Here is a 206,251-nt window from a genome sequence, read left to right on the forward strand (position 1 = left end):
CTAGTTTGTCCCGAACTGTAACCAGGGGGGTCACGGTTAGACCACCTCTGCAAATCTCTAATAGCCACCTCTTGTGACCACCTTCCTTGCTCTCCAAGCCCAGACTTTCTGTGAATAAGGCATGGAAAGAGCGCCACCTCTGTGTGAAGTGTGGTTCCTCTCCACTTCCTAGCCCCCAAATCACTAGGAGGAAATGCCCTCATTTAGGGGTGGATGGATCAAATCAAGACTGGAACTCCCTTGGAGGATGAACAGAACTGTGCACAGGGCCTCCTGGGAGCATTATCAGAGCCAAGGGCGTGAAACCAGAAAGGAAACTAGTGAATGTGTGTGTGTGTTGGGGGGGGCTGTCTTATCTTAAAACGGGGAGAATTTGAGATGAGTAAAGATATGGACCAAATGCCAGGGGACAATTCCTCCTGCTGGGAATAGCCCCGGGGTTCCTTGCTTCTTGATGCCCGTTGGGAAAGCACACACAGGGGTCCCCTGGCCGATAAAATGACCTCAGGGGCAATGGGAGGTCAGCACTACTCCCTCGGCTCCAGACCAACAAAGCTGGACAGTGAGAATCACGCTGCTCTTTGCACAACTTGCCCACCCGAGAAAAACAGGACATGATTATCAGGGAGGCGGGTGATCCAGCTGCGCTCAGCACTCCGAGGGGCTCAGTAAACACCTCAGTGAATCAGCGAACAAAGCTGCTGGGAGAAAGCTGTGCGCGGGGCAGCCTGGGGCAGCCAGCGCCGTAGCTCTAAGCAACTTTCAGCCACTCTACAGACTGGCCCCAGAGCATTCACTGCCCCTCCTGCACCTCCGAATGTCGCCTTCTGACTGGGGCTGTCACGTGAAGCCAGGGAAACCTCCTGACACAGGCGGGTGTCCCTGGGCAAGTTCTAAGGCCCGACGCAGGGCTGCCTGCAGTGCCTTGGACCGGATGCCGGGACTGGCCAAGAAGCGGTCAAGCTACCATTGCCAATAGCTGGACACGGTTCTTGGCCCTGGAGGGGCAGGTGATAAAACACAGTGTTTCTAGGGATAGTGCATGGTGTGCATGTTTATTCTACATCTGGTCACAGCAAATCTTACACGCCCAGATCACAGCCAGGCTAAGGGTCACATAGCTACAGGCGGCTGGAAGAAATGGAAACTGCTCTGGTGCACATGGCCATCTGGGCAGAAAGCGCAGCAGCCTCACTGGCCTGCCTGGAGGCAGCGAGGCCACATTCCCATCTCTAGGCCCTAGGGACATCTCTGAAGGGTGATTCCAGTTTGGAGCTTCCAAAATCCTGGGTGCCTCTCTGGAAGCCAAGCCCTGTCCAACAAGTCATTCTGAGTCCACACTGTGCCAGAACCTCAAGCATCTGCAACTGATGTCAAAGCAGCTTGGGAGCTGCAGAGAGACCTTAGGCTGGATCACAGAGCAGCTCTGGGGGCCCTGGGGCTTCAGGGCCGACGATCCTTTCTGCGGAGTTTGTGTCCCACCTGGGATCCCCGCTGGGCAGCTCTCACCAGGCCTTTGAACTGTCCCTGCAGCTTCACCTTCTTCCTGCAGGGAAAGGAACAGAAAGGTCACGTCTCCCTGAAGACAAGCAGTCCCCCTCGCCATAATGTTGAAAGATGGCTCCCCCAGCATTAGGAGGAATGGGGGGGAAAGGGTGCTGCCTGGCAGTGGGGAGCACGTGATCTGGGTAGACCAGGCGCTCCCCTGCTTGAAAGAGCAGTTCAAGTCAACAACACTTGTGTGTACCAAGGACGTGAAGGTGCATGTTAAAAAGTAAAAATTAAAAAACCGGGAAACACTTGAGCCATTAAGTTGAGGCCCTCCCCTCTTTGGAGCACGGAGCTCCCCGGCCCCGCGCGCACCATCCCAGCCCAAGCCTGCGCGACCCAGCACGTACCTGCGGTTGAGCTTGGTTCTGTTGAGGGGGATGTAGGCATAGGGGTCGAGCCGACCTTTCTTCTTCACGTCACCCTTTGCTTTCTGCTCCGCCAAAGACACAGAATCAGCCAGAAGTGCAGGGTTGCCCCTCCTCCCTGCTCTTGACTTAACAGGACCCATGTCCTCCCCTTCACTCTGTGCCTTGGTGGCACCAATGGGCTCCTGCAGCCCTGCAATGCCACCCAACAAGGGCATAGATGCCAGATGCTCACAAGTCCTCAGTGCGCCCCTCGCTGTGGCCTGAGTCTGGCCCACAAGTATGCCTCTCCAGAAGGGGGATGGGCACAGCTGCCCTCGTCCTTTCCCAGAGGTTCTGTCTCTACTCACAGCTCTTACCTTGGCCTTGTATTCAGCCCCAGGCGTAGCCTTCTTGGCCACAGGGCGGTGGATGCCAGAGCCTCCGGCTAGAAGGGGAACACAGAGGCCATGAATCAGGCAAAGCCAGGGCAGCTTCCTCCCAGGAGAAGGCAATGGGTACCTTCTCTCTGCAGAGCTGCCGGGGAGCAGACAAATCAAGGCTAGCAAACAGCTCTGTCCCCTACCAAGCAAGGACAAAGACCTTCCTCGAGAAGGGACTGTCCGGTGGCTTGATGGTTTAGACCAGTGGGCTCCTCAGGCTGACCTGAAGCTGCAGAGACCTACAAGTGACCTCTGAGAACATACACCTTCTCCACTAACATAAGCCACCCCCCAGTCTCCAAAGCTAAATCTGCTCTGTTTGTTCTAGGAGAAAGAACACAGGCTTTGAAGTCAGACAGACCCAGATTCAACTCCCTGTTGAACCACAACTGGCTGTAACCTCAGCAAGTCTCTGAATTTCTGGAGCTTTTAACCGCATCTGTAAAATGAGGTACTTTAGGCTTCAGCTCATTCGAGCTTCACACCAACACTGAGAGAGAAAGGCAGCTCTTGTCCCATTGTACAGACTTGAGAACTGTGGGTACAGAATCCCCGGTGCCTTCCAAGTCACTTGTCATTTCCAGTCTGGATTTTAACACACTCATGGGTGGAATTCTACAACGATGACTCAGGAGGACTCTCTAAGATGATCTGGATGAACCCCACTTTTTCTTTCACAGGTGAGAAGCTAGAAGCTCAGAGAGGCAGCAGGACTGGGCCAAGTCAGCCTCACAGCTGAGAGCAAGCAGTCCTGACCCTCCTCCACAGTCTGGTTCTGCACCACATCCCCTCAGAGCAGAGGTGAACTGGGTAGTGAGGCCACAGAGGGAGAAGCCATGAGGCTCTCTAGCTGGATTAGGATGCTGTAAGGCTCTGAGGACACACCTGCTCCTGGGGTTGGGGACTTTCTACAGAAGCCCCTGTCCCTCCAGATGCACAGCAGGGGCTCTGCTCTGGGGACTCGAGGCCAGGGGCTGCCCTCAGGGGAAGGAGGCAGAAGTGAGTAAGAGACCTCCCCTGGCCCTGGGCAGCCACGTTGGTATCTCTAGCAGCTGCTCTGGGGAAAGGAACAGCTTAGGGGACCAGAGACAAATGTGTAGGGGAACCCCCTGGGCAGGCCCAATATTGACCCTCCCAGCTGCCACCTTCCATACAGGCTAAGGTGGTCTCCCCAAACCCAGCCTGACTCAGGGCTGGACAAGAGAGGCAGACACCTCCCAGGAAAAGGGTTGCGCCACAAGCCTCATGGGAGGCCTAGGTGGGTGGGATAGAGATGGGGCTCAGGGGCTCCCCAGAAGGGCTGGGGGCTCCATGCATAGGTCTCCTGACCCTCAGGCCCCGACACTCTCAGCCCCTAGCTCAGTCTTGGGTGACATATCGGCCAATCTTTGTCGGTGCTGACTGACTGCAGTGGGGCCATGCAAACTCCCCTGTCCAATGCAGGGGATAGGGAACACAGTGTCCCAAGAGAGAAGAGTGGAGGCCTCACCTTGGTACCGAGGGGGCATCTCCAGCTCCTCGTCATCAGCCTCCTTCTGATGCTTGAGCTTCTGGTGTTTCTTCTATAAAGTGGTGAGCAAAGTTCATTAACAAGGGAATATGATCATCCTCATTAATGTTCACAGTAAAAGCAAGCAACCTGTGTTAGCAGAAAAGGTTCTTTGCCAAGCACTCCACCCTCCACTTACAGATGAGAACACCAAGGCTCAGAGAGGGTAAGAACTGTCTAAGATCACACAGCTAGACAGCACAGAAGCAAGGTTCCAGCCCGGGCCCTGACTGCAATCTCATCTGGCTGCTTCACACAGAACTCCTGTCCCAGGGCTCCAAGTGCCTGTCTGGGCATCTTGACCTAAGCTCACGCTCCTATTCAGAGGGGGCCTCCTGCATCAGGGGTCTCTCAGACCCTCAGCTACCCTCGGACCCTGTAATTCTCTGGTCTTTTATGTCTGGTTTTCACCCAGGTCTCCAAATGGAATTCTGCATGAGTGCAATGCTCCGATAACAAGGTAGCGCCTTGGGCCCTGGTGGGAAGATGAACATTTGGCTAAGGACAGGGCATCTGTGAATATGATATTAACGAAAGCAGTAATCTGAGGAAAAGACCACCAGATACTATACTCGTGCGCTTGACATGTACAATCTCCTCAAGCCAGCACAATAATTCTACAAGATTTACAGGTGAGGAACTGAGTTTGGAAGGTCAGGCTGAAGCCAGAATGGGACCCCAGGACTGCATCTTCACTACTAATACTGTATCCCCTGCCTATCCCCCTGTCCCAAGGGGGACACCCAGGAAGGCTGGACGGACCGGCCACAGTCTGAGAGGACAGAGAGGGAAGACATTGCTCCAAAATGCCCCCAGAAGTGCTGTTTGCTGGGCTTGGGAAGGACAGTGAGGGGTTGGGCCCACATCACCCTCGCTGGTTCAGGTGGGGTAGGTGAGAGGCTGCACTCCATCCTGGGAGGTACCAAGGGGGTTAAATTCTTGGGCTCAGGAGGCTGGAAGGCCAGGGTTCAAATCCCTGCTCTGCATCTAACAACGCTTGCGACCTTGGGCAGGCTATTTACTTTCTGTAAGCCGCCTCTGGAAATGGGGATAAGAGTCTCCGTCACCTCTGAGGATTAGGTGAGGTGACGTGTGGGGCCCTTTGCACTTCTCAGTGGTGGCTGCCTCTGCCCGTGCAGGAACCTGCCCCTTGGAACACACTGGCTAGCTGCTGACTTTGCAGTTCACACAGCCTGTGTCGTCGGTGGAGAGATAAAGGGCTTTGCCTTTCTTCCTTCAGCTGGACAGCTCAGCCCACACGGAAGCATCGGGTGCATCAGAGCCCCCCCCACGCCCCACAGAGCAGTCACCCATTACACTGTGTCCTGTAACGCACACCACACCCTCTGGACTGCCCCCCTCCACACCACTGCAAGGCTCTCCTGTGCACTCGGGAAGCAGGGCAGGTGGGTATGTGCGTGGCGGCGGGGAGGGGAGAGTTACGGAAAGATGGCCGAGAAGCTGTCAGCCCAAGGCTTTGCCCTGAAGGCTCAGCCCCCCATCAAAGGAAGTACTCACACTCCTGACACCCATGTCTTCCATCAGGTCAGCCATCTCTTCATCCTCCCCTGGAACCAAAAGGAAGAAAGGCCTGTGAGCAGGCAGGGAGCACCTCTGTTTGCCCAAAGCCCACACACATTTCACCCTTCCTCCTCCTGGTTCTTCAGGCTGACAGAGCCGGCAACTCCAGCCCCAGAAAACCCGTGTCCTTCTGGGGGAGACAAGACCCCTGAACACCGACCGCCCCTTTATCTTTCCCATCCTAGGCCCCAGGGATGACGGCCCCTTAAGGAAGTGGTGAGCCCACTTCCGAGATAAACACAGCTTGTTTTGAGACCCTAAGAAAGCCCTGGGTTTCCTGGGGAGTCAGGCACGTCCCAGCCCCACAGATGTTTTCTGCTTTACCAGGAGGACAGCTTCATTCTCCTACTTGAGAATCCCTTTTTTTTTTTTTTGCCCTCTATGTGCTGAGCGCTGTGAGGGAATGAGCGAAAGAAGTCTGAACCAAGGAAATACACAGACAACCCAAGTAAAAATAGATAAAATGGACTATCGCAAAACTTTAGAACTTCCGTGTGTCAGGGGACACAACAAACTGAAAAAGCATTCTACAGAATGAAGGAAAGAACGTGTTTTCAAATCATACAGGTGATATAGGGTTAACATGCAGACTATGTGAAGGCCTCCCACAACTCAACAACACAAAACAAACATCTCAGTTAAAACGAGCCGAGGGTTTGCGTAGACAAAGGGAACTCTGCCACACACTCAGCACGGATGAACCCTGCACACACCACGCTGACAGAAATACGCTGGCACACACAGAAAGACAGTGCCTCATTCCACTTACATTAGGCACCTAGATTCGGACTCAAATTCAAATGATTAGAGAGAGATACTGGAATGGTGACTGTCAGGAGTTGGGGTGGGGGCCAGGAGGAGTTGTTTAACGGGCAGAGAGTGTCAGTTTTGTAGCTGAAAAGGGTTGTGGAGATTGGTTGTAAGACAACGTGAACGTACTGAGCACCAGTCCACCGCATGCTTAAAAACGGTTTCACGTGGTAAGTTTTATATTACGTGTACTTTCCCACAATTTTCTAAAAAAGTTATCAGTTTAAAAGTATGAAATTGATGGGCTGGCGGGGGGAGACACACTCAAGCGAAATCAATCAACAAGCAAATAATGTCACAAGACAACCTGGGACGACATGCCCCCTGCTGGGCGGTACCCAGGCTTTCCAGAAGCATGGGGGGATGAGGCCAGAAGGTTGGGGCCACAGACAGGCCACATAAAAGCACTCAGGCTGGATCTTAAAGAGCGGGGAGGCAGAAGGAGAAGCGAGGGGTGTTCTCAGCACCAAGGATGTCTGGGAAAGAAGGGAGCAAGGAGACTGGACCGTAGAGAGCAGTGAGAGGGGACAGCTGTGGGACCGAATCTGGAACCAGTGTGGTCACCCTTCCACCAAACACAGACACGGCTGTTCTGGCTAACCACTTCATCTACAAACATCTGAAGTAGGTATTGGCATGAGATCCATTTTGGAGTGAGGAAATTAAGGCACAGAGAGGTTAGTGATTGTCCCTGGTCATATAGGAGGTAAGCCGGGTGTAGGGGGCGCCATGAGAACGCTGGTTAGGAGTCTGCAGTGAGTCAAGGGCTCAGGGATCATGGCAGTGGGAACAAAAAAAAAAGGCAGGCAGATAAATGTTAGAAGACAGGCTTTCTGATCCAATGGATGACACAGGGGAGGTGGGGCAGGAAAAGACTCCACAGGACTGACTTCCCACCAGGGTGGCTCCTGAACAACAGGGGACCATGCAGTCAGGAAAGGGACAGGCTCCAAGCCTGGGTCTTCCGACCTCTAAATGAGCTTCCAGGCCTCAGCCAAGTTTACATTAACAAAAAACAACAACAAAAACAACAAAAAACCCAAAAACAAAACAAAACAAGAAACAAAAAAAAAAAGGAAGAGAAAAGAAAAAAATGGGAGAAGGAAAGCAGAACAGAACAGAGGCTGACAAAGTGCGTCACGCATGCTTAAGAGGAAGTCGGGCATTTTGAAAGTTTTGTTTGAATTATATGTGTACTGTATAAATGGCTAGTTTGCAATAGAAAGATTTCTTAATGTGGTCAAAAAAGTTTGAGTCGGGGCACCTGGGTGGCTCAGTCGGTTAAGCGACTGCCTTCGGCTCAGGTCATGATCCTGGAGTCCCTGGATCGAGTCCCGCATCGGGCTCCCTGCTCAGCAGGGAGCCTGCTTCTGCCTCTGACCCTCCCCCCTCTCATGTGCTCTCTCTCTCTCATTCTCTCTGTCTCAAATAAATAAATAAAATCTTTAAAAAAAAAAAAAAAAAAGTTTGAGTCGCCTTAGCTCCAAGCTCCTTGTCTCTGCTGTTACCTATGCTTCCCCAGCAAGTGGGCACTGAATGAACGAGGGAATCAACAAGGAGGGAATGAATGAACAAGCGAGTGCAACCCTGCCCAGGTCAGACTTGTGTCCCTAGAATGGGCAATGGCCCCACCTTTCGTGCCTTCCTCTTCCTCCGTCTTGGCCGTGGCAGCATCGTCCTCCTCCTCCTCCCGGATGATGAGGCGGCCATCGGCGCTCACCTTGAAGCCCTGGTCCTTCTTCTTGCCCCGGCTGGGCCCAGGCTGTGTGGCTGGCGTGGCAGAGTCGGGCAGTGAGGTGGTTGCCGGTCAGTCCTAACCCATCCACAGCCTCACCCTGACCAACAAGACGGGTGCCTGCTGCACAATGATGTGGGTGTGTGGTGGCGAGGGGTGCCCGCTGGCCTCCGTGGAATTCACCCCTAACCCCTGAGCTCGGCACCAAGGCAAGCCTGTTTTCTGGACTCACGTGCCAGCCGCTTCTTGCTTACCTAGGACTCGCTGGGCCACCTTAGGGTCCAGGAAGTTGAGGGGCTCATCCCCGCCACCCTCCTTCAGCCATGCCTGGCTCCTCTGTCGGGCCAGCCTCCGACGCTCCTTGGCCTGGCTCCTTTCCTCCTCCTCCTCCTCCTCCTCCTCCTCCTCCTCCGAGTCAGCCAAGAGCTCCTCAATGCTAAGGACAGAGAAGTGGCACATCCCAGTGTTCCCAGGAAAGGCAGGGGCAGCTGAGCATGACCTGGGCAGGCTGCAGGCTGAGGGAGACCAGGTCCCCAGGACCCCACTATGGGTCTTACCTGTCGCCTTTGCCCTGGGCAGGCTCCTCTCCCTCCTCCTGCTGATCCTCTCCCATGGCAGCCTGGTTCAGAGCACGGTGCCGCTTGGCGCGGGCCTCGGCTTTCCGAATGTTTACCAGGACTTTGTGGTACCCCTCAGGCAGCAGCCCCTTCACCAGCTCAAACCTGCGGGGCAACGAGGGGCTCCTGAGGCGCGCTGGCCACAGAGTGCTCTCCGGAAGTAGGAGCGTTCAGCCACAGGGGAGGGACTCGGACCGCCCCCAACTCCTTCCTGGCCCTCCCCCCTCGGGCAGGCGCACAGACCCGAACTTGCGGATGAACTTGGTGAACAGGTTCCGAAGCTTCATGCGGAAGTGCCGCCGCATGTCGTCTGAAAGCTTCCCGATGGCCTCCATCTGCCGGGCAGAGCAGCGAGGAGTCAGGGGCGCCCTCCGCCCTGCCTGCCCTCCCACCGCGCTGCAGACCAGGCACACGGCGAAGGGGCGAGGGCCACAGCAACCCTGCTCCTTGCCCACCCCTTGGTCCGACTGTGTTTCCACAACCTGGGCGGCCCTCCGCCTTCCCCCTAAGCCTTCTCTGTGACAATCCACGACTACCCTTCCGAGATTGCAGCTTCAGAGTCTTCTGAACAGTGTCTGGCATCTCACCTGCGTTACCTCACTGAATCCTTACAACAACCCCATGAGGCAGATCTATCATGACCCCCAGTTTACAGACGAGGAAACTGAGGCACAGAGAGTTAAGTGGCTGCTCCATGACCAGGGGCAGCAGTCAGCCCAGGTCTCTCTGATGCCATGGCCCACGCTATGCCCCAACACCACCAGGCTTCTCTGGGTTCCACACATCCCTCCTACCACCCTGCATTCATCTCGGGCTGGACTATTCTCACACCTTCGTCGGGCTGGGCTGGGACCCATGAATGGGTGGCAGATCTCACTCTCTGCAGTGTCTCCAGACAGGGCTGGGGGCACAGGGCCCCAACGATCCTTTGAAAGGCTTTTATAAATTCTCAGCACCCATGACAGACCACTGCTTTAGCCCTTCTCATCCCTGGTCCCCAGTGAGGTGGCTTGGGAGGGTAGGGGCAGGCTACCTTGACCCCCACCTGCCCTTTCTTGCCTTGACCCAAGGCCCGATATGAAGACAAGAGGCAAGAGGGACCTGGAGGTCTGATGCGACCTTGCCCAGCTGGAAGGGAAACACTGAGGCAGTGGAGGCAGGGGCGGGACAGACCCAGCTGAGGGGCTGGGACCCAACCCCAGGGGGCTCTGTGGGCCCTTCTGCAGCCAGCAGGGCTGTCCAGAGGAGCTTCCTTGAACCCAGAAGGTCAACATGCAAGTGAGGAAAAGGAAAGCAAGATGAGGGGCCCCGCTGGGGGAGAGTCCTGGGGGTCAGTTCTGAGCTTTGCGTTCTGGTCCCAGGGCCCCTCTCACTAGCACTGTGACCTGGGGAAATCTCTGGCCTCAGTTTCTCCATCTGTAAAACAAAGGTGGCCCTGCCTACTGGCCTTTGGCCTGCAGAGCGCTTGCTTCTATGGAGGGAGAGGGGGCGGGTCACAAGAGGTGACCTGGCACCACGCACCCTCCTCACTCCCACCGGGTACATGTTACCCTACTGGTCCTTTCCAGGGCTCCTGCATGACCTGTTCCATGAGATAGTGCACAGCTAAACACATGTTTGGGACTTGCTGGCCTCGCACTCACTGGGTCCATGCCAGCAGGCCAGAGGCCAGGCTGCCGCCCACTGAGGGGAAAGGGGGCACTTACCACCAGTGGCACGTGCTTGGCCAGGTGCGCCACGTCCATGACAACTCCCACCACCTTGATGAAGCCCAGGGCCGACTTGACCACGTCACGGGTGCGGGAAGCCAAGAGCAAGCACACATTCTCCAGCAGCTGCTCTATCGTGCTGGTCCCCATGAGACCTGTGGGGGACCAGAGGGCCACTGTCAGAGATGCCCAGGACCCCATCCAGACCCAAGATCCCTGTCAGGTCACATGAGGTGGAACTAACATTTGGGGGACTTTTGCGTGCCCAGCACGGTCCTAGTCACTCCCCATAGAGTATAGCCAACCTGTTAGCAAGTCCTGTTTTTCTCCCCCATATTAGGGGTAAGAAATTGAAGTTCTAAGAGGTCCATAAACTTGCTCAAGGTGTCCCATGGTTGGTAAGAGGCAGAACCAGGACTAACATCTGGGTACGGCACCTGACCTCTGATCCACTCTGACAGTGGGCCACGAGGCAGCTGCAGGTGGGCAGGAAAGATGACATGGGCAGCAGAGGGGACAACAGGCAGCCAGGCTTGGTTCTGGCTCTTTCTCCTCCCTCGAGGAAGGAAGGTGGTAGCTACCCTATTCTGGTAATGACCTTATCCTGACCTTCTGGGCATTTTCCTACCCTGAGGGCTCCCCAGGCTTTCAAGGATGCAACATTCACCTTTAAACTCAAACAGGAGGTGGGTCAGGGCCAGGATGCTGCAGCTGACCATGGTCACGGCTCCCACGAGGCCAGGGTAGATCAGGACAAGGTAGCGCTGCAGGGCCTCTGGGAGGGTAAGACGAGGATAGTCACCCGAGGCCAGAGCCCCTCTGCCCTTGCGCCCTGGGCTCCCCAGGGAGGGGGACTCCCAGTCAGAGAGGAGCAGCCTGCCCAGCTCCAGAGCCAGGAAGCTCTCCCCACCTCTTCTCTTTGGCCAGTGGTTTGGAGGGGTGCCTCCCCAAGGCCTGTGAGCAGACCATCTACCCCAGCCCCGTGTCACCCACACCTCACCTTCCTGGTTTGGGCCAAACCGAAGGAAAGCATGGCCCATCTCCACCAGCAGGGCAAAAGCATTCTTCCGAGCACCCACCGACACCTCCTTGGTACACAGGATCACCTGCCCGGACAACCCCTTGAACACGTGCTCCGGAGCTGGCCACCATGGGATTGGTTGGTGGCCTGAGGCAGAAGGGGGCAGGAGGGGCACCCACGCTCCCAGGCAGAGAACTGAGTCACCCCTAACCCCCATACTGCTCTCTCCTGATCCTGACAGGTCCTCAGAAGCCACACTCCAAGGAACCCCTCAAAACACACATACACCCCCCTCCTGCACCCCTCACCTCTGGGACGAGGGCAGTGATGAACTCCTCATGCTCAGCTGACAGCTTCTTCACGATATGTATGAGGCACTTCAAACGGGGCTGCAGGGCAGGGGGGAATGACAGTTAGGACCCCTCAATGCCACCTGTGCCCCTCGAGTCCCCGGTCTCCAGGGTGGTCCTCCCCTGGTGTTGCCCATCCTCCTGCAGGCAGAGCGTGGCTGCTTTGGAGGCCTCACCCTCTTGGCAGGGGAGGAAGTGCTCCGCAACGAGTCCAGCAGGGTCATCTTCAGGTCATCCAGGTGGCTCTGCACAAAGCGGGCCCCGGGGCCCTGAGGGCTGGCACACACCTCCTCCAGCACCCGATAGGCCTTCTTCTGTACTCCGTGGGCCTTGCTCTGGGAGGGGGCATATGATCAGGGTTAGGTGAGGAAGGGGACTCCGGGGCCCCCCATCCATCCATCCACCCATCCCCCACCACTGTCCAATAAGAGTCAGAGAACAGCCACCATTAACTGTGACCAGCACTGGGGGCGGGGGGGGGAATTCGGGACCAGGACCTGCCTCTGGAGCTCAAGAGGTCTGAGAGGGCCGGCGGAGCATGGACGGGGGTGGGGTGGGGGTCGGGGTGTTAACTCTGTGCCGGGCAGGGGATGCTGCAGGGAGAGAGGCCACCCCAGCCTCCACTCCACTCCACTCACCGGCTTCAGGTGACGTTCATCCAGCAGCATGAACGTGCAGTGCCTGGCACACACCAAGGCCTGTGTGCCCGCGCACCTTTCTGGCTGGAGCACTGACCTCTCCCCTTCTTTGCCTAACTCCTTGCCATCGCAAAGGAGCTCTGTTACTCCCCCTAGAGCAACTCTCCTGAGGTTAGCTGGCCCCGCCCTGGACTTTCATGTCCGCCCGAATGGTCCAGACAAGAAGCCTTTCCAAGGAGTCCCCTTTTCCCCCAGATGTGGTCACGTGGGACTCCAGCCTACACGGCTCACCTCGAGGTAGGGCCGGATGGTGGAGTACAGCTTGCTGATGGCAGCTTCATCTGCGTGAGGAGCCAAGGCAACAACCAGGTCCAACACAGACAATCTGCTCAGGGCAAGAGACCAAGGATGGGCTTAGGGGGGCTGGAGAAGGGCACAGATTATCAGTGCCTTTCTATCTACTGGGTACAGAGGTGGGAGAAGTCGGGGTGAGGAGGACCAGGGGCCCTGAAGGAGCCTGTGAACAACAATCACAGCTTGTACCCAATTTCGCCATAAGGAAGCAGGTGTGGTTCCAGGGGCTTTATGTGCATTCAAGCCTTCGGTCCTCACAATAGCTCTGTTGCAAGTCTATTATCGTGCAGAATTTCACAGATGAGGACACAGAGCGCATGGAGCAGGTAAGTAACTTGTCCAAGGTCACACAGCTCGTAACTAGTGGAGCTGGGATTTGAGCCTGGGCGGTGTATCGCCAGGGTCCACGTCCTTCCTAGCAGGCGCTAATGCCTCTCCAGAAAGGAGCCCATCAGGCTTCACTGTAGAGCTGGGACATTCACTATCTCAAGACTTTCCTAAATAATTCCAGAGAGAAGCCACAGGGCTTCTGTTCGGCATACCCTCTGGTTCCCTGGGCTGCCCCAGCTCGAGCAGGGCATTTTACCTGGTGAAGTCAGAGCTAGCAGAGTCCAGCACCTTCTCACTGGCTTTTTCCAGGAAGCTGTTCACCAACTGGCATCCCCAAGGGGATGAAAAGGAGGGAGTTGGTGAAGAGAGAAACACAGAGCAGGAGCAGGTCACAGAACTGCACCCCCCCCCCCAAACCTCCTTTTAGAAGCCTCGACCCAGCTGCTGCTGGTATCTGGTGCCCTGTCCCCGGGGTGGCAGAGCCCAGGTGAGCCCGGGCAGGTGGGGACCTTGCCGACACACACAACCCAACAGTCACTCACCTGACAGTGCTCTCCCTCCCCCCACCAGCTCACCTGAGGCTCTGTAATGGTCAGGTAGGTTTTGACAGTTTCCAGCACAGCCCGGCGAGGGGCTGGGGTGTCTCCAGCTCCAATAGGCTGCCCATATAGGTTGAAGAGGATTGGCAGAAAGTTCTTGGCAAAACGGCTCACCTCCACACGGTCAGCCTCTGGCAGGAGGACCAAAGTTTGCATAAGAGGGCAGGAATCAACCCCACCTCAAAGGCTGTTAGGGCTGCAGCCCAGAGGCATCCTTTTGGAGGACAGGACCTGGAGCCCATGGATTTGGGGCTTCTTTGGGACAAGAGGTGTCCCCATGCTCTATGCTCCTCCACAGCTCTGTCCTGTGGGTCAGCCGAGAGCCACACACACGATGAAGCCCTTAACACTGACTGGACAACACCCAGCAGCTGTCAGCACAGTGGGGGTAAAGAGAGAAAAGGGGCAGCTTACTGTCCTTACTAACTCCTTGGGTCCCCAGCAGAAGCCCCAGGTCCTTGCAAAGCGTTAGCTACGGCTCAGGCAGTGAGGCACAGCAGGCCAGGAGACCTGGGCCATCACAACCATCCCCCTCCTCACCCCCGGCCCCAGAGCCCACACATACCTGCCTCGCAGCCCTTGGTAATGAGGGTTCGCAGGGCTTGGCACACAGTGACCCTCAGGTCTGCACGCTCACTGATGGCCGTGCCCAGCGTCCGCGCCAGCCCTTTGAAGGAGGCGGCCACGTCTGTGGGCCTCGTGCAGAACCCAGGCAGGAGGGTCCAGATCTGCAGAGGGGTGATGGTCAAGGAGAGTGATGCCCAGCAACTCAGGCCCCTGCGCCATCCAACCCACGTCGCCCTCAGCTGAACCCCTACCTGCCACTGGAGCGTATCGTAGATCTTGGACTCCACTGTCCTGCCCGCCTGTGCCAGATCCATTGCTGTGTGTGACACAAGGACATGGTGGGACCCCGGGTACCCTTCAGGCCAGCAGGCCTCATTTTTACCAAAACCAAAAGCCCAATTATGAGGACAGGAATGTGAGTGATTCCTCCCTCCCCACAAATTGAAACATAATACTTGTTCACTCTAAAAAAATTTAAAAGATCTACATAGAATGGGCAGTGGATATCCCCTCATAATCTTACTCCCCCAGGGATAGCCACGACCTCCTCTGACTCCTTTACGTTTCTTTAAACACACACACACACTTTTAAAAATAGAAACAGGACCGTACTATACAAACATTGTTCCGGAACCTGGTTTTACTTGACAGTAAGGTTTCTAAGTGGTAGGCTGTGTGCTGTGCACGTATGTGACCTACTGCATTTACTGCTCACACAGCAATTATCGCTGAGTCCACTGATGAGGAGCAGACCCAGAGGAGTTGAATCAACGTGCTCAGTCACCCACCTGTGGTGTGGCTCAGCTGAGATCGGAATCTAATTCATTCAACTTGCCATCTCCTAAACATGCCCATTCCCGCGTAAGGTTTCCCTCTCTTCACAAAGACCACACTGTGGCCCACAATGGGGCTTCATCATTAACTAAGTTCACCAGAACCCTATTGAGGAACACGTGGGTTGGGTCAGATTTTTTACTAGGAACAGCTCTGCATATATATAAATTGTTGTGTACTTGTCTAATTATCTCCTTAGCAGGAGAGGAGGCCACTGTTGACCTGCCACAGGGCAGGGTTCTGTGAAGGGGAGATGCCTGGCCGCGCCTCTAAGCAAAGGGAGGGACAGCCCCCCTGAGGAAGGCCTTCAAGCACTGGCTGGCCACCTGCCTGGCAGAGGGACAGGGCCCAATGTCCTAGGAGCCCTTCCTGACCCCTTCCAGCCAAGGCTTTAGGATTAAGGCGGGGCCCATACCTTTGCTCTTCAGGGTGGTAGCCAGGGGTAAGAAATAGGTGGTGAAGAAACCAAGTCGCGCTTCCTGGACGTGGTCCCGGATGACAGGCAGCAGCCAGCTCCGCGGGAAATCCAGATTCTCCCTGGGAGAGGCAGGCGAGGCCCGGTGAGCAGGCAGCATACCCAGCACCACACGGCCTGCTGCTCAAGCCCTGCTGGGGCCTTTCCCGCTGACCTCCATGCGACACACACAGACTGCACCCCAAAGAGTGAACGGCCTGCTGCAGGAGAACAAGCTGGCTGACTGCCCCGGGGCTCGTAAGGAAGCCAGCCAGAATCTCACTTACTCAGAGCCATCAATTTCCAAAGGCACAGCCTCTAAAACCACCTCGGGTCCCATGCTGGCCACCGCAGCCCCCACAGCCTGATCCAGAGCTGCCGTGTGAGGGAAATGGGGGGAGAGGCGCAGGTCACACAGGGACTGGAGGCACTGGAGCAAAAAGACAGGAGATGATACATCAAGGCATGCTCACAGAGCAGGCACCCAGAGCTGAATCTGGGCCAAATTCTCGAAGAAGATGAGGTTAAGCTCTAGGTCAGAGATCACAAACCAGTAACCAAATTTTTAAAAAAATATTTTATTTATTTATTTGACAGAGAGAGACACAGCGAGAGAGGGAACACAAGCAGGGAGAGTGGGAGAGGGAGAAGCAGGCTCCCCACTGAGCAGGGAGCCCGATGAGGGGCCCGATCCCAGGACCCTGGGACCACGACCCAGGCAGACGCCTAACGACTGAGCCATCCAGGCACCCCCCAATAACCAAATCTAACCTACTGAGAAGTCTCACCTGTCTCCAATGCCCCCAAGAATTTAAAAAATTCTGTATTTATTAGTAACATGTAAAAATCACATTTCACATACAAACATAGATTTCCAGTTTGTCTTGAAAAATGGGACTCTGGCAAAGGGAAAAGACACAGCCACGTGTGACAATTAGCAAATTAGCAGATGCTGAGGAGTGGATGCCCCTCAAGACAGAGCTGTGCCCTCTGGCCCACTACAGCCCCCCAGCCCCCCAGGGCCTCACTTGTAGGAAGCCAAGTTCATCAATCTAACCTACTAGGGGCCAGGTTTCTTGAGGAAGCCCTTGCCATCCCAGGGTGGCTCCTTTCTTCCAACCAGCAATGGTGGAAGTCAGCGAAGGTCCCATGAGCCTGGGAGCTGCTGATGAGGGGTCTGGGCCCTGCCTCACTAGCTGGGGAGGATCCCAAGGGGATCCCTGATCCTTAAATGGTTTACTCTGGGCTATAGTAATCTCTCTGGGACCTAAGGCTGCTTAAAACACCATAATCCCTTGTTATAGGAAATTCAGAGAATTAAAAACAAAAGATAGGGGGTAGGGGTAAGGGAGAGTCACACTGGTTCCCTATTCAAAGCCATCCACTCCAGCCAGGACTAGTGAGCAGTTACTGGCCGAGGGGCCAGGGGAGGTCCCACCCCTTTCTGTTTCTCCCATGTCAGCTCAGACACCTTCCTGGAGACACAGTGCTGGGCACCTGCTGTGGGAGCCATTGGGGGTATAACGTGGGGTAAAGTGCAGAAGTAACAGACAGGTGACCACTCTGGGAGCCCACAGTCCAGCAGCCTAATCACCACCTCCTGCCTTGGCCCCAGCAGCTCCCCAGCTCACCTTCTTCATCACAGGATGGGCCTGCCTCCCACAGACCTGGAAGAAGACACACAGCAGCTGCAACACGGAGCTCCATGCTGCGTGGAATTTGTACGTCAGGCCTTCCTCCACTGCCCTGCCATGGGAACAGACAGTCAGGGCCAAGTTCACGCTCACCTGGGCCCCCATCAGGAAGTCAGCGGCTGGCACCATGAGCTACAGACCACCAGCTGGCCAGTATGTGTGGAGCCCCAGGAAAGGCCAAGGGGGAGAACTAGGATTTATGATGTAACCCCTGTGCTGAGTTTCACTGATGTAATCCTACTGCTTAAGGAGAACTCTGTGAGGTACGTTGTTTCCTCCATCTTAACTGAGGCTCAGGGAGATGAAATAACCTGCCAGGGTCACTCTGCTAGTGGCCATACTGGGCCCCCAAAGCCCATGCTCAGTCACTGTCTCGTGCTTTCCCAGTCCGACCCAGGATGGGATGCCCAGGTAGAGCAGGTGGTCTGGGCCGAGTGGGGAGAGTGGCACCAGGCTGGCTCTATCTCCCAGCCTCCTGGAAATGTGAGGCAAGAATGGCCGATAGAGGTCAATGTGGGGAAATGCGTGAGCTAGAGGTGGCTCTATTTCTGAGTTTTCCTGAAACTTCACCACAGATGTATCCACAGGCAACAGGTCCATTTCCTCACAAGGAGCAGTACCCAAAGCACCACACTTTGGAGCTGAGCACACATGCCCAGAGGAGACACCAAGCATGCTAGCTCCTTTCCCGGGACCACTGCAGTGTCTGTGGTGCTCTGAGCTCCTCACTGGCTGCAGGGAGAGCGAGGACGGGTCAGTGGCCATGTCTGTGGACGGCTCCTCTTGCAGGTGTGGAGAGCAGCATAGCACGTGAGCAAGAGCGGGCTCTGCTGTCAGGCTGCCACTTCCTAGTGGGGTGACCTCAGCCTGCCCATCTGCAAAGTGGGGGTCAGTACATATCTCCTAGAACCACAAAGACTACTAGCGGTTTTTATTCACTGAGTGCTTAACTCCGTGCCAGATACAGTTCTGAGAACTTTATACACGCTCCCTCATTCAATCCTCACGTCCATCAGTAACCTTCGACTGATGAGGACCCCGCAGTATTTGACATGGAAGACACGGGGGAACCTGCCCCCGATGACCGGTTCGGAATCCATACTCATGAGCACCACTCGAATGCACCTGGAATGTGGCCAGTGCTCGAATCAACAGCAGCTGCTCTGGCACTGTGCACATGCCCACAGTAAGTGACAAGTGGAACACCTGTCATTACAAAGAACTTCCTAGAAGGTACACCTTATTCCCTCCTAAGGCAGATGCTCTGTTCTCACCTGAAAATCTTGGAGATATACTGGGCAGGGCCGGAGGCTGAAGAGGTCACGGAGCCAATGCTGGCCATGTGGGGAGCGACACATTCCTTCAGGAGCTCCTACAAAAAAGAGGCCACAGCTGTCTGGGCCTAAAGCAGCCTCCCAACACCACTCAGCCCTTCTAGCAAAAGTGACTGCTTTTGGACACTTCTAGGAAGCCTAGCCTCATCCCAAGGACCTCCTCCCCAGGATGCAGCTGGAGGTCTGGGGTGAGATCCAGGAGAGACAGGGCAGCCAGGAGAACCCTCTGCACTCTCTGCTTCCCCCCTAAAGCTGGGGCTGGGGCTGGGGTACCTGAAGGCTCTGAGTGGCAGCTGTTACCACCTGCGAGTGAGAGGAGAGGAGGCAGGTGGTCGCGACTCCAAAAAATCGAGGGAGGTGACCCAGCCCCAGGTCCCGCTGCAGTCTGTGAAGACAAAAGGCTTCTGTGGGGCCTGGTCCTGGGCCTCAGGGACCCACGTGGTCCAGGTCCAGTGACAATCACTGATCTGCAGGGTTCTACAGGGCCCTTCTAATGGGCAATTTTTAAAAGTGCTGTCATTCAAGTTAATAGCCACACGTGGTAAAAAATTCAAGTAGGTCTTCAGAATATAAAATAAAGAGTATGCTTTCTTTATCACACCTTTCTCCCAGACTGACCTTCAGATGCACTTTCCGGAGGAAAATCAAGGCTAAGTTTTTCAAATACTCTTCCAGAAGATGTTACACATGTATAAACGTAGAAAGTAACGTATGCTAACGTCTATGTAACACTTTTCATATGCCAAGCACTGATCTGATATACATTCGTTCACTTAAACCTTGTGACAACCAAGATTAAGTCCCATGACCATTCCCATTTATTATAAGTGAGGAACCTGAGGCACAGAAAAGTCAAGTAACTTGCCCAAGGCCATGTCGCAAATGGGAGGGAGGAGTCAGGATTCACACTGGTAGTCTCACTCCAGAGTACACAGAGTCACACCATCCATGCCGTTCTCAATACGTTTTGGGGGTCTTTCTGTGTCAGCATATACCTCTCTACTTCTGTAACTTCTAAATGGCTGCATAACATCTCACTGTATATTGACCAGTCCTCTCCTCGGACACATTTAGGTTGTGTTTGGTTTCTAGGTTTTTTTGCTGTTACCTATAGCATTACAACAAACAGCCTGGGACATATATCATGGCACAATTGTGGGAGGCTTGTTGGTAGGATTAATCCTGAGATGTGGAGGGGGCGCCTGGGTGGCTCAGTCAATTGAGTGTCTGACCTTGGCTCAGGTCATGATCCCAGGGTTCTGGGATCGAACCCCTGCTCAGTGGAGAGTCTGCTTCTCTCCCTCCCCCATGCGCGCTCTCTCTCTCAAATAAATAAAATCTTAAAAAAAAAAAAAAGAATCCTGAGAAGTAGAATAAGGCTATTTTGCCATTTTCTGGCACCTCCAGGTAAAAGATGGATAGTGCAGATAAAGGATGTGGGCCCAGGGGCGCCTGGGTGGCTCAGTCATTAGGCGTCTGCCTTCGGCTCACGTCATGATCCCAGGGTCCTGGGATCGAGCCCCACGTCGGGCTCCCTGCTTGGCGGGAAGCCTGCTTCTCCCTCTCCCACTCCCCCTGCTTCTGTTCCCTCTCTCACTGTGTCGCTCTCTGTCAAATAAATAAATAAAATCTTTAAAGAAAAAAAAAAAAAAAGGATGTGGGCCCGGCAGACGTGGGCTGGAGACCTGCTTTGCTCCTTAGCAGTGGCAAGACTAGCTACCGCACGGTACTTCCGTTTCTGGCTCACGAAAAAGGCTAGAACCTTCCTCCCGGGGTGGCTATGATGAATGACATGAACAATGATGGAAAGCACTCGGCACGAGGCCTGAACGAGCAGGCCGAAGGAGCCCTTCAGCAGAGGGGAGGGCTGACACAGTGTGGTGGGGCCCCAGGGCCTTAGAGACCCTTAGAGACCCTCACTCCAGGCAAAACGCAAGTCACCAACTGATACACTTATTTTCTTTTCAGCCTTATTCTGGAAAAGCGGAATCATCAAGTGGCTACTATGAAGTGGCCAAGCTCACATGTGAGTGTTCTGACAGACACAGAGCAGACACTGGGCTTGCAGGACTGTGAACCCCAGAGGAGGGGACTGTTAACCCAGGTGGGGAGAGGGGTGAAGCCACAGAAAGTGCATGAGATTGTCTGAGAAGGAAACCAACCGCACAGGAATCAGTCAGGGGGTGACAAGACTCAGGAGAGAACCCAGACCCCACCCCCAGGGCCCCAGCGTGGTGCGCTTAGCCCACCTGCTCTCCTTAGAGCTCGCTGGTTAACTGCTCTGACGGGAAAGCACCAGCCGTGGCTGACACAGGCCACACTATCCTGCCCTGTGCCTCGGAACCAGAGCTGGTCTACAGCACACTTGATAAGGAGACACTGCCATCCATCTCCAGCTTTCGGCTCGCGTCCCTCCCACCTGCACCGCAGAGCAGGTGGCCTGCTGGAGGCCCTAGGACACCTCTCCACCACACCTACCGGACCAGGTTGATGTGGGCTTTCTCCATGACCTTAAGCCAGGCCAGCAGGGGTTGTAAGTCATTCTCGCTGGGAACATAGTCATATAAGGCCTAGAGGTGGGACAGGGAATAAGCAGGGGACTGAGTGAGTGCATCTGCTGTGGCCTAATGACAATGACCCCTTCCCCTCCCCGAACACCAGCATGTCCCAGTGACAGACCTGCACACGTGGCCCTGGAACTCCCAGGCCCCTTGCTCTTCCCAGGTCCTATCTTTCCCTGTTCCATGAAACTCTCCCGATTCTGCTCCTATGGGGTCAGAGTCTCTAGAAGCAGTTGAGTAAAACTTGGGTCACACAACCCTTTGGATCTCACAAAAGCCACAGAGCCTTTCTTGGGAAAAATGTACATGGGCACACATACGCACGTTCTGCAAACGATTTGGGGGATGTTTATGCCCCCTTCCCCAAATCCATCCAGGGATTCCCTAAATTTGAGAGCCTCTGCTCAAGGTATAGGTTAGAGCATGAGACCATGCTGAAATAGTGTATTAAGTTAACTAAGTGAAGAGTTGGAGGCCCCATCTCCTGTGGACACTGATGTGGTTTTGGTGGCCAGTCTCCTAGCTGCCTGCTTCCTGTCTGCTTGACTACTAGCCTCCTCCACTGGGCCAGTCCAGTAAGCCCACTGAAGCTCACTCTGTAGACAAGTAACAGGCCCCCTGCACCCTAGCACCCCCATACCTCTCCACCACCATACCCTTCCACCTTCAGGCCTCACCGTGATGATCTGGGCATTGAGCTCCGCTGACAGGGTACCCAGGCTGGGCTTGGCATGGAAGAGGCTGTGGAAGGCCTGCATGGCACAGGCTGTCACCAACTGGAGAGGACATGTAGGCTCAGTGGGGGACCACAAAGCCCATGGCTGCCCCGGGCTCCTCAACCTCTGACTCCAGCCAGTGGGCTGGGGAGAGACCCAGGCCCCTGACCTCAAGCATGCCCCCCACACCCGGACACTCAGAGGACTGTCACTTTATGAAGGCTTAGCAGCTACTGAAAAATTTTTAAATGATTTAAACAAAGATAACAGAGGAACATGAACAAAACATTTTTAACGGAATGGGCTATAAAAGCAGGCTATAAGTGGTGGGCAGGCTATAATTATGGCTGTATTTTCAAAGGTTTTTATCTATGTTTATCTAAAAAAATGTCTGAAAGGATACACAGCAAATTATTCTGAATGGGCTTTTCCTCCTAAACGATGATCATGTTACTCACATAATAGACACTTTAAAATACACACGTACACAAACACTACAAGAGGATATACAAAGATTAACAGAATTATGCTAGCATGACAGAAATGCAGGGAGGATCGTTTTAGGTATTAAAGCCGCTGTACCAATTTGTTAGTAAATAAGCGAAAGAAGGAAAGAAAAGCAAGCAAGCAAGAAAGAAAACAGACCCATGCCTGCAGCTGAAACATAGCTCAAGCAGGGAGAGGGCTGGTGCCTCGACCTGATCCCCGAGGCCAGCTCCCAAAAGGACCGGGACCCTGAAGACAGCCTGGTCTATCCGACACCAAGAATGGCTGGCGTCCTTGGTTGTAGGCAAGAGCAGGGTTGGGATGGGGAGACCCCAGGCCCTGCTTCTGGCCTGACCAGCAAGTTCCCAAGCATCAGCACCGTGGGCATCAGCACCATCTGAAGTTCAGCCCCCGACCCCGGCACGCTCCTCTGGCTCCCAGGCTGAGCTCACCACGTGGCTCAAGGTCATGACCCTGAGGAGAGTCTCACTACAGCTCTTCACCAGGCCTTCCGGGAAGCAGGGCAGCAGGTCCTTCAGCAGAGTCAGCATGTGCAGCGTGGTGGTGGCCTCCTTGGAGCCTGGCAGACACGACATAGCTGAGCCTCCAGCCCACCCTCTGCAGTGAGCCCCATCCCAGGCTGGCCTCGGCCCCCACCCACCCTGCCGACGACCTGGTTCCCCACCTCCAGACTTCTCAATCTCCTGGATGCAGAACTTGGCAGTGGAAATGGCAGCAGGATGATGGGCAGGGGCTTTTTCACCAAACATGAACTCACTGCCCTTGAGGACCGAGCATACTCCATGCTGGGCAGCCTTCCGGATCTGAGGGGCAAGGAGAGGGGGGCCGGGCCCGGGTCAGCATACGCCCAGCCGCACCAATGGCATGCCTCCTCCACGGCCGAAGCTGGACCCAGGCCTGCCCGTGTGCAGACTCCTGAGCTGCGCAGTAAGACAAAGCTCAGCTCCGACCCCTGCTCTCCCGCTAACTCCCCAAATGGCCTCGAGCAAGCCAACCACTTCATCTCTGAGCTGCAGTATCCTCCTCTTTACTCCAGGGGTAAAGATATCAAGTGTGACCAAGCCAGGCACTGTCCTTGGGGCTGGCAGTCTGGCAGCGACCAGAGCAAACAACTCACACTCTTCTTGGCAGGCAGAAAACAAACACACGTACACTGGAAGGTAAAAGTACTTTGCAGACAAGACGGCAAGGGTTGTTACTTTTTACACATTGGTCAGGCAAGTGTCACTCCAGTGAAGTGACATTGCAGCAGAGACCTGAGGAAAGTGCGGGACAGGCCTCGTGAATACACAGGGAGGGAGGCATGACCCTACCTGGGGAAGTGCGCTGAGCACCCTGAATGACCGTGGACTGTTGCTACTGCGGGCTATTACGCGCTCTCTGCCCTACATTCTAGGAGGAAATGGGGTGGCTGGCCACCATTCGCTGCACGCCTGCTCTCAGCCAGGAACAGCACCAGCCTGTGAGGGACGCTGGAGTCACCCCACACCCTTGCAGCGAGGTTGGTATTACCAGCCCTACTCTGCCGCTAGGAAATCGAGGCCTGGAGAGCTTAAGTAACCTGCGCAAGGTCACAGCACGAGCGGTGAATGCAGTATCCAACTGAGGTCCATGAGACTCCAAAGCCCCACTCTGCCCCTTCCTGCCACTGTAGCTAAACTTGTCACTGACCAATGAGGCAGCAGGGACTCAGGAGGGCCTGACAGTGAACACCCCTTTTGTAGGATGAGGAGCTGCCTCTCACCTTCTAGGACTAAGCAAAGAAGGTGTCAGAGGCAAAAAGTAAACCTCGGGGCAAGAGCCCAGGCCTCAGGGCAACCTCTCCTACTCCCCCTACTCAGACAGACCAGCCCTAGCCCACTTACTAGAACGGCTGCCCCCCCCATATTCTGGGGGCCCAGCAGCCTCACCTTGGGCTTCGGGTGCACCGTGAAGCTCAGCAGCCCATGGTACACCTGTAGGGTCACGGGGTAGCTCCAGGCCTCCAGGTCCTGCTTCCGCAGAAGGGTGGCCAGGCAGGAAAGGACCTTGAAGACAAAGTCAGAGTCTCTCAGCTTCACCTGCTTCAGCCAGCTGGGAAAAGAGCCCAGGTTCTCACCAATTCCAGAAAATCGCACGGGGATCCATCTGAGGTCCACATAGTGCCTATACCCCTCCCAGGGAGTATCCAAGCTCCAGCCAAATCTGCGGGGCTCTGGAAGACGGCGGAGGGGAAACAGACTGAGACACTAACCCATCGGAGGGCAGAGGTGGAGCCACTGTTGGTCTGGGCTGACATGATGTCCATGAAGGCTTTGGAGGTATCAGAAAACTTCTTAATGAGCACAGGGCTGGGCACGCTGTGCAGGGAGAAGAGACACGGTCAAGACCCCAGGGGGCCTCCTAGCGCAGTTGGAGCAGGCCCAGCCCCGGTCTGAAGGCAGAGGCTAGACAGAGGGAGGCAGTGCTGGCCCAGTCCCTCAGCAAGCGAGCAGGAGTCAGGACAGGAGCCCACCCTTCTGGACACCACTCCAGCGCGCTCTCCGTGGCACCTGAGCTCCGCGCCTCCTCCCTTCCCCACTACCCATTCCCTACTACCCATGAGATGGGCCCTCACCAGCTCACCTCAGTCCTCTCCCTACCTCCCCGCACTGGCAGGCCTCCAGGGGTCCTCTGCCATTGCCTCACGGGAGCAGGGCCGCTCCCTTCCCAGGCGCCGGCGCTCACACTCGGTACAACATCCCAAGCCACCCCAGGAGCCTCATGTTGAAGAACGCCAGCTGGTACTTAATGGGTCCCTTCTCCCCAAGAGACTCCGGGTTCAGACCAGGGGCAGGACTCACCGCTTCAGGACAAGGTTCAGCAGGTAAGCGACAGCAGCCAGAGACTCGGGAGACTCCACTGCCTCTACCGTTGTCATCTGAGGGCCAGACCACAGGGGGTGAGTGGGAAGTGTGTAAGCTGGGCAGATGAGGCGCTGGCGCCACCCTGTGCCCAGCAGGATGGTGATGACCAAGAACACTGGTGTCAGAGGTTCAAATCCTAGCTCTGCCACTGTGTGACTTTGGGCTAGCAACTCAAACTTTCTGTGATTCAGTTCCCTCCTTATAAAACAGAGATAGTAAGTTGTTGCAAGGTTGCACCGAATTCATATGTGTTGATCACAACATCGCCTGGCACATAATAGACCATATGTTACTGTCTAACCTACTTCATTATTCTACAGCAGGGGTTGGAAGGCTTTTTCTGTAAAGGGCCAGATAATAAGTATTTTAGGTTTTGCAGGCCATATATGGTCTCGGTTGCATATTCTTTTATGTGTGTTTGAACAATCCTTTAAAAATGTAAAAACCAGGGACACCTGGGTGGCTCAGTCAGTTAAGTGTCTGCCTTTGGCTCATGTCATGATCCCGGGGTCCTGGGATGGAGCCCCACACCACGCTCCTTGCTCAGCAGGAAGCCTGCTTCTCCCTCTGCCTGCCGCTCCCCCTGTTAGTGTGCTCGCACGTGCTCACACTCTCTCTGACAAATAAATAAATAAATACAATCTTTAAAAAAAAGAAAAAAGTAAAAACCACTCTTAGCTCTCAGGCTGTACAAAAACAGGCCACGGATCAGATTATTCCCATGGGCCATAGTCTGCCAACCCGTTCCAGAGTAGTGGTTCTCAAACTTTTACACCCTTAGAGTTTTTTGAAGATACCCCAAAGAGGTTTTGTTTACATAGGTGATATCTACTGATACTTAACACGTTAAAAATTAAAACGGATAAATTTTTAAAATAGAAGCATACAAAAGCACAATTAGCTGTTGAAATAATATCATCAGACATGAGATAACTTCTGGAAAACTCCACAGTATACTCATGAGAGAATGAGAGTGAAAAGCCAAATGATGTTCTAGTATTATTATGAAAATAATTTTGATAGCCCACAAACCCCAGAAAAGGGTCTCAGGACCACCCCACCCATCACTCCGCCCCCGCCACACTTTGCCAACCATTTTTCTAGAGGATCCCCTGGGCCTAACTCAGCTCCATGGATCAGGGAAGAAAAAACAACAGCAACAACCAGAGTAGTGGATTTTTGTTCTGTAAGGATAGTGTAGCAAATACCCCCAGCCTTACCAAGCCACCACCTGAGAATGAATGAAGCACTCTGGGTTGTTTTTTTTTTTTTTAAGTAATCTCTATGTCCATCATGGGGTTTGAACTCACAGGCCTAAGATATCAAGAGTCGTATGCTCTTCCGACTGAGCCAGCCAGGTGCCCCTGAAGCACTTTCGCCTATCCAAGGATGTCCTGCTCTATCTCCTCATGCCAGGGCACCCGTCTTCTCTCTGCAGCTGGAATAACCTGCTGTTCTGGACACCCACTCCCAAGTCACACCTACTCACCAGTGCAGCGAAGTACTCAGTCTCTGTCTCCTTCCCTCCCTGGGAGCGAATCACCTCAGTGACGGCAGCCAGAACAGCACAGATCTGCACGTAAGGGAGAAGGCACCTGTGACATCTATTTTAGGTCCAATCCTGTCCCCGGGCTAGCGTCTTTTCCTTACTCCTTCACAAATTATTCTCCTGACACAGCCTAGAGATAGATAAGATGAACTGCATTCAAAGCCAGGTGTACACACCATAAGGCCTAGCAAACAGGCAGACATGTCTGCCAAAATTCCACCTCTAAGACTCTGTCTCTTATAGGAATACCTGCACAAAATTGCTAACATTTAGGTACAAGTGTACTCACTGCAGCAACAAACTGGAACAACACAGTAGCCATCAGCAGAGGATTAATAAAGTACTATTGCTACATAATAAGTAATGATTGATTCAAATACTACAGGACTATTGAAAAAAATGAGGAACAATGCTATATTAATTCAGTCAAAATATATTAATATAAATATATTAATATATTTCTTCAGTGGGGCAAAAACTGCAGAACACTGCATATAAAATATAATCTGTAAACCTAAATAAAAAAATATACAAAAAAGTCTAGAACACAAGAGGCTACTGAGCACTTGGAACATGGCTAGTGTGATGAAGAACTGAATCTTTACTTTGTAAATTTTAAGTTTAAAAATGAATACTTGAGGGGCGCCTGGGTGGCTCAGTCGGTTAAGTGGTTAAGTGTCTGCCTTCTGCTCAGGTCATGATCCCGGGATCCTGGGATTAAGCCCTGTGTGGGGAGCCTGCTTGTCCCTCTCCTTCTGCCCCTCCCCCCTCCTTCTTGTGCACAAGCACGCACGCTCTCACTCTCGCTCTCTAATAAATAAAATCTTTTTTAAAAAATGAATACTTGATCTAGTTATTGGAAAACACTTTTTTTTTTTTTTAAGATTTTATTTATTTGAGAGAGAGAGTGCTTGCATGCATGCAAGTGGTGGGGAGGGGCAGAGGAAGAGAGGGAATCCCAAGCAGACTCCCCGCCGAAAACAGAGCCCAACTCAGGGCTCGATCCCACTACCCTGAGATCATGACCTGAGCCGAAATCAAGAGCTGGATGCTAAAAAAAAAAAAAAAAAAAAAGAGCTGGATGCTTAACTGACTGAGCCACCCGGGTACCCTTAAAACACAGATTTAAAACAACTTAGATATATGAATCTACTTTTCGACTATAAGTTTTATGAAAACACAGATTTAGAACAACTTGGAAATACGAATCTACTTCTGAAATTATAAATTTCATGACCAAATCAAGTACTTTCAAAGAAGAGTTACCATCCAAATAGAGATGTAAATCATCTCACTTTATATTGATTATAGGTTGAAATGACAATACTTAAATACAATAAGTTTATTAATATTAATTTCATTTGCTTTTTACTTTTTTTTTTAAAGATTTTATTTATTTATTTGACAGAGACAGAGACAGCGAGAGCAGGGACACAAGCAGGGGGAGTGGGAGAGGGAGAAGCAGGCTTCCCGCTGAGCAGGGAGCCTGATGTGGGACTCGATCCCGGGACTCTGGGATCATGACCTGAGCCGAAGGCAGCCGCTTAACGACTGAGCCACCCAGGCGCCCGCTTTTTACTTTTTTTAAACGTGGCTACTAAAACTTTACAATTACTTATGTGGCTTGTACCATGTGTTGGACAGTGCTGGGCTAGGTAGACACATGATGAGCCATCAACACTAACTGCCACGAAGGAGTTAAGTTGGGAGAACAACTTTCACGTTTTATTGTACTCCCGTCACTTTGGTACCATTTATAATTTCGACGTTTTTCATTTAAAAAATGAATATAAATATGGATAATTTAAAAGCATTACCTAAAAATTACATATAAAATCTGGTTCTTGTTAGATAAGACATTTTCTATCCATTGTTACTCAGCACTAATTTACTCAACAAATGTGTCTTGAAAATATTCTATGTAAAAAGTCCTGCATTAGGTACAGTGGATAAAATAAGTATTTGGAAAATATTTCTAACCCGAAGGACTCTACACTTGAGTAGGGGAGATGTTGTTAGAAAAAAGCAGAAAGTGGACCCGCCCTAGGAGGGCTAGTGAGTAGGGAACACAAAGGGTGGGAGAGATGACACGCCATCCAAAAATACCAGCTGTCAAGGGCAGCAGTGAGCCAGCACTGGGAGAAAATAAAAACTAAAAAGCCTGAGTCTGGCTCCTCCTCACCATCCCAAGTCCTCTTGACCCTCCCCCCTACCTCCTTGTGAGCAGCCGAGTTGGACTCCCAGAAGCGCTGCACTTTGCTGAAGGTGACATTTGTGCAGTCCGAGAGGCCGCTCAGGAAGGTGCCCGAGGACTTCTCCGTGAGAGCGGGGGCCACCTCCTCTTCCATGGCCGTCTCAGGGGCTTCGCTTTTGCCCAGACGCAGGCACCCGGACTGCAGCTCATTATGCAACTTCACCGCATCAACTGTCAGGTCACTTTTTCCTGAAAACCCGGAGGCACAGGTGAGACCCTCACTTCCACCCGAACCTCCTTTTGGCCGGGATCCACCCACACGCCAAAAACTAGCAGAGTCCAGGCCCCTCGCTCGAGAGGCTGAATTCTGAACATGGCCTGCCTCACCGGCCCACTATATGCCCAGAACTTAGGAAACCCAGGGAGGGAACCCGCCAGGTAAAAGTTTCTGCTCCCGTGTCCCGACGGATTAAGTGCGGGCGGGAGCCGGCGCGGGGAAATAAACGCAGGTGGAAACACTTTGTAAAGACTCCCCCAAAGTTAATTATGGCCAAGTCCCAACTCTGACACCCGTGGTACCCAGGGCGTCATTTCCCTACTGTCGACTCAATTTCCCCATCTGTCAAACGGGGAGGGTGGGTCTTTACAGCAGGCTCCACATGCGACGTTCTACGAGAAGAAACGTCCAGCGCCTGGGCCCCGGAGCCTCCAGAGAAGCGCAGACCATCAGACCCAGGCCCGCCACAAGCCCGCCGTCCGCTCGTCGGGAGTCTCAACCCCGCTACCTGAGGGCCGGCTGAAGAAGCGGCTGCGGGCGGCCTGGCGGTGGCGGCAGATGGCAGGGTTGCTGTCGCTACTATGGCCTTTCTTCCAGCGTTTCAACTTGGCCGAGACACCGGAGGGCAACTTCCCCGAGCGACCCATGTCGACTACGCCGGGACAGAGCTTAAAGCACCGGCTACCAGACACCGGGAAACACGCGCAGAACCCACGTGGATAAGTAGACTACTTCACTTCCTCTTTCTCTGACGTAACTTCCGGGTTCGCGTCTGTTTCTATGGCGAAATAGTCAACATCCGGTTTTACATTTCCTCCAGGCTCCCGGATCCCTGAGACGCTCAGAGATGGGGTGCTAGGGATTCCCTAGGGCTTATCTTCCAGGGCATCGGTTCTTGGCCACAAGAGTGAGCCTTGTAAAACTAGAATTACTTTGCAGGTTAAAAAACAATCAAACGTCTGTTTGTATTATTTTTAAAGATCTAATTTCGAAAGTAAAGCTTGAAAACAAATTTATCTGAAAGAGTCAAAACCTGGCCAGACCTGAAAGAGTAGAAAATCAGTTTGTCCCGAAGAAAAAAGCAGCCAGTGATGCTCTAAACCCGCTTAGTTATTTTCATTTAGTACTGGGGATACCCAGTTGCTAAAACCCCCTGCCTCATGGCAGCACTCAGACCCTCTCACTAATCTCTTATAATCCCACATCAGAACCAGCAACCAATCCTGAATTGATTTTCACTTCGACCCTCCCCAAAATCATTTAGCTGGAACCCAAACCTTAAAAAGATACTTTCCTCCCCTGTCTTGGGGTGCAGCATTCCAAGATTCCTCTGGAATTCCCTCCCCCACTTCAAATCAACAAACCTGATTTTGTCAAACTATGGCTGGATCCTGGTGAGTTGTTTTGTTTTGTTTTTAAGTAGGCTTGGGCCTTGAACTCACAACCCTTAGATTAAGAGTCACATGTCTCAGTCACAGCATATATAAAGAAATCCTACAGGGTCGCCTGGGTGGGTTAAGCATCTGCCTTCGGCTCAGGTCATGATATGAGAGTCCTGGGATCGATCCCCATGTGGGGCTCGCTGCTCAGTGGGGAGCCTCCTTCCCCCTCCCTCTGCCTGCCACTCCCCCGGCTTGTGCGCAGTCTCTCTCTCTGTCAGATAAATAAATAAATAAATAAGACCTTAAAAAAAAAAAGAAAAGAAATCCTACAAATCAGTAAGAACTAGGGAGACAATCCACTAAGAATGGGCAAGAGACATAAACAGGCACTTCACAAAACTGGATATCCAAATGGCCAATTAACAAATGGAAAAATGCTCAATCTCGTTAATCAACAGAGAAATGCAAATTAAAACCACAATGAAATGCTACTACAAACCCACCAGAATGGCTAAAATTAGCAAGACTAACAATAGTAAGTGTTGGTGAGGGTGTGGAGCCACCGGCCAAATATGCGACTGGAGGGAGTATCAACTGATACACCCACTTTTGTGTGGTAGTATCTGGTAAAACTTAATGTATACCTTCTCTATAACCCAGCAATTCACTTCTGAGTATATACTTAACAGAGATCTATACTTATATGCATAAAAGACATATATGATCATGTTCATAATAGCCAAGTACTGGAAATGACCCAAATGTCCATCAACAGCAGAATGGATAAATAAATTGTAGACTATTGACATAATGAAATAACATAGTATTTAACTGTATACAGTAATGAGAACAAACAAACTACTGCTACATGCAACAACATGTATGATCTAAGTTGAGTGAAAGACTGCAGACACACAAAAAAAGAACATCCCACTTAGAAATTCAAAACCAGGCTTTGTTATTCTACAGTATTAGAAGTCGTCAGGATAGCAGTGACTATGCTGGTAGTAACTGAGAGTGGACACAAGGCTTGTGGTAATATTCTAATTTTTTATTAGAAGGGAGTTTACATGGATGTCTACGCTGTGTGATAATTCATTAGCTGTGCACTTATAATCTGTGCACTCTTCTGTATATATGTTACTCTTCATTGATTTAATAAAAATAGAAAGTGCTCCTGGCATCCAGAGCAAAGAGAGCACGAAGACTGTTAGTGCGAGAAGGTGTCACTGCAGAGAAGATAACTCAGTGCTGACTCTGGGCCCTGTACCTCCAGCCGTGAGAGTCAATACACCACCTGCCGGCAGAGCCCACTCCTGGGACACAGGCTGAGATCTGGGTGGTAAGGCTGAGAAAAGGGAACTGGTGGCCTGAGGAGGAAGAGGAAGCCACGTTTGGAAACTTGTAAGCAACCTGGTGCTCAGAGGTCTAGATGTGGGAACAGTCACTGAGAGAAGACCTAGAAAGTGTTGGTTAGAGTCTGGACTTACTTTTTTTAAAAAAAAAAAAAGGTTTTATTTATTTATTTGACAGAGAGATAGAGAGAGAGAACAAGTACGCAGAGAGGCAGGCAGAGGGAGAGGGAGAAGCAGGCTCCCCGCTGAGCAGGGAGCCTGATGCGGGGCTCAATCCCAGGACCCTGGGATCACGACCTGAGCCGAAGGCAGACGCCTAACCGACTGAGCCACCCAGGTGCCCCGAGTCTGGACTTACTTTACTGCACGACACTGGGCAGGGATTTAACCTCTCTGAGTGTCCGTTTCATATCCTGTAAAGTGGTGATAATAATACTGAACTCATTGGGCTACCCTGAGGATTCAATATGAAATTGTGTGTGTATGTCAAAATACAACTCCAAAAATGTTAGTGGTACCTTGTGAAGGGTGTGGTGGTGTACCTTTGCCACCAGAGGGAGCTCTGCTAACAGCCAGTTAAAGCTGAAACCCCAGAGAGGCAGCAATATCGGCTGAGCAGGCTGGAATTTTGCAAATCAGATGGGGAGAATGAAGAGGCCCCGGCTAGTGGCAGCCTTCCCAACCTTTTCCTGGTCAGCAGATACCTGCTGGCCTCCAAACTGAGTCTGCTAAATCACAACTGGGTACAGCCTCTGAATGAACCACCTCTCTGGGAGTGGGCTGGCCCCCCATCTGGAAGCGTCAGCTCAGAGCCTCCTCCAGAAGATGGTGTCAGGAGAAGGGACACAAGGCATCCACATGGCTTGAGCATACTTTCTCCCACTTTGCACAACTAGGGTTCACCTTTCTGGTGAAGGACTGACTTTGCTGTCCCTGAATTCCAGCATCGTCTTCCACCCAGAGGAATTAGCCTTCTCTATGATAATCCATACAATTTATGGCTAATAAGGACCACTCACATTTGAAGGATGGGTCCTGTAGTTAGACCCTCTGGGTTAGAATCCGAGTACTACCACTTGCTGTCTGACCTTCAGCAAGTCACTTTACTTTCTAGGCTGTAAAATGAGGATAAGACTGCCTACCCATAGGGTTTATGAGAACTAAGTAAGATAATACCTATAAAGCGCTTAGCACACTGCCTGGCACTTAGTGAGAAGGCAATAAATGTGACCTAATTATTATTATTCAAAATGCTCTTCTTGAGTTCCAAAACACCTTCTAACCTATTCTCTAACTGAGGAGGACGGAGCAGTGTCCTCATTTCACAGTTGGGGAACTGTGATTCCAAGGGCTTCAGTGACACCCCAAAGTCACACAGTTGGTCAATGGGCAAAAGCCAAGAGAGCCAGCCTTTACCAGAGGAGCTCCCTCTGCAACCGTTACTCTCAGAATTGTCTGTGAAGCTCACATGGCGGGAATGGGGCTGTTGCATCCAAAGCCCTGAGCCCAAGGCCAACAGGAAGGCCATTTTTACACCAGTGGGGCTGTTATCTGTTATGACACTGGGCAGGAGGAAAGGGAAGTTGAGGCTTAGGCTCTTGCCCCACACCAAGAGGAAGCAGACGGTTTGGGTGCTTAACTTAGGGCTCGAGTTCTGGGAGAGGGAGACGGGCTTTGTCACCCTGGGCAGCCCATCACGCCCCAGGTGGTGGAGTGACAGCTGCTCGGATGGCTTCCCTCGCTGCTGGAGCTGTGCCAAAGCCCAGGCTACTGACTCAGGCAAGCCTGTGTTTGGAGCCCTATCCCAGGGGTGACTGGGGGCAGGAGGCTGAACTGCGTGAGCCAGTTTCCTCCCCTGAAAATGGGGCTGCCATTCTGAGGCTAAGATGAGATCCTGCACGCAGAACGTTTAGCCACGTGCCTGGGACATCACTGTCACAGAAGGCTGCGTGTCCCTCAGCTCCTGGGGCATTAACATCCATTTGGCTGAAGAAGAGCTTTTAAAAAGAAGGGTTTGGGCGCCTGGGTGGCTCAGTTGGTTAAGGGACTGCCTTCGGCTCAGGTCATGATCCTGGAGTCCCAGGATCGAGTCCCGCATCGGGCTCCCTGCTCGGCAGGGGGTCTGCTTCTCCCTCTGCCCTCTTCCTTCTAGTGCTCTCTGTCTCTCATTCTCTCTCTCTCAAATAAATAAATAAAATCTTTTAAAAAAATAAAATAAAATAAAATAAAATAAAAAGAAGGGCTTGCTTCCTAGACTAAGTCTCGGGGGACGAGCAGATGGCCTGCTGTACTAAAGAGGACCCCAAACTGTGAAGAGGATTGAAATCTGGGCATGGCAGATGTGCTCTTACTCAAAGAGGGACTGCCCCCAAAGCTGAGTTCACCCTTGTCTGTCACCTGACAGCAGGTGTCCCTGACACGCAGAGGGAGTGTGGGTGAGCAGGGACCATGTGATCGCCGCTCTACCCTGGGGCATCCTGATGCCCCCAAATTCATTCTTACGGCAAAATTAGGCATTTCCCCACCTACTACTTCCAACCCCCCGTTCTTGTCAGGGCCTCTGTAGCAGGAATGAATTGTGTACAGCTGCTATAACGGAGACCTCAAGATAGTGGCTTAAACACACAGCATTAATTCTTCACATTCAGCAAGTCAGGAGGTAGGCGGGCAAATCCAGGCTAATATGGTGGCTCCATAGAGTCCTCAGGGTCCTAGGCTTTCTCTCTTTTTTCTGCTCCACCCTCCATGGTGTGTGCCTTCCATCCTTGGTGTCACCTCATGCTCCAAAGATGGGCTGCAGAAGCTCCAACCATCATATTCACAGTCCAGGCCAAGGCCCAGACTCAGTAAGATAGAAGCAAGGAAGATCCAAGAGGGACACTCCCAGCCAAGTCAGCTCCCTTTAAGCCAGTTCTGCTCACATCTGATTGGCTAGAATTTAGTAATTTGGCCAAACTTAAGTGCAGAGGGGCTGAGAACTATAGCCTTTTAGTCAGGAACATTACAGGGGCGCCTGGGTGGCTCAGTCGGTTAAGCGTCTGCCTTCGGCTCAGGTCATGATCCCAGGGTCCTGGGATCGAGCCCCACATTGGGCTCCCTGCTCGGCGGGAAGCCTGCTTCTCGCTCTCCCACTCCCCCTGCTTGTGTTCCCTCTCTCGCTGTGTCTCTCTCTGTCAAATAAATAAATAAAATCTTAAAAAAATAATAAAAATAAAAATTAGTCAGGAACATTACAGTCCACCCCCTCCCTCCCAGTGGGAGTTTTATTGCTAAGGTAGAAGGGAGGAACTGATACGGGGTAGGCAATGAGCAGCCTCTGAATCTCAGGTGTTGAGAGGACTGGTTCTGATCAACTTAACTCAGTTACATACCCAAAAGTTATCTCTTGAGCACTAATTATTGCAAGACACTGTGTTAAGTAAGCACATGGAAGTACATCAAGATGCTTGAAGGCTCTCATTCTGCTCTTAAGAGACCTACAGGTTAGGGACACATGGGTGGCTCAGTTGGTTGAGTGTCCAACTCTTAGTTTCCACTCGGGTCATGGTCTCAGGGTCGTGGAATGGCTGTCAGGCTCCGTGCTCTGTCCTCTGTGGAGAGTGCTTGGGATTCTTTCCCTCTCCCTCTGCCCCTTCTCCACCACTGCCGCCTCCCCCCTCCCCCCGCTTGCGTGTGTGCGCGTGAGTGCATGTGTGTGTGCATGCTCTCTCATTCTGGGCTTGGTGGATATAGCCCCAGTCTTCTCCCTCTACCTCAGCTGAGAACTCAGACCCACGAGGCCTCCATCCCTGCCCTCCTGTTCCTGGAAGGTGCCAAGTAGGTACCATTGTTATCCACGCTTCAAAGACCAGGAAGCCAAAGCTGGGAAAAGTCAAGTAACTTGCTTAAATTCTCAAAAGCATTAAGTGGTGGAGTTGGAAATTGTAACTTACTTTGTCCCAGGTCCCATCCTTCACGATGACAGGTTTCAAAGAGATGAAAGTAGCCTCACTCTCCCGTGCAAGGCTCCCAGGCTGGTTGGAGACTCAGCAAAGGCAGCTGGGGGGTGATGAGCAGTGCAATCATCCAGCTATGCCCGGGGGCCTGGCAGGGAGTGGTCAGCCCTAGGAGGAGAGTCAGGGACAACTTTGGGGTAAGGGGACTGTCTTGGTCTGTTTGGGCTGTTTATAAACAACAGAAATTGTTCTTCACAGTTCTGGAGGCTGGGGTGCCCAAGATTAAGGTGCAGATTCAGTGTCTGGTGAGGGTCACTTCCTGATTCCAAGACTGGAGTCATGGATGCTAGTTAGAGACTACCGCACCAGTTCAGACCAGAAACGATGCAGCCTGACGCTAAGGCTATGGCAGTGGGGTAGAGAGGAGGCGACAGATTGGAAACTGTATTTAGGAGGTAGAATGAGCGGCACTCACTGGCTGCCCAGGTATGAGGGATGAGCAGGGTTGCTGTATACAGATATGCAAACTGTAGACGGCTTCATTTCCCAGCTGAAGGGTTTGAAATCCAGTCTTCATTGGGCCTTGTCTAGAGGAGTTGGCCTTTTTCTTTTTTTTTTTTTTTTAAGATTTTATTTATTTATTTGAGAGAGAGAGCACATGAGAGGGGGGAGGGTCAGAGGGAGAAGCAGACTCCCCGCTGAGCAGGGAGCCCGATGCGGGACTCGATCCCGGGACTCCAGGATCATGACCTGAGCCGAAGGCAGTCGCTTAACCAACTGAGCCACCCAGGCGCCCGTGTTGGCCTTTTTCTAATTCACCAACAACACTGGAGCAATGGTCTTGGAAGTGAGGATAAATTATTCCCAGGAAGGGGATATTCCAGAACATGAGCATGTCTATGGAAGAGACCCCCCCTCAATATCTGAAACAAAGAGCTGGATCTATTACTTCCGGAGAGCAGAGCGATGCCTATAGGTTGCGATCTCTTTGAGGGGAGCAAGGGTCTTCTCTAAGGTGCTGGGAGGTGTGAAGGTCAGTGATGGACACACTCAGACGAGGCAGAGTTTAGGGATGGGCTGGTGACGCAGAGTGTGGCTGTTGCTGATTGGCTGGCTTACAGAAGTCTGGTCACTGAGGCAAACTGTCATTGTTCAGTAAAAGAGAGATGAACTGTCATTGATTAAATGGTTTAAAACCCTTTGTGGTGGTTCCTCGTTGCCATGGCAACAGGACAATCTTTAGAAAATGAGAACATCTTTTTTTCCCCTCAAGTGACGTCTAACTCAGACCATTCACCCTCCCAAGGGCATTTCACTTTACCAGTGACCATGTTTGCTCAAGGGGATAGATCTCCAGAGGATTTAGAGGCTGTCTGGGGTTAGGCCACTGCCTGGTGCAGGCTGTGGCCGGAAGGTCTGGTGTCTGTCACCTCCCTCCAAAGTCTTGGGCTGGATGTTCTGAGAAAAACTAGTTGCACAGCCAGGAAGGCCCTGGCCTGGGGTGGCATAGGAAGTCAGAAATGGGACCTATGCACCTGACTTCCAGTCACCTGTCAGGAAGGAGATGTGAGGTACCTGGAGGCAGAGTTTGGGGTGTGAGGCTAGACCTCCAAGTTTTTGTCCCTGTTGCCACCAAGACCTCGCCTTTGTCCCTCCTTCACGTCCGTCTCTCGGTTGGTTCAGCAAGAACCACTTGCGCCGGCCCAACCACACCCTGAGGAGCACGCCCGAGCTGCCTGAGGAGATGGGGAACTGCGTGAAGACTGGCGGGGGAAAAGAAGACGGCTGCTTCCTGCTGCTCAGCAGCCTCGTCAGTGTCCCCAAGCTCTCCCCCCATACCCCCTCCCTGCCCTCGGGCCATGGCTCTTGGTGGCTAGGCTCTCACAGATTTTTTAAAGCAGCTTTATTGAGCTATAATTCACATACCATCTACACCCATTTAAATTGCACAATTTAATGTTTTTAGTTCACTTCACGGTTATGTGTAACCATCACCACAGCCAATTTTAGAACATTTCATCACCTCACAGAGAACCTCCATGTCCCTTATTTAGCAGCCCTCAACCTTCCAGCACTAAGCAAGCATGAAATCTACTTTCAGTCTCTATAGGTTTACCTGTTCTGGACATTTCATAGAAATGGAATCATATATTATGTCACCTTTTGACTTCTTTACTTAGCGTACGATTTTCAAGGTACATCCAGGCAGCACGTATCAGGGTTTCATTCCTTTTTATGGTTGAATATTCCACAGTATGGATATACTGCATATTGTTTATCCATTCATCAGCTGATGGACACTCGGGTTGTTTCCACATTTTGGCTTTTGTGAATAATGCTCTTATAAACATTTGTGTATGAGTTTTTGTGTGGATATTTGCTTTTATTGCTCTTGAGTATACACCTAGGAATGAAATTGCTGCATCATAGGGGAACTCCATGTTTAACCATTTGAGAAACTCATGTGGGTTTCTGATTGTTGTTCTTTTTTGTCCACATTTCTTAGGCTGGACAACCCTGAATTGGCTCATTTTGTCACCTCCAGGAGACAGGCATTTCCTCCACTGCACTCAGATATATGACAGCCACCAGCTCCCCTGCTCTACCCCCAGCAAAATCCTTAGCAGGCATATTGGAAACCTGGCCGATCACTTGCCATTGGCTGACTGCCACATTTGCCCCCTGCAGGGCAAAAAAGCGAGGGCAGTGACCTGGTTAGGAGCTGTGAAGTAGGCCCCTTTGATAACTTTCCTCACTCAATCAGTAAGTAGTCACTAAGTGCAGACATAAAAATATTTCTGACTTGGGGCGCCTGGGTGGCTCAGTCGTTGGGCATCTGCCTTCAGCTCGGGTCATGATCCCAGGGTCCTGGGATCGAGCCCCGCATCGGGCTCCCTGCTCCGCGGGAAGCCTGCTTCTCCCTCTCCCACTCCCCCTGCTTGTGTTCCCTCTCTTGCTGTCTCTCTCTGTCAAATAAATAAGTAAAATCTTAAAAAAAAATTTTTTTTCTGACAAATTTATTGAATGTACGTGCATGACCATGAGAATATATCCCCCAGATCTCATAGAGCTGGTTGACCCAGGGCCCCAGCCGTGTCACTCTGAAACCCCTCATAGCATTCAGACAGAGGCCACGCTGCCCACGGGCTGTCCAGCCCTAACTTAGTATCCCTGTGTCAAGATGCAAAGGCAAGGCCTGCTCTGAAGAGTGATCTTGGCTCCAGGATTCCTCAACCGCCTTCCTGAATTTCCTCAGAAACATACCACAGTCCAGATGCTTCCACCTACCCAATCTTCTTTTCCTTCTTCCTTTATGTGGGTCACACCTACTCTGTCACCTCCCCATTTCCTGTCTCAGGCATTTCCCCTAATACATTTTATGCAAATCCTGTCTGGGCAACTGCTTCTCAGAGATCCTGTACTAACTCATACCACTCATCTCTCAGTCCTTCACTAAACTTAATGTGAACTATTCCCAAATAACAAAGTGTCTGCCTGTTTTGTACTTAGAATTTCATCCAAAGAAATAGAGTAGGAAAACAGTTCTACGTGAAGGAAAGTAGAGGGGTCAAAAAGGTTTGCTTATTGCCCCGCTTTGAGCAGTTTAATCATCGTAGTTATGACACGCAGGGCCTAGAGGCAGAGGGCACCCCCCCAGTGGTTGGTGGTTTCTTTTTAGAGACCAGAAGAGTTCCAGAATCCAGAAGGAAGGGCTTGTACTGTCGCTGGGCCAGACACTCAAGTCGGAGGCTGGGTTTTGAGGACCGAAGGAAGGGTGTCGTCACGGGAGTTGTAGGAAGCCGCAAGTCCACAGTAGCGCCGGCCTCTCTCTTTTCCAGCCACACTCCTTCCTGCTGTTTATCCTCAGATGGCGACTGCGGAGGGCTGGAGCAGGACTTTCAGGCCTCCTTGAAGCATTCTTCCTTTCTTCCAAGCCCAGAGTCCTGAGGCATGAGCTACGATCCCCTGGGCTCACTGTCCGAGACAGAAATCCTGTCTTCCTCAGACAGCAGCTGAGCTGACACATCCGAACAGCAGGCCATGAAGTCACAAGATGTTCCACAATAAGGACCTGGGGTGTCCTGCCGGGGATTCCTGTGGGCCAAATGGCAACTGCCCTTGTGGAGAACTTGGTTTGCCTCACTTCGATTCTAAATCGGGTCCTTCGCTGAATGTTCGGTGCTTGATAACAGAGTGATGCTTCTGTGGACAAAATAAGTGGGGAGGGAAAGCTGAGAGAGGCCTTTATTGTTTTAATGAACAGTGGAGGGTAATAGGACTGTGCCTACTGATGATCCTTATCTGAGTTTTTGTAACAGCTTAATCAATAAGCTGGTTGGTTGAAAGCTGTTCCTGAGATTTTCCCTAGGCCTGGGGAATTAAAGCACTGGGCTGGAAGAGAAGCTCTCTGCCCTAAGAGTTTGGGGTTTTGAGACTGGCTGGCGGCCTCAGGTGAAGGTGAGGGTTTGTTATTAATGACTGCCCCTGGCCCAGGAGATGACATCTGAGAAGAGTCTGGAGCACAGATCCCCACCCCCACACTCCAGGCCAGAACAGGGTCTTAATTGGCCACATTTGCCCCCTGCAGGGCAAAAAAGCGAGGGCAGTGACCTGGTTAGGAGCTGTGAAGTAGGTCCCTCAGGTTGCTCCTAGAGCTGGACCCCAGCTGCAATCAGCCCCTCACTCCTACTTTGTTCTCGGGATGTATGAATTCTCTCCTGTATCCACACAGTTCTTCAGAAGGGCCCAGGAATCAACCCTGACAAATGTCTCTGTGTTGTCTGTTCAGTAGAGATAACAATTAAGGTTAAAAAAAAAAAAGTAGTTGAGGACAAACCCTACTGATTTATCCTTACCTTTGACTGACATTTGGGAAATCTCTGTGGTTTGATAGGCTCTAAGCTTCTTCCCAGATTTGTGATTAAAGCTGAGTGAATCCCCATCTCTGCCCAGGAATTCTGGCTTCCAGCTGCAAAGCAAGCCTTCAAGGTCTTCCCACAGTGCTTCCCATCCCCCTCACTCTCCCACTCTCTGGATCTCTCCAGGCTCCTACCTCGCTTCCTGACACAGCAAGCCCCAACTTAGGGCCCTTCCCCGGGGATCACCTCTGATTTCTCACTGATAAACCTGCTCCCCTGCTCATCTCCTGCTCTTTTTGAATGGTTCACTTCACTTTCCTCTTCTGTTACATGTGAACTGGGGGTAGCAGGAGGTAGCGGGTTGCAGTGGAGGATTTTCAAGGTCTCTCCCAGCCCTGACACTCAGGGACACTCAGAGAGTCTACCAAGGGCAAAGGCATCACGCTAAGTGCATGTGTGTGTGTGTGTGGGGGGGTGTATAAAATAGTTAAGGTTGGTGCCCGTCCTCAAGGAGTTTCTAGTTGAGTTGATCTGATGCCTACCTAAAAAACTTCTGATGAGTTAAGGAAGATATCCTGTAAATGAGGTGCATAAAGTTATTAGAGTTCCCCAGAATTCCAAAGAAATGAGAGATGTCTTCTGGAGGCAGAGGGGGTCAGTAAAGGAATAAAACAGGATTCCCAGGCTCTTTCCCAAGGCTGGTGGTACAGATGCCTTTGGCCTCCTTCCCCAAAGTATCCTAGTTATCTGCCAGTCCCAATCCCAGTGGGTAAACCATCTCCTACCAGGCATCCTGCTAGAAGGGAAATCTGTCCATGGACCCCCAGGCTCATACCCTTTGAATTGGTGCACTTCATTGAATCTTTTTGCCTTCTTGATCACACTGCTAATAACATTTATTATTAATGTTAGTAATGTAGTTATTGTTATTATTATGACTATTTGCTAGGCACAGTGCTAAGCGCTTCCCATGCATCATCTCACTTATTCCTCACAACAGCATTTTAGGTAACTATGAATATGATTTTTTTTTAAAGATTTTATTTATTTGACAGAGAGAGACACAGTGAGAGAGGGAACACAAGCAGGGGGAGTGGGAGAGGGAGAAACAGGCTTCCCGCTGAGCAGGGAGCCCGATGCAGGGCTCGATCCCAGCACCCTGGGATCATGACCTGAGCCGAAGGCAGACGCTTAACGACTGAGCCACCCAGGCGCCCCTATGAATATGATTATTAACCCAGTTTATAGATGGGGAAAATGAGGATGTGAAGTTGAGTGACCCATCTTGGGTCCCATGGGTAATCAGAAACAGAGACATATTTGAACTCAGTTTTCTTCCTATTTATACTTCCTACTTATTGCATAAATGGGAGACCTCATCTAGACTAGAGCACAGAAATCTTGAAGCAGAGAGCAGGGGGAGGAGAAAGGGACATGGCAGGAGCCATGACTGGGAGTATGGATTAGGGCCAAGGCAGGGGGACAAAAAGTCCAGTCTGAGAAGCCAAGGTTAAGGCTGGAAAAGCTCTCCCTGAGAGGGCCTGGGTATCAGGGTTGGGATGACCAAGCACTGGGAGCAAGCAGGAGAACCTGCAAAGACGGATTCTTTCCAGGATCCCCACATGGGCCATGCTGGGAGCTTGAACAGAAGGCCTTCCAAGGGAGTTCTCGCTTTGTAGCTCTGGGATTCTGTGAGCACCGGGTGTAGTTTTAGTGCTGGACCTCACTCTGGTCATCTCTCTCTGGTCACTGAATTCCATCTTCTCCCAGGTGCATTGTGGTTAGAGGGCACCCTAGGCCCTGGGACTGCCTGGGTTTGAGTCTTGGTTTCTCCTCCAGTTCCGAGCTGTGAATCTGGACAGGGATTTGGAAGTCAGCCTCAGCTTGAATCCTGAGTCCTGTAACCTTAGGCAGTTTACTTCATCCCTCATTTTCCTCATCAGTAAATAAGGAAATATAATACCCGTCTCATAGGATCATTATGAGGATATATGAGGATTAAGTGAGTTAATGTTTGTAAAGCACTTATAACACTGTCTGGTACATAGTGTTTTTTTTTTTTGAGAACATCTTAAAAACTTTTCTAGAATCTGTAAATACAGCACACAGCACAATTTCATTGTTAGCTGTTTACACGTGGGTCTTATTTGCACTCCACTTGCTGTGAAGGGCAGAAAATACATTCAGCCCATCTTTGGCCCTAGCCCACTGACTCCCGGTTTGGTACTCAATAAAGTGGCTGGTTTGAAATAAACCGGGAGTCAGTGGCAAGGGCGGCAGAGAGCTGTCCAGATAAGCAGATATTAAACTGCTGATTGGGAGTAGGGGAGGAACAGGCAGTGACTCTCCTCTTTCTGGAATGTTTGAAGGGGTCCAGAGTCTGCGTCACTGTTGGAGGACCAGGAGGCACCGACTAGAGGCTGAGAGACACCCGAAGAGGTGGGATAAACAGCCCCGTGTTTCTGTAAAGAGCAGGATTTTGGAGCCCGCAGTCAGAGCCAGCTCTCTTACGTGTAAAATAGGAAATGAGTATCCACTAAAAAGAGAGAGCACTGGTAATGGCTATTGACTGAGCACCTTCCAGGTAGATAGGCACCAGCTAAGCATTTATTATGACCATTCACAAATGAGGCTGGGCGAGGTTAAGCGACCTGCCCAAAGTTACAAAGCAATAAAATGGAAGGGTGACGATTCGAGCACAGGTGTGTGAATCAAACTCTGCGTACGAATGGAAAAGTGACCTGGAGCAGCTAAGGGCGGTTCAAATGATAACGGTCACTTTATTAGGACAAATGGCTTAGGAATAACAGCAACACTAGGAGAGCGGGGCGACTCTCGAACGCCACGGCGGGCACGCCTGCCCCGGCGAGACCCGAAAGTCCCGCCGCCTTTCGGCGCTTACGTGCGCTCCGTGACCGCCGCGGCAGACGAGAGGCCGGCGGCCGAGACCGCATGCGCTCTGGCGCCCTCGCGCGCGCCCCTCCCCCCCGGCGGCCGCAGCGCTGGCACGGGGCGCATGCGCGCGCCCGCCGGGAGGAGGGCGGACTCGAGCGAGTGGAAAGATTTGGGCGACCAAGTGCGCGGGAGCCCGGCGGCAGGGTGCGAGCGCGCAGGCGCGGCTGGGGCCAGGCAGCGACTCCGGAATCTCGGCTAGTCTCAGTCTGTGTCGCACCCGGAGCCGCCGCCATGGCTGCATACAAGCTGGTTCTGATCCGGCACGGCGAGAGCACTTGGAACCTGGAGAACCGCTTCAGCGGCTGGTACGACGCCGACCTGAGCCCGGCCGGGCACGAGGAGGCGAAGCGCGGCGGGCAGGCGCTGAGAGGTGCGGAGCGGGCCGGGCCGGGCTGCGGGTGGGGGTTGCGGAGGCCCGGGCGGGCGCCGCTCGGTGAGGGCCATCTGGCTCGCCCCCTTGCCCTCCCAGAGAGGGCTGACTTTGGCTTCAGCTCTCCAGCAATTTATTTTGCAAATGACAAAATGGGCCCAGATTGGGGGGGAGGTCGCCTTGCTCAAGGTCATCCAATGGAGTGAGGGGCCGCCCCAGGAAGAGGACCGGGGGCGGTCGTCCCGTAACCCACTGCGTTCTCCACGGCATCACCTTGCGAAATTCTCCCATTTTCTAGTCTGAGCATTTAGTAACTCGGGGACGGGTTATTACATTGGATGCCCGGTGTCTTCCAGCAGCCGTAACCAAGCCTTTTCAAGAGGTCGCTGCGGATCCTAGTGAAGCGTCAGGCCACACGCTTGTCGCTGGTTGTGGGGGAGTATCGCGGCGCTGGGGGGGGCCCAACGGGCGTCAGAAACCCACGTGCTTATGTAGGCCTTTGCCGTTAAGCAGCATCCCACAAATCCTGTGTCCAAAACGCATCTTCAAATGTAATTGAATGAATGAATGAATGGATTTTAATTGATCCTGTGCACGATTCCATAGACAGATTTTTTTTTAAATATTTTATTTATTTATTTGACAGAGACAGACACAGCGAGAGAGGGAACACAAGCAGGGGGAGTGGGAGAGAGAGAAGCAGGCTTCCCGCGGAGCAGGGAGCCTGATGTGGGGCTCGATGCCAGGACCCTGGGATCATGACCTGAGCGAAGGCAGACGCTTAACGACTGAGCCACCCAGGCGCCCCAAGTAGACAGATTTTTATTCCCCTCTTTTCTATCCCTCCCTGGCCCTCTCTTATAGTTGGGAAAAGTGAGGATTGCATAGATGACTTGTTCAGGTCGTATCTTTTTATTCCTAGTCCATCTCGCTTGTTCCAGTTCTGGGTTGAGTAACAGACGCTGGGCAAAGGTGGAAGTGGCAGTGAGATAAACTCGCCTACCCAGGCTTGCCCCGCCGGGGGGGGTGGGGGGTAGCTTTCTGTGGTTTTGGAATGCTTTTTATGAGGAGGCATTCTCAGCTGTCAGCAACTCCGAGAATCTGGTCTGAGAAGGTGAATGCGCCCATCTCGACTGATCTCGGAAGCTAAGCAGGGTCGGGCCTGGTTAGTACTTGGATGGGAGAAGGTGCTTCCATTGATGATTAGGGCAGATCCTGCCCTGCTCCCTTCTAACCTCTGGACCTAGAAGCAACCCTTTAAAAGGGTCATTGATGCCTGATGTGGAAGAGGTATTTGGCCTCAGGTTACTCTAGCTTCTTGCCTTCACTCTAGATCCTTTGAAATGAAGCAAAGGTTTGGAAAGTGTGGGAAATGTAATCCTGCTGGCTGTGTGTGTGAATGCTGGTGTGACGTTAGGAGAGGCTGGGAAAGGGAAAGTGCTGGTAAAGGAGGCCATTTTCTCTCCTGTCTGGCAGGAAGAACTGTATGGGTCTGTGGTGGTTTGCTGAGGACTAGCCCAGGACAAAGATAATTGCAGCTGTATTCTAAAGACTGATCAAATGGTCAAACTTGTAATTTCTCTTTAACAGACCCTACTTCAGTTTTTTTTAAGTTTATTTTTAGTAATCTCTACACCAATGTGGGGCTCAAACTCATGACCCCGGGATTAAGAGTCACATGCTCTTGTGACTAAGCCAACCAGGCACCCCCCATTTCAGTTTTTAAGTAAATGTTGGTAGCATTAGTTAGAAAAATCTCATTTAAAATCTTAATATCTGTTATGGGCATCACAAATGATTATATTAAAAAAGACTAAAAGCAGAAATCTGAATGGTGAAGACCATCATGAGTAGTGTAAGAAACCTAAAATAAATATATTAAATTCTCCAGAGCTTTATTTTTTTATTTTATTTATTTTTTTTTTTTAAGATTTTATTTATTTATTCATGAGAGACAGAGAGAGAGAGAGGCAGAGGGAGAAGCAGGCTCCCAAGGAGCAGGGAGCCCAATGCGGGACTCGATCCCAGGACCCTGGGATCATGACCTGAGCCGAAGGCAGACGCTCAACCATCTGAGCCACCCAGGCGCCCTTCTCCAGAGCTTTAAATCATAGTAGGGTTTTTAAACTCTTGAAACGTTTCAGGAGGAAGCTAGTGAGAACTCAGTTTCCCCATGCAGTCTTACCTCGGGGCATGGGGAAATGAGGTCCGCACCACACCATTTACTCCACCTGTGGGAGTGTCCTAGGCTATGCTTTTATTTAATGGGCAAGTTAAAGAAAGAGGCCTTAGAGTTCTGTTAAGTGCCCTGAGGCGAACTGCTTTTCTCCTTAGGGACTTACTTGAATATCCAATGGGATTGCGGGTGGAAAGATTTGGAGTGAAACAGCGGGTAGCTGTGCAGCATGGGAGATGAGGCTTGCACTATGGATGGTTGCTTCCCCGTGACTCAGCCTTTTACTGGGGAGCCATTCTTCCCTAGAGTTAGGGAGGAGATGGTAATGGAGTCTACTAGGACTTGTCCTGAGGCTCAGTGATGAGATTTGTCATCTTTCCCTTGTGGGTAGTGTAGTGATGGGTTTCCTGGTGATTAATACTCCCTTTCCCCATCAGCATAGTTCTTACTGGCCTCATTCTCAGTCGAATGACTGGCAGAAGAATTCACTTCACATTGCATTAATTACTGTTGGCAACTTCCATATGAGGCAATACCCAGGAAAGTTTGTGCTGAATTTCAAAGAGGGCCTTGTAGCCTCATTGAGGAAAATACTACATAAAGAAAGGGCTCTCTCCTTATTAAATCGGGAGAGGGGATAATCTTTCATGAAATACGAATTGTAACCTGTTGGTTGGGGCAATATAACTCTTGATTACCACCCCTTAATAACTACCGTGTATGTGTATGGAGGAGAGGTTCATTTATAAATGAATCCATGCACAGCACTTGCTTTTTTTGCTCTTTCTCCAGGGAGTGGCTTCTCCTAAACTTGGTCTAGCTGTCCACCTAAGTAGGTACAGGCTGGCACTTGACTAGAGCAGAAACTGTGGATTAAGAGATTGTGATGTGATTTCCACTCCATAGTGAAAATATAATTTCGGGCAACAAACTGAAGTTTTAATCAGCATCCTCTAAGAGCTCTTGCTGTGTCCTGATTGTTGGGGTTTGGTTTGTTTGTTTATTTTAAAAAGGTTTTATTCATTCACTTGACAGAGAGAGACACAGCGAGAGAGGGAACACAAGCAGGGGGAGTGGGAGAGGGAGAAGCAGGCTTCCCGCCGAGCAGGGAGCCCAACGTGGGGCTCAATCCCAGGACCCTGGGATCACGACCCGAGCCGAAGGCAGCCGCTTAATGACTGAGCCACCCAGGTGCCCCTGATTGTTGGGGGTTTAAAATCCACTTCCCCTAGACAAGCAGTTAGGACTGAAATATATTAGTAATTATTGGTCAGAAGTGACTATTTTAACTAAAATACAAACATCCAGATCCTTAGGGGTTAGGAAAATACGGCAGGAGCTAGAGATGGTGGTTATGAGTTTGATTTTGGAGTCACACAGCCTGGGTTGTTGTTTTTTTTTTTTTAAGATTTTATTTATTTGAGAGAGAGAATGAGAGGGAGAGCACATGAGGGGGGGACGGTCAGAGGGAGAAGCAGACCCCCTGCTGAGCAGGGAGCCCCATGTGGGACTCCAGGATCATGACCTGAGCCGAAGGCAGTCGCTCAGCCAACTGAGCCACCCAGGTGCCCACACAACCTGGATTTTAATCTCTCACGTATAAGGTTCGACCTTGAATGATTTGCTTAACTCCCCTAGCATGGGTTGTAAGGATTGTTATGAAGACGAAACACGTACAAAATAGTCCAGTGCTTGACAGATGGTAAGCCCTCTATAAATATTGGTTATTCTTATTTATTAAGAGATAACAAAATTTTAAGCATCCTTTTCTTGAAAGAATTGAAGCAGAAATAAGTTCTTAAAATGGGCTTAAGCACAGCACTCTGGGGTTTAGGATAAGCCACACAGATGGCATGGATTAGCTACTTGACAATATGTTTAGGTCTTGGGTTAGATGAATTATTGGGGAACCACCGGGAGGTATGTTGTCAGCTATAACAGGAATCAACAAATTTTATCTTCCGTGAAGGCACAATATTGTCTTTCCTGCTAGAGTATACAAACTAGTTAAATTTCTATGTGAGAAAATTCTGGTTCCAGAGTGGACCTGATTAGCTTATCACTTTGAACTTGTGATTCCCAGATGCTGGCTATGAGTTTGACATCTGCTTCACCTCGGTGCAGAAGAGAGCAATTCGGACTCTCTGGACAGTGCTGGATGCCATTGACCAAATGTGGCTGCCAGTAGTGAGGACTTGGCGCCTCAATGAGCGGCACTATGGGGGTCTGACTGGCCTGAATAAAGCAGAAACTGCTGCCAAGCATGGCGAGGCCCAGGTGAAGATCTGGAGGCGTTCCTATGATGTCCCACCACCTCCCATGGAACCCGACCATCCCTTCTACAGCAAGATCAGTAAGGTATGGACTAATGCGGGTTTGGCTCACTCCACCTAGGACCGCGGGTTAGGGTCCTGGGCCTCACTCTTTCTTAGCTTTTTATTAGTGTCTGCCTAGTCCCATTGAGTTTATAATTTATGACAAATTGTTAATTGTTTTAATTCCCCTTCTCCAAGGAATGACCTTCACTTGTTAAAAGAGTTGATAGTTAATTTTTTTTTTTAGATTTTATTTATTTGAGAGAGAGCACAAGTGGGGAGGAGAGGGAGAAGCAGGCTCCCCACAGAGCAGAGAGCCCGATGCGGGACTCGATCCCAGGACCCGGGGATCATGACCTGAGCTGAAAGCAGATGCTTAACTGACTGAACCACCCAGGCGCCCTAGAGTTGATAGTTATTTGAGAATATATCCTTTTTTCTGTCTTCGCTGACATACTTTATAAAACCCATCCATAGTTGTAGGGCCTTCCTAAGCCAAGTGCAAGATTAAGTGAATTGGGAAGAGCTTTGTGCCTACCTTTTTTTTCCCCTTTTCTAAGTTTCTTTTGAATAGTTAATCTTCCCAATTAGTGGGTAATGGTGGTAGGAAGAGCAGCAAGATAATAATTACCCCCTTTGCCAAGCTCTCCGCTCCATTCTGTGCCCGGGTGAGAGACTTTCATCCATCACTTTGACTTAGGGGATGAGGAGTGGGCAGAACAGATGCAACTACTACTAATTGGTGAGTTTGGGTTTTTTTTGTTGTTTAGGATCGAAGGTATGCAGATCTCACTGAAGATCAGCTACCCTCCTGTGAAAGTCTGAAGGACACAATTGCCAGAGCTCTGCCCTTTTGGAATGAAGAAATAGTTCCCCAGATCAAGGAGGGGAAACGAGTACTGATTGCAGCCCATGGCAACAGCCTTCGGGGCATTGTCAAGCATCTGGAGAGTATGTATATTTTTCAGGGGAACCCTCAAGGAGGGATACAGCAAAATTGCCACTAATCAGGGACTTATTTCATGCAGAGAGGACCTTCAGGAAAAGGCCAGACATATGGAGCGCCTTGGAGATAATCTAGATTGACTCCTAGTCACCCTCTACCCTTGTTGCCTCCAAGCATCGTAGATAGACTCGTTGGGTGCTTATTATATATGCAGAGCTTCCGGTCCCCCTTCAGGCCTGATGCAGAAGCTGCATCTGTTACCCACGTGATTCACATACACATTATAGTTTGAGATGCTCACCTTTAGGCTAGGACTGCCACTTGAAACTACTGATAAAATCCTCCTTAATCACAACCTGGTACAACTTCACACGTGAACCTCAATTTGCATCCTAAATTGTTTCACCTGAAGGCCTTGAGGCACAGATGTGCTGATTTTTGGCAGGCTGGATGGACTACATAGGACATTTGAGATGTGTATGGTCCTGCTTTGCTGTGGGTTTCCAAACCCTACTTTGGGAGAGATATCTGTGGTACACACCTTTTCATACTTTTTTCTTGCTTTTCAGTGGCTGAGAAGTATTGGGGGCATTCTTTGGGTGACTGATCTGTAATATAGATCATTACTGTTATTACAAATATCGGAAAGGGTGTCTTGTTTTAATTCCTACTGAAGTCCTTTGTCACCTGCAGGGGTAATGTGGATTTGTGTCTTGGTTGGCTAATCATGGTGTGTATTTTCAGGTCTTTCCGAAGAGGCTATCATGGAGCTGAACCTGCCAACAGGTATTCCCATGGTCTATGAATTGGACAAGAACTTGAAGCCCATCAAGCCCATGCAGTTCCTGGGGGATGAAGAGACCGTGCGTAAAGCCATGGAAGCTGTGGCTGCCCAGGGCAAGGCCAAAAAGTGAAGGCAAGCAGGCAGACTACTTTCCCAAGGATCCCTCCCTGCCCATCCCACTCCTCTGCACTTCTTCCCTGCACATGTCACACTGACCACATCTGTAGGCATCTTAAGTTTTAGCTGCAGATGGGGACCAGTGGCTCCTAATTTCATTTAGCCATTTTGTTTCTTGCACCCATTCCCTTCATATATTCTAGTCAGAATGGCACTTCTGGGGCATGGGTTCTCAGTCTAAGCTGAGAGAAGACTCTTACCCAAGAGTAGGGAATTAGTAACACTGGGGTTTTTGCTACTGCTTTATTACTAAGGACCTGCTTGATTTGGGGATAGGGAGGAACCATGCTGGGTGTGACCAATGAGAAGCAAGAGAGCCTATGTGTGTTCCCAGGAGCAAGTCCTTTACTATTCTGTAGTCAGGTGGGGGGCGGGGGGGCTCTAGTCATTCCAGTGGAAGATGAATGTAACCTGCATGGTGATTAAAAATAATCATTTCCCCTCTGACCCCAGAAGAGCTGGCTCCAGAAGATTGGGATCACTCTGAATGCTTTACATGTTACATTTACTTTCTCAAAGAAAAAAAAAAAGTATATATATATATGTGTGTATATATATATATATAAAATACAAAACAAAAAAACCCTTCTGGGGTTTCTAGTGGCGGTTGAAATATTCCCACATGTGATCATCCAAAAATAAGCCATTCCTCACACCAATGTGGGATAAATTCCTTGACTTCTGAGGCCTAGGATTTTATCCTGCTGTGTGTTTTAGAACCCCTCCCCTGCCTTAATATTTTATGGCAGTGAGATGCCTCTCAATCATGTCCAAGTGTGTCTTTCACTGTATCTGTTTCTGATCATGTTCCAGTTGCTTGGCCCTGCCACGGGCCCGGTACTCATTTTGAGCGTAAATCTCTGTACTAAATCTTTTTTCCAGATCAGTATAATAAAGGAGTGATGTGCAATATCTCTGTGTGATGTAGTGATACCTCTTATGTGAGGTCAGCTTGAACATTTAACTTGAAATGTCCCTCATTACCCAAGTCCTTGTATGACAAAGTAAGAGCTTTAGGACAGCCAGTCACTTTACACAGCCTGGTCCAAATATGGTGTATCTTACTAGGTTTTCCATCTTAGGTTGGGGAGCTGATGTGTGGGGTGGGTGGGCAGGTCGTCTTGGCTGAGCTCTCCATTCCTATTGCCTCTACAGCTCTTGCTCAGTGATGCTGGTTACTGAATACCACTTGAGTGGAAAGTCAAATTCTAAAATCCCATTATGCGTTTTGAGTAAGGTAAAGACTTGTTTACCTTAAAAAGCTACTCTTTTTCTATTAGAAATCTGTAAACTTAATTCACACTTTTCATCCTCAGAAAGTACACAGAACCTTAAATGATGCAGGAGAAAAGGAGTATGATTATATGTGTAATTAGGAAGGGACATGGCTCACATTTACCTTCTCTCTAAGGCCTCTGAAAAGATCATGGGATCATGAGAAAGCCTACAAGGCAAGAGAAAGCTCTTACTGCCTTTCTTTTTTTTTTTTTTTTTTTAGATTCTACCCATTTATTTGACAGAGAGAGATAGCGAGAGCAGGAACACAAGCAGGGGGAGAGGGAGAAGCAGGCTTCCTGCCGAGCAGGGAGTGCGATGCGGGGCTTGATCCGAGGACCCTGGGATCATGACCTGAGCCGAAGGCAGACGCTTAACGACTGAGCCACTCAGGCACCCCATGCCTTTCTTCTAGTAGGAGGAAGTAACGCCCTCCATCTGGGAAGCTCTCATGAAGCTCCTCTGTGCCGACCATTGGGTGAGGCACGTTATATACAGTCTCTAATCTTCACCACTTCTGAAAAGGGCTGCTATCCCCAGTTTACAGAAGAAACAGGCTGAAAGAGATGCAGAAACTGGCCAAATATATGCTACCAAGTACTGGAACCCAGAGGAAAAATATTCAACTAAAAGTCCTTATGCTAAATTTAAATACTTCTAATTATCTTGCTTCTCTAGTTTTTCACTTGATCTATCCAGAAACCCCAAGACGAGCTTTAGTAATTTTAAGTCCCCAACAGTCTGGTGGAATGTTAAATTTACTTAGCCTATACTGAATTGTAGACCAAAAAAAGTTGGTAATTTTCTTTGACCAAGGCTCTTCACCCAACTCAGATTGGATCAGCTTACTCTTATGTCTTGACATCACCTAAGTTTTTGGCCGTCTTCACTAATTGACTAAAACTCTTAGGGGCAGGAAAGTTAATAGAAAGCCTGCATTATTTACCAACACCACTAGGAGGCTAACAACAACTATCCTTCCAAGACCATGCTTAGCTCGGTTAGCTAGCTAAACATAATCACCTGTGGGGGGGGGGACCCTTTGTAGGCAGTTACGAAGTTCACCTCACCCAGGCTGAGAATCACTATTCCAAGGCACAGAAACAATATTCTCCTTGTCTCTAGATCCAGTTGTAGATGAGCAGATATCATCACTAAACATCACTGTTTGGGCAGAGCCACTGAGTCAGCTATGAGAACACTCAAAAAAACTTTTAGTGTGCTTTGCTATGTTTAGTCACAATACTAGGTACCGAAGATTCAAAGACAGAATCTTACCCTAAAAGCTCAGGCTAGTAGGGGAGACAGGCACATAAACTCAACTTGTAATACAATATTGGACAGTTAATGGAAAAATCCAACCTGCTCTGCAGCAGATCAGAGAGGGCTATTATCCAGCTGTTTCAAATGTTCTTTATGACACTTTATTAGAATGTTTATTTGTTTATGTATCACCTGTCTTTCCCCATTAGAATGTAAGCTCTACAAGGAAAGGGTTCTATCATGTTCACTGCTTTAACTCCTAGTTCCTTGAACAGTGGTCGGGACAGTAGTTGCTCAATATATATTTATTGAATGAATGATGTCCCAACAAGCAATTAATGAACCACTGTCAATTTGGAGAGCCTCTAATTTCATGCCCAAGGTTCTGGTCAATACTTAGAAAAAGGAGGGCACCATGGTACAGAAGAATTTGGGCTTTACAGTACGACAGACGTAGGTTTGAATAACGCTCTAATGGTCTGCCACTTGATGTCTATGTGACGTAGGGCAAGTTAACTAATTTTTCTAAGCCTTAGTTTACTTCTCTGTAAAATGTAGAAATGATTAGTACATTCCAGGGCTACTGGGAAGGTCAGAGAGAAAATAAGTGGCTAATGCTGTAGAATCAAATTGGTAGCATCTTCCTGCAAGGCAACATGGGAAAATCTAACCAAAATTTAAAAAGTACACATTCTTTGACCCAGCATTCCACTTCTAGGAATCTGTTTTGCCATAAAACCTAGGCATGCACAAGGATATACAGTATAGAGATTTTCTCAGTAGCATTGCCTGTAAAAGAAAAATCTGTAACGTTTAAAATGTCTATCAGTAAGGGGACTGCTTAAACTACATCAAAGTGTCTAACATAAGGCTTGGAATTTGACAGATACTTGATAGAAGGCAACCAGGTCTATAATAACAACATACAATACCGGCATGTACTGGAACTTTGGCATTTCTTCCTCACAATAACCCTATGAGATCATACTATTCCAGAGGAGGAAACAGACTTTAAAAGAAACAAAAATAACTTGCACTATCATCAATGTTCAACATCCTGATTATTTTAGTATACTGTAATTTGTACAATGTCACCATTGGGGGAAAATGGGCAAAGTGTACAAGGAATCTCTATTTTTTAAAACTGCATGTGGAGCTACAATGATCTCAATTCTATTTTCTATTAAAAAAAACAAAACAAAACAACCTAACCTATTCAAGGCTAGCAGCTAGAGGATATAAACCCAGGCGGAATGACTCGAGTTTACCTGTAACCACTGTCACTACACATAAAAGATACAGGCTCCTTGAAGAACATCTCAACAACTGACCTCTCCGCTAATTCTTTCCTTCCATTCCCTCGGCAGCTTCTCCATGCTTAACACCTCATCCCTTCCTCATCCCCAAACTTGCATGTTCATTCCTGCTTCTGCACTTTGCTCAGGCTTCTCTGTCTGCCTTGAATATCTTCATTCCACTTAGCTAAGTTCAATTCCTTTTACTTCACATCACAGATCTTCCCTGGTCACCTTACGTGACAGTGCTCTGTCCCTCTTTTCAGATTTAGCAAACATTTCCTGGGGTACCACTAAATCAGTAATACTATGTTCATCTAATTAGTTTCAGAACTACTCACATGTACCCTGAATCCCCATATGTTCTGTAATTTTCACTAAACTGTAATCTCTCTAAATGAGATGTATATAAAGTGCTTGATCCAGTGCCTGGCACATAGTAAGTACTCAATAAGTGGAAGTGCTTAAAATAGAACATAAAAAATACAAAAAAGGTTGGAGATTAGGCTTTTCCAGAGGAAGTAAGCACTTGACACACGTCAGTTAATGAGTGTCAGCAACCAGGCAAACCCCTGCTCTAAATGTCATGATGCTTTTTGGATTCCCTTCCCTACTCAAGACAACAGAAACCATAAAATCCTTTTAGTAAAAATGTTTTGTCACAGCCAAAAATATGTATTTGCAAGACTGTCAGAAGGAACAGGCTACTTACAATGTTATACAGTTTGTTTGCTGGCTCCTCCAAAAGAGAAATTGATCACTTAAGAGAATGAAATCCACTGAAAGGTTCATAAGAAAAATATTCCACCTGCAGCAGAAGTTGCTAGCAGGTTTTTCTAAAGGTGGTTGTTGTACTCTCAGAAATGGCTTACCCCTCTCCATGGGGTAAAATGTGGCTTCTTAAGTCTGCAAGAATTCAGGTTGTACTCGGGCCACTTTCCGGAATTCTTTAGTGTGGGTCTTAGGGCACTGCATCTCACACCAGCTAATGGGAACCATCTGGACACCTGGAAGGGAAGAGCTGATGTTGGAACTGGGACCCCAAATGTTTACCTAAGACTCTTCCCTTTCAAGGCTGGTTTTGAACTGAAGTATCACCAGACAATCTAGTGAACCTCACCTCATACAGAAAAAGCCTTGTTTATTCCAGTGATTTACACAGTGAGTCTCCCATTACAATTATATAAGGAGAATCATTCTAATCTCAGTAGTAAGTACTGACACTCATATTGCTGCCTAGAAAATTAAAAAAACAAGGGTAAGGAGAAAAAAACTGGATTAATCCCAAACCACAGCTCCCAGGGAAAAATAAGCACATGGACGCATGGACCTACTCACCTGATTCACTGTGGGCGACCACCACCCCGAGTTCGTTCTCAGCAGTGGTCAGGAGGTAGTTGGACTGTGCATCACCCAGGGAGATCTAGTCACACAACACTGGTAAAGGAAAATGATGGGTGATAAATCTTCCCTCCCATAGCCACTTGAGTTGTTTTCTACTTATATTTCTTTTTTTTTTTTAAGATTTTATTTATTTGACAGAGTGAGAAAGCACAAGCAGGGGGAGCAGTAGAAGGAGAGGGAGAAGCAGGCTCCCCGCCAAGCAGGAAGCCCGATGTGGGGCTCGATCCCAGAACCCTGGGATCATGACCTGAGTTGAAGGCAGATGCTTAACCATCTGGGCCACCCAGGCGCCCCTCTATTTCTTATTTTGACAAAGGACCACAAGACTGCTGGGAATAAAGGATACCACTTTGGCCAAGACAATGTCACCTGGGCGGAAACTTTTATAAATCTCAACCTGTAAAAAAAAGAACAGGATTGTTAAGTGAAAGCTCTAAATCAGATCTACATGAAACTATTACCCCTCTGGTAGAACCAATCTACTTTTTAACCCACAGGGTGGAAGTCATCATTAGTCAAGCCAATCAAAAACTTCTATTGCTTTTACAGCATGATCATATAAGCGAAAGATTTTTAATTCAGTAACCTGATCAGGAATCTGACTTGGACAAAAGTTACTACAGTTGGCTCTGAAAGGATCCAGAGTAAATCTGAGGGATCAGCAAAAAATAAACATCTGGTTTCAAAGGCAAGGAGTAAACTAATCCCCTTCTGGTCAACAGAGCAAACAAAAATCCTAGGGAGAAGAAAAGGACAGTGAGAATTCCACACTTTCCAGTAGGAAACACCTTAAAATTCCTTGGATCTTTGGATCTACATTCCCACAGATGTTTGAAATTCACTGGAATAATTTAAAAGGACTGAGATTCCTAAAGTCGTAAGGAAAAAAAGAAAAAGGACCAACCAACAACCTTGTCTTTTTCAGTAGCTCGGACATCTTCCTTGCTATAAAAAAGAATTAATGGAAAGATTAATTATCGGTGGGAAAGAATTATTCTGCAGAATCATAGTAGACAAAGATCTACAAGAGTAGAGAGAACAAGTCATAATTGGGACCCAAATGCCATGCACAGAAGTGGGGTAGAGAAGCATTCCAAGTCCTCATCCGGAGGACAAAACCACATTCCCATTCTTGGGTCACACAGAGCAGCAGTATCAATACCTCTGACTAGTGAAAAGCAGATCAGATTTGGCAGGAAAAAATAAGGAACTTTGCTGCCTTAGGAGAGCTTGAACAGAAGCACTATAGAACCACATGGAACCCTGAGGGTGGAAAGTGCCTCAGAAGTTAAATTATCTTGCTCACAAGAATTGTTTGTCCCGGGGCGCCTGGGTGGCTCAGTTGGTTAAGCGACTGCCTTCAGCTCAGGTCATGATCCTGGAGTCCCGGGATCGAGTCCCGCATCGGGCTCCCTGCTCGGCGGGGAGTCTGCTTCTCCCTCTGACCCTCCTCCCTCTCATGTGCTCTCTCTCATTCTCTCTCTCTGAAATAAATAAATAAAATCTTTAAAAAAAAAAAAAAAAAAGAATTGTCCCTTCTCAAAGAACCTACAGAAAAAAAAAAAATCTACATTTCACCCACTAACCATTTTAAAAAATATTTTATTTTTTTAAGATTTACTTATTTAGGGCCCCTGGGTGGCTCAGTCGTTAAGCGTCTGCCTTCGGCTCAGGTCATGATCCCAGGGTCCTGGGATTGAGTCCTGCATCAGGCTCCCTGCTCCTCAGGAAGCCTGCTTCTCCCTCTCCCACTCCCCCTGCTTGTGTTCCTGCTCTTGCTGTCTGTCAAATAAATAAATAAAATCTTAAAAAAAAAAAGATTTATTTATTTACCTATCTTACAGAGACAGAGGGAAAGAAGAGACCACACACACGCATGTGAGTGGGGGAGTACACACTCTATTTTACAGAGAGAATCTCAAGCAGACTCTCCGCTGAGCACAGAGCCCAACACAGGCTCAATCTCATGATCCATGAGATCATGGCCCGGGTTGAAATGGCAAATCGGTTGCTCAACCGAGCCTCCTAGGTGCCCCTAAGATTTTATTTTTAAGTAATCTCTATACCCAACGTGGGGCTTGAACTCACAACCCCAAGATCAGACTGGTGCATGCTTTGCTGACTGAGCCGGGCAGGTGCCCCTCACCCACTAACCTTTTTAATGTCTTAAAATCCTTGGGTTTAAACTATATTAAAGAAAGGAAGATGCTTCCTAAAATGTCTTCTACTTTGTTTCATATGAATCATCCTGCATCACTAGCTGGATCATCCTGCATCACTAGTCTCCAGCTTAGCTCAATTCTTTTCATTTTATTTTATTTTAAAAGATTTTATTTATTTGAGAGAGAGAATGAAACAGAGCATGAGAGGGGGGAGGGTCAGAAGGAGAAGCAGACTGCCTGCTAAGCAGGGAGCCCGATGCGGGACTCGATCCCGGGACTCCAGGATCATGACCTGAGCCGAAGGCAGTCGCTTAACCAACTGAGCCACCCAGGCGCCCCTTTTTCATTTTATTTTAAAGCCCAATCTTGTCAATATTTTCCTTTTGTCCTAGCTCATACATTTTAACATTTCCTTTGGACACTACCTGGACAGAATCAAAACACAAAGACAGCCAGAGAGGCAGGTATAGGAACTGTAATTGTTCCTAAGAATTCCAATCCCCTGTTCTATCCTAATCTCATTCCAGGTGCTGAGGCAAAGGCAAAGACACGAACACTTCTTACCGGATAGTTCCTCGAAAAGAGTTCTTAAGTGGTGTGGACCCTACATATAGGATGTGCACTTTGGCAAAGCGTGAATTGATGCTAGAGACCTGGGGAGCAGAGAAAAGATCAGCATTAGAGTAGTAGCAGTTGTCAGCTCAAGGAGGAAGCAAGAAGTAGGAATTACCAGGATTTTAGTCCAAGCAACCCTACTAATTATAGAATTTAAGACAAGTTAACTCCGATTTAACTCTGCATAAATAATATATATAAAGTGGAATGAGAGCCACTCTGGCCACCTAATAAAGTTACTGTGGGCATCCAATGAAATAACATGGACTAGATCTTGAAAAATACAGAAGCCTAACATAAATAGACACAGGGCATCACAGCAAATCTGGACCTTTAACAGATCTTGCTAAGAGGCCTGTAGAGTGGACAGAATTTAAATGTACATCTCAGCTACTGCGTAATATTTGGATCATTGCCTCTTCAGTTATTTTGAGAATAACACATAGATTTTTTGCTGGAACAACTTATAAAGAGAGCAACTAAGAGCTACAAGTTAATTTAACCTGGCAGAGGTGGGGATGGGCAGGGAGTAAGGATGTATTACATTTATTGATCAGTACAGCCTTAATTTGTACTTCCCCTGAAACACCCTAAAAGATGAAATTTAACAGGAATGCTATAATATAAGGTCTTTTGCTTCTCTGCAGAATAAGATCTCAGCTTCCAGGTGTTAAAAAATAGACCTCCTTATTACCCTTTGACACCCCTGTTTCCCCAACTGCATACTCAGAGACTCAGCTCAGTGAAATAACTATGTGTGCTTGAACCTGGCTGCCCTGATCACTATCCCAGAACTTTCTAGGCCAGCACAGTCCAGTAACACTGTGATGACAGAAATGTTCTGTGCTGGCCAACAGGGCAGCTCCTAACTGTATGTGAGCGCTTGAAATGTAGCTAGTGGGACTGAGGAAATGAACTCTGAATTTTGTTTAATTTTAATTCATTTCAATTAAATGGCCACATATGGCAAGTGGCTGCCATATTAGACAGTGCAGTTCCACAATGATCATGATTTCACCACTGAACAAGTGTCCTAAGCAGGGAGGTTAAGACCAACTTACCTTACAGGTTACAATAGCCCCCACATCTGGTAGTAATTGGGACTCTGTTTCTCTCATGACAGAAATGACAGGAAGCTATAGAGAAAACAATAAAATGTGAGATCGACTAAGCCTTGCATAAAGGTAATCTGTGGCTTATGAGTAATGTAGGAATGCTTTGGTCCACAGCTGAGATCCCAAGGATGGGTGGACTATAGACTCATATGTGCCCAGAGTAGACAGCCTTAGAAATTTTAGGCAATAGGAAGGTCAAGGGGCCATTCTTCAAGGGAAGAATGCTACTAGAAAACATAATCTAATCATTTCAGATAAGCTCTAACAAGATTTTTGGTGATTTTCTTGGCTTTCTTGATATATAACCACTGTCTATCATAGATAACTTGACTCCTCCAAAGTTATACTACTACCCTCTGTTTCTCACTTTACTGTACTGACTAGAATTTCCAAATAAATGTTATATAATAATGGCCATACTTGATTTCTTCTATTTTAAGGGAATACTTGTAGTTTTCTCTTTGAGCATGGTATTGGCTGCTGGTGTAAGACAGATATATTTTTTTAAAGATTTATTTTAGAGATACAGCGTGTGCATGCGCAAATGGGGAGAGGGGCAGAGGGAGAGAGAATCCCAAGCAGACTCCCCACTGAGCGGGGGTGGGGGAGCACTGACATGGGGCTTGATCCCAGGACCCTGAGATCATGACTCGAGCTGAAATCCAGAGTCGGATGCTCAACTGACTAAGCCACCCAGGCACCCCAAGACAGATATTTTGAGCCTCATCTTTTATTTACCTCTCCCTCACTTACTATGCTTCAGTTCCCCGGCCTTCTTTCAGTTTCACTAATTCATTAAACATCTTCCCATCTCAGAATTTGTGTTCAACCTGTTCTTTCTGTCAGGACTGTACTCTCCCCACCTACCCAATTTTTATTTATCCTTTAGATTAAGGTTAAATGTCACTTCTCCCGACTACGGTGGGTTTGTCTTTTACATGTTCTCATGGCAACCTGTAATATTCTTTCAAAATAGTCATCACATTTGTAGCCATACACTAATTTGAGCATTTACTTGTTTACAATTTATGTCTGTGTCCCTTGATAACAGAAACCATGTAAATTTGGCTCATTACCATATCTCTAGAGGTCAGCATTGCGCCTGGCACATGAAAATGCTCAATAAGTATTTCTATAAGGGGCGCCTGGGTGGCTCAGTTGGTTAAGTGTCTGCCTTTGGCTCAGGTCGTGATCCCAGGGTCCTGGGATGGAGCCCTGCATCAGGCTCCCTGCTGAGCAGGGAGTCTGCTTCTCCCTCTGACCCTCCCCCCCCTCTCAAATGGTCGCTCTCTCTGTCAAATAAATAAATAAAATCTTAAAAATTTTTTTAAAAAAATATTTCTGTGAAATGAATAAACTTTGATATGTTAAAAGACATTCCCAAAATTACTGAATAAAAAGTCTCTCATTTTACATATGAGGAAAAACCTAAAACAAGAGAGAGCAAGTTTCTAACCTAAAGCAGAAACAAGGTCTAGTTAGCCAGTACCTAAATGTCCTAATTCTGAATCCTCTTTCTACTATGCTCCCTGTCTTTAAGCTGCTCCTTCCAATACTGTTTATCTGATCCTGGGCTAATCCTGGATCAGCCTCTGGAACTACAGAGAACAGTGTTAGGCATTCAACAAACATTTACTGAGCATAGGCCCTTGTGCTTGGCACTAAAGGTATGGTGGGAAGGTTTGCTTCACATGGAACTTAGAGTCTAGTAAGGGAAGAGTCTAGGGGAAACATGTAACTGAATGTTTAATTATATTCAAAGATGAGCGCACAGAAGCAAAGAAATTTAGTTCTTTGTGAGAGTTTAACAAAACAAACAAAAAATAAAAGCTCACAAAACTCCTTTCCTTGACTAGTGGGTCTAGCATGGCTTCTCTCATAAGTGATACTAGAGAGGCTATCTGAAAGATAGGAATTAAACAGGCTAAGGAGATGAGTGTGTTACAAATAGATGCCGTGTGTACAAAGGCTCTGTGGCAGGAGAGAGCTTACCCCACTAGCGACAGTGAAAGAAGCCTGTGTGACTAGACTGCAGAGTGAGGTGGGAATGGCGGAGCAAGATGTAACCGGAGAGGTGGGCGACATTCGGACAAGATTCAGCTCACTGCAGGGCTCAGTCCGCCTCCGCTCGTCCCCTAACTTCCTTCCCCGAGTGTCAGCAATATAATCAAGCGAGAGCAACACATCTGGTCTGTGGTGGCTAAGTGCCCAGCAGTGGAGACCTCAGCTGGAAGAAACTCGGAGACCAGCTGTTCTACTGCTGAGGCACTAAAGACGCGTCCGTAGCGCCCCTGCCTAAAGACCGCGAAATCAAAAGCAGCCTAAAAGAAAGGAAAAGAAGGAGGAAATGGGAAGCTGCCCCTTTACCGCGCCGTTCTCGCTGCTCTTCGTCAGGCAGCCAGCAAGCGACGAAAAGATGTAGCCGTGTCGGGTGTAAGTGCCGCTGCCCGGGCTGCCCTCCTCCAAGTTACACAGACGTTCGCCTGAAGCAAAACGCTGCATCAGTCACGGGTCCCCATAAGGTGTTGGCCATCCAACCTTCCTGCCTCTGTCCCACCCAGAATTCGCTATGGGCCCCGCACACTTACCCGGAATGCAGTACCTCACGGGTGGCGCCATGACTGCCACTGGAGGGAAACGAAGTCGACTTCTCATTGGCCGAAGTTCAGGAGCAGTTCCACAGTAAGAAAGGCGCCAATTGGTATAACTTATCACGTGATCTTCGGGAGCTCCTCCTCCGGGAAACTTTATTTCCCAGGTTGCCCCGGGACCAGTCCGGGGGCGGGGCTCCGGACCGCCTGCGCGTGCGCCTGTGGTCCAGGATGGGCTGGCGGCGGGTCCCAGTCCGGGCGATGGTTGGTTGGACTGAAACGAGCCCGGACGGGTTGCGGAGCTGGAGGGGGTGGCAGTGAGCGGCGGCGGAGGCTGTGGGGTTCCATTTGGCTGACTGGGGAGTCGGCAGGCGGCAGGTAAGAGCGGAGCCGCGGCCTTTGCTCCCCAGTGCTGCCCTTTTTTCTAGGGTCGGGCCCTGTTCGGGGCCTTTTCGTGAGCCCGGGGGCCTGTTCTCTTTTTGCTCCGCCCTGCACGGCAGTGCCCTGCACAAGTCTGGCGGAGTGCACCCTTCGGGCAGCGTAACGCGCGGAGCTGGAAGGAGGTCAGCTGACCCAACTTGCCCATTTTACAGATTTGGAAACTCAGATCCAGAGACAGGATTTGACTTGTCCAGTGGCTCAAAGATAGCTAAAGGTAGAGCCCAAACCGGAACCCAAGTTTTTTTGTTTTGTTTTGTTTTGTTTTACTTCCAGTCCATCGCACTTTGACCACGCCACCCCATTCAGAAAAAAGCCTGTTCCCGGTTTTTATGACTGCAGCTTCAGATCTTGCAGTCGGATCCTCTCAAGCGGATCTCAGGTCGTGTGGGCCCATCCTTCACTTTTTCTCTTTCAAACATGTTAGTCCGGAAGGGAAGTCTGCATGCACATGAGTAGAATGCTGCTCTTACTGATGACTGACAACTACTGCTTAACACAGCAAACATCCTGAGAGCAGCATCTTTGTCCAGATGAGATTTGCTATGACTTTCATCTCAGTTTCCCTTGCCTTCTGGTGGCTTTGGAATATGTCCCTCCCTGTTCAAACCCTCCAGCCCCCACTAATCCAGTTTCCCCTTGGAAAACAGATGGTGACTTAGAGCCTTGGAAAGAGGGGAGTGCTGTGGCCATCAATCCCCTCTAATCTGGTGGCAGACGGCACTATGGCCTGTGGTTGCTACTGAGGGATCAGAGTACTAAAGGCTTGTGCTTGGGGTGATAGTGAAGCTCTGCTTTGCTCTGTTTCCTCCCGTGTTCACTCTGATTCTCCACCCCCCACCACAACACACACACAGTTTTTTTCAATTCTGGTTTAGCTCAATTTCCTGAGAAATGAGGAACTCCGTATGTTCAAGTGTGGTCCCATGGACCACAGTATCTCTTCCCTGGCATCCCCATACCCCCTAAACCCCACTAGCTAAAATGAGTTGGGAGGGAGTTGGCTTCAGACTCTTCACTCAAATCTGATCTGTAGCTCTGCATCTACAAGCTTTCAGTTTACATGTTTGGGTTGATTTCTGGTTGGACATGTTTTCTAAAATCTTTTCTAGCTCTTAAGTGCTATGATTCTAACAATGGTTTCTGTTTCTTTTTACTGACCGTGAAGAATGATAGCATCAGATACTTTTTTAGTGTTACCACACTGGCAGCAGTGCACTTGTTATTATTTGTAGCACAGATAGACGTCTGACCAGCCTCACCACTTCTGCATCCTCCATTCTTTCAACAAGCAATTATTGAGCCCTTCTATGAGCCAGATTATCGTGCTAGGCATTTTGTAAACTTTTCATTTATACCTTTACCAAGTGTATATATAGAACAATAAAGGGATAGAGCTGGAAAGACCTTAGCATTTAACCCTACCCTGTCACTGAATGAGGACACAAGGAGATTGAGTTCCAGCAGGGTTGGGTGATTTGCCCAAGGTCACAGAGCTACTAAAGGGCAGTATGGAGCCCTAAGTAGTCAGGTTATGGGGTGGATGAGAGTAAGTCTAGTCCTTGAGGCAGGCATTTCCTATAGAGCTCAGGAATACCAGAGGTGGTTGAGGACAGTCTGAAAGGTGGAGAATCTGAAAAGGAATGTTTCTGGGTTTTTTGTAGAACAGGAGAGATGGCATATAATTCGTGTTCATTAACAGGTGAGGAATGCATCTTATTTGCAAGCTGTTGCTGTAAAGAGTATTTTGGCAAATAGGAAACTCTCCATTAGCCACAGTAAGGGAATGAACAGTGATGTGGACAATCTGAGTCACTTGGATTTGTTGTGGGGTAAAATGTTCGTCTCTTACATTTGACTATAGCCATACACTATTTTGAAAACTCATGCTTCAAGCCAAGTCATGGTTCCAAGCAACAGGACTCCCAACTCAAGAGGAAGTAGGAAGGCTGACTTTTTCCTTTCTCTCTTTTCTACACTGCTTCTTAAATCTCTTAGCTCCTAGGAGTGATAGGAATGGCCAGTTTCTTTATTCTGATGCACAGTAGGTCCTTACTGAATTGTCTTTCTTCTCTTTGCTGGTCTTGTCTCCCGGATTCCTTTTTGCCTTAGGTCATTACAGGGCTTGTGGAAGGAGGTATTGAAGTGGTTTTTTTTGTTTGTTTTTTGTTGTTGTTGTTTTGAAAGGCCTTTAGTGATAAGCCAGTGTGCAAGGAGAGTACCTTGCTCCAGTTACTGAACTGAAACCATCACTCCGGTGGAGCAGCCTCCTCCAGTTTCTGTTGGGTTTTGAGCTGCCTGTTAAATAAGTCAGTGGAGTTGCTGAGGACAGAGTAGCCCTAGGGAAAGTCAGATAATTTCTTTTCTGGTAAGGGCTTTAAGCTGCAGAATTGAGGAGACTAACGTTGAAGGAGCCATGACTTCTGTGCTGGACGTTGCCTGGGCAGCTGACCTGCCATGGCTATTGAGTGAGGTAGAAATCACATAGAGGAGATGAAGGTACTTGCAAAGGTGGGAAGGCTGGTTAGGAAGCCTGGGGCCAAGGGCAGCAGCTGTAGAGAAGACTCATGAGTGTCCAGCTAGAACTGGGCAGGGGAGACTCATCACAGAGGATAGGCTCTGTGGTCTTCATGAACCACAGCATGAAGGTCCCTCTCCCACTGCCAGGGTCTCCTGCCTGTGGTGTTATTCTGCTGTGAACAACTGAAATTGTCTTGGCTTTTGTATCCTTGGGGTGGGGCTGGGACTGGAATTGGAGACAAAGCATCTTATGTCATGCAGGATAGCTGAGGTGTCCTGACCGGAGGCAGGGACTCTCATGCTACCAGGTTGGGTCTGGTGGCCTGTAAATCAGCCCAGAGGAAATAGGAAAGATGAATATCTTTTGCAGAGATTCAGCACCAGGGCAGATCTAGATGTAGGATCCACATGCTATGCACTTACTCCCCCACTGGCCCTTCCTTGGTGAAGAACCATTGTCAGGAGGTAGGTCGATGGGCTGGAGCAGGCAGGGTACCCCTGGAGTCCTCTGCTATGATGGCCATGTCCACAGGGGCATGGTGGCAGCTTTGTGCATGTCAGCTGTGCTCCACCCAGGCGACTCCAGAGACCCTGCCTTGGCCTGGAGCAGCCTGCCTCTCCCTCAGCACTTTACCGTGGCCCTTCGCTCTAGGTGTGCCTCATCTTGGATTTGCGGTGCACCCAAGTGGTGTGATGTAAGTAGGATTTCTGCAGGCTCAGAGCCTCCGGCCCCTACCCCGTGTGATCTGGTTGGGACGCCGGCACCAGCCATTCCGCAGAGAAGTGAAGTGACCTCCCTACTTCCCACAGCTGGTGACTGGCCCAGGTGGGCCTCATCCTAGGTCTTTGCCTCCTCCTCCCTGGTGGGCTAGGGAGGGCCGGGACCGGGCTGGCTCCTCCCAATGGTGTGCTCTCCTAGGAGCCATGCGGAGCCCGCGGAGCCTGCTGCTGGGGCCCGCCCGCCTCTGCCTGCGCCTGCTTCTGTTCCTGGGCTCCAGGCGCCGCCGCCTGCCTCTGCTCCGGGGCCTGGTACAGCGCTGGCGCTACGGCAAGGTCTGCCTGCGCTCCCTGCTCTACAACTCCTTTGGGGGCAGTGACACCGCTGTCGATGCTGCCTTTGAGCCTATCTACTGGCTGGTGGACAACGTGATCCGCTGGTGTGGGGTGGTGAGTGATGCCCAGGGATGTTTTGGGCTAGCAGAAGGACATGTGTCTGGTGGACCCACATTGGGTTTGGGACCCACACCAGCCCCCTACCCCAGGGAAATTCCTGAGTCTGCTCTTGGTGTTGGCAAACTCTCACTGTGTCTCCCCGACCTCACTGGTGTTGGCAGGTGTTTGTGGTGCTGGTGATTGTGCTGACCAGCTCCATCGTGGCCATCGCCTATCTGTGTGTCCTGCCTCTCATCCTCCGAACGTACTCAGTGCCACGGCTCTGCTGGCACTTCTTCTACAGCCACTGGAATCTGATCCTTATCGTCTTCCATTACTACCAGGCCATCACCACTCCACCTGGATACCCACCCCAGGTGGGTCCCCACGGGGGCATGTGGGAGGCATAGAGCTGCCGGCTGTGGGAGCAGCCCCAGGGGTGGGGAGAGTGCCTTGGAATCTTCTGAGGTACAAAACTGTGCTGTCACAGTTGTCCTGATGCTTTTCTCCCTTTGCACAGGGCAGGAATGATATCGCAACAGTCTCCATCTGTAAGAAGTGCATTTACCCCAAGCCAGCCCGAACACACCACTGCAGCATCTGCAATAGGTGGGTCTTGGCTTTGCTCGCTGTGAACCCCCGCTGTGGCCCTTTTGCTGAAACCCTAGGGCAAAATTTAGACCTAAAGTTTGAGAAGACGTTTATGAAACGCCCGTCATATACCAGGCAGTGTGCCCTCACATCATGACACCTGGTCCTCAGGATGGTCCTGGGTTAGGCATTGTCACCACTTGTGGACACCGAGCTTCATAGATGAGTTAACCTTGTCCAAGATCATGTAGCCAATGAAGCAGGGTTTGAAGCAAGGCCTGTCTTCAAAGTCTGTGCCCTTTCCACCTCAGCAGGATGCTGGGCCTTGTAGGAAAGGATGGGCACTGACCTCTCAAGAACCTTGGCCACCGTAACAGAGCCTGTGTCCCTCCCTCACAGGTGTGTGCTGAAGATGGATCATCACTGCCGTATCCTTTTATGATCTCTTCTGCCTGAGGCCTCTTTCTTTAGCTCCAGAGCCCTGCACTGGGTTGTGATGCTGCAACCAAGGCATCATCCCTCCTAGGACACTGGGCTCATGAAAAGTTAGTAGAAGAGGAGTGGTGGGGACTGGCCATCTCCGGGGGGGCGGGGGGGAAAAGCTGGAGACTTAAAAGCTCTCTATGGGACAGATCTTGGAGCAGGGCATCTGTTCGAACAGTTTTCTTTTGTAGACCATCATGCTAACATTTGTGGGGTGTTAAGATGTTTGGGCTTCATGTTGCCCACTGGGTGTGCCCGATAGAACCATTGGTCCCCTACAGGTGGCTGGTTAACCCCAGCTAGGTTGGAGTATTGGCAGATTCATTTTGCTGAAGGATTTCAGTTTTCACAACTTCCCAGTGGGACTAGTGAAGGCTCTGAAAAGCTTTAACCTCTGGAAACAGTCCCATATTTTCCTGCCTTTGAGGAATAGTTCTTGGTGACTGGAAGCCCTGTGCTTGGATGATGCCATCATGAAGCAGGGATGAACCAGAGAGACCAGCAGCTCTGTTTGATCTTGTCCTTAATCTTTCCCCCACCAGCCTGGCTAAACAACTGTGTGGGCCACTATAACCATCGGTACTTCTTCTCTTTCTGCTTTTTCATGACGCTGGGCTGTGTCTACTGCAGCTACGGGAGTTGGGACCTTTTCCGGGAAGCTTATGCTGCCATCGAGGTGAGCCCATGGTTAGGAGCAGGACAGCTCAGTAGAATTTTGGGGCATGGAATCTGTCCCTAAGTGGGGCTGGTAGCACCGCCGTCCTAGAGGCCTGAGAGTATAACCAGCACTGTTTTCCATCCCCTTAGAAAATGAAACAGCTCGACAAGAACAAACTACAGGCGGTTGCCAACCAGGTGGGCCGTCCCCACCCCACTGCCTCCTGCTGCTCAGGCCAGGGGGATGGGGTTGCTGAGGCAGCGGGGGCCCGCCTGCTAGTGGAGTTGTAGAGGCTGGCCGAGGGGCCTCTCAGGACTGGATCAGGGGTGTTCTGGGAAGCTGTCTGCTGACTGGGTGGCCTGGGGTAAACTGAAGTCCCTGGTTTGTGACAGTTTTGGGCTCTCTACCCCATTATCACCTTCTTTGGGCTGAGCAAGGACTCTGCCTTGGTGATGGCCTGAGCAGCAAGGAGTCTGTGTTAGTGTGTGTAATGGGGTTCCAGGGGACAGAGATCAGGCTGGACCAGTCTGATCACCCTTTGGTCCTAGTCTTTCTGTATCCGTTGTCAGGATCGTCCCTTCCCCTGGGCCTTTTAGGACCCCTTACTCTGAGAGGTCCTGGGCTCACAACTGTACCACTTACCTCTGCTGCCCTTTCAGCCCTTAATCGGAGCTCAGTTCTCCCTGCTTGTGCTTGCATTCTGGGTGTGGGCCTCCTCTCTTGAGGATTGCAGCCACATAGTGAGGGAGTTCTCGCTGGGAAGTGGAGTGGCTTCCCCTGGAGCCCCATTTGTGTTGTCAAACCTGAAGGCCCAGGGTCGGCTCCTCCTGTGCTTTGCCATCCTGTCCAGACCCGCCCTACCCAGTGTGTGTCCACATGATGATGCCGCCGGGCTTGGCCCACCCATCTGGCTGCCACCCTGACTCCTCTGTGGCTTAACTCCCTACTTTCTCACCCTGGGCTTGGTCCCTTCCCTGCCTGCAGGTGCTGGGGGCTGTGGTGGAGACCAATAGAGCAAATGAACCCCCTTGCTCTTCTTTCTCTAGACTTATCACCAGACCCCACCACCCACCTTCTCCTTCCGAGAAAGGGTGACTCACAAGAGTCTTGTCTACCTCTGGTTCCTGTGCAGGTATCGAATGCTCATTTTTGACACTTTAATGGGGGGCAGCTTTGGGAAAACCATTCTAGTGCCCATGTGTAGATAGGGACCCACCTGTCATCTGCCACTCTTCTTAGTGTGACTTAACTTGGCAAAGAGTCAGTGCTTCATTTTCTTCAGCGTTCTGGGGCAGGGAATGCTAAGGATGCTAGCACTGAGCGTTCTGTGCCAAGGTAAGTTAAACTCCTGCCTCAGGGTAGGGCAGTGCAATTTCCAGATGAGAACTGAAGAGCAGAGGGTGAAGTGAGTTGCTGTGTGATCATAGCTGGGAGTGGGAGAGCTGCAGTTGGAATTGTGTGCCTCCTGTTCTAAACCTGGTGCTTTCTCTATCTGCTGTTGTTTCCTAAGCGTGGGGATTTTAGGAGATATGGACCATTTTTATTAGCAATGCAGACTTGTTTCCCTACCCTTCTTTCTTCATGTCGATGCTTCTTCATTGGTGTTTTTTGTAGACGTACTGAAGCAACAACTCACCTAGGATGTAGGCTGGGAGATAAGACTTAGGCAGAGAGGTCTCTAGTGGATCATTATTGCTCAGCTCAGTTTCAGATTCAGACCCTACCTGTAGCCGCCCCCTCCCCTAAGCTCGCCACCAATCTTGGCCCCTCTTTTCTTAGTTCCGTAGCACTTGCCTTGGGTGCCCTAACTGTATGGCATGCTGTTCTCATCAGTCGAGGTGAGACTAGTATCGAAAGGCACATCAACAAGAAGGAGAGACGTCGGCTGCAGGCCAAGGGCAGAGTGAGTAGGGCTGAGGGCTTGGGGTGGAGGGTAACTGAACCTGCTGTCCTGAAAACAGAAGCCATAGTCAGGGCCAATAGGCGTCATAAAAGGTCAGAACTTGCCTAGCTGAGCCTTAGCTTAGCCAGTTTAGGCTCTAAAATTAGGAGGGGATTAAGTAAAAAGGGGTTTGTAGAAACCTGTGTTTTTCTTGGCTCTAGGTTTTTAGGAATCATTACAACTACGGCTGCTTGGACAACTGGAAGGTATTCCTGGGTGTGGACACAGGAAGGTAAAGTAAAACATCTAGACCAGTGCCATCCAGTAGAACTCTTTGTGATAAGAAAAGTTTTCTGTACCTATGCTGTGTAAGACATTAGGCACTAGCCACATATGGTTGCTGAACACTTGAAACGTGGCTAATGCACCCATAAATTCTATTTTTAATTTAATTTCCACTAATTTAAATAGACCCATGTGGGCTAGTGGCTACCATAATGGGCCACTGCAGATCTAGACTCTGGGAGTAGAGATCACTGTTCATTTGAGCCAAAGGGGCTTACGGCCAAAACTGTGTGGTGTACATGCATATGAGGCTTACAGATGACCACAACAGAACCCTGAGAGAGCTGTTGTCAAGAAGGGACCTCTAGGTAGGACATAGTGACCACCAACCTCCTCCCATTTGTATGGCAGTGTCTGGAGTTCAAGCCAGGAACATGTGAAATTGCAGTAATCTATTTGTAACAGAAGTCCTAAGACAAAAAAAATGAAGTTCGCTCCCTGAGCCCGAGAGACAAGGGTAAACCACTTTCCAAATTGCAATTCCCAAGACAGTAATAATCAGGTGATCAAAAGTACCTGCCCTCTTCCCTTTCCCGTCCTCATTACATTCCTGCCTGTCACTGCTTGCAGTGGCCCCTTAGAAGTTTAGCTTGAAACCTCTCGAGGCCCTCAAGGCACTAGAGGGCACATTGGACAAATTAGAACTTTTGTTTCTTTGGGATTAATGCCAAGGTGGCTTCAGGATACTTTGAATCCTTGCTGAGGACTGAGGATCAGGAAGGAAGACCAGGAACTCTTGGAACTCAGACGTTCTATCTTCTCTTGTAGGCACTGGCTTACTCGGGTGCTGTTACCTTCCAGTCATCTGCCCCATGGGAATGGAATGAGCTGGGACCCCCCTCCCTGGGTGACTGCTCACTCAGCCTCTGTGATGGCAGTGTGAGCTGGATTGTGTCAGCCACAGCTTGAGCACCACTCTGCTTCCTGCATTGTCTCAAGGGCCTCCAAGGATAGCTTCTTGGAATCCTTGGGCAAAAAAAGTCAGTGGGCCTGCCGTAGAGTACCATGTAGGGACAACTCAAGGACCAGTCTCCTGGCTATTGCAGAAACAAGGCATGATGTGGAAAAATCCTAGGACTGATGTACCTTGACTCAGCTCAGGCAAACTGAAATTCCAGCCCCAGACTGGAGATTAGGCAGCTAGCAACCCTGCCAGGTGCTGACCCCAACCTCCTCCAGGTTCCAGCACTGGGGTTGGCCACCACCTCTGCCACTTGCTATCTGAGAAAACACCTGAACAGTAGAACGGAGATTCTGGCTTCCCAACAGGGCAAGACACCAGGCCTACTGCTGAGGTCACTGCCACTTCTCACATGCTGCTGAAGGTGAAAAATAAAGGTATTTGATTTTTAAAGATATGTAGCTTCTCTTTGCTTTTACTAGAGGGCGAGGAAGGGAGAAGTCAGGGTCAAGGCCTAGCGTTCTGGTCCTGCTTCCCGTGCTCTACTTGGAGGGGTGGATGCCCCAAAGAATTCTTGTTAGTGTTCCTCTAAGCATACACAGTGGTGCTCTAGTTAAGGTGCCACAAAGACGTAAGTGGGGAGCGGGAAATAGCCGACCGCCCCATTACCAAAAAAAATCTTTATTCTCTAGTAGGTACACACACTTCCATCATTCTGGTCCTCAAAGCCACATTCATCTGCATTCGCCCCTCAGCAGCATATCTCCCTTTTTCTGACAAATAAATGGAAAAGTCCCAACCCAAGATCTTTCTTCAAACACAAGTGGTCTCACACTCAGTTACTTCACAAAGCCATTAGAAGTCAGGATTCCTATGTTACAGAGCCATGCAACAGTGGCCCAGGGAGAGGCCATCAGAGGCCAGTGGTCTCCCTGCCTTGGGCAAGATGGCTTGATAGTTAGTAATTCCAGGTTAGATTGTCTGTAGAACAGCCTAGGCCAGTACCGAGGGCTCAGCTGCCAGGGCTCCCCAGCAGAAACCTGTAGGCAAAAAGAATGCAGGCAGCATCAGCGATGAGGCTCATTTCAATCCCATCTCGCCCATGACCTAGAAACTCACCATTCTCCCCTGGCTGATACTGCCTCCTTGCGCACCAGTCTCTTCTTGTCATCCAGGGGCTTGGCCAAAGCTCGGATCACCTGTGGTTTGTACGGCAGCAGCTGTGGAGTTAGAAGAGCCACGGCCTTGCTCAACCAAAGCAACTGAAAGGGCTGCTTCTCTGACTCTACGACTAATGTTCGTCCTATTCTCCTTTAGTGATTCCAGAGAATGCTCTGTGGCAGGATGGCCGTTCTATTACAGGGTAGTCAGGCAAATCCTTGCCTGTGTATACCTCAATCACACAGCAGGGTGGCCAGTGCCACTTGATTAAGGCAAAAAGGTACTTCTCTGGCTCTTCTAAGAAGGGTCCAGGCCAGAGAGGACCATCTCAGGTACTCACCACGGGAGTGGGCAGACGAGTAAGAGCGTGCATACACTGCAGTGCAGCAATCCGGACAGCCTGGAACACAACCATAGAGGGTAACGGGAGACCCAGGAAGGAGAGACATAGGTGCCAAAGAGTTGTGGGGGCTTAACGCACCATGGAAGGGCTAGAGCTGAGGTTCAGAAACTTGGTGACGAGGGTGTCCACGTGAAGACTCATGACCTGGGGTGCTTCCAATAGAAGAGGCTGAAGGCAGCTGAGGGTGGAGAGCTGTACTACACAGTCAGAGCAGGACAGGGCTTCCAGCAGCAAGGAAAGCAGCTAAGGGGCCACAGAGAAGGCGGGCACGATCATGTATGTGATGAGCCTGCTTTTCCTCCACCTCACCATGCCCCGGCTGGGGACAGTGGCTTAGTCCCTGTTTGAGGCTCTGACTGCAGGGCTTACCGTGGGCAACTCTGGCAAGAGCACAGGCTGAGGCAGCCTGTTAAGGACATGAGACAGGCCCTTCAGGTAATTTGGCTTCACATCTGTAAAAAGATGGAGAAACTGGTCTCAGACATAGAGCTTGGGAATTCAACTCCAATCTCTATGAAGCTGGGACATCAGCCTAGAAAAAGGTTGGGAAAAAAACCCCCAAAACCCTGAAGCTCAGAAAAGGCAAGACAGGCTCATCAAAGGAAAAAAGTGGGACAAGAATGTGGAAATTTAGCCTTTCAGGTACAGATGACAGTATAGCTCTAAAGAAGCACTTGGGTCCTAAATTATTTGAGGGAATGTGGCCTGAGCAAAGGAAAGGTCTATATATTTGGGGCCTTTCTTTTAGACCCTTCTCACCTCGGGAAGCAGCATGGAAGCCCTGGACCAAAGCCGGCACATTATCTGTGAAGAACCGCTGGCGGAACATGATCCGCACCTCAGCATGGCCAGCACGGGTCAGCACGTCCGTGCAGTCAGACATGAGCAGAGAGAAGCCATCGGCTGCTGCTGGGCCTAGTTCTGGATCACTCAGGAGGCCCATGAGCTGGAGAAAAGAGGTGCACCAGAAGAGAAGAATCAATCTTAAATATGCAAGAGGAGGATGGCTGTCCTTTCCGGGAGAATAAACAGGGAAGTTTCTGTGTAGGTCCTTGGCTCTCCTGTCTCCAGAATGGACTTACCCGGTCTGTAAGGCAGGAGCTGAGAGGATGATATCTGAGTACTAGGGCCTTTGTTACCTGTAATCAGAGAGAGAACAGGGCATGGCACTCAAACCCCAGAACTCCATGAAGCATGCTTATGGTTCAAGGTCAAATGGAGAAATTTTATTTAACCAGACATCATTGTCTCTGTCTAACCAGAATCCATTCTGGCTCCTTACCCAGAGAAGCAGTGTGAAGGCCTGACTACGACAGGGCCCAGGGCTCAGGCCAGCCTCTACTCTGTCCACGGCTAGCTGCAGGAATTCGTCCAGCTGTTGCCCTAAAAATAAGAAACACTGATGCAGAGGCTACACATTTCTCCTTTAACAACAAAGGATATAAGTCATTTAAATGCAGAGCTCCCTGAGAAGCCTTTAGAAGAACGGTATCATTTTGGCTGTGACTTTGCCCACTCAGCTCTAGGACACTAGCATGAGAGTCTGGTATCTCCTAACATGGGTGCTAGTATTCGGAAAGAGCAGTCTACTTCTAGTAAAAAATCATCTCTAATAGCTCCCTGTGGGGAGTAGGATGACAGACCTAGACAGAGCACTCTGCTTGAACCCTCTTATCTTCTTATGTCCCTTAATGCTTTGCCCAACTCTGGTCCCGACTCTTGTCCCAAGGGCTGTCCCTTGGGAGTCCCTATTACATTATTAGCAGCTCCTTTTTTAAAGAGCATAAGGGCTGAACTTCAAAGATTTCATCAGTAATCGATTCCGGGAGGCTCCCAACCCCCAGCCTCACTTCAGTACCTGCAGGGAGCTTGTTGAGGAGTCCCGCAAAGCACTTGGCAGCGGCGGTGGAGGAAGAGGGGCAGCTGGGGCAGCAGCTCAGCTCTACAAGCTCCCGCATGAGTTGGTTCAGCTGAGGGATTTCCACCTACACAAAACCTGACCATGTGATGCACGAAGAGAACACTCGCACCCCAAGAGATACCCAGTAGAAAGTGGCAGCAGGGTCCAGGATGGATGAGAACTAAATTCTCCAGTGAGGAAAACAGAAGATCAGCTTAGCCTATGGCAAGTTTCTGCCCAGAAGTCACTTGGGAGCTGCCTCCCCTTATCAGGGTTAAACTAGAGTACTCCCCAAATGTACTCACATTTCGAGGTAAGGAGCAGACAAAGCCCATAAGCAGTGCAACCAGCCGCCTCTGCCCTGAGGAGCCATCCTATAAAGGAAGAAGAGCTCCAGCAAGCCTGTCCTGCCAGCAATAGGCTTGTCTGCCCCCAAACCCATCCCAGATTAGCCCTAAAAATTTAAAGGAAAGAAGTTCTGGGATGCCTGAGTGGCTTAGTCGGTTAAACGGCTGCCTTCAGCCTGGGGTCATGACCCCAGGGTGCTGGGATCGAGCCCCACATCGGGCTCCCTGCTCAGCAGTCTGCTTCTCCTTCTCCACTGCTTGTGCTCTCTTGTGCGCACTCTCTCTCAAATAAATATGGTCTTAAAAAAAAAGTCCCAAGATTCTTTCCCTTCTGATCCATCAGACCCTCACCTGGAATGGCTGGAATCTGCAAGGGAAGCTGTTTTCAGGCAGAAAGGAGATGTTGCCATCCAAGAAAAGGGGCACAATGCGGGCGACACTCTGGGCAGCTAAGCTGGGGATGGAAGACTATGTGTTACCAAGGAGCCAGGGTTCTGAAGTACCCTGAGTTCACATTAGAGTCACTGAGTCAATGGGCCAGAACATGATCATTCACACATTCAGCAAGTATTAATTCAGCATATATTATGTGCTAAGAACCGTTCCCATTTTAGGCCCTGGTGATTTAGGAGTGAACCAGATAGATTAAATCCCTGTTCTCCTGGAGTTTACAGTCTAGTCAGAGAACTCAACGTATATTTAAAAACAAAACAAAACAAAACGCTCCACCGGTGATTCTTATGTACATCTGTAGCTAAGAGCCATTAGCCCGTGCCTCCACTACCCTCATAGTCCCTGGTGCTAAAAAGCCCCTTCCTTTTACCTTGTCAGCAAAACTACTCCCTCCACATTTGATTCTGGGTAAAAGGACAGCTCAGAAGGCAGCTACCTGCCGCTTCTCCCCAAGACTGCTATCCTCCTGCCTAGGATCAAGCCACATCAATGATTATACTCACTCAGGGCTCAAGTGGGTAGTGGCAGTGCCAATGACAGACACCATGGCGGCCAAGACCTCATCCTCCAACAGTACTTTTCTCAGAACTGAGTGTTCCTTCTCTGAAAAATCGACAGACAGACAGACAGACAGACAGACACACACACACACACACACACACACACACAAAGAATCACCAGGCTATGACTATGGTTCAGATGATTAGGTCCTGTCATCATCAGGACCCCAGGCACAATGGCAGCAGTTTCTAACCTGTCCTCTGGTAGGGTTAGCGCACCGAGTAGCCCTGAGCACCAGCACGGCACCAGAAGGAGTGGTTAACGTGGGCCACAAAGAGTTCTTGAGAACTCTGTGCTGTCCTTAGACTGGGCAATGGGGAAAATAAAGCTAGCTATTACAACCTTAACTTCAGAAATATTTTAGTTTTTTCCAAAACTTAAAGATAACACAGATGTATTGTCACGGGTCTTCATTATCATAGCAGCTACCTACGTGGAGCCACCACAGGTACATACTATATACTACGTTGCCAGGCACCACACATTCTTATTTACTCCTTACTAACTACCCTGTGACGTAGATACTACTCTTTATCTTCCCCTTATAAGTGAGGGAACAGAGGTATACAAAGGCTAAATATCTTCTCTTAACAAGTGGGGAGGTGAAGATGAAACCCAACCAGGTCAGCTTAACTCCAGAGCCTCATTCTAGCTAAACTAATTACATAGCAGTTATAGAGAAAAAAAGGTGTGCATCCTTCTGAGTGTTGCTAACACCGGTCAGGTTGTTCAAGCAAAGCACCCTTTGCTTGAAGTGAAATCTCACCTTGGGGACAAAGGATTCAAAGGAAGCCTCTGCCAGTACAAAATGTAATACCAGCGATAGCCTCAGGGTGGCAGCGCTGTTCAACACTAGTGGATGGCTGAGGCCCAGAGGAGGCATAGCTAGCGAAGTGCGGGGTGCAGAAAGTCACCTGGCATGGAAGCCTGCACAGCCAAGGCAAGCAGGCAAGGTAAAGCTGTCTGATGGAAGTACCAGCAGCTCTCGGGGTCCCGCTGGCATTTTTCTGCCACCTGCTGGAGGCTCTGACAGACGGCAATAACTTCACTGGTTCCTGCAACCATATTCCCTGTGCGGTGAGAAAATATTCTGTCGTTTCCTTAAAAGCACTTCCAGGTCTTTCAGATACAGAATATGGGAAGAGTAATCAAAGATGAGTGACTAAAGAGTCCAAGAGTGTCTTATAAAGAGCCAAATAACTTTATTCTCTTGGCTGTTCTTTCTCACCTCCGATTTCGGAGCAGCACCGGCTCTGCGCCAGCTCCGCAATAGAAGCACTCATACGTTTTCTCCTTTCGTTTTCATAACCACCCGAGAAGTATCATTTCTCCCATTTCATAGAGGAGATTGCGGAGGCTAAATGAAACCACCAGTGGTTTTCCAGGGTCACAGTAAGTGCAAAGTTAGGAGTCAAACCCCGGCCATACTCCTAGTCCAGTGTTCTTTCTACTATGTAATGGCTGCTGGAACACCCACTGGATCTGCCACAGAAGGCTGGGCAGTGCCAAGCCGGGAGCTTAGGGACGTAGTGAGGCCCCCGGTGAGCTTGCATAGGTCCACAGTAGCAACAGCTGCTGTCACTTCTGCCTTGGAGCAGTGGTGCGTGTGAGCTAGCTGGAGATCCTGTTCAAATGCTGATCAGGAGGGCCTGAGATTCTGCACTGAAGTTCCCAGACAGCGCCCATGCTGCTGGTGGATGGAACACATTTTGAGTAGCACGGCCCTAGAGTGGTGCTTTTCAATTCTGACTTCACATTGACGTCACCCGGACACTCAACAATTCCCATTGTTCAAGCCCCATCCCTCCTCAGACACTCATTCAGTTGAACTGAGGCCCAGGCACCGACATATTTTAAAGGTTCCATGTGACTCTTACATAGAGCCACCAATGGAACCACTGCCTTAGAGGCATCAACCCAAGCCCGCCCACGGCTCCCCATTCAGCCCAGCTCCTGGATGGTTATTCCTGGCATTACCTTTGTTCATCTGGCAGAGATGCTGCAGCAGCACAGGCAGGGTCTCCTTGACAATACTGGGATGCGTCGATGCAGCTGACAAGGCTTGCAAGCAGCGCAGACGCCGGGAGCATTTGGTGGGCTCATCCCCTCTAGTCAAATCTAACTCCCCTGAAAGCAACCCAGGAGACATGACTTCACTGTGTGATGGCACATGTGAAGGCCCCAAACGTCCCTGGGAAGGGGTGAGCCACAGAGGACAGAGACACACACCTCTGCACAGTTCCTCAGCGAGCTTGGGCACGAGGTGACTGCTGAAGGCTACGGGGTAGAGAGCGGCCAGGGCTCCTGATGCTTCCAGTGCTGCCACCCTGCCAGGGCACAGGGCAGATGAGCAATAGCCGAGCCTTGGCCCACAGTTCTCTTGCTAGGCCTGCCATTGAGCAGATTCAGGGGTGTGGACTCCCAAGCCTGCCTTGCATAAGAGCAGGACTCAAGTACCTACACCACGAAGTTGGACAGGGCTTCTCAATGCCCTCAAAAGAGAGAAGTCTGACATCTCCAATCAGTTGGTAGGCAGAGTCAAGCACAGGGCCCCCCTCCCCTAGGGATAGTCAAGGGTCAGAAGCACAGAGCCCTGGAACAGCTTGCTCTATCTCGCTGCCTTTGAGTCTCACCAACTCTGGGAGTCCTCCTCCAGGAAGCTCAGTCTATGCAGGTGACCCACTGCCAGCTCCAAGTCCCCAGAAGACAGGAGATCTGTGTTAGAAAGAAACACAAACCTCATCTTTCTCCCTCTGTAGCCACCACAACCCTTCACAAAGTCCTATTAGACACCCCAAACTGCGGGGCGTCTGGGTGGTTCAGTCGGTTAAGCTGCTGACTTTGGTTCGGGTCATGATCTCAGGGTCCTGGGATCAAGCCCCACACTGTCAGGCTCGCCGCTCAGCAGGATGTCTGCTTGTTTCTCTGCCCCTCCCCCCGCTTATGCACACACACTCTCTCTCAAATAGAATAAAAAAAAAAATCCCAATCATCCACAGTTGCGGTGAGAACCAGGGAATTAAGGCTGCTCTTCACTGAAGACAGAAAATCGCAAGGAAGGACCGATACCCTTTCTTTTCTCTTTGTCTTAAGTGTACCTGGCTGGGCACCCAAGACTGCGAGTGTACGGATGCCAACAAGCTGAAGCTGGGTGCTGGGGTCTGTCAGAGCCATGAACACCAGTGAGCACAGCTGGTCCTTGAAGCCATTCAGCGGCCTTTCATCTAGGGACAAAGTCCAGGTTAGAGGAAAGCCCTGATTCAGCAGTGTTGCACAGACAACTTGGGGCAAGATTCAAAGAACTTAATCCACTGGGTGTCCAGGAGGTACACTGGGTAAAAAATAAACAGGCCTCATCTGATAAGTGTTCTCTTGTGCTGCAAACTCAGAACAACAGGACCACTGGTGTTCTTGAGTACTTCTCTGTAGCATTCTTTGCCTGCCATTCTTTATAGGAATACAGTGCTCAGCAGCCCCCAGGACACGACACCTGGAAGGTGATCTCACCCTTGTCTTCATAGCTCCATTTCTGGTGCAGCTTCAAGAAACCCAGGATCATTTCAAGGATTGTCCGTCGCTGGTTGCTCTGTAATGTTTTAAGATGTATGGGGGTCAAAGAATATTTTAAAGGATTTCAGTCCTGCTCCTCTCGAAGCAGGGAGAATTATCCTTTTATGTAAGAGTGTCAGGAAGAGAGTGAACAAGGGAACCAGCAGCAACGGATGAGAGCAAAACCCAAGATATACGATATGGGACAAGCTCAACACTTAGCTCTCTCTCTGTGAAAGGGATCCTAGCAAGAGGTCCCATCATTTCCTCGAAAGATTCCATTTCCTTACCTGACTGTGCTTGTGGAACTGTTCCAGCAGTAAAGGCAACACGTTGCTGGTGATGTGGTCACAGGCCCGAGCAGATGCACCTGCAGCTGCCTGCAATAGTTTGGCACTAGGCCACACCAGTTTCATGTCCGGTTCACAAAGATGGTGCCTGCAGTCTAGAGAGGCAGCACATCACAGACCTGGGGAGTAGGCTGAATGTTGCCTGATTCCCCTGCAGTCCACAGAAGTTAGAGATTGAGACCTGGGACAGTTTGCTAGCAGTTACCACTCAAAGTGTTTTCAATTCAAAGTAGGGCTCCAGCACCCAAATCACTGAACATGGAGGGCTAGTCATAAAAGGTCACTGGCTTTATGGAACTTCTTTCTGTTGTGCTCAACCCCCTTTCTGGCTGCCATGGCCCCATTACCCTGTAGAATGTTGCTAAGGAAGGAGTCAAGGAAGTCCTCAGCATCAGCTCTCAGCACAGAGCGAGACAAACACGCAGTCAGAGAGTGGAGAGCCGCCAGGCCATCGGCCTCCACCCGCTCACTTGCCGTCTGGAACACCTGTCAGGGAGGGATCCCATGGCTACTGAGGTGAGCCTGCACCAGGTGAGAGCCCACCCACCCACTGCCTGTTTCCTTTGAGAGGTGGGCTTTGAGAGCCTTTAGGGCAGAGCAATGGAAATTAACTCCTCAAGTGCGTTTCTTCTCAACAGGTGTATTCTCACCAAGTCCTTAGTCCCACTAGAATTGATACACTACTTTTTGAGAAAGAGGATACCAACTTGGAGCATTGGCTATCGGGATCCCCTTTCCTAAGTCTCTTCCTCTCCCCTCCACCCCCTTATTAAGTATGGTGCCAGAGGCACCATGACCTATGCTCCTTACCACGGAAGGACAGGAAGTGGGCACTACGAAAAAGTGATTGTGTGCCATCACCAAACAGCTGACCCTATGTAGCGACTTTTTCCCCTGTCATTCAACTAGAAGTATGCCCCTTTACTGGCTTGCGACAGGGAGAAGGACAGGGTGTGTTACTTCCTCTGATGCCTGACAACAGGGAGTTAACAGTAGTGAGTTTATCTAATTAACACTCACCTCTCTGCGGATAGAAGCCCAAAGGCTGGGAAGGAAGTCCTTTAGTTCCTTCTGTCCGTACACAGCACAACATGCATTCTGCCAAGGAAAGTGTAGGTATCAGCTATCTACACAATCAGACTTCCGACGACAGGCAGGCACCTCAGCAAAATGACACCTGAAGGAGTATGGCTCTCAGCAGAAGAACCAGCAGGATTTCACAAGAATCCTATCAGGTCACAGAAAAATGGGAGCTCATCCTGACTGATGGAAAAAAAGCATAAAGAAGGAGCCCTGGGATGCCTGGGTGGCTCAGATGGTTAAGCGTCTGCCTTCAGCTCAGGTCATGATCTCAGGGTCCTGGGATCGAGTCCCACGGTGGGCTTCCAGCTCAGCGGGGAGTCTGCTTTTCCCTCATTCTCTCTCAAATGAATAAATAAAATCTTAAAAAAAAAAAAAAAAAAGGAGGAGCCCTGGTCAGCCTTTCCTCAGCTGCCACTCAGTTACTATTGGACCAGACTATATGTAGCTGGGAGGGCTTTGGGTCAACATATAGGCCCAGATTCTGGGTATCCCTCTCATGAGGGCCACTGAACTATTCCCTGTCTCTGAGTCTATACCCTTTAGTACCTCTACATTGTCTAAAGGCAGCTGGACCCTGGAAAAAAGAGAAATCCCTCACCAGAGTCTGCAGAGAATCCAGCTTGGCACTCAGAATCTCAGAATCCACTTTCTCAATCAGTAGGGGCAGCAGGAACTGTGGGAGAGAAGGAAGAACTGAAGCCTGAGATGGGTAGTGTCAGCCACACCAAAGCACCAAGGTCAACTACATCCTTATTACCACCTGTCCCCAGGGGTAGGGGCTACATTAAAGAGCTACAAAGAGTTGAGTCAAGAGTTGTGACTGTAAACCAACCTTCCTGCCAAGCTGCGGCCAGACTCCAGTTAACCTGAAAAATGAGCTAGTTGGCAACACTATAGGATTTTAAAGATAGCACCATATAGAGATTGGATTATTATTTTAAAGAGATGGTAAAGGTTTCCACTTTGAAGATCTGAAGATACTTGCCACATAAGCCTCAAGACACTTGCAGGATGCCATACCCTAAAAATGTATTCTGGATCTTTCTTTTTCCCTATGCTCTTACTGTTCTTTCTTCAGAGCCTTCTTTGGGCAGAGGCTACACACGTAACCTTGGCTAGACCCACCTCGGCAAATCGCGGTGTCGAAGCCAGCACAGCTCGAAGACTCAGGATGAGATCTTCTCTCTGGATTCCATGGGGATCATTAGGTGGCTGGAAAAGGGAGAAGACCCAAGGGTTTGCACAACTCTTCAGACCACTCTTGGACACATGATTTAACCCAGCATTGGGTGATATTTACACCCAATCTGACAGAATAGTGTGACAGGAGGCCCCAGCAGGAAGACTTGCTTACACATTCCTTGAGAATTTCTGTCTGTTGGGCATTTATTTTCTATCTGATCTATCATCTTGCCACTCAAGAGAGAAGCACTCTGACTTTCTGGTACATTACTTTCTTCTCTCTATATATATTGTGACTATATGTTAGTAGACACTGTTTTCTCTTTAAAATATACTTTTAAAAGTGTGATTCTTGGGGCGCCTGGGTGGCTCAGTCGTTAAGCGTCTGCCTTCGGCTCAGGTCATGATCCCAGGGTCCTGGGATCGAGCCCCGCATCGGGCTCCCTGATCAGCAGGAAGCCTGCTTTTCCTTCTCCTACTCCCCCTGCTTGTGTTCCCTCTCTTGATGTCTCTCTCTGTCAAATAAATAAAATCTTAAAAAAAAGAAAGTGCGATTGTTTTGAACATATGATTTATGATCTTTTTTTCCCACTTAATATATTAGGTCCATTTTTCTGCAATATTAAATTATTCTTTCACATTAGGTTTAGTGGCTGATACTATTTCATTGTATAGTTGAGCCACAATTTATTTAAATAATTCCCCTTTGATGGACATTTCTATTTTTCCACCCTTATAAAAAAGGTATAATTCTGGGAACATAAAAAGCATTGCTGGTGTCTGTGTCAAAAAGCCAGACTAAAAGCATGTATCAGATTTTCCTTTTCCTCTTTAGAAGCAACAGGAAAAATATAGCAAAGGGATTTTCTTTTAAGACATAAAGCTAGGGCACCTGGGTGGCTCGGTCCATAAGCGTCTGCCTTCAGCTCAGGTCATGATCCCAGGGTCCTGGGATCGAGTCCCGCACTGGGCTCCTTGCTCAGCAGGGAGCCTGCTTCTCCCTCTCCCTCTCCCCCCTGCTTGTGCTCCCTCTCTCTCTCAAATAAATAAATAAAATCTAAAAACCAAAACCAAAAACAAAACAAAAAAACAAAATATAAAGCTAGGAGCACCTGTCTGGCTCAGTTGGTGGAGCATCCAACTCTTGATCTTGGGGTTGTGAGTGCAAGCCCTACACTGGGTGTAGAGCTTACTTAAAAAAAAAAAAAGAAATAAAAATTTAAAAGAAAAGACATAGAGCTAAAGGTTGAAGAAAATAGGTTAAGAGGTGCTGGAAATAAAATTTTAGGAGCTGAAAAGCAGATGGATAAGAAAATGACTGAACAGGCCAGGACAACAGAACCCTCAGTAGGCTTGGGAAAAGCTGAGTGACCACCCACATACACTGCAGTCCTCAAAAAGCTTTGCAACTGGCAGTACCAGGTGCCTTTGGAATTGGGAGTGGGGTTAGAGAAGCAATCTGACCACCTAGATTGCTTCCCAGCTCCTCCCGTTCTTCAGCAGAATCTGGAGGTTTAATTCTCTGGAGAAGGTACAACAGACGTCTCTAATCTTTTTTTTTTTTTTTTTTTTAAGATTTTTATTTATTTATTTGTCAGAGAGAGAGAGAGAGAGAGCACAAGCAGGGGGAGCAGCAGAGGGAGAGGGAGAAGCAGGCTCCTCACTGAGCAAGGAGCCCGATGCGGGACTCGATCCTAGGACCCCGGGATCATGACCTGAGCCGAAGGCAGACGCTTAACGACTGAGCCACCCAGGCGTCCCTCTAATCTTAGAGATATAGGTGCAGTAGACAGCCTGGGGAAATAGGGTCTCTGATGCAAAAGCAAGGATAAAGGAATCCCAAGGGTGATGGTGAAGGAAGATTCAACATCTCCTTTGCATTAGGAGTAGGAAGCAACCAGTTGAGACTGTATGTATGGCCAAGTTAAGCATGGGTTTTACATTTTTTTCTTCTAATTCCAGTGTAGTTTAGTGTTAAGTTAGTTTCAGGTGTATAATATAGTGATTCAGTGATTCTACATATTACTTGGTGCTCATCAAGATAAGTGTACTCTCAATCCCATGATTTTTAAATTTTTAAATGGCTGGGGGAAAAAAAATCAAAAGAATATCTTTTTTTTTTTTTAAGATTTTATTTATTTGAGGGGTGCCTGGGTGACTCAGTCGTTGGGCGTCTGTCTTCGGCTCAGATCATGATCCCGGGATCCTGGGATCGAGCCCCGCATGGGGCTCCATGCTCGGTGGGATGCCTGCTTCTCCCTCTCCCACTACCCCCTGCTTGTGTTCCCTCTCGCTGTCTCTCTCTCTGTGAATTAAATGAATAAAATCTTAAAAAAAAAACATCTATTTTGGGGGGGCCGAGGGGCAGAGGGAGAGGGAGAAGCAGACTCCCTGCTGAACTCAGAGCCTGATGAGGGGCTTGATCCCAGGACCCTGAGATCACGACCCGAGCTGGAGGCAGACACTTAACCGATTGAGCCACCCAGGCACCCCCAAAAGAATAATATCTTGTGACACATGAAAATTATATGAAATTTAAATTTCCATGCCTATAAAGTTTTTTTTTTTTTTTAAGATTTTATTTATTTGAGAGAGAGAGACACAGTGAGAGAGTGAACACAAGCAGGGGGAGTGGGAGAGGGAGAAGCAGGCTTCCTGCTGAGCAGGGAGCCCGACACCGGGCTCGATCCCAGGACCCTGGGACCATGACCTGAGCCAAAGGCAGAGACGCTTAACGTCGGAGCCACCCAGGCGCCCCTCCATGCCTATAAAGTTTTATTGCAATACAGACACTACCACATTCGTGTCTATGACCATTTTTGTGTTAGAACAGCAGAGCTGAAGAGTTGTGACAGAAATGATACAGCTTGCAAAGCCTAAAATAGTCACTATCTGGTCCTTTACAGAAAAGTTTGCCTGCCCCTGCTCTAGAATGAGCATATATGCATAGTGAAAATCAAAGAAACCCTCAGTTACACTGATGTGATCCACTATGATGATGGCATATGGCCAAAAGGGATTGATAGGACCATAAAGAATATATCTTTAGTGTAAGAGAGTTACACGAAAGCCAGGTATCTCTTATTTTAATTGACAAGAGCTTTCTGCTTCCCATATAGACTGCAGTGCAGAAGAACATACAAAAATCTGCTTGAGGGGCACCTGGTTGGCTCAGTTAGAGCATGCGACTCTTGATCTTGGGGTAGTGAGTTCAAGCCGCATGTTAGGCATAATTTACTTACAAAAAAAAAAAAAACCCTGCTCAAATAAAGAGAAACTCTCCTATAATTATCTATAACTTTTTTTTGCCTAGAATATCTGAGAAAATGGATAAGCAGTTGGGAGCAGTGATGATCTCTAAAAGGAAAATGGGTGGTTGCAGTAAAGGGGTATAAAAGGCTTCACCCCCCATCCTTTAAATGTTGAATCATGCTCACTCTATTACCTTTCAAAAAAGTGAATGACTTACTCTTTCCTGCCCTAAAATTATAAATGCATATATTCCAGCAACTCCACTTTTAGGAATCTATCCTACTGTTATATCCATATATATGTGAAACAATACATGTATAGGATATATAAGTTGCAGCATTGCCTGTAACAACAAAAGATTAGCAACAATCTTTATCCCATAGAGGACTAGTGAAATTAATTAGGTATTCACACTGAAAGGAATACTACACAGCCATAAAGAATAAAGAACTAACTTATATACTGAGTATGGCTCTCCAAGATACACTAAGTGAAAAAGGCCAAGTACAGGAAAAGTGTATACATATGCTGCCACTGGTAGGGGTTGGGGAGCATTTGTTTATATATAGATGAAAAAGTTCTATAAAATACAGACTTAACTGATAAAACTGGTTGACAACAGAGAAAGAAAGGATGGTAGACAGATTTTTCACCTTTTTACAGCATTTAGATTTTGGATCATGTGAATGTATTATCTTTTCAAAACAAACAAAAAATAAAGCAAAAACAGAGAAACCTGGTGGCCTAACAAAGAGCTTTCAAGATTTCAAAGGCATAAGTTCTTCTGAGTTCGAAATAGTGATGACCACTACAGAAGAGATGAAGAGAATTTTAGGAGAGGTGGCCCCAAGGACTGTGGTGTCAACTGGAATAAGCTGGGAAGCAAGTCCCTGCAAAAAAGATGGCTGTGTAACTTTAAAAGCGCTAAGAGTCAATACCCAGATGTTACTTGGTGTGCTGTGATTTAACTCCTTTCATTTCTTTGAAACCACTAATGCTTGCAGTACACATACCCATGCACACCCATAGAGTGGTGCGACTCAGTTTTTGGAAGTAGAAGGGATATCAAGATGCAGAGTGGGAGGAAGGTCCAAGGGGGTCAGAGCATGCTGTGCTCAACTGGGTCTTGTTTTGTTTCTTTTGCCTGAGATCACCCCTCAGACTCCAGGATTATATCCTATCATTCCTCAGAAACCAACTGAAATCCCATCTTATCTGTGAATGCCTTCCTACTCTTGCTCACACTGAACTTGGTCTTCTCTGAACAACTATAACACCACTTGTTTTGGTCCATAATCTCATATTGTTACTTAATTGTTTCAGCTTTCAAGGGCAGGAACCATGTTTTACAATCCTGTAGCCTGAGGAGCCCCCAAATACCCACTGAACTGAATCCTTCCTCTGATGGCAAATGCTTCTCCATTTCCCAGTTTACTAAAACGTAAGCTCACGAGGGCAGGGAATGTCTCCTTTGTTCATTGCTTCAGTGCCCAGAACTGGACCTGACTCACAGGAGGACTCAAGGAATATTCGAATGAATCAATGAATGAACAAATGAATGAATGAATAAAAGGGGCTACTTACAGGGGTAAAATCAATAGGGAAGTAACAGGACGTCACTTCAAACAACTCCTCCACAAAGGGTCCTAAGGTAACAGAGAAACAATGAGGTCAACATAACAATTTTCACTCATCGGACAAGCCCTAACCAGTTAATTCAAAGCTGTAAGGACGTACCCAGGCTATAGTCCCTGGAGATGAGGTCATGGACAATGCGGAAAGCCACAAGAAGATTTCGGGGATCCTTTTCCCCATCCATCACCTGGATGAAGCCAAAGGTGAAGTCCGCTCCAAGGCCCTTCAGCTCTGGGGAGGAGAGAACAGGTCACTACCATCCCTTGAGATAGAAAGCTGGGCTTTCTTCTGGCTTGTGTTTTCCCTCTACTATTGCTAGCCCACCTTTGCTGCCTCCCAGAGCACACCCTTTTTGTTTTCCTATTCCAAGAGAGTACACAGTGAAGAGATGTGCATCAATATATAACCATTAGAGGTAAGAATTTAAAATATTAGCCCAAACTCTACATTCCTTTACTTGGGACTGAGTGGACCCCCCCCAGTTTCCCTTCATTCTTTTCAGAGTATTGGGTCTCCTATAGGACTTCCAGGCTAAACAGAGTCCTGATAATGGGGCGAAAAGGATATGCTTGCTTTTCGGACTTGCCAAAGAACTCTGCCTCTTACCTTCTTCGCGGGTTTGCATGAAGTTGGTGATGATACTGTAGACTGTGTGTCGGTCCATCTGTGGCAGGGACTTGGGGGTGGGAGAGACCGGAACTAAGTAAAGAAAGTGCTTAAAGAATACCTAAGCTGACAAAACTACTTCCTGCTTCATAATCTCTAAGTGGACAGTGCTCTTTATACTAGTATAAGATGAACCTAAGAAGAAATGCAGAGAAAGGCTATGGCTATTGGCTTAGCAGTTACAGCAGCGGGGCCAATAACCAAAACCTGTCTGCTTTACTTTCTTCAGGTGTGAGAGGACACAGGTCAGACATAATGGCCTGGCTCCTTCTCCTTATAGAGTAGCAAAGACTAGCATGTAAACATGGTCAAAGACCTGAAAAAGTTCAGGACTTAGAAGGCAGTATTTTTTTGCCACCTAATCCTTGTCATATATGTCAGGGCTGGAAGACAGAGAATACAAAAGTGACTGTCTTCACTCACCTGGACGTGGACTTCCTGGAAGATAGCTTTAAGCACAGAGACAGCCAGCCCTGGAGGCAGGGCCACACACAGGCTCTGGGGGAGAAAAGGAGATATGTGAGCACAGAGGGAATTCTAGCCTTGAAGACACAATCCCAGAAGAGGTATAATTAGCTACAGTGGGAAACACAACATCCAGGTTCAGGAAGAAGTGCTAAGAGTGAGAAATGCGGTCCCTTTTCTCAATCTGATTAATTCTCTGCAGCTCCTTCCACTTTGGTTCTGAATTCCAGTCCCCCCAAAATACTTTTACTCTCTAGACTAGAAACAGAAGTGAAGTTAGCTGACACTAGTTTAGTCCCACATTTGGGCATCTGCTCCTCAGCACTTGGGAGTCTCCCCGCCAAAGGACAGGACAAAATTCACTGGAAAAGGGCTCCTGCAAACATAGTATGTATTGAAAAAGAAGGAGAACTCACAAGTGCTCTCAAACCTTGCAGGACAGATGGGATCACAAGATGATGGTCCTTCAGCCGGTTCTCGTAAAATAGGATCAGGTGTACCACTGCACAAACCAGAAATGCAGCCATTATTTTACACAGGCTCCTTCCCAAAGTCTGTAAAGGCTGTTCCTGTTTGGGCTTCACTACAAATTTTCTCCTTCACTAAGAAATATGTCCCATGCCCTCCCATTTGAGAGTGCCTTGATCAGTTAGGAAAGTAGGTGAACATCTCTTATTATCCATTCTCACATAGGTCCACAGTTGAACCCACTTTTACCCCAGAACTTCCTTTCTATAGAACCGGAGTTGGCAAACTTTCTCAAAGGGCCAGAGTAAATATCTTAGGCTTGCAGGACAAAGTATGGGTCACAACTACTTAATTCTGCTCAACTCGGCTGCTGTAACATAAAAGCAACATAAACAAGAGGTAAACAAATGGGTGTGGTTATAGGCTAATAAAGCTTTATTTATAAAAACAGGTTGTAGTTTTCCTACTATGCTATAGAAGATAAATGTTGTTGGCTTTTTTCCTTGGGACTTCAAAGCACTTGATGTTTCATTACATACTCTTCCACTCTATGAAGTACTACTTTGTCCATTTTACAGAGAGGGGAAGATGCACTGAAAAAAATGCCTAAGGCTACATTTGAAATCCCAGTGCCTTCAGTCACGATTCTTATCATCTCTGCCATATATACCAGTGAGGAGTGAAGATGCTGAATTAGTAGTTCAGAGATTCCTTAGGTCTTCCCTTCTTCCCTCCCTCCCTGTAAAGTTGGCTTGAATAGACGAGGAAGGCCTTGGCTCAGCAAAATCCAGGAAGACACTCCTACTAGTGATCCAGTACCTTCCTTCTCCAGGAGCAAGGACTGACACTGGAGTAGCACCTGTGACAGAAGCTGGATTCCTCGTGCCCGAGTTCGGGGTTCTGGACTTTCTAGAGAGGACCTGGGGGAAAGTAAGGATAGAGAGAGCCTGACATAACCCTGTTTACACTTTTTTTTTTAAAGATTTTATTTATTTATTTTAGAGAGACAGAGAGCGTGCGAGTGGTGGGAGGAGCAGAGGGAGAGGGAGAGGGAGAGAATCTCAAGCTAACTCCCTGCTAAGCATGGCACCTGCCATGGGGCTCGATCTCATGACCCTGAGATGACCTGAACCGAAATCAAGAGTCAGACATTCAACTGACGGAGCCACCCAGGAGCCCCATGTTTTTTTTGTTGTTTTTTTAAAGTAGGCTCCACGCCCAGGATGGAGCCCAACACAGGGCCTGAACTCACAGCCCTGAGATCAAGACCTGAGCTGAGATTAAGAGTCGGATGCTCAACTAAGTCACCCAGGCACTCACCAAACTTTTGAAGGAATATTTTGAAATCAGTCACACTCACCCTTGGGCATGGAAGCCAGCCCAGGAAGGTATTCTGTAGGTACCTAGTATTACAGATAATAGTAAAGCCAGAGCCTAAAGACCCAATCCTCAGATTGACCTGGCATTCATTAGAGGCTCAACTGACACCACAGCCAACAGAAGTATCCATCTCTAGGCACTGACTGGGCATTGGGCTTACTCTTAGACGATAGTGACATTCCTCTGAAACAGAGCTTAGCAGCTACCCATAGGGCTCAACAGATGATGGGCAGCTGCAACTTCTACCAAAACAGGAGAATGAATATATTACTACCAAGGAAAAAATGCTGAGAGCAACCAAGGTCTTATGGGAAGAGAAAATCTTTGTAACTGGAAGTTTATAAAGTAAGATGGTCAGAATAAAGGTTTTAACTATTTAAATTTAACTATTTAAATTTGAATGGGAAAACCTGGACTGAAGCATAAGGTGACTTATCTTAAAATAGCTCTTACAGAGATTACATTTAAACACACTAGAAGAAATCTAAGCAAGTAAATGTATGAAGCAGAAGATTTCTGAAGGAGAGCTGACCAGGACATTTGACTGAAATCTCAAGGATAAGGGTGTCTATAACTAGGGGTAAAGGGGCAAAAATAAAATCACCCTTGACAGGATCCCCATAATAGGATCTTGTAGAAAGGACCCTGTTCAGAAGTAGAAAACTGTGCGTTTAAAAAAGGACTAAGGCACACAAATGCTCATAGCAGCATTATTCAGAATACCCCAAATTTGGAAACAACCCATAACCACCACCTGATGAACTGTTGAACAAAATGTGGTATATTCATATAACTGATTATTTTTCAGCAAGAAATGAAGTACTGACAAGAGCTACAACAGGGATAAACTTTGAAAACATTATGCTAAGTAGCCAGTCACAAGGGTTACATGTTGTATGATTCTGTTTATATGAAATTTCCAAAACTGGCAAATCCACAGAGGTAGAAAGTAAATTAGTGGTTGCCAGGGGCTGAGAAGAGGAGGGAATAGTGGCGCTAATGGGCATAGGTTTTTTTTTTTTTTTGAGGTAATGAAAATGTTCTAAAACTGATTAAAGTAAGGTTTGCAGAAATCTGTGAATACATAAAAAATGATGAACTTTATGATACATGAATTATATATATCATATATAAAAATTGACTTGAATTACATATCTGAATTACATATATCATATATATAGAGAGCGAGCGAGCGAGCTGTGATTTTTTTTAAATGGACCAAGGCCACATGTGTAGAAAGGCCAAATGGTCTCTTACGTGGGAGAGATGCATTAATAGTGACCTACATTCCACCCCACCCTCCCAATTTTCTAGCTTTCTGCTTCAGGAGACAAGCTGGCTGTGACAGTTAACAACCTTTACAAACAAGACTTGTCAATTTAGATGGTCTACCAAGTATAAAAGAGGAGAAAAGCAGGCATCAGAGTATAAGCACATACCTCCTCTGGTGCTTAGATATCTGCTTTTAATACTGGTTTTCCAGCTGTTTCCCCAAGCCTTTTCCTATAGTGAGGAACTGGTGCAAGGTCAGCTTCCTGGCAACTACCTAGGCAGAGCCCACGAGCAGGTGTGAGTCAGATCCAGGCTGACCATAATCCCATGGGGGCACGTGGGTCTTTAAGAAGCACAGGAGGAATCCCAGTTCTAATTAACAGTTGATGGCCTTCAACCACCCATTTCACCCCACACCTGTGTGCTGATCCAGGAACTTCCAACACTCCCTTAGAAACTTCAGTCAGGTGGCGTGAAACTTATTTCAGGACAAACATAGGCTTAAACCGAGATACTAATATGAAAAGGGGGTGTTGGGCTATAGTAGGAGAAATTCAGGACCAGTTAGCTCCAGGAAAGCAGCAGTGTACAAAATAACCTTTTCAGAGTGCACAGGCCGGGTTAGAGAAGGGCGCTCTTACCCAAGGGCTTCCACCACTTGTAACACAGTATAGCTCCCAGATTTCACATCTAGAGGAAACAAAAGAAAAAAAAAACATGAAAAAACAAAACTCAGTCCTAGGGTTCAAAGGCTCTAATTACCAATGTTTCCTCCTATCCTAGGGTTTGTACCTTGGGGCCCACTATGCTCGCCAAGAGTCCCTTCTACATGAGAGGTATTACTATAACAGTTCAAACATGCCACTTCAACTGTAAAAATTGAAAAGGAAATAAACATATCATTTGTAAATATGGCTGTACACTTTGAAAATCCAAGAGAAATAATTGAAGAAATACTACAAGTAAAATGATTCAATAGGGAGTCTAGGTACAAAATTAATATTATGAAATTAAGAACCCTCACATATACATATATACACAAAATACCCTGTAAAATGACCTAAAGGAAAAAAGATCCTATATGCAATAGAAAAAAAAAAAGGGAGGGATGTGTGGGGGGGATACCTGGATATAAACTTAACAAAAAAATATGAAGATCTGAATAGTGAAAACTTAAAAGCACCAGTGAGGATTCACAAAAGAAAATTCGAACAAATAGAAAGGCATGTCATATTCGTGAAACACTCCAAGATGACATGCCTCCCAAAATAATTTTAAGATAATCTCTGCAAAAATACCAGTAGTTTTATTTTGGGGGGAACTAGATAAGCTTACTCTAAAGTGCAAAAAATAACACATAATTAGGCAAATTCTGAAAAAGAGTAATGGGGGCAGGAGGGAAAGTGGACCCTCCAGATATTAAAAAATTATTATAAAGTCACAATAACTAAGTTAGTGTGTACTTTTGTGTGTATGTACTTTTTTTTTTTTTTTTTTTTTTTTTTTTTTTTTTTTTTTTTAAGATTTTTTATTTATTTATTTGAGAGAGACATGGCGAGAGCGGGAACACAAGCAGGGGAGTGGGAGAGGGAGAAGCAGACTCCCCGCCGAGCAGGGAGCCCGATGCGGGGCTCGATCCCAGGACCCTGGGATCATGACCTGAGCCGAAGGCAGACGCTTAACCGACTGAGCCACCCAGGCGCCCCTGTGTGTATGTACTTTTGAATATACTTGAAGTTTCTAGAATAAAAGTAAAAAAAAACCCAGTATAATATGAGCTCATATTTAAACAAAGAAATCAATGGTATAGAAATAGAATAGAAAGTCCAGAAAGAGATACAAATACATATGAGAATTCTCTTCAATCCTATTTCAATTAATAGGAAAAACACAGACTATTCAATGAACGGTGCTGGAATGATGGGGTAAATATCTGGAAAAAAAATCTTGGCTCTGAATCATTCATCAAAGTAAGCTTTTCAAATGGATTAAAAAGATATGAGAAAATTCCTAAGTATAACATAAAACTCAAAAGCCATAAAAAAAAAGTGGTTAAAATCAGTTACATTAAAAAAAGTACATTTTCTGCAGGGAAAAAACAAACAAAAATACATCATAAGACCAACTGAGAAAACATATTTGTGATTCTTATACCAAAGGGCTTTTTTGACAACATATAAAGAGCTCCTACAAATCAATGAGAAAAAGAGCAATAGGGAGATGAATGAATAAAGAAGATGTGGTGTATACACACACACACACACACACACAATGGAACATAACTCAGCCATCAAAAAAATGAAATCTTGCCATTTGCACTGACGTGGATGCAACTAGAGGGTATTATGCTAAGCAAAATAAGTCAATCAGAGAAAGACAGTTTTATGATTTCACTCATTTGTGAAGTTTAAGAAACAAAACAGAGGAGCATAGGGGAAGGGTGGGAAAAATAAAACAAGACGAAATCAGAGAAGGAGATAAACCGTAAGAGACTCTTAATCATAGGAAACAAACTGAGAGAGGGGACCTGGGTGGCTCAATTAGTTAAGCATCTGCCTTCTGCTCAGGTCATGATCCCAGGGTCCTGGAATTGAGCCCCTTGTTGGGCTCCCTGCTCAGTGGGGAGTGTGCTTGTCCCTCTCCCCAGCTCCTGCTCTATCTCAAACAAATAAATAAAATCTCAATAAAAAAAAAAGGAAACCAACTGAGGGTTGCTGGAGGGGAGAGGGGTGGGGGGATGGGGTAACTTGGTGATGGGTATTAGGGAGGGCATGTGATATAATAACCACTGGGTGTTATATACCCAGTGAATATGAATCACTGAACTCTACCTCTGAAACTAAGAACACACTATATGTTAAGTAACGGAAATTAAATTAATTAAAAAAAAAAGGTCAACAAGGAATTTAAAAACGAACAAAACCAAAAAATGAACAGGCATTTTACAGAAGATACCCATATTCACCATAGAAATGCAAATTAAACTATATAAAAACTTTGTTTTTAACATACTAGATTGGCAGAGATAAAAAAAACTTTGTAATACACCTATGTTTGGTGATGGTATGCAGAAATAGGCACTCTTATACATTGTAGGTGGAGTATAAATTGGCACAACCCCTTTAGGGAGGGCAATTTGACAATGTCTTTAGTAAAAATTACAAGTGTACATATGCTTTAATCCAGGGAATCTTCTCAAAATTTATCCCAAATACTTGTAAAAGTGCAAAATAATGCATGTACAAGGTTATTCATTAGTTATTTATAACAACAAATGACTTTCAACAACCAATGGCCATCAATAAGAAATCAGTTAAATAGGGGTGCTTGGGTGGCTCCGTTGGTTGAGCGTCTACCTTCAGCTCAGGTCATGATCCTGGAGTCCCAGGATGAGCCCCACATCGGGTTCCCTGCTCAGTGGTGCGTCTGCTTCTCCCTCTGCCCCTCACCTTGCTTGTGTTCTCACTCACTCACTCTCTCTCTCAAATAAATAAATAAATAAATAAATAAATAAATAAATAAATAAATAAACTTGAAAGAAAGAAAGAAACGAAACCAGTTAAATAAATTACAGTATATCCATACAACGGAATTCTCTGCAGCCACTTAGAAAAAAAATGTACAAAAGACTAAATGTGTGTGTGCATACACACTGATAATGGGATATGATCTAAAAGCAGGGCAGTGTCCATAGACAGCATACATCTACTAAGTGCACAGCATTGTTTTTAATGGATGGATGGATGATCGATCGATCTACCTATCTATCTATTTAGAAGATAAAAGGAACTAGTAATATTGGTTGTCTCCAAGGAGGGACACTGGATAGCTAGGGGACTGACAGGATGTTTTATTTTGGAATAATTTTAGAGTTAGAGATTAGCATTGGTATATGACTATTAAACTCTAGGCTGTATTTAGATTTTACCAGTTTTTCCACTAATGTCATTTTTCTGTCTCAGGATCCAGTTAAGGATACCGCATTGCAATTACCCACTGTGAATCCTTGGTCTCCTCTGGTCTGTGAAAGTTTCTCAGTCTTGTTTTTTATTACCTTGATATCCCAAAGAAGTACTTTATAGAATGTCCCTCAATTTGGGTGTGTTGGATGTTTTCCTTATGTTTAGACTAGAGACATGGGTTTTGAGAAGAATAACACAGAGGTGAAGTGCCCTTCTCATCTTATCATATCATACCATACCAGGGGTACAAGATATCAATAGGACTTACTTATTATTGGTGATTTTTACTCTGATTACTTGGTCAAGGTAGTGTCATCCGGGTCTCTGCACTATATTATTATTTTTCCTTTCTCATACTCTCTTCTTTGGAAGGGAGTCACTCAGCCCCACTTACACTCAAGGGGGAAGAAATTAAGCTCCGCTTCCTAAAAAGAGGAGTATCTATATACCTATCTATATTATGTGGAATTATTCTGTAAGGAAGACTCATTTCTTCTCCCTATTTATTTATTCAGTCATTTATTTTACATCAGAATAGATTCATGTATATTTATTTTACACTTCAGGTTATAATCCAATACGAGGTTATTTTGCTGTTCAAATTGTTCTATCTTTGGCCATGGGGAGTTTTTTTAGGTTGTCTCTTGTCCCATCCTTTTATTATTTTTATAAAGGTTTATTGGAACACAGCCAGCCCATTATTGTTTGTTTGCTTTTTAAGTAATCTCTGCACCTAGTGTGGGGCTTGAACTCACGACCCCGAGATCAAGAGTCACATGCTCTACCAATTGAGCCAGCCAGGTGCCCCATCATTTTATTTTTTAAGTACTTTACTTTTTTAGCACTACAAAATACTACCATCTCATCCTGTAATTTCTTTGTCCCAGCTGTAGAATTTGCCTTTTCTCCAAGAAGCCTAGGTTCCTTTTATTGGAGAATGGTATTACAAACCAAGATCTGGGTGTGACTGTGCTTGTTGCTATTGGGGTACCACTGCTCCTAGGCCTTCCTTAGCAGAGAGAGCTGGGAAATATATGTATGTATTAACCTATGTTTACCTACATATCTTTCATTATTTTTCTATCCATATATATTACAGTAAACATAAAATATTAAAGTCTCCAGCTCTAGTCCAGGACCACAGGGTCCATTCTAGCCTTCCTCCTTGCTTTTTTTTTTTTCTTATTTGTAATTTGTTTCTCTGACAGTGAGAAATCTGGTTCCTATTATCTACCATTTATTAGTTTTTCAACCCTAGTATAGCTATAAATTACTTTCAGAATTGTCAATCTCTGTGAGAAACAGATTTAGTAGAGTGCTGCAGCATTTGTCTTTAGACTTACAGTTTCCAGACAAAATATTGTTTTAGCGAGTCACTTAGATCAGCTCTCCCCACACCTTTAGTGAGGACACATCATATACTAGTAATACAGTAGATTGATTTGTCACAGTCTGCATTCCATATTGAGATAGAAGGGAGACTTTTCTGTGTATCCTTTTGTACCTTTTAAATGTTGTACCATGTAAATATATTACTTATTTTTTTAAAGATTTTATTTATTTATTCGAGAAAGAGAGAGAACATGCGAGCAAGAAAGTGAGAGAGAGCATGAGCAGGGAGCCTGATGCAGGCCTGATCCCAGGACCCCAGGATCATGACCTGAGCCGAAGGCAGACGCTTAACCAACAGAGCCACCCAGGTGCCCCATATTACTTATTTTTTAAAATACACTTTTTAAAAAATATTTTATTTATTTATCTAATTGACAGAGAGAGAGGCAGCATGAGAGGGAACACAAGCAGGGGGAGTGGGAGAGGGAGAAGCAGGCTTCCCACTGAGCAGGGAGCCCGATGCGGGGCTCGATCCCAGGACCCTAGGATCATGACCTGAGCCGAAGGCAGTCACTTAACCAACTAAGCCACCCAGGAGCCCCTAAAATACATTTTTAAAAAAGATTTTATTTATTTATTTGACAGAGAGAGACAGTGAGAGAGGGAACACAAGCAGGGGGAGTGGGAGAGGGAGAAGAAGGCTTCTGGCCAAGCAGGGAGCCCAATACAGGCTCAATCCCAGACCCTGGGATCATGACCGGAGCTGAAAGTAGACACTTAACGACTGAGCCACTCAGGCACCCCAAAATACATTTTTTTCTTAAGTAGGCTCCATGCCCAGTGTGGAGCCCAATGTGGGGCTTGAACTCACGACCCTGAGATCAAGACATGAGTTGAGATCAAGAGTCAGACGCTAACCGACTGAGCTACCCAGGCACCCGTTTAAAATACATTTTTAACAGCACAACAGTAATTCACATAGATCTATCAGGACCATCTTGGGATATATTCTCAAGGAAGAAACAGAGAGTAAAAGGTTAGCAATCTTCCTAAGGGCTTGACTAACATAGAGGAGGAGTTCTAGCTCAATAAGGTGTGGCAATCAGGGAATTACTTCCAGCAGCCTGTTGTGGGTCCCCAACCCACCTAAATCTAAATGCTAGACCTAATATGTTAGCTCTCACCAACACGAGACGTTGGCTAGAGTGAAAGAGGCTTGAGAAAACTCCTAAACTTCCTGTTGTCCTTAAGTCTGTGGTCTCAGAACAAAGCTGTGAGCAGAACTGGGTAGATAGAGGCTCACGCTGGTACTAGAGTAAGTCCAAATCGACTGAGAAAAGGAGTGCTCTAGTCAGGATTCATAGCTAGTGACTGGCACCAATTTAGACATCAGGCACTTTTAGCCCTGCTCGTGCCAGGGTGTGGAAGGCCCAGCTGCTGCCCCTGCTCCTGAGAAAGAGCCAAGGGAAAAAATGTGCAGGCTGTAGGGTGGGGGAAGGGAAAACAGCCAGACTAACAGGACAAACCAAGGAACTGACAGTGTTGGGCTCTGTACCGAATTCCTTAATGGCAACACTGAAGTGAACGGAGATACTCATTTCTGGGTTATACACTATAAAAGAGTATTGCACAATTTGGGAAGGTGGAAAAGCGTGCCTTTTTGGAACCTCTTGGCCAAAGCCCAGGAAACTCTGCTGAAAACCCTATCTAAACACTAAATTTCTGGGGCGCCTGGGTGGCTCAGTTGTTAAGCGTCTGCCTTCGGCTCGGGTCATGATCCCACAGTCCTGGGATCGGGCCCCGCATCGGGCTCCCTGCTCAGCAGGGAGCCTACATCTCCCTCTGTGCTCTCTCTCTTTCTGACAAATAAATAAATAAAATCTTTAAAAAAAAGTCATATAATTTACATACAGTGAAATGCACAGATATTAACAGTACAACTTGATGAGTTTTAGCAAATATATACCCTGGATAATCAACACCCCAATCAAGATGTTAACTATTTTCATTGCTGGACAAAGTTACTAGTCAATTCCCTCTCCTACAGGTTGACTCAAATTTGATAAATAAAAAAGACTTCTTCACCATGAAGCATATAGTATTATGAAATGGCTGCTTTATAATTACAAATAAACACCCATTTGCATGTGATTCCTTGAATCCCTGTATATGGGTGAACCCTCCTGGCAGAGCCTTTTTGGTCTGCATACTTTTCACAAGGATCCTATCTTGAATTAATGCAGCTCAAACATAAAAGACAAAGTGAAGTATAAAAGTAATACAAAATTAGAAAAAAATGAAAACACGTTATTTATATTAGCTGTATAGCTGTCACACAATAATAAATGAGAGAAAGAAAGTGGTGAGTATGATGACAAAAAAACTAGTATTTTGAGGATGTTTTCCCAAAGGTAACTAAATCCAACATTTTATTCTAGTTCTGTTGACTCTACCTCAGAAATGTTTTATTCTTTTTTTTAAAGATTTATTTATTTGAGAGAGAGCATGCATGTGTGTGTGCAGGGGGGAGGGGCAAAGGGAGAGGGAAAGAGAGTCTCACATAGACTCTGCACTGAGCACAGAGCTCAAGGTGGGACTCAATCTCACGACCTGAGATCAGGACCTTGAGCCGAAAGGGAGTCAGACACTTAACCGACTGCACCACCCAGGTGCCTCAGAAATGTCTTTTAAATGACTCTTCCTTTTCATCCCTATAACCAGACTATCTAGCAAGAGTCCTCTGCTTTTTGGTGTGCTAAAAAATGTTCTGGAATTTTTAGATAGTGGTGATGGTTGTGGAACATCATGAATGTTAAAAGCCAATTAACTGTACACTTAAAATGGTTAAAGTGAATTTTTCCTCAGTTTTTTAAAAAGGGCTTTTAATTCATCCACATTCTATCTAGAATTACCTCCCTAAAATACACAAGTACTTCTCTGCCCACCAATCTCCTTTTGCTCCTTACTGCCTAAGACCTGACTCCTTGGCTTGATGTCCTTACAATTTAGCCCCCAAATCACCTCTAGCCTCACCTTTCATCATGACTCCTATCATTCAGTCAAGTCCCAACATATCAAGCTCTTCCATATTGTTACTCCTGTAAATGTTCGCTTGGTTTGAAATGCCTCCTTCCTGCCCTTGTCAAAATTCAATTCTTCAAGACCCAGCTCAAATGTCAACTCTTTTGTGAAGCCCTCCTTGATTCCCAAAATCAAATTACCCCCTTCTGTGTTTCTCCCTAATTCTTTAACAAAATCGTCATGTGTACTTGTTTTTATTTATTCATTCAACATTTACTAAGCACCTATTATAAATCAGGTACTGGGTTAGGCCTGGAGACAGAAATATAGACAGGGAGCTCTAAGGAGCCCTGTCTGTTGGGGCAGAAAGACATTTAAAACAATCACAGCGTTAACAAGCTCAGTGTTACCATAGTGATATAAACAGAGACTTAGTTAGCATAAGAAAGGAGTAAAATTCCTGGGTTATGAACCATCCATCACTAACTTTAAGTGATTCATTCTCTTAACACTGTAAGTTCTCCCAAACAACAAATACCTGAATATCTGGAAGTACTGTTAATTATGCACTTGGACTCCTGGGATAAAAGAAGCTAGTAAATAGTTAATTTTCCTAAAGGTAGTCTCACTGGCATTAAGGAAAAACAAGCGTTAAGTTCCTTTCATAAGTAGACCTAAGTTTTTCCAGCGTGTCCAAGATATACTCTCTAAAAATGGACCTACCAGAACCTCCTAACTACCCATACTTCCCTCAGCAGGGCACCAGTTCATGTGGAACACTGAGGAGTCATCAAAGAAGTATTTATATGAGACTGGCAGAATGCACAATCAGACCTCTGTCTGACCGAGTTGCAGCCTCTTGAGAATCTGGAGGAGCAGCCAATGGAGGAAGGGCAAAGGACGTGAAGGAGCAGGAAAGAGAAAAATCCCAAACAGGACTCCGTTCTAATCAAGCTTTCAAAATGCCTTTTCTGCTGAGGATGCTACAGACATTTCACAGAACTGTTTTATCGTTGTTTAACAATCTTACGGTTTCAGGAACAGTGGTTCCCACTAAAGTGGGAAAATACAATAAAGACCAAAACGAAGGAAACCCCAAATAACTGAAAGGAAGAAAATTTATATCCCTCAACATGTCCAAACCTCACACTCTTCAAAATTAGTTCCTTCCCAACCTCCATTTTTGGACAAAGAAACTTCTCTCTTGCTCATCCTCAGTCTCAAAAGCTTGGGGTCATCTTGGAGTCCTCCTTCTCCTTCAAGCCCTGTAACTAGTTAGGCCTCAAATTCCACAGATTCTTCCTTTAACATCTCTCATTCCATTCACTTACATAGTTTTTTACTGTATACTTACTTATGCTAGTCTCCAGGAGACTCAGGTGGTAGGCATAGGATAGGATGTGGAGAGAGATACAGAAATAGCTACAACACAAGTCTTCTACTAAGTGAGGGGTTATGAACAAGTCTGCCTAATAAGTGCTAATAAATGAGTGGTTGAGAAATAAATACCACAAAGATTTTGAAGTGGGAGATGATGTCTGGCTGGAGTAATCAGGAAACACTTGGGGGGCAGGCAGTGAGCACTCAAGCTGGGCCTTGAATCTGAGGTCTAACTTTGACGAGATGGAGCTAGTGAAAGGAACTGGGAAGGAAAGCACTCAGGGAATAGCAAATCCAGGGAGCTCTAAGGACCTGCCACTAAAGGTCCAGGAGGGGACTGGTAAGAATAAGGGCTGGGCCAGGTAGTGGCAACCTTTGAATGCTAGGATGAAAAGTCTTTAATCCTGGGGCGCCTGGATGGCTCAGTCAGTTAAGCGTCTCTTTGTTTTGGCTCAGGTCATGATCTCGGGGTCCTGGGATCGGGGCTCCGTGCTCAGTGCAGAGTCTGTTTGTCTCTCTCCCTCTGCCCCTCCCCCTACTCTCTCTCTCTGGAATAAATAAAATATTTTTTTTTTGATAATTTATTTATTTGACAGAGAGAGAGCCAGAGAGCACAAGTGGGGGAAGAAGGGGAATGGCAGAGGAAGAAGCAGGCACCCCTAAATAAAATCTTAAAAAAAAAGGGAGCACCTCGGTGGCTCAGTTGTTCAAGCATCTGCCTTCAGCCCAAGTCATGATCCCAGAGTCCTAGGATCGGCCGCATCAGGCTCCCTGCTCAGCGGGAAACCTGTTTCTCCTTCCCCCTCAGCCTGCCACTCCACCTGCTTCTGCGCACTCTCTGTCAAATGAAATTTTTTTAAAAACTTTAACCCTTAGCCTACCGGGTCATTTCTCTTCTGTCATTTGTACCTTTACATCTGACACCTACTTTCTTCAGGAACTCCAATGCAAAGGTACAAAACAAAGTTGGTCATAGCTGCCTGTGATTACAGGGTGTTCCTTCTGCATTTATAATTTGTAGGACAGGCTGCTGCTGTGAGTGGCTGAATAGAAAGCTGGTCCCTTTAGTGCTAATAGAACTAGACTCAGGCTGGATTAGAAAGCACATCTTATTCTGGGAATGCTTCAAAATTCCGTCAGCCTTCAAAATCTTAACTAGGGCTGTCATCTCAGATTGAGAATATCAATTTAATCCTTCTCAAATTCGCTTTCATTTTATGACTCCCTTGCTCAAGGATCTATAATGATTTCTATTACCTACAATAGGTCATTCAAATCCCTCTGCCTGGAATCCAAGGTTATGCATAATCCAACCCCACCAAACCTTTTCAACTTTATGTTACTACCAACCCCCTTTCCTAGTCAGGAGGGCTAAATTACAACAGGGCTAGTGTTACAGTCTTAGTTGAGCTGAGTTAAATTTAAACCAGACAATAGTTTAGGCCATTTTTTTCAGGCATTAAAAAATATAAATTTTACAAAGGTATTTATAAGAACTTGGCCGTCCTTATCCATGCTATCTTCTCATGTGTTTTGAATTTGAAAAATCCAAAATTACTGTGTTCATAATGTATAAATGTGAAAGAATAGTTACAAATGGCACTGCTGTAACAGCAGAGGGTAGGCATATGCATTTTTCAAAATCAGTGAACATTACACTTAAGATTGTACACTTCATTGAATATAAATTGTACACCAAAATAAACTATAAACAAACTCTAGTTAATAATATGCCTACCAAAGTATTTAGGAGGATGTGTACTGATATCTGCAATTTAAATAGATGGAAAGATACCCGATAAAGCAAATTATATTAAAATGTTAATGAAAAAAATAAGTAAATAAAATGTTAATGGTAGTTTAGGTGGTGTGTGCGGGTGTGCCTGTTATGAAATTCTCTGCTGTATGTTTGAAATTTTTCATAATAAAACATTGGGGAAAATGGCATTGATAACATACTATACTTTATAAAGCTGTAAGAAGTTAAAATTTGGAGGAATGACAGCAACAGGCTTTTGCTCTTTGATGCTTCCTTGCCACCTTGCACATACCCCATATAGCCCCTTTTAAAAAGGTGTGGTAATACTATCTGTTTGCATGGTTGTCTTTCCCACCACAGTATAAGTTCCTGGTGGGCACAGATCTAGCCTAATCTGTATTTATATTTTCATTGCTTTGTATCCTGTTTGGAGAATAACATGTGTTCAATAATGGTGGGATGACTGAACGAAAGCGGAACTGCTAAGGACCAAAGTATTATACTTTCTCACAGATTCACCTTATCCATTTCTCACATATTCTAAAATATGTTAGGGGCGCCTGGGTGGCTCAGTCGTTAAGCGTCTGCCTTCTGCTCAGGTCATGATCCCAGGGTCCTGGGATGAGCAACCATATCGGGCTCCCTGCTCAGCGGGAAGCGGGCTTCTCCCTCCCCCACTCCCCCTGCTTGTGTTCCCTCTCTCGCTGTGTGTCTCTCTCTGTCAAATAAATAAATAAAATTAAAAATAAATAAATAAATAAAATATGTTCAATTTTCAAGAGAAATGTCTTTTACTTTTTCCCAAGCACGCAAAATTTCCAAAAATAAAGCTCATTTGTATTGACGAGGTAATTTGGTATTCTATTACTTAAGTCTGAAGGCCTCCTAACACCCAACTTTTTATTTTTTTTTTCCCTAAAAGAGTGAAGTCTCTGACTCCTAAGGAAATCTGGAATCTGTTTTATTCAAATTTTGATTAAGCTGATCTTAGATAAGAGATCCCTGAACTGGTCAAAAGCAGGAAACTGGAGATCTGGGGAAAAGATAAAAACAAACACCACATAAAAAAGTCATGAAGCAAATTAATTAAGAACTTAACCAAGAAACGGAGATAAAGTCTTAAGGAGCATACCGGAACGTCTCAAACTACCCCCCCCCCCCGCTTCTCCCCTCCTCTCTCCTATGACAGCCAGTCAGAGATCGCGCCGCTCGGCCACTCCCAACATGCCACGCGACTAGAGCTGAGGCCGCCGAAGATGCTGCTTCTCACGTCAACCTCCGCCAAACAACGTGGTTTAGCGGCGGGAGTACCAGATTTTGGACTGGAGGACCTGGGTCTGAGCCCCAGCTAACCCCCTCTGCCTGATGTGCGAGTCTCTTGCCCTCTCCGGGCTTCAGTTTCCTCATCTGTGACTCGGTAATGATTCTCTAACCCCAGCTGGAGCACAGAGTGACTATCTACTAAGATGAGGGGCATAAAGGCGCTTTAAGGAAGATGCAAGCGACTCTCAATTTGTTACGGCTCTTAAGCACGCAGTGCTCACAACCAGCCCCAGACCAATCTCTCAAAGTCACCGCTGTCCCTCACTCCCTTCCCGCCCGGCGGCTCTACTGAGGCCGCTCCCTCTTGTCGACCCCATGCGGAAGCCGCGCGGCGCCGTCTGCCGTACCTGCAGCCACTTGGTCAGCGGGGCCCTCCTGCTGACCCATGACGAAGTCGTGCACGAGGCCCCACAGTGCGCCCGTAGGCGCCACCGCCTCCAGAGCGGCGGCAGCGGCCATGACGCGAACCAGAGACCGTGGGAGGGGAAGTGGGTGGTGGCACGGGACGGGCCTCTAAGCGCACGCGCCTCCTGAGCCAATTGCCTGGCGACGGTTAAAGAGGCGGGGCGCTCCCTGGATCACGTGCCTGCCGGCTCCTGGGAGGGACGGGACGGTCCCTTCCTGAGGGGCGGGGCTTGGAGTCGGGGCGGTGGCGCGGGCAAGGAAGGCGGCTGCGAAGCACGCAGCCGGGGGCCACTGAGGGCGAATAATTCCCGGCCCGGCTCCCGGGGAGACGGGTGGCGGGGCGGACACCTGGCTGGGTGGGGCCAAGGGGCGGTACACACCCTGGGAGAAGCCAATGAGAAAATCAGGCCCGGCCCGAGGGGGCGGTGCCGTCGGTCACATGCGCACCTGGGGCGGGCGGTGGCGGAGGCGCGGGCACCCCGAGCCGGCGGCAGGGAGCGGGGCCGGGCTGGGGCGGGGTTAGGCAGGTGAGTGACAGGCTCCGGGGGGCCGGCCCCAGCTGGGAGCCCCGGGCGAGCAGGGAGTAGCTGCGAAGGTGCCCGCCCCCTCTCTCCGCCCCTCCCGCGGAGCTGGTCTCCGGCCGGGCACCGTCGCGGGCCCCCCTGGCCCGGCCACCTGGGACTGTGCTGGGGAATCGGCCACCTCCCTCACTCCCCTCGCCCGCAAAGTTTGTGGCGAAGCCGGCGCCCGGGCAGAGCGCGCCCCCGGGGGGAGATCGAGGAGCGCCCGATGCGGGGAGGCAGGAGCCGTTGACCCGGGACGTCGCCGTCCGGGGCAGAAGCGCGGAGCAACCGACAAGCCCGCCGCCTCCGGTGCATGGGGCCCGGCTGAAGAGCCAGCATGGGCAACTGCGTGGGGAGACAGCGCCGGGAGAGGCCGGCCGCCCCGGGACACCCCCGCAAGCGAGCAGGTAACGACGAGGAAAGGAGCAGGGCCACGGGCGCCTCGCCAGTTGTCCCCCTCCTCGCCCGAGCGCTGGGCTTCCCAAGCGACCTCCCGCGGCTCCTGGCGCCTGGGTTTCCCAGATGGCTGCTCCGGAGCCAGACGGGGGCCCGCTCTCCAGCCCTGGTGGCCGGGGGAGCCGAGTTGGGGCAACTGCGAGCACTGACCCGGCTGCGAGCCCAACTCGCTCCAACTGGGAAGCTCCGAGTGGGGGTGGGGGTGGGGGCAGGAAATGTTTGCAGACCGCAGTGGGGCCGGCTGAGGGGAGGGGGGCCCGGGATGGGGGCGCCGCTGGCCTGGCAGCCGGGTCGGGGTCGGAGGCTGGCCCGTCGGGGCACGGCGCGGGCGGCCAGTCGTCCCCAGAACTCGGAGCGAGCGAGAACTGTCGCTCTCCCAGAGACTGCCTGTGTCATTATCGGGCTGCAGATCCTGTCTGCCGGAATCCAACTGGCAAAAGCAGCGCAGGACTCTGGGAAAGAAATATTTATTTTTCCCGCAGGGCTTTTTAGAGCCTCCCGGCTGTCTGGAGTCTAGAAAAGGTGGGGTGTGGAGTGGGAATCGCGCTCGGGTTTGTTGGGATCCTTCCCAGCCTTGGGGATGGGATCTCCTCCCTGGTGATCCGCGAGGGCCGGGCAGCGCCTTCTTACTTTCTTGGTGCACTCCTATACTGGCGCTTCGCCCTGGGAAGAGGTCTGGCGTTCATTTCCCCGGGTCTTGTACTCACTTCCTTCTCTGAGGGTGTTGCAAGGACCTTCTGAGAATGATAAAAATCGTATATACTTTAGAGTTGAAAGGGACCTTCAAAACTTGTCTGGAGTCTAGATAGACCTAACTCCTCCTGTCTGTGTAGAAGCCCAGATCCAGAGAGGTTGAACAACTTGGCCAAAGCCACACAGCTAGTTAGTAGTGCAGCCGGGGCTAGAGAGCAGTCTCCTCTTCCACTCAATTGCTACCCATCCCTTTATGTATGAGGAGCCACAGGCATAGTTGTTAATGAAGTGGAAACTAGTTGGAATTTCCTGTGTCCTTTGACACCGAAGGTGTGTTGCTTGGGTTGTGGAAACCGGGAAGGAAGATGAGGGGAAATGTGGGGGAAGCAGAGAAGGATGTCTGTGTGGTGGACAGGATGACTTGTGGAAGAAGAAACATGTTTTTCTGGAGGTGGAGGGATGAGGTAAATTTAACATTGACTGAGGAAAGTTGATTCTCAAACCCAAGGGCTTTCTGTCTTTCATTCATTCATTTATTCAATGAATATTTATTATTTATGTGCTCAGTCCACATGATTGATTTTGTAGCATTTTTCACTGGTGACAACCCTCTCATACTTGAAACTATCCCCCCTTCCCTTCTCCAAGTTAGATTATCCTGGTTTTTTTTTTTTTCTCTGATCATTGCTGCTCACTATCACATCACCTCCTAGGTGTGGACACACCCATGGTTCAGTTTGACCTTTTTTTTTTTTTTCCTCTCATACGCCCTCGCAGAGAAATTATACTCAGTCCCACAACTCTGTCCCCTGGGAAGACCCGTATACTGTATCTTCAACTATTACCTGTCAGACTCCACACTTGTATTAGTAAATGCCCACTGGACACGCTGATGTAGTTATCCTTAGATTCAACACTTCTAAAACCAAGCTCTTCATCTCTCCCCTCAGCCAGCTCCCCTTACTCTTCCATTCTTGCAGCTGCCTGACTTCGTACTTTGGAGATGTCTCTCTGCTGACTTTCTCTGCCTCCCAGCCAGTCAGCCACTGGGATCTGCTGGTTCTTCCTTGGGAAGTTGTACAAACCTGCCCTTTCCACTCTGCTTCACTCCCTAGTCATCTCAAGTCCAACCCACCTCCCAGGCTGAAGGTAGTTCCCCACCAAAGGCAAGTTCATCTTCAGCCATTCATCCGATGCCTGCACACTGTGCCCTGCCTCCAGAAGATGTTTGTTAAATTAACCTGTTTTGAACCCTATAATTCTATGTTTAGGATTTTTTTTTAATTTTTAATTTTACAGAAAGTACTTTTTAAAGTAAATTCTATACCCAGTGTGAGGCTCGAACTCATAACTGCAAGATCAATAGTTGCATGCTCTACTGACTGAGCCAGCCACGTTCCCCTGTTTAGAAATCTTTTTGCACCCTCCACTTCTGTAAGAACTTTAACTTTCAAGGCTGTTCAATTTGGTCTAGTCCTTTTTTAAGGCGTGATTTCTTTCTCTTCCCTGAATTAAGGCCACCAGTGTTTGCTCATTGCCATTTCCCCATTCTTACTTATCAAGAGCCTTTCTTCCTTTCAAGGTTTGCCTCAAATCCTGTATCTTTCTAGAAGCACCTCGCCTGACAATTCTAACTCCCCCCTTCTGAGAACTCCTGTAGACACATTATGCCACTTACTTAACAATTATCCACTCCATATTATTAGATGTTTCTTTGATGTTTATAGTCTTGTATCAGCAACTATCCTGTAAGCCTTGAAGACCTGGGTTCTGTCTTATCCCTGTGTGTCTGTCTCTCAAACTCGCTCATATAGCTATACACATACACACATGCTTATGTACACACACACACTCAGCACTTAACCACAATGACTTGTACAGAGGAAACACTCAATATTTGTTGATTTTAGAATGTTAACCTGACTATATCCTAGCATCTGAATTTTTCATGTAAACATTTTACTGAAGTATATATCTGCATTTTTTTACCTGCTAGTGTATCATTTTTTCAATTCTGTAGGCCCCCCATGAATAGCTTTATTCATAAAGCCCAAAGCCAAGGGGAACTCTGTAGGATGACAAGTTTGGTATGAGGGAAGGAATCCTTCTTAACTTCACAGTGTGCACCTGGCATTCCTGTAACATCTGCAGCTTACCCTTTTTTTTTTTTAAAGATTTTTTTTTAAATTTATTTATTTGAGACAGAGAGAATGAGAGAGAGAGAGAGCACATGAGAGGGGGGAGGGTCAGAGGCAGAAGCAGGCTCCCTGCTGAGCAGGGAGCCCGATGCAGGACTCGATCCAGGGATTCCAGGATCATGACCTGAGCCGAAGGCAGTTGCTTAACCAACTGAGCCACCCAGGCGCCCTGCAGCTTACCCTTTGACAAAGACATAGTTTGATGTTGTAACACTAATGCCTAAAACTCCCTAGCTACCTTGGTAACTCTTACCTTTCCTTTGCCACTGGTGTAATGGGAAGAAGCCATCAATAGAGAGCTAGAACCTGAGTTCTAGTCCCGGGCCTATAGCTGGGTGACCCTGGGCAAGTCCTAAAACCTCTCTCGGGTCACACTTTCAGTATCTCAGAAAGGGACCAGGTTGTACAAGATCACCAGAGCTGTTTCATCATCTCATCTTCACAGAGACAACTATTCAAAACTGCAAAGTTATTGAGTTGAAATCTTATGCCTTGTTATGTCACCCTTTGGCCTTAGTTCTGTCTTCCTAGTCACTTGGCAGGTAAAGCAGAGACATGACGCCCATTGGTCAGGCCATCTTGCTTTAGCTAGAAGGTTTGTGATTATCATTCTTTTTTATTTTTTAACTGTTACTCGTAATGCATCCCCAGAAGGATTGTGTTTCCCCTTCAGGTGCCAGGTGGTCCTTACATGCTTCAGAGAATACTTGGGGATTTATCATGTGGGGGGCTCCCACCACCTGGTACATATACCCTGAGTAGATCAGTATCTCCATCCCTGCTGTGGATAAGGCAGCCCCTCCCCCAGCCACGTCAGGGAGAAAGCAAGGTGGTAGAACAGGCAAGCCTCTGGCGTAGCTCCACCCGTTGAGAATGTGGCAAGGCTGAAACCCAAATATCTGACTCTGTGATGTGCCAGGCGTATCCACTTACGTTCTGGAATCTCAAGCCCGGTGTGGACAGACCCAGGGCCCTGTTTTGAGCTGGTTGGGCTTGGCGCTGTGGTTGTGAGAGAGTCTGCTTCTCATGGTGTGGGCTGCTGTGGCTATTCTTGAGGGAGTAATTGGGCAACTTCTCCATTTGCCCAGTAAATATTTACTGAGTGCCAGGTACCTTGCTGGCTGTGAAAAGACATGGTCCTTGGCCACATGGAGCTTACAGTTTAGGGGTGGGGGGAGATAATAAACATATATTCATGCAAATTACGTGTGATCATACATGAAAATCCTGTATGATAATACATACAATTATGTTTTGCTATACAGCTGGTGACTCCCACATTTATAATTTCAGCCCATCCTCTTCAGCTCTAGCCTTGTATGTTCTGCTGGTACTCACCACATTTGACGTCTAAAGGGCTTCTCAGTTTAGCATGTCCAAAACAAAAGGAACCCCTCTCCCAGATACACATAGTATTTGTAGTCATGGAGATGGGGTGGTCTAACAGACTGGGAAGCAGGAAGGTGGATGCTGTGGATTTCAGGCCTCTCTCTACCGAGCAACTTGCTGAGGAATTTTTAGAATCATAGCATTTTAGAGCTGAAAGGAACTTAAGTTTTCTTTAACCTCTTTTCTTTTCCAGCTATTAAAAAGAGAATAAAGGTATATCTACTCCCTGCCGAGTTCACAGAAATGTGGTGCAACCTATATAAAACCTGCATGGGCTCCTTTAAGTTTTGAGTGTGTTGGGGTCAAGACATTATAGGGAAGTGCTCAAGGTCAAGTGCATTCAAAAGGGAAGAGGTCTAGTCTCTCTGCCCCTTTCTTGAGTGGTCATCTTGGGCAAGTCATTTGTTTTGTGCTCGGTTGATCCTCTTATTTTAAAAAAGATAATATTTCCAGTTTACTTCAGAAAGATGTTATGGGGATAAAATAAACTTAACACTGTTTTTAAAATTACTTTCATGACTGCGTGGTCGGTCACATGTGAGGTCCCAACCCAGATTCTCATCTGGCACTGATGGGAAATAAGGCCTTGGTTCTCTGCTTCTTCTTAATTGTGTGTGTGACTTTGATCTATCTGAGCCTCAGTTTCCCGGTTCGTACAATGGGATGACTGCTACCATGCCCGCCTCCCAGAGAGGTTTTAAGAATCAAGTGAGATCCTGGATAAAAGGAGATTTTGTGAACTCATAAAGTTTCTATTACCCTAGCCACAGGATTTTTACACACAAAAACCATAGCCAGTGATTTTCCCCACCAGATCATTGAAGCTTACTCTTTTTTTTAAAGAGCAAAACTATAAAAGAAGTGTTTAAAAACTATTTTTGGCTGGGAATCTTTCTGAAACGGATGATATGCTTCTAAGCAAAGTATACTGAGCATGAATAACTTCCTCTTTGCGACTCAGGGATATTGAGTTCAGACCTGTATGTACAAAGCACCTGCTTGGTGGAGGTGGGGACCACAAAAGCTTCTTTCTGTCAAAAGCCTTTATTTCTGAAAGAAGTGGGGTGAACTGGTGCAAACAGAAGGAAATTGTTGAGGGCGAGCCCATTCCACAGTGGCCTGCCTCAGGGTCCCGAGCAGCATCGGGGTGGGGAGGCTCTTGATTCCTGTTCTGGGCTCTGAATGAGAACGGCGTCCTGTCTGATCAGTAACTGTGCTTATGACAGTGTGAGGCCTCTGGGCTTCTGAGACTGCAGGGCACTGGGCCCCAAACTAAATGGTGTCTGGCTGCTGTGCTTTTCGGGGTTCACGTTTCCACCTATGATCTGTCTTCTCCCTGGTAGCAGTCACTTCTTTTTTTCCTTTCCCCACTTAAAGAAAATGTGCTTAGATAACATAATACATACTCAGGTGTATAGTTCTGTACAGTAAGTACAATCACACTGCTGTGTAGCCATCACCACCATCCATCTCTACAGCTTTTTCATCCTCCCCAGTGGAAATTCTGTCCCCATTAAACACAGCCTCCTCATCCTTCCCTCCCCCAGCCCCTGGCAGCCGCCATTTTGCTTCCTGTCTCTATGAATCTGACCACCCTGAGGCACCTCATGTAAGTGGAATGAAGCAATATTTGAACGTTTGTGTTAGGCTTATTTCACTTAGCGTAATAGCTTCAGTGTTGTTCCATGACGTAGCATGTGTCAGAATTCCCTTTTTAAGGCTGAATAACTTTCCATTGTATGTCTATACCACATTTTGTTCATTCATCTGTCAGTGGACACTTGGGCTGCTCCCACCTTTTGGCTATTGTGAATAATGCTCCTGTGAACATGGGTGTACAAATCTGTTTGTGTGCCTGCTTTCAGTTCTTTTGTGTATATATCCAGAAGCGGAATTGCTGGATCATATGTTCACTCTAGGTGTAATTTTTTGAGGAATTGCCCTACTGTTTTTCTCAGCGGCCGTATCATTGTACATTCGCCCCCAGCAATGGACAAGGGTTCCAGTTTCTTCACATCCTCACCAATAATGCTTGTTATTTTCTGGTTTTTGTTTTGTTTTGTTTGCTTTTTTAAAAAGATTTTATTTATTTATTTGAGTGAGAGAAAGAACAAGAACACAAGCAAGGGAAGGGGCAGAGGGAGAGGGAGAAGCAGACTCCCCACTGAGCAGGGAGCCCAACGCAAGGCCCGATCCCAGGACCCCGAGGTCATGACCTGAGCTGAAGGCAGACACTTAACCGACTGAGCCACCCAGGCGCCCCTGCTTGTTTTTGATAATAGCCATCCTATTGGGGGTGAAGTGATACCTGATCATAGTGGTCACTTCTTGACATTCCATCTTCGGGGCTCAGATAGCAGCCCCTCCCATTTCCTGGGGAAACAGACGGCTGGGATTGTTAGAATAGCACCTAGAGCAAAAGTAGATGAGCTCATAGTGAAGCCTGAGGGGCCCTCCAGGGAGGGAAGCACAGGAGCTTGGGTGGGTGGATTCTGTGACATCTTGTCTGGTCAGTCAGAATTTGGCTTGCTTCTGGGTTTCTAATTAGGTGGTCGATGGCTGGGATGGATGGAGGGATGGATGGATGGGGCTTCCAATTAAGTGAAGCAGGTCTGTGTTGTTATAATTCATCTGGCTCCCAGAAAATGTTAGCACTGTCTTACTTGGGGTGAGCACCAATTTTTTTTTTTAGCCCCCTTTTGCATGTGAGAGATGTAGGACAGTGGTTCAGAGGGGAGGATGTAGGGTTGAGTAAAAGGTAGGGAGTGATGGTGACATGGTGACATGGTGAATTTGCTGCACAAAGCCATGTGCTTCTCTCTGTTGGGGACAAGATCTCCCTGCTTACTGAGCTCACAGGGAAGAGAGACCGAGCTCAGTGTGCATCCGTACCTCTGACCATCCCCAGCCCCTCAACTCCTGTCACTCATTGTCAGGAAAGGGGCTGGAGCATCTTCTGCTGGGTATGGGGTAGGGGGATGAGGATGGCTCCTCATTTGTACCTGTCTTCTCAGGGAGGCTGGCACCAGAGTCCAACCTAGGCAGCCAGCCAGTCACCAAGCAGCCTAGATCTTAGAGGACTCAGAGTTTTGTTGTTTTTAGGGCTGGAAGAGATACACTTGGCAGCAGCTCACCTTTGCTTGGTGTTTACCGTGTGCCAGGAGCATCACGTGCAGTATCTTGGCTAATCCTCACAACCATCCTATGGGTGGACACTATTATCACCTTTTTACAGATGAAGAAATTGAGCCCTAGAAAGGTAACGTCTCCTTCCTAAGGCCGTGCAGGTTGTAAACAGCCAAGCCAGGACTGGAACCCAAACGGTCTGATCTCAGAGCCTAAGCGTTTGGCTCTTGTATAGTTTATCTTCACTGGGCAGGAGGAAGAGAACACATGGTTTTCGTATTTAAAGTGAGTTTATTAGCATCTTTAGGCACCTTGTTAGGCCCCTTCAGGCAAGGCCCCTTCAGGCAATCATCTCATTTGATTGTATTCATTTTACCTATGGGAACATTTCTACCCATTTTACGTATGGGAAAGCTGATGGTCAGGAAAGTACATTGCTTGCTGGGGGTCCTGAGGCTGAGGAGAGGCAGTGCTAGAGCTCAGGTTAAGTAGTTTGATTCAAATTCTAGTGCTCAGAGCTCATTCTCTTGTGCTGCCTTCCCCCACCTCCACGAAAAGGAGCCTGAAGTCTGCTATAAAGCCTGCAAAGCTCCAAGAACTGTAGCCACTCTGCTCCCTTCTCTTTGCTGTTCCCTCCTCCTTTAATTTCCCAGCCCCCAAACTATAGCCTATACACCCCGGAGCCACATGAGTCCATTGTCCTGGAACAAGTGCTTGGCACTTAGTAGATGCTCAATAAATTTTTGTTGAACGTTGTTTGAGGGTTGTGTGCTGGAAGCAGTAGAATCTCAGCCAAGATTGCATTCCTAAAGAGAAATACAAGTAGAATGCAAATACCATTGTTTCCTCCTTTTTCTCCCAGAATGAACTTCTACTTTCCAACTCCCAGATGCCAGAGACTTGAAGAAAAGAATGCCCCGACTCTTCAGACTTTGAATTAGTCCCAAATTCCCAAGGGAAAAAGAGGCACCAGCGTCCTGTTAGCAAAGTGCTTGCTGGATCAGGTGTCACCCTTTGTAATTAATAAGACTAATAATTTCTTGCTTTGTTCAGCATTTTGCAGTTTTTAAAGTGTTTTCACAAGTATTATACATGATTTGTTCCCCCACAGCCATCCTCTTAGGTAGGCAGGGCAGAGATCATTTTTCCCATTTTATGTGTGAGGACACTGAGATTTAGTGAGGTTGCTAAGCTGCCCAAGATTATTGACAAGTAAGTGGTAGAGAGGTAGAAGCCATGGGAGGCGATGGCTCCACTACTTTCTTCCTGTGGTGAGAAAGCCTCAAGTCAAAGTCTCAGTTTCCACATCTGTAAAATGGGGACAAGAGTGGGGTCATTTAGGGTAGTCAAGGGCTCCATCACACAAGTGGTGATGTGTGTGAAGTGATGAGCACTGTGCCCACACCCAGCAAATGGCAGTGAGTTGTTAATGGCAATAACCAAAACCAAGTTCATGGTTACTTTGGGGACTTGTATTCTATTAACTCTTGGTCAGCCCAGAGTGTTGGGAAGAGCAGAATGTAGCCTCCCCTGGTCCCACCTCGAAATCTGCTCCGGGCCACTCTCTAGCCCTTCCCCTAGAGTCAGAGTGTATAGCAAGGGCTGACCATGAATTTCTCTCTCTCTTTTTTTTTAAGATTTCTTTATTTTACAGAGAGAGAGAGAGAGAGAGAGCGCACGCACGCACGCACAGATACATGCACACGAGTGGGGGGAGGGGCAGAGGGAGAGAATCCCAAGCAGATTCCCCGCTAAGCAGGGAGCCATCTCATAACCCTGAGACTGTAACCTGAGCTGAAAACCAAGAGTTGGCTGTTTAACTGACTGAGCCACCCAGGTGCCCCCTGACCATGAATTTCTTTTGATTTGCAAAATCTAGGATCTTCTGAACAGGACATTTATAAGATACCATTTTTCTTTTGGTAGCAGATAATTAGGACAATATGACTAGTATTTTGTTCATTTAATATCCATTTAATTTTATAATTCCAACTCTTCCGGTTCATTAACGATGTAACCTTGGGCAAGTTATTTTGGATTTTTGAGCCTCACTTTCCTCATCTGTAAAATGAAGATAACAGTACCTACTCTGTGGAGTTGTCATGAGGTTTAAATGAGTTAATGCACATAACATCCTTCGAATGGTACCTGGGACATATTAAAATACTCAGTAAATGGCAGTTACTATTATCACCATGCTTGGCACTGTAAGCCGGCTGTCCCCAACCTTCCTCTTCCCCCCGCCCCAAGTTGAGATGCAAGGCCAATGAGGTTCCTACGCAAGACCTAGCTTCCGCGGTATACCCTGGTTATCTACCATTCTTGTAATTCCACTCATTTATTCAGGAAAGCAAATCGGAAGCAAGTTGCGCAAGAGTGATATTATTATAGAGATAGCCTTGAATCTAGCTTCATTTTTAAAAATGTGAAGCTTTCACAAAAACTTGAGAACTCTTGTTAGTTACAAATCTCTTGCCTCCACCCCTGCCACCCACCCCTCCACCCTCCCACCCCCCGACATGCTCTGGCTGATTCCAGCAACACCCAGTGGCTGCTTTTCTGGGCTGTCTCAAAACAGATACAAACGTTTCTTGCTTGGTAGGTCAAGGCTGGGGAGTGCCCTCAGTGTGCTATGGCTCGTTTCGCCTTGGCAGAACATCTCTGGGTCCACTGGGGCTTCCTTCCTGGAGCCCAGCACATTTCTCTCATATGTGCTGTCAACTGCAGACACCTCCTTCGTGAACTTTCTTGGAAAGTGATCAACATCCACAGCAGAGCCACTTTTCTGCACTTGATACACAGGCCCCTGCAACTCGATTAAAAAAAAACACAATTGTTTTATAGTTATTATATACTATTCTTTATTAAGCACCAACTGTGTGGCAGGCACTGCCATAGGTACTTAACATACGTCTCATCTAGTCTCCCTGATAATTCACTGGGAGGTTGTCCTCATTTTAGGGGAGAGGCTCAGTGATATTAACTGTTGTGTGCGGGGTCACACAGTGAGCAATGGAAGATTTTGGATTCCAGACCACTGTTTTAGATTCCCAGCTCAGCGTGCCTCCCATGCGGTACCTAGCTCATTGTCAATTTCAGCCAAGGGCTCACTGGGCCCTAAACAGGTATCGCTGGTTTATTGACGTCATTGCCACCCATGAGTAGCAAATAGTCTGCTTCTGCCAGTTCTTTTTTTTTTTTTTTTAAAGATTTTTATTTATTTGACAGAGAGAGAGATAGCGAGAGCAGGAACACAAGCAGGGGGAGTGGGAGAGGGAGAAGCGGGCTTCCTGCCGAGCAGGGAGCCCGATGCGGGACTCGATCCCAGGACCCTGGGATCATGACCTGAGCCGAAGGCAGACGCTTAACTACTGAGCCACCCAGGCGCCCTGCTTCTGCCAGTTCTTACACTACACATCCTGAATGTGCCAGAAAGTGCACTTCATGGGACAGCCAAACCTTCACGCGTTTGTCCCCCCTGCCCCCTCTCCCCCGCCCATGCAGTGTCTGCGAAACAGACCACACTGTCCTCTGTAAGATAGGATATCACACATGGCATTGATTTATTTACTTAGCGAAAGTACCGTGTTCCCCCAAAATAGACTGTCATGTGGCATGGGCGTTTTCATTTCTCAAGACCTCACATCACTGACTCAGTACCATTTATTATCATCATTGAAATCAGTACCATTTATTAACCTACCATGCATGCATTCAGTATCCTACCAGGTCTTTGACACCAACATCTTCCATTTTCACATCAGCCTTGTAAGGTAGGCATAATTACCTCAATTTTCCAGAGGAGGAAACTGAGGCTCAGGGAGTAGACCCTTGCCCACGAAAGTGGAGGAACTGTTATTTGAATCCTAGTAGTTGTATCCCAGGGACCTATAGCTTAAGCACTATGGGAAACTGCCTCCAGATATTCAGTACTTGTCCCAGGCCCTGGGTTAGGTGCCAGGAACAGCCGGAAGAGTTGGTTCCTTTCCTCAAGAAGCTCAAGGTGTGATGGACTCAATAATACTGGAGCTTCTGCGATTGGGTTCCCTTTTTTCCAAACTTGTTTCCTTCTGGCCACACCCGAGTGGGAAGATCCATAACACACAGTGCTAAGGGTCCACGGGAGCTGGTGATGCTCTGCACAGCGGGGTTTATGTCCCGGATGTCTCTGTTTGCTCTTTGTCCTTCTTCCCTCTCTGCTGTCACATCAGGTTCACGGAACCAAGCTCACCTGGGTCTTGCCAGTGTGTTATTCCTGTGTGTGGCCTGGCCCAGGACTGGCTGCAGAGGAGAAGGGAGGCCTTACTTGGCTGGGAACTTACTGCTACTATGGCTTTTTATAAGGCCCCAAATGATTTTTTTTAAAACATTCACATGGTGCATGCAATGTTATCTGGGCCCTCTCCCTGAGGAACAGGATGGGCAGTCTTTGGAGTCAATGGGCAAAAGGAGAGCTACACTGGGCCCCTTCATTTGCAGCTGACCCCTCCTGTTTGAAGCTGAGCCTAGCTCTGTCCTCTGTAACATGTGTCCCATGGAAGATCCAGGGCCTGGATGTCTGGTTTATTGCTGACCATCAAGTACTTTTACTGCAGCCTTAGGCAGAGGTGCTCAGCCTGCCACTTTTGACTGCACCACCCCTTGGGCATTTGTCTATGCCGGGGGCCCTGGCCCATAAGGAGAGATTTCAGCCTACTGGCCCTGTTCTCCATAGTCCAGTGCTATTTTAGGTATGGATGGATAGGGACCTCTTCTATAGGCTGGGTCTGGGGCCTCTCAGTTTTAGAGATGAAATGATCTCTTTTTCAAAAGCTGTGGGGTTGGTAGACATGCTCAGAATCTTTCCTTCCTTTTAGGAGAAGAGAATTGGCACTGATAAGGAATTCGGCTGGAGGAACTGGTTCAGGGAGGCCAAGCCACTGGTCTGTGGTCTATCCTGCGCAGTCAGAGGTGGGGCTGGTATCATACCCAGGAAATCTGATTCCGTTTCTCATGTCTTTTTCTTTCCATCTTCCTTCACGCCTGTGTACGCATTATACATATATGTCTCATCGTCCATGACAGCTTCTGGTCAGTCTCGGGAGGCAGCAAAGACAAATTAAGATATGGTACCATTTTAAGCAAGACATACAGTGTAGACACGCAGAGACAAAGGCAATGTGTAGACACTTTAGGAAGAGTTGAGATGGGATAGGGCAGTTATTAAGGGTAAGTGAGGAGAGTTATAGAAGGGTTAGTGATTTCAGTAAGGAGTGCTGGTTGGAGAGAAGCAAGTAATGGGATTTGCCTTATTGTGGAAGTTGTGTTTACGTAAAAAGTGAACAACACCAGAAAGCCCACAGAAGAAAATCTGCACACTCCCACCACCCCGTGAGAGTCCCTGTTCCCATTTGGTGTTCATCCTTGCTTGCTTTTGTATTTATTTTAGGCTGCAGAATCAAATGGGCTGTGTACCTCAAGGTTAGGGAAGGTCTCGAATAGTGAACGGGGAGTTTAGATCAGAGGGGGCCTCTGCTGGTCCCCGCACGTGGGGTGCAGATGAATGACGGGCTTCGGGTGCCCGCCATCTGTGAGCAGGCGGGACGGAAGCCTCCGACGAAGCAGGGGCTCCCCCCACCCCAGACTTGGGACTTAGTTTCATCACCCACTGCACAGGAGTCTCCTGTTTGTTCTGGGGGTCAAGGGAAAGAATTCCTCCTGAGTTGTCTGGAAAGCTTGCTCCCCATGCCCCCCCCCCCCCAGGCCACAGACTCCTCTTTTTCCTATTTACCATCCAGTTTCTTCAGCAGAACTCTCTTCTCTGGAGTTGGGGATGCGTAGCCAGTTTTGCCACACCACAAAGCCTTGCTGCTGCGTGAGGTCATTTCAGGGGAGAAACTATATATAGTGGAGGACTAGCATCAGGACAGCTCCATACTGTTCAGGCTGCTTCGTATTGCCCTTCCTCCCATGTAGCCAGGGTGACCTCAGACTCCGCGCCAGCTAGTAGGCACCACGTTGTGTCTTTAGTGCTCCCTCCGTGTTCCCTGGCCAGTGCTCAACCACACAGGACCAAGTGCTGGCCCTCCTCAAGTCCAAGAGCCTTTAAGGGAGCAGCCTTGAGAGAGGGGCAATGGGAAGAGTCCAGGGGCCAGAGTTCCCTCCCAGCTCTGCCTCTTGGTGCTCAGCTTGGTATATATAACAGATAGGTGCTACGCTGGTTGACGCCAGGGAGACTGGGACTCCAAGAGGTTCCACTGAAGTCGTGGGGTCCTGCAGAGCACACAGTTTGAAAACCACTGTATGTCTTGCTTAAAATGGTACCTCTGGGGTTTCTTCCACAGGTCTGACCTTGTGATGGTCTCTGGCATGAATGAGCCATCAGTAGGGGTGCAAACCTTGTGACCTCTTGGAGATTTTGATGGTTATCAGGGGTGGACTGGGGTGTGGTAGAGGGACAGAAATCTCGGGTACAATTGTTTCCAGTGGGTCAGTTGGGGATAGCACAAGAGTTTGTGGATCCAGTCTGACTTGCTGGCCTATACTGCCGTAGGCTGTTTCTCTGGCCTGCTCCCACCTGCCTTTCCTTTCAGTGATGGTTTGTCCCAAAGAAGAGATGAAAATGAGGTTATAATGCACTTCAGGCAAGGAAAGTGCATTTAATTTAAGTTGCCTGGGGCTGAGTTTCACATTTTATATGTGGAGTATTTGTAGAGCACCGAGGTGCCTTTGGCGGAAATCAGAAAGCCAGGATCTGGGGCCAGTTTTCCTTCATTCAGCAAGTTTGTTTGTTGGCACCTACTTTGCGTTCCTGGAGAAGCATAAGGGAGATCCCAGCTGTGTTAGGACCCCTTGATTGCGAGTAACAGAAACCAGCGGAATCTAGCTTAAACAAAAAAGTTGATTTATTGTAGGGTTTCAGGGGGGCAGTGCTCAGGACCCCACAGCAGGATTGCTGCCTAGCCTTAAGCAGGAATTGAAAAAACCTCTTTAGGATCTTTCCCCCTAAACTCCATGTCTCTTTGGGCTTCCTCTCTCCACAGCCCATATGGCCTCAAGTGTTCCTGTAACAGTCCCAGCCATACTCAGAGGGACTCTGCTATCCCAGCCCTAAGTCCAGATTCCCAGGGGAGCATGTCCAATTGGCCCAGCTTGGTCCACTGAGCTCCAGCCGGGGGATGGGGGTCACATGTGACAAAACCTGTCTGGGAGGGGCCATTCCTGACCCCTTGTAGACTCGAGGCAGCTCCAGAAGAGGGGAATTTTTTTTTTTTAGATTGTTATTTTCATTTTTAATATTTTTCATCCAGTACTACAATCTACATATATGTACCTTCCATTTGCAAGTCACTGTATAAAATGAATATGTAGCATTCTTTTTTTTTATGTTCAGTTAGCCACTGAATAGTACATAATCAGTTTTTGATGTAGTGTTCAATGATTCATTAGTTAAGTATAAAAAGTATAACACCCAGTGCTCATCACAGCACGTGCCCTCCTCAATACCCATCACCCTGTTACCCCCTCCCCCCACCCTCCTCCCCTCTGAAACCTCCAGATTGTTTCTCGGGGTCCATAGTCTCTCATGGTTCATCTCCCTCTCTGATTTCTCCCCCTTTGGATTTCCCTCCCTTCCGCTACGGTCCTCCGTGCTATTGCTTATGTTCCACATATGAGTGAAACCATTTGATAATTGTCTTTCTCTGCTTGACTTACTTCACTTAACATAATCCGAAGAGGAGAACTTCTGAGCTGTATCCATAGCTCTGAAGCTGTCGGTTCTTCGAGGCCTTGGTGAGGAGCCCTGTTCCAGGGAGGGAAGCAGGCGTATCTGTCCAGGAGACAAGCAAAGAGGTGACCCTTGGCAGAGCCTGCTTGTTGCCGAGTATATGGCTCCTCCAGTTGGGGCTGTCAGGAGGGGACAGGGCTCCCCAAGCTGATATGGACAGACACACAGAGCAGAGGCCCCTCCAGGTTAGCTCAGGGAAAAAGGGTTTGCTGGCAGGATCACGACAAGGCAGCTGGCCTCAAGGGAGCTGGGACTGGAGAGCAGTCAGGAATGGAGGCGGCTTTGTCTTTTGGGGGCTGGTGGCCTCTCTGCTTTCATCTGAGCATCTGCTCTTGGCTTCCCTCTTTCTAGACCCAGTCTTCTCCTCTTACTCATTTGCCTGTTCCATGACTGAGCACACCAATGCTGAGTTCTGGCAGCCTGTGGATTTGCTTCTCTGGGTCACGGGGCCACCCAGGTATAGGCCACAGGTGCAGGGCCTGATCACACAGGATTTGAGCCTGCCCCTTTCAGGGCTTTGGGTGGGATGGGCATTAAGAAACAGTCTCCTGCAGTCAAGGGACGCTTATGGACACTGGAGAGTGGGGCCTCGAAGATGAAAGAGAGGAGGGGCTTGGCAAGGCAGACCAGCCTAAGCTCAAGTCAAGATGCAGGGAGGGGCTGGGGCAGGTGTGTGCTTTGGGGAGGGGGCCGTAAGAGGTAAGGCCTGAGAGGTCCCTTCGAAGCCGAGCCGTGGGGCAGGGGTGTGGAGGTGATGGGGAGCCCCTGAGAATGCGTGACCAGAGGGATGGCGGGGTCTTGAGAGGGTACTCTACTCTGGACTCAAAGGCTGAAGAGGATGGCTAGGGAAGGGATGCAGCAGAACAGAAAGCAGAAGCCAACTAGGTGGCTGGCAGTGCTCAGGCAGGAGGGGAAGGGTTTGCACTGGCATGTTGGCAGTGGAAGTGCCAGGGATACGGAAGCCCCTTTGAAGAAAGAACTTATGGGGGACAGGTTGGCTGAAGCAGAGGGAGGGCCCAAGAGGCGCAGGCAGGGGGTGGGGGCATTGGGGAGGGCAAGCTTTTTGAAGGAGAGGTTGTTAGCCTTATGCATCAACACTGCTGCAGTGCTTATTGTTTAGGTTGGGAGAACTGAGGATATTTAAAGCAGAAAGGGAAGTCCCAGGGTAGAGGAGGAGACTTCTGGAGAATGGGTCCCAGGCCCACCAGCTCTGCTTCTGAGGAACTAAGACCCTGCCCACGTTGCCTCAGCTTCCTCATCTTCAAAATGGGAACAGTATCTGCCCAGGACCTTCCCTACAAAAGTAGGAGGGTTATATACATGACCATGCTTTGTGCTCAGGAAAGGCTCACGTATATGCAGGCAGCCTTGTTACGATTGCTGCTTGTGTGACAGCCTGCACGGTGACCCCCCGGGGGGGTCAGGGAGCCTTCCTTCCTGGACCTGGGACAACGTGACCTGATCCGAGCTCCCACAGCCAGCTCAGACTCTCTGACTCCAAATCACCTGGGGTAGTGTCGAGAGCAGCCGCTTTCTGGAACTTGAGTCCGGGGGTACTTGAATGACTGGTTAGGGCTAGGATGAGTTCACTCACCCCTCATCCAGCATTCCCCTGATGGGTGCTGTGTGTGTGTAGAGCTTAATTAAGCCCGATGGGCAGGCCTGAGGCTGAACCCTCCTTCAGAGAGAGAGAGAGAGAAGAGGCAGTTGGGGAAGGGGGCGGCTCTGGGCAGGCTTAACTCCTGCACATTTCAGAGTGGAACTGCAAGGGGATTTCTCCCCTGGGTAGGCCTTCTGGGCCTCTTCCCTATAGGGAAATCCACGGAGCACTTGTTTCAGAGTTCCCAGGAAAAGGGGAAATGAAACCTGCATCCTGTTTTGCCACCAGCCTAGGGAAGAGGACCCAGATGGCGATGGTTGATGGTGGCAGTAACCTAACTGGTTGAAATCCTGGGGCCTGTGGAGTTGGGGAAACAGAGAGAGCTTGAGGAGGGGATCCAAGGTCAACCCGGGACAGAGCCTGTGGCCTTCCTGTTGTGTCCCAACCTTTCTTTCCCCATTAGGGCCCAGCAGCCTGGTTCTCTCTTCCCAGCTGCCCCTCCGTCAGGATTGGCCCAGCTTCCCCTTCCTGCCCACATCCTGTGGTCTTCCTGGCTTCCTTCTGGCTCACCTGCAGCTTCCAGTCTCCGGGAAGGGAACTTCCTGTGCCCACCCATCTTTGATTTGGGTCTTTCACCCCGTACTTTCTCTTCCTCCCCCTCCAGCCCCTTTGGCTACTTCCGGTCATTTCCCTCCCGCAGAGCCCTGCTGGAGTCGCCCCCCACCCCCACCCCCACCCCAAGCGGACTCTGTACAGCGCTGCCAGCTCCGTCCCAGTCCAGGCCCCTTGGAGTATTGCTTTTCCTAAAACGCAGCAGCTGTGCATTTTGCTGGCCTACCCAGCTGTTCTTGTCCTTGACCACAGAGGTCATGTCATTTGTGACAATAAATAGGAAAAGAGAATGAGAGGGCTGCCAGGTGCCTCTGGGCTGCCCTTCCAGCTGCCTGCATTCCTGCTGGGAAACAATACTAGTAATCCAAATAGTAAAGCTCACATTTATAAATACGTTCTGTGTTCACTTATCATTTTCCAGATGCTGTGCCAAACATTATACACATATTATCTCATTTAATCTTCATCCTGACCTGGTGAGGTGAGTTGAATCTGACATCACGAGCCAGAATTCATGCGGGTCTGACGTCCAGGCCCATCTCTTTACTGTGGCGATGTGTCTGCCTCCGACTGGAGGGGGAGAGGTGCCACGCAGCCAGGGACCCCCACAGCCCGCTTCAGGTTCTTCTTTCCTCCAATTGCCTGTTGCAACTGGTAACTAGTCCACAGAAGGAACGCTTGTGGTGTCTGTGCTTTGTTTTTATTTTCTCCATATCCCAAACAATGAAAGACCTTCAGATGGTAGGGGTCCTAGTATTTCTCTTTACTGTGGACTCCCCCAGACCGGTGTCCCATTTTATAGCTGGGAAAATGTCTTCCTAGTCTTAATTGGACATCGTCCTAATAAAGGAGCTTCAAAATCAGAAGTAAATAATAGCCTAATCTCTCGACTTTCCATCTGATGTTCTTCCCACTTAGATCCTGTTGCCATTCTATTCTGAGAGTGCTAGAAATATGCCCCAAAGTTTCCTCTTCTACACATTCTTTATTGACTTAGAACATTTCTACTCTTTGCGGTAGGCCCTTTGTGTTCTATTCTTGTCCATGAGAGATGATTGTCAATGAAAAAGAGAGCGAGAAAAAGAATCAAAATCTCTGGGGATTAGGGTATATATGAAGTTTGAAAAAGCGTATTCAGTATCATAATCACATTTTAGGTTTAGCAGAAATACAGTGTTTTTGAAGTGTAAGCTATTGAAAGTGGAGTTTGACAAAACTTTTGCCTGATGTGATAGTAATTCTCAAGTGGGAGATGGCACAGTTTTGGGTAGGGGTGTGTGTATAAGTCTGTGTATTTATCAAAAGGCGGAGTGTACTTAAAAAGGCTGGGAAACACGGTCTTCCAACAGGAGACCGTGGTATCCTGTTTTTCTGTGTCCCACGGTCCTATTGGTACTTACTGGAGGGCTCTCAGGATGGTGCGCACTATATGGGGGGATCCTGCCTGTCTTGTCTTAGTTGAATCAAACCCTCTTAGGGCTCTGGGTGGCCTACCCAATGGCCTCACCACTCACTTCCTGCAGTATGCCAGATGAAGGTGATACGTAGTGTAGAGGCCTAGTCCTGGAGAGTTCAAGGCTAATCTGAAGCACATACTGCCAAAAAGCTCAGATGTGCATTGAATTTCTATGTGCCAGGCTCCATGCTTGGCCCAGGGTATGCAGCTGCATAAAACAGATGTGGCCCTTGCTCATGGGACTCACAGAGTAGTAGGCAAATAGATTGTGCTCAAAGAATGAAAATGTAATACGTGCTATGAAGGAGAGAGGAGGGTGCTGGGAGAGAATTATGAGGTAGGAGGAATGGATTATTTTGGGACATAGGATCAAAAAGACTTCCCTGAAAAAGATACCTAAGCTGCCCCTGAGGGCTGAGTGAGACTGAGGTAGTCATGTTGGTCTCATGTGGCCCCACCTTTAGCCAGAGCCATTTGCTGCCCATGTGACACTTTTAGGTGAATAAGAAAAAGATGCTTGCTCTGGGCAGAGGCAGCCCTGCCAGGACCCACCGCTGGTGAGTCAACACAGCTAGGTCTCAGCCTCCACTGGCCTCTGGTCCTGGTGACATGTGCGCAGCATAGCCCAAGATGGGAGCCTTCCCCAAGCTGAGTAAAGGGAACTGCATGTGTGAAGGCCCTTGGACAGAAAAGAGCTTGAGGCCTTCCAAGAAAGGAGAAAAGCCACTGAAGGCAGGAATGGCCACCTCCACTTCTCTCCCCCGTAAGGAGAAAGGAGAGGGAGGCCATGTCCGGAGCACTGTCTGGAGCTGCAAGGCTGCCCAGCGAGCTCTCATCATCTGGCTTCTTTGGGGCTGTAGCTGGTAAGTGTCTGCTCTGACTTTTCCATTGTACATGTCACTTTTGCGGTGGCCCAGGAAGAGAGAAGGACCGTTAGGAGGGAGTTCTAGGGAAGCTGGGCCACAGATCAAGGCCCACCAGAGATCAAGGCCAAGGTCCTGCCAGCTTCCATTCACCCTCCCCAAGACAAGTGCCTACTTTGTGCCGAATTCTGTGCTAATCTTGTAAATTTGGAACATCACGGACTTTTCACCTTTTTCTTTGTCTTCTCACCTGAGACACACAACCTTTCATTCCACAGGTAGGGATACTGGACTCACATGCAAATGATGGCTAGTAAAGGGAGACTCTGCTGGGTGGGGGTGGCTCTGCCCGCCTTGGGGAGGGTAGTGGGGCATGCTTGTAGAAGTGGCATTCAAGTTCAGTTCTAGACGTGTGTGGACCATTAATATGTGGAGTAAACAGAACTCTCAGCTCTTGGAGGGAGGGACCATATCTTGTTGAGTGGTGAGTCTTCAGTGCTTAGCATGATGCCTCACTCATCGTAGGTGCTCAGCCTGATTTGGAGGCAGAATGGTCCCCTCCAGCATCTCTCCAGGAAGGCTGTCTGAATTCTTTTTTGTTTTTTTCAAGGTTTTATTTATTTATTTGACAGAGAGAGACATAGCGAGAGAGGGCAAGCAGGGGGTGTAGGAGAGGGAGAAGCAGGCTTCCCACTGAGCAGGGAGCCCGATGCAGGGATCGATCCCAGGACCCTGGGATCACGACCTGAGCCGAAGGCAGACGCTTAACGACTGAGCCACCCAGGCGCCCCAAGGCTGTCTGAATTCTAACCCAGGTTTTCTGTCCTGTTGTGCAAGGCCTGCCATTGTGCCGCAGCGGCCTAGTGACAGAGCAACTAAAGGGGTGTTTGGGGAACTTGAAATCATGTCTTGAGGAACAGGGACTCCTTAGCAAGAAAACACAAGGCATAGGAAGATCAGGAAGGTGGCCTTTAAATCCCCGAAGAATTGTGGTTATGATATTATTACCATTTACTGAGCCTCTCCTATGTGCCAGGTATACACTGGGGGCTTCACATACATGATCTTATTTGGTCTGCACAGTAATCCATAGGGGAGAATCATCTCTATTTAATAAAGGAGGGAACTGGGGTTTAGATCAGATGATCCAGCCAAGATCACCTCCCTGGGATTTGGAATGGGTCCCTCTGGCTCCCAAACTCGTAACTGCGGAGAGATTTTAACTATCACACAGTGTTGCCTGGAGCTCTTGTCATGTAATTCAGGAGATAGAGCCAGCACTCGAGGGTCGAAGTTCCAGGAGGTAGTTTTTCCTGTTCCCCATAAGGGCGATTTCTCTTCCTAAAGGAGAGCAGTCTGAAATTAGAAGGGGCTGCCCTCGGAGAGCCCAGCTTCTACTGTAGGACCCCCTGGCCCCAGTGGGATCTGGTGGGTGCAGAAGTTGAGGCTGCCCTGCCCTAGCCTGGTGGGGGCGGTCCACCCGCAGCCAAGCACAGGCAGAGGCACCCACATTTCCTGGATCATCCTGGCCCAGATCTTTTGCATCCTGTTTCCTTGATCTCCCTGAAGCCCCAGCAACAGGCCTAGGTCCAGCTTTCCTCCACGAGGAGCTGGGCAGCAGTGTTGCCTGGCCCCCTTTGGAACGGGCCGCATAACCCACCTGACCAGGTCTCTGGAAGCCTGGCCTGGAGGCCGGCACTCAGATGAGTTTCAGGAAAGGGCAGACTGGGGTGGGTGCGCTTACTCTGGGCTACGTGGGGCTACAGAGATTTGCAAAACCGTACTGATTGTCCTTTGACTTTTGCTTTGCCTCACTGACTTCCCGTGGCCCCACGGCTGGCTCCGGGGTGTGGTGCGGGGCCGTTGGGTTCTAGAGCCCCTGTCACAGCATCACATGAGTTGATGTGGGTAGGAGCACTTTTGTAAACCGCAGAAGGCCTTCAACGGTCAGAGCAGGCCTGACAGCTGACTGGAGTTGAGCCCTGGAGGACATCGATGGGATGGTCCATCAGTGCCTGACACCAGAGCACGTGTCAGGACGTTAGCGCTGGGAGAGCCAGAAAGGTGGTGGGGTCCAGCTGCCTGCCCAGTGTGGGGTTGCTCCACTCAGCACCCTGCGGCGGGGGGTCGGCCGGTTTTCCTTGAGCAAGGCTAGCTTTTGATGGCGCTCACGAAGAAACAGTCCTTCCTCGCGTGGGCCTGGCCCTCTACGAAGCCCGTTCCTGTGTGCTGCCTCCCTGCCCCTCGTGGTGGCCTCGTGAGGGACGTCTGCACTCAGCTCAGTGAGGCCAGCCAGGCCTCTTTTGTGCCTCCCACTTGCTGATTCTGCAGGAGCAGTTCTGCTGCCCTTTTGTGAAGCTTTCCTGTTTCTGTTGCTGGGATCTGAGTCATTGATGAGCATTGGTGACCCTTCTTACAGTGTGGTGAAGGTCAAAGAGGTGCGTGGGCCTTGCCCCGGTCTTCCCAAATGTGTGGCCAGACAGGAAACACAACCCCAGAGATACTCAGTCTTGTCCTTCACTGCTTGGGTGCATTCTGCCTCTTTCCTGACCTCAAGCATGTTTTACAACAAGATTGTGTGAGCGCTTCCCAAACGGCAAGGTCAAAGCTCTTTTGGCTTCCTTCCTCTTTAGAACATACCTGGCTGGTAGGGTGAGGGTGGGGATGGACACGCAGGAGCCATATGGTGCCAGGAACAGGACAGAGCAGCTCGGAGGAGGGATCTGGAGGGGGGCCAGGGGATGACGGCTTAGTGCCTCTGCTGCCAGGGGCTGGGGCCACCCCAGTGACTCCTTCCTACTTCTCCTTTAGAGGACTTTCACCTCCCTGTCTCTTTCCTTTTTCTGCTTTTCCTGTTTTGCTTCTTGTGAGACACCCCTGAGCTGTTCTGCCTTCCAGCTCTGCCCACCTGGAGATTCCCAGATCTGAATGAAGCTTTAGCGTCCTTGACATACCATCTTTCTTTAAAACATCTTCTCCTTCAGGGTTCGGCAACCATACCTGCCACTTCAGAGCAACGCCTGCCTGCACCTGGGAGCTTTAACATCAGAGCCCCAACCAGATGCTCTGGATGCCTGGCTGCTAGCCCGCCCAGAACATGTAATTGGCCCTTGCGGTGGGTGACATGTTACTGCACAGGGACATTTCATGACAGTGCCTTAATCCTGAAGGACAAGTCCAGCGGTAGGAATCTTATACATTGTGGCAGGCCAGCAAGGAGGACATCTGGGGGTAATAGCAGGAAATTGGTGATTGTGGAGTACCTTCCGCGTCCATCCTGTCGTTTCTCCTTGCAGCAGCCCTGGGAGGTGGCATCATCTGTTGTACAGATTTGAGAACTGAAGCTTGCTTAGAGTCACAAGGTGGGTTAATGGGTGGGGTCAGCGTGCGAATCTTCTGCTTGGCTCCTGAGCCTGAGCTCCTCCCCCTGGTCTGTGCTGGCCCTCCGCAGGGCCTCTGTCTTCTTCACTGTTTCTTCACTGGCGATGGTTGTATGAAGTAGGGTTGAGCTGTCAGGGCCTTGTCGAGCCCATCAGAGCTGGGATGGCTGGGCAGATGATTCGGGGACCTGGGGGTCCTGGGGGAAGGCAGTGGCTGTCTTCCACCCTTGTACCTTCTCGTCGGGTGTGAGTTGGTGGCTATCCAGAAGTGGAATGAAGGCAAGGTGGTACTGGGTGTAGCAGCCCCAGAATTATGGCAGGACTGTTGATCTGTGAGGGCCCTTGAGGCTGACAAAGACACAGCTTCCCTGGTTCCTCTGTTCCTTTATGGGAGGTGGTGTCGGTAAGATGATGCCCCCACCCCTGGGCCAGGTCCTTCCCCATTTCTCTCATTCCTTCTTCTCTTCCGCCCGGTGACAGCCAGCAGGATGGGTGTGAGGAAACCCACAGAGAGGCTTGAACAACCGTGTGTATGCATTTGGTTTTGCATCCCTTAAACCCTTTCTTACCCGTAGGAGTCAGCCTTTTTTTTTTCTTTTTAAGATTTTATTTGTTTATTTGACACAGAGAGAAAAGGAGACAGCATGAGCAGGGGGAAGGGCAGAGGGAGAGGGAGAAGCAGGGAGCCATGAGGAGTCAGGCTTTCAGACCTCCAGGACCAGCTTTGTCTTTCATGTCCCTCTCATGGGCTCTGCTGCTGCCTTTTCCTGCTCTCGTCATGGTGCTCTTCTACCCGTTTGTGGGTTCTTCCATGTTCCTTACGGAGTTTTTGCCCTGATTTGTACAATGGCTTCATCTCGCCTCCTCTCCTCACCCTGCTGGATCTTAGTGGGTTGGCTGGAAGTCAGGACTGCCCATTCCCCAGTGGGCACTGAGAAAAGTGTTTGAGAACGATGCAGACTTACGTCCCATTGCTGTGCAGGAGTGCATTCAGTAATGTAAGGCTGCATATTGCTGTGAAAAGGGGCCTAATGATGCAGTGGCTTAAAGAATGAGAAATTGATTTTTCTGGCTACGTAATGGCCCTGACATCCCCAACCTGAGCAGACCAGGTGAGGGGCAGCTCTGCTGCTTGTGGTCTTTCTGGTACCCAGTCCGTTTGGGTTGTCACCCTATCACAGGACATCGTCTGCATGGTTGAAGCTGGGTTGCCAGCACACTTGGGTCCCAACCAGCGGAAGGGAAAAGAAAAGGCGGAAGAGGCATGCCCACTGTCCTTGGGCCCAGGTCCTCTACGGCTTGGCTCCTGTCCCTACAGCTCGCATTCTGTTGGCAAGGATGTAATCACGTGGCCACCCTGACTGCAGGAGAGGCTGGGAAATGTAGTCCGGCTGGCTGCCGCTTGCCGAGGCGGAGGGGAGAATGGGTTTGGGTAGACAACTAAAAATCTCACCACAAAGGTGGAGAGTATTTTCATTTGCATGTGCTGAGGGAAGAATGTTTCTCTGCCAGTAACGTGCCCTCTCTCTCTGATAACTGTACACATGCTTCCCTCTTTGGCAAACATCTGTACACCAGGCTCTAGGCTATACAAACTGGGGGCACCAGAAGCTGAGTAAGGCAGTTCCTTCCTGCCTTTGAGCAGCTCAGTGTGGTCTGGAGGGGGGCATGCGTGGAGACCAGACCATCTCTAAGTGCCAACATAGAGATCCCTCGTTCTTGCGTGTGAGGCACGGCAGATAGAGAGCTAAAAGGCCACCCATGGCCTCGAGATGCTTGCAGTTGTGCAGACTAGGAGATGGAAGTGGTGGAGTGCTGGGAGCAGGTTTGGTCTGTGGAGTCAGGAGGGCTTCACAGAAGAGGTGATGTTTGAGCTGGGCACAGAAGGGCTTCCCCGTCAACAGGAGGGGAATCTTCAGGAGAGAAGACCAAGAGCAAAGGCATGGAGACTTGGAAGTTCATACAAGGTCGATGGCTCTGGGGTGGTCTGAGTATACTGGGAGAGATCTACATGGCTCACTCCTCACTCCATCCTGGCCTCTGCACCTGTCTCCTGGCACCTGCCTTCCCTGGCCACCCTTCCTATAATTGTGTGTTCCTTGGCACTTAATTTTTTTGCTTTATTTAGTATAACACATATAAATACTTGGTATAGGGGTGCCTGGGTGGCTCAGTCGGTTGAGGAGCGGCTGTTGATTTCGACTCAGGTCGTGGTCTTCAGGGTCCTGGGATCAAGCCCCACGTCAGGCTCCGTGCTCAGCAGGGAGTCTGCTTCAGGATTCTCTCGTCCCTCTGCCCTTCCCCCACTTGAGCACACTCGCTCAATCATGCTCTCTCAAATAAATAAATAAGCACCTGGTATATCTTTATTGACCTGTGCATCATTTGTCTCTCCCACTGGAGTGTAAGCTCCATGAGAGCAAGGACTTTTTGTACAGCACCTGGTAAATAGCAAGTACTCAAATATTTGTTGAATGAATACATGAGTATATAGAAAGGTGTATTGCAGATCCTATTTTTGGGAAACCTTGAATTCCACACTAAGGAGTTGGGCTTTTATTTTGTAGTGGGGAGCTATGGAAAGTTCTTGAGCAGGGAGATGACATGATCTCTGCTGAGAAAGTTACTGACAACAGCAGGAAGTTAGGTTGGAGCAGGGAGAGAGTGCCTCTTTCCTGGCCTAGCCCAGCTCCAGAGCAACACACACTTCAGCCTGATGTCCTGTTTGTGCAGTCTTTTTTTTCTTTTTTTTTAAATGAGATTTTTTAAATTTATTTGACAGAGAGAGACACAGAGAGAGAGGGAACACAGGGGGAATGGGAGAGGGAGAAGCAGGCTTCCCGCAGAGCAGGGAGCCCGATGCGGAGCTCGATCCCAGGACTCTGGGATCATGACCCTGAGCCAAAGGCAGACACTTAATGACTGAGCCACCCAGGTGTCCCTCTTTGTGCAGTCTTAAAGCCTATTCCTGGACATAGTCATTTTGTTTGAGCCAAGCAGAAGATTTAGTCCATAGCAATGGGGTGGATGTGAGCTGACCTCTGCCTTTCTTTTTGGGGGCCAGAGAGGGTCTAACAAGCACTGTTGGATACTGCTAGAGGAAATGAAAATTGATATGGTCTTTCTGGAAAGCAATTTGGCAAAGGGCACCAAGAACCCTAAAAATATCCCTACCTTTGACCTAGAAATTCTCCCACGAGGACTTTATCATAGGGAAATGAGCTGAAGTATGTGCAAAGCTGTATGTGTGCAGACTTTCATCGTAGTGTGAAAAAATAGAAATAATCTAAATATGTAACTCAAGTACCTCTCAAATCCATCCCTCAATTCTGCCTGCTACATAAGAGACACTCAACAAAGTCCAAGTACAGGTCCTTATTTTCTCTCCTCTGCTAATGTAGCACCCTCCTAATTGGCCCTCCTGCCTCCAGTCTAGGCCCCTGAGACCCATCCTATGCACACATTCCAGAGTGAGCTGTCACAACTTCTGCTTCACCTTTTTATGGGCCTCGCATCTCTTAGGGAGTAATATCCACACTGTTTCAGTGGCCTAATGGCCCTCCATGAGCTGCCCACTTCCCACCTTGCATGGTACATTCTGATGGCACTGTGTGTGGTTCCCAGACCCTGCTCACCTCTGAGGCCTTGCTCATATTGTTTCCTCCACCTGGCTCAGCCCTGCCCATGCCTTCGATTCAGAGCAGACTTCAGGTCCTGCCACAGGCTGGGTGAGACCCATCTCCTGGGTCCCCACGCTTCTGTGTAGAGTTCAGCCCTTGCATTTGTGCATTGGTTTCTCTTCCCTCCTTAAGTCTCTCTCTCTTAGTAGCTCCGACCTTGAGAGCCTGTCTCATTGACTTTGTGTCCCTGCTCCCCATGTTGGGGTCTGGTGCGTAGGAGAAGCTCCACTCATGATTCTTGAATGAAAGAATGAATAGCACAGCTTTCTGTTAGGAAGAAACATATCCTATAGTGCCCAGCAAATTGTGACTGCTCAATGAATATTTATTGAATGTTTCTACATGAAACAAAAATAACAGAATTTTTGAAGTATCTTATTTATTCTGGATTTCCTTTATTTCCTGAGTTGATCTCCAGGGGTGGAACCTGGACATCTGCATTTTCATGGAACTTCCACAGGTAAATCTGATGAGCAACAAGGGTTGCAAACCACTGGGTGGCAGCTGGCATTAGATGAAAATAAAAATAGGATGGGACCAAGGACATGCTCATGGCGGCGGTGTGGATTGTATTCCCTCTGTGGTCCCAGCGGTGTGTGTGTGCGCGCTGAGAAAAACGGAACGAAAATCTCTTGACATGTTATTGCCGGTTTTTGTTGGATGATGGGATTTGGGAGACTTAAATCTTTTTCTTTTTATGTTTCTATTATGTACTCCCCCCCACCCCCCCCACACAGTTAGCATCTGTCACCTTTTCAACCACATACAAAGTGACAAGAAGGGCCGTTGGACAGGGGAGCCCTGACTGTGGTGGTGTGGGTCCTGGGGCCAGTCCCTGGGCTGCAGCCTTCAGCTGGCTCCTAGCGCTGGTTTGGCACCAGCTCCAGAACCTGACCCTTTGGCCCTTTCTGCACACCCAGCATTCTGGTGTTCCAAGAAACCGTCCAGTGACCGGGGACCTTGGAAACGACTATGGACTATTCCCAGGCATGAAGCAGACGGCCTTGTGGTTTCCAGGCCCCCAGGGGAGGAATGTGATGGGATTTTGGTAAGGATTTGCTACCACAAGGGAGTATCCGGATGGGTCCAGAACAGAAAAGCTGAGCTGAGGTGGGGACAAGGCCAGAAGGGGCATTGTGATACCGGTGACTGGGTTGTCAGCCACCTGGCAGGCGAGAGGTGGGGCGGGGCAGCCAAGTGGGACACTGAGGGTTGGGGAGCAAGGTAGCAGGGGACTGACTGGATCAGAGAAAGCAGCTAGCCTGAGGGAGGACCCCAAACCAAGGTGCTCTTCGTTTGTGGAGTTGGAGTTGTCCACAGGAGGATATGCATTTGCCTCTTTGCTTAATGCCATCTTTTCCCCCAGGAGCTTTTATGAGTCTTTTTCCCTTTATGTTCCCTGTCAAGGTGAGCTCTTTCTCCTTTAAAGCCATGTTAGTCCTTGTTTATGCCTCTTTGTGGCCTTCATCACTTCCTGATTTGGTCTTCTTTCTGGGCATGTCCTGGGCCCTCCCAAGGACAGGACAGGTTCATGTGCATCTTTGCAGTCTACATGGGCCATGGTCAGGTCCAGGAAAGGCAGTGGACTGTTTTGCATCAGCTTTCCCAGCTGGAAAGGTGAAGGCCAGTGCTCGAGTAGGGAGGGCTCTGCTCCTGGCCTTGTGGCTGGCTCCTGGCTGGTGCTGCCCTGGGTCGCCACGGCGACAAGATGCTCCCTCGCAAGCAAACAGCATCCCCGGCTGGGCTGCCAGCCTCCGCAGTTCTTGACCTCCAGCTGAGTTGAAACTGAGTGGATGCCTTTTCCAGCAGCGGGAGCTGAGCCCACGGGGCTCCCTCCCTGTCCCTTTGCGGGTGGTGCTGAAAACAGCTAACTCCTGCTGCCCCCAGTCGGCTGCCTCCGCCTCCCCACCCCGGCCAGAGCCTGTCTGCATGGATCCATGGCGGGGGCGGGGCGGAAGTTTGGGGTGAAACAGGTGGTCTCCTCCTAACACATTTATCAGCTGTCTCCTGTCTGTGAGGGAGCCTTCCCGGGGCCTTCCTTCCTCCTGGGTTTTGGCACCTTGGGAGCCTGCCTTTCTCTCAAGCCCTGGGAGTAGGGGTGGAGGATGAGGAGGCTCCTTCTGCCTGGCTTCTCTGGTGGAGCACATCTGAGAGAATGAGACCTGACCTGTCTTCCCTGCCCCCTGCCAGTCCTCCCCCCGACCCCACGCCTGACTCAGCTCTTGTTTGACACAGATCTTAAGCCCTAGTCAGACTGGTCTCAGGGAGGGCAGGTGATATGGGCCATGGCTCAGCCGTCCCAGATGGGGCAGGCCTGTTGCCTTCTACTCTGGGAAACCCTGCAGGCAGGGCCAGCTGCAACCTTTCCTGGCCACCCAGCTGCTTGCCTTCCCCTGACACAAGGGCCTAAGGACGGCTCCACCAGGAAGTCTGCTGTTTTTGGGCTGGCAGCTTCCTTCTGTTGCTTCCTTCCTTTTCCATTCTCGCCCTCACCCCGTCCCAGGAGACCTCAGCTCTGGTCACCCCACACGTGATCCATTCCCCCATGTAATCCATTCCCTGGTCGGTGTCTCAGCCTTTATGGAGCACCTATTGTGTGCCAGGCACTGGCTTGAACCCTGGGGCTCCTGAGATGGGTAAGCCCAGCCCTGCCCTTACAGCTTATTTGCGGTACAACTCATTCAAAGTGGCTTACATGGGAGCTTTATTGGATCCAGGATGGCTAGAAAGAGTCTTTAGAGGTGCCTTGTGGGTAGAAGGCACCCACAGTCCTGGCTGAGCTGTTTCAGCCTTGTCATGACAAGGATCTTTTATTGCCTTTCCCCGTAAGGCTCATGAAGTTTTCCACCAAACCACATTGAAGCAAAGCTTAAGGAACACACACACATACACGCACACACACAATTTTTTTAAAAAGTCAGTGCATACACAAATATATGGTTCTAGATAGTTTTGCCATAGACCTCTTTGTTTTCAGCATTTTCAGAGCAAATATTCTCATCACATAACTAATTGACTATAAGGCAGTTTTGCCGTAAAAGATAAAATAACCGGTTGACAGTCTCCTTTCTTCGTTGATGAATCAGCTGCCTTCAGTAGAGTTAATCTATTGAAGCTAGTTGTCAGTTTGATTTCATTTCTCCATTGATAAAACTCTCATTTTTATATTATATAAACTTCAGCTAGCCCTCCTAGTGGTCTGTGCAGTGACAAGTAGACGAGGTGGGGGTCTTAAAATAGTGGATGATGACAACTCCGTATATGGACCTGCTAGAAAGTTCAGTGATAAACCTCGCTGGAAGTGTGGACTAGAGTGTGGAGCCAGGCTGCACACCAGACGATCCAGGAAATGGGAGCACACCAGTTACAGTGACCGAAGCTCAGTTACAAATGCATCAGTGTGATAGCGTTAGTGTTTCTTCCACGTTTTCCATAGAACTTTGGAACATCTATCAGCAGATGTGGGACAGTCTGCCAAGAACAAACAACGGTGGGGAAGGCTTTCACAACACAATATAAAGCTCTGTTACAAATATGCATCTTAGTACAGTTGACCCTGGAACAATGTGGGGGTTAGGGGTGTTGACCCCCTGCACAGTCAATAATCCACATATAACTCTTGACTTCCCAAAAACTTAACTACTAATCATAGCTGCTGTTCACCAGAAGCCCTACTGGCAACATAAATAGTCCATTAACACATATTTTGTCTATTATATGTATTATATATTGTGTTCTTACAATAAAATAAGTTAGAGAAAAGACAGTGTTAAGAAAGTCATAAGGGGGCACCTGGGTGCCTCAGTCGGTTAAGCGTCTGCCTTCGGCTCAGGTCATGATCCCAGGGTCCTGGGATCGAGTCCCATGTCGGGCTCCTTGCTCAGTGGGGAGCCTGCTTCTCCCTCTGCCCCTCACCCTGCTCATGCTCTCTCTCTCAAATAAATAAATAAAATATTTTTTAAAAAAAGAAAAGTCATAAGGAAGAGCACAGTGTGATATGTGGAAGTGTTGAATCATTTTACTGTATACCTGAAACTAATGTAACACTCCGTGTTCACTAACTGGAATTAAAATAAGAACTTAAGGGCACTTGGGTGACTGAGTTGGTTAAGCGTCTGCCTTCGGCTCTGGTCACAATCTTGGGGTCCTGGGATCAAGTCCCACATCAGGCTCCCTGCTCAGTGAAGAGTCTGCTTCTCCCTCTCCCTCTGCCCCTCCACCCAGCTATGCTCTCTCTCTCTCTGCTCACTCTCTCAAATAAATAAAATCTTGGTAAAAAAAATAAGAACTTAAAAAAAAAGAAAATCATAAGGAAGAGAAAATCTATTTACAATACTGTACTGTATATATCGGAAAAAAAAAACCCTGCATATAAGTGGACCTGTGCAGTTCAAACCCATGTTGTTCAAGGGTCAACTGTATTTGGACCTTGATACCTCTCTTAATGAAGGAAGAAACTGTAGTTAAAAAAAAAAAGCATAATACTATGAACTAAAGACTTTGAAGACAAGTGTTTAGGTATAATCCATAATATAAAACCAGTTATTGGCATAGTATTGCCATGAATCTACACACATTTTTTTTTAAGATTTTATTTATTTATTTGACGGAGAGATAGAGAGCACAGGTAGGCAGAACAGCAGGCAGAGGGAGAGGGAGAAGCAGGCTCTCCGCTGAGCAAGGAGTCCGATGCGGGGCTCGATCCCAGGACCCTGGGATCATGACCTGAGCCAAAGGCAGACGCTTAACCAGCTGAGCCACCCAGGCGCCCCTCTACACACATTTTAAACGTATGAAAATATTTCAACGTATGAAAAATATTTCACAGTAAAGTCTTTTTAATTTTGTTATTTGTTTTTCGTGTTCCATTATGTCCTTTTTAATGAATTTTCCTTTTTAAAACTTTTCATGACTTTATCTTTTACAGCAAAATTGCCTGATGGCAATTTTATTAATTTTTTTCATGTTTCATTTTGTCCTTTTTAATACCCCTCTTTTAGTTTTCATTATTTTATCTTGTATGGCAGAATGGCCTTACAGCCAATTAGTTATGTGGTGAAAATATTTGTGGCAAAAACACTGCAAAGATGTCTATGGCAGAGACGTTGGGCGAGAATGCCAGACACACAGATACATACCCTCGAAAGTAAAACACCCATCACCCCACCCCTCCCGTGGAAAGACTGGTGTGCATTTCCCCAGATTTTTCCTTTGCAGATGCTAATGCTGTCTGTATAAATTTGGGCTCATTTCCAGCTGCAGGTTTCCCTGGGAAGCACATAGCCTCTAGGGGCCACCATCTGACCCCTGGCATTTTCCCTAGACCTAGACTTCTGCCCAGAACAGAAGTGGTGTTAAGCTCCCAGGCCTCCTTGACAGCCACCCCTCCCCCCTGCCCCTACAAAGTCACGCCCAGTCAATATCTAAAATGCTGTATGGAAAGCCCCAGTTGGCCAGGATGGAGCTGCCCCCCTCTTCCGCCACAAGGCTCTTCTTCCCTTGAGGAGGAGGAGGACTGTGCAGTGTAGGAAATCTCACCAGGATCTATGGATTGGGGAACTCCGGGTTTTCCTACTCATTCTTCCTCCCTCTGGCCATATCTCTTACCTTCGTTCTTGCCCCATCCCTTGGCCTTGAGGAGCTGACTCACAGAGACATCATAACCTTCCAGATTGAGCAGAACACCTTTTCTGGCATTCTGTCAGCTCAGTGTGAACCTCTGGTTTTTATATGCTGACCAGAGGCTTAAATTGACAGATATGTCTTAGCATTTCCATTTAAAAAAATGTAATCTAAATGTCGTTAGAAATTCTTTTGAGACCTGGGATGGGGGGAGGGGTAATAAAACGTCTCTTCATGACAAGGTCGAGTTACCCTTCAGTCCCCTAGAGGGGGATGGCGCCTAGTGGTGGCACAGATGTTCAGAACCAGCACCAGTCAGCCAGGGGTGAAGGAAACTAGACAAGAAGAAGGCGGATAGTCCGATGGGTGCACAGATAGCGTTTGCCTAATTAGAAATAACTCCTGCTCACCACGCTGCAGCGCTGTGCTCAGATATTTACGTGGTCCTGGCTTTGTCAATCAAGAGTGGACCCCAGTGATTAGTCAGAGGCCAGTGGGGTGGGGAGCAGGGCACCCATCAGGGTCCAGGAGGACTCACTGGGCCTCAGCCCGTCTTGCTGCCCTATGGCTCCAGGTGAGTGCTGCTTCCCTACCTTCCACCTGGGACTCCTCCTCCCTCACCCTCTTTGCAGGCCACGCTCACAGTGTTTGTGATATCTCCTCCACGGAGCCTCAGAGATGTGCCCGTTCCCTCCTTTGCGTCCCCACAGACTTCTGAATTGTTGTTTACGTCCTTTCCTTCTTGTCTGGTGGTCTAATCATTGATTTGTCCATGCATTCCTTCATTCACCTAACACTGAGGACCTACTCTGTATGAGGTGCTGGGTGCAAGGGGCGGGGGGGAGAGACCAGGGCCCTGCCTTTAAGCAGCTGAAGTACTAATGGGGAGACGGAGCAATGAGTAGACAAACCATGGCAGAATTGGGATAGATGCTACTGAGGAGAGTGGAGACTGGGACGGGGAATAGGGGAGCCCACTTCCGTTAGATTATCAGGGAAGGCCTCTCTGAGGAGATGCGGTTTAAACCTTGAGACATGCTTAAGGTAATTAAAGTGTCATCCTCATTTTCTCAGGTCCCTTGAGTGCCGAGCAGGATCTTGAACACAGTGGGTGCTCAGGAATTGTGTTGAAAGGAATCTGGGCCATGACCCTTTTGTCTGGGCCTCACCACCCCGTGAGCCAGTTACCATTGCCCTTCCCGCTTTGGGCTCCCTCCCTCCCCCCTCCAGCTGTCATTTGACCGGGAAGAATTGGGTTACCTTGGGGGTGGGGTGGCAGGGTCCTGTGTACTTGGGTGCCGGCCAGCAGGGCTGCTCCCAGGCCAAACCCATTAGCATCAGGGGCAGGAGAGAGAGAGAGAACCGGGGCTGAAGTCTTCACAGACAGCCTGGAGGCTCTGCATATGCTGGTCCTCTTGTATCTGGACCCTCCGTCAAGGGATGCTTCACGTCCCCTGCCACCGCCATTATCCCAGAGGGAAACTGAGGCCCAGAGCTTGGAACCTGCTGCCTCTAGCAGCCGCAGAGGCCAAAGTGGGGCAGTTCACTGTGTGCAGAGGGCGGAGGTGGGAAGTCAGAAATGCGACAGTGAGGGTGAGGCTTGCCCCCAGCCTGCCCTCAGCCAGCTGGAGCCTGCTTATTTCTAGAGTCCTTGTCATACATGGTCAGAGCTTTCAGCCGCGGAGAGGATGTAGCCCAGCTCCCACCCACCCCTTTGGCAGATGCATAAGAGGCCCGGTCAGTCAGGCTGTGGGCTCCCGATATGCTTTCCACATACCTCCGCTCTAGTGTGCAGCAGTTTGCCTGCTTGGGTAGGGGTGGGGGTGGGGGTTCTTTGAACAGAATTTGCATGTATCACGTATTTATTATGCCTTTGTTTATTTTTTTTAATGTGCCACCGAGTAACAGGTTACAAGGGTTTCCTAAATTATACATTCGAGTGTTTTCAAAGTAGTGAGCATAAACGTAATGTATCACAAAATTAAACTGGATCGCTGTGCATCGTTTGAGCCTGTCTGGTCAGGGACTTGTCATGCTCATCTGTGTGTCCACAGTACCTGGCACTGGTAGACGACTGGGAGAGACCAGGCAGTTTCCATGGGTTCCCCATGGGTTTTCGAGAGTCTCCCCTCTGACTCTTGCAGCATTTTGCACAAGGAATCCTGTAGGTCTTCCATGTGTGCGTGTGTGTGTGTGTGTGCGTGCATGCACATGCATTTGCGTGCTTGTGTGCTTACATTATCACACATGTGGTTTGCCTTGCAGTTTTCTGCAGGGGCTGTGAGTTTTTGGACAGCAAGGGTCTTGCCTTAGCTGTGTTTGTGCCCCCCAGGAGCCCCACACAGACCTTTCCACAGGGCGGATTTGAGTTGAGTCTTAGAGCTAGAAGGCTTCCTGAATCCCTTAGTCCAGCCTGCTCATTTTACAGATAGGGGTCCAGGTGAGGGGCTGTCCCAGGTCACGGGGGCTGAGCTATGCAGCCTTCATAGCCGCATGGAGAGAGCTGCCCTGGAGGGGAAGGGCACCTGTCCCTGAGAGGCCTGGGGGGGTGTGCAGCTGGGGGCCTGGGGTTTGGCAGAGCTGTCAGGGAGGTGCCGGGAGGGGAGGGCATGTTGGTGTTACCCCCTGCCCCCCACAACAGATCCCCTTTCTCTGCCTCACATGGTAAGTGGGCTTCTCTGAAAGCCATTCACTATTTTCTTTGAAACGGGTTTTGCTGCTTAGAAAAGAGCTCCCCTGCAGCTGGCTGAGGAGGCCCTCTCCTTGTCTAGTTTGGGGGCCTGCCCTTGTGGCCTGGCTGGAGGGTGGTGCTGTGTGGGAGGACTCGGGGGCCATACGGACGTCAGGGCCAGCTCCTCGAGGCTACTCAGCACTGTGAGCTCCTTGCCCTCCGACCAGCCCCTCGCCGGCATTGCCAACATTAACAGCTGTGGACGAGGTGCCTGGGCAGCCCTGAGGCCCTCCCTTCCACACAAGCACCCCCAGCGGCACCTCAGAAGGCCAGGCAGAGCCAGCACCGTTGGCCGTTTCCTCCCCCTCTTCTCCTGAATCCCATCCGGAACCTTCTCTGAGGAAGGGGGAGGGGCATAGAACTTGCAGGGTTGGGATCCCTGGCTCTTGCCCCAGCAGTCTGGATCCTGTTACCCTCCTGCAGAGGGGTGAAGAGGCCTTGCTTTCTATTTTTTTTTAATTTGTTCTTTTTTAACTTTATGTTTCACAGAACTTCAAATAACTCAGTCTGTATGCAGATGAGGGCTCAGTAATATATGCTTGTGCATGGAAATGAAATTAGACCAAAAGAAGTTCATTCATTGATTCATCTTAGAAATGCTTCCGAAGCATCCGCTAGACTAGCTTCTAAGTTCTGAGCACTTAGGACATACCAGGCACTTGACACTCCGGAGCAGTGGTATCTTGTGGGGGCTTCAGAACCAGCCCGCCATCTAGCTGTGTGACCTCTGGGCGAGGCGATTTGAGTCGTAGAAAGATCTTAGAACAGTGTCTGGCATAAGAACTTAATAAATATTAGCCGTGATTGCTATTACCGTGTTATCACTGCTTATTACCGTGGTTATTACCATAGTTCTCATCGTAACTGTAAGGCAGTGACTTATTATCCCCATTTTCCAGAGGAGGCGACTGAGATTCTCAGAGGTAAATAACATGCCCAAGTCCTATAAGTACGTGGCCTTGCATCTCCGGTCTGGCATCGGAGGCTTTTGGCAGCCTGACTGCCTGCTTACCCGGCTCTAGGCTAGGGGCCGGGCATTCACACGCCAGCACTGGCGAGACCAGGTGCGGCCTCGAGTAGCTCACAGCCTGGGGTGGAGGCTGACGCGCACACAGGCCGCAGTGAGTGAATTTCCGGACACACCACGTGGGCTAGAGTCAAGCTAGGCTGGGTGGGAGGCGGGGCAGGACTTGTGGCAATGCCATTCTGGATGCAGAACCGGTCAGTGGTGTCGCCAGCCAGGCCTTCCCACCTGGGCTGGAGGCAGAGCTGCTTCTGTGCTTGTCAGCTGTGTGCGCTGTCACAGCCACGGGGTCCTTCACATTGCCCAGGGGAGGGGGCATGTAGGACGGCGTCCGACACAAGCACTGGGCTGGGAATGAGGATCTGAAACCACTCCCTGGATTCTTGCCATGGCCCCAGGGTCCCTGAACCTCAGTGTCTCATCTGGAAAATGAGAGTAGTAGTATTTGCCTTACAAGGTTGTTGTAAAGATTAAGTGAAATGGGGGCGCCTGGGTGGCTCAGCCGTTAAGCGTCTGCCTTCGGCTCAGGTCATGATCCCAGGGCCCTGGGATCCAGCCCCGCATTGGGCTCCCTGCTCTGCGGGAAGCCTGCTTCTCCCTCTCCCACTCCCCCTGCTTGTGTTCCTTCTCTTGCTGTGTCTCTTTCTGTCAAATAAATAAATAAAATATTTTTAAAAATAAATAAATAAATAAAAAGATTAAGTGAAATGATGTAAACAAAAAACCTTTTTGTAATCCTAAATCTGGTACTTATACACCTAGTAATAATCACTACCACTTTTGAGCTCCTACTTTGTGCCTCACACAGTAGTAGGAGATTACAGATAAGGTCTTATTTAATCCTCAATAGTCCTTCAAGACTTATTGCTCCCATTTTATGGATGTGGAAACTGAGGTCAAGAGGCTCCCACCTATGAGGGCATAGAGTTAAGAGTCAGACCCAGGTCCTCTCTGATTCCAAAGTCACCTCTCTGTGTTCCAAACCTGAGTTCTCTATTCTTCCCAGCCCTGCCCCTCGGTGCAGCAGGTTACTAGACCAACCACGGGAGGGTGTGGCTGTCGGGGCACCAAGCTGAGCAAGGCACTCCTGCCAGGCCAGCCACCCAGGCCTGGAGCTGGTGGTGAGCAGGGATGGAGGGATGGGCTTTACCTGCCCATGGGCTCTGGTTGTGGTGGGAGCAGCAGGCTCTCCTCCCTGCCAGTCTGGCAAGTAAGTTTCGTCGGCCTGTGAGTCACACAGCATGATGAGTCAGATTTTTCCTTTCTTCTTGCCCAGAGCAGCTGGGGAGGGGGTGGGAGATTTTCTTAGGAAATAGGGCCTCCCTCCCTCTGCTCTCACACTGTCCCCCTTGCCTTGGAACTGCACATTTTCTATCCAGAAGTCTGGGGCTCAGTCCTGGAGGAAGAGGCCTACGTCTACAAAAGAGGGTGTCTGGGTGCTGGCCATACAGGCATGAGAGACCAGGCTTCAGGCTGAGTCGAGTCGGGAGGGGCAGGGCTCTCCTTGTTAATAAGGAGAGTGAGATAGCTAGTCCAAGCTAGTCCTCTTGTTTTGGCTTACCCTGTCCCTTCCGCAAGCAAGGGCTTAGGCCATATCCTCTGGACAGTGCAGCTGGGTTTCCCCTAGCGCAGGGTCCCCTGAACTACCCACTTTTTGCCTTATGACCAGTCTGGCTCCAAGCCTTGAAAGGACTGTCCAGATGGTCAGCCTCAGGCAGGCCTGGGGTTCTCCCTGAGCAACCCCCTGCCAGGCCCTCTCAGAAGGCTAATTAAACAATCGGAGCAGCCAGCCAGGCTGGGCAACCTGGTTCCAGATCAGTGCTTTTTCAGCCCTGGCCATATATCAGAGTCACTGGGAGAGCTTTAAAACCCCTCTGATGCTCAAGCCACACCCCAGTGCAGTCAAATCAGAGTCTCGGGGGGTGGGTCCCAGGCAACTGTGTTTTCCATATACCACCCTGCATTGCCTCTCAAGAGCCTGCCCTCCAGCCACTGAGAGTCGCAGGGGCAGCACTATGCGCGGGGAACATGCATGGGAGGCGGCGTGTGACTTAGAGCTGCTGTGGGATGGATGCTCACATGCCACGGCGTCAGGGGAGAGGAGCCCGTGGGCCCTGGTGGGAAGAGGGCTGGCCTTCTGCGTCGTGAGGGATGGAGGTTGCGACCAGGCGCAGTGCTCGGGAGGGAAACCAGGGAGGACACTGGCCTGACGGGGCTGGTGATTCATGGGCTGTAGGGGAGGAAGGGGGAAGAGTGAGTCAGGCACAGCTGCATGCAAGGCCTGAGCCCGGCTTGGGAGACTGAACGTGCTCAGACGAGTTCTCTGTTGATCCACAAACAGAGTGTTGTGGGTCTTGAGCTGTGCCACATGAAGAAGGGAGTGAGCCTTAAAAAGATGGAGTTGCAGATCTCAGGGATGTCAGGCATCTGTGTGCATGTCGCACTTGACCACAGCACTTTGCACAGAAACTTGCTGGAGCATTTCAGTGGCTCTGTAAGGTGCAAAGACGAGAGGCATTCACATTTGGCAGATGTGCTCAGAGAGGTTAAGTGCCGTGCCCTGGCTCACACAGCATGGATCACGATAGAAAAGACCCAGGTCTTCTAACTCCAGGTTCACCCTACTTGAGATACAGACCTAAAAGACACACAGTAACTTAGGCCCAGCTCCCTGGGGTAAGCTGGACTGTGAGTGAGCACCGGGATTGAGAGAATGGAGAGCCACAACCAGGGAGAGGATGATGGGGTCTTTTCTGGCTCCAGTTTTAACAGTCCTGGGCGAACTTGTTACCGGGTTTGCCATGGAGGTAGTGGGGTTGCTGCTCAGATCGAGGAAAGCACGAGCCCAGAGGGCCTTGGCACTGGGCAGACCTCACCTGGGCCAGTAGGTTAGGTTGGTTGAGGGGAGGGTGAACAGGATGGCAGAGAACCCACAAAGAGAGAAGCCACAGAGAAGGAAAAAGGGATCGTCATTCTGGAGAGGAGGAGACTATCAGCCCCATGTAAGAGGTTTTGACTTGTTCTGTGTCGCTGCAGAGAACCGAGCCGATGGATTTCAGGTCAGAAGAACAATGTTAATAATAATAATGGCAAAAACAATTTCAGTGACCATAATAAGCGCCTGCTCTGTGGCAAGTATGGTGTTGGGGTATGTGTGTGTCTTCAGTCGAGGAAACAAGAGCCTGGTGGGGCTGGGTGCTAGGGAGACCCCATCGGAAGTGTTCCAATAGTTGATTTATTGCATATAATCTTCTTGACTCTATTAGTTAATTTAATATATACGTATATATGTTTAATCCTCGTGACCTCCCTAAGAAGTAAGATGTTACCACTCCCTACTTCCCAGGAGAGGAGACTAGAAAGCTGAAGTCATTTACCCAGAGTCACTTCGCTAATTTATGATGGAGCTGATGTTCAAACCAGTTCTGACTCCAGACTCGGGACCTTCAGCCTCTGTGTTTCTCTGTTCTGCTGCCTGCTACATAGCTAGTGCTCAGTGAAGGGTGACTCTAAGATTATTAACTTTCTCACCTTTTGGCCGGTCTCACAAAGCAGTAGGTTTCGCTTGGTACCGTGAGCACCTCGTCACTAGAAGTGCACAGAGGCTGAATTGCCCCCGGCAAGAGTGTTGTGTGGGTAGGAGGTTGGTCTTCATCACTGAGCCCCCAACCAGCCAGGCAGAATTAGAGTCTGTGTTTCTAGAGACACGAGTGCACAGTTAGGCCACTGTGTCCTGGGAGGGCCCGGCCCTTAGATTCCGTTCGTCCCTAGTGGGAACCGGGGGGGGTGGGGGGCAGACTCCTAACTCCTCTGCACTTGCTCCGATGTGTGTTCTGCTTGCTGCTTTCCCGTTGGCGTATTTGTCATCTCTTAAACTCCTGACATTTTAATATTCTAGTTATAATTCCGCTTCCACTGGCAGTGGAGTGGTTTGGTAGGAAGAATCTGCTTCCCACCCCCACTGGGTACACACACACACCCGTGCTCTCTCTCACACACACACACACGTGTGCACGCGCTCGTGCGAGCACACAGGCAAGAGCTGTGCGGTGCGGGACTGTTCGCAACACCTCTCAGAGCCTGTCTCCTCATCTATAAAACGAAGGGGCTGGGCTGACTGACTTTAAGGTCACTCCTTGCTTCAGGATCCCGCCACGCTCTGGGGCACCTGTCCTGATGGCACAGCACACGTCCGAGTAGAGGGCTGGGGGCACTTGACGCCCGGTGAGAGGGAGTCTCCGGTGTCAGAAGTCAGGCTGTGCCATTCGGCCTCCAGGCACCTGGCCGCCAAGTCCTTGGGGACCCCCCTTGCCAGCAGGGCTGTGGAAAGTACAGTGGCAGAGATGACCTGTCTCTCTTCCCTGGAGTCCCGAGGTAGCCAGGGGAGCTGGCCAGATACCAGAGACCTTTCTAGCAACCTCTGGAGAGTTTCTGTTTTATTTATTAGCCACCATCCTCCCTCTTCTGCCCCAGGAAAAGTGCTGACCCTCTGCTGTGCAGCTGCCCAGGGTAACAGGTATGCATTGAACCCGCTCTTTGTCCCTGTCAGACGTAACCTCATTTAACCCTTCCGTCCTCCTGCACCATGAAGGAGAGACCAGGAGTTCACAACAGCAAGAGTTTTCAAAGTTTTCAAAATCACAGCAACTTGATGGGGGAAAAAAGGATAGTAACCTTTCATTCTCTTAATTGCATAGTGGTAATAAGCATTATTGGCTTGGCATGATTGCTAATTACAATAGTACTGCCTTTTAAGCATCGGGCAGAGTGGTGTCTGTGATCCTTACAGCAGTCCCACAAGGTGGAGGTTATGTCCTCTTTACAGATGGGAACGCCGAGGTAGAGTGGTGAGGGGGTCTTCCCGTGCTCACACAGGTGGCCAGTCGCTGAAGCAACACCCCCACCCCCGTATCTGAAGCCCATTTGTGAGTGAGTAGCCACATTGGAGAGAGAAGGTTTGTGAAGGTGTCTCTTACCTCATAATTATCTGTAATCTGGGTTTCCAGAAAACACATGTAATCAAGTTTCCTTCTAGAGCTGGTAGCAGTGGAACCATTCACATTCAGGCCAGGACTTTGGTGCTCCCGAAACAAACATCAGTACATGATGAAGATAGGAATATATTCACTACAAGAAAGGAATTGGCTGGGGTGGGGGGGGGGGGCGGTGGTGGTTGTTTTAAATTCATATGAACCTAAAACAAGGAGAGGTGCAGTGATTTCCCAAATACTCAATGTTTAACTCTACTTGTGAATCCGAGCCAGCCTCAGAAAAGCAGCTGTTGGTTGTATGGCAGGTTAGATCCCAGAGCAGACCCTGAGGATTTGGGGGTTCTGTTTGTATTTGAGATCAGACAGCCCAAGAGTTTTCCACCAGGGAATGGGACAGGAGGATGGCTGGGGGAAGTCAGCACAGGTCAGGGGAAGAGTTGGTCAGTGCCTGGCCCTGGGAGGCCACCTTTCACCCTGCCTGGCCACATGTGGCGGGGGGTCCTAGGCTGGAGGCACAAGGCAGAGTAGATAAGGGCTCTGCTCCCCCTAAGCTCACCCCAGTAAATGTGTCCATGGTGTGCAAGCGCAGTGAAAGCACATACTGTCTCTGCAGTTATGTGTGCCCCCTTGTGCACACCCACTGCCCAAGCAGGGGGCCTCTGGGCAGGTTTATTTTTCTTGGCTGCACTTTCGTCTTTCCAATTGCCAAGACGGTTCCAGGCCCTCGCTGGGCCTGCTTTCTGACATCCAGCCCCTCTTCCTCCAACGGGTTTCCTCCCTGTGCACCTCAGGAACTGGTTTGTTCTCTCCTGGACTCCCTCCTCTGCCACCCCCTTTCTTCCTAACTAACTCTCTTGCTTACAGGAATTTCTTCCAGACCGCTCCATCTGCTCTCCGAACTCAGATCTTGCCTCTCCCGTCTCCAGCTTCCCCCGCCCCCCCACTTTTCCTAAACTGCCTGCTCACTTCATTTCACTCACTCACTGGGTAAACAGTTACTGAGACCTGCTGCATGCCAGACCCTGGGCCTGCCCCAGGACCCCAGAGATGAACTGGAGGTGGTCCCAGCCTCAGGGGGGACAGACAGGATCATCACAGAGAACTGCAGGGCCAGGCGTCGCCATGGAGCCTGGTACAGGGCTCCCAGAGGAACCTTGATTCCTTCAGCCCTGCCCAGGACCACCTGGGACCGACATGACCCAGGTGGTGATACAGTTTAGGAAGCCTGGCTTGTCACTTAGCAACTGGCTCCACCCCCTCCCCTCCCTGGACCCTGGAGCTGGGCCTGAGGGAATGAATGGGGAAGAAGGGCCCACGCTGGGGAGGCCCCAGCTAGCAGAGCTGGGCTAGCACTTTCCCTTCGAAGCTTACCGGCTCTGAGGGTCATCCTGGGCTAAGTCTAACTATAAATACCACACTTCCTGAAGGGATTACCTGGGCTCCACTTCCCCTGCCTGCACCCTTCCCCAGCTGGGCTGATCCTTCTGGAGCCTGATGTTCTTTCTGACCTATTACCCCCTCCACCAGGTGCCATACTTCAGCCCCATCTCACCAGCTCCCTGCGTCCCAGCTGTGACTACCAGGGTGGGAGGGGAAGAGGAGATAGTCAAGTCTGCATCTTGACCAAAGGGCCCTTGCAGCCCAAGATGTTGGGACAGGGAGGCCCTTGTCCCTGCCTTCTTTTGCCCAGAGCCTCTCATCTCTCACACCAGCCAGAGCAAGCCCAGACTTGTCACATAATCAGGACTCCTGAGGAGGACAGTATTGGCTCCATCCCTGGAGTAGGGGCCTGGGGATGGAGCTTGGTAACCAAGTGTGGAAATAGAGCTTGGGGATTGCTGAAGGTATAAATAGGGCCATCTCCTGGCTTGGGTGGACTGACTGTCCTGGGAAATCTCTGGTTCCCTTGGCTGGCCTCAGACTTGGTGTCACTTCCCAGTGGCTCAGTTGTACCAGTCCCCAAAGCCACAATAAGGACCTCTTGAGGTGTGATATCAAGAAGCAAAGGAACTGGGGCGCCTGGGTGGCTCAGTTATTAAGCGTCTGCCTTCGGCTCAGGTCATGATCCCGGGGTCCTGGGATTGAGCCCGGTGTTAGGCTCCCTGCTCGGCGGGAAGCCTGCTTCTCCCTCTCCCACTGCCCCTGCTTGTGTTCCTTCTCTTGCTATGTCTCTTTCTGTCAAATAAATAAATAAAATCTTAAAAAAAAAAAAAAAGGCAAAGGGACTGCCTAGCTCCTCTCTCATGCAGACCTTTCCCCTACGTCCCCCGCCTGCCCACAGCTGCTCTCAGCCATGATTCCTCCACCAGGCTCCCCACCCCATTCACTGGGTGTTCATTGGCTCCATTTTCAACTCAGCAGACACATGTTGAGAACCTGCACCAGGCCAGCATGCTACGAGGTCATGGGAGGGAAGAGGGAAGTAGCCAGGGCCTGTTGTCCTTCCATGGGTTCTTGAGAATCCTCTCTTCGGCGGCGTCTTTCTGAATCAAGCAGGGTGAAGCAGGTAGTAGTAGTTTGCACACGCACACACAGGCTCGGAGACACCAGCTGCAGGTAAACTGGAAAGGACCTCCAGTGCTCTCTCCCACTCTTTGCAGTGCCCTCCCTTGGGGGTGGTATCACCAGACACCATTCATTATGGAGACCAAACCACAGCGCCCACCATCATTATCCTCCCCCAACCCAGACGTTGTGCCCTCCTGCTCTTCTCCCTCTTTCCGCTCCAAATCGGCTCTCCGCAGCAACTTTGGAGGGGATCCATTGAACTCATTTGCATTAAGGTGTGGATGAGCGTGCCATTTCCACGTCTGTTTTGCTGTGTTTACAAGTGGAGTTCTTCTGTCGGAATCAAGCACATAGCCCAGCCCAGGGAAAGGTCTGCATGAGAGAGAAGCTAGGCAGCCCTCATGATTCTGATTCAGTGGGTCCGAGGAGGGCGCTGGGGTCTGCCTTTCTAACCAGCACCTCAGGAGATCCTAACACAGGTGGTATGTTGGACAACCCTTGGAGACTCCAGCTTTGCCTCTGAACTCAGAAACCTACATTCTCGGCTCAGCCACGGCTCTCTCTTGCTGCTCGCTGTGTCCGCTGTAATCACAGAAACCCGCCGTTTGCATGGGCGTTTTGTACTTCCCCAGGCAGGTGTGGACCTTGACTACAGAATAATCTCTTGTTGTGTTTTAAATCTCTCTTCTGTCAACTTCATTAAGGATAAGGACCATTTGTTTTACTCTGTCTTTGACCTGGAGCATAGTTAGGACAGGTAGAGACTTAGGTAGAAGCTACTAGGTGCTCCTGCTGCAGAAACCAGCAGCGCCTACCCTGCCCCTGGACAGAGTTGCCCAGAGCCGCCAGTAACTGAAATCTCAGAGGCCGTGGCCCTTGGGCTTCGCAGCTCACCAACCCCCCCTCCAAAGCCTCTCACTCAGCTCCCCAAACTCTTCCCTACTTTTCTGTGGCCACTCTCTGGAACTTTATGTACCCCTTTACTTTGTTAACAACTTCCGTTGTATTATTCTTATTGCTGAAATCATAAATGCCTGTTGTAGAAAACTTGGAAAATAGAAGCAAAAAATTTTTTTTTCACTAGTAACTGCCAATCGGCTATAACCACTGTTACCATTTTGGTGTAAATCCTTCCATTCTTTTTAATATATGTAATTTCACATACTTTTTTAGAAACAGAAGCTGGAGCACAGAGCACTTGCTGTTCTATAACCTTTTTTCGCTGTTTTGTGGACATTTCTCCACATTAGTCAGCATTACAGAGTGGCTGCCACGGATGCACAGATTTTATTTAGCCTTTCTCCTGCTGGCGTACATTTAGTTTGTTTCTAGCTTTCCCTGTTTAAAACCGTGTTGAGTTAAACAGCTTCATAGATGAACCTTCGCCACATACTTGCAGTTATTTTCTTAGCATACATTCTTGGAAATTCAAATATCTGAGCCAAAAGGATGCACATTTTTGAGTTTTTTGGTACCATACCAAATGCCCTCCAGAAAGTTTGTACCAATTTGTGCAGCATATGAGGGTGTTCACACCCTTTCGACTGCCCAGTGTTTTTGACTCAACTAACTATAAAACATTGTGTTTTTTTTAAGTAGCTGAAATTAAAAATATTCATCAATTTGCCTTTATATTTGGATTAAAACCTTCCTTTTCGGTTTTCGTCTGTATCTTTGCCTAACTTGTAGCATCAGACTGTAGGGATCCAGACGTCTTGGTATGTCTCTTACACAGGCTTGCATTCGGCCCGGAGAATTTTGCTGGGTATTTTTACGCTGTATTTGACTCACTGTTGGAGGGAGCCAGCACCTGGCCCGGAGGTGCTGCGTCTGCCCCCTGCTGGCTCCGAGGTGCCATGACAGCTGCTCGGGCTTCCTTTTCCTTACTTCAGCCCTCCCTGTTCCCACCGCCACCCCCCACTCCGTTCTAATACTTTCTAGTGTTTTCCGTCTGAAAGGACCAGCATACAGGATAAGGAATTTTTTTTTTAAGTAGGGCATTAGTACCATTTGTTTTTATTTTATTTTACTTTTTAAAGATTTTATTTATTTGTCAGAGAGAGAGATTGAGAGAGAGCGGGCACAAGCAGAGGATGCAGCAGGCAGAGGCAGAAGCAGGCTCCCCGCTGAGCAAGGAGCCTGATGTGGGACTCGATCCCACGACCCTGGGATCATGACCTGAGCCGAAGGCAGACAGCCAGGATAAGAAATTTTTACACCATTGTATCCTGGGTGACGGCAGATACTGTTAATACTTGCAGATGTGCACTTGCATTGTGTCCCATCTGTGGGTGGGTCTAATAGTTGGAAAGCATTCTGCTGTCCACATGAAGGGGAGGAACCTCTGAAAGCTAGGTATGTGAGCAAAGCATCCTTCAGGTGATGACTTTGAAAGGGGACCCCATGGGGCTATTTTTATCTTATGAAGACAGTGAGAGGCATGTGTACATGCTTATACTTCAGGTATCCTCAATTGTCAGGAACAGAGCCAAACCCCATTTGATGGGGCAGGGGTTGCAGGGATCTGAGCAGGAACAACAGATGTCTTGAAGCCTAGTCTCTTTCTTCTTTAGGAAGCCTCTTTCTTAAAACCGGATGCTCTCGATTTCGAAAGTACTGACAAGCTTTCCCAACCCTCAGCAGATTAGGAGCCCATTAGCTGGGCCTGACCTCTACCCATAGGAGCCACAGGTAGACAGGGACCAGTAAGAAGTGACATCTGGGGGCGCCTGGGTGGCTCAGTCGTTAAACGTCTGCCTTCTCAGAGAGAGACACAGCGAGAGAGGGAACACAAGCAGGGGGAGTGGGAGAGGGAGTAGCAGGCTTCCCGCCGAGCAGGGAGCCCGATGCAGGGCTCGATCCCAGGACCCTGGGACATGACCCGAGCCGAAGGCAGACGCTTAACGTGCCCCAATAAACAAAATCTAAAAAAAAAAACAAAAAAAGTGACATCTGGCCAAGAGGAAGGAGACAGGAAAACTATAGAAATCAGCTCAAGAAGTTAAAAAGACGATCAGGTCAGAGAGTGGAGGGGCAGAAGCTCCACACCACCCAGAGGTCCTTGAGGGTATCACCGCATGACTGTGAACCCTGGTTGATCACAGTTCCTGCTAAAGGACCAGAGAAATCATGAAGCAGAGCTATTTCTTTGATCCAAGCAAAAACACATCCAAGCCAGACTTTCACAAAAAACACTCGGACAAAACTGTAATCTTCTGTCTCTCCAGTGCATCCTTTCTCTTCCACACATTTAAGTTATTGATCGATCTGGTTTTGATGTTTGTGGCTGGTGTGAGGTAGGGATTCTGTTTCATGTTTTCCTATATAGGAGGACCTATAGCCCTAACACCATTTATCAGTAGTCCATCGTAAAGAAAAATCTCCTGTGTTTCTCCTTTACACACAGAACACTTCTGATGCCACTTGAATGGGTGTTTTTCCCACACCAAGCAATTCTCCAATTTTTTCTGGATGCCAACTGGTGTCCTACAATTCTGTTCAATTCTGACACTACCTGGAGTGAGTGCAGTCCCCACATGTTAAGGGCTCACCCGTCAAGACTGCCCCCAGCTTCCAGTTTCAAGTAGTGGGTTCCCAGGTTACCCACAACTTCTGTCCAAGTTGGCTACAAATCAGAGGTTCCCATGACCCTCTCCTTGGGTTCAGTAATTTGCTAGAGCGGCTCAACAGAACCCAGGAAAATAGTTTACTTACTACTGCTGATTTATTAGAAAGGACTTTTTAAAGGATACAAATGAATAGCCAGGGGTCGCCTGGGTGACTCAGTCGTTAAGCGTCTGCCTTCGGCTCAGATCATGATCCCGGGGTCCTTGGATCGAGCCCTGCGTCAGGCTCCCTGCTTGGCAGGGAGCCTGCTTCTCCCTCTCCCACTCACCCTGCTTGTGTTCCCTCTCTCTCTCTGTGTGTCTCTCTCTGTCAAATAAATAAATAAAATTAAAAAAAAAAAACAAAACAAATGAATAGCCAGATGAAGAGATACATGAGGGGAGGTCTGGAAGTGTCCTGAGCACAAGAGCTTTTGTCCCAGACTTGGGGTGCACCACCCTTCCAGCACATGGATATGTTTACCAACCTGGAAGCTCTCCAATCCCGTATTTTTGGGATTTTTGTGGAGGCTTCATCACATAGCTATGACCAACTATTAACTCAATGTACAGCCCCTCTCCCCTCACCAGAGAATGGGGGACAGGGCTGAAAGTTCCAAGCTTATCATAGAGCCCACCAAGAGCCACTTCATTAGAACAGAAGACACTTGTATCACCCAGGAAATTCCAAGGGATTTAGGAGCTCTGTATCAGACATTCCTATCACTCAGGAAATTATAAGGGTTTTAGGAGCTGTATATCAGGAACCAGGTCAAAGACCAAATATTGTCAGAAACTAGGGGCAGAGACATACATATATATTTCACATATATATAAATCTATAATATATATAATGAATATATATATATTTATTTCACATGCTTCTTGCACACACACCATCTGCGGTGTTCCTTCTCCTTTTGATCACATTTCCATATATGCGGGGTCTATTTCTGGGCTCTCTGTTCTGTCCCATTGGCCCATTTGTCTGTCCCTGTTCCAGTACTGCCCTCACTATAGCTTTGTAATTAGTGTAGGTAATGGTGGCACAGGTTCTCCCACCTCATTCTACTCTAGGGGTGGCTTTGTTCTTCTATATAAACTTTAGAATCAGTTTCTCAAGTTCCTGGTGGGGCGGCGGTGGGGCCGGGGGGAGCTTCCCAGTTAGGGATCTTAGTGGACTTGCATTGAATTTATAGGACAGTTTAGAAAATGGACATTTTTATGATCTCTTTGAATATTGTTTCATTCCCATTCTTCCTGTTGTATCCTTCTGGAAATTCTGACTTAAAATGTTAGACCCTTTAAATATCAATATTATGTTTTTCATTTCTAGAAGTCCTGTATGGTTCCTTTAATTTCTGCTTGGTTGTTCTCTATAATCTCTTTTTCCCTGTTCATATGGTTAAGACTCACTTACTTCTTAAACTTGGTATTTCATAGTCTGTGTCTGATAAATCCCGTATCTGAAATCTTTGTCGGTCTGATTCTTCCGTCTGCCGTTTTTGCTGGCTCTGGCTTCTATTGCCTTGTTTCCTTGTATGTTGTGATAAAAAAAGAAAAACAACCAACAAAAAACTATGACCTTATCATCTCTTTTCCTTGGAACTTTATCCTGGGAATTCTTTGAGGCCTGGTTTAAAGTTGTTTTCCCAAAAAGAGGATTTGCATTTCTTTCTGCTAACCCAGGAGCTCTTTAAATTAAATGTCTGGCTTTGAGAGTTTTCTGCCTGCAGCTCAGTGGCAAACCCGCAGGAGGGCCGTCTGTGGATTCAGTCTGACCTGAGCCATATATGCTCTCTCACTTACTGCGTGACCTCAGGCAAGTCACTGGATCTCTCTGCCTGTCCCATCCTCTGTGAAGAAGCTATAAACCCCTAACGCCTAAGGCTGCTGCGAAGCCGAACTGGGGTAATATATATAAATACAGTGCTTGCAGGGGGTCCTTTCACACAGCTGGTAGGGGTCGGATGCTGTCGTGTTCCCCTGAGGAGCCCCCTCTCCTGCCCCAGCTAGACCGGGCGGCCTGGTTGGCAGACCCCGGCTTGGGTTCGGCCCCTTGCCTGGAGGATCTGAGTTAGAGTGGGAGCAGCAGGCCTTAGACCTTCCTCCTGTGGATTATTCTGCCTTCAGCTCTGAGAGGACTGAGCCTCCTAGAGCCTTTGAGAGATGCTTCTGCCTTCAGTCTCGATCTGTCTTGGAAGTCACTTGGGGCCAGGTAACAAGAAAAATGACATTTAACAGAATTGTTTTCCTCTTCAGATGCTGCAGGGTTTTTTTGGTTGGTTGGTTATGGTTTTTTCAAAAAATGTATTTTGTAACTACATGGTAGGACATTAGTAACATATAGACATTGCAGTTTATCATTTTTAATCATGGGAATATACATTGACAGTAATGTAACTGTAAAATAAAGTTGTATATTGGCATGAAAAAAATGTGAAGTCCTTTCTGTAACAAGGAATAGAAAAAAATAAAATTATAGTGTCAACTCCACTAGGGCACCCGGGTGGTTCAGTCAATAAAACGTCCCGACACTTGATTTCGGCTCAGGGTCATGAGATGGAGCCCCGCTTTGGGCTTTGTGCTCAGCAGGGTGTCTGCCTGGGACTTTGTCTCCCTTGTCCCCCCGCAACCCCCCACCCCTCCCTGCTCATGCACGCGCGCTCACTCTCTGATCTCTCTCTCTAAGTCTTTTAAAAAAATAATATCAACTCAACTATATTGAGAGAAATGGGGGAAAAGGAAATATGTTTAGGTGTCAACGATGGTTATTTCTGCGTAGTGGAATTCTGCAGTCATTTCTTCCCCCGTGGCAGCATGGCACAGACGGAGGGTGGCCTCAGCACTCAGAATGTCTTGTGTGGAATCTGTACCCGTGTGGCCTCAGGCAAATGATGGGCTCTCCTGGCCTCAGTGGGCCCATCTGCTGGGTTTTGCGGACCAGATGAGCAGTGGGTTTAAAGCACCCGCCCTGCCCCATAAATGGCCAGTTCCTCTCACACACTGGCATTCTTGCCAGGTTTTTAAGACTACTGAACATGTACGCCTTTATAATCAAAGAAGGAGGCGATGCATGCTCTGCTGACAAAAATTGTTTACGTCCCCAGGTTGGGTGTATGCAGTTTCCAGACTCTTCCCTGACGCTGCCAGGAAGGGGCCCTGAGACCGGAATACTTCGGAGCCACTGCTGGGGAGGGGAGGGGTGGGAGGGCGCTGGCAGGGGAGGGGCGGGAGAGCGAGCGGGCCGCAGCCTGGCTTCAGAGGCACTCAGCCTCTCCCTCCCGTCCTGCCCAGGGCGCAATGAGCCCCTGAAGAAGGAGCGGCTGAAGTGGAAGAGTGACTACCCCATGACTGACGGGCAGCTGCGGAGCAAACGGGATGAGTTCTGGGACACAGCACCTGCCTTCGAGGGCCGCAAGGAGATCTGGGACGCCCTCAAGGCCGCCGCCTATGCAGCCGAGGCCAACGACCATGAGCTGGCTCAGGCCATCCTGGATGGAGCCAGCATCACCCTGCCTCATGGTGAGCAGGCAGGGCCGGGCTTTCTCCCTGTTGGGCTGGGGGCCGTCGGGCTGCTTCGGCTAGAAGAGGGCCGGTGGCCAGCCACACATTAGGAGTTTTTATCCAAGCTGCTAGGTGGCCAGGGTAGCCATTTGCTTGTTGATTCACGCAGCCCTTACTGAGCATGCACCAGGAGTGGGGACAAAAACTAAAGTGAGACCCAGACCCCGCTTGTCTAATGAAGGGATAGAAAGGCACCAACCGACCTCAAAGCAGTGTGATGAGAGCAAGCTAGCGTTGCTCAGGGTACTTTGGGATCACAGAACATCTGAGGCACTAACCTTCTGTTGGATGTTATTATGTGCTGGGCACTGAGCTAGAAGCTTCTGTAGTATCTCATTTAAGTTCATAACAGCCTTATGGGGCAATGTAAAGTAGAGGGTCACAGTGAACTGTAGAGTCACAGACCTGGGTTTTAACAAATGTCTCTGTTTTTGGTAGTGTGTCCCTGAGCAGGAAGCTCCTGGATTTTAAAGTCTCAGGAACTTACAACGGTAAAGTGGGGATACCCACCTCATAAGATGGTTGTTAGGACTCAGCAAGATATGCAGAACAGCCTTTAGTCCAGTCCCGGAACTTAGTAGGTGCTCAAGACACGACAAGTATATTACTGTGTGCAATACATAGTGCAGGAAGGAAACTGGGACCCCCCAGGCTATAAGCCATGAAGAGTGGGGCCCGTGCTTTCTCATTCATCCTGGGAACCCCAGCGCCCAGCACATGTGCTCAGGAAAGAGTTGTTGAATGAGCAAATGGAAAGTTACATAGTTTGCCAGCATTGAACAAGCCAGTACCTAGTAGAGCCAAGATGCCGGCCCACATCTTCCTGATTCTACCTTGAACTCCTCCCAGCTGCCTATCCCAGAGAGACCTGACTGCAGGGTGGGTTTAGGGACTGTGGGGTGGCCAGAACAGGTGTATTAGTTTGCTTGGGCTGCTCTAACAAAACACCCCTACAGATTGGGTAGCTTATTGCACAACAGAAATTTCTTTCTCATAGTTCTGGAGGCTGGGAAGCTCGAGACCTAGGTGCCAGCTGATTTGGTTTTTGGTGAGGGCTCTCTTCTTGGCTTGTAGATGGCCGCCTGCTTGTTATGTCCTCACGTACAAACTGGGAGAGCGTGCCCCACTGTCTCTTCTTAGAAAGACGCTAAGAAGACACCGGTTGGATGGGTGCCCTACCCAGATGACCTCATTTAACCTTAGTGACTCCCGTATGGGCCCCTGTCTCCAAATTACAGTGACATTGGGGGTCAGGGCTTCCACGTGGGAAATGTGGGGCTCCCCAAGCAGACTCTGACTGCCCCGCTTTTCACCCAGGCACCCTCTGTGAATGCTATGATGAGCTGGGCAATCGCTACCAGCTGCCCATCTACTGCCTGTCGCCGCCTGTGAACCTGCTGCTGGAGCACATGGAGGAGGAAAGCCTGGAGCCACCTGAGCCCACGCCCGGGGTGCGCCGCGAGTTCCCCCTGAAGGTGCGCCTCTCCACGGGCAAGGACGTGAGGCTCAGCGCCAGCCTGCCCGACACAGTGGGGCAGCTGAAGAGGCAGCTGCACACCCAGGAGGGCATCGAGCCGTCCTGGCAGCGGTGGTTCTTCTCCGGGAAGCTGCTTACAGACCGTACACGACTCCAGGAAACCAAGATCCAGAAAGATTTTGTCATCCAGGTCATCATCAACCAGCCCCCGCCGCCCCAGGACTGAGGAGCCCGCGGACCCCCGGGAAGAGAGACTGTGGAGGCCTCTGCGGGGCGAAGAGCCCCCCCCCCCGGCTGAGCACTGGGTGCCCCCACCCTGCCTCCGCGTGCTGCCACTTTCTTCAGGGGCGCCCCCGGCCGCGTGGCTGCTGGGCCAGCCGTGGAGGGGCCCTGACTCCCAGGCGCCGGCCCCCGGGGCCCCCAGGGCCCCGCACCCAGGAAGCAGTGCTGCCATACACAGGCTTTGCCAGCCTTGTCGGAGAAAAGGCGAACGGGGGCCTTCCACCCTGCCTCTCTCCCGCAGCAGGTTCGAGCCGCGAGCGCCAGCCCGGAGGCCCCCGGAGCCCAGATCGGTCCTCCGGTGCTGCCGGCTGTGCTCACTTCGGTTTTCTGCTCAGGGTCTGAAGCAGCTGCTGTCCCCTGCGCCTGCCCCCACTCCCTGACTCTGCCCTGGGCCCAGTGCCGGTCCCCTGGAGGGGAGGGGATGGCCCGTGAGCCCCAGGGGCAGGGAGCCTGAGGCCGGCCTCTGCCTCTCCCTGCCCCCCAGCACAATTGGCAGAGGTGGAGCGGGTGGGTGGCTGGACGGCTGCGCTGTTGAGGCGGGGGTCTGCACGGGGCCATGTCCTGGCTGTAACCCAAGCGGTGGGGGCGGTCTGCAGCCTGGCCACGGCCCACCACAGGTCCCTGTGTACAGACATATCTGCATATTTATCAATAAAGCCTTTTGCTCCTTCCTTCTCTCTCGCCTAGCTTTGCCTGGGAGCTCCCCGGCCCCGCTGTGGAGCCAGTTCTGGGGTGGCAACGGACAGTGGGGAGCTTTGAATTCCTAGCGTTCCAGGCCCTGTGTTCTCTCGGGTTCTCAGGACAAACCCTTAACCTCTGAGCCCACTTGGCTTATTCTTTTTTTTTTTTTGATTTTATTTATTTATCTGACAGAGAGACACAGCGAGAGAGGAAACACAAGCAGGGGGAGTGGGAGAGGGAGAAGCAGGCTCCCTGCCAAGCAGGGAGCCCAATGCGGGGCTCGACCCCGGGACGCTGGGATCATGACCTGAGCCGAAGGCAGACGCTTAACGACTGAGCCACCCAGGCGCCCCTCACTTTGCTTATTCTTAACGTGGAGGAGATGCCTCTTGCCCTGCCTCTTCCCTCAGTTGCTGGGAAGATTAAATGGGATATAGCAGATGTGAACGTGCTTTGAAAGCAGAGGCCGCGTCTCAGGAAGGTGGCATTAGTAATCTGCTGGTCTGCTCCTGTAGCGGGGGGTGCTGGTCGCCTGCTGCAGCCCCCGAGCCGGGCCCTCAGGGCTGAGGTATGCGCCCAAATCCTGGAGACGCTGCACTGCACCCTGGGGGATGTGAAAGCAAAATCTTGGACAGATTTAGATTTTGAGCATGTGTCCGCTTACCAGCAAGGGAACCAGAGAGAAAAAGGAGCCAGTGCCCGGCCTTCCTTCGGGGAAAGTGTGCGTATCGTCCTAGGGGGACCTCTGATGAGGTGGTTTAGCTCAGGGTGAGCCACGTGAGCATTCCAGAACTCCAGAGCTGTGACGTCTGTGCTCACTGGCAGGTTAAACCTGGGTCATGGCGGCCCGGGGCTCACTCCCACAGTTCTAGGTGTGGAGCTGAGCAAGTTCAGGGCTGCTTTTTCTCCACTGAGAGGATTTTCCTTCTCAGCAAGCATGGCCAGACCCCGGTCGGGGTGGCCTGACAAGGAAACCAGGAGGAAAGGATGATCAGAAGGAGCTGGTCGTCACCCGGACTCGGTACTGCACTCTGGCCCTCTTTTTTAATTTTTTTTTTTTTAAGATTTATTTTTTATTTATTTGAGAGAGAGAGAATGAGAGACAGCATGAGAAGGAGGAAGGTCAGAGGGAGAAGCAGACTCCCTGCTGAGCAGGGAGCCCGATGCAGGACTCGATCCCGGGACTCCAGGATCATGACCTGAGCCGAAGGCAGTCGCTTAACCAACTGAGCCACCCAGGCGCCCGCACTCTGGCCCTCTTAAGGTGGCTTCCTGACACCATTCTTGAAGCAAGACTTTTTAAGTTTTGCCTCTGCAAAACTTGTTTGTCAGAGGCTAATGGACATGCAGCCACATACAGTGATGCCTCACTAGGGGGCGCTGTGGGACCCCGGAGAGGCAAAGGCCCGCATGAGCTGTGGGCAAAGAGGGAGGCACCTGCCCTGACTCCTGCCCAGCACCTTGACACTCCAGCCCAGACATAGCAGAGTCTGCCCTACCGCGGAGCAAGCAGAGCCTGTTCACAGGACAGCTGGGGACACAGACCTGTATTGGGTCCCCACCGTTGGCTTTCAGTTCCCCTCACTGGCACTGGTTGGGCAGTTTCCAGGCGTCCAGCAGGTGGCACTGTCATCAGGGTTAGAGGCAGCCAGTGGGTCCTTTGTGCAGCCCAGCTGCCAGGGCTAAGGCCCAGCTGGACCCAAGCACTCAGGACAGAGGCTAGGCGGGCTCCTTCCTGCAGCCCTGCTTTTGGGGCACTGGGCTCTTCAGTTCCAATAAGCCAGGGGGTGGGGGTGGGGGCAAACTGTGTCTGCTTCCCCCAGCTCCCTGGGGCTGCCCGGGGTGAAGGTGACAGGTCGGGGAGGCAGGTGGAGAATTGGGCCGGTGAGCTCATGGCAAAGGCGCCCAGCGGGGTGGGGGTGGGTGGCCTGGCTTATAAAGCCCCCGAGGCCCTGTGGCCTGCACAGGCTGGTTATAGACGGCACCATGGAGGGCTCTGAGGCGGTGCAGAGGGCCACGGCACTTATTGAGGAGCGCCTGGCACAGGAAGAAGAGAATGAGGTATGGGCACGGGTGTGGGGACCCCAGGGGATTCTAAGGAGATCCACCTCTACTATCAAAGGAGTTAAGAGCCTGGCTGACACATCTGCAGTGGGAAGGAGGGCAGGGGTCCCCAGGGGCCCAATGGCTCCATTCCAGCTCCAGGGTGCTCCTGGTGGAGGGAGCAGCTGGAAGTAGGAGACTGAGGCTTCAACCCCAAGAACTGAGAGACAGTGGGGTGGGCGAGCCGAGCTGGGCTCCTGAGATCCTCCACCCACCTGGGCCTCGAGGAAGCGGGCCAGGCTGCACAGAGTAGGACAGCCGGGGTGCTGCCAGAGAAGGTGGGAGTGTGGGGCCCTGAGATCTCCCAGCTGCTGGGGGGGGGGGTTGCTGAGACGGGAGAAACTCCAGCATTTGGTCCCTGAAGAAGAATAAAGACTGGGAGCAGAGCGAAGAAGGGGTCCTGGAAAAGGAAGCATGGGTTTTCCCAGGACTACCAGCTGCACTTGGGGAGGCCTTTGGAGCATGCAGCTCTGGGCAATTGCATTTTCTCTGGGATAAAGAAGTCGGGGAAGGGGGAGGTGCAGGCTTGTCTACTCTTCATTCTGTTTAAACTGGTATTTGACTTAGAGTCTGCTCTGCCAAGTGCCAGGTGCTGTGAGGAATAAGAGGGTCAGTAGGGCCAGCCCCTGCCTCCTTACCAGCCCTACAGTCATTCTAGCCAGCATCCGTCAGCGGCAAGTCCACAGAGAAATGGGCAGAGTGAAGCAGTGGTGAAATAGAGCTGTTAAGTCAGCAGGGAAGGGGCACAAAGAGTAGGTGAGTCGCTCTGACTGTGGGTGCTCAAGGACTCTTGGGAACGGGACAGCATTTGAGTGGGGCCTTCAAGGCTGGTGAGTGGAGATCAGGAAGGGAGGGAATTCCAGGCTAAGGAAAAGACAGGCACTAAAGTTGGGGTGAGTGATGGTGGGACTGTTGTGAGAAAGTCTGATAGTAGGTAGGGGCTAAGGCTGGGCACAAACCAGCGAGGGCCATGGGAAAGATATTTATTCTTTGGGCAGTGGGGAGACACTAAGTGTTGCTGAGTGAGGCTGAGTGGTGCCATCTGACCTATTTTAGGAAGGCAGCTTGGACAGCCTGAGAAGGACACATTGGAGGGGAAAGACTGGCCCTAACAGGAATGGGAGGGAGGAGATAAATCAGTTTGGAGGTAGGCTCCGTTCAAAAAAAGAGTGACTGAATGGGAGTGAGGAAGAGGGAAGGACCAGGACTCTGGTGGAAGAAGAGATGAGGACTAGGGGCGGGGGAGGGGGGCAGGTTTGTGGGTGAGGAGCTTGGGCTGAACCCGCTGAGGCCGGGCTGGGGCACCCCTGGATCTCTAGGAATGCCACTTCTCCCCTGGGGCCAGGTAGGTGAGTCATGCTGCAGTGCCATTTCTGGAGTCCTGCCGCTGGACACAGAGACCTTCAGCAAGGGACACGGAGCAGTCCTCATCCATTCATTCACCCAACAAATATAGCAGCAGGGCTGTTGGGACACTGGGTGCCCACAGAGCCAGCCTTCCCACCAAATACCTCCTACGTGCCCGGCACCATGCTAAGCTCTGTACAGGCATCGTTTCATTTAATCTGCACAACGATCTACAAAGTAAGGTGGGAGTTTGTTTTGTTGTGTTTCACCCACTAGCACCCGGTTCAATAAACATTGAGTTCTTATTGTATGTCAGCCCCCAAAGACAAATCTGCAGCAAAGGACTAGAGAGTCTAGTGAGCCCGAGAGTCTCTAGGTGTTTCCAGCAGGTCCCAGCCCATCAAGGTTCTCAGAGGGGAGCCTCTGTCCAGCCTGCTCCCCCTTCTTGGTGTGGGAGACGAAGGAGAGTCCAGAAGCCCCTGGGCTGGGGATCTGTCGTGGGCGCATACAAGGTCAGGTCATCACTGAGGACTTAGGGGTGGGCAGAGATGCTGAGCGCCCCCTGTCATGATCCATTCACTCATTCATTCATTTATTCTCCAACATTCACTGAGCACCTGCTATATGCTAGACCTAGCTGCTAGGGTTACCAAAATGATTATGACCCAAGCCCACCCTCTGGATGCTCCATGAGGAACCCAGCCAGGGTCCCACATGCGGTAGTAGCTGCAGCCCAAGGTCATCCCTCGTTCCGGGAAGAAGATGCAGTGTTTCAGGTGAGGCCACACTGGGGACACCTCAAACCATGTAAGCCCAGCATGGAAGGGAGCAGCCTGGGAAATCAGCCCTGGAGGAGTATACCACCAGAGCTCAGTGGGAAAGGCACAAGGCAGCTGAGAGCTCTGTAAGGGTGGCCATTCCTCCCCAGCCGCCATCTGGACTCCCCACAGAGATGGGGTGCCAGCATTTCGCAAAAAGTGGCTTTCTTTAAAACGGAGGAGGAGCCCATGAGGAAGTGGTCCAGGCAAGTCAAAACTACAAATGGAGAGGAGACTTGGAAGGAGTTTCACCCATATAATTACAATGAAAATGAGGGGAATGCTAGGAGTCCCTTCAAACTGAAGGCTACGTAGCTGTGGCTCCCATCCCTCAGGTTCCCTGACAACAAGTTCCCAGTCCCAGGATTTCATGGAGCAGTAGAATCTGAGAAAAAAAGTTGGTATCTGAGAGTTGCCGAATTTCTGAATTGACACATGAATCTATTTAAAAAATAACTGTCAACTCTTACCACAATCAGTTCATCAATGTGAATTTTTAATGGCAACAAAGAAATCACCACCATCATCATCATCATCTCAGTGCTTTGAAAGGTGAATATATTTAATTTCATGAAAACTCATTCCAGTAGCCCTTGAACTTGTCTTGCTGAGGACACACGACCGTCAGTGGGCAGGTGTTTGAGCTGAGCTTGGGGTAGGGTTGAGTTGGGGAACTATGGGGAGCTTGGCTCTGGCCAGGGGCGCTCCAGGACCAGTCAGGAGTGGGGCTCCGAAGGGCTCTGAGGTCACACAGTAGGAGGTCTTTGGGCTTTCCTTGGAGTGGGTTGGGGGAGAGGCTACCTGGCTCCCTGGGTGCTGTGGGCAGGTCCTGGAGCACATCCTCTCCTTGGCTCACCAGAAACTCCGAGGAACTGCCCAGCAGAAGCTGCCCATGGACATGCTGGTGTTGGAGGATGAGAAGCACCACGGGGCTCAGAGTCCGGCCTTACAGAAGGTTAAGGTAAGTGTGAGGGGAACCCAACCTCCACGCTCAGGGGACAGGACAGGCATTTATGGCTTTGCTCCCCCTAGTGAGGTATGCAAACCATTATCTCAGCAACCCCCACCCGGGATCATGCTAGCAATGCCAAATCTCGGCCCCACCCCAGACCTGCTGAGTCAGAATCTGCATGTGTACAAGATCCCAGGGGATGGACTCATTTTGGAAGCCCCAGGTGACTGGGTAGCAATACAGCAGGGCACCATGCCCATGTTAAGGGGCTCAGGGAGGTTGTGTGTGCTGATTGGAGAGACCTCGGTGCTGGTACGAGGAAACCAGAGCTTCCAGAGCACTATTGTGGAAGATGATCCCATAGGATGCTTGTCTGAAGGGCATCAACCAAGCCATAATAGAAGTTACCTCTGGGAGAGAAGGGCTTCCTCTTCATACCTTTTATGTTTCTGTATTACTTTTCTTTTTAATTTTAAAAAAATTTATTTATTTGAGAAAGAGAGCACAAGCGGGGGAAGGGGCAGAGGGAGCGAGAGAAGCAGGCTCCCCGCTGAGCAGGGAGCCCAGTGCGGGGTTCCATCCCAGGACCCCGGGATCATGACCTGAGCTGAAGGCACAAGTTTAACTGAGCCACCCAGGCACCCCTGTTTCTATATTACTTTTGTGATCTCACACACACACAAATGAAACTGCATGGAAAGCTGAGGATTCAGATTCTATTCTGAAGGCCTGGGCTGAGGGTTACCTCTGAGATTCCCTCCTCCTACCCTTCAACTACATGAAGGCTCAAAGCTCAAAGACTACTTCTACGCAGTCCCCTCAAGTCTCCCCTTGTCCCCTGATCCCCATCTGTGTCCTGGTCTCATCTGCTTCTCCTAGTCCTGGGCAGGAGAGCTAGACCTGGATTCTCTCTCTCCTGAGAAGCTCTCTCTATCCTCCTCCCCCAGCTTAGCTCAGGGACCCCAAGGCCCCAGCATGGGGTTTGATGAGCCACCTCCATGCAGGGCCAAGAGCGTGTACGCAAGACATCCCTAGATCTTCGGCGGGAGATCATCGACGTGGGTGGGATCCAGAACCTCATCAAGCTGCGGAAAAAACGCAAGCAGAAGAAGCGGGAAGCACTGATGGCCTCCCAGGAGCCACCTCCAGAGCCCGAGGAGATCGTAAGGGTCTTGAGGAGGACACCTGTGTCGGCAGGGGGCATGGGGAGCCCAGGAGGGCCTCTGATCACTGCAGGGCAGTCTTCCATTACTGGTTTCATGCCTTCCAGACTGGCCCTGTGGAAGAGGAGACATTCCTGAAAGCAGCCGTGGAGGGGAAAATGAAGGTCATTGAGAAGTTCCTGGCCGATGGGGGTTCCCCGGACACCTGTGATCAGGTGATGTTCTACTTGCACCTGGGCCTGCCTCCCTTTCAGAGTTGCCACCCCCACTCCGCCCACTTGTGGGCCTGTTTGAGAACAGGCATTGGGTGTCCTTTGGGAGGGGGGCCCTTAGATATGGGATGCCGCCTTGCCCATGCAGGAATTTACCTAAATCCTTAGGCCCTTTTCAACTTGAACTACCTCCAGAGTAACAAATGTCATGTGGTCTTTTAGGGAAGAAAGAGGAATGGAATTAAGTAAAAAAAGAGCCCAAACCAAGAATTTGGGGCTCAAATCCCATCTCTATCACTCCCTAACCATGTGACCTGCAGCTAGCTCTGTGTCTCAGTTTCTTCCTCTGTAAAATGGCCTTCTTCCCTCAGAACACGTCATGGGGATCAAATGGAATATTAATGCCTCGATTAGTATTTACTGACTGAAGGAAAAAACTATAAAGCACATGCTAGGATATGATATTATTTTTGTGTCGCATTGTATAATACGTTTCCTTTTAAAACTTATTATTGTATTGTGGCTAAATACATATAACATGAAATATGCCACTTTAGTCATTCTAAGTGTACAGTTCAGTGGCATTAATTATATTTACCATGCTGTGCAACCATCACCACGATTTTCAAAACGTTTCCATCACCCTTCACACTTTCCTGTTTTCCCTGAAACTGCCTTTCACATTGGCAGAGCGCTCTTTCACACTCATCTCCCGGGATTAAGCAACTTAATGGTCACCCTCTGCAGCCTGCATCATTGTGGGCTTAGACTACATGGCCCTTCCGCTCCATGAGACTCGGGAGTCTCAGTCCTCTCGGTCTATCCAAACACCTCCCACCTCTGAGCACTGTGCCAGGTGCTGGGAGTGCAAAAGAGGAAAGACCAGAATTGAGAGTAGAGGGACACTGGCACACAGCCAGATCTTGGCTGTGGGAAGATATGCCTCCTGGCCTGAGTGTTTCAAGAGACCAAAGCAAAATGCTAAAGTTCATTCTTCCTTGAATCAGTCATGGGTGCGCACCTGCCCCTTCTGGCCCTGGGCTAGGCACTCAGGGGAAACAGAGTCTAGTAAGACTTGGCCTGCCTTCCAATCCCCTCTCACTGTTTCTCTGGGTCCCCTGGGGGCAGCTCTGGCCTAGAGGTTTCAAGATAATGGCACTTGAGCTGCCCTGCCTCTTGAAGGAGTAGCAAGAATTCATCAAGCACTCAGAAAGTAAGGGCAAAAATGGGCATTGCCGGCAGAGGGAACAGCCCGTGTCAAGGCCTAGCTTGGTGTGCTTGGGGGTGGGGCACAGTGAGAAGGTCAGAGTTCCCAGGGCATAAGCGAGCTCCAAGGCTGGTCTGGATAGAACACGAAGGAGCTGCCAAACATGGAAGCTATGGGTTACTAGCACAAGGCTCAGAATCGAAATGGGGTAAGGCCTGACCTCAGCCTGAGGCCAGAGATCAGGCCCTGACAGTCTCTCTGGGGACAGTTCCACCGGACAGCACTTCATCGAGCTTCCCTGGAAGGTCACATGGAGATCCTGGAGAAGCTTCTGGACCGTGGGGCCACTGTGGACTTCCAGGATCGGGTGAGCAAGAGACACCTATTGGGCGGGAGGTAGGAGGTGGGCCTAGCACCAGTAGACCCCCTCTCCCTGCAAACCTGTGCCAACCTGGAAGACAAACAGGCTTCCTCTGGGGCCAGGCCCCACCTCCAGTAGGTTGTATGGCCTGGGGCCATCCTCTGTAAACCTGGCTTGGACCCAAGGGTTCTCCTGCTCTGCTTGGTCCATTGCCCAGGCACAGGCATGCCCCTGCCCCTTCCCTGCCCCCTTTCCTTCGATTCCTCTTGCCCTCTTGGCCGGGGTCCTTTCCCCCAGGGCATTTTCTCCCTTCCAGCCCCATCTTTCCCTTCCAGCTGGACTGCACAGCCATGCATTGGGCCTGCCGCGGGGGCCGCTTGGAGGTGGTAAAGCTCCTGCAAAGCCGAGGAGCAGACACCAACATTAGGGACAAGGTGAGGCAATAACGCTCATAGGTATTAGGTGGTTGGGGAGGGAGGGCGAGGGGCAGAGAACAGAAAAGCCCAGGAAGCAGGAGGATAGTGAGCTGGTCTGGTTTCTAGAGGGGCTGCAGAGCCCACGGAGGGGCCATCACCTGTAGGTCCTTGGGGACCACCATCTGGGGATGGGAGCAGGAAGGACAGAGGAGAGGGGAAGAGAAGAAATCCACTATTTAGGGGGCTTTGGGATCACCCAAACGATGCGGGATTTGTTCATCCGTGCCATCCTTCTTCATCCTTTATCTATCTGTCCATCCATCCATCCATTCATTTATTCATCTGTTCGCTTGTTTATTCGTCCACCATTTTTCTATTCATTCATGCCTTTGTGTGTAACCTTGAACTAGTGACAGCCTCTGAGCCTCTGTGGCTTATCTGTCACATGTCTTACAGAATTCTTATATAATTAGATGGGGCAGTGTATGTAAATTATTTATTCAGCATAAGGCTGATGTTTTATAAGCTTTTGCCATACCTGTCACATAGTTACCTCTCAGTAAATGGCATCTATTATAATTATTAAAAGAAGGGCAGAGGAGTGAACAGCTGGGTGAGAAGGAAACCATAGAAGGCCTCCCAGAGGACGAGGCACCTAATGCTTCCAAGGTAGACCATTGGATAGGATGGTGGAAATTGTAGCATTCCTAGTCGTTGCAGGGCTCAGGCCTTGGCACTAGGACTTGGGGAAGGGATTAGGCTGGAGTTAGGACAGCCTCCCTCCCAGGGGCACCACAGTCCAGACCCCTTCAGCCAGCAGTTCCTGCTTCCTTCCCACACAGCTGCTGAGTACCCCCCTGCATGTGGCAGTCCGGACAGGGCACGTGGAGATCGTGCAGCACTTTCTATCCCTGGGCCTGGACATCAATGCCAAAGACAGAGTGAGTGTTCAGCTTCCCTTCTGCTCAGCCAATCCTGGGGGTGCAGGAAGCCTGAGGGCTCCCATATGCCCCCCGTGGGCCATACTGAGTGTCACATTGGCTCTAGGAAGGGGACAGTGCCCTGCACGATGCTGTGAGGCTCAACCGCTACAAAATCATCAAACTGCTGCTCCTGCATGGGGCTGACATGATGACCAAGAACCTAGTAAGTTCATTGCTTCCCTGATTCAGTAATTAGTGGGCACCACTCACCCAGGCTCTGTGCTAGGCACTCAGAGGAAATACAGAACTGAGCAAGACTCAGCCTGCCCTCAGAGCACACTCACAGTGGAGGGTCTCTCTGGACCCCTGGGAATTTGGGGCCCACCCACCTTCCCAGCTCTCTCTATGCTTATCTCTGTCCAGAGTGCAAGTGCAGAGGAAGGGCCAGAAAGGACAGTAAGAGGACTTCCCAAAGGCCCCCAAGTAGATCAAAGGGGGTCCTAATGTCTAGGCCCAGGGAGGGACATGGAGGAACACAGCTGGGAGGAACCTGAGCGCTTGGTTGGCACGACCGCCCCTAGCACACTGTGTGGGCCTGGAGTTCTCTCAGGGTCCTACGTCCCCTAGTCCAAGCTCTTCTCTGGGGTCTGGAGCAATCACGAAAGAGGGGGAATGGGAGGGCCCCCCTGACTCAAGAAAGACTAAGGGGATAATGGGAAAGTCAGGAAGATATGGGGAGGCAGTGGGTGGGGGTTTCTCAACCAGGACATTATTGACATTTTGGGCTGGATAATTGGTGTGAGGGAACTGTCCTGTGCATTATAGGATGTTAAAGCAGTATCCTTGGCCTCTATTCACCAAATGCCAGGAGTTCCCACTTACCTGATTGTGACAACCACAAACATTCTAAACATTGCCAATTGCCCCTGGTTGGAACCCCTGGTCTAGATGAGGGAACCTCCTGGTACAAACCTGAACAGTGACCAGATCTCCGCTTGGTTCCCCCAGGCAGGAAAGACCCCCACGGACCTGGTGCAGCTGTGGCAAGCTGACACCCGGCAGGCTCTGGAGCACCCTGAGCCCGAGCCAGGGACAGAGCAGAACGGGCTGGAGGGTCCTGCCCACAGTGGGCAGGAGCCCCCCCAGCCTGTGCCAGCCCACTAAACACCTGCCCCAGGCCAGCTGGGCACCCGGGCTGTCCCCTGCATGCAGCCAGAGGCTCTTAAGAACGGCCCCCAGAGCTGAGGACCCTGCCATTCCTCTGCGTACGATCCGGGACACCCACAAGCTACTGCAATAAAAAAAGTCGTTTTTGCTATTGGTGATGTTTGTTTCGATTTGTGTCTAAAATGTTTAGGAGTGAAGGAAAACGGAGCCAGGGTAGGTTCAGGGAAGAGGGGAGCCTGGAGCCCTCTGGCCTCAGCCCTGTGGCTTTTCCTACCGAGGTGTCTTCTTGCTTCTTTCCCGCCAGCCCTCTTCCCAAATTCCCAGCGTGGGTCCGCTGCTCCGCGCACCCCTCCTGCCCCTCCCCCCGTCCTGGTGACCGCCGTCCCACAGGGCTGTGTGCGGCCAGCACAGGCTCGTCACGCGGCAGCCCGCCCGCGCGGCGGGAACCTGGCCCGGGACCAGGGCCAGCGGGGCGCCGGCGCAGGGCGGCGGTTCCGGGCGGCGGCTCAGCAACCACGCCTCCCTCCCGCGGGGCGGGGCCGGCTCAGCCAATCGGCTTCGCCAACCGCGGCCTGCCTTCCGGGCTTTGGGGCCGGGAATTGTGGGAGGAGGGCCCGGGCCCCACTGGAGAAGCCCTGTAGGGTCGGTGCTCCAGGAACCGACCGCCCCCCGCGCCTGGCCCGAGGGACACTCGGTTGTGGCATTTGTCCAGCTGCCCCCTAAGGGGAGCGAGGCCATGGGGCCTATAGGCTTAGCCTCTGACCCTGGGGACTCTCAGCCCAGGCCTGCCCCAGCACCAGTAGTCAGGGGCAGCAAATTTTTAACTAGACACACTGATCATTAACAGGGTAGGAAGGAGTTCAGACTCAGCCTCACTCAGGGGCAGAGACCAGCTGGGCCTCGGGCCTCTTGCAGAGATGTTGGGCCGTGGAGTCTGGTCCTCCGTGAGGCAGGGGCTGAGCAGGGGTTTGTCCAGGAATGTGGGGGGCTGGGCCTCAGGGGAGGGGAGGAAGGTGGACATTGCAGGCATCTACCCCCCTGTGACCACCCCCTTCACTGCCACGGCAGAGGTGGACTATGGGAAACTGGAGGAGAACCTGCACAAATTGGGTACCTTCCCCTTCCGAGGTAAGTGGGGTCTGTCCTCTGGGGGAGTCGGGGGAGAGGTGAATGACCCCAGTCTCCTCAGCCAGTGAGCTGCTCAGAGACATTGGGTACCTCAGGAGGAGTCGTTTTATTCTGGGAGAGGAGCAGGGGGCACTGCTCTGGGGTCAGGAGGCAGGAAGCTCCTTGCTGGCGTGCAACCTTGACTGAGTCTCACCTGCCTCGGTTTCCCCAGTTGTAAACTACAAGAGTGCCTTCTTAGGCCCTAGGTAATGGGTATGAAAGTCCTTGTCAGCTAAACACTGTGCGGTTGTGAAGGCAGCTGGGGGCGTCACGTGGCAACCCAGCCAGTGGGCTCATCTCCCTACAAGCCTTGTTTGCACATGCTCTTCTGAGCCAAGCCCCCCTGGATCCTCTGACTCATTTCCTCTTTACACGTGGGTCTCCCCTCGCTGAGGTCAGGGACCGGACAACATGCAGCACAGCCACAGGCACAATAAATGAAGGGAAGAAGTGGCCAGGTCCTCCCATCCTGCCCACCCTCGTCTGTCACCCGTAACAAGTCCCTGAGGCGGTAATCTCACTAGCCCCGTTTCACAGACGGGGAGCTGGGGCTCAGAGTGACACGGTTGCTTGCCCAAGGTCATTGCTAATACATGGCTGAGCTGGGATTTGAACCCAGGTCTGACTGCAGGGCTATGCTTGGTTTCACTCCACAGCACTAACCGCTGAGCTGCTAGACCAGACTGTTTCAACAAATAAAGTCTGGTTGGCACCAGCTCTGGGAGTGGAGAGGTTCTGACCGAGGCGGGGCAGCAGAGCAGTTGAGAACATGGACTCTGGATTCAGATCACAACTCTGCCACCTAGCTGTGAGATCATCTCTCTAAGCCTCAGTCTCCCCATCTGACACCTGGGAGTAATGATGCCCACATCGTACAATGGCTGGGAGAGAAATCCAAGAGAGGGCAGATGAAAGCACACTGTGAATAGAAAAGGGTGATGTACCCTAGAAGTTATGGATCCAGTGGTCACAATCACTAGGACCACAGGTCCATAGAGCTGCTTTGTGACAGTGACTACTGACCTGACCAAACCCCATCCACATCTCAGGGTTGAGGTGATGGGACCCTTTGCTAGGGCTCAGTGAATGCCCTGTGGATGCCCATGGTGAGCAGTGACACAAACTCTAAGTAAATTTCTTTTCGGGCTCAGCTTGCTGGGGCCTGAGAGTCTGCACGGAGGCCTGCGTCTCTTGAAGCAAAGTGAGAAGCTCCTTGAATCTCTTATTTATTAAAAAAAAAAATTTTTATGTAATCTCTATGCCCAGCATGGGGTTTGAACTCATGACCGCAAGATCAAGAGCCGCATGCTCCACTGACTGAGCCAGCCAGGCGCCCCTTGCTCCTTGAATCTTAAAAGGAAGGAAGACTCGGCTTCACCCTCCAGGTTCAATGACACCCTGGTGCAGGGGGTGGGGAGGGTGAACTCTGTGTCCAGTGCCTGCCTGCCACCCAGAGAATCCACAGACACCCCCAGCCTCTTCTCTGGACCTTTCCTTCCCTCCTAGCTGCTCATTCACTCCTGCAGAGCACACGGGGGTGCCCAGGATCACAGGCTGCTGTGGATTTGGCAGGCCACGGGCCACGGGCGCCCACTGACCCACACAGGGTCCTGCTCCCGCCTCATCTCTCTCTTACCCACACACCAGGGAGGCAGTGGGCTGAGTAGAAACAGCTCAGCATCCCGAGTTAGAAGGCTGGGTAAGAATCCTGGTTCTGCCAGTTATGGCGACCTTGAGAAATCCCTGAACCTCTCTAATCTGACTTCCTCATTTTAGAATGGAACTGAGCCACAGGGTGAACGCATTCCTCCCAAGGAGCTCAAGTGTGAGGCCCTGACATAAAGAATAGAGCCATAGGGTCCTGTCACTGCTCCCAGGACCTAGCCAGAATGCCCGGGAAAGGAGCCGTGAGCAACTTTTGCTCTACAGACAATGTTTTTCTGGCCCTGTCCTGGCCCCCGGCTTTGGCTTTGCTGCCCAACACTCGGGGGCAGAGGAGGAAGCCCTCACATACCACAGTGCCAGGGCCTCCTACAATAAGTTAAAAGGCCTCCAAAGGGGAGGTGGGAACCTGCCTTTAATGAATCAGTGAACGGTTAGAGATTCTTCTGGAAGGTATTGCCTGAAACTGTGTAGCTCTCTTTATTTCTTATTTTTGAATTGTTAATTTTTACTGATTATTTGTATAAAGAGTATCATTTTTAAATGAAAGTTATAACTAGAGACCGGAGGGTAAAACTGTTGCAGAGGGGCCATTTGGCCCTGAGCTCACTCCTACAAACAACCTCGAAGATGAACTTTGAGTTGTTATTTCCAAATGAGGTTAGTGGACGACCACAGAGCTACTTCAGCAGGACTAGGGAGATGATGTTCCCCATAAAACTTTGAGCTTGTATCTTATTCCCTTAGTACATAGACAAAGATATTATTGTGTATATTAAAGCCATTACTTTGTTAAATAAAAATATTTTGTTTAAAAAAATCACATATTTTACAACCCTGTTTTGGCATTTACTTTGGCATTCACTTTTATTTTTTTTTATTTTTATTTTTTAAAGATTTTATTTATTCATGAGAGAGAGAGAGAGGCAGAGGGAGAAGCGGGCTCCCAAGGAGCAGGGATCCCGACGCGGGACTCGATCCCAGGACTCTGGGATCATGACCTGAGCCAAAGGCAGACGCTTAACCATCTGAGCCACCCAGGGGCCCCTAGCATTCACTTTTAAAAAGTGAAATGTGGTTTTAAAAAAATGTGTTAGATGCCTCTGGGAGAAAAATAGAGGGGCCCAGGCCTGTTTCTACCCTGAGAGGCTCTGGATATAATTTGGGATTGTGGGCCAGGCTTTCCACTGTCTGTACCTACAGAGAGCCTGGCCAGGTGGCCCACCTGCTCATCATCTAAACTGTGCCCATTTAACCAGGGCTCAGGGGGAGGGGGGAGAATTCTGGGCTTGCAGGTGTGTCACTGAGGCACGAGGTAGCAGCCCCCATCCTGGAATGGCCTCTGGGATCTGGCATCTGTTGAAGACCCCTGTCCTATCTGCTCTGCCTTCTCAGCCCACTGTTGTCTCCTCTCAGTTGTGACCTTATGTTATTCTAGAATGAGCTCCTTCCCGGGCCCCTTTCCTTCTGGACCCTGCTCTGTAAAGGGGTTGAGGCTGCAAATGTGCCAAGCTGGCAGCAGGGGTGGGCCCTGAATGAAAGGAGACACCGACGTCAGGCAGCCTGGAATGGATGCCTGGAATGGAAGGACCCCTTCAGCCGTGGTCGGCGCACCTGCCCCCTGGGGGCCACTGGATGGAGAGGGAGAGAAACCAAAGATTGGAAAAGAAGGATTGAGTTGCAGAATGGGTCACAAGCAGAAGGCAGAAGGGACTCAGAATTGGGGAAGCTGCTTTTCCACTGACCTCGGGGACAGCTGTCCGGGTGGGAGACGGGACTTGGGCCTCAGGAAACGGCCTGCCAGGTTGGACGTGAGGGATGCTGTGGCCTCTCCCCACCCCGCCCCCCTAGCCACCTTCCTCACAATGGGGTTCATTGCTGAGGTGGGAGGGGCATCCTAGGAAGGGTCCAGCTGGGGGCCTGCCAGCCAGACAGCCTCGGGGAACCTGCCCTTCAAGATGAACCATACCATCCGGGCTCCCCCACTCCCAGTGCGCTCTTAGCTCTGCCTGCCTGGCGTAGGGTCCTGGAGGCCTTCTTGGAGCTCATCCAGCAACCATCATGCAAGGTGGTGCTGGGGGCTGCCCTCTTACTGGGCGGTGGAGGCCTCATGCTGTGGATTCAGAGGAGGAGGAGAAGGAAGACATCCCCTGCTCCTGCCCAGGAGGAGCAGGGGCCACCCGAAGGTCACCAAGCAAAGAATGAGAACTGGATTAAGTCTCACTTTAGCCGCCTTTCTGAAGAGAAGCTGGCCGCCAGCAGCAGCACCCCCCCTGCCCCCGAGAGTGGCCGTGGGGCGGCCGGCACCACGGTGCGCACAGAGACCTTCACCACCAGGCAAGGAGAGGTGGGCGCAGCTCTGCACCAGCAGTCCTTCGCCAGCAAGCAGAGGTTGTCTGGCTCCTCGCTGACCAGAGAGACCCAGCGGGAGTCTGGAAGATCCTCGTCCACGGATGCGGCCACCTGGGCTGCTGTAGCCACCTGTACCAAGGAGATGGACAACCTGGGACAGCAGCTGGCTCATTCCATGTTGCAGCGTGCCATGATTTACCAGAACTCAGGCCACCTGGAGTCCAAAGACATCAACCAGGAGGAGCTGAAGGGCCTCGAGGAGGTGGAGTTGAAGCTGAAGGGGAATTTCCTCACTCAGCGAGAAACCGCGGTAGCCGGCATGAACCACACACACACCTTCCATGGCCACGGTCCCCACGGCCACCAGGGGCATCCGAGCCACCCGAGCCACAGCCTGCCCGACCGCAGCCACCACACCTACCACCCCTTTGAAGCCATCACCTAACCACAGACGGAGACGCCCCTTCCCCCGACAGGCTGGCACACAAGCGTGGGCCTGTTTTCTCTCCTGTGGGGCAGCCCGTGTGGCCCAGGGTGAGAGGCTGCCGCCCAACACCCTTCTTCCTCAGCCCCCCACGGGGCTCCTGGGCCCCTTCAAGTCTGTGAGTAGGGTCTGTCACGGAGAATGGCTCCCGATGGAGGGGCAGGTGGAAGGAAGGGAAGCAGCCGAGACACACGCCCGGGCCCCTGAAGACCCACCGAGAGAAGCCCGGTGAGGCAGATCCCGGGAGCAGCTGAGAGCCCCCAGACTGACGCCAGATGCCTGGAACTGAGCCAATAAAGCCTTGTATACCCTCATTCTGAGTCTGGGGGGCTCTGTGGCCAGCCTCAGGACTGGGCGGGGATGCGGGGAGAGGGTTCCGCTCCCACAGTCCTCTTCGTGTGGCCCTTGGCTTGGGCTTTTTGCTGGGCTGATTCAAGACTCCACAAATCAGCTTCCCCAGGTCTCAGGTTCTGGGGATGGGACGTCTCCCGGGAGCTCAGCACCCACCAACCCGCTCTTGGCCAGGGAAGGAGGAAGCGGCCAGGTGTTGAGAGGTGGGGGGAGAGACAGGCTTTCAGAAGCTAGTAAGCAAGGTGGGGTGTGGGTCTCCTGTCCTCTTGGTGTCATCTTCACCCTATCTCCTGCTGCTCGAGTCGTGTGGCCTCCTGCACTGCAGTGCTCTCTCCCTGCCCCACCTGCTTTCCGGGGCCGCTGGGATCCCCATTAATGCCTCCCCCGCCTACCTTCAGAGCTGTTGTGCCATATACTCTCTCTTCCTGTTTATGTTACCGTGGCTGGGGCTGCTGCTGGTACTACGGATGAGTGGTATTACTAGTACTACGGGCTGCTGCTGGTACTATGGATTAGTGGTATTACTAGTACTACCAGCAGCTCCCTCTTTTTTTTTTTCTTTTCAGTTTTTAGTATGTGCCATGTTCTATGTTAAGTGTTACAGCACAGTCCCATGGAGACAGTATTGCGTTACCTCCGTTCTGCAGATGAGACACCTGAGGCTCAGAGCTGTAATTCACCTGACAGGGCATCGACAGTAAGTGGTGGAGTTAGAGCCCCGCTCTGGCCGACTCCAAAGCTCAGACCCCAAGTCCCTGCCTTGTGCTGCCCCCTAGAGGTGGCCCTCCAGGGGGCTCCCTCTCTCATGCTTACCTCTGCCCTCTTACCACATGTCCTGACTCTCTGTGCCCTCCCTCAAGCGTGGGACTTCCCCTGCCTCCTCTTCCTGGGTCCCAAGAAGCCGTTTCTGGGGCAAGGGGGGACCTCCAGTAAGGGGCTTAAAGGGAGGCAGCTCTGTCTCCCATGAAAGTTGAGAGAAGTCAGCTACACCACACTGTCTAACCCCCAGTGGCTCCTTTACATAGAAATGTACCATTGGCATCTGTGATGAACTTACCAGTGTTTCCCAGCCTGTGGGCCTCAAACTTCCCAGAAGAAGGCGCCCAGAATCCTTCCAAAGGATGGATAAATCTACAAACACCCTAAATGTTGTTGATTGATTTTATGGGGCATAATTGGATGTATTTGAATTCATCTATCTATCTATCTATTGTAAAGATTTTAAGTAATCTATACACCCAACGTGGGGACCGAACTCACAACCCCGAGATCAAGAGTCGCATGCTCCACTGACTGAGCCAGGCAGGCGCCCCAGTATTTGAATATTTTTTAAAATTACTAATAAGTGACTTTATATAAATGTTAATGTGTGTGTGTGTGTGTGCATATATACACTTTAAATTTAAAATACTTCATACTGGGTGTCGTGGAGGAGGCCAACATGAGGGGATGTCTGTGATCTTGATGATTCTTGGCAAAGTGGGGCCATGTGCTGTGCAAGGGGGACAAAATAACAGGAGGGGCAGAAGCCAGGGGGAGTGAGAAAGGCTCTCCGGGGCTGCAGCTCAGGGAGGAAGGTGGTCCAGGCAGAAGGGAACAGCATGCGCAAAGGTGTAGAGACAGGGTCGTGACACTGTGTCTGGGGGACCTTGACAGTTTGGCTGAAGGGGAACATTTAGAGATGCGCGAAAGGTAGCAGGAAAAGCCAGAAACGTGACTCCGAAGTTTAGAGCCCAGAAGGACGTAGAAGAGCATACAGTCCAACTTCCTCATTTTACAGCAGAGACCAGTTTGAGAAATTTTGCCTAATCCTGCACGTGGAGGTGGGGGAGATGGAAGGGTTCTGGAGAACGTCTGTATATTTTTGGGTAGGCCACAGGGAAGGACAAGGAACAGGAGATGGAAGTTCAGAGGAGAGATGTCTGGTGGAGGGATCCTGGGAAGACTTCTGAGGGGAGGTGGCAAGGATGATGGGTCAAGGGGCATAAGAGTAAGAGAGACTGTGATTCCTTTGGGCCACATCAGTCACCATGTTCCTTGTGCATGCCCAGCCCTGAAGACGCACTCCTCTCCCCCAGCCACTCTGGCTCCCCAGAGCAGTCAGCATAACCATGGGGATGAGGGAGAGTAGCTTCTGTGATGAGCCGCATTGTCTTGCAGCTGGATCGGGGAGGAGAAGTTCCTGAGAGCAGGCTCCCCTCCCACAGCTGCCACCCTCCTGATTTAAGGCTTGAGCACTTTCTCCGGACTCTGTCATAATTACAGCTAACACTGCTAGGTTCTAATCTAAGCACTTTATAAGTAGTATCTCATTTAAGCCTCACAACTCTTTAAGGAGGGCACTAATATCCCCATTTTTCATGTGAGGAAGCTGAGGCTTGGTGACGCCATTTGCCCAAGATCTCATAGCTGATAAGGGCCCGCGCCGAGTTTCGCGCAGGCTCCTCTCAGTTCAGAGCCGACGCATCTGACCACTCTACCCACCTGCTCTTTCATCGCATGCTGTCTTCACTCCCTGACCCGTCCGGGGCCCTGGCGCCCCCCCCACCCCCGCCCCGCTCTAGTCCCCTCTCTACACCAGGGGAGGCACAGCAGGCCTAAAACTGGACATCCCACCCAGGAGAGGGGGGGGGGTTCTTTGCAGCATCAGTTCACAGGTTTCAAGGTGCTTTCTTGTACATTTTCTTGTTTGGGCCTTTAAAGTAGCCTTATGAGGTAGGATTGAAATGTTTTTATTATCATCCCGTAGAAGAGGAAATGGGGACTCAGATACATGATGTAATTTGCTCAAAAGGGGAGCTGGGTCCGACTGTTTCCCGACTCTGTGATATTCCCTCCTCCCCAGCCTGGCCTGCCTTCCTCCGGCCTGGGTCACATGCTCCTTTCTGAGACAAGGGAGAGGCCACCGGGAGTCTTGAGCACAGGGGCCTGCCTCCCCTCGGAGAGCGCAAGACCCAGCTGCCCTGCTGCTCAGGAGCCCCTGGAACTGGCCCCCAGAACGAAGGGGGTCTTGGGGATGAGTGAACACGGCCGAAGAAGTGGCTGGTGCAGGAATGGGCCTGGCCCCCTCCCAGGGTGGTGGTGGCAGCCAGGGTTGTGGAGGGAGGGAGATGTCTTTGGAGGCATTTCCATAGAGGCAGTGGCAAAAGTTCCATCTCAGAATCTTTGACCTCTCAGCAGAAGATGCTGGTCCAATCCTCTCCGGGGTTGGCGACTCACACATGGGGGCACTCACACTGGCCAAGGACCAGCACCTTTGGAACAAGACAGAAGGAGGCTCCTGGCCTGACGTGGAGAAATGGATCCTGAGGAGGCAACACAACAGAAGCCAAAAACTATTTGCCTCAAGATGCTCCCTGCAATGTTACCAAGGCAAAAAAGTGGGGGGGGGGGGACTGCTAAGTATCCAGTGAGCTATTCTGGCAATCCACTCCGTGGAATCTGCTGGTGTCGTGAACAGCATGGAAAAAGGTTTGTGTTGAAAAGTTGACTCTCCATCACACTGTGTCCCCTAAGGATGACTCACTGGAACAGTCTCTCTTGGTCCCAATGCCAGGAAACTCTGTGTGTTTCTGGGGCAGCTGCTTTGCTTTGATCTTGAGTCCTGCGTATCTGTCAGCTGATCACATTTCCCTTTTAGCTTTGACTGTCAGGAAGCTCCAAACCAAAGTGATGGCCCATCTCTCACAACTGCGTGGCAGGGATTTTGTATATCAGTATCCTGCCCCCCAGCTTTCTCTTCTTTGCTTTCTCCCAAGAGGTCTCCTATTTATTAATAATCTTGTTGTGTCATAGGCTGTATTTGTCAACTATTTCAGAACAATGTTTTTGGAATGGGATGGAGTAGAGAGGAGGAAGAAGAGGAAAGAGAAAGTGAAATGAAAGAAGCAGAGAGGAAAATGGTTTTACTCTAACATTCCCTTCAGATTCAGCCAAAGAGCATCAATTCTGTGATATAAAAGGGTTGACACCTTATCTGGTGGTGTTAGAAACCTCTCAAATGATCGGTCAAACAGGAAAATGCAAAATAAAATAATGGGATGTCACTTTTCACCCAGAAAATTGGCAAAAATTAACTCTGACAATACCCAGCGATAGCATGGATGAACACTAACAGGCCCTTCCATGTGGTACAAACTGGCTAATGAGGCAGACGTTTGGCACGTGAAGATGCACATGGATGTGGCTCAGCAATTACACGCCCAAGTAGACTGTAGAGAAGCTCAGACATGGGCACAGAAGACCTTATAGGATGTGTTTGTTTCAGCATTATTTGTAATAGCAAAACTAAGGAAACATTCTAAATGTCCCCAAAAGGAGAATGAAAAGTAAATTGTAGTCTAACTTCACAACAGAATATAATATAGCAATTAAAATGAATCAGAACTGTGTACTGCTAGGGACAAAGCTCACAACATAATCTTGAGCAAAAATAGCAAACCACAGATGCTTGTATGAGCTTGATTCCATTCCTATAAAGCTTAAAATGGCAAAAAACGTCTTCTATCTTGTTTATGGGTCAATATGTATGCCTTAAGGGTATAAAGACATGAACGGGAACAATGACACCCGAGTCGGGACAGCTAGAAGAGGAAGAAAAAGGTGATCAGGGGAGGGTTGCCGTGGGTGCTGGGTACACACCTGTGGATTCTACTATTATCGAGTTTTTTGGGTATAGCTAAAATATTTCATTAACACAAAGAAAAATGGTGTGGACACTGCCGTCACAACTGGGTAAAACATCTGCCTGCATCAGGACAAAGATGGGAAGGAAATGTGTGAAAAACTATGGCGTTGGGGTGGTAGGGACCTGGGTGTGCGTAACGGCAACATCCCGGTTGTTGGTAGAGGATGGGAAGGCGTTGGCTGTGATGGGACCTGTCTTGCAGGCTTCGTGGTCCAGGGCTCCAATGGCGAGTTCCCCTTCCTGACCAGCAGCGAGCGGCTGGAGGTGGTGAGCCGCGTCCGCCAGGCCATGCCCAAGGACAAACTCCTGCTAGCCGGCTCTGGCTGCGAGTGTGAGGCCACAGTGCTCTGGGCTCTGGGGGTGCTTGGGGGGCCTGGGAGTGGGGAGCCAGGCTCCTTGGCCCTGGGGCTGGTTCAGCCTACTGGTTCTGTCTCTTCTGAACCCCTTGCTTGCCCAGCCCTTCGGCCTCCTGCTCTCGCGCGCCGCGGCCCATAGGGAAGACTCCCTCTTTCCTCCTATAGCCACGCAAGCCACTGTGGAGATGACTGTGAGCATGGCCCAGGTTGGGGCAGACGCCGCCATCGTGGTGACCCCTTGCTACTATCGTGGCCGCATGAGCAGCGCTGCCCTCATTCACCACTACACCAAGGTGGGTGTGGGGCCTGGGCATGGGGTTGGGGCCTGGGACTGAGAGGAGGCTGCCTGGGGAGAGAGAGAGCAGCTGGGGGCCGAGGGGGAGCCTCCTTCCCGTGAATGGCAGCCGTGGGGACGGGGAGGGCTGCCGCTGGGCCGTTGGCCAAACACGCTGTGTGGCTGTTTTCTCGCCTCTCAGATGGGAGGAATGGCCCGGTCTTCCTCACGGGGTCCTTGTGAGGACCGAGTTCCATCGAAATGCAGAGGACTTAGAGCTGAGCCTGGCACATAGAAAGCGCTCATGAAATGTTATTATTATCGCTTACAAGCAGGGAACACGGCACTGTGACTCCTAGTGCAGGAGGTGGGCATATCCAGGTGGCCCCCAGGGCCCCAGGCCCGGAGCTGGTGGTGGTGGGCAGTGCCTCGCGCCCCTCGGGCCCCACCACCTCCCCTCTCTTCTCTGCCTCCCTCAGGTCGCTGACCTCTCCCCAGTCCCTGTGGTGCTCTACAGCGTCCCAGCCAACACGGGCCTGGCCCTGCCCGTGGATGCGGTGGTCACGCTCTCCCAGCACCCGAACATCGTGGGCATCAAGGACAGTGGCGGTGATGTGAGTAGCAGCGTCTCCTGGCTGGGGCTCCTTCCTCGTCTCCTGGGCCATCAACTTCGGGGCAGCTCTGGGACCCGCTTCAGTCCTGGGCTGCTCTCGGGGTTCTTGCCGTTGTGCGGGCTCTCTGGGGCTTTGTCCAAGTTTTGGGGCTAGCTCTCTGGGGCAGGGGGGCTCATCCCCCGCCCAGCCCCCATCTCGCTTGGTGTTGAAGCTCTGGGCGCGGTTCTCACGCAGGTTTGCTGTTGCAGGTGGCCAGGATGGGGCTGATGGTTCACAAGACCCGGAGGCAGGATTTCCAGGTGTTGGCTGGATCGGCTGGCTTCCTGCTGGCCAGCTACGCCGTCGGTAGGCCTCCTGCTGCACTCACACTGTCGTGGGTGGTACAGCCAGGCCCCCCTCGCCGAGGGCTGGGGCCCCTTCTGTGGGGTCCTTTTGCCAGTCTGCCTGCTTGGAAACCTCAGGAGTCCAAAACGCTGCTCGCTTGTCTGAAAATTGGGTGCTTCCGAGTGACCTTTCCGGGCAGTAGAGGGTGGTTGTGTATAATCCTTGGGCTGTAGCAGGGATGCCCGAAGTTTGTTCTAAGTCCTGAGCTCCCTGCTTAGTTGACAAATTTAGCCCCTCTAATCTCACCCTGTAAATCATTCTCTGAGGATAGAGGCCTTGGGGCTTTTCCTCTGGTCCAGGAGTCTGTTTTCGCCTCCCCCTGGTGCCAGGCCAGAAGGAACTGTCAGATCTATAGGGTTGGGCCAGGGATCTTCAGCTGCCTGATTCTGTTCTAGTCCAGGATCCTAGGAACCTCACCGTTAAACCAACCACGCCGGTCTGTTGTGGGTTGGGCTCCTTGGGTTCAGGTTGGATTTGAGCCCGGGAGCGGGGAAGAGGGGAAGCATCTGCTCCCTTCGGCTGGAGCCGCAGCAAGGCCAGATCTGTGTTACTTGTCCAGTGCTGAGGGGACAATGCTGGTTCCTGGCCTCTGGTCTCCACAGACTTCGGCTTGCTGCCTGGGTCCTTGCACATCTCTCCTCTGCCACGTCACAGTCTCTAAAGTGCAAGGGCAGAAGAGGGGACCCACTGAAGCCTTGTTCCCGAGGGAGGGGCAGATGGAAAGAGCACAGGCTCTGGAGGTGGGGTGGGGGGGTAGTACTTACTGCCGGGCAGGGTATTCAACCTCGCTGGGCCTGAGCTTCTACTCTGTAAAGCAGGGGGGTGTTGTGAGAACGTGTGAGAATGTGGCCACGTTGTCCACGTAGTGCCTGGCGTAGAGTGGGGATCCATAAATGGCAGCTTTTTTAGCTCATTCCAAATTTCCCACTCTCCAGTCTTGAGGCCACGGTGCTTAGGGTCACCCCTAACTAGCCTTAGAATCACATCACAGGCTGGCAGAGTGGCAAGGCCCCCCAAGATCACAGCCAGCCCATTTTCATTGCCCAGATGAGAACAGAGAGGACCGGGAAGTCTAGGACTTGGGCAAGTTCACGCTGCCAGTGGGAGGAAATGCCTGGTCTCCCGACTGTGTCCAGGGCTCTTTCCACCCCCACCCCCACCCCCACCCCCAGCGCCGTCCCAGGCCAAATTCACGGGGGGGCGGGGAGATAAGATTTCAGAAGAGCAAGGTCTTCCCGTCCACTCCACCCCCTTCCCGGACTGATGAGTCAGGGGGCTATTAGAGGATCGTGGAGGTGTCAACTGGCAGGTGGGACTTTACTCTGGGAGGTGTGTTGGGGGGTGCAGGGGAGGAACTGTTCTTAAGTTAGCCTTCAGGCTCTGTTCCCTGACCTTCAGCCTGTGCAATTCTACTTCAAATATGCTGGCAGCTTTTCTCTCTGGAAATCTGTACTCTGGACTCACAGAGCATGCCTTGGATATGACCAACCAGTGGCACCGAAATCCACATCCTCTTTCCCCAGAATAAGAGGTGCGGGGGCGCAGGCTTTGGAATTGCCTGTGAGAAGAGGCTCTGGCTGATGTTCTGCATCTTACTCTGGGGCAGGAGCTGTGGGGGGCGTGTGTGCCCTGGCCAATGTCCTGGGGGCTCAGGTGTGCCAGCTGGAGCGACTCTGCCTCACGGGGCAATGGGAAGATGCCCAGAAACTGCAGCACCGCCTCATTGAGCCAAACACTGCGGTGAGCTCCCAGCCAATGACCCCAAGGCGTGTGTGTGTGTGTTGGGGGGGGTGTCTGTGTCCTCATTGGGGCAGGAGCCAGGGCAGGCACAGGCGTCCCCACATAGCCTCTTCCCTTTCAGAAAATCCTTTTAGAGAACCTCCCAGCGTGGGAACTCCAATCACGACTTCAGACAAAGTTGAGCCCTGTTGGTTGTGTTGGAATTCACTTAGGGAGCCAGTTAAAATTCTAATCCTCTAGACCCAGGAATAAGCGTTGAGACAAACAACCTGGCTGATTGTGGTGACATAAGTAATCCCGGGACCTTACCTAGAGATGCACTGCCTGGGGAGAGTGAATCATGGGCCTTTCCATCAGCTTTATGAGTCAGATCCCGGAGAACAGAATGATAGGGAGTAAAGGAGGAGTTAGAAGGTTGGATGTATTCAGAGCCCAGACTTCCCAGGAGAGTTTTGTCTTTCAATAATCTTCTCTGCAGTCAGACGGTGTACCCCAATTCTGTATTGGGCAAGTCAAGGAGAAGAGCCGAGATGGAATGCCTGTCAAGAGCCCAGCAGCGCTGTGCAGAACCATATTGGGGTCTGAGGCAGGAAGGAAAATGTGTGTTCTTAGAGACACCTTTGTATGTGTATTTTAAATTAAACTTTTAATTTTGAGATAACTGTAGGTTCAGATGAAGTTGTAAAAAATAATCCAGGGGCACTTGGGTGGCTCAGCCGGTTAAGCGTCTGCCTTTGGCTTGGGTCATGATCTCAGGGAGACTGCTTCTGCCACTCTCCCTGCGTGTGCCTTCTTGCTCTCTCTTTCTCTCTCTCTCTCAAATAAATAAATAAAAATTAAAAAAAAAAAAAAGAAAGAATACAGAGAGAGTCCATGTACCCATTCCCCAGTTTCCCCCAATGGGAATATCCTACAAAATTACAGTACAATATCACAACCAGGATTTGGACTTTGATACAGTCCAGGTACAGAGTATTTTTATCACCAGAAGGATCCTTCATGTTATGCTTTCATGACTACACCTACTCACCTCCTGCCCCCACCGCCTCCTTAACTCCGGCAACTGCACATCCATTCACCATTTTTATAGTTGTGTCAGTTCAAGACTGCTATATGAAGGGGATCATTGGGTCTCTAACCTTTGAAATTGGCTTGCTTTCACTCTGCAGAATTCTGTGCACATTCATCCGAGCTGTTGCATGCAGCAATAGCCCGTTCTTTTTATTGATGAATAGTGTTTCACGGTGTGGCCGGGCCACACTGTGTGTAACCATTCACTGGTGGGAGGACAGCTGGGTCATTTCCAGTTCAGGGCTATGAGAAGCTGCTCTGAACATTCATGTACACGTTTTTTCGTGACTGTAAGTTTTCATTTTTCTGGGATAAATACATAATTCATGGGTCATATGATGATTGCATGTGTAGTTTTTTGTGTTTTTTTTTTTAAAGATTTATTTATTTATTTGAGAGAGCGAGAATGAGAGAGAGTACATGAGAGGGGGGAGGGTCAGAGGGAGAAGCAGGCTCCTCGCCATCAGGGAGCCCGATGCGGGACTCGATCCAGGGACTCTAGGACCATGACCTGGGCCGAAGGCAGTCGCTTAACCAACTGAGCCACCCAGGCACCCTGCATGTTTAGTTTTTTAAGAAACTGCCCAACTGTTCTCCAGAGTGGCTATGCCGTTTTGCGTTTCCATCAGTGTAAATGTATGACTGACCCATTCTCTGCCTCCTCACCAGCTTTAGGCATATGTGACTATTTTTTATTTTAGCCATTCCGATAGGTGTGTAGAAACATTTCAGTGTGGTTTTAGCTTGCATTTCTCTGATGACTAATGCTATTGGACGTCTTCTCATGTTTTTATTTGCCATCTGTATATCTTCTTAAATGAAATGTCTGTGTATGTCTCTTGCCTATTTTATAATTGGATTTTTAAAAAAAATTTATTTATTTATTTGTCAGAGAGAGAGAACACACAAGCAGGGGGGCGGCAGGCAGAGGGAGAAGCAGATTCCCCACTGAGCAGGGAGCCCGATGCGGGGCTCAATCCCAGGACTCTGGGATCATGACCTGAGCCAAAGGTTGCTTAACCAACTGAGCCACCCAGGGGCCCTGGATTTTTTTCTTTCTACCATTGAGTTTTGGAAATTCTTTATATCTTTTAGATACCAGTCCTTTGTGAGATATGTAGTTTGCAAATATTTTCTCCCCATCTATAGCTTGTCTTGTCATTCTCTGAACAGGTCTTTTGCAGAACAAAAGTTTTTAATTTTGATGACGTCCAATTCATCAATATTTTCATTTATATTTATGCTTTTAATGTCAAGTGGAAGAAGGCTTTTCCTGGCACTAGATTGTGAGGATTTTCTCCTATTTTTTTTCCTAAAAGTTTTATAGTTTTACATTTTTTTAATTAAAAAAAAAATTTTTTTAAGGTTTTTTTTTTTTTTTTTTTGGACAGAGAGAGAGACAGTGAGAGAGGAAACATAAGCAGGGGGAGTGGGAGAGGGAGAAGCAGGCTCTCTGCCAAGCAGGGAGCCCGATGTGGGGCTCGATCCCAGGACCCTGGGATCATGACCTGAGCCGAAGGCAGACGCTTAACGACTGAGCCACCCAGGCACCCCTAGTTTTACGTTTTACAAGTCAGTGACCCATTTTGAGTGCATTTTTGTATGAAGTGTGAGACTTAGGTGGAGGTTCATTTTTTTTCGCTTCTGGATATCCACGTGCTCCCCCACCATTTGTTGAAGGGATGATCTTTCTTCCATTGAATTACTTTTGCACCTTTGTCAAAAATCAGTTGGGCATATTTGTGTGGGTCTATTTCTGGATTCTCTGTTGCTCCCATCATCTGTGTGTCTATCTGCAAAACCACACCAAATTATTCTAAAGTTTATATGGAGAGGCAAAGGAATTAAACTAGCTAAAACAATTTTGGAAAAAAATAACAAAGTGGGAGTAATTAGTCTACCTGGTTTTAAGATTTATTATATACCTATAGTAATCAAGTCTGTGTGGGATTGCAGAAGGTATTTTGTCAAATGCTTTTCTGCCTTGATTGATATGATCGTGTGATTTTTTTTTTTCCTCTTTAGCCTGCTAATATGCTGAGTTATATGGATAGTTTTCTAATATTGAACTAGACTTGCATCCCTGGAATAAATCCCACTTAGTCATGATGTGTAACTCTTTTCCGATATTGCTGAGTTCCATTTGCGAATACTTAGTTGAAGATTTTTCTGTCTATATTCATAGGAGATAGTGGTATATAGCTTTCCCCCTTTTTTGGTGCTGCCTTTATCTGATTTTGGTCTTAGGATAATAATAGCTTCATCAGTTGACTGGGAAGTATTCCCTCCTCTTCTATTTTCTGGAAGAGACTGTGTAGAATTGGTGTTAAATATTTTTTAACCGTTTTTTAGAATTCTCCAGTGAGATCATTTGGGCCTGGAGATTTCTTTTGGGGAGGATTTTTTTAAATTCCAGCTCTGCCCCTGACCTCCAGTGACGCCTCCCTGACTGGAAGGGGTAGGAATGCCTCCTTACTGCTTCCCACGTGGCCACCACTGACATTACAAATATGTCTGGAGGGGGGTGACCTCCTTCGGTGTGGGCAGTGACGTGTAAGCTCTGATTTTCCTCACTGGGCCTCTGCTGAGACCATCCATTGTTGCGGGTGAAGGGCACTCTTTACTGCCAGAGTGTGGGGGTGGTGTAGAAGTTCTGGGTCCCAATTCAACCTTTGCTGGCCTGGGTGGGGATGGTGGGGATGGGGCCACAGTTTTTGCTGGGGTGCCTGGCTGGAGTAGAGTGGTGATTGTCTTAAAGTTTTCCATTTTTGCTAGGCTGCTTCTTCCTGGTCCTTGGCTTGAGTGAACAGGCTTTTGTTGGGGGCTTGTATTATCTGTACCCATTGGCATTTTGAGGTTGCTGGCTTCTTAAGCTTCAAGTTGAGGCCAGGGAACTCACCCCTGTGTTCCTTGGGTCCTGAGGTCCCTAGTTTGTCTTCCTTATCTCGACCTTTCAGAGTCTTAGGTTTGTTTGTTTGTTTGTTTTTTAAGATTTTATTTATTTATTTGAGACAGAGAGAGAACGTGCACAAGCAGGGTGAAGGGCAGAGGGAGAAGCAGACTCCCCACTGAGTGGGGAGCCCATGTGGGGCTCGATTCTGGGACTCTGGGATCATGACCTGAGCTGAACGCAGCCACTTAACCGACTGAGCCACCCAGGCGCCCCCTTATGTTTGTTTTTATATAATGTCCAAGGATTTTTAGCTATATTTGTTGGGAGGAATAGGGAAAAGTACATCCATTCCATCTTCCTGGAAGTGGAAACTCTAAGTATTTCCCCTCCTTCCCTCCCTTCCTTTCTTTCTCTTTCCAACCTCAAGATCAAGAGTTCAGGCTTGGGGCGCCTGGGTGGCTCAGTCGGTTAAGCGGTTAAGCGTCTGCCTTCAGCTCAGGTCATGATCCCAGAGTCCTGGGCTCTAGCCCCCTGTCAGGTTCCCTGCTCAGTGGGGAGGTCAGGTTCCCTGCTTGGTGGGGAGCCTGCTTCTCCCTCTTCCTCTGCCTGCCGCTCCGCCTGCTTGTGCTCTCTCTGTCAAATAAATAAATAAAATCTTAAAAAAGAAAAAAAAAAGGAGTTGCAGGCTCCACCAACTGAGCCAGCCAGGCTCAGTATTTTTCTAAATGGTGATTTTTGCCCCCCATAGAACAGTAAACTATTTGAAAAAATATATTAGAAAATTAAAAAGTAGGTATATTAAAACAGCATTCTTTTAGTTTTAAATATCCTATCTACATTAAAAACATAATTTATTATAATTTTACTTCCCTGGCTTGAATAGAAACAACCTCATCAAAAAATTTTTTCCTGCATCTACTCCTAGAAAAACAAAAATGAACCAATAAAAAATACACAGAACATGGCTATAGGGGCACACATTTACTTTTGCCTCGGGCCACAATATGGCAAGGCACGGTTCTGTTGGATCCTGTCTTTTTTTTTTTTAAGATTTTATTTATTTATTTGACAGAGAGAGAGAGAGCACAAGCAGGGAGAGCAGCAGGGGGAGAGGGAGAAGCCTGACGCGGGGCTCGATCCCAGGACCCTGGGACCATGACCTGAGCCGAAGTCAGACGCTTAACTGACCGAGCCACCCAGGAGCCCCTGTCGGATCTGTCTTTATTTAAAACATTGACACTTTGTTCATCATGGATTTTTTTTTTTTTTGCATTGATTTTGATTTTTAAAAAAATATGGCACTAAATATCACTTACCTGGATGACTGATTTTTTTGGCATCCCCTTAAATTTTGCATCTGAGGTGATAGTCCCAGGCTAAGCAGTAATGTTTTGTTTGGGTAAAGTGGTGGGCTCTAGATCTCCCTCACAGCTTGTATCTTTACCTCCAAGGGGCAGATTAACTCAGCTTTAGAGAAAGGACAGCTGAGGAGGCAAGCACGAGTCCCTCTGGATGTGAAGGTTCTCCTGGGATAGGATGCCCTATTAATACGATGCAAGAACTGCAGAAATGAGGGCCATTCAGCTGAGCCCCATCAGAGCACAGACTGTCCGGTATGTACCGGACACTCCACCGGGGTGGGACCTCTGCTCTCTTTGCCCACCCACTTGCAGAGAGAAGGGTCCAGAACCAGCATACCACCAGGACAGGAAAAGGAGCAGCTTTTAGGTCTCTTGGGGTCTGGTCTTACAGTGGTATTTTTCATTTGATTCTTGTGACACGGGGTAGGTATTGTCATCTCCTCATTTTACAGATGAAGCCGTGGGCTGCCCCTTGGGAGGAGAGGATGCTTGCTGCCATGCTAGCTCTCTGCATGCCATCCTGCCTTACTCTTCACTCGGTGCCTTCTTGTGTGCCAACTCCGGGCACACATTCAGGAATGCCTGGAACACCTTTCTGCTGCCTGGGCTGTCAGCTCAGCCACCCCAGGAGCAGCTTGATGTCACCCTATTGCCCTGCCCTGCTCGAACACAGTGTCCTTCCTCTGCCTTCCGACCTAGCTGGCCTCCTGCCCTGGCTATATTTAGGACTTTCTGTGTTCTTTACCACAAAAAGCATTCAATTATTTCTGTGGGTCTGGGGAGGGGGCAACTCAGAGATCTCACACACCTAAGGTGGAAGGCGGCTTTTCTCTAGGTACTTCTTGTTCCCATCCTCTCCCCTAGGTCTTTCATACCCCACTCAGGTTTTGGGTGAAAAGCCCAGGTTATTAGAACATCATGGCTGGGGCCAGGCCTGGGAGGAGGATGGCGTATCACTCATTCCAAGAAAAAATTCCCCGGCCACTAGTGGTAAACAGTTAGTCGTCAATCATTCATCAGTGGCTCGCAACCAACCTCTTTTATTATTTTACCCTTCATGAAGCCCATACTTCTAAGGTTTTACCTTCCCTCCAAATAAAACATTATTAAGTAATGATTACATTCCTAGTTTTTAGGTAGTCAAAGATTCATCTAACACTTCTGATCAGCATGAAATAACCAGTTGCTATGCCGAAGGCAAAGAAACTTGATGCTTCATTTTCTGTAAGACCCCATGCATGATTTTAAGTTATCACAATAGCTTTAGGTCCCCCCTTACAATGGAAGACACTTTAGATATCATGTCATCCAGTCCCCTCATTTTTTAGACAAGAAAACGCTCATGATACAAGGTTACACAGTGGAACTTCTCAGGACAGCTGATGCATTGTTTTTCAGAGTTGGGGTCAGGGAGGAGCTATGAGTGGGTCAGGGTCCATCCTGCAGGGCCAGTTGAGGTCTGGGCTATGCCTGAGGCTCTCATAGACCCTTCCCCTGCCTGGCTTCCCAGGCCTGCTGTGCCCTGGCCCTAGGTCCCTGGGAACTGGGCTGCAGACCCACAGCATTGCTATCTTCTCCCATCCCAGCTTGATGACTGAATGCTGCTTTTTTCCCCAATGGGGTGGATTTTTTTCCTAAGACCCAAGGAGGTGACTTCCTTCCTTAATCTGAGTTGTTGGCATCATGTTCTCTACTGCTGACCTGCCTTCTGGTCTCTCAGTCTGAATTTCCAATTGACCGTGGTGTCACCGATGTGGTAAAGTTACTGTACCAGGGGAGGCGGGGAGGAACCTTAACTTTCTGAAAGTGACACCTGTGTCCCAGACATGTGTATGCAGGGGTTCCCCAGTTTCTTCTAACAGGCCCTGCTTCACAGGTGACCCGGCGCTTTGGGATCCCCGGGCTGAAGAAGACCATGGACTGGTTTGGCTACTATGGAGGCCCCTGCCGAGCCCCCTTGCAGGAGCTGAGCCCCACGGACGAGGAGGAGCTGCGTACGGATTTCAGCAGTAATGGCTGGCTCTGAGGGCAAGGAGAGGACCCGAGCCCATCTCAGCTTCCTGCCTTGTACCTGCAGTCGAAGAGGCACATGGGGGTACGAGGCTTCAAAGCCTGTTTCCCTACTTCGGTCCTCCAGGTAGCCTCTCCCAGGCTCTGCCATGCATCCCCATTTCCTATTCTCACAGCCCCATGACTGCTGGCATTTGTATCCTAAACTGTTCTCTAGAGACCTTCAGTCTGGGAAGGAGCAATTGCTTGTCCTTCTACTGTGCCTTCCTGTGCCCTGGGACGTGACCAGGAGCTAGAGGGCAAGAGCAGGGGGCTACTGGGCACAAGTAAGGTCATGTATTTTACTGATGGGACGGCCACTTAGACTTGGGGGTACACACCTGAGCCCAGCACAGTACAGCGGGGAGCCAGAGCTATTCCTAAGAACCTGACTCCTTCCAGGGAAAGCAGTGGGTTCGGAAACCTAATCAGAAGTGTCACTGGCCTTTGAAAGGCCCCCAAGCTGCATTCCAGACACAGTGCCCTTTCCTAAATCCATTTTGATTATCTCATATTCTCATCTCTAGCCTTGATCTCAACCGTAGAGAGCACAGAGCCGATCCAGGGGCTTGCCAGAGTTGGTAAATAATGACCCCTGGTGGATAAATGTTACATTCAAGGAGACTTCTAGCCAACCTAGGTCTGAGACATTAGGGAAGGAGACTTGGTCTAAGACCTGGCCATCCTCTTGCCTTAGGCACTGTGCTTTCATTGTTAAAAATAATACTTTGTTCTTGCAATAAAGCTGAATAAGTGAAAACAGTGTGGCCATGTACAAATTGATACCTCACTGCCATGTAGGTCTCAGGTTTCCTGCCTAGATGTCAAGAACCTTCCTAGAGGCAATTTAACCTTCAAGGTCTGCTTTCTCCCAGCTCTGAGAGAGGCCCTAAGAGTCCACAGCAAACGAGGTATTAGATCAGTGGTGGCCTAGGGGAAAGGCTTATTGAAGTTCTGAATGGGAGGTAGAAGGCAAAAAGATTCAACTGAGATATTTAGAAACACTTTAGCACATTAACCAAAAGGGCTGCTTTCTCAAAAAATGTTTAACCTTACTCAGTGATACTTGACTAGTGGCAGTAAACCACTGCCACTAGTCAAGTATTTTAAAACATTCAAGATGAATGTTTTAAAAATTACTCTGGCTAAAAAGAAAGGTAAACAGATCCTTGTTTAGGACACAGCCTAGAGAAGAGACTATAAAAGGTATCAATCTTCAACCGAAATTGGCCATCTGGATGGTACTGAAGCTTGGGGCTTAGCACCTGGGCTCTTCTCACAAGGCAACGTCCAGAAGATCTTGGCTCAGAGGAGAATCCAGCTTAGTTATGGGGCAGAATTTAGGGCTCGGGAGGCTGGTCAGTGTACTGGTAAAGCACTCAGCCTCTGGGCTTAAATTAAGCAGGCCTGGGTTTAAGTTCTTAGATCTGCCCCTTAGGGTCGATGGGACCTTGGGCAACTACTTAAGTGCCTGATCCGATCTGTAATTTGGGGATAGTAACAGTTCCTTTCTCTCAGGGTTCCATAAGATCACACATGTGAAGGGGTTAGCGTGGCAGGTGAACACTGCACATTAGCTCAGTTGGGGAGGTACTGTTGCAGAAAAAGGGAAACCCAGGCAGGAGTTGACTTGCCCAAGGTTACCTAGGAGGTGTGACAATAACTGGTCTCAGGATGTGGGCACTCTGGACGCTCAGGACAAAAGAAGTACAGTGGCAAGTGATTTGGAATCAGAAAAACCAGGATACAAATCCCACCCAGCTCTGCCACTTCCTAGTTTGGGCAACCTGAGCCTGTCTGATTTAAAAGGAAAAAAAAAGCTCCTGCCTTGCAGAGGTTTTGAGAATTAGGTACTACATAGTAAAGTGTGCAGTGTCAGTTCCAAGCCCCCATCTGTGATGAACTTTTAGAAACAGCAAATGGGTTGATCCATGAGGAGGATGCAGAGCAAGAGTCAAGAAACGAAGTACAGGCAGTTCTGGTGATTTGTTTATTCCTCATAAACACTTGTTTCTACAGTACAACTCAGAGAATAAATAGAGGCACACGGCTATAATTTCCACCACAATCTGCTGTTGAGGAGACATTCAGTGTGAGGATAAGGGGCTGGGAGTGGAGTGGGCATGTCTGGGTTCTGGGATAACCGGAGGCCTCCGTGATGAACTACGCAGGGATCCTATCCATCCAGATCTGACCCCCAGGCCTGAAGGCCAAGCTCGTGGTGGAAGAGTTAACAGGAAACCAAATGTAAGGAGCCAAACTCTCTTTTGGTTCACTTCGGTCCTAGGATGGGTCCAATTCTCCCCAAGCTCCAAGGGGTTGAGGTGGGTCTGACCTCCAGGTCCGCTGGGAAGGGGCTGTGTCAGCCCAACCCACCCCTAAGAATTCAGTCACTCCATGGTAGGGCCTTAAGTGGCCCAGAGATGTTTGTCCTCTGCCCCGGAGTAAGTAACAAATACACGTTATGAGATGACTCCTTGTATCAGTTTCTTGACTAGCCCCAAAAGGGATCCTGTCCTGTGTCTAAGGAAGGAAAGAGGCACAAATGGGGCAAAAATTAGCTGCTGGACCTCAGGTAAGGAAGACCGCTTGTAGAGTCAGGGGAGAGGGAAATCGCACTCTTACCGTACCCTTCACAGGGGGACAAGCAGACACAAATACCAGCTTGGGGAGACAAAGTGGAAGGCCCGGAGCCATGAAGCCAACCAGCAGCCAATGAGGGGGTGACACACGGAAACGCTCTGGCTTTGACTTTCACAGGCCTGCAGAGCTGTCTAAGCCACCCCTGTGTTTCTCCCTGTTTCTCCAGGGTAGCACAAAGCACTAGCCCTAACCTGGGGCCAGGATCATCTGCCCCCAGTACAGGCAGAATGAAGAGATCCTGCCTCCGTTGGCAGGAAATCGAGTAGAAGCAGGTCTGCACTGGGCGACCCGAGGCGTTAGGGACAAAGAATACCAACCAGGGAGAGGCAGAGACGGAACTGGTGACCCTGCTGTGGGCCGGGGGTCAGAATCCTCACGACCTTCGTCACTGAATCCCCACCGGGCAGGTGAGGGGGCCTGTCTCCAGGCCTCTGCTCCGTGGGCATTCTCATCTCCTCTCCCATCTGGTTCATGGATTCGCCTCGAGGGCGCCACGGGGCCTGCACTTTGGCCCGTGCTTGGGAGCGGGTGCCCGACGGCCTTCAGGCGGTGAGACTTCTGGCCGACTTGGAGGCGCTCTGGGCCCGCTGCACGACTGCGGAGCACTTCTCACGCCGCAGCAGCTTGTTGTTCTCAAACAGCCCTTCGTTGCGGGGTATTCCGTGAGAACCATCAGGGAAGGTCAGCAGGCCTTTGAGGGGAGCAGAGGAAATAGGGGACTGACAAGGGCGTGCGTGACTCAGAAAGCAGCCAGGTACCACGGGGCGGCAGGAAGGAAAACCTGCAGCTCTTACTCCTGAGAGCGGGAGCACTGGACGGGCAAGTTCGACAGACCGGCGTCAGGGCCCGGTCGCTAGGGATTGGTAGACATCCCCGAGAGCATCCAAGCTAACGAGGTGTATTCCCCCCCAGTAGGCTCCCCTCGGTCGCCTGTCCTGCGGGGCTGTGACTTACCAAAACCGTCTACTCTGCCATTTTTAAATTCCCCTTCAAATGTCATGTTGTCATGTCGAATGAAGACTCCGACGCCGTTAAACTTGCCCTGGGCGAACTCCCCCTCATACCTGCAGAAACATGAGATGGGAGCGGCAGGGTGGGCAGTGAGCTACGGAGGTTCACTGTGAAGCAGCTACCAGTGAGCGTTACTTATTAACACCAAGGAGCTGAGCGCATTCTGCTTGTGTCAGAATCCCTGCCCCCACCCACCCACTCCCAACCGGCAGAGGAGGGCCAGAGAGCATGTGTGATACGGGGCTCTAATCTCAAGGAGGTGACACAAGAGAATGGCAGTCGGGTGGAAGGTCACTCGGCTCCTTGCCATTTCAAATTTTAGATCTACTTATAAAGTAACTAATAAAAGAACTGCTTACTTCTTGCCTGTTTTCAGAGGGCCTGGGCCAAGCTCAGGTCTGACCAGCTATTTATCACTATCAAAGCTGAGAAAGGAATGACCCAGGACTTACCTTGAGCCATCGGAGAAGGTCAGTACCCCGAAGCCATTAAAGAGCCCATTCTCAAAATGACCCAGGTAGATGCCACCATCTGCAAACATCAGTTGACCAAAACCATGTCTGCGGCCTGAGCAAAGAGACAGTTGTCAGGTTGCGATGGGGCAGCTTCAGGGACCCCCTCGCTGCCTAACATCCCTTGTCTTTCGTCACCCGACGCGCAAAGCAAAGAAGAGAAGCAGTGATGTCAGCTGGGCAGAGAACTACTACCCAGAGTCAGGCACCAGGAAAACCCGGCTCCTGGGACCTTTCCACCTGTCACAAGCATCAGCTGTGGAGCAGGTCTCTGTCGGTATGAAGAAGAGAGCGCTGAAAAGTAACACTAGCTACCAGAGCGCCCTCACTATGTGTCAGGCACTCTTCTGAGCACTTTGTACTGATCATCCTATCTAATCCTCACGACGTTAAGAGGTAGGCACGGTACTATTATTATTCCCGTTTCACAGATGCAGAAAGCAAGGCTAGGAGAAGCTAAATCACTAACAACCACTGTTGAGTGGCAGAGCAAGAATGAAAAACGCAGCAGGCATCCTGGCCGGAGAGCCCTCACCACTTACTTCCGTTGCCTCTCTGCGAGAAAACAGTGCCACATGGAACTGTGCAGCTAGGGAGCAAACCTACCAGGCTGCCTGGCAACACTGATTCGGGCTTTGTTCCATCAGTAGGGCTGTGCTTACCCGTCGAACTGACCAGAAAACAGCAAGACGCGGGAGGAGCAATCATGTCTTTCTAACAGAGTATGAGGGAGTTCTTCCCGGGGATAGAGACCGCCTGGCAGAATGGCACCTCTAACTGGCCAGATTTGAAGGGACAGCAGGTGTTGGGGAGGCAGGAGAAAGGCAGGGGAGGTACTGAGCAAGGTCACATCCCATCTGCCCAGTTTCTCCTCTCAGGGCTCAATAATTCATGAGCTGTAGGGATCTAACATGAAAAGAATGGGGTGAATGTCGAAATGGTCTAAACTTCTCTTCACTGGCACAATGGTAGGAAGTCAAGGCGCCTTGGGGCAGTTTGTGGCTTGCTAGGATTGGCCCCACGAGGCTTTTAAGTGGTCAGACTGTGTTTCTCAGGCTCTGAAGAATTTCACCAATCCTGTGACTAGATACTTCCAAATGCAATGAGCTGTCACAGGAAATTCAAGGCAATGACTGTCATTTGCTCTTGAGTATCTATCTGTCCTAATTTCCAGATCTTCCTTAACTTTTTAAATTCATTGGAACCAAGTCATTGCAATGAATTCTGTACTTTTCAGTTTGTAGGCACTCAAAATAATTCATTTTACTCTGCCTGGTACATGAGTATTTATAAAAAGCAATTCCCAAATAATAACACAAAAGGATAAGAAGATGTTAAGACACTTCATATTCTGAAGCAGATTTAACTCATTGCTGGAGATTGGGCAACCAATGGCATTTTCTAATTCCTTTATTTAATCCTAAAATCAAAGAAAAGGAAAGGCACTATTACTATTCAGATTAAATCCTAGAATTAGACATGAAGACTCATCCAGTTGAATTCTATAGCCTGATGTATTTGTCCTATAGCCAAATGCTCCCCGGTCGGGGGGTGGTTCTCTCACCTTCCTTCCACTCGCCTCGATATTCTTCCCCACTGGAGTAGGTGAAGGAACCTTTTGTCAGGGTCATGGTGACAGTGTACGGAAGAAAAGGATAACGACTGCAGGAAACAGGGGTGAGAAGCAGAGTCACAGGATGGCTGGAGGAAAGGCCTGCAAACCAATTTTGCTGATACAGTCTATCAACTAACCAGCCCAGTAAGTATATATTACCTTGGATACATTTAACAAACATGCTCACTTCTCCAATCCCCCACCCCCACCCTCATCATCACCACCTCTGTTCAAGCAGTCTTATCCTCCTACTGGTTTTAAAAGTTCTCAGCCTGGGGCGCCTGGGTGGCACAGTCGGTTAAGCGTCCGACTCTTGGTTTTAGCTCAGGTCGTGAGCTCAGGGTCTTGTGATCGCTCAGCACAGAATCTGCTTGGGATTCTCTCTCTCCTTCTGCCCACCCCCCCAACTCATGCTGTTTCTATCTCTCTCAAATAAATAAATAAAATCTTAAAAAAAAAAGTTATCAGCTAGTTCCAATTTTCTATGATGTGGGATAGAAACTGAGGATTAATCTACAAATATTTGCTTGATAGCTACTATGTGTTTAGTTGATGTATAAAATATAGTCTCTTCCTTCAATGAGTTTACAGTCTAGCTGGTAAGACTAATAATGGAAAGACAGAACAATATGAGAGATAATGTCATTAAGTGCCAAACTGGATGGCAGAGATGAACAGAGACAAGGGCTGGGCACAACTGAAAACAAGCGGTCAAGAAAGCAAAAGGCAGTTACCCATGGAGAAAACCTGGGGAATGAAAGCACAAAGAGCTATGTAAGCTGGATGTTCAGTAGGAAACTAATAAGCTGGGTTTTACTGCAGTGGAAGGTTTATTTAAGGAGTAAGAGGAATTAAGTTTGTCTAGGTACTCAGCAGAAATCTGAAATCTGAAAGAAAACCTCTCAGATTTAAATCCAAATTCCGTCATTTCATAAATGGAGAAAGAGAAGTGAAGAGCTAGTCTGTGGCCGGGCTGGACTAGTGTCCCGGCCTCCCCTGACTGCTGCTAGTTCTTTCTCTCTTGTATTGTACGCTCTGCTTTTTGGGTCCAGCTACTCTAAGGAGACCTTGGAAAGCTAGGCAGAAGAGTTTACAGCTAATAAGGAGGGGGAAAGACGAAGGCTCTGGGGGCTTATGAACAGGCACATAATATGAAAGCAGTGCTTATGGAAAATGAACGTGGCAGCAGGAAACAGGATGCTTTGTAGCAGCAAAGCCCACAGCCAGAAAAGCTTGCAAGGCAGGAGATGTGATCATTCAGGAGACTGTGAAAATGAGCACAAATCGCTCTCCCTCTGCTCGTGCCCTTGTGATGACACGGCAGCACCTCCATTAACAGTCACTTTATTCCCCCACCCGCTGGGTCTGGGTGGGTAGAGGTTTGGAAAATGCTCATCCACACAGGGCTTGCCCTCTCACTGCACTTGGAACTGTCCTGCCCCCCTGTGGACAAGCCCGGGCGAGTTGGCTGGTGACGAGGGGTCATGTGGAGCTGCTGTCCCAACTGCCCACAGATGCATGGGTGAGCTCAGGCATGACTAGCAGAGCTGCTCCTGAGCCCAGGTCCAAATTACTGAGCCACAGAATGACAGACTAAATACATGGTGGTTGTTTTAAGCCACTATGTTTTGAGGTGGTGTGTTATTACCCAGCAAAAGCTAACTGATAGACCCAGGTACAAAATCGTGAGGCCTGAACTAAGGGGATAACAGCGTAATGGGAGCAGAAGGAAGGAGTGGTGATGACAGAAATATTATAGAAAAACAAACACCCAGTAACATTTGGAGACTGGCTAGGTATGGCTTCATGTGTGCAGTAAAAGAATGCTTGTATTCAGAGATATCCGAGGGGTGCCTGGGTGGCTCAGTCGTTAAGCGTCTGCCTTCAGTTCAGGTCATGATCCCAGGGTCCTGGGATCGAGCCCCGCATCGGGCTCCCTGCTCAGTGGGAAGCCTGCTTCTCCCTCTCCCACTCCCCCTGCTTGTGTTGCCTCTCTCGCTGTGTCTCTCTCTGTCAAATAAATAAAATCTTAAAAAAAAAAAAAAAGATCCTATAAGAAGGGGGTTAAGATACCTAAAATATCATTAAATACGAACAGAGACAAATAAGCATTTGACATATTTTTACAAGTGCAATCCCTACTTCTTATTTAATTTCTAGGTCTGTTTACTCACCTCTTCATCTTTTCCAGATCTAAGCAATATAACATTTTTGCAAGTGACTGTGACAACGCAGAGTCCTAGGCCCACACCCAGATCTACTGAATCAGATTCTGTAAGTTAGAGCCGGGGAATCTGCAGTTTTAACAAGCACATCGTTGGATTGCTACACACTTTAAAGCGTGGGGACTACTACTCCAATAAACAGATAAACTATGTGTGAAAGTTCTCTGATCTATAAGTCACTATTGAAAGGTCCCCTGTTATTAATAATGAACCTAGAGGGGGGTGCCTGGGTGGCTCAGTGGGTTAAGCATCTGCCTTCAGCTCAGGTCATGATCCCAGGGTCCTGGGATCGAGCCCCACATCAGGCTCCCTGCAGCAGGGAGCCTGCTTCTCCCCTCTCCCCCCTGCTCATCCGTTCACTCACTCACTCTCTCCATCGTTATTTCTAAAAGATTTTTTATTTATTTGACAGAGAGAGACACAGCGAGAGAGGGGACACAAGCAGGGGGAGTGGGAGAGGGAGAAGCAGGCTTCCCGCTGAGTAGGGAACCTGACGCGGGGCTCGATCCCAGGACCCTGGAACCATGACCTGAGCTGAAGGCAGACGCTTAACGACTGAGTCATCCAGGCGCCCCAAATAACTAACATCTTAAAAAAAAAAATGAACCTAGAGGGGTGCCTAGGTGGCTCAGTCGGTTAAGCGTCTGCCTTTGACTCAGATCATGATCCCAGGGTCTTGGGATGGAACCCTGCATCAGGGCTCCCTGCTCATCCAGGAGTCTGCTTCTCTCTCTCCCTCTCCCTCTGCCCCTCCCCACTCCCTTGTGCACTCTCTCTCTTTCAAATAAATAAATAAAATCTTAAAAAAAAAAATGAACCTAGAGTCTAACCCTCAAGCATCTGATTGAGTTCCAATAGGACAAGTGCACCTCTTCTTCAGAGCATGTGGGCCAGGCCTGGAGGACCAAACAGGAGTGGATTTTTAAATCCCTGCGGCCTGATGCCAACAGCCAGCTTTCTTCAAGTCCCAGAGAAGCCCAAATCACACACAATGTTAACGGTTGTATTGCTGTTTCCATTATGGAACAACAAGATGGGCTTACAAAGAGTAGGTTCCTCAGTACAAGAGGGATCTGGCACATTTGATACTAAAACGATGCTTTAAATGTTCAACTAAAACAAGATGTACATTAGTTTGTATTCTCCAAATTGTGATGGTAGATGGGGCTGGGTTATTTATACTCCAGGTCAGCCAACACAACGCTCTGGAATCAACTGAGCTAACCCCAGAGAAGCTATTTGAAGTATCTTTACAACAGCAACTAACAGGAATTGACTCCTTACTGTGTGCTATAGTGTTTTTTAAATACATAATCTAATTTCAGCTCACAGCTTTATGAGGTGGGTAGTACTATCATTTCCACTTTATGGATGAGGGAACTGAGGAGTAGAGAGGGTAAGTAAGTTCACCAAGGAACCCTAGCTAACATGTGCAAGTTAGAAGCAGAGACTTGGGGGTCAGCCTCTGGGGCCCATGCTCCTAAACCCCATCCTGTCTTCCTACCCCACATGCCTCCCAGTGTAATACAGTGGCATGTGGGCCCAGGAGCGCCAATACCGGGGCTCCCACCCCAGTGCACTGTGTAACTTCGGGAAGGTTACTTAAATGCCTCTAAACCTTGGTCTCCTCCCCTGTAAAGTACAGAAAATATACCTACTTCAGAGAATTGGCATGGATTAAATTAAATAAGATACACTGGGGTGCCTGGATCACTCAGTCGGTTAAGCGTCTGCCTTGGCTCTGGTCATGATCTCAGGGTCCTGGGATCAAGCCCCACTTCAGGCTCCCTGCTCAGTGGAAGCCTGCTTCTCCCTCTCCCTTTGCTGCTCCCTCTACTTGTTCTGTCAGTTAAATAAATAAAATCTTAAAAAATAAATTAAATAAGATACATGAAAGTACCTAGAACACCACCAGGCCCTGTCTCTTAAATATTATTCTTTTCCCCCTTCCAAAATAGACACCTCAACTCACACATTCACTTACTGTAATGGAAATTTCTCTAAAGTCTCAGTATAAAAATGCTACCAATATAATTAAAATAACATTTGGGAAAAAATTCAGCAATTTTGCCTTAGGTAAATTCTAAGGTGAGAAAAAGTAAACTGCAATTGCCACTTGTCTGTTTTTTATGGCCATCCCATGGGATATTTTAATTTTGGTCTATGTCATGATGCTTTTGGATATAGATGCTGTAAGCCCAGAAATGGTCTGATGTGCAAACAGCTGGCCCTGAACAGAGCAGGGCTCAATCACATCTTCTGGGCCCTGGCCCTGTCTCAAAGCTCTCGTTTCCTCCCAGCTTTGAGGACAGATGAATCCTGAGAATCCCTGGCTCTCACCCAAACAGGGAGCAACATTCGTTTCTACCCCCATAATGAGGCCAGCTTGGGAAGCTCTTCCAGTGATGTCTGGGAGCCCCTCCCACAGCTCCACCAGGGATTTTCTCGCTGTTGCTACTCGGGAGCTCCATGCCCAGGCTCTCTCACATAGCAGAAGATGTCCCGAGGCAGGGATCATTTTCTTCTTGTCTTAAAGCCCCTAGAAAGCTCTGGGGCTATGTTCTCTGATGGGTGACGCTGGTACCTGGTGTGCCATCTCTGCTCCACCAATGTTCCACAAGGTCAGCATCCAAGTTCAGGCTCAAGCCTCTTGTTGTCAGCCCAGCATCAGTGTGCCTGGGGTAGAGGTCAGCATGACTCCACTGCAAATACAACATTAATGAGGGGAAGAGAAGCAGTTTTCCATCGAAACTGCAGAGGAAAACTTTTTCCGGTCCAGAGAAGCTTTGACAACTACAGGCCGTCTTCAGCTCTTTCCAGAACTAATGAAGTCGGCGTACTAAAAGTCAGCTTATGGAACAAATCTGAAATATTTCATTCCTTCAAAACAAGTCAGAATCTTAAAGGCCGTGTCTTATAATAAATCTTATCACTAAACAACCATTCCGAAACATAAATACAGAATCATGATTTATGCAGGGAGATGATAAGATAAGGGCATTTCCTTTTGATGTCTGGCAGCTGTAAACTTGTCTTCACTCGGAGGTCTGGAAGGAGTTACTGTGATGCCTTGTGAGGAGTCAGTCTGACTGCCCAGGGGCTCAGAGGCAGCAGACTCCAGCATCTGTTTACTTTTTCTCAAGGCTATGTGAAACTTCCACACAGTGGTATCCCACTTGTTTCAGAGGGACCAACACAAGGTCCCTGAAAGAAAGGGAATGGCGTTTCTCCAGTTTGAAGACTATCTTTGGACAAAGTACTAGTCAGCCCCTCAAATTGTAAACCTAGCCACTCTTTTGGTATGCTGTTACTCTGAGGGAATAGATCCTAAAGTTTTTAAAGATGCCAATGAACCTGAAAAGATCATCCTCCAATTACCAAATGTGGCGGATTGTAATTTCCAAAGACATTTGCAGTCTTAACTCCGGTATTACGCGTTCTATAATTTGACCTTGCCATTGCCCCATCAAAAGGTGGAGTCTAACTCCTCTTCTTTGAATCGGGGCAGGCTTGTGATTGCTTCAACCGATAGAACACGATGGAAGAGATGGTGTGTTCTGAGGTCAGATCAGAAAAGGTGATGCATCTTCCCTCTTGCTCACTGGTACGCTTGCACTTGGAGACCTGAGCCACCACAGAAGAAGTCTTACTACAGTGGGGCTACCGTGCTATGAGGAAGCTGAGCCACAAAGAGACACATGTGTTGGTGCTCCAGTTGGCAATTCTCATCTTTGAATCAGCCTACCCCAGGCACCAGCTGTGAGCAAAGGAGCCTGCAGATGATTCTAGCTCCCAGCCACTGAGTCGGCATCCCATCTAAGGTAGCATGGAGCAGAGCGAGGTCATCCCCATGATGCCCTTTACAAATTCCTGATTCACAGAATCTGTGAGCATCACTCGGTTGTTTTAAGCAGCTAAGGTTGGGGTATAATGTTATACAGCTATAGTAACTGGAACATCATCTCTCCACCTAACCCTGCCACCTCCTCTCTCATTTGTTTTTCCAAAAGTACATTTCCATTCCTTTCTTTATCTCGGGAGACAGAGCAAACTCCCTTCAACAGCTGCTGGTCAACATGATGTCCATTCCCAAGAACACAACCGGAAGTGCTAACTAAAGGACACACGTGGACTCTATGGGTCTCAGGCCATGGTTGAACACATTTGACTAGAAACTTGTACCTATGTCCAAATAACTGACACTGTCATCGCCTGGGACAGTGATTTTCGTTTATGACTTCTATAATTAGCCATGCTAAGTAATTGTCAGCCGTACAGCCACTGACCCCAAAAGAAATCATGGTCACTGAGACAAATCTAGTTTGATACAGGATAGCCGGCGCTGATGAAGACTGAAAACCCAACACTTTAAGAAGGACGCAAATCAGTATTTATATCAGTTACCCAAAAAATCTTCTTAAAGAGAACACGTAGCCTAGGAATTTAGGCTTCAGCATACATATGGAATCTAGTCACAAAACCAAGAAGATGCAGGCTTTTAAACAGGTACCCACCCTTTCTGCTCTTTTGATAGATGGGTTGCAAATGATCAATCCAAACATTTATCTAAAAGAAAATGACTTTTGTCCCTGAACCGAATATACTATTGGTCTGCGCAACAGACTACATCCCTGCCATCTTTATTTTCTCCTCACCCAGACATTTCCAAATAGAACTTGGAGACAGGAATGTTAACTTCTGTTTCCATTCCATTTGTCTTTTTTTAGAGTTTAGAAATCAAAGTTGCTACAAAATATTTATGCATTCAAGATGTCTTCTGTTCAAATTCAGATTAAAAACAACAACAACAAAAAAGCTAACGTAAAGAGGGACAGATTTTCACTTTAAGAATATTGCTTTGAGGCAGCCAGCTTTCCCTACATATACCTTTACATTGTTCCTCCAAAGCCTCCCCAGAGTATGACCGTCTTGTCAAAGTTCTCTTAATTATAAAGAAAGCAGTCTTAGGCTTTTAGAATCCTAAAGAGAAGAAAAGGAAGACTTTGGTGAACAAAAATTAGGCTTGTAAGAAACCTAGAACAAAAAGTCACACATTCCTTTTAAAGTGTTTTAAATGAGCTTGAAATAACTGTTTTTCTTATAAGTCTACAAGTCTTTTTACTATAAGTCTTCCTTGAACTCGAAAAGTAAAAAAAAAAAAAAAAATGTTTTGCTACCAGATAAAGGTCTTATTTAGGAAGACTGGTCTTATTTAGGAAGACTGGGACAGATTGAAGAAATTGGGAAGAAAATCCTGACACCAGAAAGATTAAAAAAAAAAAAGACTTGAGGGTGATGAGGACTGCCATCCTATTTCATGAAAAAGGAAATGCCTGGACCGAGTTCTAATAAAGCCGAGCTATTCCTGCGGATACCTAAGCAGTTTGGAGATGCTACCCAGCAGCGTGCCACCATCCACTAATTGAGGCATCCCATTCCCCAAGCCTCATTGTGTGGGACGTCTCTCCGCCAGAGTGTGAGAGGCGGGCCCAGGCCAAACAAAGCCCTAGACCCAACTAACATTTCCTAGTCCATCTCCCACCCCGTTCTTGCATCCCAGCACCGATCTTTCCCTCTACCCGAGCTCCGCTCTACCGCCTGGGCCAGGTCTCTGCTCACACTGGTCTGCCATCCCCTCCGGACGCAGCCCCCACCCACCCGCTCGCCAAGCCGGGTACCGTGGGCTCTCCGTGGCCTCGGCCCCAGCGGTAGAGACCGGAGGCCCGGGTTCGGCACCCCACCGGCCCCGCCCTCCGGTCAGCGCGTCCTGGATGGAGTCACGATCCCAGCCAGTCATCTCGGGATGGGCTCCTCAGTCCCTTCCTCACCAACCACACTCTCCTGGCCCCCTCCCTCCTGCGCTGCCGGCCAACCTGAGCTCCGCCTTTCGGGATGACAATCACGCCCAGACGCGGGGTTCCAGCGGCCGGGACGGCGCCTCCGCCGGGCTCGCCCCTGCCACCAGCCTCTCCCAACACCTCCACCAGCGCCTGCCCCACTTGACGCCGCCATCCCGGGCGGCCGCACTGGGCGCAATTCCCGCTGCCCATTGGCTGTAACCTAGGCAACCGGGAGCAACGCCACTTTCCATTGGCCCAGCGCGGACTCTGCGCCATCTTTGTGCGGGGCGGAGTGTCTCAAGAGCTCGGGTCAAACATCCGAGAGAGGGGTGGGGCTGAACCCACGGTCCTACCTCCGCCACCTGATGGAGAGAGACCTTAGGTCTCGTCTACCCAGAGACAGCCTAGCCTAAACGTCGACAAAAACAAAACAGAACCTGGGTCAGAAACAACAGTGACCACCAATTCAAGCGGCTCGGATCCTGCGCGGACCTTCAGAGATGTAAATGGCTCCTCCCTGGAGTTTGAGGACAGAACCCAAACCTGGCTTTTGAGTTTCAGCTTTGTGAATTGTAACATGCTGGACCAGGCAGCTGCGGTTTAATGTGTGTCGGCCCCGTGCCAGCACTGTGATACCAGGACACTTCCGCATTCACTCATTGTAAGGATTTGCGTTGTTGTCATTACTCAGATCTTTTGTGTTTAAAATACAGTGTCAAGATTGGAGCAAATTCTCCAAATATCGTGCACGCCAATCCTTTTATCCACATGTTTATTTACTGACCACTGTGAATGCAGCTAGAAAAGACGTGATCGCTGCCCTCATGGGACTTACTGCCTACATGTGGAGAAGAAAAGATTCATGCCCATGGAAAAATTCAAGACTATATTTAATTATTAAAAGAAGGCAAGTGCATGAAGAGAGTAAACAAACTGCTTCCCTGATTTGGGCGTTTCCTCATCTGTGGAATAGAAAATGAAAATAATAATAATGATAAAGACTCCCCAGCACTTGTATGAGAATACAGTGTAAAATGCTCAGTACTGTGTCTGTGACATTGTAAGTGCTCCATAAACAGCAGTTTACATGGTTTTAAAAGACTTGGATTCTGTGTTCAAATCCCATGTCTGCCACCAAGTGTGTGTGACTTCAAGCAAGTTATTAAGTTCTCCAGCCTATAAAATGAGATTGGACTAGCAAACCTGTAAGATTCAACCAGCTCTAACACTCAATGGTTAAGCCTGCTAAACTATGTGGTAGTGACTATAAATATAAATACAGTTGTTGAGAGAATGGCATGTCAAGAAAACAGATCTTATTAGATTAGAGAAAGTATATTAGAAAATTTGATGAAATAAGGTTAAATAGATTGTGGTTAAGTTATGGAGAAACCTGAAAAATTAGGGGAAGATATGGTTTGCAAAATGTAGTGTTTTGAATGGGCAAATTCATAGACACAGAAAGTTGAAGTTACCAGGAGCTAGAGAAAGAGGGAGTTATTGTTTAATGGATACAGAGTTTTTGTTGGGATGATTAAAATGTTTTGGGTATAGGCAGTGGTG

At 49.4% G+C, this 206,251-nt stretch overlaps 10 protein-coding genes across 34 annotated transcripts; 6 read left to right on the forward strand and 4 right to left on the reverse strand.

The window, feature by feature from the left end:
• Positions 1–1,036: 1,036 nt before the first annotated feature.
• On the reverse strand, positions 1,037–29,931 carry RRP12 (ribosomal RNA processing 12 homolog). Of its 4 annotated transcripts, XM_045878541.3 has the most exons (34): positions 29,712–29,930; positions 28,946–29,175; positions 26,673–26,756; positions 25,121–25,197; positions 24,532–24,637; positions 24,209–24,325; positions 22,963–23,101; positions 22,730–22,857; positions 21,753–21,851; positions 20,993–21,084; positions 18,788–18,899; positions 18,455–18,552; positions 17,118–17,232; positions 15,774–15,916; positions 15,448–15,569; positions 14,450–14,514; positions 14,197–14,359; positions 13,608–13,762; positions 13,289–13,356; positions 12,640–12,733; positions 11,887–12,045; positions 11,669–11,749; positions 11,340–11,445; positions 11,007–11,114; positions 10,337–10,494; positions 8,874–8,965; positions 8,571–8,735; positions 8,268–8,449; positions 7,911–8,048; positions 5,406–5,455; positions 3,828–3,900; positions 2,276–2,343; positions 1,899–1,981; positions 1,037–1,546 (listed from the first exon to the last, which is right to left on the reverse strand). In XM_045878541.3, exons 1-34 carry the CDS (start codon positions 29,848–29,850, stop codon positions 1,444–1,446), a joined length of 3,912 nt encoding a protein of 1,303 aa, XP_045734497.1. In that variant the 5' UTR covers positions 29,851–29,930; the 3' UTR covers positions 1,037–1,443. The 4 variants fall into 4 exon arrangements, with proteins under 4 accessions (XP_045734497.1, XP_064451175.1, XP_064451176.1 ...); XM_064595105.1 differs by lacking the exon at positions 21,753–21,851; XM_064595106.1 differs by lacking the exons at positions 1,037–1,546; positions 1,899–1,981; positions 2,276–2,343; positions 3,828–3,900 and having other exon boundaries at positions 7,911–8,136; positions 29,712–29,931.
• Positions 29,932–43,757: 13,826 nt separating this feature from the next.
• Positions 43,758–51,369, forward strand: PGAM1 (phosphoglycerate mutase 1). The gene is made up of 4 exons (XM_045878542.2): positions 43,758–44,059; positions 48,319–48,593; positions 49,321–49,501; positions 50,241–51,369. Exons 1-4 carry the CDS (start codon positions 43,921–43,923, stop codon positions 50,408–50,410), a joined length of 765 nt encoding a protein of 254 aa, XP_045734498.1. The 5' UTR covers positions 43,758–43,920; the 3' UTR covers positions 50,411–51,369.
• Positions 50,919–62,306, reverse strand: EXOSC1 (exosome component 1). 2 transcript variants are annotated; one of them, XM_045878543.3, is made up of 8 exons: positions 62,175–62,306; positions 61,954–62,069; positions 59,533–59,607; positions 58,421–58,509; positions 56,606–56,639; positions 56,041–56,091; positions 55,629–55,713; positions 50,919–55,297 (listed from the first exon to the last, which is right to left on the reverse strand). In XM_045878543.3, the coding sequence occupies exons 1-8, from the start codon at positions 62,239–62,241 to the stop codon at positions 55,191–55,193; spliced, it is 624 nt and encodes a 207-aa protein (XP_045734499.1). In that variant the 5' UTR covers positions 62,242–62,306; the 3' UTR covers positions 50,919–55,190. The 2 variants fall into 2 exon arrangements, with proteins under 2 accessions (XP_045734499.1, XP_045734500.1); XM_045878544.3 differs by lacking the exon at positions 61,954–62,069 and adding an exon at positions 61,579–61,907 and having other exon boundaries at positions 62,175–62,233.
• Positions 62,307–62,406: 100 nt separating this feature from the next.
• Positions 62,407–73,596, forward strand: ZDHHC16 (zinc finger DHHC-type palmitoyltransferase 16). Of its 9 annotated transcripts, none has more exons than XM_064595113.1 (13): positions 62,418–62,555; positions 62,771–62,832; positions 65,788–66,302; positions 66,470–66,664; positions 66,808–66,896; positions 67,278–67,306; positions 67,904–68,037; positions 68,169–68,216; positions 69,066–69,151; positions 69,799–69,922; positions 70,123–70,193; positions 71,015–71,584; positions 73,460–73,596. In XM_064595113.1, exons 3-12 carry the CDS (start codon positions 66,060–66,062, stop codon positions 71,127–71,129), a joined length of 1,134 nt encoding a protein of 377 aa, XP_064451183.1. In that variant the 5' UTR covers positions 62,418–62,555; positions 62,771–62,832; positions 65,788–66,059; the 3' UTR covers positions 71,130–71,584; positions 73,460–73,596. The 9 variants fall into 9 exon arrangements, with proteins under 9 accessions (XP_064451186.1, XP_064451187.1, XP_045734505.1 ...); XM_045878551.3 differs by lacking the exon at positions 62,771–62,832 and having other exon boundaries at positions 62,892–65,961; positions 66,055–66,302; XM_064595114.1 differs by having other exon boundaries at positions 62,424–62,555; positions 66,055–66,302.
• On the reverse strand, positions 71,813–104,561 carry MMS19 (MMS19 homolog, cytosolic iron-sulfur assembly component). 4 transcript variants are annotated; one of them, XM_045878545.3, is made up of 31 exons: positions 104,399–104,561; positions 91,916–91,964; positions 89,442–89,542; positions 88,571–88,656; positions 88,113–88,187; positions 87,630–87,699; positions 87,126–87,254; positions 86,973–87,034; positions 82,080–82,166; positions 81,553–81,627; positions 80,892–80,969; positions 80,219–80,357; positions 79,812–79,966; positions 79,480–79,558; positions 79,071–79,196; positions 78,606–78,687; positions 78,202–78,299; positions 77,950–78,099; positions 76,887–77,042; positions 75,915–76,014; positions 75,310–75,412; positions 74,917–74,985; positions 74,570–74,696; positions 73,994–74,094; positions 73,794–73,850; positions 73,471–73,657; positions 73,081–73,163; positions 72,790–72,954; positions 72,649–72,708; positions 72,267–72,367; positions 71,813–72,187 (listed from the first exon to the last, which is right to left on the reverse strand). In XM_045878545.3, the coding sequence occupies exons 1-31, from the start codon at positions 104,508–104,510 to the stop codon at positions 72,160–72,162; spliced, it is 3,090 nt and encodes a 1,029-aa protein (XP_045734501.1). In that variant the 5' UTR covers positions 104,511–104,561; the 3' UTR covers positions 71,813–72,159. The 4 variants fall into 4 exon arrangements, with proteins under 4 accessions (XP_045734501.1, XP_064451179.1, XP_064451180.1 ...); XM_064595109.1 differs by lacking the exon at positions 74,917–74,985; XM_064595110.1 differs by lacking the exons at positions 89,442–89,542; positions 104,399–104,561.
• Positions 104,562–104,733: 172 nt separating this feature from the next.
• Positions 104,734–158,718, forward strand: UBTD1 (ubiquitin domain containing 1). The gene is made up of 3 exons (XM_045878554.3): positions 104,734–105,426; positions 156,019–156,246; positions 157,606–158,718. The coding sequence occupies exons 1-3, from the start codon at positions 105,357–105,359 to the stop codon at positions 157,989–157,991; spliced, it is 684 nt and encodes a 227-aa protein (XP_045734510.1). The 5' UTR covers positions 104,734–105,356; the 3' UTR covers positions 157,992–158,718.
• A 1,887-nt stretch (positions 158,719–160,605) lies between these two features.
• On the forward strand, positions 160,606–169,552 carry ANKRD2 (ankyrin repeat domain 2). Its single transcript, XM_045878555.2, is given in 10 exon segments — positions 160,606–160,698; positions 160,700–160,789; positions 163,856–163,957; positions 164,953–165,111; positions 165,219–165,326; positions 166,799–166,897; positions 167,227–167,325; positions 168,150–168,248; positions 168,355–168,453; positions 169,239–169,552. Coding segments are annotated over 10 exon segments (1,089 nt in total). The 5' UTR covers positions 160,606–160,620; the 3' UTR covers positions 169,395–169,552.
• A 416-nt stretch (positions 169,553–169,968) lies between these two features.
• On the forward strand, positions 169,969–191,602 carry HOGA1 (4-hydroxy-2-oxoglutarate aldolase 1). Of its 4 annotated transcripts, XR_006791355.3 has the most exons (8): positions 169,969–170,525; positions 180,303–180,431; positions 180,622–180,749; positions 181,210–181,344; positions 181,593–181,689; positions 183,335–183,468; positions 188,884–189,045; positions 190,670–190,808. XR_006791355.3 is itself a non-coding variant. In XM_045878556.2 (7 exons), exons 1-7 carry the CDS (start codon positions 170,315–170,317, stop codon positions 190,817–190,819), a joined length of 984 nt encoding a protein of 327 aa, XP_045734512.1. In that variant the 5' UTR covers positions 169,970–170,314; the 3' UTR covers positions 190,820–191,602. The 4 variants fall into 4 exon arrangements, 3 of the variants coding, with proteins under 3 accessions (XP_054364296.1, XP_045734512.1, XP_045734513.1); XM_045878556.2 differs by lacking the exon at positions 188,884–189,045 and having other exon boundaries at positions 169,970–170,525; positions 190,670–191,602; XM_054508321.2 differs by lacking the exons at positions 183,335–183,468; positions 188,884–189,045 and having other exon boundaries at positions 190,670–191,602.
• On the forward strand, positions 173,666–178,707 carry CUNH10orf62 (chromosome unknown C10orf62 homolog). Its single transcript, XM_064595119.1, has 2 exons — positions 173,666–176,110; positions 178,591–178,707. Exon 1 carries the CDS (start codon positions 174,337–174,339, stop codon positions 175,021–175,023), a length of 687 nt encoding a protein of 228 aa, XP_064451189.1. The 5' UTR covers positions 173,666–174,336; the 3' UTR covers positions 175,024–176,110; positions 178,591–178,707.
• A 1,216-nt stretch (positions 191,603–192,818) lies between the features above and the next one.
• On the reverse strand, positions 192,819–204,867 carry MORN4 (MORN repeat containing 4). 7 transcript variants are annotated; one of them, XM_064595121.1, is made up of 7 exons: positions 204,722–204,867; positions 203,736–203,828; positions 201,433–201,550; positions 196,573–196,670; positions 194,949–195,063; positions 194,440–194,549; positions 192,819–194,176 (listed from the first exon to the last, which is right to left on the reverse strand). In XM_064595121.1, exons 4-7 carry the CDS (start codon positions 196,637–196,639, stop codon positions 194,028–194,030), a joined length of 441 nt encoding a protein of 146 aa, XP_064451191.1. In that variant the 5' UTR covers positions 196,640–196,670; positions 201,433–201,550; positions 203,736–203,828; positions 204,722–204,867; the 3' UTR covers positions 192,819–194,027. The 7 variants fall into 7 exon arrangements, 6 of the variants coding, with proteins under 6 accessions (XP_064451191.1, XP_045734519.1, XP_064451193.1 ...); XR_008506384.2 differs by lacking the exons at positions 201,433–201,550; positions 203,736–203,828; positions 204,722–204,867 and adding an exon at positions 204,527–204,651 and having other exon boundaries at positions 192,819–193,365; positions 193,803–194,176; XM_045878563.2 differs by lacking the exon at positions 203,736–203,828.
• Between the last annotated feature and the right edge of the window lie 1,384 nt (positions 204,868–206,251).

The sequence above is a fragment of the Mirounga angustirostris genome, unplaced genomic scaffold, assembly GCF_029215605.1.
Source record: "Mirounga angustirostris isolate CCGP_5_RB_7025 unplaced genomic scaffold, mMirAng1.0.hap1 SCAF_6, whole genome shotgun sequence".
Classification (NCBI taxonomy): Eukaryota; Metazoa; Chordata; class Mammalia; order Carnivora; family Phocidae; genus Mirounga; species Mirounga angustirostris.

Coding starts and splice junctions, on each gene's coding strand:
- RRP12 (XM_045878541.3), bottom strand. CDS start 29,850: ATGGGTCGCTCGGGGAAGTTGCCCTCCGGTGTCTCGGCCAAGTTGAAA. Junction 22,858..22,962: donor GGAGATTGAGAAGTCTGGAG/GTGGGGAACCAG, acceptor CGTGTCTGCCAG/GCTCCAAGGAGGCCACCACC. Junction 8,966..10,336: donor CCAAGCACGTGCCACTGGTG/GTAAGTGCCCCC, acceptor TCTGCCCGGCAG/ATGGAGGCCATCGGGAAGCT.
- PGAM1 (XM_045878542.2), top strand. CDS start 43,921: ATGGCTGCATACAAGCTGGTTCTGATCCGGCACGGCGAGAGCACTTGG. Junction 44,060..48,318: donor CGGCGGGCAGGCGCTGAGAG/GTGCGGAGCGGG, acceptor TGTGATTCCCAG/ATGCTGGCTATGAGTTTGAC. Junction 48,594..49,320: donor TCTACAGCAAGATCAGTAAG/GTATGGACTAAT, acceptor TTTGTTGTTTAG/GATCGAAGGTATGCAGATCT.
- EXOSC1 (XM_045878543.3), bottom strand. CDS start 62,241: ATGAGAAGTCGACTTCGTTTCCCTCCAGTGGCAGTCATGGCGCCACCC. Junction 62,070..62,174: donor CGTGAGGTACTGCATTCCGG/GTAAGTGTGCGG, acceptor GTTTTGCTTCAG/GCGAACGTCTGTGTAACTTG. Junction 56,640..58,420: donor TCTTTTCGAGGAACTATCCG/GTAAGAAGTGTT, acceptor TCTTTTTTATAG/CAAGGAAGATGTCCGAGCTA.
- ZDHHC16 (XM_045878549.3), top strand. CDS start 66,060: ATGCGGAGCCCGCGGAGCCTGCTGCTGGGGCCCGCCCGCCTCTGCCTG. Junction 68,217..69,065: donor TACAGGCGGTTGCCAACCAG/GTGGGCCGTCCC, acceptor TTCTTTCTCTAG/ACTTATCACCAGACCCCACC. Junction 69,923..70,122: donor GGCTGCAGGCCAAGGGCAGA/GTGAGTAGGGCT, acceptor TCTTGGCTCTAG/GTTTTTAGGAATCATTACAA.
- MMS19 (XM_045878545.3), bottom strand. CDS start 104,510: ATGGCCGCTGCCGCCGCTCTGGAGGCGGTGGCGCCTACGGGCGCACTG. Junction 79,967..80,218: donor CCTTAGCAACATTCTACAGG/GTAATGGGGCCA, acceptor CTGCCTCTCTAG/ACTGCAGGCACCATCTTTGT. Junction 73,164..73,470: donor CTTCCATGCTGCTTCCCGAG/GTGAGAAGGGTC, acceptor ATCTTTTTACAG/ATGTGAAGCCAAATTACCTG.
- UBTD1 (XM_045878554.3), top strand. CDS start 105,357: ATGGGCAACTGCGTGGGGAGACAGCGCCGGGAGAGGCCGGCCGCCCCG. Junction 105,427..156,018: donor ACACCCCCGCAAGCGAGCAG/GTAACGACGAGG, acceptor CGTCCTGCCCAG/GGCGCAATGAGCCCCTGAAG. Junction 156,247..157,605: donor CAGCATCACCCTGCCTCATG/GTGAGCAGGCAG, acceptor CTTTTCACCCAG/GCACCCTCTGTGAATGCTAT.
- HOGA1 (XM_045878556.2), top strand. CDS start 170,315: ATGTTGGGCCGTGGAGTCTGGTCCTCCGTGAGGCAGGGGCTGAGCAGG. Junction 170,526..180,302: donor GGGTACCTTCCCCTTCCGAG/GTAAGTGGGGTC, acceptor CCTGTCTTGCAG/GCTTCGTGGTCCAGGGCTCC. Junction 180,750..181,209: donor TCATTCACCACTACACCAAG/GTGGGTGTGGGG, acceptor TGCCTCCCTCAG/GTCGCTGACCTCTCCCCAGT.
- CUNH10orf62 (XM_064595119.1), top strand. CDS start 174,337: ATGCTGTGGATTCAGAGGAGGAGGAGAAGGAAGACATCCCCTGCTCCT.
- MORN4 (XM_064595120.1), bottom strand. CDS start 204,645: ATGACTGGCTGGGATCGTGACTCCATCCAGGACGCGCTGACCGGAGGG. Junction 196,671..204,526: donor GAGGCCACGGAGAGCCCACG/GTACCCGGCTTG, acceptor TGTTTCCTGCAG/TCGTTATCCTTTTCTTCCGT. Junction 195,064..196,572: donor TCGAGGCGAGTGGAAGGAAG/GTGAGAGAACCA, acceptor CTCTTTGCTCAG/GCCGCAGACATGGTTTTGGT.